This window comes from Balaenoptera musculus, chromosome 16 (assembly GCF_009873245.2).
Source record: "Balaenoptera musculus isolate JJ_BM4_2016_0621 chromosome 16, mBalMus1.pri.v3, whole genome shotgun sequence".
Taxonomy (NCBI): Eukaryota; Metazoa; Chordata; class Mammalia; order Artiodactyla; family Balaenopteridae; genus Balaenoptera; species Balaenoptera musculus.
In genome coordinates this window covers 26,910,305-27,198,662 of record NC_045800.1, presented here as the reverse complement: position 1 = coordinate 27,198,662, position 288,358 = coordinate 26,910,305, and the positions used below count along the sequence as shown (strand labels likewise).

The following is a 288,358-nucleotide window of genomic DNA, read 5'->3' as shown; positions in this document are numbered from 1 at the left end:
CGTAGTGACCGAATAATTTGTTTTCCAAAGTACTAATTCAGGTTACAACATAGATGAACCTTGAAAACATTATGCTAAGTGAAAGAAGCCTGACCCAAAAGGCCACATATTATATGAATCCAAATATATGAAATGTCAAGAATAGGTAAATCTCTAGGAATAGAAAGTAGATTAGCAGTTTCCAGGGGCTGGGAGGAGGGAGGGAATGGAGAGTGAGCGCTGATGGGTACAAGGTTTCTTTTTAGGGTGATGAAGATGCTCTGGAATTAGATAGTAGTGATAACTGCACAACTTTGCCAATATACTAAAAACCATGGAATTAGATAGTGGTGATAACTGCACAACTTTGTCAATATACCAAAAAACCACTGAATTGTATGCTTTAAAGGGGTAAATTTTGTGGCATGTGAATTATATCTCGACAAAAACGAAAAAAGAAAAGATGGGGGGAGGGTAATACCACCTAAAAAAGAGAATTTGTCATCCAAACCAGGATCAAGACACTCTGAGGTATTAATAATTACTCTAGGGAAATATGCATGAGCCAGGATGTATGGTCAGTCCATCTAGAGACAATGAACTTGATCCTTGTGTGCCACCTCCCTTTACATCTTCCCCAAGGGGCTTAAGAATGGCCTAGAGTCGACTCAGTCCAGGATTCTCTGGCCACTGTGGCTCCAAGGACTATGTGAATTCATGGTCTCATTCTTCTTAGCTTTTCTGCTCCTGAATCCCCCAAGCCATTTGAGATTCTGTTTCTTCTTGAATGTCCCTCCTCTTTTGTAATAAGCTTTAAAGGTTTTCTCTACTGTGACATTGGACCTCTTCCTACTGACCCAAGATTCATCCACTCATCAATTCATTCAGTTATCAGACAATTAGATGGTACCCCCTGTGCCAGGCAGTCAGTATAGGGGCCGAGGAACACAGATTAAAAAGTCAAGTTTCCTTCCTTCCAGGAGTTCACTTTCTACTGAGAAGGTTGACATTAAAGTGAAAGGAAGTAGAAACACTTTTGAGATAGAAGAGTGTATTGGGTACAGGGAGGCCCAAAGGAGCGGAGAGTTAACTCTTCCTGAAGCTGGGGGTGTCTAGCTGCCCACCACTTGATTCCCCAGAGGGACTAGGAATGGACCTACTTGTGGCATCCCACACGAGGAAAGCAGCTTTTTCTGCCTTTGGCTTCCTCTCCCGTTTCCCCACTCCCTCATGGTGCCTGCTCCTCGGTGGGCCCTCAGCCCCTGCGGCACACTGGGACACTACTTCCTGGAGCCTCTTTCCTGGGAGTGACCTAAACTCCAACTCAGACTCCCATTCTCTGGATGTCATCTGGATCTTTCCTTCCTAAGTGTACTGTGTTCTTGCCCACTTTTCTGCCCACTCACAAAGGCTTATAAGGTTAAGCCTCTTGACCAAGGTCACACAGCTGGTTAGTAACAAAAGCCAGGCTAGAACCCAGGTTTAGTCCTCGAAGTGAAGTCCTTCTGAGCTTCCAATGAGGGGTTTTATTTTCCTAACAAAGTGCCTGTAACCTGAAGAGGGAAACCCCAGTCAATCTTAAGTCAGTTTTTTGTTTTGTTTTGTTTTCTATGTTTTTGCTTTAGCCGTCAGCCTAGGCCATTCCAGGGGTGGTCATAAGTAAGTGATTAGCGACCACCCCCCCCTCAGGGGGGCATGTCAAGGTCTCAGCACAAACATCAAGCTGGAACTTCTGATCGCTCACAGCCTGCCTGTGTAACCCCAGTCCCTGTGCCATGCAACTCAGAACCCACATGCCAATGGTGCTTCTAACTAGGTAGAAGGAGCAATGGGATTTGTTCCCACTTAATACAGAAGAAAATGTTCACACTTGGAGGAGTCTGAGGCAGAAAATCTGGGAAGTTAAGAGCTTGGGTTTTAAACGCCAACAGATATGGGTTTAAAGTGAAGGAAGGCATTCCTTCACTTTTCTGAACCTCAGTTTCTCCAGTTGTAAAATGGGGATAACAACTTATTTAGGGAATAAGATCTTCATGGGGATAACCACTACTGCAGAGAAGTGTTGTGAGGATGAAATGAGGTGAGGCATGTAAAGAAAGGGCTTACTTAGCACAGTCCCTGGTAGAGAGTAAGCACTTAATAAATGGTAGCTATTATTATAATTTTCTAAAACTACTTCTAATCTTCAAAGAATCCAAAACTCTGGAGATTGTTGGTCAAGTCTCCTCAGATCATGTTTGCAGCCCCCTTATTTGCCCCATAATGGCAAGGTCAAACACTAAGGCATCCAGATTGGACTTCATTCGTGTATTTACCAAAATTTATGAAGCACCTACTATATTCCAAGACGACTGGAGGAATTATAGTTATCAATAAGTAGTTATAGCTCAGTGTTCTCAACAGAATAACACGTGAGCCCACAGAGGATTGCCTAGGAGATACAATGGGGAGGAGGCAATTTCAGGTTTTGAAGGGCACATAGGGGTTCATCTAGGTAGTGAGAACAGCACGTGAGAAGACAAATACATGGGAGAGCATGGAGTACTTGGGAACTGGTCAAAAGATCTGTATCACTAGACTCTCCCACAGAGGTACAAAGAGATAAGTTTGGAAAGTTGTAGCCAGACTTGAATTTTATCCTGTGGGCAAGTGGAAACAGGCAGATTTTTAACTCTTTTTTTTTTTTTTTTAATTAATTAATTTATTTTTTTTTATATTTATTTTTGGCTGTGTTGGGTCTTCATTTCTATGCGAGGGCTTTCTCTAGTTGTGGCAAGGGGGGCCATTCTTCATCGCGGTGCACAGGCCTCTCACTATCGCGGCCTCTCTTGTTGCGGAGCACGGGCTCCAGACGCGCAGGCTCAGTAGTTGTGGCTCACGGGCCTAGTTGCTCCGCGGCATGTGGGATCTTCCCAGACCAGGGCTCGAACCCGTGTCCCCTGCATTGGCAGGCAGACTCTCAACCGCTGCACCACCAGGGAAGCCCCAGGGGAGATTTTTGAGCATGCAGGTGACTTGAAACAATCTTTGGCTTTGTTTAGAAATTTTTGTTTTGGCTGCTTTGTAGTAGGAAGATTGCAGAATGAGCCCCAACATTTTGGGGGCTGGGGAGGGGGTCCTGGCCTGCCTGTGCTCTGGCACCCAGGAGAGGGAGAAGTGGGTTTCCTCCCCACTTTTTGCATGTGCTTTCAGTTCATCCAAATGTCACACAGGTTCTGAGGGGCTTTCAAAGACTTCAGAATTTTATCTTTAACAAAACAGGGCTGAGGTGAATTCCTCTCAAAGTTCTTATTGTCGGTAGTATTCAAAACTGGTATTGATCTTGGAATCCAGACTCCTGAATTTTTTTTTTTAATCCACACTTTTTAAATTTAATTTATTTATTTATTTATTTTTGGCTGCGTTAGGTCTTTGTTGCGGTGCACGGGCTTCTCATTGCGGTGGCTTCTCTTGTTGCAGAGTACCGGCTCTAGGCGCGCGGGCTTCAGTAGTTGTGGCATGCGGCCTCAATAGTTGTGGCTCGAGGGCTCAGTAGTTGTGGCTCGTGGGCTTTGTTGCTCCACGGCGTGTGGGATCTTCCCGGACCAGGGCTCAAACCCGTGTCCCCTGCATTGGCAGGTGGATTCTTAACCACTGCGCCACCAGGGAAATCCCAGACTCCTGAATATTACCTCTGACTCCTGGTTAATCAGCTGTATGACCTTGGGCAAGTAAGTTTCTATTCCTTAATGCCTCTTCCTTTCAACCAGGGGGGAACTCTTCCCTCCCAGAAATTCCCTAGCACCATGTTGGTGCCTGTCTTAGGTAACTTTTTCCATTACATTCTGCTCTGCATTGTTAGTCATTGGTGTGCTTTGCAGATTGGAAAGACTAGAGTCAACAGATCTGGCTTCAAATCCTGGGTCAGCCACTGACCAGCTGTGTGGCTTGGAGACATTATTTAACCCTGCTCAAGCCTAATTTCCTCCTCTGTAAATTTGGAATATTGATACCTAGCACATTGAGTCCTTAGAAGGTCAGTAGAAAGAATAATTGAAATAAAGTATGTAAACACTGCCTGAAACATTAGGCACTCACTAAAGAATATTTATGTGAACACACTACACACACACACAAACACACACACGAGTGCACTGTGGTCCTGGTACCTAAGCACTTTGCTTAAAACATTTATGAATATGGACTCAGTAACAATATCGATATTGCATTTATGCCTTGATTTTCTCATCTTGAAAAGGTAATACTATCTGACTCATCCTCACAGAACAGTTGGAATAAAATCGAAAAGCACACCGATTTTTAATTGCCTATTTGATATCTGACCATCATTTGTATATGCAGTTTCTCCTACTAGACTGTAAACTCCCCAGAAACAGGAACAAAACAATTGCTTTCCCTGTGGATGAGAGGTGGAGTGGAGCCTAGGGCTTGGTGCCTGGCAGTGGAAAGGATCCTTTTTAAGCCTCACATTTCACATGGAGCCTGTCCCCATGTTGGGAGGTGCCCCCCTGCCCAGCTCACTACCCATTCTCAGTTGTCACCTTTGCTGACCACACAGGCTCAACATAGGCACCACAAAAGTTGACTTCAAGTTTGTCCTTGAACATGGTATCCTTAGTTTCTTAGTCCAAGCCCCAGTCACTAATGGCAGCCAGCAGCCAGACCTTCAGATGCCCAGATTTTGGGGAAGCGAGCAGGGACCAGCGGGGTCTGTCTACCCACGGGGCAGAACCAGTCCTTGGTGCTGACCCCAAAGGATAGTCATCTTGGAAGTCTGATCTAGAGAGGCTGCAGGTGAAGGGCAAGCCCACAGCCTCTGAGTAAGCTCCTGGCCTTCAACACAGCAAAATGACTCCTCCTCAGAGCGCAAAGCTGCCTGCCACTCGGCGGTACCACACGACGACAGTCCAGCCCCCGGGACCCAGCCCAACCACCTTACCTTTTCCCCTTTCCCAGGTCGGATCAACTTCAAGGCTCCTCTGAAGCGAAACATTCTGCTGGGCTGGGATTCGCTGTCCGCCTTCAGAGCCACACCAGAGCAGCCTAGTAGCTCAGCTAAGAGCCAAGTGTCTCAGCCACTTGGAGGGCCTGGAGCTGTTCTGGAGGTGGGAGAAAAGATTCCCTGTTGGCTCCCAGCATACTCAAAGTCCTTGGCCCTCTGAGGTTCCTTCTAACCTACGTTTGAACCCTTAGAGGCAGGCAGGGAGGGGGGTGAGCTTGGGATAATCCACTCGGCCCGCTGAGGGCTTCTTCTTCAGGACTCTGGGCTCCTGGGCAGAAGGGGGAGGAATCCTTCTAACAACAAGACTAGCATTTATTGAGTGCTTCCTCTGTGCCCAGCACTGCTCCGAGTACTTTATCTGTGTTACCGTTTTGGGCCTCCACCTATAAGTAGGCATTATCATGAATCCTATTTTACAAATGAGGAGACTGAGCCCCAGAGCAGTGAAATCACTTTCACAAGGTCACCAGGATCCAAACTGGAAAAATGACCACTCACAGCATTTGCATGGTCACACACAATGGCTTGAGGGGGAAAAAAGAGTTTATTTGGACATTAACTGGGGTTCTTGGGTTCTAATAAGGGATTTGAAGACTTTAGAGCCTGGAGAAGCAGAAGGTGCTTTAGCACTTCAGAGTCCAAAAGCCCCGGAGAGATCCTAGGTTAACCGCTAACTAGCTCTATCACTTGGGGCAAATTGCTTAACTCCTCTTAGCCTTAGTTTCCCCAACGGTAAAATGGTACTGGTCATACTGACCTTACTGGGCTATTGTGAGGATGAGAAATAACACATGCAGCTCCCTGGCACCTGATGCGTGCTCAGTAAACGGTAACTGAGGTTCTTACTCTTCCCTCCCCTCCCTTGGGTGTCCTGGCAGGCCCGCCACTGACCGACCCAGCGGCCCCTGGAGTAAGTGGAAGCAGCTGGGAGGGGGGGAGGAGGGGAGGGGGCCGCCTAAGGAACTGCAGACCAGCCCTGAGGGCCTCACAGGGGATATTGGCCCTAGCCACAGGTGCACCAATTACTCTCCCCTGGAAAGCCTGGGGGTGCACTTCCCCCTCGTTTTCCCACTCGGCTCCGTTGACCTCTGGTTCTGCAGCAGGCGGTGGCAGCTTCCCGGCACCAGTCCGCTGGCTGGTCGTTGGTCTTCAGGTTTCACAGCCTCCCTGAGGCTCCCGGTGCTTTGCAAGTTTTCCCTCCCTTTCCCAGCCGCTTCCCAGTTAGCCTGGGAGCCTCTCTGTGGCAGCTCAGGTTTCATTCCTGGGAGCTTTGTTCCAAATGGAAGTTTCTGGTTGGGATAGTCCCTGGGTGTGAGTGGTCAGTGCAGGAAGAGATAGGAGCCTCTCTGAGAGGCTGTGGGAACAGGCCCGCTTGTCCAGGTGCTGAGGAGGGAGAGAGCTCGGCACCTTCCCAGCGGGGCCGAGGGGGTGGCCTGAGCCCACCCAGCCCTTCCTCTCTGGAGGATCCTTGCCACCATCTTGCCCTAGAGGCACAGAGGACCCTGCCGGGCTCAGGCCCCCCCATCTCCCTCACCACCCGCCCGAGTGGGGATGTCGGGCACGAAGGGTGAACCTGAGGGGGACCCGACCCCTGAGCCGCCCACAGCAGATATCGTTTACATCTGTTTTATGAAATACCCCCCTATATATACAGGTTTTCCTCAGGAAATAAGGTTCTGCCGCTAAAAATTTTTTGAAAACAAATAATCTAGGTCAAACCTTTCACCTCCTAGATGACGACACTAAGGTTCAGGAAAGACGAATTACCCTGAGGATTCCACAGCTACTCCTTCTCAGCTCCTATCTTCTGTGTGAGGGCTTTTACGATTCAGCCAGTGGAGCACCGGGTGCTAACCCACTGGTGTCCACGCCCCGTGGTACGGCAACCACAGGCTTACACGTCTGCGAACCCTTGTACCTGGGGGTGGCCTGAAGGAGGGGCCGTGCCTTGTCCTCCTCTTGAGCTCCAGCGACTCAATACTCTGTGCACGGGACTGAGCTGGGGCTGAGAGGAGTCAAGCTGAGCTCCATCTGGAGGATCTCCCACCCGACGGCCTCAGAGCCAGCATGGCCTCAACCCCAAGCCATCTGCCCTCCTCCCCGGACCCCTTTCCTCGCCCAAGCCCTGCTCTTCCTGTCTCGGCCTTTCCCACACCTCATCAGAGTTGACTATCTAACGGTGGCCATCGGCGCTGGAAGGGAAGCTTCGGGGGTCAGGGGTCCGTCTCACGTGCTCACCGTTGCCTCCCAACACTTGCTTTAATGCCTGGCATAGAGGAAGAGGAAGTGCCCAGTGGGTTGGTCACGCATCCGTGTGAGGCCCTGGGGAAGGGAAGACGCCGGAGCAAAGATAAGATGTCTTGAGTGTTGATGCTCTGTGTTCTCCGTGTGCCTCTCTCCTTGAATTCTTCCCAACTCCCGACATCTCAGGCTTGATTCTCTCCCCAGCTTGCTGCTTTGGGGATTGGGAGAGGGAGGCAAGGCTGGGTCCGAGGAGCAGGGCGGGAAGGACCTGCACGAGGGCCTCAGAGGTGAGCAGGAAACCTTGCAGAACAACAGCGTCTCTGCGCACTCACTTCTCCCAGGTCTCCGGGGCCCAGGCCTTTGGCTGGCACACCTGCTCCAGTGAGTGGAAGGGAGAGCGAGGTCAGATTTATGTGCTTGAAGGATGTGCCCTTTATCTCACTCAGCTTCCTGGCTACCTCGGGCCCAGGAACACAGCCCCCTGGAGATTTGGCCGCCCTCTGGGCTCCTCATGGTGCTGCTTGGATGTCATCATGGTGCACACCTGGGCTCCCAGAGCCTTAGCTCGACTGGCCCGATCCCTCCCCCAGAGCCCGTCCCCACAGCAGACGCTATGTATGAGGAACCCTTGTTAGGACACTCTGCAGGACCCCTTACACACTCCTAGTGACAACTCTATAGGCTGGAGCATGTTCCCCATTTTGCAGGTAAGGAAACTGAGGCCTGGAGAGGCTCACACAGTCAGGGAGTAGCAGGGCCAGGATTTAACTTACTTCCGTCTGATTCCAAAGCCACAGCTGATTTCTGGCTGCTCCCGGCGCCATTTCTCTGAATTCCTTCTCTGACTTTACTGAGGCCTCGGGGGTGGGGTTGAGGGGTGCCTCATTAGTGTCAGCGGTCAGTGCACGCTCCAGGGGTGTTGGGGGAGTAAGAGGAGGCTCCCTTCCCTTCCTCTCCCTTCCCTTCCCTCTGTCTGCTTTTGATGAAACTGCCCCCACCCGGAGGCCTGCTTCCTGGGCAGGCTCCTGGAGACGGTCCTCCACCCACACAGGACCCGCCCCTCCCTCACACACCTGTGCACACTTCCATCTTACCGGGCTCCCCGAGGCAAAAATAACCATTCCAGACACTGCACGCTTAGGCCCTGACTCTCCTCACTTAGCACAAACCTTTAGCCTTTCGGTCACGGCTCACCTTGTCTCCAGCTTTTATCCAGAGCCCCAGCTACCTGTCATGCCTGGCTTAGGAGTGCCCCCAGGAACCACCTCTCCCTCCCCGGACTGCTAGCACCTCCTCGCAGGAAGCCCCTCTTCTAATCTACCCAGGACCCTCCACCCCACCAGGGAGGATTGGGCCTGGCTTAATGGAAGTCACTGGAACTTGAACCCAAGGCACAGAAGTCAGCCCCAGCCCTCAGAAGCCTAAGACCCAGCAATACTGACCCGGCTCCCCTATCAGAACTGCGATCAGGCAGACCCTACATGGTGTATTACCCACGATGAATGTTTTATGAGTTTGCTCTTCATTACTGAGGGCTGCAGGAGGCAGGGAGGGGGAGGTGATACAAAAAAACCCAGGGAGAGACTGGGCAGGGAGACGAGGTGGGAGGGCATGAAATGGCCCAGTGTAGGTTGTGATGGGACAGGGGGATTTCTCTATGAAGAAAGACTTAGCAAGAGTTGGTCACATCTGTCCAATTGACATGATTAAATGTCGGTGGCTGGAAACAAGGAGGAGTCCAAGAAGGCAGAGGTTTGAGCCTGGGTGTTTGGGAGCTGTGTGCCTGTGGGCAGACAGAGGGACAGCTGGAATTTGGTGTTGGCCCTGGCTACTCCCAACCTTGAAAGTCACTGGCTGGTTCTCTAGGCAGTTGGCTTGGGTATCAGGGCCCAGTGCCCCAGCTCCTGGGGAGCTCACCATTCTGCTGCTCCCAGGCTCAAGGCCCAGGCGTTTTCTGGCCCTCTGAGCTCAAGGTAGGAGGAGGCTGCAAACAGTGCTGAGTTCTGTGCAGGCTTCTTCTTACTCCCTCAAAGCAGTGTCCAGGCCGAACCCTTGTTTGAGCACCTTCAGCCAGGCCCAAGCTAGAGCCCATCTGATCCTTCATGACTGGGGGTCTGGCCTTAATCCCCAAGTGCCAAAGCTTGGGACCTCGCTTGGCATGGGTTCATGCCCTGACTCTCCTCCCCCCATGTCCTCCCCGACCATACACAGCCAAGGAAGGGAGGGAAAAGGAACGCAGATCCCCAAACCGATCCAGTGGCCGCAACTTGTTTCACTAACATCTGCCACCTGCATTGTTTCATCTAGCATCTGCCAGCCAGGAGGAGGCGGGAATACATGAGGGTGAGCCCTAGGGCCTGCGCAGATGGACAGTTAGTTCTTCAGGGTCAGCAAGAGACCCAGATGGGGAAGGGGGGCAATCAGAGGGACCTTACTGGCACAACCTCCCGCAGTAACATGGGACTTGGGGATCCCTCAGAGTTCTTGCCAGCTCCCCATCTGTCTTGCTACCACTTACTCCTCCTCTCTCCAGCTCCTAATTCCCCTTCACTCTCTCCTGTTAAATCCTCTGGTTGCTATGGAAACCCAGCGGTGGGGAAGGAAGCAGAATTTTGGGAGGTTCTGAGACTTCCATCCCAACAGGCTCTCTTAGATGCTCCTTTGTCCGGTTTAGGAGACACTTATTTCGGCTTGAGAAAAAGGAGGTGAGCTTGTGCCAGATAGCCGTGGACTCTCTTTTAGTAAGACTGTGATGTCCAGATGGGCTTAGAGGGTCACCCATCCCAGGACCATCCTCAAGTCTCCCTGACCTTCAGGCATTTCCTAAATCCAGACCCAAGTCCCGGATGCAGAGAACCCCCAATGCACCTTCTCCATTCAACAGCCTCCACATCTACTCTCATTTTATTAGTTGATTACCAATGTTTACTGAACACCTACGATGTACCAGGCACTGTTCTAGTCACTGGATATTCATCATAAGCCAAGTCAAAGTCCCTGCTCTCTTGGGAGGAATAGGCCAACCGAAAATGAGTAGATAAATAAAAAACAAGATAATGTCAGATATTAATAAGTGTAATAAAGAAAAGAGAGCAGAGAATGACAGCAGAGACCTAAAAAATGAGCAGTCAGCCCTCCAGCAACCTAAAGGAAAAGCATTTCAAGCAGAGAGAACAGCAGTGCAAAGGCTCTGAAGCATATGGGAGGCCGGCTTGTTTGAGAAGCTGGAAGGAGGTGTGGCCAGGGTGCAGCGGATAAAGGGAGAGAGGTTAAGCCATACAGTTAGATAGGCAGACAGGGCCCAGAGCATGGAGGAGACCTTGCAGGCCATGGAAAGGAGTCTGAATTTAATTCTAGATACGGCAGAAGTAACATGATCAGATTTATGTTTTGGAAATTCTGGCTACTGAGTACAGAAAGGATTGCGGAGGGATATGAGAGGAAGAGCAGTTAGGGGGCTGTTGCCATAAGCCAGACAAGAGCTGATGATGACTTGGAGCAGGGAGGTGGCAGTAGATAAACAGAAGAGTAGATGGACTAGATTTGAGTAGTGTTCCAGAGGTAAAGGTGGCAGGATGAGAGGCAGGGGGAGGCTGAAAGAGGAGTCAAGGAGACCCCCAGGTGAAACCAACAACCCCCTTGTTTGCTGGCTACTTCCTCTTGGCCCTGAGATCGGTCGGGGATAGGAGGGAAGGGAGACAGTTGATGACAGTAAGACTCTACCCAAAGCCCTCTTAAAGCTTTGGGCTCAGAAACTGGTGTATTTTTCCTATATCATCAGGACACACACCCTCTTGGTTTTCCTCCTACCTACCTCATGGGCCACAATATTTGCTGGTTCCCCCCCTTCACCCTGACCTCTAAATGTTTGGAGGATACCAAGGCTCAGGCTTGGCTCTCTCTTCTTCTTTGGCTACGCTCACTCCCTAGGAAATCCATTCCATCCCCTGGCTTTAAAAGTTGTGAGTTGAATACTCCCAAATTTATATCTTCACATGAGACCTCTCCCTTGAATTCCAGACTCACATACAACTGCCTACTCAACATCTCCACTTGAATATTTATTTAGTCAGCTCAGACTTAACATGTCCAAAACAAAACTCCTACTCTTCCCCTCAAAATCTGCCCCTTCTAGAATCTTCTCCATCTCAATAAAGGGCCTCTCCATCCTTTCAGTCGCTCAGGCTAGAAACTTTGGAAACCCCTAGACTCTTCTTTTTCTCTCACAAACCACGTCCAAATCATCAGCACATCCCTACTTGCAAAAATGTCCCAAATTCCAATCTCTTCTCACCACCTCCAATGCCCTATCATCTCTCGCCAAGATTACTGCAAAAACTTCGTAACTAGTCTCCCTTAACCCCCTACTGTCTATTCTCAACACAGCAGCCAAAGCAATCTTGTTATTAATAAAACTTAATTCAGATCATGTCACTCTAGTGCTCAAAACCCCACAATGGTTTGCTGTCTCATTCAGGCTCAAGACTGAAGTCTTTTCAATGGCTCTACATGATCTGCCCTCGTCACCACTACTTATATGTCTCACCTCAGCTTCCATCATTCTCCCCACTCCACTACACTCATACCACACACACTACACCTGTATCCTGTCTTCACTCTGCTCTAACCACACTGGCCTCCCTCCTCTTCCCCTGATGCTCTAAGCTTGTACTCGCTGGTCCCTCTACCTGGATGGCTCCTCCCCCAGATAGGTGCGTGCCTTACCACCATCAGGTGTCTGCTCCAGCATTAAGTTTTCAGTGAGGCCTCCTGTGACCACCCTACTTAACATTGTTACTACCTTACCCCACCTTCCACACTCATTCCCTCTATTTTTCTCTGTAGTGGTTGCCAGGGTGTGATAAACTATATACTGTTTGTTCTCACCCCACCCACAGCCTCCTGCTACAATTTGAGCTCCATAATGACAGAGTTTTTGTCACTTATTTCCTGCTTTGTCCCCTCTACCCAGAACAGAGCCTGGCACATAATAGGCACTCAATAAATAGTGACTGAATAAATGAATTAGAGAAAGACCTGCAGTCCTCAAGAGGCAGCCTGGATCTGGGAGTTAAGACCTGATCTTTCATACTAGCTTTCACGCTGGCTGTGTGACTTCTGGGCCTCGGGTTGTCTATCTGTAGATGGTGGAGAACTCCTGGGGTCCTTTGCTACAGCAGCTTTCTAGAAAGATGCTTGGCCATAGCCTCACCTGTTGCCATTCAGCTAAGGGTAGCAGGTAGGGATGGACAGGACCTAGTGGAGTGAGAGGAGAGACCTCTAGTGCATCCTTTCTAGTCAAGGCTTGGGTGGAGTCATCACTGGCTTTGAAATGAAAGGTGAGGTTCTGGCTTGGACTTGGCTGGGCTCTGGCAGCCCTGGGAGAGGGAGGAATGGGTGAAGAGGTCCAGGCCCACTTGCTGAGTGGGGACTAGTAGAGGCCTGGCCACTAGGCCTGGGCTCCTCCCCATGGAGAGTTGTCCCTGTGAGGGCCTCACGGGGACCAGTACTGTAAGAAGAGAAGGAGAGGGGACGTGGGGAATCAGGGTGAGGTAAGAACTGGGGAGAAGGGAGGACTGGACTGGGCCTTCTGCGTGGATCACCTGGGCCCACACACAGATCCTCAGCGAGTTCTGGGAGGCCAGGCCTCCACGCACACCTCAGCTGGCCCTCAGGGTCCTCACAGCCAGCACCCACTCCTAGACAGAGTGGCAGGCCTTTTGGCTGAGGAAAGCCCAGTCCTCCTCCCTTTTCTGGGCCTTGCAACAGCTCCCTGCTTGTTTTCCCCGAAATAAATGGGCTGAGCATATTGGGCCGGCAATAACCCCTTGAAATCAGTTGTTATCACAGTTAACAACCAGTTTGGCTTCAGTTCAGGCTGTTAACTATCAAACCACTAAGTGCCGGTAATGATTGATTCTTGGCCAGTTGCAGCTTGAGTGGGCTGTAAAACCCCATTAGCGAGGGCTCTGTGGAGGCAGCAACGCAAAGATAAACAAGGTGGTGGGTGCTCCGGCCCAGCCCAGCCCCACTGCTCTGGGCTCAGCTCCCCAGGGTCCCTGGCTGGGGGTCCTGCTGGGAGTCAACCCCTTCCCAAAGCCTCAGGTCACCTCAAGGACCAGATCACCACCCTCCTGTCCACCTCTGCTCCCCCATCAGTCATCATCTCTCCCTTCTCCATGAGGCAGGTCCGGCTCTCTGGACAACCCACCTCTTCTCCGTCATCGCAACCATGGCACAGTTCCACCCCACCACCCTGGAGTATTCAGGCATCCCCAGCCTGGGGGCTTCAGGGTAGCTTGGGCCTAGCCAGTGACCACCTTGGCCCAGCCTGGCCCCACTTTGTGGCCAGGATCACAGGCAGGGAGAGTCTGACATTCCATCCACCCCCCGGACTCCCTCCTACCCTGTGGTTTCCCCCAGGAATTGCTCTCAAACAAATGAAATGTGGGTAATTACTGGGCTGGGGGCTGGACAGGCGGCCGTGCAGATGAAAGCGTTTCCTGGACGGTCTCTTCATTTGCATGGCATCAGAAGCTGCTCAGAAGGTGTGACTTTTCCCACAGTGAGACCCCAGCTCCTTGCACAATAAAGCCAGGCTGCTCACCCAGAATTAATTAAAGGGGGAGGGTGGGGATGGAGCAGAAGAGGAAGCACTAAGAGCTGGGGCAGCTGGAAGAGAGATGTCTAGAGCCCCCTCCCCACATCCCCCGTATCTATGCACCAGGAGAAACCTACTCTATCCAGAGCCCTGCACCCCCATAGCAGGCCAGAAGGGGCCCCATGGTACCCCAACCTCTCCAAGACTTCCCACTGAGCCCTGGGATTCCTGATCCATCTGGATGGCCTGAGCCTGGGATTTGTGGCTGCAACTCTGGGAGGCCCACGTGGTTAGGAAGCCTTGGGTTGCCCTCCACCCAAAGGACCAGAGGCCCAGAGGGAAGAGGTTTCTGGATTCATCCAGTAACTGCGCTCTGGGACCAGCCCAAAGAAGGCAGTGGAAGCAACCAGAATGAGAGCTCAGGTATGATGACTGGGCCAGCTCTGACCTCAGGAGACCTGCTGCCTCTGGGCTTGGGCTCTCTTCTGGGTGGTGTGATGCCAATCTCACCAGTCCACCTCCAAGAACCCACCCCTCCACCCACCACAGGCCAGTCCTCTTGCCCACACCATGAATGACCTGCTCTACCATTGTCATAGCGTGACCTGGTCTTCCTTCGTCCATAGCAGTCCTTCTTCACAGGCTAGTCCTTCTGACTTACCCCCTGCTGCTTCTCCCCCTGGCCAGAGTTTGAGTTCTGCTCTAGGCCTGTGAGCTTCCCTTCCCGGCCAATGCCAGTTCCTCTCCCTCTAGGCCTGGTCTCTCCAAGGTTGGCAGCCTCTCCCTGGACCACTGTCCACTGGGCTCTTTTGCAGCGCCTGAGCTCAGACCCTTCTGCTCATAGCTTTCAAACCAGATATCCCAAAGTTAACACTTGTTTCATGTCACAATTGTCAACACCAGCCTTGGCAGCCCCCCTCCAACATACCTCCACCTTGGACGCCGGCAGCTGCTCTTTTCTTTCATTTTCTGGAGCCTGGTACTCAGAAAGAACTAGCTCTGGCATCTCTGATCTGTCTCCCACACAGACCGAGGCATACACAGAAAGGCACTTTTTAAAGGACCCACTGAATCCATGATTACAACTCCGGTCCTAGCAAAGTCATCATTTCTGGCCCAGAGGTGGCCTGGGGAAGTGTTAGCAATGACTCCTATTAAAAGCCCATGTCTGAGAGGTCCCAGGACCAGCTAAGAGCCTCTTCTTGCTCCTTTCCCTGCTTCTGTCCTCCCAAGAAAACCCCTCCAGCAACAATGATAGGGACGGCCAACAGGTGTGGATCCTTAGGTAGAAGGGAGGCTGCAGTCAGAGCTGCTGCCTGATTTTCTGCATCTCTCAGCCGCCTGCCAGCTGGGGCAGCGCGGGGGGAGGGGGCTGACCCCAGGAGGACTCACTCTCCAACACACATTTTTAATACGCCAGTTAAATAAATATTTCAGTCATTTAATAGCAACTAATACCCAACCACCCTCCACTGACACCCGCCCTTGAAAGATCTGACCTAAAGTTCAGGCTCTTTCCTCCCTGCCCCCACCTGGGGGTGCAGTGGAGCCCCTGGCGGCCTAGCAGTCTTGCCCTGCAGCTGCTGGGGTCTCAGGAGCGCCTCTGCGGGACTAGAAAAAGCCCCCACCCCCAGGAAACCCCCGCCGGAATCCCAGTCTAGGCCACTCACCGGCCTTCCTGAGAGTTAAGAAGTCAGACACCACAGCCAAGTGGAATACAAAAATAGAGCCTCTCTTTTGTTTAAAAAAACAACAACAAAAAACCCAACAGCAAACAATTATCAACAACTAGGGCCCAGGGCTCCCCCAGCTCCTCCCCAGCCTTCAGTAGCGCAGACCTCATCCTGCACCAGAGGAAACCTCCGGCGCTGGGAGCGGCGGGGAGGGGCCGGGCAGGGCCTATCGGGGCTCCGGGGCCCAAGTCCTCTGGCTGCCGCGCAGACTGCGCGTGAAGGGCGGGTAGTTGAGGAACTCGAAGCGCAGGCTCTGCTCTGTGGTGTGATGGCCGCGGGGCAGTCGCTTCATGAAGTGGACCTCGCGCTGGTGCTGCCGAGTCTTGGAGCCCTTGCGGGGCCGACCCTTGCGCGTGAAGGCCATGTACCAGCCCTCGTACTTGGCGTTCTGCAGGGCCGTGTAGTTGTTCTCCAGCACGATCTCCGTGAACACACAATCCTTGCCTTTGCCGTTGCTCTGCAGGTAGGGGGGGCCAGACACGGTGTCACCGGGCTCTGTCCGGAACCCGCCCCCATCAGAGGCAGAGGGGAGGCGGCCCCAGACAGCAGGTGGGCACCCCAGCAGATGGCAGGGTGGGCAGCCCCACCCCCTGCCCGGGCACCCGCTCTCTAATCCCTGACAACTCGCAGCCCACCCGGCAACTTCCTGTCCTCCTGGGTAGCAGTGACACATGGCTGTCTACGGAGGGGCTGGGCCCCAACACAGAGAGGCAGAGAGGGGGCCCAGCCCCTGCCTACCCTGGCCTCCTGCCCACCAGTCTGGCCCAAGCTGCTAGCACCCGTTTCCCCACCTGCCCCCTTCAGCCCCTCAGGATGCAGGCCTGCAGCCCCAGGGCTGCCACCCTATGGGGGAAGGAAGGCCGGTGAGGAGATGCTGAGCCCCAAGCCCCAGAAGCCCAGGAAGCGGGGAGCTCGAGGCTGTAGAGGAGCCGTGACTAATGGGGCCATTTCAGAGCTCCACCGAGGGGCTGGGCCTGCGGCTTACTGAACATTCCAAATGCTGGTACCATGTAATTGGACATAATAGCAAAGCAATTTGGCGATTTGTTAAAAAGATATATGGAATTTACCAACCCCCCCCCCGCCCCTTCCCTAGCCTGCCTTCTTCCTCCTTTGCTTTTATAGCTTTTCATCTCTCAGTTTCCTCCTCCCTCACCTCCCCCACCATCCAATCATTAGGTAACCCCAAGGTGGCCCTCTGTCTCTGCCCACCTTTTTGGGATCCTGGAGGAGCTCAGCCAGCCCAGCCTGCTCCCCAGGCCCCAGCCGCCCCCTCCCTTCCTTCTAAGACCTCACCTTGGCAATCAGCTTCCCCTTCTTGTTCATGCAGATGTAGAGGCCTGTCTCAGCTCCTCGGACTCGAACCCGGCTCCCAAAGGTGTCCGTCTCCACAATGAGCTTTGCTGTCAGGGAATGTGGGGGGAGGGTGGTTACTGGCAGCTCCCTGACCCCCAGTGCTCCATGTCCCCATCCCAGCTGGCCCATCCCAGAAGCAACTGCTCCGAGAGCCAGGTACCCAAGCCGTTGGCTCCAGCCACTAACATGCTGTGCAACCCTGGGAAAGTCAAGTCTCCTTTCTGGGCTTCAGACCCCTTACCTGGGTTTACAGAAGGGGGGTGGATGAGATCATGGCATATGAACTGGTTTCTGCAGAGGGGTCTTGGAGCCATCAAACTGAAAAGACCCTCTTTTAAAACCAGACTAATAACTTTTATGTCGAGGCTTCAAGTAAATTTTAATTTGACTAGAATTCCGCTTCTAATCAAAGATCTCTGAGGATTCTTCCAACTCAGAATATTATATGCACATGCCTCATAGATCATTACAAACGTCCGGGGTGCAGTGGTGACCTCCACTCCTGAGGTCAAACATAAAAGCACTCTCTCTTGTTTCTGGTGCCTCGGGTTCTAACCCACAGCCATGGCCACCCCACCCTACCCCTGCTCTGCTGAGAAGTTGATAGGGATGAGACAGCTCTCCCTACACCCACAGCCCATGGCCGGCTGCTTTCCCAGAACCTCAGACACCAGCTGGGAGGATGCTATCTCTTCCCCACGCTTCCCAGTCACCCCGGTCCCCAGCCCCAGTGCTCAGAAATCAACAACTCAAAAGTCTTTTCTCTCACCCTCCAGCAGCCCTGGGCTTCTCACCCCAGTGACCAAACACTTTCTGTAGGCGAGGAGGTGTGCTTGCCTCTCGCTGAGAGCCAGGAGACAGGGAGCTGAATTCTGTGCCTTCTTCCCACTCCCCTCTCCCCTTAGACAGCCCGCTTGCCACAGAAGCCCTGGTCCCTGTCCACTCTCTGCACAACTCCTCCCTTTGAGGCTGTCACCAAGAAGGGAGTGGGGGCCGACTTAGCTGTTCGGGATGGGACAGAAGGCGCTGGGTCTCCTGCCCTCCCTACTGCAGCCTTTTCCCTCCTTGAGAAAGAAGTTTGGGTACTCCCAGGTCTGCCTCCCAGCCTGTACTGACAAGGTGGCACCTTCTCTGTCCCTGAAACTAATGGGAGGTGATGGGCACAGGTCAGCAAGGCAGCCCTCACTGCCCAGCCTGTGACTACCTGCCCCCCTTCACAGAAGCACAGAGCTGGGACCCAGTAGCCAAGTCCCCAGTCTGGCTCCAAGTCAGCCAGGGAAATGCAGCTGTCACCTCCCCTCCCACCCACCTCCTCTTGGACCCAGCCAGTCTGCTCATCCCTCTCCTGGTCTGCCTTCCCGGGCAAGGAGCAACTACTTGTAAGGGCCAGGAAGGACACCAACTGGAGAAGAGGGGAGAGGATTCCATTCTGAGGATTCTGGCCAAACAGGGCAGACAGGGATGGAGCCCTCTGTCCCTTCCTGGGGCCCATAAGGAAGGAACTGGGACTTCTCTGCTGTTCTCCCCCAGATTCTTCTTGTCCTGGCTATACACCCTAAGCCTTTGCTCTTGGGCCCTCCAGCTCCTGCTCCTGCCCACCAGGCAGGGACCAGGGAAACTGGGAAGCCTCCTATAATTGTAAGGAGAGAAGTGGGCATCAGACCTCTGATGTCTGAAGAGGAATTCCCCCATGAGCAGCTTAGCCTCTTCTTCCCTCCCCAAAACCCAAGGATGCTGGACCATTTGTTCCAATGGGAGCAAACCCAGGAGGAGCCAGGCATTCATTCCCTTTCCTTGGAAGCTGAGAAGGGCAGCAAGTAGCCAGTTTGGAGGGACAAAGGGACGGTAGGCTGGCCCTGCCAGCCCAGCGGGGGAGCTCGGCCACCAGGCAGGCCACCCCCAGCCCCACCCCACCGCAGAAAGCCCCCACTCTCCTTCCTGGATGGATCTGGGGAGCTGGGGCCGAAGTTTACAGCAGCTTTCCCGACTGGGCTTTTGGAAAGCTTAACATTTTCAAACCTATTCTTCCACCCCAGTGACAGATTTATCCCAGGAAAATTATGTCTCCTTCTCCAGCTTTGAAGGGAAGTCAGCTACGTCGATGCAGAAAAAATGCAGCGAGACATACTCGATCCCCCAAACTGGCTCGAGAAGAGGAGAAAGTATTCAGGAAATGTTAAAAAAGGTGAAAGTAAGAAGAGTTTTAATCGCTCTGCCAGACGCGGGGGTCTCTCCAGAGATTCATAGAGAACAATCTTGAACCTCTTTTTTAACATTTACAGACTTGCAACTCCTTTCAAACTCCACATCTGAAAAAAAGCCTCGTTCTTTTTCTGTTTTATATCATTCTTCATTTTTCTTCTTAGCTCTTAAAACGCCTCACCTTTTTATTACATTTTAATAGAGTCTTCCCCTCTCCTTTCATGCTTGTTTAACTTGGTCATTATTTAAAGGTTTTTAAACTCACAATAATCGCTCTCTAAAAACAACACCAGCAGCCCAAAGGGCTTGCTTTTCTCTTGGTACATCCAGGACTCTGGAAATTGGCCTTGTTTCAAGGAAGGAATATTGAATGCTTTAGAAATCAATCAGTCCTCAGCCTCTCCACCTCGCAGTAGCTCCCTGTACTCACCACCCCACCGGCAGCCAGGAGCCCCACTCTGACTGACCGCCTGGGTTCCTGGACAAGTGGAGAGGGGAGGGCCCTTCTCCTAGCCTAGTCCCCATGTGTAACTGACCCTCCTGATCAAAGTATTTAAAGGTTCACAGCAACACCCCCCCAAGCTGGGAGAGTTGAAGGGATTTCTCTCCCTTCTCTTTCCCACTCTCCTTCTGTGGGCCCTGGCGACATATCCTCTTTCAAGAGCTTCCCTTAAACCTGGGCCCCCTCCCCCTGAACCCTCTGCCTCCACCTGCAGTGGGGAGGGGTATGAAAGGGGGAGGTGGAAAGGGAGATTCCTGGATTCATTCATCTGCTGGGCAGGGAAGGGGCACCTGTGGGCCGAGTACTCCCCGAGGTCCCTTCCCCAACCCTCTCTTCTCCAGCTGACCCCCAAGATGCTTTTTCGCCTTAACTCTTTCCCTTCTGAGCTGGGGAGCGTGCAGGCCTCTGGCCAGCGCAGATGTGACTGGTAGGTCCAGTCATAGCAGGGAAGCCTGGGGAAGAGGGGCCCATTCCACAGGCTACCTTTACCCCACTGCAGTGCAGCTCGCCTTACCAAAGGGGTCCCCGTCTTCTGCCATGGCGTTGATGCGCTTGTTGGCCAGGACCTGCACGTGCTTCCCGCTGGTGCGGCTGTAGAGTTGGTAGGTCCGGATGAGACGGCGGCTGAGCTGATCCGTCACCAGGCTCTGCTCCCTCACATGCTGTGTAAAATTAGGTGAGGACTGAACAGTTACCTTTAGGAAATTGAAAAATACACAACACGCCATTATAATGCTACTCTGCCCAGGGGCCCAAGTGGCCCCCATCACCCGGCACCTCCCTCCACTGCCCCAGGCAGCCGGCTGGGGTCCCCCCAACATACCAGCTCAGGTCACCCGCCCCCCCCCCACCCAGGAAAGTCGGACAGACCCAGCTTAGCATGGATGAGCCCGGGATGGAGAAGGATCTGGACCCACCTGTTGGGAAACACCCTGGGACTCCCGGCCAGCTCGGAACAGGGAAGCGAGCTCCCTGCCCAGCGCAGGCCCCCCGCCCGGGCCTTCCTAGAAGAGCAGGGCGCTTTTAAGTCGGGAGGCAGCGCTGCCCGACCCCTGACATTTATAAAGACAAATTCACGGAGCAAATGTTGAGACCGCAGAGGACCTAGGCACCTGATCCTTCCGCCAGTCCCGCCGCAAGTCTCCCCAGAGAGCCGCGGAGAGGGTCCCTGCGACAGCCACCGTACCTCTGACAACGAACGCCCCCGGGCCCCGAATGCCTCCATCCTCGGCGGCCGGGTGTGGCTGCCCGCAGAGTTCCCCATCCACCCCCACCTGGCTGGGAGGCGTGGGAGACAGAGCTGGACTCCGATACCTCGGGTTCTAGCCTCGCCACTCACTGGCTGTGTGACCTTAGGCAGGCGCTACCTCTCTGTTCCTTAGTTCCCTCCTCGGGGTAGTTAGGGGTTGCATTTCTAAGGTGCCTTCCAGCCCGCCGCGCGGCCGCAGGGTCGGTCCTCTTGCCCCTGCCCGACCTTGCCCCCCGGCGTCCCCCGCCGGCTCCGGCCCCCGCCTCCGCGCAGCGCGCCTTACCTGGGCTTGGAGGCAGAGAACCAGCAAGTGCAACAGCCTGTGGGAGACAAAAGCGGGCGGGGAGAGAGGGGCGCAGGGTGAGCGGCGGGCGGGCGGGCGCGCGGCCGGGGGCGCGGGGCGGCGGTACTCACAGGCAGCTCAGCGCCGAGCGGGGGCTGCCCATGGCGCGCGGCCGGGGAGCACGCACAGCCCCGGCGGGATCACGCCGGTGCGCGGGAGGCCGCGGACAGACGAGCCGAGGGCGGCGGCGGCGGAGGAAGGCTCGAGGGCGGGAGCCCGGGCGATGCCGACGCGGCTCCGCAGGTCCCAGGGAATGTCGAGCTCGCCGCGCCGCGCCGAGTGCCTCTGCGCCGCAGCCGGAGCCGGTGGCCGCTGGCTGCTGAGGAGCCGGAGCGGGAGGGAGGGTAACGGGCCGGCAGGGGGGGTGGGTAAGTGGGAAGGGAGGGGGAGGGGAGGGGGAGGGGTGGGGGCGGGGGGCGCCGCACCGGGCGCGAGGGGGGAGCTCGGGGCGGGCGGCCGGAGCCCGCAGCCCCCGGCTGGGAGCGGGGGCCGGGACGCAGCCCGGGGCGGGGGCGGGGCGGACCGGGGCGGGGCGGCCGGCGGGTCTGGGATTGGGGGTCTGCGCGAGGGGAGGGGTCTGGGGACCGTCTGGAGGGGCGGGGGCGGCCGGTGTGGGCGCCTCCCCCCAACCCCGGCCTGTCCCCTGGCGCGCTCTTGGGGTGCAGGCGGGCGAGGATGGGGGGCGCCTCGGGCCTCCCGCCCCGTGGAGTCCCGACACCCTCGGTTGGAGCTTCCTGGACCGCCGTGGGAAGGTGCCCGGTCTCCACCGTGGGACCCGGTCCACTTACGCCTCAGGCTATACGGCGGTTCTCTGAGCCGCCTACTGTGTGCTTCGCTTGGGCCCGCCGCCTGCAAGTGGCCGCTAACACTGGAGTGAACTGCTGTGCGCTCGTCTCTGGCAGTGCGTGCTTGCGTCGGGGACCCGACACCCACTTCCATCTTTCGGCTGAGTACCCCGCCTTGCCGGTCTCTCCTGTCTCGCTCAGTCTCCAAGAAGGCCCTGAGATGGAGAAACATCTTCTTCTCCCCTTCCTGCCCTCATTATCACCATCACCCCTGCCCCTGTACCCCCCCGCCGCCCGCATACACACTAACCTGAAGCTTGAGCCACCTATATGGGAGAGCCCAGAGGTCCCTGGTAAGACCCAGAGTCACTGCCACCACCCTCATCCCCCCGCCTCAAAGCAGCAGGCAGAGGGCGCAAAAATTACTGCTCTCAGCTACTTTTCCTGGGGAAGGGACTTAGATCCAGGTTGCCCAGGCTTTTTCTCTCAGAGTCCCAATATTTGTGCATTGAACAGGTATTTACACACCTACTGTGTACTAGACATGGACTGGTGGCTTTGTGTCAACTGTGGGGGAGGGGGAGTATCAAGAAGGTAAGGAGTTGTCTAAGCCTTTCCCAGCCACTCATTGCTTCCCTCCAGGGGCTTTGGGAAGCCCTGAGCCATGGTGCTTCTTTGAGAGCAGCCTGGGTGGGCAGAGGTGCCCTGGGACAGATACTTTTGAGGAGCAGGTGGAGTCACTGATGCTTTGCCCAGCTGCTGGCCTCGCCCAAGACCTCCCCTGCCCTACTGCCCCGGCCATGTCCTTGGGGATTGGGCTGGAGGGTTTGGGGTGGTCCCAGGAAGCCATTAGGCCAGAGGCAGTAGGCAGCACAGCAAAGTTCTGCCTACCTCCCCTTTCTCTGTGGCCTACCTTTCCCACTCCCAGCCATAACGCTAACACTGAGCGAGGTCTAGATGGGAAAACAGAGTCAGAAGACTTGTCCCAAGATCTCATCCCTCCCCAGAGAAGTAGACTTCCTGAGCCCACCTGTTACCCACCTCCAGGAGTCTGTTCCCTCAACTGGCTCTTGCCCACACAGACCGCCAGGCAAGGACCATGTCTTACTAGCTCAGAAGCTGCAGCTCATGGCAGAGAGCTGGGCAGGGGTTGTTCAGCAATTAGTATTCGATGAATGAATAATGGGGAAACTGGCTGAGCATTTAGACCTCAGTGCATGTGGGTCTTCCACGGGGAGGCTTGCCTTCACCACCCTCCCAACAGATAATAATCATAAGCACCACCATTTACTGAGCACTTGTATTTGCTAAGGGCTGGGTTTGCACCATCTTCTCTCAACCCCACTGGGAGGTGGGCCCACTGGGGGAAGACAGGTGAGGTGGGCTGCTCCAGTGCCCACAGCCCAGACCAGCACATTTCCTTCATTTGAGCTCCTCTGTCTTAGAGGTTGCCAGCCACTTGTTGGGTGTCTAACTCCCCAGCTGCACCGCTTCAAGCAAGCAAGATGTTCACCATCTTAACCTCATGCCCTGCACATAGTAGGCCCTTGAAAATGTTTATTTGTATGCATTAAACAATGAGTGGAGAGATGGGGAGCAGAGCATGAGAAGGGCCTTCTCCTCACCAGGGACCCAGCCCTCTGAAAATAGACTGATGAGAACAGCAGGGAGCAGGACCCAGACAGGGGTCAGGGCATCCAGCCCATCCTTAGTGTGCATAGTCCTGGAGTCACAACCTGAGTCACTCTGGGCACCTGTCCTTCCCCGGACTGGGGTGGAGACAGTCCAAGCTGTCTCCACCAACCCTGGTTTGGAGCCCCCAGAAGGTTTTGAAGGAGCTGGGCTGAACCTCAATGATCTTAATCCACCCTCCTCCCTCTCCCCCAGAGGTGAGAAATCCAGGGCCTAAAAGTGTGGAGGTCAGGGTTTGAGTCCTACACCTTAACCTCCACCAAGGGGCCTGTACAGACCAGAATTCCTTTATATTTGGAGAATTTCCCCCAACTGGACCTTCGTCGATTTCGGGGGGATTCTTCTCATCTCTCCAAAAGTCCCTGTCTCTAGAAGGAGGGGGGCGGCAATAGGGACACCTCCGCATCAGGCGCCGGGTACTGCCAGGGCACACCCCCGTGAGTGACAGATGCAAATATTCCATCGGGGCCCCAGCAGGCCGCTCTCTCCTCCCTTGCTCTCTTACTCGCCTCCCGGCCAGCTCGCTCCTTCCTTTATCTTATCAAAGCCCCGTAATTACAATTGCTATTTTGTTTCCTCGAATCTGCAATCAGAGCTCCCTGGCCCTGATGAGGGAGCGCCTGTCAACCTGATCGCTGAGTGACAGCCGGCCACCTTTCCCGGCCGCCTCCACACTCCGCAAACACAAATACACACACACACACACACACACAAACACACACACACAGTGTCCATCGCCTCCTGCAAACACAAACACACACCTCTCGCCAACACAAATAGCCCCTCTAAACACACACCTTCAGCCTCTTTCCAAGTGCATCGGTCGCCCCCCCAGCACAACCCCGGGCCCCTCAAATCCACACCAACCGGCCGGGGCCGCCTGGACCGCCGCTCGCTCAAACGCGCGCCTCCTGCGCCCGGCGTTCAAAGCGCCGCAGACCCTCCGCCGACCGTTCAAATGTAAATCGCGGAGACTGTGTTAAGCACTTTAGGCCCGGGTCTGGGAGTCGCCCCACTTCACCCCCCAAATACAGTCCTGCCCCTCCTCCAAGAGTCTGCAAACCCCGGCGTAAGCCTTCATCCCTCAGCTCTCAGGGGCCAAAGTGAATTGGCAACTCTCCTACTGTGCGCTGAGAGGGCAGAAAGGGAGATCGAGGAGAGGCGGGGGCGGGGAAGGAGAAAAAACAATTCCCAGCTCTGTCCGCCGGGCGCCCCGTCGGGCCGGGAAACTCCTGGACGAAGCAGATGTGGATTGGGCCCCCACCGCGGGCAGGAGAGCGCTCGGCGCCGGCCGGGACCGCGGGAAAGACCCACCAAAAAACCAGCAAAGGCGTACAATGAGCGATCAGCCGCGTCGCGGGGGGTAAATATTTGGGCGGGGCCACGCACAGGGGGTAGATATGTCTGCTGGGGAGGCTTCCCACGAGGGATGACTCTTCGCTGCACTCAGCCAGGCTACTGCGCCTTCAACCATGCACGTGCCAAGGACTTTGGAGGCTATAGACGAGAGGAGGAAGGGAAGGGTTCTAACAGGAGCCCTTCCAATGAGTGAATGAACGAACGAACGAATGAAGTCGGCCTTAGTCGCCCAGACCACTGGCGGGGCACGTAGGACCCTGCACCGCGGCGTACCCCTAAGAGCCCCTAGAGAGGCGGCGCGGGAAGCCGCACGGCCACAAGCGGTTTCAACCTCGCCCACCAGAGGGCGCCAGCTCCACCTTCCCCTCTACCTCCTGACCCCGTGCCGCGAGTAGGTGAATGGTTCTATTCTGGCTGCCCCCTCCACCCCGGTTCCTGGTGGAAGCACTTCAGGAAAGTCCTGGAGAAGAGAAAGGGGCCTGCGACCCTGATCACCGCAACACAGAGAGGGATCATCTTCCTTTATCCTCAACTTGAGGAAAAAGGCAGGTTAAAAATCGGACCTGTTTGGTCCTCACCACAGGGAGAAGGGAAACTCCTCCAGGGATGTGTTGAGGAGGGAGTGCTTTTCAGTGTTGTGGGAAACACTCTCCAAAGTTTACCACCCCTGCCCCAATACCAGCCTCTTCGGGTTATCTAGGGACCCCTCCCACTTGTTCACTCCTTTGCCCAGGGGCCGGTGTGGAAGGGAGTGGGCCCAGCCCCACCAGGCACTGTTCTCTGTCCCTCCTCAGCATGTCTGGCCCCAGGCTGTCTCATGAGGTAACCCTTTGTTTGTTTGTTTGTTTATGGGGCACCGAGACCACCCCTCCCACCCCCCAATCGACACAGCTGCTGAACTGCTGACCTCAGACTTGGTCATATACACACTCATGCTCACACCAGGTACATCCCTTTCTCTTCCTGGCACAGCAGCAGCCAAGCCCTAGAACCACCTTATTTCAGGCACCAGAGACTGCCCCCGCCCCCCACAGACCAGGCAGAGGGCTGGGGGGCAGGAACCCCTTAGCCCAGGAGGCTGAATCCCAGGGGCTCCTCTCTACCCCCATATGCCAGGCCACCCAGATTCTGGTTTCCCTGTCACCCAATCTGGCCAGCCCCCTCCATCTGGCCCCTGGAATCAGGTTTCTAAGGGCCCAGGCTGTCTCAGAGACGGCCTGCATGCCTGGAAGGAGGAGCAAAGACTGGCCTCTACCCTACCCCTCTCAGGCCCTCTCAGGGCTTGAGCCCCCTCATGGGGCTAGGGATGCACATTCCTCGTGCTGCTTAAGCCCCCTTATCTGTCCCCCTGCCCATCAGCCTGAGTGCTGACAGAGGCCCAGACCCCTTGTTTTGATGCTGATAACCTCCTGGGATGGCCCTCCCCCACCTTTAGGGACTGGGAACAGGCTTGGTGTTGGGAGGTCCTCTTCTAGGAAGGCATTTGGGGCCCAGGCCTGGGCTAGTCCCAGGGCCCTGGGAAGAGCAGGATCCCACATTTCCTCACCCTCCCCCAGGCCCAGGGCCACCCTTTGTGCTGCCACAGTGCCACCTGGTGGTCCCTAGGGGAATGCCACCCCAGCAGGGAAAGAAGCCACACAAATGAGTTGCAGAAAAAACTCCACACCACTTTATTTCAACCTTTATCCAAAAATGTAAAAAAATGTTAAAAATGTGTAGTCCTGAGCATCAGATGCTGACCTCCAACCTCATAAGCAAGTGGGGAGAGAGGGTCAGGATGGAAGTTCAGAGTTCCTCCCACTCCTGAAGAAAAGGGAAGCTCCGGGTGTGGTACAGGATTAGAACACCAGGGCACTATGGAGACTGGGACTCCCTCTCTCCTAGCACCAGACCAAACCCCACCCACCCCACCCCACCACTACCCATCCTCTTCAATGGAAAAGACACAAAATTCTTGAAACTTGTACAGGAACCTGGTGCATTTGCATGTGGCAGGCAGCTAGCTGACCTGAAGAGAGCAAACAAGGGGTCAGCATCTAGGTCCAAATCTGCTCCTCCTGTCCCCTCCCAGGCCCTGCTGGGCATGCCTCCCACCCAACTCACCAGGGAGGGTTAGAACCTGCCCCCCTGCTTCTTGGCAGGCAGGATGGGGCACAACTCAGCTTCCTCCTCCTCATTGCCCTCTTCTTCGCTCTCTTCCTCAGAAACATCATTGCTTATAGTAACTGGTAGACACACAAGCAGTGAAGGGAGGAAGAGAAGTTAAAGCCACAACCCCTTCATACTACAGGTCATTTATTCATGCCCTGTGGCTCTAGGCTTGTAGGGACCCTGACCTCCCAGAACTTATAGTCTAGGTGGGAAAAACCTCAGATACTAAACTAGATAACAAAGAGGCAAAGGAGTCCACATCACTGGAGCTGGAGAAGCTGGGACAGGTTCCATGAAGAACGGCTTGAGTAGGACAATAAGTGGAGGGCACAGCATACAGGGTCTGTATGGGAACCGCATTGGGAGATAAGGCTGGGGTGGGGTAGGAGTCCTGATGGAGAGTCTACTGGAGGCAAAGGAGAAGACTCTCACCAATCTGGTGCCGCCCAGTGATCCGCACAGGGCCAGAACCTGACTTCAGGCGGAAGGTTACAGGTGGTTGGAGCTGGAAGTCATCCAAACTGAGCTGGGAGGAAGACAAGGATGAAGGCCTGGCCCACCCCATCTTGTGAGAAATCCTGAAGTCCTCAATTCCTACCTCCCAATCCCCCAAGGTATGGCCAGGGAACTCACCATGGGTTGGCAGGACAACTTGAGGTTGGCCACAGGGACTGCGATCTCCTGGTGGTCATGATTCCGGGCCACGACTTCTACCACATTACACTCATCTTTGGCCCCCTCGGTGAGGCAGAGCTGGGAAGGGTACACAGGGCCTCGGAGTCTCCCCAGTGAGGGTGGACACCACAAACGGAGGCATCTACCCTACGACTTGCCCAGCCTCAGGGGTCCCTGGATCACCTGGCCAGGGGACCCCCATGTGGGGGTTGAGCAGAGGAGGTGACGCCCAGTAAAGCGGGGGAGGGAAAGAGACACGCGGGTAGAGGCCCGCTCAGGTCAACCTATTCCCCGCCACCCCCCTTACCCGCCCCTTACCATGGTCAAAGCCAGCACGTGCTCCGCATCATCCTCTTCCTCTACCTTGAAGGTGAAAGAGCGGGTGTGGCCTGAGAGCTCACAGCCTGGAAGAGAGAACAGGGTGAGTGTGCGGGGGCGTTTCTCCGAATCCCGTTCACGTGCAGCCATGGACTGACGGGCCATTCACACGCCCGCTCCTCAGGAAAACCTGGAGCGCTCGGCCCGGACCTCGCCCAGCACGACTAGGGTAGGAGCCTGGCTACCCCCTTCCGCTCCAACTGCCGCGTGCGAGGCCCCCTCCGCCCCCACCCACGTCCTGCACCCATCTGCCTTCCTGTTCCTCAGCCCTGCCTCTGCCCCCGCACCACCCTCAGCTCCTCCTTTCCTCAATACCGAAGAAAAAACTGTCCATAGTGACCGGGGTAGGGACTCGCAGACCGCCGATCCCCCCGGCCCGGGCTCGGCTCTCCTGACTCAGAAAGGCCAAGGCGGCGGCAGCGCCGGCGGCCATGCTGCAAGGGCCGTCTGCGGCTCCGCCCCCGACACGTACAAAGCCGGGGACTCGCGGGGGTTCCGGCCCCGCCTATTAAAGGAGACGCTCGCGAGGCGCCCCCGGTCCCGGGCTCCATCAGCCCAGTCTCGTTCAGGAGCCTCAGACCTGTTGCGTCTGTGAGACCGCAAATAGAGTAAGTAACATCACAGAAGCATCAACTTGGGACTAATGTTAACGTCCTTGCTCACTTCAACAACCAAGACTTTGAGGGCGGTTCCTGCCTCCATTTTCTCTAGTTGTGCACTCTGTCTAGTGTCCCTCTCTCCCAATCCAGGGTAAGCTTTCGTTAAAGAAGTATCTGAGAATGGAAACCTTTCCAATTCCCCCAGCAAAGGCGAGATACAGTGCACCGTTTTTCCTATAAAAGCGAATACGCTCAGATTTGCCTTCCCTTCAAGGGAACCGAGGAGTCTGAAGGAAGACTTCCAGCTCCGGGTACTTTGTATCCCAACCACTCGATCCTCTCCTGGATGTACTCCCTGCTCTAACAACCCTTCAGCTCACTATCCAGATGGTGGCGTATCTTCACTGAACTTCAGATGCTGGCTGGATGCTGGTGCTTGCTAGCATAGCACGTTAGCTCAAGCGTGGGACTAATTGCTGCTCCTGACAGAGGCTCGCTAGTCCAGGAACACCTGTCTTAGACTTCCGCCTCATAATTTGGGCTACGCCCCCAACTTTCACCTTTTGACCAAATTATCAGGCAACTGTGTTCCTTATTCTATTAGGCGGCAGGAACTCAAACTAGCTGCCCTAACTTACCCCCAGGTTATAATTGTGGCAAGAGGGTGGCTTAGCCAGTCTACTTTTCTTTTGTTTTGCCTTGAGGGAAAATATGGAAGGCAATCTTTTAGTGGAGACAGAAGTGGGAGAGAACTGCCTTTAAGACCCAGTCCCTAAGGTGGAATAGCTGTGGAAAGGAGGAACACTTGCTCAGGAATACAAGGGCAGAAGAAAAGGTAGGAGGCAGAAACAGGAAGGAGGTTTACACAGTACACGACCACACACATTCACTTCAAGTTTTATTTTGCCTCTTGTATGGTCTTCAGATGGTTTTACAGTTCGTTTTCTACAGGAACTGAGAGCTGTGATCTAAACAATCAATGGAATACCACCCAACCGTAATAAATAGTCGTAACAATAGAAGATGGATAGCATAGCACTGAACAATCCTAGCAGCATGGACATGTTTCATAGTTAGCTCTGTGACCAGAACACCAGCCAAACTTATTAAAAGCCAAGATAAAGCTGCAGCAAACTTGCTAAAAATCCTGATTCCACAGGATGACGACCATTGAATGAATCCTCCAGATAAAATGCTAGAACTGTCCACTAGTGTACAAAATGTACTTAAAGAGAAAACCAAATGACATTAAGCCGTTTTAAACCGTATCTTGTAGAGATCTTCCCTTCATCTCAGCCCTTGAAAATGCAAACTTGGTTCCCGTTGTCCAACATACCTTACATATCCTGCTATCAGTTGCAGGTTTCTAACCCTGAATGTGAAGAGGCCTCCTTCGTTCATCTCACCCATTCACACTCACAGGCTTTGGTTGAAAGTCACTAGGTACAATGCTTTAAAAGACTCTCTTTTCAAAGCCCACACTGATGGAAATCTATGAAAGAAAATATGTTTTAAATTTCCTTCTCCTTGACCCTCCCCACTCTCAGCTCAAAGTTAAACTGCTGATACAAAACTGCAGGGAAGCAAGATAACAAAATACTGTTACCAATCTATGGAGAAGCCAGCCAGCCATGATTAAAAAAATGAATCCTGCAGAGATTACCTGCTAGCCTCATGCTCAGAACCCTTAAACACACCAAATCTAAATTAAAATACTTGAAAGCTTTCAGAACCTGTGGTTAAAGGAAAGAGAAAAGGGTAACCGTAATTCATTGGTTAAAGTGTGCTCATTCTTTTAAATTTGATACAAACATGCAAGAACTAAAGACTCTGATTTAATAAAACCAGTAGTAACAGGTCTTGAAATTAAAGGACAACTGACCTGTGCGCAAATGGGATCAATCAGTCCCTGAACCCTACTTGCCAGAAGTCAAAACTAACATTTCACATGCTGACCTGAATTGAGGTTAATTTCCAGAAGTGACTGCACTTTGCAACAGATTGAGTCCTATGAAGTTAGGCTCTGGTACCCAAAGTGGTCATGGCCTAGCCCTAGGTGGGAGGCACTTCGAAAATAATAAAACTTCTAAAAAAACAAAGACAAAAGTAAAGAAAATACACTTTCCACTGATTTACATATTCAAAGTGCCAGCTTGAACCACACCCTTTCACTTTCAAAAGGAAAATTACAAAAACAGTAAACACAAAGGATAGTCAGGTTACAGCTAGTTTAGTTTATATACAAAATAATTTACAAGTTTGTCATTTTTAGGCTTTTGCCACAAACAACTGCACATTTGTCCCTACAAAGCACAACATGCCTGAACCAATAATGGTCACAAGAGACAACTGGCCAAGGCTTTACAAAAAGCAGAAAAACCGCCCAAATTGAAATCATTTATTCAGCTTAAACTATGCCATAACCATCCCACTTGGACTCTCCACCCTGAAGCCTCTGAAACCAAATCTTTCTCATCTTTGCCATGTCCCCAAAGAATGAGGTACATTTCATTCAATAAGCCAAGGAGGATGACAAATGATTTTGATTACTCTTAGGTGAGAAATGCAACCACACTGGATGCAGAAAACAGTGCTCACTACATTTATTGAAGACCCCCTCCCTATAAGCCCACGTAAGAGGTCTTGGCACCTAACACAAGACCCAATAAGGAGGCCCACATCTCTTTCATACAGGATTTACAGCAATACTATCTTTTTCCAACCAGCGAGTAGTCTCTAAGCATGATGAGTGAGTTTTACATAGTCCTCTTTATTTCCAATCTGAATTAGCCGATCTGTTGCTGCTCCAGAGGCTGAGCTGTATGAAGACCCCAACCACCACCCACCAGGTGAAGTGAAGAGACTTCCCAACAGTTCATAGTGCCAACAAACGTCACAGGCTCCGACCAAGTATAACCACATCCTTTGGAAATCCTTCCATTTTTGCAATTTCAAAACAGCCTAACTTGCTGTAAAATTCCAAAATTCTTTTATCATCAGGTCTCACTTCACAGAAAGCCCCTCGAGAGCCTAGGGAAAAAAAAGAAAATCAAAATATAAATGTCACTTAATTCGGAGAATTATGAATATGAATTGTAATTAATCTTTAATATATTTCAAAAAGATCATAGTACTGGCTTATCTATACCAGCCCCTAAATTTCATACAATTTTTAAAATTTATATCAAAAGCCAAAATTTATATTCATCAATACTGCAGTGATAACTACCTTAAAGTGATGGATATGTTAACTAGCTTTAATATGGTGATTATTTCACAATGTATTTCAAGTCATCAAATTGTACACCTTAAATATATACAATTCTTAATTGTCAAATATACTTCAAAAAAAATTTTTTTTTTGCATGGTAACTCTTCCCCAGAAAGAAAATCTTTTGGCAAAGAGGTTGTAAGAAACCTCAAGGCAAAGGATACCTCTCTGTTGAATGTTACAATATATTTATGTAAAGTATCTTTGAGGGACCCACAGGGCAGAGCCTATTCCAGCCTATGTCGCAAGCCAATACAACTAGAATGTGTTTTATACGTTAAAGACATACCTCATACACCTGCATGATTCAGTTCCAAGCACAACACTGAGAATTATACTTTCATCGAAAGAGGTGTTTAAATTATCCCACAAAGGGGACACCACTGAATCAAATGATATAAAGATGCAACAAAAGTCCATCCCCACACATCGAGAACCCTCTACTTAGTGCTCCACAAGCTGCCCATTTTTGTATTGCCAAAGGCTAAAAAGTTGTTTTTGTTTTTTTACAGCTTTAAAAGGTTGTTTAAAAAAAGAACAAGCAACGGAACACTGTATGTTGCCTTTTTAAAGCCCAAAATACTCAACACCTGGCCCTTTACAGAAAAAGTTTTCATACCACTAAGGTACAGCAAAGTATTTTTGAAGGTTTAAGTAACAAACTCAAAAAACATTAGCGACTCTGCATTCCTAAATGAAGTCTTCCCGAGGTTCATTTAATTTTCAACTATCATTTATAAGTCTCCTAGCAAAATAAACGTACACTTCTCATTTAATTGGGGCTCAAAATAAGCATTCATAGTGTAAAAGAGCAGTATTTTTCAATGATTAATACACATCCAATTCTTGCAGCACTAATAATTCAGAAGCAAAACCATAAATGATGGAGAAGGGAATGTAAATTCACTTCTTTATTTTTATCCTAAAATAGAGTCCTGTCCCCACCTAGCCCAAATACCAGCAACTCTACAAATATGTACTCACCATTAGCCTTCAGTGAAGACAGGAGGCAAGCCATCATGCTTTTGGCTACACTTGGATCAGTTACTTTTTTGTGAATATCCATCTTTATCAGAGAAGGGAAGTTGGCAAGGAAAGTTTCTGGCAACACTTCCTGTTCTTCATGGAAACTCAACATAATTTTCTGTAAAAATTAGGAAGAATCTCTTGACTTTCAGTAGCTACTCATTATGAATCCATATATCCCAACTACAGAACTCAGTAACAGGAAAAGGAAAGCAATATTCAATAACTCTTCTGGTAATTATAAAATTACCACATGCAGAATTAATTAGCTTATAATTCTAGCTGAAGCGTTTTTATTTTTTTTAAAGTTTGTCTAAATGTAATGTGGTATACTGGATTGGATCCTGGAACAGATAAAGGACATTAGTGGAAAAACTGGTAAGTAAGGTGAGGAGTTTATAGTAATGTACCAAAGTTGGTTTCTTAGACTAGGACAAATGTAGAAAATGGGTGAAGGGTATACTGGAACTCTGTATTATCTTTGTAACTTCTGTACATCTAAAATTATTCAAAATAAAAAATAATTCAAAATAAAACAATTTTTAAAAAGCTTGTATTGCACAAAAATGTGAATGTATTTAACACTACTGAACTGTACACTAAAATATGGTTAAAACAGTAAATTTTATGTTATGTATGCTTTACCACAATTTTTACAAAAAAGTTTGTAAGAGACACACTGGTTTTTCTTCATAGGTTCCTATGCTGAGAACTGTCAGATACAGAAAAGCAACACATCAACAGCTCAATCACCAGCATGCTGCAGTCATGTCGATGAAATCCCAAGTAAGGGAGCCTAATCCAACCCAGCCTCCTATTACATAGAGACAATGTCACAAATACGAGTCTAAGTATACTCTCTAAAAGTATTTATTGAAAATAAAAATTATCCTCAAGAAGAAACTATTTTTAAAGTTCATTCCTATTAGTTTTTAATTACCATGAGAAATGCATTATTGAGAAAGTAAGTTAGCTTCATTAGCACGCAAATGAGAGATTTTTAATTACCTAAACTTGCCCTGAGTACCCAAAGAAGAGACCATAACATCCTTAAGTTTGGTGCTTCAAAACAGAAAGAGAGGGAGAAAGAAGGTTCTTTAATTGTCTACGTTGTGCTTTTACTTGAGAAAGTATTACAACAACGCTTCCAAATCAAAAACTGTAGGGAACAGTGGAAAATACCATGCTAATAAGAATAAGCCCTAACAATTCTTCTCTGTAAGAAATTTAGTAAGCACTGGGATTTTAAGATATATCTGCTTGTTTTTTTATTTTAATAAGTATTTTATTTTCTAAAAAATTACCATTGTATAATTCTAAATCTGTGTATTACCTCAGCCTCAGAGAGTTCTTTGTCACCATTTGGTTTGGTATACTTCTCCTGCATGAAGGGAATCCAGGAAATTTTACATTTTTTAATGAAGGGGGTCACATCTACAGTGCCCAGGGCATAACCACATATGCCATCTTCATCTTCTAGGACAAAACAGTAATCCAGGCTGAGGGAAAGCAGCCCTCCTACTAACCTGCTCACAAGAAAAGAGACCAGAGTGAGTTAAGTTACTTACACAAAACATTAGAATTCAGTGATGTAAGGCCCAATACACTCGAATGACAATGCGTGGAATCTACATTTGATGTAAATACAAACTGGAAATATACACATATTAATGTTCAGATTTTATTACAACTAAAGTAGGACTTCTAAAAAACTCTATTTCCAGTCAGCACCTCCCCTCAACCTGATAAACCTGGCTATGAAATGTCTACTCCCAAATCCAACAAATCCGAATACTTCATCACATACTTGTCTCCAATAAGGTCAGGCTGACTTTGAAAAGGTAAACCGACTCCATCATCATACATTTCTCTGCAAATCTTGTACACGGAAGCCTGAAAATATAATCTAGTTAAGCAACACATCAAGAAAAATGGCAACAGAATTTAACAACAATATGACTCATAAGTCAGAATGGACTTCTAGAAGAGGGAGTAACAAAACGTTTGGCTTGTCATAAATATCACCTCTGCTTTGTTAAATAGAGATTTATTGAGTCTTATTTGTAAAGCCAGTAGAAAATAGCATGGTTATAGTAAACAGTGAGAATTGCTCTGCAGGGGATAGTTTTAGACGGTAAGTAGTGGATTCAAAATCCAGCAAACTATGAGGCTGAGTCTCTCTCAGTTTTCTATACATCTCAAATGCTTAAAACATGTTATTGTCTTTAAGCAGGCATGCTTTTTATTTCTATAGCTGATTATCAAGCAGCCTGTAAGCACTTCACAACTGAAAACTGCAGAAAATATATAGGAGAAAATCAGCTGAGAACAACAGATCATTCAGACATCGTTCAGTAATTCCAACTCTGAATACATTTCATCTGTTTTTTTTTTTTTTAAAGAACTGACACGAGATGTTGAGTCTAAACTCCTTCAGCTCTTCTTTAAACATCCCATGTTCAATGTTTTAGTTAAACTTTCTCCATCTAAAGTTTTAAGACACAAAACTGATTCTTTTAACCAGGGAGTTCAAAGGAAAGGATTAAGTGTTCACCATAACCATACACCAAGTTGACAGGTAGACGATTACCTCATCTTTAGGAAAGTATGGTCTGATAGTATAAACTTTGGAGGTTGGAGTCAGTGGGGGTGGTTGAAAAAAGAGGTCATTTGCCCCATCAATTGGCAGCAAACGCTGTGGGAAGAAAAAAAAGGGAGATGATTAGTGTTGGGAAGGTATCTGCTTTTTTAATGCGTGTGCACTGCAGATTACCAACTTAACATTAACTGGCCACTGCAGGCAGACCTAAAGAAGAGGGCTGTGCTATGCTTTACTGATAAAAACACCTCTTTGCTGGGGAAGGGGAGTGCTTCTGAATAGAAATTACCCAAACTGAGTTACATAGCTTTAGTGGCATACTACTGGGGATTTAAATATACAGTAAAAAAAAAAAATTCTATTCCAATTATGACAAATCTATCTTTTAAACCAATCTTATATAGACCATCTCTCACTAAAAGATGGCAGAACAGACTGTCAGGAGGAGAGGTTTGGTCTGAAGAGGGTTATCTGTCCAGGAGACGCTTTATCCCCAAAGCAATGCGCTTCAGTTTGCTGTGCGCAGCAGAGCACCTGTTGGGGGGAGAAAAGTAGAGCACCTGAAAGTCCATGAACAAATTCCAACAGCAAATAAACTTCATATTTTGTTCAAATTTTCATTCCTGGACTGTTCTTTCAAGTACAAGTATTACTTATAAAATAATTGGGAAAATATCCAAAAGCCCTTTCACCATTCATTTGCATAATTATTCATCCTTTTTGCTCATGGAGTTTCCACTGGCAGACAAGCATGCGCGCATTGTGCATTGCGGGCGCAGATTAAAATGCTGTGCGACCTGCAAAGAAACAATGTGAAGTGTATACCTAGAGCCGCTGCGCTTCGCAGGCGCGGGGGGGAATTGGCAGCATCTCCTTCAGAAATTACTGCGAAAGAGGAGGAAAATTTGATTTAAAATCCAGCTATGTAACTAATTGAATTTGGGACTAGAAAGCCTTCGGCAGACCAATCCTTCCAGCCATCTGATGCGCAACATAAGGTTTCTCATAAGACAAAGAAAACGTCAATTCAGTTGTGAATTCATATTGATACCTGGAACTCTCCTGCTAGACCACCTCTAAAGGCCCAGGGTTCTTGGTCTCCAATTAAGAACTGTGCTGAAGAATGACTACGACACCCTGTTGAGATCAGATCCAAGCGGAGAACGTTACGAGAAAGGGGATTTCCTGGGGTCTCAAACGTCCAACAAACTAACAAACACTTTGTGGAAACAGCTAACAGTAATAATCCAGGGTTTCAGGACAAGGCTGTGATAATAATTTTTTTTAATTTGTAATGGAATTTCAATACTGATGTTCCTTCCTCTGATCAATGAATAATCACTGTTCTAGTGAAAGAGTTCTACCCTTTCTTAAATTATTGGAAGGAAAAAGTGTCAAGTTTGTCTGGGTCACGCTTATATATTCCCTAGGTACAGCTGTAAAACTCAAGGCAGCTGCTTGCTCTGTAGCAAAATTACAGTAACTTTAAAGTGAAATGAAGTGAGATTGATGAGACATTTTATTATCACAGCCCATGAAGGAATTAAACTTGTCTGAAGTCACATTTTACATTTTGAGGAAGGGTACAGGGAAGGGAAAAAGGGGGGAAAAGGGGTTAATCTTGTCAGAAAACTACGGTCAGCAGAATAAGTAAAAGAAACTATTCAGTAAGTTGACAATGAAACACAGTGAGTACTTTTTCTTTTTTTTCTGACAAGGACAATCCAAATTCAGACTTGGCTAGTAACAACACCAGTCTGACAGATTCTGAGAACTAAGGAGAGCCAACTGATGCTCCTAATTTGTCCACAGCTAAAACATACTTTTCTTGAAAGTATGACAGTTATCTGGCTCCTCTGATCAACCACTATAATCTTTGCAGTGCACTTAGCTCACACATGGAGTGGCAGGCTTTGAGGCCCAAAAGTCAGCATTTAAGGTCACCACTTAACCAACTCCACAGGCAATAAAGGAAGCTAATAATAAGAGATAATTAAAAGCAAATTATAATTGCCTTCCATAGGCAATAAAGGAAGCTAATAAGATAATTAAAAGATAATTTGGAGGCCAAATCAAAATCACCTGCCTAGTCTTCTGACAAGATAAAGCAGCGCAATATAGTTCTTTTCCAATTGAAGACAGCATTCTACCTCCTGTTCAAGTTAACAGTCTCATCAGTACGATACACAGTGTGCTAGTCAGACAGTCCCAAAGCAAACCAATTTTTTTGTTGACAATTCAGGCCCATTAAGAGATTATATCCAGGGTTGTCATTTTTCAGGGGTAGGGGTACTTAAGAATATATATATAATGTAATATTTGTAAAATAAATATGAAATAGGGTCAAAATTTAGGTTATGAAGAGAACCTGCCCCATTCCATAGCTCAGTGTAAACTTACACTGCAGGAAAAAACAACACGTCTCAAACTTTAAGATGAGCCAATTTCCCCTACCCCTCACTTTGAGACTACAACATAACTAGCACTTCCAACTATTACAATAAAAAGCTGCATGTACGAAGAGCTGTATAAATGAAAACATGGTTAATGCCTCAGTCGCTGCGCAAACGTGACTTCAGTTCATGCCTACTGCCCTTAAATCTACCTGAGCTACCTCACAGAACCTTTTAAGTTAAACTAATTAATCATGACGCGCTGTGAACATCTGCCGCTGTCCATCCAATAGTAGTAGAACTTGTGCTGAGGATTCTCCCATCTGTACACAATGGGGAAGAAGATAATAGAAGTCGTTAGTAATCAAAAGTACTGCATAGCCACATTCTTTAAAGGACTGAATGCCAGCTGGACTGGAGACTAGAGGAAAACAAAGGGCACTAATCAGTAACTCCCTGAAATTACTATAGAACCATGAAAATACTCTCTTTGTCGTGAGCTGTTGTAAAGCTATGTGGATGCCTAGATGATTATTTAAAGCTTCTAAAATGCTCTGACCTTGAGATTGTACAACAGCTATATACAATCTGGGAAAGCTGCCCCCATAACTGCACAGTACAGAGGTAAAGCCTGAGAGGAAAAAGCAGCAATACTGTATAAAATCAAGAATTTTTAGTAATTCTTGAATTAAAAGCTGAGTATCAAATGTTTTAAGCAACTCCTTCTCAAACTTAATAATCCGGATTGCAGGTTGGAAACTTAAGGACTTCAATCCCTGTAAGGGTTAATTATATCCTCCTGGCCAAAAGCCTGGGAGGCAAATGCCATCATCCAATAATCAATACAGAGATTTTTCCTAAGCCTAAGGGCAGACGTGTATCACAGAGAAGAGGTATCTTGGAGCCTTTTAACAAGAGGAGGTCAAAATTCTCTCTTTTACCTGTTGTGCTACATATACAGGAACCCAAAATTCTCTATTTTCTTTTTTCCCCAATTTATTTATTTATTTTTTTATTTTTGGCCGTGCCTCATGGCTTGTGGGTAGTGCCCGGACTAGGGATCGAGCCCATGCCCACTGCAATGGAAGCGTGGAATCCTAACCACTGGACAGCCAGGGAATTCCCTCTACTTTCAAATTAACAATGAGAGACTCTATTTTTAGCTAATTAGCTGTATCACAGGAAAAACTTTTTTTTTATATTTAAGAGTCCAAAAGTATATACGCAGAAAGTGAGACATCTTTTTGCTACTACTCCTGAGTTACTCTAAGCTCACAGGTTTCACACTTCTATTTCACAACCAACAGTATGTAACCCATCATAGTATTTGTGACTACTATGAAAACTATGACACGTCAGTTAGCCTTGCTGCCTGCTGTGTGCTATGCATAAGTCCATCAGATATTCCTTATAGCTGGACTGAAAACCTGGAAATGAAATGAGATCCCTGAAGAAACTTGGCCATGCTGGTGCTTTTTACCAAGTTTGAAAATTAAAAAAAAAAAAAAAAAAAAAAAAAATCACTGTTTTCAAAAGAGAAGTCCATTTAATGAAGCAGAGTTTTCAGGGGACTGCAATTTTTATCCCCTGCTAAAACCAATTACTTGGTAGAGGCATAAAGAAAAAGCTCTGTGAAATAATACCAAGTAGCACCAGAATAGCCTACCACTAAAGCTCGCATGCGCACAGGGCTGGGAGGATGGCTTCCTCTTTCCAGGCCCCCTTAGGTCATTTCGGCAATTGTTCTGTTAAACACAGCATTAATGTCATCAAGACACAGCAAGCAGCAGAGAGCTTACAGAGTCACAATTCATAGTGTCTCATCTCCAAATCAAATAAAAGTGGTATACATGGTTCCATCCAGGAAGCATTCAGTCAGAGCAAGTTAAAGTCAGTACTTTCTAACACATTTTCAAGATATTTATGCTGAATTAGCCCAAGGGAGAAAAATCAACGTGCTCAGTGTATTTACTGAGGCTTGCACCTCAAGTCTGTAACAATGGGTACACCTTTGAAATCTAGGCAAAGAATTTAAACACAGTTGGAAATTCGTCAATTCCCTCAATGTTTTTCTCCCTATGGGATAATGTCTTTTTTTTTAAGGGACAATATATCTGAGGAGAAGAGATTACTCCTGGTATACCTACCTAACCACTGTACAAAAGACTTCACCATAGACATTATACTCTTGATATCCCAAACATAGGAGTACATGTCATAAAGGATTGTCCTGTTGGCACAATTGGAGAGCCGAGTGAACATGCCCATCACTAGTCCGCACATCTCTTCAAACTTGGCTGCCCGCGACCGCCATTCTTCAATCTATTGAGGATCAATAAAAACACTCAAAAAATTGAAAGTTTAACAACAATCTAAAACACAGCTTATAAACTAAGCTGTTTATATTATCAGGTACCTGCAAATTTATACTAAACATTAAAGAATCAATGGGCTTCAACTTTTAAAGACAAACAATAAAAGTCTGTCTCCCCAAACTGACCAATATTCCTAAAATAATCAATTTTGACTTTCCTTCATTCCTACCTACTATAAGGTCAAACTAAGGAACTGTATATATCAGATTCAGCAGAGTCTGTACCTACTTTACAGAACACATTCTAAGATGTGGTCAATTCTCATTTAAGACCTCCCCTGTATCAACAGCATGGGGACCCATCCAGGCCAGAGAAACAGGTAAATTAAACATACTCACTTTTTCAGAGTCTTTTCCTTTACAATTGACACTGACAACACTGCTATTTGCTCGAAGCCACTGGAACTCCCGTAACATCTGCGCTCCTTTGGGTCCATGCTCATAAGGAAGGTAGAATAGGTCAGCAAGTAACTGCAAATCCTCCAGAGTTACCGGTTCTGCAGTGTACAAAGGCTTCTCATTTGGACCAGGCACAAACTGCTCCTTGTTTGTCTGTTCATCAGTCTGCATCGGGGCAATATCACTAATGCAATCTTCCTGCATAGACATCTCTGGGGATTTTGATTCAGCTATGCTCTCTTTATCAGTGTCCATTGGTTTCAATTCCTCTGCCATTTTAGCTTCAACAATTTCAGTTAGTATTTGATTGTCATTCTTGTGGTCTGTTTCTTCCTGTTTTTCCACTACCATGTCCATGGGTTCCTCATCTGGCTGTTTCTTTTCTTCTTCCTTGGTCATAGCTGTAGGCTCACCACTCAAGGCTGCTCCCTGGCTCATAATGGGCTCCTGGTAAACGGTTGTAACTACAGTTGTGGCATTTAAAGAGGGTGCTGCAACTAGAGGAGTCCCATCTACTACATTTGCTTTAGCCCCACTGTGTGCAACTTGCCTACCTATAAAAACAAATTGCCAGAAAGATAATCAGAATTAGAAGCAGAACAAATTAGATCTAGAGAAATGTTTTCTTCTTATCATATCTCTAACTAAGAGCCTCAATTTGAGATTCCAAATAATTTGAGCCCCAAGAAAGTACAATTTCTCTAAACCACTGGGAGGTGGGGAAGGGAAGAGAGGAGGGGAAACACAGATCATAAACATGCCAACACCTATTACTTTCTTCTCTTTTGAAGCTCTGTATTTAAAAACTACTTCAAAAAAAGATATTTAAAAACAACTTAGCGAAAAAAAAAAACAAATTAGCGGGCTTCCCTAGTGGCGCAGTGGTTGAGAATCCGCCTGCCAATGCAGGGGACACGGGTTCAATCCCTGGTCCGGGAAGATCCCACATGCTGCGGAGCAGCTAAAGCCCGTGCGCCACAACTACTGAGCCTGTGCTCTAGAGCCCGTGTGCCACAACTACTAAAGCCCACGCGCCTAGAGCCTGTGCTCTGCAACGAGAAGCCACCGCAATGAGAAGCCCACGCACTGCAACGAAGAGTAGCCCCTGCTCACCACAACTAGAGGAAGCCCATGCGCAGCAACACAGCCAAAAATAAATAAATAAAATAAATAAATTTATATATATATATAAAAAAACAAATTAGCATTCCGTCAAAATAAAAGCTATTTAAGACCAAAAGTAAAATTTAAAAAACCTTATCCTCTAGATTCCTAAATTTCATTTTGCTTGGCAGGCCTATAAGAAGACACATCACAAATGTTCTTTACTTTATGTCTCAAACAATGTGATCCAACCCCCTTACAAAGAAAGGTCAAACTCACTGCTGTACTGATGAGGTACGCCAAACTCCTGCAACCATTCTGTTAAAGCTAACTTTAGAGCCATCTGTGGACTATAGAGTACATCAGTTTCTATATCTTCATCACTGCCTTCATTTTCTAACTTTATCTGGATCGACACAGTACTGTCTTCACTGTCAGCTGCAAAAAAAAAGAGAAAGAGCACAAAAACAGTTTTCATTACAAAACACTAATTGTTACAGTAAAACCAGAGAAGCAAAGAACTGGAACAAGAACAAAGCTTAAGCATAATATGCAAACACAACCAAGACCCTTCACTGAACCACTTCACCTAGAATAGTCATCTAAATGCACTGCTAAATGTAAAATTCCAACTGAAATAATAAACATTAACTTTAGAATCACTGGACAAGTCAGTCATAAATGTCCACTTATAATCAATTATTGGGAATGCAAGGTTAAAGGCACTATACTTCCCATAAAGAAAAGATTCCCTATCGGGGCTTATAACTTAAAAAGGCAAATAATCATGAAAAAATAATGGGCAAATTAATAAATGCATTGAGGGGAGAAGAGAAAATTGATAGAGAGCCCACATATGAGCACAGATAATAAGCATATAATGAAGAACCAGGATAGTGGTAGAGAAAATTAAGTCTGAACTCTCTTTGGCTTGGTATTCAAAACCCACTATTCTTAGCTTTCCTTCTTATTTCCCTGCACATAGGCCAGTCTGGCTAAGGTCCACTAGTCGTTAACGTGCTTCATGCTCTGCCTTAAAAGAGGTAGATACTAACAGCCATGTATACAGAGAGGACTGAGATTATATCCCTAACTCTGTGTTTTTTACTAGGGAGAAGGGGGGTGACAATGACTGAGCCTTGAAGGGAAGCATTAATTCAATAAACAGAACTGGAAGTAGGGGTACAGAACTGAGACACAACACAACTTTCAACTACATACCACTAAGCACCATAATGTGACATTTCAATACCCCCCAATGGGCCAAAATTCAGGTAACTTGAAATTTTCAGTGTCTAGTATTTTCATCTCTAGCCCACCAACCCTTTAATGCCCAGCAGACTTTACTCACACTTTGACCCAGTGTAAGTAACTCCTCCTCTATGAAATCATTTATCAGCACTCTTGCTTAGCAGAAGTAATCACTGCCTCCTGTGTTCCCCCTAGCACTCTGTAGATAATTATCTCAGCACTTATCATTCTATAGTACAGTTGCCTATCTGCTTTATCTAACACCAGACTAAATTCTTTCGAAGTAGGGACTGTTTTATTCTTTGCATCCTTAGTGTCTGATAAATAGGTGTTTAAATGTTAGTGAATAAACAACTAGTCAGCATTCTCCTACTTGGAACTCAATTAGGAATTTTTCATAAATAAAAATCAGTAAGCCAATGTCTAAAATGAGAAAATGTTTCATAAATGTAAGCTGAACTTAAATTATATGTTAAGTAACTCAGAGGAGAATATTTAGCCATCTAAAATACACCATTTAATAAAATCACCTGAAAACACAAATTCAATCAGAATTATTCAAGGGATAACAGGAACAGTAAAAGACTACCTTGTCTAGTTACTCAGACTTCAAAGGCTAAGTCACATTTTAAAAACAAAGAACTGAGGCCAAGAAGTTATTAAGTAACTTGCCCAAAGGCAGTCCAAGCAGCCCTTTTTCTATCATATACATCTCATTCACAGAACTAAACAACACCTTAAAAAAATCCTCTTAAATCTTGATGACAAAAGAATGCATACTGGCCAATGGTTCTACTTAATCCCAACTCTCCTCCCAAAGTCAAGAATTAAGTCATCTACTTACTCATCACTACATCTTTCCTCACTCCATTCATGTTTGATTTGTACCAGGTGGCAAGGGTGTGGATAGCAACATAGTTGGCTTCAAATTCACAGTTTGGATTAGTCAAGACTCCTTTTAACCGCGGGATCAGTTCTGTAGATCTTCCTTTGTATGGGCCCAGAAATAGTCTCTTCTGATCATAATCATTAGCATGAATGTTATCCCAGATTACTGGAGCTCTCTTAATAATCTTAGAAACCTCTTCAATGGATTCTACTGGAATTTCTTTAGAAACAACTTTGGGACCTAGAAATAATGACCACCATATATTAAAAGACCCTCATACAAGAGAGTGGCATGAACATATATACACTACCAAACGTAAAATAGATAACTAGTGGGAAGCAGCCGCATAGCACAGGGAGATCACCTCAGTGCTTTGTGACCACCTAGAGGGGTGGGTAGGGAGGGCGGGAGGGAGGGAGATGCGAGAAGGAAGAGATATGGGAATATATGTATACATATAGCTGATTCACTTTGTTATAAAGCAGAAACTAACACACCATTGTAAAACAATTATACTCCAATAAAGATGTTTTAATAAATAAATTAATTAATACATTAAATAAATAAATAATTCCTCAGAGGAAATTTTTTAAAACAAAAACAACAACAAAAAAAGACTCTCGTACATGGTTCTTCAAAATATACTGCATATAATTTTTTATTTTCCTTGTTATATTTTCTAACAATTTTTCTTTTTAAAACAACACAGCAACATGTCCTTTTACTCAGCTTTATTCCCCTTGCCCTATATTTCCTCAGATCAGATTCCCAGAAATAGAATTAGTGGTTAAAAGGTAGGAATATTTAAGGTTTGGGTAACTTTCCTCAAAGTGATACATCAATAAGAAAGAAATTTCCATGTTAACCATTTTTTACCATTATAATATATCCTCAATTAGACAAAGTCTAATTAACCTAAACCCTGGGAGGGTTTCTGCCCTTAATTCTTAGAATGAAAGCTAATACAGCTCACTGATTACTTACTAACTGTCAATCTAGCATTACAGCTTTCATTTTATAAAATACAACATTCTCCTAGTGCTGGGATCAATACCTGTTAGCCCAGATCCCTACAGATCTACTGTTTATCAGTAACTGATATTCAGACTCACTGAAAAATCCTCAAAGATTTTTTTTTTAACATCTGTGTTGGAGTATAATTGCTTTACAATGGTGTGTTAGTTTCTGCTTTATAAAACCTCAAAGATGTTTTTAATACTAAGTGAAGAATGTGTACTTTGTAAAAGAAAGAGAATTAATAACAAAATGTTCTGGTTAAGGCTCAGCTTTTTAAAAGTATCCAATTAGGGGCTTCCCTGGTGGCGCAGCGGTTGAGAATCCACCTGCCAAAGCAGGGGACACGGGTTTGAGCCCTGGTCCGGGAAGATCCCACGTGACGCGGAGCAACTAAGCCCGTGCGCTACAACTACTGAGCCTGCGCTCTAGAAGCTGGGAGCCACAACTACTGAAGCCCGCGAGCCTAGAGCCCGTGCTCCGCAACAAGAGAAACCACCGTGATGAGAAGCCCGCGCACTGCAACAAAGTGCAGCCCCCGCTTGCTGCAATTAGAGAAAGCCCGCGTGCAGCAGCCAAGACCCAACGCAGCCAAAAATAAAAAATAAAAATAAACTTTAAAAATAAATAAAAGTATCCAATTAACCAGAACAACCAACTCCCAAGGTCCGAGTTAATTAAAAGTTTTACTGTCTAAATCTTTTAAGACTTACCTGTCCACAGCACCTCAATTCCAGGTAGGAGCTTTTCACCCACAGTCCTTAAATAAGGAGACTGAGACACATTTGGATAACAGAAAGTGCCACAATATTCTGAATGTAGGGGGAAAAATTAATCAGTAAAACAGTCAGGAGTGAAATGGTCATGAGTTTTTGAATTCTAAATTATTTTCATCCAAATGATAAAAGGCCTCCATGTCATGTCCCAAAAGAAGTAAACTCAAGTGGGTAGTTCATTTATGACTCAACTTATTAAAAAAAAAAAAAAATCAAATCATAAAATCTGATATTCTTCCTCCAGTATTAGGACAGATCAATCCTTATGGTCCTATGGTCACCAGAAATACAAGTTTACTAAAGAAATAATTAGAATTTTTACCATTTTCTACATAATTCTGAATTGCCTACATTTCTCAGTTACAATCAGAGGCCAAATAGACTGGATTGATAATATCATAATAGAAAGAATGCAATTATTAGGCCCCTGGCTATTAGTACTCAACTACAATTGATTATAATTTGCAGTGAATTAAGTAATTACCAAGTATGATCTTATTAAACACTGAGTATTCCCATAGTATCAGACCACTGAGATAAGGTTCATGGCTCACAATACTCTAAGACAGACATATACACAGTTAAATAAATTCAGTCTAAAATTTCTTAGAACTTATTTAACTCTTCCTGAACAAGAAGTCAAGCCTAGGGAAGTTTTCTTATAGGCTGAATTTTGAGAGGCAAAAAAAGAGAGAAAACATTTTCAATGGAAGAAACCAGGGAGAGATGAGAGGAGGGAAAAAAAGGAAAAGGGGGAAAAAATTATTAAGCTTTCTATGCTGACTACTGGAAGTTAAGAGCCCAGATGGGAGTGGGAGGAATGAAAAGGGATACAGATATGCAAGGGCAGAAAAAAGGAACAAGTAGGAGGATATGAGAAGTGACTAAGTTAAAAGCAATGTAAATTTGCTTTTTTCTAGCTTTCATTTTTATAATACTATCCCCTCCTCTAATCCTGAACATGTAATGTTCATATACTTCCAGTACCGAAAAAATACATAAAATCTTTTGCCTATTCAGTTGTCATTTATTAATCCCTAAAATCTCTGCAATTTAAGATGTACAGAAATATCTTCTAGAAAAAGAATTCCTACCTTTATATACCAAAGGGAGAGGGGACAACACAATAAAGCCCATACATGGTCTTTTGAAAGTTATATATTTCAAGAAGACTAGTTAAATATAAAGCTATTATATACAATACCTGTGGGACAGAAGAGGAAAGTTTCTGGCTCTCCTAGGTACTGATAAATTTCATTTGTGATGGAGACCTGGGCATGAGCAAAAGAACTGAATACCTCTTTGTCAGCTGCACACATATTATGGTCAATATCATCAAAAAGCAAGGCAAATGACCTGCATCCAAACTGAGAAACCTAGGAAAAGAAAAAAAGAACAAGATGCTTTACCAGCTCATCTTACAGAGTAAAAAACACAGAATTTCAAATATTAAAGTATATACTTAATAGTTATACTTAAAAGTCAAATATTTTCCTTAGTAGAATGTTCAATGCCAAGCCATTGCCTTTATATTTTCCATGTTAAACAGCTAGACAGTTTTGGGACCCATTTTTTCATTTGGGTTTGAATGCAATATGCCAGTATGTCTAACAAAGCTTCTATAATGCGGCTTATCCTTCTACCTCCTTCACTGTCAACTACAGAAAACCAAACAGAAAAAAACCCCAAAAAACCATGAACAATAAATAAACTCTAATACATGACAAACCCAAGTCACCTGTTCCAGTCAAGATACACTGATGCTAATTAATTTCTTTGCACATAAATCTAAGCCATCAATCAGAAAGACCAACATAGTAGAATATGATCAAATAGGTAAATAACCTTTTAAAAGCTTATTCACAGAAATTTAACTACTTTAAAAATTTTTTTTTTTTGGCTGTACCACACGGCTTGTGGGATCTTAGTCCCCTGAAAAGAGACTGAACCTGGCCCCAGCAGTGAAAGCGCCAAGTCCTATCCCCTGGACTGCCAGGGACCTCCCAAACTACTTTAAATTTTTTACCAGCCACTTTAATGCCACTAATAATATAATTTTTTTTTTTTTTTAAAGGCCACACTGCGCGGCATGAGGAATTTCTTCGTTCCCTGACCAGGGATCGAACCCGCACCCCGCGCATTGGAAGCGCAGAGTCTTCACCACTGGACCGCCAGGGAAATCCAATATAAACTTTTGCTTAAAGAAACATATATGGGGACACATCCCTGGCGGTCCAGTGGTGAAGACTCCGCGCTTCCAATGCAGGGGGTGCGGGTTCGATCCCTGGTAGGGAACTAAGATCCCGCATACCACACGGCCAAAAAAAAAAAAAAAAAAGAAACATATATATATTTTAAAAAACAGCACACTTAACTTTACCAAAAAACATGTGCCGCTTTTATGTTAAGCAGAATTTAGACTCCAGGTTCACCAACAGCTTACACGTTTACCTAGTTTTTCTTCTCATTTTGGGAAACTAGCCAATCATGTCCAAACTGAATTACATCTCTTGTCCATATACCTGAGTGAACCCTATTTCTATAACCTCACTCAGAAATTCAGTCAGGCACCCAAGAGAGGTTCCAGAAATGTGACTCTGGACCACACAGAATCTCCTGGAATCTGAGGTAAGTCTCCACCTCAAGTCTATATTAAGAATCTCTGGGAATGGAGCCTATAAGAACCCTTTTAAGCATCACTTCTAAGCATTGTTTTTAGGTAGTTCTCATGCAAACTGAAGTTTGAGAAGCAATGGTACCTCCAGTAAAGCTCTTTTGACTCACTTTAGAAAAGATTCCTCTTATCAAAAGAGTTAAAGTAAAAAGTTTGCACAGAAACAAAGAAGTACTATGAATTTGGTTTCCTTTTTACATCATAAAAGCAACTCAGAAAACTTTTAGTTTCATGTACTGATTCAGGGAAAAATAATGAAAAAGTAAGGAAATTACCTGGTCCAGTTTGCGTTTCAATGTAGATACTTCCTTGGGGTTAGAAAAGGTAATATCCAATCCAGGTGAGATAGCATAGATGAACTCTATCTCATATTCCCGTGCAGCAGAGATGAGAGTCATAAGTTGCTCTAAAGAATAGAGTCCGTGATTTTAGAAAGCACCACAAAAACTAAAAGAGCCTTCACCTTTAAACTGAAGGTTATTTTTTCCAATTTTCAATGAGTCAAGAAAAAAAAAAAGTCCCTTAAATTCTACAAAATTGTCAGGTCCAATGTGACAATACGTAATGGCACAAACCTGATGTGATTTAACGTCACCCTGAACTCAATAAAAGCATTGCCATTTCTCAAAAATACTGAATTAAGCATCAATTCTCTTACTGAATACAAAACATTTTTACTTCCTATAGTATTTCAGAGGTATGCTTTTGTTTCTGCTGTCTTTGTAAAACTGGAATTCCTAAATAAATACATCTACATATAGCAACTTTATAATTTGGAAAAAAAGAAAAATGTGTTCTTAAGAACCAGGGTTAAGTGATTGATGGCCTTAACAATCTTGACACCTTTGTTAACTACAAGAAAAATATTCATCACAGTTTTAAGTCTCTAAAATGTGAAAGACAATTTTCCTAATTGACATTCCATAATGTCATAGCTCCATAATTCCATAATTCCTAAGTAAATTGACTATTCCATACCACAGGATATATCTTTAAATAACTTTCAGTGGTATCTCAAGATAGTCATTTGACTATATTTTGATCATATTAAATTTCATTACCAGCATCACCAGAAAATAATCAAGTTGAAGACCCTTAAGTTATATAGAGTAGTAAACAAAAACACTAGATCGAGTTTTAATTGCTTTTCATAATTTAAGAAAACTTTCTGCCTTCAGTGCCTTGACTGGGCTCTGTAACCAAATATCTTGTTAGCTACCATTTAATTCCAGGTATGAAAATGTTCCCCCATTCAATCAAGTCCCCAAAGAAAAGCACCACTTGTCTAATTTACTTCTCTTATTTATGAATTTTATGTAACTAACTCAACATAAGAACACATGTAACAAGGATAGTTCAGGATGGCTTTCCACTTCAGTATAGGCCCAGACTAGGGTGAGGCCCTTCTTCATTTTAAATAAAGACAGGACCAGTAACAGAAATCAAGTGGTCAAGACCAAGCCATACTTGAGCCTGAAGCAGAAGGATCAGTAGTACTAACCCTATCTTTATTTAAAATTTTGGTATTTTGTTCGTGGATTTTTTGCATTAGTTCTGGTTTAAAAAATGGATAATAAAGTATTATTTATCTTGATTACTGATTTATGGAGTCCTTTAAAATTTGCACTGCTGGCAGGCCCCTCACTTGCCTTGCCCTAGGCCTAGCCCTGCTTCAGCACCTCTTTGTCTAATGGCCCACTGTTTAGTCCACTGGCAGAAGTTAAAAAGCACAATTTATGACCACAGAACAGGTGAAGTCAGACTGGCATACCTGTAAATCACACCATGGCTACACATCGTTAGAGCTACTCTTTCAATATGCACTAACACACAGAGTTACCATATAAAAGAAAACTACCTACAAAGTGAAAGTGGAATACTTAATTCTTGTACAACTACATTTAAAATATAGCTGTTTTCTCCATGTACTCAGAATTTATGGATTAAAAAGAAAAAGATTACCAGCTTCCTCCACTGAATACATCTCTCGCCAAAACATCCTATGTTTGTAGTCATCTTTTGGAGCATACAAATATGTATTTAATTCCCATTTCTGGAGCCTTAAGAGGAGAAAAAATTACATGTATATAAACAGGCAACATGTATAACCTGTAAATCTCACTTTTTTTCCTTTTCTTGGAGCAGCTCCGTCTCTTAAAAAGCTAATATTCTGGGGCAGTAGCTTTTAACCTTTTTGTAATCCAGTGGAGTTGTAAAAAATTAAAAATTATAAGGAATGTCAACATATTAAACAGTCTTAAATAAAAATACAACAGCTCTGAGTAAGACAGGTGAGCCCAAAACCTATCCAGCTTTCCCAGGAAAGTTTGAGAACCACTGGCTTAGGCGAAGAAGAGGAAAAAGACCAAGGTAAAGTAACTTCTGCAACTGAGAAATCATCAAACTGCACCTGGTCTATTCAGTGCATTTCCTCAAACAAAAGGAAATGTTAAAAAAATAAAAAAAAAAAGGAAACGTTAATCGTTTAAGACTCTCCTTCACATAATAAAAAAATTACCTTCTAAAGAGTTCTTTTCTCTGCTCCATAACCCATGGTCTTCCATAAAATCCTAGATCCAAAGTAAGAATGAAATTATAAGAATGTGATAAAACTGTCTACTGAGAAAAGCAGGTTATAATACATACAATACCACTTTGTAAAAAACATGTACAATATACAAAGAGCTGAAGGATGTTTAGTAAAACATTAAGGTGTTTTGGGACGATATTTTAAAGTGATTTTAATTCCCTTTTTGCTTAGGTAAATTTTCTGATTTTTCTACCATGAACACGTATTATTTATGTGATAAAGTCATCTAAAAATAGCTAAACATCATCTCTTTTCACTGCCAAAAAAGACCAAATATATTTAAATCTAACTTATAAAAAGATTATCTCAATCTTACAGTGGGGAAAGGGGAAGCAAAGTAACCACAAACTGCTAATAATAACTATTACTACCTAGAAGGGGAGTTAAACCACTTTTAGAGGGGGAAGGGGCAAAAACAAATAAGGTAGGGAAAAAACCAGGGACAGAATTAGAAAAGAATCTGATTGATCTAATTTTATGATGGCTTTTTTTTTTTTGGTTCCCCAAATTATAAAAGGTACCCAAAAAATGCCTTAAACTACACTCACAACAGAATTCAACATTGGAACTGGCCCAAACAGGAAACTCTCAAGCAATCTCAATTCCAGAGCAAATGTATGAACAACTGAAAATTCAAGAATGTGACTCACTCCAGAGTATCCTATATGGGGGCAAAGCAACAGTAATGCACACTGCAAGAAACAGAACTGCAGAATGATGACTTAAGTAGTGGTATAAGCACCAAACTGGTATTTAGAGCTGTGGCTTGTGCTAATCACACCTTACAGCTTGCCTAACCTTTATTTTCCACCTGTTTCAGTCTAATCATCTGCAAGAGATAAGGACAACCTCCCAGGAGTATCATAAAAATGGTTCAAATTGTGTTTTGAACACATAATGTTCCTTACACACACACACACACAGTTTAAGAAACTAACTCAAACACCAAAATTTCTGAACAGTAGTAAGCTCCACTCTAGATAGAATAGTTACTCTGCACCACAAAGACAATGACAGGCCAAAGAAAAATTCGTTACATACTAATATATGAAACTGTGGCACTTTCAATCTGGACAATTCAATGGTTACTCTCTTACAGGTGATTTAAAGTATTAGGTGAATTTTACAAGTCTTTATAGCTTTCCTACAACACTCTGTATTATCATTTTTCTCTTAAAGTAGTAGGCATTAAACTTTCCTTTAGAGCTGCTTCAACATGAAAAAAAAAAATTTTTTTTTCAAGTGCCTAACACTTTAATCTTCAGAAATCCTAACTTTGCTCTTTGAGAGTAAGGTTCATGGTTTTAGTTATTGGCACGGCAAAGAGGAAGCAGTGCTGTTACACATGAGTTAAAATCAACAAAGGTCTGTCCATAGAACGTGCAACACTATTCACTTCATTAAACTGAACCTAAGATGAACCGGGGACTTTGGTGATTATGATGTGTCAGTGCAGTTCATACTTGGTTTAAAAAAAATCTTAAAAAAAAAAAAAAAAGAATTAACACTCAGGGTAGACGTTTTTAGCAAAACTTTTGTTTCACTTTTATATATGTATACATATTATATACGTGTGTGCATTTGTTGGATTGTGATGTAAAATATACTTTTTAGATCAAAAAAGTTTGCAGGCCACTGTAGTTAAATTATACTGACAAATAAAAGCACAAATTAACCTCAAAAATAAATAATAAATAAATAAATAAAATCAACAAAGGTCTGCGAGGGAAAGAAAAGCAAAACAAACACCAAAAAAATATCAGGTGCTCAGTCACCAAGAAAATATACTAGGGAATTGGAAGGAGAAAAGACGACAGATAAGACATTCTAAGTAGACTAGCTGCCTTTTAATACTATTCTGAAAAACAAACCAACTGATCTAAACCACAACTAACTTTTCTCCATAATTACTGAAGGTGTAATGGACAGGCAAGTTTCCTTAGACTCACTTTAGTCTAGCTGTAAAATTTCTAATCCCCCAGCACTCCTTTCCCACCCTCCACCCCAAGATCTAACATAACAAAAGTACAGATTCTAGCCCTATATATACATCAATGGATAAATCAAACAAAGCAATCATGTTTTCATAAACACTGACTCCAGTCAAATACACAGGCAGTTTTCCATTCTGTTTTCCCGAAAATTCTGCAAGACAGTTAACTTTGCTGAACCGTTTCATTCCTTATGGTAGCTGCCAATTAGTCTGTTCTCTCCTACAATCAAACTTTATCTAAAATAGCATAACCACCACCCATCTTTCAAATGAATACTCCGTGAGTACCAAAGCTCTCAACCAAGAGGACAATCCTTTCCTTTTCCACATCTTTTTTTTTTTTTTTCATAAAGACCAGTATTTTTTACAGTGTTACTCCTATGCACACCACATATAGAAGAGAACTAATAAAGTATACAGCTAAAAAACCCTGGGTCAGCCAAAATACTTAAGAAAGTTCAAATACATGCTGTACTCAAGGAAAGAGCAATAATGAAACTGATTCATGCTTCGCTTAGAATGCACAGCCGAACATTTGTTCATTACATTCATAAACTGTGAATCTTCTGGTCATTTTCCCCCAACCACCAAAAAAGTCCATCATTCCTTTTAAATGGAAATGGGAAGGAAGGAAGTGAGAAGGGAATTTTTACACCTCTTCTGCAGTCACTAAAATTCCGTATCTCAGATACTATTAAAGTCAAAGCTTCATCCCTCAGAGCCAAGGCACAGTAGTTGGCAAAGGGCAATTTTCTAGGCTGCAAATCAATCTTCAAAGGGTGGGGGGTTCGGGACTGGCCAGCAAAAAAAACAAACAAAAACACAAAAACAAACAAAAAAACACAAGAACAAAAATTCTAAGCAAAAAGGAATTTTTAAAACCGTAAGCCGACAGTGCTTCTCTTCACTCCAGGAATACAAAGTAGCACACCTGTACGGGTAGTCTTTTTTCCAAAGGGTGGGGACAACAACACTACACACATCTCTCCATTTGAACACAAACCACCCTAGGGAATAACATCCCAAGGTACAAAGACGTAAAACTCAGAGCCTAAGACTAGGCTCCTTACACCGCCTCCATTGGAGCATGCCTGGCTCCAAGCCCAAGGCGGGTGGGGTCAGGCTTGTTAATAGCCGGGAGGGAATTCGACGCCGTTTCAGAACGCGAGAAAAGACCTGCCCATCCTCTCGCCTCTTCCCTCATTTCAGCAGGGTCAAATTTCAGACCCAAGGGAATAACCCCCTTTTAGAGCCCCCTCGCCCCGCAAAAAAGGAAAGAACGTATTACTACTGGGGTGGAGAGAGATGGAGGACGCTCTTGCCCAGCCCGCGCCACAGCGCTCACCTTCCACCACGCCACATAGGAACCTCCGAGCCCCTCCTGCCGCCCCGGCCACCGCTGCTCCCCCAGCCCCGGTTGGGTTGTCTTCTCCGGGGGCTGGAGCTGCCTGCGGCTCCAACGATGCGCCCGCGGAGGCGGCAGGGTTGGAGTTGAGCTCGCTCTCCCGCTCCTCCAGCGCCGCCTGGCTCTCCTTCTGCACCATCCTCCTGCCCCCGGCCGCCGCCACCTCTGCAGGTCTTCCTCGGCCTCCGTCCGTAAGGCCGCCGGCCCGGAGAGCCCCAGACAGGGCCTCGGCTCTAAGCGCGCGCCCCTCCGCTCTTTCCCCTCCCCCTCTGCCCTTCCCCCTCCCTCTCCGCAGGGACCCTAATGCCCGGATGAAAAGGGCGGCGGCACCAGCGCAAGCCCTTTGTCAGCCACAGCCTCAGCCTTAGCGGGGGAGCCGGAAGCCTAAGCGGAGAGCGAGGCTGCGACCTCTCGTTCCTTGGAGGCAGATGGCCAAGGCTCCTTTTCTCGTTCTCAGTTAGCTTCTACTGCCCTTCCGATAATGCTAGTTCTCCCGCTGCCTTCTCCCGAAGCCCCTGGATCTCCTCTGCTGCTGCCCCTACCTCCCGCTTCCTGTTTATCCGCACTGCGCCTGCGCCGGAGACCGGCTCAGACCGGTCCCCTCAACCCGGCGCCCCCTCCTTCTTTTGGGCCAGCCTATTGAACTTCATTCGGTAGGGGGAAGTAGAACAGACAAGCCGCGAAAAGCGGAGGGTAATGAAGGCAGTGGAATGTACCATTTGTATGCTCGCCACCCTCCAGAACGAGCCAGACTCCCTGGAACGGACCATTACCCCACCCGAAGAAGGGGAGAATGGGAGGAGGCTGGGTTGGGGCAATAAGGATTGTGGATAGGGCGGGGGTGGGTGGAAAAGAGAGGTGTTTACTCTCTCAATGCGCAGGCGCGGAAATCAAGCCTCTCGTTCTTAAAGAGACAGGAAGAAACTGACCTACTTTCTACTGAGATTCTTCTGACAGGTTCGTTCATTACATCAGCCCGACCCAGGCTCGGTTCTATAAAGACAACACTCCAAGAAGCTCAGCTCACTCCTCTGCCTTGAAACATTTTCCCCTACCTCCAGCTTGGCGCTAACCCCTTTTAAAAATTAAATCATTCCTACATTCCTTCATTCAGCTGACACCTATTGAGCTTGCCCCGTGCTGGCCTCTTGGGCCACTATGAGCTCACAGCATGGTGGTGCAGACTAGCGAGTACACACATAATATCCACACGGTGTACCCAAGTGTTGTGGGAGCTCAGAGGAGAGACCGACTTCATCTTCCTTCGGGGAGAGGCAGCGGCCATGGCTTCACTTTCGAGCTGGGTCATAAAGGTTAAATAGGAGTTAGCCAGGTTGAGTACGGGAGAAGAGAAGAGAGCACTCTAGGCAAGTAGAGTACAAATGTAGGAAGGGGCGAAAAGGCCTGGCCTGTTTGGGAATGGGGAGTGTGAAGTGTGTGTAAAGGAGAAGTGGGACCCCTTGGGCTTCAGCATAAACATCATTTCCTTGGGGAAGCCTTCCCTGAGCCCTAGATGGGCTTGGGTCCCCTTGCTATATGTTCTCAGGGCTCCCTTTGGTTCTGTCATAATGCACTTGTTGGCTGAGAGATCTGTGGCTACATGTGAGGTATAAACGTGAAATAAGCATCTCAGTCTCATTCTGATTATTAAGACTTAGCATTGTCCAGGGCTTCCCTGGTGGCGCAGTGGTTGAGAATCTGCCTGCCAATGCAGGGGACACGGGTTGGAGCCCTGGTCTGGGAAGATCCCACATGCCGCGGAGCAACTAGGCCCGTCAGCCACAATTGCTGAGCCTGCGCGTCTGGAGCCTGTGCTCCGCAACAAGAGAGGCTGCAATAGTGAGAGGCCCGCGCACCGCGATGAAGAGTGGCCCCCACTTGCCGCAACTAGAGAAAGCCCTCACACAGAAACGAAGACCCAACACAGCCATAAGTAAGTAAGTAAATAAATAAATAAATAAATAAATAGATAAATAAAATTTAAAAAAAAAAGACTTAGCATTGTCCATCTTACACTTGAATCTCATATTAGACTCCTCCAGCGATAGCCCAACTTGTAGCTCCATGGACTCTTATAGTCCCTCTTCTTTTTAGTCATGGAGTGTTAAGATGGGGGTTAGGAGCAAGTATTTTCTTAGGGGACCTCCTGTGATGACAGTTGGGGGCCATAGCAGCTTCACTGGATATTGCGGTCCTTTGGGGGATTTGGGAGCTGTCATTCCAGCTGACCCCAGCCCTCAGTCTCATGACACTTTCCTCTCTGCTTCACACTTTACACTGTGGCAACTTCTAGCAAGTCATCAGCCACAATTTCATCTACTCTCCATAGCCAACACTCTGGGGTCTATGACCCAGGCAAGATGCACCTTCCATATCTGTACTTCTCAAACTTGAAGGGCAATTCTTGCCACACACTTTCTCTCTGTACCACACCTCTACCCGCCCAGCACCTACAACAGGAATCAGAGCCTAGTAGGCCTATGATAAACATTTGAGGAATGAACAAGATAGGGTCCTGCTCTCACAGAGCTTACATTCTGCTTGTGGAAACAGTAACAAATTCAGTACACACACAGGAACTCAGTTTGTGATAAGTGCTATGAAGGGAGGAAATCTAGTAATATGATGAAGAGTAACCACAGCAAGGAAGGGTCTACTTCAGATGGAAGAATAAGTAATAATCTAGTTAAGCAATGATGGTGGCTTAGACTAGGAACAGCAATGGAGAGAGATGGTGCACCTTTGATGGTGGAATTAGTGGGTTTTTTTTTTTCCAGCCCTGCCGCGCGGCTTGCGGGATCTTAGTTCCCCAACCAGGGATCCAGGGATTGAACCTGGCCCTGGGCAGTGAAAGCACCGAGTCCTAACCACTGGACCACCCCCCCCAGGGAATTCCCCAGGATTGGTGATGAATTAAAGGGGAGTAGAGGGAGAGTGAGAGGAAGAAAGGAAGACTCTTACATTTTGACTTGAGCAACTAGGTAGATGGTTTATTGAGATGGGGAGGACTGGGAAGGCATGAATCAAAGCTCCATTTTGAACATGTTAAGTATGACCATTACAGATCCACATGGATATGTCAAATAGGCAATTGGATATATGGGTCTTGGAGCTCAGAGGAGAATTCTGGGGATAAAAACTTAGGAGTCGCCTGCATACAGATAGTGTTTAAAGCCATGGGATTGGATGTGATATGGAAAAGAGACTCAGGTCTCAGCTGTGGGGCCCAATGTTTAATATTCCAGTTGAGAAGGATGAGTCATCAAGGGAGGGCTGAGAAGGGCTGGCCAGAAAGGTAAAAGGAAAACCAGGAGAGTATGAAATACTGGAAGGCAATAAAGAAGAGTGTTTTGAGATGGGGCAGCTAACAACATTCAGAATCCAACCAGTGGCCAGAAAAAAATGATCAGAATGCCAACCTCCTGTTTTTTTCTGATTTCCTAGAAATTCTCAGCTTCAGACTTCAATTTCCCTTAAGCTTGGATCTACCCTAAAATATAGAGTCTGTCTCCATACCTAACCCAGTTATATACATACACTCACCTTTTCAATTTTCCAAATCTTACAGTTATTCATACAATTATGGAATGCCTATTATGTGCCAGGCCCCAGGATAGGATGGGGAGGGGGAAAAAAAACCTAGTCCGGGCACTCAAGGAGCCCTCAGGAGCTTACAATGTATCGAAAAAGACAATCACTCAAATAAATATACTTAAATATACAGTTACAAACTGAGAAGTGCCACGAAGGAAAAGTATAGGGCAACATGAGAGCCTGTCACAGTGTCACCTTGTCTGGATTATGCATGACATGCACAGCATCCATCTTTCACACACAAATTTTTACTGTGCCCCAAGGCCAACCTGGACAGAGACTTGGGGGATTGGGTCTAGTAGTATCAATCAAGTATCAATCCTCGTATAAACTCACCAGGTGACCTTGAGCAAGTCCTCTCCGCTCTTTGGGCCTTTTTCCTCTTCTGTACAATGGAAGGCTGAGAGGTAGACTAGATCACAGGTTCTTAACTTAGGGCCCATGGATGGGCTTCAGGGACACAAAAATATATGGAAAAGTGTGTTGTTGTTTTTTTTCTTCTAGACAGTGGGCCCACAACTTTAATTAGATCCTTCAGAGGGGTTGTGACCCAAAGAAACCCAAGGACCTAAGGAGCAGACAGTTGTGTGATGATGTGAGCAGTGGAACCAGATGACAAAATGATGGACTCTGGAAGTAAGTTTTTGTTTCTTGGACACCCATACCCTTCCCTTGACCTTGTCAACATGTACAGTGTTGGAAGAGAAGGCCTGATCCCCCTCCTATGGATAATGAAGCTTAATCACCACATAATGGTGCCCTAGAGAAAGGATGGGAGGAACTTACCATTGGCGGCCCCTCTCCAGGAGCAGAACAAAGAAAGGTTCCCACCCCACACAGGAAGTTTCTATCACCCTTTGTGTCACCTGCTCCACGGTGACCTGCCCTGGGTCCACTTCATCTGCTCCCCCATCATTCTTGGCTGGAGTATAGACACAAATGTACCTCCCTACTAGAGGCAAGGTTGGGATGTTTATACAAAGGAACTTTCATTAGAAACTAAAGGGAATTCCCCTCTCAAAAGAAAGCACTTTGGGGCTTCCCTGGTGGCGCAGTGGTTGAGAATCTGCCTGCCAATGCAGGGGACACGGGTTTGAGCCCTGGTCTGGGAAGATCCCACATGCCGCGGAGCAACTGGGCCCGTGAGCCACAATTACTGAGCCTGCGCGTCTGGAGCCTGTGCTCCGCAACGAGAGAGGCCGCGATAGTGAGAGGCCCGCGCACCGCGATGAAGAGTGGCCCCCGCTTGCCACAGCTGGAGAAAGCCCTGGCACAGAAACGAAGACCCAACACAGCCATAAATAAAATAAATAAATAAAATTAAAAAAAAAAAAAGCACTTTGAAATTAACTAAGATGTCTGTAAATTAGAAATTCTGGATTCCACTTGTAAGAATGTTTAGCCAAAAGACAGCTTGCTTGGCATAGTCTTCAGGACATCAATCACCTTTCTCTTCCTTGTCTCCTCTAAGGATGTGGGAGGGAGATTTGGGGGCCTCTCTGAGGTCCAGTAGGTTTCCAACCCTTCCAGAACCTGTGTCTTGATCTCCTGCCAAGGGTTGGCCATACTATAGGAAAGGAAGTATTTTCTCTGGAATCCAAAAGGCTGTATGAATTATGGGTTGTGAGTTATGTGCGGGGTAGGAGAGACAAAAAGGCAGAGACAGAGCCTGTGCATAGCCATTGTGTTTTATTGGATCTGGTGTACTTCTTATTTTACAAAAATTACAGAGGAACCAAAAATGCAAAGCAGTCAACAGTGTTCTGATAGGAAAGGGGGCTCCCTGGGGACCCTCCCCCTCAGATCACAGCTGACTGGGAGAGTGAGCTAAATGGGACAAGCAGATATATTAAGGGGTGGCGGCACGGCAGCGGCGCTGACAGTGAGGTGGGACCTGGGTCCTATGGTCCCTGCCTTCAAGGTATGCTCAGGGGCATCTCTGGGTAGATTGAATAGAGCAAGAGGAGACTCTGGGTGGGCAATGAGGAGGCTATATCGGGGGGCAGGAATAGAGCCTGGGTATATCACAGAGTCTAATAAATGCCCCCACACTGGGTTCAAATCTATGCCTGCTTCCTTCCTTCCTTTTTCTTCTAAGGCATCCACTGTGTGGTCCCTGACTTACTCTGTGCCTCCAAGTCTAGAGGAAATGGCAGATGAAAACTTAAGCTGTAGCCATCAGAGAGGGTAGGCTGAAACTTCGGCAGGTATCAGCCAAGACAGCTCCCACCTATCTTCCCCCTGCTGCCACCACCACTACACAAACAGGAAGGGAGGAGAGGAGGGAATTCCAGGGATGAGCCAAACACCAGGATCTCAGACTCTCCTGGGATACTTGGAAATTTTCTGGGGTATTTCCAAGGAAACAAGGTCTTCTGAAGAGCCTGGAAATTCATATTCTGACAGCTTGGAATGGCAGACCTGTAGAGCTCAAAGCTATAGCCTGGCATGCTCTCACTGATAATCCCCAGGCCCTTCTGTTCTCTACCCCAGCTACCTCCTAGGACCTAAGCACTGGCTCAGGCCCAAGATTACTCCCTCTACATTCCTGTCCACCTCCTACAGGGCTCTCAAAGGCCCTGGTCTGAAAGACCAGTCAGTGCCAAGGACAGAACAGCCTTTCTGATAACGGAGTCTTAGGGGAAATGGTTATGAGATCAGGGATGGGGGAAGCACCATAGCAGGAGACATTTTGTCTAGCGTTGTGGTTTCTCAAGTGGGGGTGGAAGGGGAAGGACCACTCAATTCCTATAGCAGGGGCACCCTCAGCACTGAGTTTCAGGCAGGAAGGGGGAGCTGTTGGGAGTTGGGAACACCCCACAGATACACTCTGCCCACTTCCTAGCCCCCTCAGCTCCAGCAATCTGGACCACTGAATCCCCAGGCTCTTGGACTCCTATAGCCCCCAGGGTAGAGCTAGGATGAGGACAGACCTGGGAAGAGAAGGGTGAGGTCCACCTGGACTAGGGCTAGAGCATGGTCCCCCCAGGACAACTGACCCCCTCTCCTGGGGAGCTAGATGACATTGTCAAAGAGCTGCATGGACCTCATGATGTTCTCGTCCTGTAGCCATGGTGGGAGAGAGGCAGATTGGAGAGAAAGAAAAAGAGCTTATCAGACACAGGGAGAAGAACACTGACTCAGAAATGGGGACGTTCAGAGACAGAGAGAGGCAGTGAGGAAGGAGACACCCAGAGAGGTGGGGAAGGGACAGGCCTCCCCAAGTTATGAAGGAAAAGATTCAGAGGCGGCAGTGAGTTAGGGAAATAGTACTCTGCCCAAAGGAGCCTTCTCCTACATCATTGAATCAGGCCCTGAGTCCAGACCAGGGAAATGTAGAGGGCAGGGCCCTGTACCTTTTGACAAGATTCAATGAATTCCTCAATAGTCACCACGCCATCTTTGTTCCTGTCCATCTTCTGCAAAAAGGTAGTCAGGTAGGGAAAACAGGAGGGATGACAGGAGAGAGGCAGGCAGAACTTGGGTAAGTTCCCTTCTGAGACCTCACCTCCTTCCCTTCACTCTAAAACCCAGCCTACCCAGTCCCAGGCACCTGGAAGAAGGTCTCCACGTGTTCCCTTGGGGCCTCCTCCCGGAGTGCAGGATACGTATACTTGCCCATCATGTCATAGATGGACTTCATGATATCAAGCATTTCCTGTTAGGCCGAGAGAGAAGAGGATCCCTCCTCAGAGCCTCCAGCCTCCAAACTAGAAGGCCTAGAGCCTAGGGCAGACCCCACCCCTTGCTGGTGATGTATATGTGGGTCATATATCCTTCCTATGGGCCCTTTACACCTGCCCACACACATACAACCCCTCCAGCTGTTCAGTTGCCTTGTACCTCCTTGGTGATGCAGCCATCCTTGTTGAGGTCATACAGGTTGAAGGCCCAGTTCAGCCTGTCATCTGTGGTTCCCCGAAGAATCACTGACAAACCAGCCACAAAGTCCTAGGAAGGAGGCAGGGGAAAATGGGTCTTCTGATACCTTTCACCCAACCCTCTCTCTGGGTTTGGCCTGGCCCTGAAGCCCCAGGAAACATGCTTCCCTGGCCCACAGTCTCCAGCTCACCTCAAAACTGACTGAGCCATCATGGTTGGTGTCAAAGGCATTGAAGAGAAAAGTGGCATATGTGCTGGAGTCTGCAGGATAAGTGTGGATGAGTAAGCTTGGCTTCCAGACAGGAGAGGACTTCCTACCTCCCTACCTCTATGGGGCTCCTCAAACCCCATTCACTTGGCATTTCCAGCCCTCTCCCCAAGTCAGCCTAGAGATGGACAGCTGCTTCCTCTCAGGACTTGTCCCCTCACCTCCTTGAGGAAAGAACTGGGAGTAAATCTGCTTGAAGTTCTCCTCATTGACAATTCCGCTGGGACATTCCTGGGGGGTAGCGTAGGGAAGGAAACCAGACTGAAGGAAGAGACAAAACCCCCTTCCACTCACCGCCCCCCCCCACGTTCCCACCCAACCCTCCCGGTCCAGAGACTCCCAAAGAGAGGGGAAATCTTCGTGTCTCCAGGGGGCTCACCATGTAGCTCTTCTCCTGGAGGAAAGACTTCTCCCAAGCGCACAAATAAAAAACACAGAACTGACAGACCAATCTACAGGCTCCGCCCCTTCTCAAACCAGCAGGAACTCCTATCTAGAAGTTCGGTCTGTGGTGGAAGGGAAGCTGTCCCTTCTCCTCCCCTCCCCTGTCACTCCTCAAAGCCTCCAGGCCAACCTTTCAGAAAAGTCCTGGATAGGCCCTGCCCCTCCCCAGTTTGGTTCAGCTTTGCACTCACGTTTTTGAAACCACGGTACAGGACCTGCAGCTCCTTGCGCGTGAACTTGGTTTGCTCCTGCAGCTGCTGCAGACCCTCGGGCCGGTGACACACGGTGGACAGTTCAGACTCATCCTCCACGCTGTCTGCGGGGTGGGGGCGGTTGGGGGGGGACAGCCGCGCCTCAGGCCTGTCCCCCACGACCCCTCTTCAAAATCACTGAACCATCCATCCCCCCATATCCGACGCCGGAGACCAGCCTGCCAGTTCCCCGGATCCAGAGCCAAGGACATCAAGGCAAGGAAAGAAGATGCTGGTCGGCTTCGAGGTATATCAGCGGGCCCAGCGCAAGGCCAGGCCTGGCCCCAGAGCCCGGGGTCTGAGTCAGCGCTGGCCCCTGGGCCCTTGATCCCTGGTTGGAGGGGAAGGCCCCAGCCCCGTCTTCGTCCCAAAAGGCCAGGAGTAGGAAAATTGGGTTGGAGAGGGGGCTTCTGAGGGTTCGAGCCCTGGGCCTCCGCTTACCAACTCAGATCCGCCCAGTCTCACCCTTGCCCCGCCCAGATCCCTCCCTCCAGCCAAGCCCCGCCTACCGCAGCCATGCCCGAGCCATGCCCCGCCCAGCTCCAGCCAAGCCCCCTCCACACCCCACTCCTGCCACACCCCTAGTGTGCCTTAGAGAAGGCCACCACCCCTGGCCCCGTATCAGCCCCGCCCCTGTTCCCAACATCCAGTCCCCAGGCAGGTGCCCCCACCCCAGGCTCCCGAAGTCCCCCGCCCCCGCCCCCACCAGGAGAGTAAGTCACCTGGGTCCAGCGGGCGGGGTCTGTGGGGGCGGAGGGAGGCTGGGGCGGCTAATGCTGAAGGGAGCGAACTGTCACCGAGAAAGCGGAGGACCCGGCCAGCTGCACACACCTCGCCCCTCACACTCACAGCAAATCTCACAGACCTGCGTGTTACAGTGCACACACCCCAGCCCCCCACGCGCACAGAGGCACACGTAACGAATGAGCACAGACACACACGAATCGGACCCCGCGCTCATCCCCCTGCCCTTTTTCCGAATCGACCCCCATTGTGGGACCCAGCAGAATCAAACACAACGACCTTCTCAAATAATGAGTACAAACCGGGCCTTTATAGCTTGCAAAGATGCAGTATGTATAATCCTGTGAGGTGGGCAAAGCCCAAATGAGGAAACTGAGGCCTACAGACAAAGCTTGGTCACTCAACTGGGGACCAGGCTGGTACTAGGAAACTCAAGTATCCTGGCATCTGGAGGAAGGCGGGCTCCATCATTACACTTGCATCCATCTAGTCAAGGCACTGGTGACCTACATCTCAAGGCCCAAAACATGTCCAGGGGCGGGGAGGGCGGCCAGACACTAACCCCAGCTGAGCCACGCACAGACCCTCACAGCCGCCTGGTCCCACCCCTGCCACACTGGCCACACTCACACAGGCTCAGAGTGGCCTCAGCCTGTCACACTGACCACGCCCAAACACCCAGATCCTGACCATTTCGCACACCCAGATGGCCCACACACTCAGGCCCCGCCTCCAAACTGACCACGCCCACACATTCCGCTCTGCGCTGCGTAGCTACGCCCCCTCACACTCCTGGTCAGCCAGTGCCCAGCCCACCTCCGCCACATTGGTCACGCCCACTCACACTCACGCTGGCCGGCTCCCCTCACACCGGTCACACCCCGACACATACGGGCCCCACCCCCGGAAGCACAGGAGAGGCACTTGCTTTCACTGACTGAGGGCAGGGCTTGGGGCCCGCAGCAAGGCAGCAGCTTGAGGAACCGCTGCTTCAGCGCTTTTTTAGTGGGCCCTGGAGGGTGGCCTGGGAAGAGAGAAGACCCCAGGAAGGTACATTAACCCCACTGTCCCTCTGTTCCCTGTACCCTCCCCACCATCACAAATCAACCCCGGCTGGGGGCGGGTGTTGGGGGAAAATGGGGGGTGGGTAATGGTGAGAGTAGCTGGGGCCGGTTAGGGGAGTCCAGTGGGTTTCACAGGCATGGAAAGTCCACCAAGGTGGCTCGGCATTTTGTATAAAGGGACACAGCTGGGAACAGCGAGGTGGCGGGGGCGGGGGGGTGGAGTAGCATTGGCCTCAGTCTTTGTTGACCCAGCGTCCTTGGCTCCAGTGCTACAGCTGGACCTCTGAGGGTGATGTCCAACCCGGGGGCTGCCTGCCTCTCTCACACACACACACAGTGACAGGTGTGTATACATAGTGTGATAAATCAGAGTGATGGATGCCACACAAGGACCGCTTGATACCTAGTACCTCATTCATACCCAGTGGCCTCCCAACACATGCACACACACACACACACAGACATACACACTTTGACCTAGTACTTCTTAATACAAACATATACAAATGTGACTGACCTGGGGAAAACATGACAGACATACATTAGGAACCATACAGGCCATCTTACACACAGCATGATCAAACCACACAAGAACACACGATGACCCTGGGACATCACATCACAGTGTGGTCACCATGACATATCAAGGTCACCACACACATGCCCATATCATATTGTGACCTAGGTGCCCATGGCACCCAGATACCTAAGACTGCACCTCACCCACAGAACCTGCATTTGCCCTGGGTACACCCCCACCTTTCTTTCCTATAACCCCTCATTCCAAGGCACCTAGAATCTTCCCGCCAGCAGAACAGAGTTCTCAGCGAACTCATCCGCCCTAAAAGTGTGTCCCTTCCCAGTCTTTTCCAGTATGGCTTACTCTTTGAAGGTGAAATGATAGCAAACTTTGAGGCAATGACAGACCTTGGAGATGAGTATTTTGTTGTAATGTGGGACTACCCGGAGCCCACTGATCACAATTCCCCTCACTTCCTCTTATTTACACATGTGTCCTATGGCTCTAATTGTATCCCAGGGAGACCCTCCAAGTTCCTGTTGTGTGTCTGTCTCCTGGCTGCACCCACCTCCAGACTCCAGGGCCAGAGCTCACTGGACCTGGCATACTGACTGAAGCTGGCCTCAGTCCATTCCTGGAGGGGCCCAATTTCCTTTAGTTGTAGATTGGCACCCCAGCTCCCTTGCAGGCCCTGCCTCCCAAGCCGGCTCCACCCTCAGGAAGATGCTGTGCTCCCAGGAGGGAACTGCTTGAAGTCAGCGCCTCCTCTCCCTCCCATTTGTCCTCTCTCCCCAGGAGCTATGGAGAGGTGGGAGGGAGGCAGTGAGCTGGGTGAGGGATCGATGGCGGCCTGGCCTCTGGCCCAGGGCTCCATTAGCCTGGACTTTGGTTTCCCGAAGCCGATTGTGCCTGGGGCCTCTGGTGGGGCCTCTGGACTGGGGGATGGCTCCCCCTGCCTCTCCCAACCTCCCCCTCTTCACACATCCCCCCATCTGGTCCCCTGCCTGCTCCAAGGACTCAGTCTCCTCTAGGCTCCTCAGAAGGTGGGAAGAGAAAGGGGGTGACTTCAGCAGACAGGATGCCTCCCCCCTTCCCACCAATAGTCTAAAGGGGATGGAAAGTTAGAGCCCAACTGACTTAATCTTTCCAGGACTGGATGAATCCCAGTTCATCTAGGACCAATCCCTGCGACCCACCTCACCCCACCCCAATAAATGCAGCAGAGGATGGAGGGTAGACTAGGAGTTTTCTGCTCTTACGGAACCCTAGAGCAGGCAATTCACGGACCTTCTTCCCTAGCTCCTTTCACATTTTTTCAGTTCTCCCAGGTGTCTACCCTGCAGTCCTCTTATCATGGTTCTTGCCTGTTTTCCTGTAGCCATGCTATTGAGCTGCACAGGTCTCGGCATGAAGAAGAGGGAGAGGCTAAAACTCCCTGGGGAGGCAGAACATGTTCCCCTCTCTACCTCCAGTATCACTCTCCCCACCTGACATTGGGGTTGGGTGGAGAATTGCCTTCCCACTCCCAATGTCCAGACTCTGGAACCCATTCTGCCCTTAGATCCTGAGAGGACCTGGGAGAGGCAAGGCGGCTTGGGAGGCAGGGTCCCTGATCTGATCCACCCCTCACTCTCCTACCAGATTTGTCTATGAATGTCTCATTCACAGTGATCCCACTCCTGTCCCTCCAGAACCCACCCCATCCCTAGCCTTGGGTATGGAGCTGGTATTTCATCAGGGAACTCTGGGAATAGCCACACACACAATCAGATGCCCAAAGAGGCTCAGCCACACACTCCGTGCCCCTCAGGCACAGTCACATCTGCCATCTCATAAAGCGACACACTCTGTCACTCAGACACATTAAATCACACCCCTGTCACATACACAGGCTCAAGTAGTCATACGTTTTGTCCTTTCTCACACACGTGAACACACAGCCACACCCCCCTGTATCTCTCACACACTGAGTCCACACACACCCTGTAACCCACGCCTGCAAGGATGGAGGTGTGGAGAGTCACACACATCTTCAGAGCCGTGTGGGTCCCTGGCCCCAAAAGGGACTCCCCAGAAGTCTGGTGTTATCTCAGGACCCCTGGAACCTCCTTCCTCTATTCCAGATACCCCTGCCTGTCTCCAGACTTTTCCTCATTCCCCCCAGTTTACCCTTATCCTCAATCCCAGTCCCCCCATGCTGTACCCCCTCATCACCTCCCTGGCTCCTGGCCCTCTCTCTTCACCTCCCTCAGACACCCAATCCCCCAGATTCCCTCCTCGCCTCCCCCAGATCCACTCCTTGAGTCCCCCTCTTTGCCTCTCCCAGATGTCCTGTTCCCCCAACTCCTCTCCTCCCCTCCCCCAGATGCCCCATCCCATCACTAACCTGCTTACCCCTGCAGCCCTCACCCCAGTCATAAAGTCAGAGTAATCTTCTCCCCAACCCTGCGGGCCACTGTCCTTCTAGCCAGCAGGCCAGACATGCCCAGACACCTGGGTTACCTTCCAAGGAGACAGGCTCAAAGAGGCCAAACTGCTCCAGGACCTTGACAAACAGGGCGAGGACCACAAGCACAGCGACCATCTCCAGCCCTTCCAGGTTCATGGTGGGCCTGGGGCATGGCCCCACAGGCTGAGGCTGGCCCTCCCTACTCACACTTCCTCCCCCTCAGGCTCCCCAGCCTGAGTAGGACTGCCCGCAGTCTCCCTCCCCCACTCTCTCCCCGGATCTCCTCCCTCTCCCCCTCCCCCTGCCTCCCCACAGGCCTCCCAGCCACAGCCTCCAAGCCACAGCCTCTTCCTCTTCACGGGGCCACTTCTGCCTATGGATTGGTATCTCCTCCGGAGCTTTTGGTGTGAAGGCTACGGGCCAGGCCAGACCAGAGAAGGGGGGCAGTGCCTTGCCTCTGCCCCTGAGACAGCTTCCCTCAGACACCCTGTGGCTACTCTGTGCCAAAGAGAGGGGGCAGAGGGAAGACCTGTGCTTAGAGAGAAGGCAGGGAAGGGCAGGGTGTGTGTGTGTGTGTGTGTGTGTGAAACTAGGAGCTGCACATGCATAAGTAATAGATGTGTGGGTCAGAATATGTTATGGGTGTCTGAGTGTTTTCTTGTGTGTATATTCCTGTATGTGTATGGAGAGTATGTGTACCTCCTCTTACGTGTGTCTGTGTGTGTGTTTACACATGATTGTGCACCTGTCCTAGGAGTGTGTGTGGTGTATATGGGTATGTAACCTGGGTGTCTGTGGGGTGTGTGTGTGAGAGTGTATTGGAGTATTTCTGAGTGTGTATGGGGTGTGAGGTATCTGTATTTTAGCAGGGTGTGGCATGTGGGTCTGAAGATTGGTAGTATGGATGTGTCATATAATTAGGAGTATGGGTCTATGGTGGTTGTGTAATTGTATCTGCATGAAAGTGTATGAGAATATAAGGGAGGAGAAGGTGGTGACCTCTCCAGTCAGGAGGACACCACCACCATCGACTGCGTTTGCCATGGAGACTGAGAGGCGGGAAGCACTCTCTTCCCACAGGCCACAGGGAAACTGAGGCCCAAGGGAGGGAGGATTAGGTCCAGTAGCCTGGGCAGGAAAACAGCCGCTTAGCCCTATCATGACCCTCTGGGGAGGGGACTTATTGCAGCTGCCTTTGGGACCCAGAGAATCAAGCTCCTTGGGAGAGGAGGGATGTGCTCTTCCTTTCCTCCTGGCAGGGGCCTCACCCAGGAGCTGCCAAAACCCTCCCTGTTCTTTGGGAATCTTTACTGAGCTGATGGAGAAACCCAGAGTAGGAGGGAAATCTGAACCTTCCAAGGGAGCCACACAGCCCCGGTGTATTCCTGGAGCCCCTCCCCCATCTTCCCATCTCCCTCAAGGTGGTGGTGATGGCGGCGGTGGTGTCTGTAGTGGGGTGGGGAGAGGCTTGCAGAACCAGGGAGCCAGAAGATAAGAGCCTCTGGGTTACTGCCACAGCTGGCTAGGGATTGAGCACTCAGTATGTGCTAGATAATGTGCTATGTGCTTACAGACATTATCACATTGAATTTTCACAATAAACCTATGAAAGAGGTACTGTTATCCCCACATTATGGGTGGGAAAACTAGACAAAAGGAGCTTAAGAAAATCTCCAAGATCAATAAGTGTCAGAGCTCAATTTTAACCCAGCCTGACTCAGCCTGTGCTCTAAACCACCACGCTACACTGGCTCCTTTCATAGACAGCTTGCCCAGTTTAGGAGGCCCAGTTTAGGGGGATTAACCCAAGGGACCCTTGCCACCTCGTCCAGCTCTGGGATGTGTTTCAGCCTCAATTGTGGGGTGGGGGTGGGGATGGGGATGGGGGCTAGTCCCTACTGCTTCATATGAGGTTCACGGATCTGCAGTTCTACATGGCCACCACTGGGGGGTCAGGCATCCATCTCACACCGTATCTTACCCCTTCCCTCTCCACCAACCCTTCCAACATCCTTGGGAAGGAGGGTATGCCTCCGGCAGACTTGGTCCTCTGCTTGTCCCCCCTCCCTCCCCCAGGAAGAAGTCAACTCAGGGACTGTTTTTGGCTTCTCACACCTTTGGAGGTTACAGGTTTACAGATGAAATGAGCAAGCATCTCCCTCTCATCGTCCAAAATCCATGCCTGGCATTTAATACCCTTCCCCAACCCTCATCAGCAGATCCCTATTTTTGAGCCAGTTTCGCCTCCTCACTGTCCCCCAAACACACCAAACTCAGTGCTATCTCTGTGGCTTTGCTCCTGCTATTCCCTCTGCCTGGAATGAACTCCCTTTTGCTCTCCTGTCCTACAGTTCTTACCTGTCCTTTAGAGATAGCTTAAATTCCCTTCCCTTCAGAGCCTCCAGCCCTCAGCAGGCTCCCAGCTACCTGAAATTCTATGGTAGCCCACTGGGCCCTCAAAACTCAGCACCTAAGTCTGTAATGTTATCAGTGGGAACAGTAAAAGGAGGCAGCATAGCATGGTAGGTAACAGTGTGGGCCATGGTGCCAGACTCCCTGGGTTCAAATCCCAGCTCTGCCCTTTGGAATTAACTGGGAAAGTTCTTAATCTCTGTGTGCCTCGGTTTCCTACCTCATATGGTTGCTAGGCCCTCCTAAATGAACTAATACACGGAAAGCTGTTAGAATAATTCCTAGCACAGAGTAATTGCTTATAATTGTTTACTGCCATTATTAATAATATTATACTCCCCCCTTACATATCTTAGCAATTTACAAAGCATTTCCACAAACATTGTTATTTCCATGTCTTCTCATGACAACCCCATGAGGTAGGCAGAGTGAATAGTATTGTGCCCATTTCACTGATGAGGTAAATGAGGCCCAGAAAGGTAAAGGAACTTGCTCAAGGTCACCTAGCTAAGAGGAGATGTTGCAAATTTGAACTCAGGTCTTTCTGGATCAGTCCTGTTTCCTCAATTAGATTCCAAGCTCCTAGAGGGCAAAGATGTTAAAAAATTGGACATATACAAATTGAATGCCAGGCTCTGAGCTGGTGCCTGTGGAACAAAGGTGAACCAAACAGGGTTCTAGCTCTCCTGGGCAGGGAGAGACAGCCCACTGACAGAACTATAAGGTATCTACTCATTCAAAAAATATTTGTTGTGTGCCTACTATGTGGTAGGAACTGTTCAAAGCAGGCCACGAAATGAGCTCTAGTCTTCTACCTGGGAGCCCAGGAAAAACCTGGAGAGGGTAGTTTTTGAGCTGGTTCTTAAAGGATGGCTAAAATGTCAACAGTCTGCCTTAACAAAGGGACCAACATTTATTGAGCATGTTTTTTGTCCTTGATACTTTACACATGTTATCTCATTTAGTCCTCATAATAGACCTGAGGGATAGGGTCTATTATTCCTGTGTTTACAGCTGAAATGGTCAGATTGAGTAGCAGTATACCCATTTTGCAGATGAAGGAACTGAAGCTCAGAGAAGTGATTGTCCCAAGATAACACAGATGATAAAGGATAGGTCGAGACTTGAACCAGAACCAGTGATCTGCCAGCTCCCTCAGGCTGTCTCTCCAACGTGTGTGGAGGTGTCAAGGAATCCTGAGTGACTGCAGCTTAGTTCGTATTGGGGGAGCTATGAGTGATAAGACCAGAAAGGGGCAGATTCCATGGAGCCTTGAATGCCAAGCCAGGCTATTTGATTGGAAAGAGGCAGCACAGCAGCATTTCCTTGCTCTCTGCTGCTGATTCACAGATGGACAGGTTGACAACGGTTTAGCCGGTTGTCCTGTCTGCGGACCCTCCTCTTCCTTCTCTCACCCTCACCCTCAACCTTCAGAGACCTTGACCCAGCCTCACAGGACTCAAGGTCCTAAATCAACGAGGCCTCTGGTGAGAGAATCTGATATAAGTGAAAGAGCAAGTTGTTTTTCAGGCTCTCTCTTCCCCCCACTCAGAGACCTCTCAAGTCTCTGGGCTCTGTGAGAAAGTTGCCCAGGTCTGTCCTCCCCAAGCATCCCTGTGCCACTTTGTTCTCCACCCAGAGGAGTGAAGTCTTAATGAAAACACTTCAAGCAGAGTGAGGGCTGAAGGGAAAACTATCTTGAAGCATTAGGTGAGCCCTCCCTTAGATCCCTCAAATCTCACCACGGAGATACACCTATCATTTAGTTATTTACCTCCCGAAGTTCAAACCCAGAGAAATACTGCCGAATGAAGGGGGCCCATAGTATGTAACTGTCCCACTTTCCCATCTGCCCTTGCTCCCCTAGTGAAGAACCCAACCAGTAAAGACCCTTCTGTCAGCCCTCCAGCCCCACTCCATCCCCAGCCAGGCCAGAAGACAGAGCAGCCCCCAGCTGCATCAGGTAATTAATGACCTCCCTAGGCCCTGGGGCTATTTCAGGGCCTAGAAGTCATGCCTGCTATGATTGAGAGCTGGCCCCGCCTGGCTCCAGCCATCTGTCACTTGAGACAGGCCTAAGCAGGGGGCTTGGAGGACACTTGCTTCCCAAGAGACATCCAAGCATGGCTTTGGCTCAGCCCCATCTCCTCTCCTTCTGGGAGCACATTGTAAGGAGAGGCCTGCTTATACTCCAGGGGCTCAAGGGGATACTGTGCAGAGAGCCAGAGAACTACAGATCCCAGAGTGCCACCAGGCTAGGATGTTTTGGTCTCCCCAGGTCAGGTGGGGAGGAGATGCTGGGTTCTGTGGGCCCTGCCCAGGCAGCTCTAAGGAAACCCAAGTGGAGGTGTGCATAATCTCAGCATTGCCATGATATAATACCCACAATCCATGTCATAAATTCCACAAATCCCACACCAAGGTACAACCTTATGAAGTCTATACAGCTAACTTAAGTGTGACTCAGGAACCCCCAACCCAACTCTAAAGCATAGAACTCCAGGTACATGCAGTCTTAGTGTCACAGAATTCCAGGGATACGTAACCCTAGGGGTGCACAGCCCCAGTGATCACAACCCCATTGAGGCACAAACCCCCTTAATACAGACTCCCAGAGATAGACAAAACGGTGACATACAATCCTTATGCCACACAAGTCTATCCATCCATCATGCATAAACTCACTAGCTGAGTTCATGTTGGTCCAGTCCCACCTCAGGATTTTTTCCTTCTGCACACTGCCCCTACTCATCTTAAGATCCCATTAAACTAAGCAATTCAGTAAAGAGCTTTGCCTTTTCCCTGCTCTGCTGCAAGCTTCCTCCCTTCATCCCTGTGAGGGGCCTTGCCTCTTACATCCACCTGCTTGAGGCCCCCACCTCTGCTCTCAGTAAGGAGCCCTGCCCCCTCTTCCACCATTGTGAGGGACCATGATGCCCCTTCTCCTTTCCTCTTTGAAGACCCCTATGTCCTCCACCTTCTCTTTACGGGACCCTATCCCAAGTTCCACTTCTGTTGGAGTCTTGCCCTTTAAACTCTTTTCTTTGAAGGATCCTGCCCCTTCCACCTCTGTGAGGGGCCCTTTCTCTCCCCACCTCTGTAAGGCTCCTATCCCACTTCGCTTACTTTTTGAGGGGTCCAGCCCTTTCCTCCCTTCCTCATACCTGGCGACAGCGACCCAGTCACCAGCTGGTAGAGGGATCGCGCTGCCTGCCCCAACGGGCTCCGGCACCTGCTGGGGCATCTGTTCATGGTCCTGCGGTGAGCACAGAGGTCAAGCTCCGCCCCCAAAGCCCGGGGCGTTCTGATCTCCGCCCCCAACGGAGTGGGCCCTGCGTGGGCGGCGCGGGAGGGCCGGACCCATAGGACCAGGATCTCAGGCAATAGAGCCTCGTTCCGCTTCCCGTCTTCTCCCGGCCACACGAAGGGAACTCACCCTGGCCCCTGCGCCTGAAGCACCCGTTCCCCAAATTCCCAAACTCGGGCGGGGCGGGGCGGGGCCGGGGGGGAGGGGCGGCACGGACTCTCCCTCACAGCCTTCTCTGGGAATATTTTCTGAATTTCCGGTGGGGAAGGGGGCACCCACGGTTTTTGAAAAAGGAGCTGGAGAGGGAATGAACATTATCTTTCATTGCCCCGCTGCATCCCCTCATTCTCTGCCAGTCACACCCCTCCTCTTCCCATTTTGACACAGAGATGCGAAGGGGTTAGAGGACCCAGTTGTCATGGCAACTCCCCACACTTCCATACTTCCTGGACCAATGGGCGCGAGAGTAGGAGGGAAGAGGAGGAACTGACCAGTGTATTGGAGTGACAAAGGGGCGGCAGGGACGTGCCCCTACTGGTCTCTGTCTTCTGGCTCTGAATATCTTTTTCTTGTAACTGTTTTGTGTCCCTGTGTCCCGGTCCGGCGGGTTCACACTCTCCCCTCATATGCCGATTGTCAGCCAGATGCATCGAGGAGAAGCCCCCCTACCCACAGTCCTGGCCCTGGACTCATCCCTATCTGGTTATACCCAAAGTAAACCCTTCCAGGACCCACTAACGCCTTTAAAACTTCTGACAGAGCCTATGGGGATCCCACTCCTCCGACTGGGATCCCGTATTTTTGGCTGAAAAGCCTACATTTACGAGACGAGAGTCACCCTGAACTCCATGGAACCTTGCCACTTGATTTGGCAACATCCTCATCTGGCATCAGCTCCGCAAGCATGGCTCCTCTAAAACCACACGGGGGCGCGCCAGTCCGGGAACGATATTTATGGCCGGCGGGACGCAACTCCGGAGATCCCAGGCCGGGACCCGAGCTCAGGCCTTGGCCAGCCAGGTCCCAACTCTCTCCTCATCTTCTCCAGTCCTTTTCTTGCTTCCGGCTTGGACAGGACCGCAGCGAATCGCTGCCTTTTCCCACCTCGCCGCACTGCCAATAGGTCATGCCGGGCCCGGAGGTGCTAGATGCGGGACGGGGCGGGGTGAGGCTCAGATTGTTTTCTCCTAAAAGTCTCCCCCAGATTTGTTTTGAGCCTGGGGTGGGAGTGGGTAAGGAAAGAGGCTCGGGCAACCCAGGATGACCTGAGGTATGACTTTAGCGCCCCCTTCCTGTCAGCCTGATAGGCCGGGATGACTGAAGCCAAAGAATATCCACCAGGTCCGATTCCAGGAATCCCGCCTGCACAAGGAAGGAACATTGGGAATTTGGCTGGCCCTGCTGCACTTCCGCCTTGCAAGCGCTTCAGCACCGCGGACAACGACTCCCCATCCGGCTTCAGCTCAGGCGTCTCCGAGCACCCACCGCCTTAACACCCACCGCCTTAACACAGGCTTCCCAACCCCATTTATCTCCCGCTGTAAGATAAGCCCTCCTTCGAAAGGAGAGCTCCTGGTAGTCTTATTTCTACTTCCCAAGTTGCGTGTGGAGCTATCTACAGCGAGGATGCGCATGACGTGGAACACGATTCTTGATGCTTGTCAACATTTGAACTTTCTATTTCCCTTGGGGGGCAAGCAGGTGGGAAGTAGTATTTCCCATTTTACAGATGAAAAAAATGAGGCCCAGAGAGCAAAAGTCATACAGAGCTGGTATTCACACTTCTATTCCTGCACCTTCCCGTACAAGGGCTTCCCCACTTCCACCCAGTCTCTGATTCAAATAGCCAAGTGGGGAGCAGATGATTCCACTAAAGGGGAGAATCAGTTAAAGCAGGAAGCAAACACTGATTAATGTGGTGCTAATGAGGGCGCTGGGGCCCTTACTACTCTCAAGGATCCTGAGTTGGTGAGAACACAGTTTAAAGCAGAGCTAGTCACCTGGACCTTTGGAATCCATCCAGGCCTGAGGCACATCTAGGGCACATCTGGGGCCTGCCTGAGAGGAAGGGCTCCCCCTTCTGGGAGTCTGGGCATAGTGACGAGAACCTCCCCAGGGTGTGTTAGTCAGGGAGACACTTTTTCAAGGCGCTACAACCTAGTCCTCTCCTCTTCCCCAAGTCTTGACCTCACTCTCCTCAAGACAGACAAGGATCATGGCCTCCCTTCACCTCCCCAGCTTGTTTCACACACAGGGGAGACAGTCTCCCTACTCCCATTCCCTGTTGGAGTTCTTGGGCAGGCTGCACACTGAGAGACAGAAACACACGTATATGGAAATGTACACAAGGTGACACAGTCACCCACACAAACACGTGGATCTGCCTACCAAACCCAGGAATATGCACAGGCACAGATGTACTGGTCTCACATACCTCCCCAGTGTGGGAGAGAGAGGATGCCTGAGCAGCAAAGTGGTTTGGGGGGATACTTAGAAGGGGAGGCCACATGGTACCTCCCAGGCCTAGAGCTTCTATCACTGGGTCTGGAGGGGAGGCTAGAGGGTTTGTTTTCCTCTGGGTTTGGGTGAAGTTCTAGGAGGGTTGTTGGGGGTTGAAGGAGCTTCAGTTGTAAGAATGATCTCTAAATACTTTGTGGGGGGGATGCTGATCCAGCATTAACCAAAGCCTCCCCACAGGAGCCGGTGACGCTCCTGGAAGCCAGGCTGGGTAGATGGACACCAGAGTCCTTCCTTGGGCCGACCCGGGCTATTTGTGGAAAACGTGGGGAAGCAGTGGTGTGCACTAAAGACCCCCTTCTGCCCCAGGAAGCCAGAGAAGCAGCAAGGGTAAGACATGCCATAGACACTCACAGAGCCCCACTGCAGACATCACCACATGAAAGTACACAATCAGTATCAAACACCAATATAACCCGCACAGTCTCACAATTAAAACACAACACAACCCACTTTAACACATGCTTGTCCCAGGAGGTTCACAGTCATAAAGTCTTACAAAGAGACATACCACCTTAAAGTGAAGACCTGACGCATACTGGTAGTCACATGCCACTTCATACAGAAAATCACACACTCAAAGCACAGAGTTGCACACAGAACAGAGATACTTGGTTAAAACAACTTCATTAGTACAATCAGGGTCCAACACAACCTCACTGAAACATCTGACAAGACATACAATTGCACAATCACACACAATCACACTCACCCTGGCTGTCACCAAGCCCAGGGCACATGGCAACCAGCTGTGGGAGGCGCACACACATACATACACACAGACACAAAGAATGACAGGCGCTCTCGCACGTAACACCTCCCACTATAGACACCCTCCTAGCCTTGTGTCATGCATGCCCACACCTGCTGCCTCTCCCCACCTGCCCACGTGCTCTGCCCCCAACCCCTCCACCCCCCCCCCACCGCGGGACCCAAGACTTTGAATCTCAGTGTCCTGCCGCCCAGAACAGCCGGGAGGGTACCTGGGAATGGGTCAGAGTGTGGGTAAAGGCCTGGCAGGGGTTAGAGGGGCTTAAGGGTCTGGAATCTACCCTCCTTCCCCCGACCCCCAAGCCACTGACTCACCCGTGAGCTGGTCATAGGATCCGTCCAGGTCTCGGGAATCGGACAAACTCTCCTTACGGCCCTGGCCCCGCATGGCCCCCGGCGCCCCCCTCCCGTCCCCACCTGGGCCGTGGGAGGGGGCGCCGGGTGGCTGGGATAGAGAACTCACACGGCGCCCCCTGGCGGCGTAGTGCGCTGCCGGGGGCTGGGGGCTGGAGAGTCCGCGCTTGGGCTAAGAGCCTGGGGACCGCCGCGGTCTAGGGCCCACCTGGGGATCCTGGGGCAGAAGCGGGAGGCTTGGGCAGTAGGTGAGCGCAGAGCCGGAGGCAGAGTGGAGCGGAGAAGAGCCCGGAGCTGGAGCCGAGCCGCCTCTCCTCCCGCCCCCTCCCCGCGGCTGTCACCGCCACCTCCCCCCTTTGGCGCTGCCGGGATTGGCTCCCCCTACCCCCGCCCCCTCCTCTTTGCAGTTCGGGGGAGGCACCCGGTGAAAGGGTGAGCTGAGAAGTGCGGGGAGGGAGACGAGCTCTCTGGCAACACTACCCCCTAGACCTGAAGCCCCGGGTATTGCGGGTGGAGGAGGGAACAGGGCCAGAAAGGCTCCACTATGAGGAATCCCCGCCCCCGATTCTCAGCACTCCTTCCCCTACCCTCAGCACTGGCCCGGGTATGTATGAGTCCCTTGTTAGTCTCCCTGTCAGCCCCTATTTTCTCTGTTGTTCTCCACCCATGTATGAGTCTCTTTGGCCCCCACCAGTGCCCACCCTGCTTGAAGGGGGTTAGGGATGCAAAGGTCAACTCAGCAGGTTTATCTCAGGCCAGTGGACTACAATTTTCTCTTCTCTTGGAAGGACCCCTACCCTCACCCACTCCAGGACCCTGTCTCTGGGCCCTATTCACTCTCAAGGTGCCTTCTTCCCTGATCTAATGACCCCCGCTGGCCAACTGGGAAGAAAAAGAAAAGAAAGAGTGAACCAGGTCAGTTTCTCAAGACTTTCTTGTTCTTCTGTTCCTTTTTTTCTTTCAACTTTCCTGCCCTGCTCTCTTCTGTCATCTGCCCTGTCCTAGATTCCTTCTGTTTTCCAGAAGATTTGGGAAATGATTGAGGGGTTTGGGGATGCAGGCAAGAGTGGGGGAGAAATGCCCTTGTTATGAGGCCCCCTTCCCTTAGACTAGCTCTTTTTTTCTGAAGCTAGCGGCTAGCACAAAGCTCAGCTACCTCCAGCTCCAGGAATGGCTACTGAACGACTGAGCCTACTAGTTTGACCTCCCCCACGATCCTTCGTGGGCTCCTAGCCCATGAGCCCCCCAACCACCATGAGGATTAGGGGTGGGGGCAATGTCTGATGTGTTCTGATGGTATGGTGGCAGTGTCCCAGGTAATCCTACCTGCCCAATGGCTCCTCTGGAGGAGTGACCTGCTGAGACGGAAAGCTTCAGCTAAAGTGACCCCAGCATATTTAACCTCTTCAGCTGGATTAATTTACAAGCACTTGATTCAATTAACCCAGCAGGAATTGTGGTGAGAGTTCAGACATGAGAAGGGGACAAGCAGCCGAAGGAAGGATTATCTTTGGGAGCAATGCCCTACTCCTGGCTTCTCCCTGACTCTGGAGGGTCCTCCACAGACCTGGTATAGACATTGGGGCATGGACAGAGCATAGACGGCTCTTTTTGGGGTTAAATTCTAAGAAGGGATGGGACTCCTATTTGGAGTTCTTAGAATAGGTGTATGTAAATGGGCCAAGAGATGGGCTTTTAAAATGGAGGGCAAGGAGTGCTTTGCTTATTGCCTCATGCCCTGGACCTGCCCTTATTCACTTCATATGAAAGGCTGGCAGGAATCTAGAACCAGCCCATATAGGCTGGCTGGCCTCCTTAACACCAAATTCTGAGGTAAAGGGATTTTCTTCTTCCTTCCTTCCACCCAAAAGGCAAGGGAGGCTACAACTTCTGAACTGAACTGGCTTCCACTAGGACCAGGAGACTGAGAAACAGAGAGTATAAGGGGTTCCCTAACCAGATGAGACCAGCACCTGGGAGATTACCTTAACTCTGTCATTGAGAAAGGAGTTCTGGGTAACAGAGATTAAGGGGAAATAGAAAACACACTAAAAAGACTGTCCCATACAAATCAATTTTTAATAACTTCAACTTGCCACCAGCTTCCAGCTCCTGCTCCTCTGGGGTTTATCACTGTCGAAAACACTAAATGCCCCAGGCTGGACTATCCATCTAGTGATCAGAGATGACCCTGCCCTTGATACCTTAAGAATCTACAACTATACATGGCAGCACGATGGTGGATTCTCTGGAACTTGCTCAATGTTGGAGTCGGAACTCTGACTCCCAGGGAGGGCGAGTACCCCAAAAAGATTTGAAGCCAAGTGGAATAGCAGCCGGGGAGGTCCCAGACCTGCTCTCACGGCTGGATTCTGGTACTTACTCCCAGATTCTTCCTGTGCTGCTTGCCCCCTACCATCCTGAGGGCTTCAGAAAGTGCTTTAGAAAGGGAGGATCTCAGAGCAGCAGCTACTTCAAAGGCAGCTGTGGGGCAGGAAAGCCTACAGCAGTAGTCCCAAGGAGGCTGTCCAGAGAAGGAACCATAGGCCAACTTCCCAAAGGTCGGCCTCTCCATGATGCTCACCTGGCCTGTTTCAGAGCCTGGCCCCAGCAAGTTCTCTCTCTGCCAGGCACCAGACCACAGCAGCAACAGATTCCTCCCCAGAGGAAATTCTCACGCAGGCTGGATGTAAACAACAGCCGGGTGAGGGGGTGGAACACGTGGAGGGGAGCTCAGCAGGCGCAAGAAAGGCTCCCAGAGGAGGGGGTAGCTAAGGAGGTGGGGAAGCTGCTGGAAAGGGAACCAGCAAAGTAGGCACCTGAGGGCTCCAGAAAACCTGTCCATGTTTATTTCACACACACACCCTAAAGACAATTTAAACCAGATTGAAAATGAAAAGCTAAGGTGGTGACCCTATAGTGCTGACGAGTCAATGGGCTGGAAGGCAGGGGAACGCAAACAGGTACTCCTGGTGCCAAGAATCAAATCCACAAAGTGGTGGTCAGACAGCAGAGGAGTCAGCTCTGGATTCAGAAAATAGAAAAAACGTATCCCATTCCTACCTCACCCTAAGCCTGAGCTAAGGGCCAAGTGCTGGTGGGGGCAGGGGACACAGATTTCCGGGCACAAAGGAAGCAGAACTGGCTCCCCCTACATCTGAGAGTCTGTTTTCAGAAGCCTAGGAGAACCACTGACCCCCCCAGGTGTTGGCATCACCCTAAGGCTTACCCAGCAGCTCCTGAAAATTAGTCAGTAGCCACAACTTGTAATCTCAATTGGAAATATGAGGGGTTGTCCAGAGAGCCCACCCTGGAAGTCCCCACATTTCTGAAGGTGTCTCCCTGTGCCCACCCATCCTCTCCCCAAATAAGATTATCCTTGGCTTGCCCATCCTGGCCCCTGCTGTCCAAGCTCCACTGAAGTGCGGCCTTCACCGAGAGACCTCGGTATCTGTGTTTTTCTCCAGCTTTGGGAACAGGCCCTCTCCCCTCACCCCCGCCTCCAGCCCAGGAAGCCTCATGGGTAAGGGCAGTCAGTGGCTGCCCAGGTATGCATGGCAGCCTCAGGAGATAGTGGAGAATTCCTTGAGCAGGACTTCCTGGCTGAGTGTGTGGAAGGCCAGGTTCCTCCGGACGTTGGTGCTAATGGATCGAACCTGGGAAAAGGTGAGGGAAGGTGGGGGGCACAGGCAGAGAGAAAACAGGAGAGAGTCCGTTACAAACAGCAGAGGGCAGTGCCTGAAGCACAAGGCCAAGATGAAGTGCTAGAAGTTTCTCTCTTAGGAAATGAACCCTTAACATCTATCATCCCTGCAGGTAAATGAGCAAACAATTCCGTGATAGTCGGAAGAAAAGAGAGGTTGAGAGACAGGAATCCTAGTGGATGTGAGAAGAGCGTCTGAGCACCTGATGAGGTAGAAACAAGCACAGACAGGGAAGGAGGGCTGAGGTCAGGCCTTTGTCCTTGCCTCGGCCAGGCAGAAGGGGGACTGATCTGGTCAGTGGTCTAATGGAGGAGGAGAAACTGAGGCCAGAGGACTCATGCTCTGGAGCTACCTCTCTTTGGATGTGTTTCGAGTCTCCTCAATCTCCTTCTGTATTTATTTACTTTTCTGGGCTGGAAAGAACGTTTAGAGATGCAGCCCTTGTCTGTCATTGGATGGCAGGAGTATGATCCAAGGAGGCCAATAGCCAGGATCAGGTCATACAGCCAGTGAGTCCCAGTTGTCAAAGTAGGACCCAGGTTTCTCAGCTCCTAGTCCAGCACTCTCCATACCACAAAGATGCCTCCCCACTTGAGAGGAGAGTCCAGCTGTATCCTTGCTATGTCCCCACTGCTCATGCTTTCTACCCACAGACCAAGAACCCTGCAGGAAGTCCTGACTGTGTCAGCAGGAGAAAAGACCTGTGGGAAAGGGGCCAGAAGGCCAAACTCCCTGCTCTGAGTGGGTTCTAAGAGGAATCCAGCAGACTCTGGAAGGAAATTCATTCATGGGAAATAGAAGTGAACATCGAATGAGAGACAAAGCAGGGGAGGAAGGAGAAAAAGAATGTGTATCTGTCTTAGGCCCCAAAGCCCAGGGAGCTTTTTTTCAATTTCTGCTTTGCTATGGGAAACTTAATGAAGTCATCAGGCAGGAAGCAGAGGAAAGGGCAGCATAGCAAACAACAGGCAGCTCAAGCTCATTAGCTCCAAACCTAACCAGACCCTCTTTGCTTCCCTGTGCCAGAGGTATAGATATGAGGAGAAATGAGTAAGGCACAGGCTAGTGCCCAAAAGCCTCAAGAGAGCTGCTTGAACTCTCTCCTCCACAATCCTCTTCATCTCCCAATAACTTGCTGACCACCCCATAAAAATACTGTACTCTGCTATCTTATTACACTAGTGGCTTCCCTGTTCCCAACTAACTCAGTCCAGAGTATATCTGCCTCACCTTGGGGAAGCCCAATAATCCCAGGAATGCCATGTCAGGGTCAGAGTTGGGCTGGGTTTAGCACAAGACAGGTGATCTAAAATCTAGCACCTTCATCATGGACTGGGCATGGGTAGTAAAAGCTGGGATGATGCAAGTTCTGCCCCAGCAGTGGGAGGTCTGAGGACATGGGAAGTTGGTACACAGGCCTGTGTGCCCTGGTCTCAGCCCCCAGCCAGGATGATCATGGACAACCAGGCAGGTGGAGTGGCAGGAATACAGGGAGACTGGGCTTTTCCTGAGAGCATCTTCTGAGCACAGGACAGGAAAGGGACCACCAACAGGGTAAGTCCAGTTCTGTGGAGATGCTGACTGGGAGGTGGAGTAGGAGGCAGAGCAGATGTTCACTGGCTGCAGGCGGCCAAGGGAGGGGGCTGCAGGAAGCTGAGTGACTGGAAAGTGGGAATGGGGGTAGGGAGTGAAGACTGGAGAACTAGATTGGAAGGGCACTCAGACCAGGACCCAGTTAGGAATTTAGGAAGAAGTGATTACATAAGGAGGAGAAGAATCAATTACTCTCATTAGTTACTCTGAGGACAGGATAAGGAGTAATGAGCCAGAGCTGCCACTGGGAACACACGTCAAACTCCAGGCCCAGCTGGAGCTGTGCAAGGGCTGTCACCATGGCTGCAGAGGAGAGGTGGGCACTGCTGCCTCAGACTTCTCACCCTTCCCAGCCTGGCACCAGCACTCTGGGGAATATCTTTGTCTCTCACTGCCTGGTCCTTCCTGGACTGCTTTGGGAGATAAGTTGCAAACCCAATCCAAGCAGGCCCCTCCAATCTTATTTCATCAGCCTTTGCCCACCTGCACAGTAGAACCCAGTGGCTAGGAAAGGGCCCTTAAGAGACACAGGCAGAGATGGAGGCGGGGCACACTCACCAGCTCTTTGAAGAAGGCGGCTTCCTTGTGCTGCTCAGAGTAGCGCTCATACTGGTCCAGGCCATCTTGCAGCTTCAGTGTGAGCGTGTCATAGTTGGCTCGCACTACCTCTAACACCTGGGGAAGTCAAGGGCCAGGTGGGGCTTAGTCCACACGAACCCTAGGTATTTGGCCCCCACGCCCCTCCTGCTGCCCTACTGCGTTGGATTCAGTCTGAGACAACACCCCCAAGAGACCTTGCTCACTACTTATTACCCTGAAAAAAGCCTGGCCACGGGGAGTGATTCCTCAGGTTTCTGGGGCCATGTTTTTTGTTGTTTTTTTAAAAATTTTTATTGAAATATAGTTGATTTACAATGTTGTGTGTTTCAGGTGTACAGCAAAGTGATTCAGTTATACATATATATAAAAATATATAGGGAATTCCCTGGTGGTCCAGTGTTTAGAACTCCACGCTTTCACTGCCGAGGGCATGGGTTCAAGCCCTGGTTGGGGAATTAAGATCCCACAAGCTGTGTGGCATGGCCAAAATATATATATACACACATACATACATATTCTTTTTTTTACATTCTCTTTCATTATTAGGATATTACAAGATATTGAGTATATAGTTCCCTATGCTATATGGTAGGTGGGACCACTTTCTAATCTCTTCCATCCCCTGCCTTTCCTGACTAGTCCAGCCTGGTCACCAGGGCTGTTTACTGTGGGTATGGTAAAGAAGTATGAGAAGAGGTGACAGAACAGTGAGTGTCGGAGCCCCTCAGTATCCCTGATACCAAAGATGCGTTCTCAGCCATATCCTGCAGCTTTCTCTGGCCAGGCTGTCAGTTGCTGAGTAAGACTTTGCCAATGTCTCCTTCCTTTTCCTTTTCTGGGAACCACATTTCTTCAGTCCTGGGATGTTCCTCAGCACCATCTGCCACTTGTTTTCATCTCCCAATGCCAACTCAGTCTTCTTATCCATTGCCTGGATGGAACTTTTTGGGCATCCTAGCCTTGGAGTGTAGGAGACACTTTCTAAACTAAGCTAGAGCTTATCTCATCCTCTTTTGTTCTGATGAGGGGTCCCTCTCCTACTATGCCTCTGCTTTCTATGGGGGTGGATTCAGACCTCCACTAACTCCAGGAACCTTGGATCTCTGTGGTTCCAGAAGGAAAGGACTACCAAAGCCATTCCTGATATGACTTCGGCTTATCAGACCATAAATCAAAGACAAGGACAATTAGTTACATCACGAATATTCAGAGGTGAACTAGCCTAGCCCCCTGCTGCCCACTGTAATGAAAACTATTTTGGATATATCATGTCTATTATTAGCAAGACCAGACTAGTATTTAGAGAGTGTAGTACTATCTTGCCAGCTTGAAGATAATTATATTTGGGTTATACAATGATTAGTTACATCAGAAGATGTAGATCTTCTACATTAAGTTAGAAGAAGTGAGCTGGGTAGAAAGGAGAGACCAGGAGAGTGAATAATTTTTCACTGTGGCAATCTGTGTGATAGCTATTTTGCAATTTTATCTGACCTGGGAGGGAAGTGTATGATGTCATGGAGAGCTCCCAGCTCAGTAGGGAGTCTTGGGAGGAAGGAGTGTGATGAGGGAGGCTTAGCTCCAACAGAACGTAGGGGTGAAGGGAATAAGCTAGAGTCAGGACTGACCAGAAAGACTGAGAATGGAGTCCTGAGGGGTACAAAGGTGCCTCTGGGCTGTTCCCTTCACCAGTTCAGTCTTGTGCCAGGGCAGACTTCACCTAGTGGCAAACACTTCTGCCTGCCAAGAATTCCTGAGGAGAAAGTAGGGATGGAGAACACAGGCTTGTGTTCCTGAGTTTGGGAAGGACAGCTAGGTCAAAGGTCTGGTCCAGATTCAGGCTCTTTTCCTCCAGACACCCCACTCCTCAAGGTCACTTTGCCAAACTATGTCCCAGAGACTCTAGTATAGGCTGGCTCCTTTGCTTCTAATTCCATTTGTCAGCTCTGTCGGCAAGAGGACCAGTACCCAGCAACGCCAGTCACCCACGAAGTAATCTGGCCCCCTCATGCACGTGGGCTGTGCTAGTGGCTGAAATATCTACGGCCAAGGTCTTGGCTCAGAAATAAATGGCTCAAGCCCAGAAAAAGGCAAAATTCCAGAAAAAGGCAAGATGGAACCAGCTCCCAGGAATCAGGCAGAATAAAATAATACATGCTTTTCCAATCCCTGAATTCTGGGCAGCTTCAGCAATGGCTATGACCCAGCAACCTGGGCTCAGCCTTTCCTAAGGGGTGTCAGGTGCCAAAAGACAAATACCATGCTAAAGCTAACTCCTGAGAAGAAGAAACAGCACATCAAGAGATGCAATGTCCTGAGAGCCTCAGGCAAGGCCGCCCTTATCACCTGGGCTTTCTCTCTTCTTGCCAGGGCAGAGTGGAAGGTATAAGATATCGCTCAGAACAGGGATTTTTTCTTTCCCAATAAAGTTGGCTTTTCCTGGAAGAGCTTAGTTCAGTTTCTTGCAGGGAGGTGAAAGCAGAGAAGGCCCCTGAGCTATCAGCTCCTTGGAAGGAAACCAGAGGCCTGGCTGGACTTTGTGCATGATCTCAGCTCTCCCCTTGTCCAGACATTGCCCAGGGTCACGTTCTCCTTCCCTGGCCCTTTCTTGTGTTCACCCAGCCCCTGCCATTTCCTGCCCATATCACTTCTCTTAAATTTCCAAGAGAAGAAAACATTCTAAGCTCAGGTCTGGGCCCCAGCCCATTCAGAAGTTCAGAGCACTAGGGGTACACTCCTCGTCTGGGATCTTCCTTTCTGTAGCTTAAGACTTTAGGAATATGTCCCATTTGGGCCTCCCTCACACTCAACACTGGCCTGGGACAAAGCAAGGGCAGTAGTTAGGCAGAGGGTAATATCCCAGAACCCTTGTACCTAAAGGCCTCAGGCTTTACCATAATTTGCCTCCTCAATTTCTGACTTCCTGGCAACTTCAAAGGCCCTTCCTAGGCGGACATCCCTCCCTAATCAATCAGGTAACAGTCTACACCCTAGCACAGCCCACCTTCTTTCACCAGTTGTTGGGCTTGTGGGCTTCCTAGAATCTTTCATTTTCTCTGAAAGGACCTCATCTGGCCTCTCACTCTTCCTCTACTTTCCCAAAGCAGTCCCTCCCCATAACTGGTTATGTGTTTACTGTGTTTAATGTGTTTCTTTTCTCCCAGAAGCAATAAAGGTCTCTCCCTAACCTTGCAATCCCACCAGTCTAAGGACAGCCCTTCAGTGGCATTCTCACAATTAAGTGGTGGTCACGTGCTGGACAGCTTGTAAGGGGAATTCTGATGATAGAGAAGCAAAAAGCCAATTCTTCTTCCTCCATAATCCATATTTATTCTTCCAAATTCAGGATTAGTTAAAGCTAAACAAGAAGCACTGCAGGGACTTCCCTGGTGGCAGTGGTTAGGAATCTACCTGCCAATGCAGGGGACATGGGTTTGATAACCTGATCCGGGAAGATCCCACATGCCGCCGAGCAACTAAGCCCGTGTGCCACAACTACTGAAGCCCGTGCGCCCTAGAACCTGTGCTCCTCAACAAGAGAAGCCACCGCAATGAGAAGCCCGTGCACTGCAGCAAAGAGTAGCCCCCGCTCAGCAATGAAGACCCAATGCAGCCAAAAAAAAAAAAAAAGCAATGCAAAGATGTTCTCCAATTAAAGACATTGGTGGGTCACAGTCTGGGTCTAGTTGTGCCTAGGCCCTGATAAAGAATCTCAACCAACAGCTATTAATTTTCAAAATAACGTAGTTAACAGAATGGCTCTAGAGCCAGCCTGCCTGGACTCACCCTAGCTTTACCACATACTAGCAGCAGGGTGGAGCTGGGTGAGCCCGTTTCCTCATCTGTAAAACGGGGATAATAATAACTTTCATCATATAGAAGATTAAATAAGGTAATATATATAAAGCGCCAAGTATACCGCTTGACACACAAGCAGTACGTAATAAACACAGCTGTTATTATTATTATTATTTTAATTTTACACTGGGTTGAGAATCATTTCATAAGTTTATTTTATTTTTTAATTTATTTATTTTTTGTTTCTTTATTTTTGGCTGTGTTGGGTCTTTGTTGCTGCATGCAGGTTTTCTCTAGTTGCGGCAAGCGGGGGTTACTCTTCGTCGTGGTGCACGGGCTTTTCATTGCAGTGGCTTCTCTTGTTGTGGAGCACGGGCTCTAGGCGCATGAGCTTCAGTAGTTGTGGCACACAGGCTCAGCAGTTGTGGCTCGTGGGCTCTAGAGCACAGGCTCAGTAGTTGTGGCGCATGGGCTTAGTTGCTTTGCAGCATGTGTGATCTTCCCGGACCAGGGCTTGAACGCCTGCATTGGCAGGCGGATTCTTAACCACTGCACCATCAGGGAAGCCCTGTTATTATTATTATTCTTTCATTTTAAAATGACTCCATGAATAACTGCTTTTTAGGACCTGAAATTCCAACCCCTGCCATAAATGAGCAACCTTTCCCTTCTCCCACTTTCTGGAAGAGATCTGTCTTCTACAGGCTTCCCAATGAGGGATTTCTGGTGGAGGAAAGAACACCCTGCTTTAGGGTTTGTGCTTTAGCAGGTACAGGCAGGCTGAGTGGCAGGCTGTCTCCTGAAGAAACAAACATGCTATTACTACTGATTTCCTCACTGAAATTGCATCATAGCTAGATTCTCAGCACCCTGAAGGAAGGCACCCAGTGTTACATTACAGATTTTCCACAATGCCTAACACAGTCCTAAGGAACAGTAAACATTCAACATGCTTGTGGACTAATTTAGTAACACTCAGGCCCAACCAAAAAGGAAAGGAATCTCTCATCAAGGTTGCACGATAGGGGAGTTCCCTGGTGGTCTAGTGGTTAGGATTCGGCTTTCACTGCTGTGGCCTGGGTCCAGTCCCTGGTCAGGGAACTGAGATCCCGCAAGCTGCGCGCGGCCCGGGAGGGAAAAAAAGTCTCATGATAAGATTAGAATTAGACAGTACACCCAGCCAGTGCACTGTTCTCAGCACTCTTCTAGGCTTCTAAAGCCCAAGTCCTGCCTTTAAGGAGCTAACAAGCAAATGGGGAATCAAGATAAACCACCATGTAAGGGCATACCCACATATGTAAGCACATAAACAGTTGGGCCGGTAGAACTAAGTGTGGTTTGCAGTCAGCTGCATAGCTGACCAGTGAATGGGCAGCCTGGTTGAAACAGTATCACATCTTTTAAGACAGGGAAAATTAAGGAATCCAAAGTCTCTTCTCTTTTGCCTACCACCTAATCCTACTCAGCTAATTCAGATTGCAAAATTCTCTCCAGGTGGACATAGCCTAAAAGAGTCATGATGACCAAGAAGACAGTTAACTATCAGGACAAAATATCAGCCATCCAAGAGCTTCAGTTTCAATTCTTGCTCTTTTAAGAGAGTTGAGGGTTGAACCTTTGTAAATGATCAATGTAAGGCTGGGACTCTGGCTCAAGAATAGAAGGAAAATATGGGGAAAGGGAAGAGAGATGTTTTAGTGGATTATCTTTAAAAACATATTAAAGGGCTTCCCTGGTGGCGCAGTGGTTGAGAATCTGCCTGCCAATGCAGGGGACATGGGTTCGAGCCCTGGTCTGGGAAGATCCCACATGCCGCGGAGCAACTAGGCCCGTGAGCCACAATTACTGAGCCTGCGCGTCTGGAGCCTGTGCTCCGCAACAAGAGAGGCCACGATAGTGAGAGGCCCGCGCACTGCGATGAAGAGTGGCCCCCGCTTGCCACAACTAGAGAAAGCCCTCGCACAGAAACGAAGACCCAACACAGCCATAAATAAATGAATAAATATTAAAAAAAAAACAAACAAACAAACAAAAAAACATATTAAAATGCTCACTATAACATATTGTTTCCAAAATCCACTCAAGACTCTCCTCTAGGACTTCCCTGGTGGCACAGCAGTTAAAAATCCACCTGCCAATGCAGGGGACATGGGTTGGAGCCCTGGTCTGGGAAGATGCCACATGCCACGGAGCAACTAAGCCTGTGTACCACAACTACTGAGCCTGCACTCTAGAGCCGGCAAGCCACAACTACTGAGCCCGCATGCCTAGAGCCCATGCGCCACAACAAAGAGAAGCCACCATAATGAGAAGCCCGCACACCGCAATGAAGAGTAGCCCTGGCTCGCCGCAAATAGAGAAAGCCCGTGCACAGCAACAAAGACCCAACACAGCCAAAAATAAATAAATAAATTTATTTAAAAAAAACCCTCTCCTCCAGTAACTGAAAAAAGAGGAAGGAAGGAAGAAAGAGAATGAAGTAAAATGGACAATGCATATGAATAGTTAATTCAAGGGAAGTTTCTCTGAAAAGTATATGAATTTTAAAAAATTTAGTTGGGTAACTCAGGGTATACTGTAATATTTTAAAGTAGTTCAGGACTTCCACTTCCATTCATGATGGAGTAACTGAAAACTAGGAAAGAAATACCTCTTTTCATACATTGTATAAAAGGCAGTTCAGGACAGGAATCCTGAGAGAAAGAAAATATAAGGTGAGCATGAAAATCTTGCTGGGCTAAGGAGACACACTAGAGTTTGGAGAGGCAGAGGTGGCTGGCACTTGTGAGGCAGGTTACCAGAAAGAAAAGAGTTAGGCAAAGAACAGAGCTTCAGAAATTTATGTAGGGTTCCCACTGAATCTGCTGCTGAGTAAGAATCACACGTATAAGGTAAAATTCAACCAGTTCGAACAAAAAAATGACTAAGGATCTGTAAGCTGAACAATTCCCAGAGCTCACACAGGACTGGGAGGTGTATGAATTTTGACCAAGCAGAATGAAAAGTACCTGTTGAATACATATGGCATTCAAAAGAGGCACCAGAACAGTCGCACCTTAATTATAGAACTAAACTAGCCCTAGAGTTAAAGGCCACTATAAACCTACCTTAACAAAGATAAAAAGAAATTTCACGGATGAAGGTGGTCAAAAGGTACAAACTTCCAATTATAAGATAAATTAGTACTGGGGATGTAATGTACTACATGCTGTATGGTATGGTTAACACTGCTGTATGGTATATTTGGAAATTATTGAGAGAGTAAATCCCAAGAGTTTTCATCACAAGGAACACCCCATTCCCTGCCACCTTTGTACCTACAGGAGATGACTAATGTTAACTAAAGTTACTGTGGTAAATTTAAACAGTACTATATGTCAATTATATCTCAAGGAACACCCCATTCCCCACCACCTCTGTACCTATAGGAGATGACTAATGTTAACTAAAGTTACTGTGGTAAATTTAAACAGTACTATATGTCAATTATATCTCAAGGAACACCCCATTCCCTGCCACCTTTGTACCTATAGGAGATGACTAATGTTAACTAAAGTTACTGTGGTAAATTTAAACAGTACTATATGTCAATTATATCTCAATAACACTGGAAAAAAAGATCATCACATGAAAAAAGGAGTTTCAAGAGAACATTGCTGCTCCACAAATAATTTGCTTATCTTCCTCAATAAAGTCCAGCATTATTTAATAAAGATAACAAAATCCAGCACTTAACTATATAACATTCACAATGCCCAGTATCCAATAAAAAATTATCAGACATGTCTGGGCTTCCCTGGTGGCTCAGTGGTTAAGAATCTGCCAGCTAATGCAGGGGACATGGGTTCGAGGCCTGGTCCAGGAAGATCCCACAGGCCCCGGAGCAACTAGGCCCATGCGTCACAACTACTGAACCTGTGCTTTAGACGCCGCATGCCACAACTACTGAGCCCATGTGCCACAACTACTGAAGCCTGCGCGTCTAGAGCCCGTGTTCCACAACAAGAGAAGCCACTGCAATGAGAAGCCCACACACCGCAACGAAGAGTAGCCCCCGCTTGCCGCAACCAGAGAAAGCCCACGCACAGCAACGAAGACCCAATGCAGCCAAAAATTAAAAAAAAAAAAAAAAAATCAGACACGTCAAGAAGCAGGAAAATGTAACTCATAACCAAGAGAAACATCAATGAATAGAAATAGACCCAGAAATGAAAGAGATGATGGAATTAGCAAGGACGTTTAAAGAGCTATTATAAGTATGTTCAAGTGTTTAAAGACAACCATGAACATAATAAGGAACAAAATGGAAGGTATAAGGCACATCACAATAAAACTGCTGAAAATCAATGTTAAAGACAGAATATTAAAAGCAGCTAGAAGGGGGATAAACACATTATGTACAGAGGAGCAAAGATAAAAATTCACAATTCTTGTCAATAACTATACAAGCCAGAGAACAATGGAATGATACGGTGCCAAAAGAAAAAAAATTGTTAGCCCAGAATTCTATATCCAGCAAAAATATCTTTCTGAAATGAGGGTGAAATAAAGACCTTATCAAACAAACAATCTAAGAGAATGTGTTGCCAACAGTCCTGCAACTAGAAGAGATGTTTAAAGAAGATCTTCTGGTAGAAGGACAATTATATTATCTGGATCTATAAATAGGAATAAAAATTACTGGAAATGGTAAATACACAGATAAGTATAAAATACTTTTACATAAATTTGAAAACTAGGAAAAAAGATAATTGACTCTTTAAAGCAAAAAATAGTAACAATCTAATATGAAATTCATTAGAAACCGAGAAGAAAAATGTCTGACAACAGTAGTACAAAGAACAAGAGGGGGAAAAATGGATACACACTACTGCAAGGTTATTATACATTACATGAAGTCCTGTAACATATTTTGAAGGTACACTGTGGGAAGTTAAAGATGCGTATTGTAAAACCTAGAGCAACGACTAAAATAATAAAATTAAGAAGTATAGCTAAGAAGTCAATATTGGACATAAAATGGAATCATAAAAAACACTCAGTAAGAAACCATTTCCTCTAAGATCAGGAACAAGACAAGGTTGTCCACTCTCACCACTATTATTCAACATAGTTTTGGAAGTCCTAGCCACAGCAATCAGAGAAGAAAAAGAAATAAAAGAAATCCAAATCGGAAAAGAAAAAGTAAAGCTGTCACTGTTTTCAGATGACATGATACTATACATAGAGAATCCTAAAGATGCTACCAGAAAACTACTAGAGCTAATCAATGAACTTGGTAAAGTAGCAGGATACAAAATTAATGCACAGAAATATCTTGCATTCCTATACACTAATGATGAAAAATCTGAAAGAGAAATTAAGGAAACACTCCCATTTACCACTGCAACAAAAAGAATAAAATACCTAGCAATAAACCTACCTAAGGAGACAAAAGACCTGTATGCAGAAAACTGTAAGACACTGATGAAAGAAATTAAAGATGATACCAACAGATGGAGAGATATACCATGTTCTTGGATTGGAAGAATCAACATTGTGAAAATGACTATACTACCCAAAGCAATCTACAGATTCAATGCAATCCCTATCAAACTACCAATGGCATTTTTCACAGAACTAGAACAAAAAGTTTCAAAATTTGTATGGAAACACAAAAGACCCCGAAGAGCCAAAGCAATCTTAAGAAAGAAAAACGAAGCTGGAGGAATCAGGCTCCCGGACTTCAGACTATACTACAAAGCTACAGTAATCAAGACAGTATGGTACTGGCACAAAAACAGAAATATAGATCAATGGAACAGGATAGAAAGCCCAGAGATAACCCCACACACATATGGTCACCTTATTTTTGATAAAGGAGGCAAGAATATACAATGGAGAAAAGACAGCCTCTTCAATAAGTAGTGCTGTGAAAACTGGACAGCTACATGTAAAAGAATGAAATTAGAACACTTCCTAACACCATACACAAAAATAAACTCAAAATGGATTAAAGACCTAAATCTAAGGCCAGACACTATAAAACTCTTAGAGGAAAACATAGGCAGAACACTCTATGACATAAATCACAGCAAGATCCTTTTTGACCCACCTCCTAGAGAAATGGAAATAAAAACAAAAATAAACAAATGGGACCTAATGAAACTTCAAAGCTTTTGCACAGCAAAGGAAACCATAAACAAGACAAAAAGACAACCCTCAGAATGGGAGAAAATATTTGAAATGAAGCAACTGACAAAGGATTAATCTCCAAAATTTATAAGCAGCACATACAGCTCAATATCAAAAAAACAAACAACCCAATCCAAAAATGGGCAGAAGACCTAAATAGACATTTCTCCAAAGAAGATATACAGATTGCCAACAAACACATGAAAGGATGCTCAACATCATTAATCATTAGAGAAATGCAAATCAAAACTACAATGAGGTATCACCTCACACTAGTCAGAATGGCCATCATCAAAAAATCTACAAACAATAAATGCTGGAGAGGGTGTGGAGAAAAGGGAACCCTCTTGCACTGTTGGTGGGAATGTAAATTGATACTGCCACTATGGAGAACAGTATGGAGTTTCCTTACAAAACTAAAAATAGAACTACCATATGACCCAGCAATCCCACTACTGGGCATATACCCTGAGAAAACCATAATTCAAAAAGAGTCATGTACCACAATGTTCACTGCAGCTCTATTTACAATAGCCAGGACATGGAAGCAACCTAAGTGTCCATCGACAGATGAATGGATAAAGAAGATGTGGTACATGTATACAATGGAATATTACTCAGCCATAAAAAAAAACAAAACTGAATTATTTGTAGTGAGGTGGATGGACCTAGAGTCTGTCATACAGAGTGAAGTATGTCAGAAAGAGAAAAACAAATACCATATGCTAACACATATATATGGAATCTAAAAAAAAATGGTTCTGAAGAACCTAGGGGCAGGACAGGAATAAAGACGCAAATGTAGAGAATGGACTTGAGGACATGGGGAGGGGGAAGGGTAAGCTGGGACGAAGTGAGAGAGTGGCATGGACATATATACACTACCAAATGTAAAATAGATAGCTAGTGGGAAGCAGCCACATAGCACAGGGAGATCAGCTCGGTGCTTTGTGACCACCTAGAGGGGTGGGATAGGGAGGGAGGGAGGGAGACACAAGAGGGAGGAGATATGGGGATATATGTATATGTATAGCTGATTCACTTCGTTATAAAGCAGAAACTAACACACCATTGTAAGGCAATTATACTCCAATAAAGATGTTAAAAAAATAAGAAAAAAGAAAATGAAAGACAGGAAAAAAAAACCTGCAAAAAAAAAAATACTCAGTTAATCCAAACAAAGGCAGAAAAAGAAAAAGATGAACAAAGAACAGATGGGAGAAAAAGAAAAAAAAAAAGGCAAGATGGCAGATTTCAACTCAGCCATATTAATAAATAAATTAAATATAACACTCCAATTAAAAGGCAGAGATTGTAAAACTGGATATAAAATCAGGATTCAACTATGGGCTGTCTAAAAGAAATCCACCTAAGATATAAAGACACAAATAGGTTGAAATTAAAAAGATGGGAAAAAACATGCTATATCAACACTAATTAAAAGAAACTTGAATTGCTATATTAATATCTGACGAGGAGACTTCAAAACAAGGAATATTATCAGGAATAAAGAGTGAAATTTCACAATAGCGAAAATAAACAAATGGGACCTAATTTAACTTAAAAGCTTCTGCACAGCAATGGAAACCGTAAACAAAATGAAAAGACAACCTATGGAATGGGAGAAAATATTTGCAAACCATGTTACTGACAAGGGATTAATTTCCAAAATATACAAACAGCTCATTATCAAAAAACAAACAACCCATCCAAAAATGGGCAGAAGACCTAAATAGACATTTCTCCAAAGAGATATACAGATTGCCAACAAACACATGAAAGGATGCTCAACATCATTAATCATTAGAGAAATGCAAATCAAAACTACAATGAGGTATCACCTCACACCAGTCAGAATGGCCATCATCAAAAAATCTACAAACAATAAATGCTGGAGAGGGTGTGGAGAAAAGGGAACCCTCTTGCACTGTTGGTGGGAATGTAAATTGATACAGCCACTATGGAGAACAATATGGAGGTTCCTTAAAAAACTAAAAATAGAATTACCATATGACCCAGCAATCCCACTACTGGGCATATACCCAGAGAAAACCATAATTCAAAAAGACACATGCACCCCAATGTTCACTGCAGCACTATTTACAATAGCCAGGACATGGAAGCAACCTAAATGCCCATGGACAGATGAATGGATAAAGAAGACGTGGTACATATATACAAAGGAACAAAATTGGTCATTTGTAGAGATGTGGATGGATCTAGAGACTGTCATATAGAGTGAAGTAAGTCAGAAAGAGAAAAACAAATATCATATATTAACACATATATGTGGAACCTAGAAAAATGGTACAGATGAATCGGTTTGCAGGGCAGAAATAGAGACACAGATGTAGAGAACAAATGTATGGACACCAAGGGGGGAAAGTGGTGGAGGGGTGGTGGTGGTAGTGTGATGAATTGGGAGATTGGGTTTGACATATATACACTAATATGTATAAAATGGATAACTAATGAGAACCTGATGTATAAAAAATAAATAAAATTAAAGAGAAAAAAAAATTCTTCCTACAAAGAAAATTCCAGGTCCCGATGCCTTAACTGGTAAATTCTATTAATCATTAAGCAAGAACTAACAGTGATTCTTCACAAACTCTTTTTAAAAATAGAGGAAGGAATACTCCTAACTTATCTTGTAAGGCAACATTACTCTAATACCAAAACCAAAGGTACCACAAGAAAACTGTGAACTAATATCCCTCATAAATACTGACATAAAAATAATCAACAAAATACTAGCAACTCAAATTCTGAAATATATATTATAAATACTATATCATGTGCTTCCCCGGTGGCACAGTGGTTAAGAATCTGCCCGACAGTGCAGGGGACACAGGTTTTGCCCTGGTCTGGGAAGATCCCACATGCTGTGGAGCAACTAAGCCCGTGCGCCACAACTACTGAGACTGCATTCTGGAGCCTGTGAGCCACAACTACTGAGCCCACATGCCACAACTACTGAAGCCCGCAAACCTAGTACCTGTGCTCCGCAACAGGAGAAGCCAACACAATGAGAAGCCCGCACACCGCAACAAAGAGTAGCCCCCGCTCGCCGCAACTAAAGAAAGCCCGTTGCGCAGCAATGAAGACCCAATGCAGCCCCCCAAAAATTAAATAAACAAATTAATTAATTAATTAAAATAAAATAAAATACTATATCATGATCAAGAAGGGTTTATCCCATGAATATAAGGTTGGATTAATATTTAAAAATCAGCCACCATATTAACAGAATAAAAGAGAAAATCCATATGATCATCTCAATATATACAGAAAAAACACTGACAAAAGTCAACCTTCATCATAATAAAAGCTCTCAGCGAACTCTGGATAGAAGGGAACTTCCTCAACCTAATAAAGAAATCTATGAAAACCTATAGCTAACCCATTACTTAATGATGAAAGACCAATGCTTTCTCCTGAAGATCTGTCAAGGATATTTACTCTGACCACTTCAATATTGTACTGGGGGTCCTAGACAGTGCAATAAGGAAAGAAAAAGAAATCAAAGCCATACAGACTTGAAAGAAAGAAGTAAAACTGAATTTACTTGTACACAATATGATTGTGAGCACAGAAAAGTCTAAGGACTCTAAAAAAAAAATGAATTTATCAAAGTTGTGAGAAAAAAAGGTCAATTTAAAAATAATTCTATTTCTATATATTAGCAAAAAAATTGGAAATCAAGGTTTAAAAAACCATTTAGGAAAGATATCCCATGCTCTAGGATTAGAAGAATTAACACTGTTAAAATGGCCATACTACCCAAAGCAATCTACAGGTTTAATGCAACCCCTATCAAATTACCCATGACATTTTTCACAGAACTAGAACAAATAATCTTAAAATTTATATGGAACCATAAAAGACCCAGAATTGCCAAAGCAATCCTGAGGAAAAAGAACAAAGCAGGAGGCACAACCCTCCCAGACTTCAGACAATACTGCAAAGCTACAGTAATCAAAACAGCCTAGTACTGGCACAAAAACAGACATATGGATCAACGGAACAGAATAGAAAGCCCAGAAATAAACCCACACACATATGGTCAATTAATCTTCGACAAAGAAGGGAAGAACGTACAATGGAGAAAAGACAGTCTCTTCAGCAAGTGGTGTTGGGAAAGCTGGACAGCCACATTTAAATCGATGAATTTAGAACGCACCCTCACACCATACACAAAGATAAACTCAAAATGGCTCAAAGTTTTAAATATAAGACATGACACCATAAAACTCCTAGAAGAGAACACAGGCAAAACATTCTCTGACATAAATCATACCAATGTTTTCTTTAAGTCAGTCTCCCAAGGCAACAGAAATAAAAGCAAAAATAAACAAATGGGACCTAATCAAACTTATAAGCTTGTGCACAGCAAAGGAAGCCATAAACAAAACAAAATGATAACCTACAGACTGGGAGAAAATATCTGCAAGCCATGTGACCAAGGGCTTAATATCCAACATATACAAACAGCTCATACAACTCAATAACAAAAAAACAAACAACTCAATCAAAAAATGGGCAGAAGACCTAAATAGACATTTCTCCAAGGAAGACATACAGATGGCCAATAGGCACATGAAAAGATGATCAACATCACTAACTATTAGAGAAATGCAAATCAAAACTACAATGAGATACCACCTCACACCGGTCAGAACGGCCATCATTAAAAAGTTTACAGGGAGTTCCCTGCAAGTCCAGTGGTTAGGACTTGGTGCTGTCACTGCCAGGGGCCCGGGTTTGATCCCTGGTCTGCGAACTAAGCTCCCGCAAGAAAAAAAAAAGTTTACAAATAACAAATGCTGGAGAGGGTGTGGAGAAAAGGGAACCCTCCTACACTGGTGGGAATGTAAACTGGTGCAGACACCATGCAGAGCAGTATGGAGGTTCCTCAGAAAACTAAAAATAGAGTTACCATATGATCCAGCAATTCCACTCCTGGGCATATAGCTGGACAAAACTATAACTTGAAAAGATACATGCATCCCAATGTTCACAGCAGCACTATTTACAGTAGCCAAGACATGGAAACAACCTAAATGTCCACTGACAGATGAGTAGATAAAGAAGATGTGGTACATATATATAATGGAATATTATCCAGCCATCAAAAAGAATGAAATAATGCCATTTGCAGCTACATGGATGGACCTAGAGATTATCATACTAAGCGAAGTAAATTAGAAAGAAAAAGACAAATACCATATGATATCACTTATATGTGGAATCTAAAATATGACACAAATGAACTTATCTACAACACAGAAACAGACTCAAAGACATAGAGAACAGACTTGTGGTTGCTGGGGGCGGACGGCTGGATTGGGAGTTTGGGATTAGCAGATGCAAACTATTATATATAGAATGGATAAACAACAAGATCCTGTTGTATAGCACGGGAAACTATATTCAGTATCCTGTAATAAACCATAATGGAAAAGAATAAAAAATACCATTTAGATAACATAAAAAATGAAATATTTATGGATAGATTGAACAAAATAGGTGCAAAACAATATGCTAAAAACTACAAAATACTGGTGAGAAAATTTTAAAGATCTAAATAAATAGGTATATTATGATCACGGATTTGAATATAATATTGTTAAAGTGTCAATTCTCCCACAAGTTGATCTATAGCATTAATTCAATTCCAATCAAAATCCTAGCAGGCTTGGGACTTCCCTGATGGTCCAATGGTAAAGAATCCACCTTCCAATGCAAGGGATGCGGGTTCCATCCCTGGTCAGGGAACTAAGATCCCACATGCCATGGGGCAACTAAGCCCGCGTGCCACAACTACTGAGCTCGCGAGCCTCAACTAGAGAGCCCACGTGCTGCAAACTACAGAGCTCACACGCCCTGGAGCCTGTGCGCCACAACTAGAGAAGAGAAAACCCTCACGCCACAACTAGAGAGAAGCCCGCACACCGCAATGAAGAAGCCCACATGCTGAAACAAAAGATCCCGCGTGCTGCAACTAAGACCCAACGCAGCCAAAAATAAATAAATAATAACTATTTAAAAAAAAAATCTTAGCAGCCTTTTTTTTGTGTAGAAATGGACAATCTAATTTTACACTTCGTATAGAAATGCAAAAGACCTCAAATATTCAAAACAACTTTTAAAAAGAGCAAAATCAGAGGACTTATATTACCTGATTTCAAGATTTACTACAGACCTATAATAAGACAGTGTAGGGCATAAATTTAGACATATATTAGACCAATGGAACAGAACTAATACTTCAGAAATAGACCCACATATGTATGGTGAATTGATTTTTTACAAATGTGCCAAGGTATTTCAATAGGGGAAGGAATAGTCTTTTCAACAAATGACAATGGAACAACAGGATACTGCAGGGGGTGGGGGGGTGGGCAGGAAATGGATGAACATTTACCATTACCAAACATTTTACAAAAAATTAACTTGACATGGAGCATAGAACTAAATGTAAAAGACAGAACTATAAAACTTACGGAAGAAAATACAGGTGAAAAATTTCACAACTAGGAGTAAGCAAAGATTTACTAAATAAAACACAATAGCAAAAAGTGTTAAAAAATTAATAAATTCACCTTTATGGTATTAAAGTTGGTCTTCATTAAAATGTCTGGACTTTGAAAACACCATTAATAACTTGCAAATACAAGCAACTGACTAGGAGAAAATATTTGCAATACATATATATGACAAATGACTTGCATCCAGAATATATCAATACAAAAACTCATAAGTATTATAATAATCAAATTTTAAAAACAGGCAAATGATCAGCTGCTCAACATCATGCAAAATAAATTAACAGTAATTTTAAAAACTATGCATGCAGTATTACTACAGCACTGCCTACCCACTAGAATGGCTAAAATTAAAAACACTCACAATTCCAAGTGTGACAAAGATATGGAGTAGCTAGAACTCTTAGTCATTGTTGGTGGGAATTAAAAATGGTACAACCACTTTTGAAAACAGTTTAGCAGTTTCTTTTTTCTTCCTTTTTAAAAACATCTTTATTGAGAGATAATTTACATACCATAAAATTCAATCATTTTAAGTGTACAATTCAATGGTTTTAGTATATTCATATAGCGGGGGCAATGATCACCATGATCTAAGTTTAGAACATTTTCATCAACTTCATAACCATTAGCAGTCATTTCCCAGCTTACTCCCCAACCCCAGCTTTAGGTAACCACCAATCTATTTTCTGTCTCTATAGATTTGCTTATTCTGGACATTTTAAATAAATGGAATCACACAACATGTGGTCTTTTGTGACTGGCTTCCTTCATTTTGCATATGTTTTCAAGAATCATCCATGTTGTAGCAGGTATCAGTACTTCATTCCTTTTTATGGCTGAATAATATTCCATTGTATGGATGTATCACATTTTGTTTACCCATTCAGTTGCTGGTTGCTTTAGTTGTTTCTAGTTTTCGGTTATCATGAATAATGCTATTATGAATATTATTTGTATACAAGTCTTTGGGTGGACATATATTTTCATTTCTCTTCGGTAAACAGCTAGAAGTGTCACAATATGGATGAATCTCAGACACAACAGAGTTTACGTGAAATTCTATAGAAGACAAATCTAGGGACTTCCCTGGTGGTCCACTGGGTAGGACTCCGCGCTCCCAGTGCAAGGCACCCGGGTTCGATCCCTGGTCGAGGAACTAGATCCTGCATGCATGCCACAACTAAGAAGCCCCCATGCTGCAACTAAGAAGTCTGCATGTTGCAATGAAGATCCCACGTGCTGCAACTAAGACCCAGTGCAGCCAAAATAAATAATAAATAAATTTTAAAAAGAAAATACAAATCTATAGTGATAGAAATTACATCAGTGGTTGCCTAGGGCTCAGATCTGCAGATAAGACTAACTGTAAAGGAGAACTTTTATGAGTGATGGAAGTAAAATGTCCTATATCTTGTGATGCTGATGATTACACAAATATGTTTTATTATATGTTAATTACATCTCAATAAAGTTAAGTAAAAAGTTAAGTCCAGTAAATCATGACTAGGCCAAAAAAAAAAAAGTAGGGCCATGGCAGTAAACTTATGTCTTTTTTGGTCTTACCATTCCATTTTTGGTTGGGGCAAGAATGATTCAGACTGAAATATCAGTATCTGTAAGCCAGGAGTTCCTAGTATTTCCACAAGGCCAAAGATTCCCCTCATTGTGCTACTCCTCCCTACCTCTCCATCCCTGGCAATCCTCCCTGACAAATTAAAGGGACTCCAGGTAGCAATCAACAGTGTTTGAAATCATTTTCAGCTGGGCAGTAGCCACATGAGGTTTTTCTAAGTGGGTGTACTGTAGCTGGATCTTTTGACAAACTCAATCATTTGCCAAGCTCAGGAACTTACAGAGTCCTACCTTTACCAAGGACATCTAATGAAAGTTCCACTTTTGCCTTTTTTATGAAACTGAGGCAAGGGTGAAAGATATGAGACGATCATGGCTCTCCTTGTGGAAACTCACTCCAAATTAGGGTTATCAGCCAACCATTTACAGATTTATAATGAGGCATTTTTTCACTAGGGTACCTACAAACCTAAACCTTCTTAGGTTTATAAAAGGCTGGGGGATGCTGCTACAAGCAGGCCAAATACACCAGCTAAGTGAGGTCTACAGGAGGGCACAGAAGCAAAGGTCTAAGCAAGAAATTAGTGATCCTGATTCTTATACTGTGAAGTCCTCAAGGGCATGTATGATTTTTGCATTTTTATATCCCCTGGCTTGGCACAGAGCAGAAACCTCTGTCCTTCTGCACAGAAAAGAAATAATCTGGGGGATGTGAAGCTGGGGCACCTATTCCTTGTCTTGCTGAACGAACCAAGGACACCCAGAAGCAGAGAATTCTTAGACAAAAGCAGGTTCTGAGAACTTCCTTGGGAGGCAAGAATTGATTCTTTTTCAGAACACTTTAGCTCAAAGTGGCTGGAAAAAAGAAAACAAGCCAACAGTACAGGAGCTAGAACAAATAGTAACCTGATAACAAACTCACAGGCCTCATCTGAGTGAGCATCCTTCCCCTCCACTAGGGGCTTACAGTGACTTTCTATCCAAGATAACGTGAATATCTCTCCAGGGCACAATCATCCAGTATAATTGTTTGGAAACAAGGATCCAAAAGGTGGACACAAATCTCTTATGCTAAAAAAGATGATGCCTTTTAAAAGATAACTGTTTCCTCTATACAGCCAACTTGTATATAATATGCAGAAGATTTTTTTCCCCTTTCTATTTTCGTCTATATACTTCAGGACCAAACTCAATTTCAGAACCAATTTTTAAAATTAACTAATTAATTAATTAGGCTGCGTTGGGTCTTCATTGCTGCGTGCAGGCTTTCTCTAGTTGCGGCGAGCAGGGGCTACTCTTCGTTGCAGTGCACGGGCTTCTAATTGCGGTGGCTTCTCTTGTTGTGGAGCACGGGCTCTAGGCGTGCGGGCTTCAGTAGTTGTGGCACATGGGCTCAGGAGTCGTGGTTCGTGGGCTCTAGAGCGCAGGCTCAGTAGTTGTAGCGCACAGGCTTAGTTGCTCCACAGCATGTGGGATCTTCCTGGACCAGCACTCAAACCCGTGTCTCCTGCATTGGCAGGCGGATTCTTAATGACTGCGCCACCAGGGAAGTCCCTTCAGAACCAATTTAAGTTGGCCAGTTCTCCAGTCCATCCATGTCTTTCAAGCCTGCTACCAAAGGGCTCTTGATTGCCCTGAAATTTATTGATCTGACAGGCTGGCTCTGCCTTTCAGAAAGGTGGACCAGATAATGAGCCTCACAGTGGGTGATTCGTGAAAGGCCATCAGTTGGTTAAAGGAGTGGCGACAATGACTTTCTTTAATTTCCCTGGGTAGTTGCCCCACCTCCCCGACTTGATTTGGTTGAAGTCCTAGAAACCCCTTGTTTCCAGGGGTGAAGCTTGTGAAGCTTTTCTTTGCACTAATTACAGATCCAACAAGCCCAGGTCCTTACCCTGCACAAGCAAGGCATGCAATCACACCAAGAGGCAGCCAAGATAACAGCGGTGGGGGAACATGATACACATGTTTACCAAATATCGCATCAGGCCTTCTCCCTCTCTATGGCTTATTGCAGGCTGGACACTCCACCCAGCTGAAACCAAGAGGCAGATCTCTGTCCTCCCTACTTGAGCTTTCTTTTCTTGGAAATATATCACATCTCAGGGAGGGAAACAGAAAACACCGTCTCTCCGACAATCTGATATGGGGTCTCTGCCTCCCTGCCAGGCCTCACTTATCTATCCCTCCTTAACAGACAAAATTCTTTAACAGAAATCCCATTTGTGGGCTATCCACAGTTTCCCTTCTAGCTGGCTGGGTCATTTCTAAGACTGTAACTTCTTTTTGAGCAGGGTCACTGTGAAAGGTCAAAGTGCTGTTATGGTACTTAGCAAAAACATTTCCAATTAACACAGCTTATAACAGAGATAATAGTTTGCATAGTGACACTTCTGGCCTCCAATGTTACTATCACAGTGGCAAACCATACTCTTCCAAGCACACCTTATAGAGTTTTGAGCTACCTCCTTGGAAAGAGGTTGCAATGGAAATAAAACAGAAGTACATGAAGATCTATTTGGAAGGAAGGAGGTGGCTAAAAAACAAACTGAAGGGACTTCCCTGGTGGTTCAGTGGTAAAGAATCCACCTTCCAATGCAGGGGGCGTGGGTTCAATCCCTAGTCAGGGAACTAAGATCGCATATGCGACAGGGCAACTAAGCCTGCATGCCACAACTACTGAGCCCATGTGCCTCAACTTGAGAGAGAAAACCCGCACGCCACAACTAGAGAGAAGCCCACGCACTGCAAGGAAAGATCCCGCATGCCGCAACTAGGACCCAACACAGCCAAATAAATAAATAAACAAACTGAAGAGTGAAGTCCTACCTGTACATCTAGTAACTGGGATAAAGGGTCCTTCTTAGCTTAAACCAAGAAAGCAAGGGCTGCTGTCTCCTGTAACCTCTTGAAAAGCTGACAACTACTGGAGTTCCTACGAGCTCCAAAGCTACTCCTCCCATGCACTGCCAATGAAGCTTCACCGACAATGAAGCCTGACTGAGGAAGACCAGAAAGTTTATGTGATGGGCATTTCAAAATTCATAGTTAATTGAAGAAAATGCTGACAGTGGCAGACATGAATAATAAGCTGAGCTCTTCACCAGTGACCTCTGCATTCATCTAGCTTGGCTGTGGGACATTAATTTTGAATCTTCATTTTCCCTTTATTTTTTTAAACAAAATGGAACTACCACTTTTGAAGATAATTAAAATTCAGTGTGCTACTTTTTTGGTTTTGACCCACATAAATATATTATCTTTAAAAGAAATAAGTACATAAGAACTTTTTTAAAATTTGTCATCTTCCTTTGGTGTGTGGAAAAGCTTTATTTCTCATAGTGACTTTTCTGACATGCTTGTATGGAATAAAGAGACTTTTCCCTCATTTATAAAGTTATCATACTGTGCCAGGAGCCTCTACTTAGGCATTTCTGCCTAACTGGCAGGCAAACTCTCCAGGTCCCTGTTCAGTACTTTCTTTCCTTAACTGAATGGGCCATTCCCAAACCAGGACCTTTCCCCACCCCTTAGGAATGAGCCCTGTTATCCCCATTCTCTCTGCTTCTCCCTGCACCTTCCTATCCTGACTTGCCTCTTCCTTCAGGATACTTGACAAACTCCAGTTGTCTCAAGTGCTTCGGCCAATGAAAAGCTCAGACTTTGGTGTCAGACTGACCTACGTTCACACTATGGCTTTACCACTAACAGCTGTGTGATCTGGAACAAATTACTTAGTCTCTTTAGCATCGTCATCTTTAAATGAGGATAACTGTACCTACCTCAAACAACTGATTAAAGAATTAATTACATAACCTAAGTAAAAGTGCCTAGCTCAAAAACTCCTAGTTGTTCCTTTCCTTTTATCTATTTGTGTCCTTTTTTAAATCCAAGATACTTTCTTCCCTATTCAGAGGAGCTAAAATCCAGCTTGCTCCCCTGTCTCTGGTAGTGCAGCTTACCTCTTGGTCCAACTAAGAGAGTGGACATCCTAGCAGCACATAATCAGCTGACCTTCTTAAGTGGACCTTCTCAAGATGCCCTATGTAACATAAAGTTGATTTCCAAGGTTTAGCAGCTTGTAGGAAAATCCCTCTGCCTCTGACTTTGTGTCTTTCGGCTTTGGTGAATCCAATGAACAAATTAACTCATATCAAACCTTTTCCTGCCAAATAGGTCAATTGAAATGTCAGAATCTAAACAAAGACACCAAGAGAGGAAGGGTCAGACAGCCAATGCTTGTGTCACATGCTCGTACTAAGAGTTCCCACAGCAACCATCACTCACGGTTATAGAGAGGCAGTGCAAAACTACAGGCTGTTGTACAAAAACACAATGCCAAGTACGGGAAACTGAGTTATGGCTATCGTGAGAGTCTTAAATCTCAGCTCACCAGCATATGTCTCTGCCAAGGCCCTGTTTTAAGATGAGAAAACATCACAGGGGCTCTCAGAATGGGCTGCTCAGAGGACTCGATTGCCCTGTGAGGCAATATAGGTGGCTCCATGGGGAAAGTGACCCACACTCACCTCCTGCTCAGAAAGCCCCGCCTCACAGCTTTACAGCCCCCTTCTCCCAGTCTTCCTCAACAACCAGTGGTATGCTGGAGCTGACTTCCTCAACAACCAGTGGTATGCTGGAGCTGACTTACACATGCTTGGCCTGTGAGAGATGACTGTTAAATTTTCAAGCCCTGTGAGAGCCACTTGGCTTCACATTGGTAGCCATGGTGGGAGCGTTCACCCTCAGCACTACAAATCAGCCCCCTCCAACCACTCACCCCTCTACCAGGTGTTAAACACTTACTAGTACCCCAAGGGCCAAGAACTCTGAAGTTGAAGTACCAGGCTCCATTTTCCTCATAAGCCTTGAAGCTTTTAGGATATCTCCCCAAGATCTTTCTGTGCTTCCTCCTAGATGTTCACAAGTAACGGGTGCCACCCAGACACCCTAACAATGTTTGCCCCACAAACTAGGGCTCTCCTCTTATTAGCAGTATCTCACTGTTCTCCGGGAAAATAAAGTTAGGTTTCGTTAGGATCTTTAAACACCCAGCAGTTATTTATAGTGGCTATTATCTTAGGATCAGGAGAAAAGCAAAAAGGGTTAGAAAGATGACTAATAGATGAAAATAAATGCTCAGCTTCCAATGCAACTTTCACTCAATCAGATGTGAAGCATTTTTTGTTTCCCTAATTGACTTTAACCTATTCCTACAAATGAATGATTCTCTGTTTCACCATAATACTTTCAAAGATACCTCTTATAACATACGACATTATACAGGGCCTCCTCTGAATCCAAAATCCAAAGCCTTAGTGAGAGTGGAGACTTGAAGAAATAATGGGAGGCATCTGGTGACATTGTCCTACAGTCCTGTGACACATGGGGGTGCCAGCAGACCACCTTTGTGATCTTCCCGGAAAATTCCTAAATTTGTATGAAAAATTTTTAGCAAGCCCCTGGGCCACTTGGTTTAAAGGAATACCAGCTTCAAGATAGGTTTGCTCACGCTTAGAAACAGAAAGTAGAATGGTAGTTGCCAGGGGCAAGGTGGAGGGCAGGGAAAGAGGAGTTGTTCAATACACAGAGTTTCAGTCTTTGTTTTTTTTTTTTTAATTAATTAATTAATTTATTTATTTTTGGCTGCGTTGGGTCTTCGTTGCTGCACACAGGCTTTCTCTAGTTGCAGTGAGTGGGGGCTACTCTTTGTTGCGGTGCGTGGGCTTCTCATTGCGGTGGCTTCTCTTGTTGAGTAGCACAGGCTCTAGGCGTGCAGGCTTCAGTACTTGTGGCACGTGGGCTCAGTAGTTGTGGCTCACGAACTCTAGAACATAGGCTCAGTAGTTCTGGTGCATGGGCTTACTTGCTCCGTGGCATGTGGCATCTTCCCAGTCCAGGGCTCGAACCCATGATAAATTGCACAACAATGTATATATTAACACTACTGTAGTGTACACTTAAGAATGGTTAAGATGACAAATTTTGTTATGTGTTTTTTACCAGGAAGAAAAAAAGAGAGAGATAGGTTTGCTCAGTAGGTCTAATCATATGCCTAGTAGCACTGAGGCTGGTTCATACTAGGCCTTTGAGATGAATGCTTGTGAACTGAATCAAAGGCAGTACAATTAAGACAGGGATGAGAGTCAGTGCACTAGGGTTTATGGAAGATGTGCTAACAACTTAAATGACTGAATCATATTTCTAAGGCATCCAGCCCCTGGGTGCCCTGGGACCCAAGGACAAGGCATAGAAACTCTGGGACTTTTCTCAACTCTTTCTGTCCTTTTCAGGTCCTGGCTTTGAGTACATTTTACAATCTGTGCCTCTCCATTTATCCAGTTCCTATCCTTCCTCTTTCAAGGCCCAACTCACTTCTTCTCTCTTCCACATGGCCTTTCCTGACCACCACAACCTGCAGAGATCTTTCTCCAACAGGAACCCACAGATCCTATTGCTAGTACTGGCCGGCTATCGATAATAAATTGCCTTAAGCCATCTTCTGCACTTACTCCATCCTTTGAGAACAAAGGCCCTTTATCATACCTCTGTATCCCTCAAATGCCTGGCTCAATCTAAAGCACAAAGCACTAAATGCTAAAATACTGATAGTTGAATGAAGGCTGAAGAAAGTAAAAGTGGGCCATTTACTTGTTTTCCAATGGGATATTTCAAAGGCACAAAATTGGTCATGAGTGTGACTGAAAGCTTAAGGAATCAGGTGCTCAGGGAAGGTTTCGACTTGAATCCTAAATTGTCACTATGTACTCTAGATATTCAGGGCTCTAGAGAATCTTCTGTAAAGTTCTGCTATGAATCCCTCTTTTGCCTATAAGGAAGTTAGAGCTGATATAAATCAATGTCATAGCATTTGCAAACCAAAACAAATAGTGAATAGTCTAAAAGGTGCTTAAGATCTTCAATGGGCATTTTCAAAGGTCTGATGGCTTTGGGGGCAAGGAAGTATGAGGTACTATTCAAGGCACCTAAGCCAGTGACTCTTTAAAAAAAAATTGTGTGTTGAAGGGGTCAAAGGCTGACTGAGACTTTCAAGAAAGATGGACCCTCTTCAAGAAAAAAAAAAAGGACATATGCATAATTTTACACAATTTCAGAGTGTGCAGTAATTTTCTAAAGCCTATTCTTGGACTTTGGGTTAAAAACCTGTGAGCTAGTATTCCAAAAAATTTCATGACAGATCTCTTGAGTGTAGACCCAATTCTAGTAGGATGTAGCCAGTAATAAAAAAGTCTTTTTCCTAATTTGAAAAGCAGGAATAAAGGACAGGGAGTATATAAGAGTTTAGGGTAGGACAGGATAGGGAGGAGAACCCCCTGAAGAGCTCTTCTATTTTAACATACTTATTTGCAGGGAGCATTGCATCATCAAGACAGTATATCCTCAAAGCATCCAAACCCAAGATTTAGCCTCAGGTCTAGAGTTTCTCTTAAATACCTTCCTTCCACATTTATTTAGTAGAAACAAAAGGTCGCTGGGATTTATCTATGAAAAAGCCACAGGTTGTGTGACTCAGCTATCCTCGTGAGATAATAAAAATCAGGGTGCGTGTCACTGGTAGGGATAGGGGCATAACAAATGATTCTACCAGCTAGGGACAGACGCTTATCAACAAGCTGTACTGAGAAGAGAAAGGAGCTAAATCTCAGCTGAGGGTGGGCAAGGGGCCTGAAGGACAATTTTTATAAGATGTACTAAAGACAAGCAAACCCAGTAGGGAATAAACTGGGAGTAGTTTCACAGTTCTTGGAAAAGCAAGTTGTACCTTCTCCATAAACTTTATTCTAAAGATATGTGAAATACAAAAAGCGGTCAAAGCGCCCTTACCAAACACCATATACAAAAATTAATCCAAAATAGGTCAAAGACCTAAATGTAAGAGCTAAAACTATACAACTCTTAGAAGAAAACATAGGGGAAAAGTTTCATGACATTGGATTTAGCAATGATGACACCAGAAGTACAGGCAACCAAAGAACAGACAAACAGGACTTCATCAAAATTGAAAACTTGTGCATCAAGGGACACTGTCAACATAGTAAAAAGGCAACCCACAGAATGGGAGAAAATATTTGCAAATCACATGTCTGATGAAGGATAAATATCTAGAATATATAAAGAATTCCTAAAACTCAACAACAAAAATCCAAACAACCCAATTAAAAAATGGGCAAGGGGCTTGAAGAGACATTTCTCCAGAGAAGATAAATGAATGGCCAATAAACACATAAAAAGATGCTCAACATTAATAATGATAAGGGAAATAAAAATCAGAACTATAATGAGATACTACTTCACCTCCATTAGGATAGCTATTATAAAAAAAATCAACCAGTGTTGACAAGGATGTGGAAAAATTGGAATGTAAAATGGTGCAGCCACTGTGGGAAACACTATGATGGCTTCTCAAAAAATTAAACATAGAATTAACTACCATTTGATCCAGCAGTCCCACCTCTGGGTATATACACAAAAGAACTGAAAGCAGGGACTCAAAACACCAACATTCATAGCAGCATTCTTCACAATAGCCAAAAGGTGGAAACAACCCAAATGTCCATCGATGGTTAGAAGGATAAACAAAATGTGCTATACACATACAATGGAATATTATTCACCTTTGAAAGGAATGAAATTCTGATACATGCTACAACATGGACAAACCTTGAAGACATTTTGCTAAGAGAAATAAACCATATACAAAAGGACAAATATTGTATGATTCCACTTTCTGTGAGACCCCTAGAATAGTCAGATACATAGAGACAAATAGTAGAATAGTGGTTACCAGGGGCTGGGGGTACAGGAAATGAGGAGTCATTGTTTACTGGGTTTAGGGTTTCAGCATGGAATGATGAAAAAGTTCTGGAGATGGATAGTAGTGATGGTTGCACAACAATGTGAATGCACTTAATGCCGTTGAACTGTACACTTAAAAATTATTCAAATGGTAAATTTTATGCAGATTTTACCACAAACACACAAAAGGAGTCAAAATGAGCAAGCTTCACAATCAACTCCAGACAAATATGACACCTGTGTATACAATATAAAAATGCACGCAGTTTATTACACTAGAAAATGAATGACCATTCAGTCACACTGAGGGTATTAACTGATTAAAAAGCTTTGCCCTCCATGAAGCCAATGAGAAGTAATAAAAAAATGTCATCTATCTTCTGGACATCTGAAAAGAAACTCCAGTGTGCGAGATTGGGCTTTGTTTATTAAGCAATAATGAATTTACAAACATCATCTTGAAATGCCTCAAACACACACTAGAATGTGTCTGGGGGTTGCCAGAACTAAACCTCTTGCCAGAAGAAAATGGCAGCCTAGGCAGGCAGATCTAGCAAAGAGCCCTCTCTTGTCTGCTATCTTACTAAGTGCTATAAATCCCAGTTAACGCCTATCCATGGTCTTTAGATTTACTTTAGGAGTACTTTAGAATCTACTTGGGGATTAAGTTCCTGATTTTTTCTTTCTACTTAGTTTGCTGCTAACAACTGCAGGCCCTATTTTTCTTTTTCTTTCTTTCTTTTTTTTTTTTCCTGGCCAAGTGGCATGTGGGATCTTAGTTCTCCCACCAGGGATTGAACCCAAGCCCCCTGAATTGGAAGCGCGGAGTCTTAACCACTGGACCACCAGGCTCTATTGCATCCCAAAGCCAGTTCTTTGAGAAGCTGTGAATACAGTTAACATTAGTGACATTAGCATTAATGTTCATAACTGAGGGGAGAGAAGTGCTCCAACACATGTTGGAGACTAACAAGGAGTCAAAATACTTTTAATCTGATATGCTGAGAATAAAACCAAGTGCACCCTCATGCTGTCATTTATTGCCCTTCAGAGTCATTTAGGGAAGAGAAGCAACAACTATTTTGAGGGCAGTTTTGAAAAGGGTCCCAGAATAGTTATCACCCTCCCCCCGCTACCCAAGTGAAAAGAGTTGTTAAGAGAGGTAATGAATATACAAAAACTCCATGAGAGCAAGGACTACACTTAGATTATTCACCACTGATCCCTACTACCCAGGACCACACTTTGTATACAGCAGGCATGCAATTACTTACTGACTAAGAAAATAAATCTTTGAGAGCGCTATCCCTTCCTCATTCTCAAATAGGGCTGTGTACTCTCCCACTCTATAAAAGTCGCCTCATCTCTGGCTTGTGGACTCTTACTGAGAGTCACTTTCATCACTTCATTTAACTTTGAAAGAAGTTGGAGAAGGGTGAGGACACGTGCTTGCTAATCATCCTTTTCCAGATTGCCTCATGCGCCAGAATGGATTTTTATTATTGGTCTGTGGCTGCTACTGCTGTAGGAAGATTTCTGCCTGACCTTCCCAAGCTGCTGGGGGATGAATACTGCACGTGGCTGACTGGGGAAATGTGTCTTCCTTTTTTTTTTTTAAAGCTTTTAGACTAACCAGAACTCACTGTGGTAAGAAAGTCACCCTTTCTTTCACTATACAAAATTCAAGATGTTGAATTCTTTTGCATAAAAATGATATAATAAAACTGATCTGAACTGGTCCAACAAGAAAAAGGTAGGATCTTGAAGCACCTCACAGAGAGCAGTGGCATCAAAGTCCTATACAGGACTTAGGACTGCTCCATAGGCAGAAGAGGAAAAAAGAAAATGAAAGCCATTTATCAAAGCGGTTTAAATAAGAGGATGGATTCTCACAGCTGGCCTCACAAAAGAGAACAAATATGTCAAGGGGAATAACTGATAGACTAATTGAGTCCTATCCATCTGGCTGAGGAAAGAGCCACTGGTGGGAATACTGAGAAGCTGTCTGTTAGGCAAAAGGCTTGCTTGGTGCCTCATTTGGCGAGCGGAACAGCTTTTAGGAACACTAAACACACGATCACACAACAGCTGGCTGGCTGGCCCTGCCAGCAAGAGGCTCAGTGGCAAAAAAAGGGAGCGCAGAGCATAGGTGTTTTTTTTTTTAATTGGCTTGGAGCCTATATCTGGACTCTCACCTCATGAATACCCAGGCCCTCCAACTTGGGAGTAGGGTGGGAAGGAAGGAAGATTGTGTGAATACATGTCTCATTTTGTGCTTTTAAAAACAGGACTCAAGAGTCTCATTCTGAAACATCAAGTTCAATACCATGCCATGCTAAAGCCCCATCTGTAATTTTATATAATGCAGGGCCGAGTACAGGCATTTTGGGAGAAGAGGAAATCAGGCCAGACTCAAGGAAAACAAACACACAACACTATCTGCATCTCCAACTTGGTCCATACCACAGAAAAACCTGCCCCGAAATAACTGCTCAAGGCAAAGTAGAACTCAATTACTAAGGAAAATCTGCCCCAAGGAGGGCTCATGTTTTAAGGAGCCAAACAGCATCAAATTAAGCTGAACTCAGGGTTTTTCTAATTGCCAGTTTCAACCACTGCTAAGTTTTCATTTCTTATTTTCAAAAGTCAAAATGACTCTGCCTAAAATTAAAAGAAGAAATGCTATATCACCCACTCTAAAATAACAATTCACCAAAATTTCACCTACATATCTTCTACATAATTAAGCAAACCCTTCATATGGCACAAAAACAGAAGCCATCATTCTACTTAAAGTACTATCAACAAATCCCTTACTAATTCCTCTTAGCAGCCTAGCTCTTGCCACTCCCATTAGAAGCTCAGTCACAGAATCCCTCTGCCATCAGAGAGGGCTTGATGCTAGCCACGAACTAGGGCCACAATGAGGAAAGTAGTGGCTTACCTGCTCCTCCGACAGTTGGGATATGTGATTCACAGCAGCGTAGGATTCAATCTTGGGGTTAAAGTGGTTGATGATGGCTCTGAAACAAAGAATTAACATTAATATAGCACCAGATGGAATAAGAGGATAAATGAGTTAAAAACAAGTATCAACTATCTTCTGGTATGAGAGTATGAGAGCATGGGAGTAACTGTCAGAGAGTAACTGTCCTCTTAGGAACATGAGGTCACACGGGGTGAACTGATTACTTTAAAATGGGAAGGGTTTAATAATTTATTAGACAGAGAACAGAATGAAGCATCTCTGCTCTGCAAATGAACTAGGGAAAAACCTCACAACCAAACAAAAAACAAAACCAAGCATCCTTTCAACAAGAAACAGGACCCGGGGGGCTGTCCACTAGGGGGCCCTAGTGTTTCAGTCAGAAAGAAAAGTAGTTGTTTGCTCTGCTCTTACTTGGGAGAACAGGGCATTCAGTAACACATAGGCTAAATACAGTCTCTGAAGAAGCTAAGCTTTATCAAAGCCTACAACCAATCATCATATTTGTTAGTTAATATTTCAAACCAAAATTTTATTTCCAGCCATTCAAACCAAAATCTGAGCGTTGTTTTCAAACACTCCCTTCTCCACCACTCTGTCACATTCAAGGTCACCAAGTCTTATCAAATCTACCTTTTAAAAACCTCTGAAATCTGAAATAAATTTCCCTGAAACAAATGTCTTAGTATAGGTCTTTGTCATTTCTTGTCTGGTACAGCAGAAAAAGCACAGGTTTTAGACCAGAGGTTAGCATGGGTCCATAGTGATATAAAAGTGATTAAAGAAATGTGGAGAACAGACAAATCTTTCTAACAGAACAATTTCAAATAACATGTGTAGATACTCTCCTCCTTAGGAGGTGGAGTTTAATTCCCATTCCCACTGAGAGTAGGCTAGACTTATTTCCAAAGAATAGAGTAGCGAAAGGGAAAAATAGTATCTTGACAATAAAGAATCCTGGCGAATACTACCTTAACCAAGCGATGAAGGTGAATATCACCAGTGATGTCATGTGGCTGTCATGTAACGCCTGGTATGATCTGATGAGAAGGGCACTTCGCCTCTGTTGTATACTTTCAAAAATCCATAATCTCAGAATCTAATCAGACAAACCCACACTGGAGTACATTCTACAGAATACCTAGCCAGTACTCCTCGAGACTGTTAAGGTCATGAAAAACAAAACTTGAGAAACTGTCACAGACCACAGACCATTGGGGAGACATGACAACTAAATGCAATGTGATAACTCTGAATTGGATCCTGGAACAGAAAGAGGACATTAATGGATAAACTGGTGAAACCCACATAAAATATGAAGTTTAGTTAATAGCAATGTATCAATGCCCATTTCTTAGTGTTGATAAATGTTACATGGTAATGTAAGATGGGGGAAACTAGGTTGAGGGGCATACAGAAACTCTGTGCGTTATCTCTGCACTTTTTCTGTAATTCTAAAATTATTCCAAAATAAACAGTTTATTAAAATGTGTATGTCTGGATAGCATAATAGAAATCAATATGTTCTTTTAATATAACTTACTGATAGTAAAGGATTATAAAACCATTTAATCTAAGTATAAGCCAGAAACTTCAAAAGAAACCCCACTATGGTCTGGAATCCTAGTTTGACCACTTGTTTTCCTGAACGATTTTGGGAAGCTATATGTCTCATCAGAGGAAAAACACGGGAATAATAATATCTACTTTAGCAGTTAGCACAGTATCTAGGAAGCGTACATTGTAGGCATACAATAAATGTTTGTTGAAAGAGTGAACTAAACCTTAAGAGGATTCTTGTAATATTTATATAACAAAGCAATGTCAAATATCTAGCACAATGCCTGGCACAAGCTGGTGCTCAATAAATATTCAATGGATGAACAAATCAAATAGGACAGAAATGGGTCAGGAGCAAGAGGCAAGTTTTGCTAACTTATTTTTCTAGAGGCTAGGACGAAGGGTAGAGATGTTATCTGCAAGTTAAGGTTGTGGGGCTTGGTCTAAATCCCAAATATCCATTGTGACCAAGTGGGGTGTCAAATATTTTTCTCATTCAGAAGGCAACGTTTGAGGGTATTGGCAAGGATGACAACAGTCCAGGAGCAGAAAAGAAAACCAGGAGGCTAAACCCAGTGAGAAGATGGGAGGGCAGGTTTAGGGAACTGAGAATCCCACCAAACCTAGCAGCAGTACTAACTTAGTTAACCCAGTGTAGAGTCTGAGTCATAGGGTCCAGCATGCAAAAGTGATGGGATTGAGGAAAGGAAATACAATAGACAAATCAATCTACAATTAGATCTCAGTTATTTTGGAAAACAGAATCTGCATTCTGTAAATACATCTATTTCATGCTTTTGTAGGTTTGTTTTTTTTTAAGGTTTCCTTTAAATTTCTTAGTAAAAAAATTTTTTTGAAGTGTTTGAAAAAAATCCTGACTCGGACTTCCCTGGTGGTGCAGTGGTTAATAATCTGCCTGCCAATGCAGGGGACACAGGTTCGATCCCTGGTCTGGGAAGATCCCACATGCTGTGGAGCAACTAAGCCCGTACGCCACAACTACTGAGCTGTGTGCCAAAACTACTAAAGCCCGCGTGCCTAGAGCCCGTGCTCTGCAACAAGAGAAGCCATTGCAATGAGAAGCCCACGCACCGCAGCAAAGAGTAGCCCCCGCTCACCACAACTAGAGAAAGCCCGCGCCCAGCAACGAAGACCCAATGCAGCCAAATACATAAATAAATAAATAAAATAAAATTACATTAAAAAAAAAATCCTGACTTGACTGAACTAGGATTTTTTTGTTTTGGTTTGGTTTGCCTAGGTTTGGAAAACAGAGAACCCCAAAAAAACCCTAATGTCTGTCTGGGTGGGATGGTAGCAGCCACTGGGGCCCAGCTGGCAATCCAGAGAAGCTGGTGAAATTTGGACAATTAAATAATCCCTGGGAATGGAACAGATGGGGATGCTGTAATTCTATTCCCTTTCTATCTGAGGAATTTTCTCGCCAAGAAATAAAGCAAGGAAGCAAGAAAAGAGAGAGAAAGGAAAAAGAAAAAGAGGGAAGAAAGAAAGAGGGGGGCAGGCGCTCAGAGCAAGAAAGGGAGGAGAGAAGGAATGGGGGAGAGAAAGAAAAAAATTGGAAGGCACTATCTTCAAAAAGTACACTTATTGGGACTCCCCTGGTGGTGCAGTGGTTAAGAATCCGCCTGCCAATGCAGGGGACATGGGTTCGAGCCCTGGTCCGGGAAGATCCCACCTGCCGCAGAGCAACTAAGCCCGTGCACCACAACTACTGAGCCTGTGCTCTAGAGCCTGCGAGCCACAACTACTGAGCCTGCGTGCCACAACTACTGAAGCACGCGCGTCCTAGAGCCCGTGCTCCGCAACAAGAGAAGCCACCGCAATGAGAAGCCCATGCACCGCAGTGAAGAGCCACCGCTCACCGCAACTAGAGAACGCCCGTGTACAGCAACAAAGACCCAACGCAGCCAAAAATAAATAAATAAAAGTTTAAAAAAGACTCTATTTAAAAAAAAAAAAAGTGCACTTATTTCCTTCCCTTCTCACCATTACAGCTGCCAAGTGTCAGTTGGGTCTGTGGATGCCCTGTGCTTGATATTGCAGGGCATATATGCTAATATTGTTTGGGCAAACTTATCCTGAGGGTATGACAGATTTGCCAGTCTGAGAATTTATATTTGGAATGAAGATAAAATCATCTTCCAACCTGCCCTGTGACATTCTCGTCCCAGAGCTTCAGATATCAGCAAGTGATGGAAGGTCTCCCACCAGGCAAGTTAAGGGACTGTTTAGAAACCTGAGAGAGGTGGAACACTGTACATCCAGTTAATAATTTCTAATTCAGTACCCACAAAGGACACAGAGTATATGTCCCTGCTTTACTTTTCTTGCTGTTTATTTGGGATTGTTATCTGTAAAATCTGAGTACTAATCTGATCTTCTGAAGATAGCAGGTGCAGGGCACTAGGCCTAAGAGGTAAGAAAAATAGACTGACACTGGCTGTTCTCCCTCCATGCTCTTTAGCAGGGTATTTCAGAGAGGGTTTGGAAGCTTCCTATTAAAGTTCTCAGGACTTCATAGTGTTGAAATGGAAATATGTTCTGAGACAGCAAAGAGATGACAAAACACCAAAACCAGGCTAAGTCAGCCCACACTGAGTGACACATACCTTTGCAGTGACTGAAATACTTAGTTTCTCCTTCACCAGGAAGTTTGGAGGCTACCAGGGTTCACCTGGGTTGTGATTTCACATTTCCCCACCTGGCCATGGTCCCAGAATTAAACTTATGCCTGACCAGCTCTCAGTAGGAGAAAGATGAAATACCAGATTTATGGATGAAGGAGGAATCTCTTTTCATTCGGCTTTCCTTCCCACTGATATCACCTTAAAAAAGATTTACTATCATCTCTTCTGAACATCTGGGAAAAGGGGGAGGGGTCTACTAAGAGATTCTAAAGTAGCTCTCTCATTTTCACTGATCAGCACCTGACAGGTAGCAACTGTCCAGTGCTAAAGTCTAAAATTTGAGGTTCCAGAGAAGAAATAGCAATTTTTTTCTATCAGAAGATGAATGAAGAGGGGTGGGATAGGGAGGGTGGAAGGGAGATGCAAGAGGGAAGGGATATGGGGATATATGTATACCTATAGCTGATTCACTTTGTTATACAGCAGAAACTAACACACCATTGTAAAGCAATTATACTCCAATAAAGATGTTAAAAACAAAAAAATAAATAAATAAAAAGAAGATGAGTGATCAAAGTATGAGTTCAAGTCCCTCCCTACCCATTCCACCCAAAAAGGGCAGGTTCAGAGAAGGTGAATACTGCACGAAGGACACAAGTTCCTTGCCCCTGACTAGCCTGGTAGAAAACAAAGGTCAGTAAGGAAAGAAGGTAACTGAAGAGACGAGGGAGAAGAGTCTTGCAGGAGCAGGAAGCTAGGACAGGCTTAATCAGGGCATCCCCACTAGGTCTGTACTGAATTGTTATGGACAATATCTGCCCCCACCCCACCAATTCATATATTGAAGCACTAACCTCTGACATAATTATATTTGGAGAGAGAGTCTTTATGGAAGTAACTAAGGTTAAATGAGGTCATAAGGGTGGGGCACTGAACCAACAGAATTAGTGTCCTTAAAAGAAGGGATAACAGAGAGCTTGCTTGATCTCTCTCTCTCTCTCCACCATGTGAGGACACAGCCAGAAGGCAGCTGTCTGCAAGCCAGGAAGAGAGTCCTCACCAGAAACTGACCCTGCTGGATCTTGATCTGGGACTTCTTGCCTCCAGAACTGTGAGAAAATAAATTTCTATTTTTTAAGCTGCCTAGTCTGTGGTATTTTGTTATGGCAGCTGAGAAGACAAATATGTGGATATTCTACTCTCCACAGAGACCCTGGCATTTGGGCAAAGCAGACCCCAAGCCAGAGTCAGTCTTAGAAAAGTAGTAGAGTGGATAAAGTCAGCTTCCCATGCTGCTGGTGACTTCCTCTCTTTATATCCTTTACATTTCAGGTTATTGTATCCTTCTCTTCTAGAAGAGGATCATTTTGAGGGTCCTATGCCACAAAGTTCCAATCACATATGCCACAAATGTAGCCACATGGGTTATCAGCTTCTCAGGCAGAGTGGACCTGGACCTTTAGCCTTTACTAGGTGACAAACACAGACTTTAGTAAAGAAAGATCTTGCAGGGGTTTCTAAGTGGCCTGTGCCCCAGAGAACACACACACACACACACATACACTGAACAGAGACAATGTCTGAAAGGATAGCAGGGTTCGTAGCATCATACATGGCAAAGAAAGAGATGTGCATTTTCCCTTTTATTTTCTTCTTTTTTTTTTTTTTTTTTTGGCCACACTGCACAACTTGTGGGATCTTAGTTCCCCGACCAGGGATCAAACCTGGGCCCTCGGCAGTGAGAGCAGAGTCCTAACCTGGACCACCAGAGAATTCCCTGTTTGCATTTTGAGATTGGTTTTTATCTAACATCAGCCCTTCAGGTATTTAAACAAAACCTAGCTTTGCCAAAGGAAAGCTTTCATGCTAAGAAGTATTTTGGAAAAGGGGACTTGAAAGGAGAGGAGGAGTAGGGAAGAAGAGGAAGGTGTGAGTGGGCAATGAATGAGAAAACAGCCACTATGAATAGATTAAGGCTTCTCTTTGACAAAGGTGGCAAAACAATTAAGTGGGAAGAGTCTTTTCAAGAAATGATGCTGGGACAACTGAAAATCTATATGCAAAAGAATGAAGTTTGAACCACTATCACATACAGTACACAAAAATTAACTCAAAATGGGACTTCCCTGGTTGGTCCCGTGGTTAAGACTCTGTGCTTCAAATGCAGGGTGCATGGGTTCGATCTCTGGTTGGGGAACTAGGATCCCACATGCCATGTGGTGTGGCCAAAAAAAAAAACAACTCAAAATGGAACACAGATTTAATGTAAGATCTAAAAACTATAAAATTTTTAGAAGAACACATGAGAGTAAATCTTCATGAACTTGGATTAGGCAATGATTTCTTAGGATACCAAAAGCACAAGCTGACAAAAGAAAAAGTAGGTCAAGTTTAAAAACTTTTGTGCTGCAAATGATACCATCAAGAAAGTGAAAAGATTGACTTCCCTGGTGGTGCAGTGGTTAAGAATCTGCCTGCCAATGCAGGGGACACGGGTTCGAGCCCTGGTCCAGGAAGATCCCACGTGCCGCAGAGCAACTAAGCCCGTGCACCACAACTACTGAGCCTGCGCTCTAGAGCCCTCGAGCCACAACTACTGAAGCCCGCGAGCCACAACTACGGAAGCCTGCGCACCTAGAGCCCGTGCTCCGCAACAAGAGAAGCCACCGCAATGAGAAGCCCAAGCACTGCAATGAAGAGTAGTCCCCGCTCGCAGCAACTAGAGAAAGCCCGCACGCAGCAACAAAGACCTAATGCAGCCAAAAATAAAGAAAGAAAGAAATTTTTTAAAAAAAGTAAGTGAAGACAACCCAAAGAATGGGAGAAAATATTTGCAAACCATGTATCTGATGAGAAACCCAGTGAGATACCACTTCACATCCACTAAGATAGCAATAACCAAAAGAGAGTTAACAACTGTTGGTAAGGAAAGGAAGAAATTAGAACTCTCATACACTGCTGGTAGGATTGTAAAATGGTACAGCTACTTTGGAAAGTGGTTTGGCAGTGCCTCAAATGTTAATACACAGAGTTACCCTATGACCCAGAAATTCTACTCCTACATACTTGTCCAAAAGAATGAACACATTATGTTTACACAAAAACTTATATACAAATGTTCATAGCAGCATTATTCATAATAGCCAAAAAGTAGAAACAACCCAAATGTCCATTACCTGAAGAATGGGTAAATAAAATGTGGTAGAGCTACAGCAGAATATTATTCACCCATAAAAAGGAATGAAGTACTGATAAATGCTACAATATGAATGAACCTTGAAAATATTACATTACGTAAAAGAAGCCAGACACAAAAGGCCACACATTGTACCATTCCATTTATAGGAAAAGTTCAGAAAAGGCAAATTTGTAGAGATAGAAAATAAATTAGGGACTTCCTTGGTAGTCCAGTGGTAAAGAATCCGCCTTCCAATGCAGGGGATGCATTATAGGAAAAGTTCAGAATAGGCAAATCTGTAGAGATAGAAAATAAATTAGGGACTCCCTTGGTAGTCCAGTGGTAAAGAATCCGCCTTCCAACGCAGGGGATGCAGGTTCAATCCCTGGTCAGGGAACTAAGATCCCACATGCCGTGGGGCAACTACTGAGCTCGTGCGCCTCAACTACAGAGGCTGTGTGCTGCAAACTACAGAGTCCACACGCTCTGGAACCCGCGAGCCACAACTAGAGAGCCCACGTTCCCTGGAGCCTGCACGCCACAGCTAGAGAAGAGAAAACCCACACACCACAACTAGAGAGAAGCCCACGTGCCGCAACAAAGAGCCTGCGAGCCTCAACGAAGATCCTGCACACGGCAACTAAGACCCGATGCAGCCAAAAAAAAAAGAAAAAAAAAATGTTGGGGGTACACTGGTGGGGGAGAAATAAGGTTCTCCTATTCTCAACACCGTTGACCACTTTTTTTTTTTTTTTTTTTTTGAGAAACGGCTGGAGCTGCCCACATTACCCAGAGAGAGCCATCCATCCAAGACTAAGAAGAGGTTTTAAAGAAATAAGGCCCGGGATTGCCTGGTGGCGCAGTGGTTGAGAATCTGCCTGCCAATGCAGAGGACACGGGTTCGAGCCCTGGTCTGGGAAGATCCCACATGCCGCGGAGCAACTGGGCCCGTGAGCCACAACTACTGAGCCTGCGCATTTGGAGCCTGTGCTCTGCAACAAGAGAGGCCGCGAGAGTGAGAGGCCCGCGCACCGCGATGAAGAGTGGCCCCCGCTTGCCGCAACTAGAGAAAGCCCTCGCACAGAAACGAAGACCCAACACAGCCATAAATAAATAAATAAACAAATAAATTTAGAAAAAAGAAAAAAAGAAAAAAAAAAGTAAGGCCCAAGGAAAGGGAAGGAGTCTGGAGGTAGAACTTAGTGGGGAATGGGAATATAATTTCTTAACAAACCTCCAGCTTTCCTCAAACTGGAACTAAATACTCCATGAAAGCAGGGACCAAATTTATTTTGCTCACCAATATATTCCCAAGCCTTTAGTAAAACTGAATAAATGAATAAATGAAAGTCTAAGAAGGTTTTTGTCCAGTCTTACCACAAGTAAGGAGGTCCATGATCACCAGCTATTCTCCAAAAGTATGAAAATAACAATAAAAATGTTTTATCCCCATCCCAGAAGAAAAGGTGTCTCAGACATGAACAGCTGTCCCCCAAAGAAGGAACAAAAGTTGTCACTGAAGACAGTAAAGCTTTCTCTTCCTTTCAAGTCATACCAGGAGGCTAGGGAAAAGCTTTCTGGCATTTCTTATAAAAGTAATCCAGTATCTTCTAAAAGTAAGCCTGAATTTTTGTTTGTTTATTTGGGGGTAGGGGGTGGAAGAGGAGTGGGGGAGTATGTTATACTCTGGTACTGGGTCTCCTAATGCTGCTGAACTGGAAAGTCCCAAAAAGGAAAAGGAATAAGAAACAAACAATGTCACAGAAAGGGAAATTGCTAAAGTCAGCCACAGTAAGGGATGGCTTTGCACCCAAAGCACCTTTAAGGGCAAGAATCTGGGCCACCCTCCAATGCAACTGTCAACTTCTGACTGCTGAAGACAGGGGTCACTTACATAAACTGAAGCAAAATGAAGTGGACAGATGGAACAGCAAGGCTGAGCTACAAACTGGCTGAGGATTTCTTGGTCCATTTTTAACTTATTCTCTCTGACTCATGACTCTGCAAAGCAGCTTTCTTTCCCCCAGGGCTGGGTGGATGCTGGCTGAGACACAGTTAATGCCCAACTTACCCAGGAAATGCATGGAAATGTTACTAGGCAATGTAGCTTAAGAGAAAATGTGGATTCTTCCTCACATCCAATGTGAATCTAAAGCAAATCCTCCTAAGATGCAATTTCTCACAATCCCAGCTATCTCCCACAGACAGAAGCCTTTAAGGGTCTTTTATAAAACAACAAATAAATAATAGTTTCATCCAGAAGCTCAGAACATGGTGATTGTTTCCTTACTGAGACATTTGAAGAAAACTGACTGTCTCTAAAAGCTGCTATGTAAATCCTTCAGGCATAAAGGAGAACAACAGGCAAGGGTTGTTTACAGGCAAAGTTTCTATAAGCTCTGATTCCAAGGAAGGAGGAAACAACTGGTATACTCAACATGGTACATACTAGGAAGATACCTAAAAGTTTCACCCTAAAATTATTCCTATAAGGCTACCAGATTTACATTAAAGAGTCTGATTATGGGTGAAAATATGAAGCCTGATAAAAATACATTTGGATTTCAAGCCCAGCCTCATAAGAGCTATAGTCCTGCATTCTCAAATACTTGCTTAAACATGTACACCTGGATGTCATGTTTTTGCTTACATGGTTTTCTTCACATGGAATGCTATTTTTCTTTATCACTAAAAAGCCAAAGCCTATTTTTCCTTTTGGAAAGCCCAGTTAAAGCACCATTGTTTCCCTGAACAACATGATGTATATAATGTAAAAGGCAAGGCCTTAGAGGCATTAGACCTGAGTTAAAATCCTGATTCCCCCATTTCTAGGCTGCATGACCTTGGGCAAGACATCAACCTCTCTGAGTACCAGAGAGGTATTTTTCATCTGGTTGGGTTTCCTTTCCAAAGCTTTCCTTTGTGTTTTCCTATATAACCATAACTTGCCCTAAAGGAAACTTTCCCCCCTCAAGCATCTTCCCTTTTCCTAGACCCAAAAGAGCAGTCCAGTGATCTACACTACAGAGCATATTCCCAGATATCTGGAATTAAAGACAAGAAAACCAGGGGAATTCCCTGGCGGTCCAATAGTTAGGACTCCACGCTTCCACTGCAGGACTGCAGGGGATACGGATTCAAACCCTACTCAGGGAACTAAGATCCCACGTGCAATGCGGCACGGCCAAAAAAAAAAGACAAGAAAACCATCATATTCATAACTGCTTCAACTTGGGAAACCTTCAAACATACAGGTTACAAGACTGGCCTCTGAGAAAGGGTGAAGGTATGACTGAGTGGTATGTGGCAGTGATTAAAATGGTCCACCTGAGGTTGAGTTATTTAACTTTTTATTTATTTTAATGGTTCATAAACTCTTTTCTTTTATAAATTTATTTATTTATTTATTTATCTTTGGCTGCACTGGGTCTTCATTGCTGCACGTGGGCTTTCTCTAGTTGCGGCGAGCTGCGGCTACTCTTTGTTGCGGTGCGCGGGCTTCTCATTGCGGTGGCTTCTCTTGTTGCGGAGCACAGGCTCTAGGCACACGGGCTTCAGTAGTTGTGGCTCGCGGGCTCTAGAGCGCAGGCTCAGTAGTTGTGGTGCATGGGCTTAGTTGCTCCCCGGCATGCGGGATCATCCTGGACCAGGGCTCTAACCCGTGTCCCCTGCACTGGCTGGCGGATTCTTAACCACTGGCCACCAGGGAAGTCCACGTTATTTAACTTTAAACTAACATTTCTTTTCACCTTCAGAATTGCCTCATATATTCCCATTTCATGCAGTAATAAGCTTCCCTCTTCATGAAGTCAATGAATCTTCAGCCCATCCAATTCAACAGCAACCAAAAAAGCAATTTCCCTTGATGCTTTTTAACAGCAGTGTATTACAAGCCTCAGAGACTCTGCTGATTAACATTAAACAAAATGAAACCTCAAATAAGAATACCTTTTAACCTTTTTACTTTGACACTATCTAGTCAAAACTTCAGCAAGTGACCTGTTAGGGTTTTCCTCCAACTTATCCCTTATGTACTAGGTTTTAACCCTTTCAGGCCAATTATCCCCTTCCCTATACTGCTGTTCCTGTGGCCATTCTTTTCAGGACCAGGGACACAAAAATGGACCCTTACTATAGAAGGCATTTTGACAACCATCAGGAAGGATGAGCTACTGGCCAATGCCACTAGTTGCTTGCTTTATTTAATGATCCAAGTCTGTAAATTGGCCAAGAGAACTTGATTTATTTGTATACATAAATTTATTGATTGAAGGAAATGGAATAGAGAATGCCTCATACTACACCATAGTAACGCTCAGGTTTTAAATTAGAGAATGATTTAAGTCAGTATTCCTCTTGATTTCTAGGTGAGAAACACATGTGTCACACTAGGTAACTTACACCTACTGGACAACATTTTTCCAGTATCTGCATTGGACAAATGAAAGTTCACAATTCATTAACTGGAGGGAAAGAGGAAAGAGTTAATGTGTATGAAACGTACATGGCCTGAGGGGCAGTGGCCTCATTTTCTGAAGCTGTGCATGGCTACACATTTTGGCAGTTTGAGCTTTCTACCTTGATGCATGATTTTGCCCAAAGTAGGTTTCCACCTCATCACCTGCTAGAAATTAAGCAATTGGTTATAGCTACTTTGCTTGAAAACTGAGCTAATTTCTAGTTACTGTGGCCCCAAACCATAGATTTAAGCCAAGTAAGATGCCATGGGCTTTATGCTTTGGCTAAATTATCTCTTCCAGCACTGCCATGAGACAGAAACAGAATTCCTTCCTGCTTTAGATACTGGCCTGACATTGTTTCACTGTTTCCATAATCACAATGAATGTAAATGGAGAAGAATGAACCACAGGAGATAAAGGAACCACGGAAGTCAAATGGACCATCTACATTTCCATAAAAGACATCACTTAATACACGCCCCTTAGAAATACCTGCTTTTTATCAAAGCTTTCTCTCAATAAATGAACAGAGGCCCCAAAACTTTCCTAGGACAAAACACCTACAAGATTAGCCTACCTCTGCTCAGATCCCCTTACTCTGTCTCTAGTGGCAGGCCAGGAGTTGCTGGCAGAGTTCCTGGAGCTATAGAATGCAAACCTTTGACAGCCTTTGCAATTAGTAGTATAGCCCTGGATTTCCTGTCTCCAGAAGCAAGGTCCCTCTACACTCTCAGAAACTAGTGAATATAAAGGAACAAAATGGGCCATGTAAAAATGTCTAATAGATTTTCTGCCCTACTCAGGATACAAGAAAATCCTAATACATACCTGGGAGGACTTCTGAGGCAGTGGAGATCAGCTCAAAACCCCAAGAAGTGATCTACTTTTAATTAATGGTGAACATTCCAATCCCTTGAATGTGACCTGAGAACTTTAAAGAAAAAAAACTGACATGCGCCAAAAACTGGAAGTATTTTAATTATACCTCATTCCCATTTGTGCAATTAATCAATTTATTATAAGGCATTTATAACTTTTGAGCATGGGGGGGCAGGATGGCAAAAAAAATAGTAACTGACTAACTTAGGCTTCTTTTCCTATCACTTCAAAAATAGAAGGAAATTAATTTAATGGATCACATGCTAGACTGGGGAGAGAGGGGAATATTCTGTGGATCCCATACTAGTTAGAGAAGAAGATGCATATGGATTCCAAACTAAATGAGAAGAGATGTGCATACACATCAATGGTGGAGAGGGAAGAATGGGGATCTCATGTGGATAAAAACGGAAGAAGGCTGTCAAGATTTCTGAGTTGGTCCAGTGTGGGCCATATAGACACCATGCTAGAAAGGAGTGGTCCTGATGTTCACGTAAAGGAGTGAGAGGATACTGGCCATATGGATCACATACTGGTTTTCAAGTACTCCAAGTAAAGAATGAAATTAAAAGACATGAAAAGGGGTTTATGCTCCATCCCAGGGGGATCTTTTAGAACTCCTCGGGAAAGGCAATCAGCGAGTCTGCCAAAGTAATTAAGCAGACGAACATTTACCATAAAGCCCACATCAGTTAAGTGAACAGAGATGAATCTTATTACAGTGTATTGTCAGCTCTGAGCCTGCAGGTGCTAACCACTGAGATGCAGCGTTACTTGGCCCTGACTGCTTGCCCACCCACTGTGACGGAGAGCTTTGCCTTTCTTGTCAGCTCTGAAAAAGCAGGCTGCTTTCACCTGCTCTGTCCGTGCTCTGTTGCCTTCAGAGAAGCCCTAGCACAAGTGATTTACCGTAAGAAGACTGGGTGTAAATAGTAGGGGCAGGTGGTAGGGCTGGCTAGAGAAAGGAGCCTTGAGAGGTAGAAAGGATGGGTGTCGGAGAAAAAGCAGGGGAGCTGGGTAGTAAAGTAAGGAGAATAGGAGAGTTTAATAAATCAAGAAGTAAATGAAGAATAAATAAGCTGTTCAATGTTTTGAACCATTCTGCTTAGGTGAAGCTGATGGTATCTCTCACTGAAAAGGGGAAAAGTTAAAACTTTGTTGCCATATACTTTCTCCACAGGAAAAGAAATATTACTGAGGTATATTGTTTTTTCAATATTAATAGCAGTCTCAATATCAGCATTATTAATAAGTTAGCTCCAAAGCTATTTTTCTCAACAACCTAATCACTATCTATTATTGAACAAAATCCACTGTTTGCTAAAGGAAATGGGTATTTATCAATCATCCTAAGATTTACAAATGGTACCCAATGTACCTTTGGCCCTATTTTTTTCTGCAAAGAATTATAAGAGTCAAAATAAAAGCCTCAAATTCACTAAATGGCAGCCTACTAAGTCAGAGACCCAGAGAGCATCTATTCAACAGAAACCCTTACAAGAGGAAGGCTGTAAGAGTCCCTGCGGGGACAAATTAAAAAATCATATAACACATTAAAAAAACTCATCAGAGGCCATGTGGTTATCACTCAGAGGAGTAATTAAGAGTAGACAGGCAAGTAGGTAAGGCCCGTGTGTTTAGAAACCAATGAATCTCTAACTCATTATAGAGAGGAGATCCCAGAGACATTGCTGGGAGACAGACATGACCAACCTATTGAGGAAATGACATGGAATGGGTTTGTGGCCGAAATTGATGGAGGTCTCACAGCACATGCAGGCCCTCACGTATTTGAGCTTCTCTCTAGGCCTAGAACAAGTGCAAACAAAGAGCTGTGGTAAAAATGATTTACAGCCTTACTTTCTACCATACCTCTTTGTTTGCAACAGGGCCTGCAGTTTCCTTACATTCAAAGGCAGTGGGAGGTGGGAAAAGGAGAGGAGACTAGATCACTACTACTCAGAACCAAGCAGCGCTGCCCAGGAGAGGACTTAATGGGAGGATAAATTTGAGGCCTGATTCTTTGACAGCACCTCCAATAATAGCTAGTAAACCAGGGGGTAAGAGCCAGCTCCACACATTCATCATAATAGTGCAACAAGATGAAGGTCTTTGGGGGAGAGTCTATGAAATCCGGAGTAAGAAAATGAAGCCCATGTGGAGGGTGAGGCAGTTGGCTCTGGCAGACTGCCTCTACGGGAGGCTGGGTATAATTGTTTTATGCTCAAGAAGAAGTTATTAGCTGCTTTCTCTCCAATATACCAGAAATAATGGTAAGTTTTTCTCCTCCTGAAAAGGTGATGCTACGAAAAGGAGAGATTTAGTTTTAAAGTGATTACAGGACTTTGTTTATCCTGTATGCACCATTTTAGAAAGAGAGAAATTCTGTATCTTCTCCCCCTCCCTTACTCTGCAAATTGACTGCTTTCTCACACAGTGAAGGAACACTCTGTCCCTATAAGAAAGTCCTACGGTATCTGAAGCTAAGGGTTTGATAGCACAGCCCATGACTCGACAGTTCAGTCTGTCTGACAAACACCTGAATACCTACTAGGCAATGGGGGAGGTGAATGAAATTTGATCCCAGGTAGCAAGGAACTTACAGATTAGTGGAAGAGACACATACCACAGACAGACAATCTCATTATGATGTTGTAAGGGCTAGACTGACAAAGAGTAGACCAAAGGTACCATGAGCACACAGAGGAGGGGTATTAGCCCAACCTGGGAACTTGGGAAAGGCATTCTAAAGGAGATGGTGCTTGAGCAGAGTACTGAAATATGAGTTAATTTAATCAGGCAAGGAAAGATAAGAATGTCTTGACACATTTTCTTATAGGGATGGAGACTATTACCCAATTTTTACTAAGTCAGGCTAAAGAAACCTTACTAGATAAGTTAAATTAAGGTTAATGCAACTAAAAAAAAAAAATAGCCATCCAAGTTTTCCCAATAAACCAAAGAGAAGAGTTATAGCTTCCTTTCCCAGGATCTTGTTTTGAATCTCTTCCAGCTAAGGGGTAGCAGGAAACCTTAGTGAAAGCCTTGAGACCTTTGCCTGCGGGGGTCCTGTTTGCATCTTTTTGCTCAGTGCTGACTCAAAGATGCTCATGGCAAGTTCTGTACCTCCTCTCCCCTAAACTAAACATAAACACAAAGCAACTATCAAAGTTGAAGTCAGGTCTTTCAGTCTCATATGGGAGTGGATGAATCTCAGCTGTGCTGTGCCCGCCCTCTACAGTGTGTCAGTCTCCAGCTGGTGATGCAGCTGCTTCACTTAAAGCCAGACTGAAGCCTCTAGACTCTGATCTCCACCAAACCACATTGAAGAGACTAAATGGCTCTGCTTTGCAGCTGCCTGTTAATTGTAACTGTTTCCTTGGTTCCCTTTTGGCTTATAAGACAATATACATTTGGAAAGGTCCTCAGTAGGAAGCACACAAGAGAACCTTTAACCTCACAAAGGGCCTGAAAAAAACACCTTACTGCCAAGAGCAGTAAGGCATCCAAACAGCTATAACATTAGCATGTGAAACACATTCAGAATCACAGATTACTTCAGCTGGGCCTCTAGCTTACATAAATGACAGCAGCCCATCACTCAGCCAATGAGAGGGTTTTTTAAGGAATCCTTAAAATCAACCTTAAAATTCAGTGAATCTGCAAGATAAAAATAGCATTAATTACCCTGACTTGTTACTTAAAAAAAGGGAAGAAAGACAATGTATAATGCTATCACTAATTCACTTTAAAGTGGCTTTAGTTGTCTCAAAGCCCCATTTCAGCTAAATAAAACCTTTTGGCTGTCCTCTTGTTACCCTGGAGGGAATCAGAAGTTAGTAAATTCTACTGTGTTGGGATAAATAACTCACCTCATCATTGAGAAAGGTGGACTCTGCTAACAATTCCAAAGTGTACTTCCTGGCTGTACTAGGTTAACCCAGAAGCTGCCAAGACTGTTGTCTATTAAGATCTGAAGCAGACTTTTATAATGGGGCTCCACAGACACATTTGGGAAGTACTGTGGGTGGGGGGGGGGGCTTCCTACAAGGACTTCTTAGGCATCTCAATATCCACTTCCCTAGCTTTTTAGGACCTCAGGTCAGCTGATGATTCTAGAAGACAATGGTAGCAGTATAAAGCCTTGGAACCATTCATTCCAGTCATCTATTCATGCACCCAACAAACATTTGTTGTACCATACTGCACTGTGCTAGGGGCAGAGATTCCAGAAGTAAAACAAACAAACAGTCTCTGTCCTTAGAAGCTCACCATCTAGTGATGGACAGACATGTAAACAACTATACCTCAATGTGATAAGTGCTCTAAGAGAGAAACATACAAAGTCCTATGGCAATGTACAAAATCCTATGGCATTCGGCCTCAAAGAATCCAGTAAGCTTTAAAGAAAGGTGACATCTGAGCTAGATTTTGAAGCATTAAATAAGATTTTGCTAGGTGAAAAGAACAGGAAGACATTCTAGGTAATCAGCATGTGCAAGGCACAGCGGTTTGAAATTTGATACTCTGTGGCCATGTCTAATTCAGCCAGATCTTAGGATAGATGGAAGAGTGGTAGCAAATAAGGCTAGAAAGATGTCATCTGAAGAAATTTGGACATTATCCTATCCCTATCAATGATGGGGAATCACACAAGGTTTAAAATCTGATGATTTTTCTAATGAAATATTTTAGACATAGAAAAGAATGCAGAAAAGAATATACTGAATGTTTGTTTACCCAATATCCAACTTAACAAAGTGTTACAAATACCTTTCAAACTCTCCATGTACCTCTTCTGGATTGCGTATCTGTCTCTTCCCAGAAGTAAACACTCTCCTGATTTCAGCACTTATCATCCCTATACACAGCTTTATTCTTTTACTAAATATGGGTATGTCTCTAAATGGTTTTTGTTTTTAATATGTGCATATTACCTTATATTCTGCAACTTTTTTATTCCGTATTATATTTGTGAGATTTCTATTGATTTGTGTAGTTCTAATCCATTTTCAGTGTTATATAATATTCCAGTGTGTAAATGTATCACAATCCATTCTGTTGCCTGAAATGTAGGTGGTTTCCAATTTTCTTGGTATTAAAAACAATAAAAAACAATACTTAACACACGTTCTTTTTTCTTTTTTTGGCCGCACTGCACAGCACGTGGGATCTTAGTTCCCCAACCAGGAATCGAATCCGTGCTCCCTGCACTGGAAGCGCCGAGTGTTAGCCACTGGACCTCTAGAGAAGTCCCAACACGTGTTCTTATTTATATATCCTTGTGATCATTTGGGAAAGTTTCTCAAAGATATATACCAAGAAATGAAATTACCGTATTGTAAGGTTTGGGCAACTTGGACTTTACTAGATATTGCCAAACTGCCCTCAAACATGGTACCAACATACTCCCATCAGCAGTGTTGATGACCTGCACTTCTGAAATTCAACTCCAGTGACTGAATAAATGTGAGAGGTTATGAGGCCTTGAATTGAAATGGTAGTTGTAGAAATGGAGACTTTACCTGAGAAATATTGGGTTGGCCAAAAAGTTCGTCCGGGTTTTTGTACCATTGTACAAAAACCCGAACGAACTTTTTGGCCAACCCAATATTTAGGAGGTAAAGCTTAAAGAACCTACTGACTGATTGGGTAAAGGAGAGAGATGACTCTAAAGCAACCTTGAGATTTCTGCTTTAGGCAACTGAACAGACGATGATACCACTGAGATAGTAAACACAGGGGGATATGGTTCTTAAATTGGTATATTCAATAAGGCATATTCTTTGGAATGTCAAGTTTGAAGTACTTGTGGGACCTCTAGGTAGGGTATGAAGTTCAAGAGGCAAAACCATGCTGGTAGCAAAAACTGTAAAACTTGTTCACCTAGGTAGCTACAAAGAATCAAATACTCAGGCTCAAAACAGTTAAGAAAATAAAGAGAACACCACTTTCTACTAGTTAACACTAGTTTCTCATTCCAGAAAAAAAAAAGTCAGTTATATGCCCCATGATACAAGGTAGGTACCCTCCCCTTAAACTAACTCTATATCTGACTTTCCACCTGTTTAGACTAAAACCTTCGGCCTAAGGTAGAACAAGCAGGGATGAAAGATGACAGCTTCATAACACTAGACCTCAAAGAGCTACTACCAAGCTGTGCTTTAAATGTTATTACCAAAGGGGAGACAACCTGACATCCTGTTTGACAATGGAAACAAGCCTTAGCTCCTTTGAGTGTATCCTACTCAGGTACCCTTAAACATTTCTATAATTTGCTGTGTTTTGAACTCCTTGCTCTTCCAGATACATGGAAAGGTGCTTTTTAAGGAAGAAGGAAGTATTTATTGAGAAACTGAAGAATACTTCTTCATTCTCTACCTAATTTCAACAAAGTGTGAAAAGAAGCTCAGGAAATGGGGTAATAGTTGTGATCCAGAAGTTTCATCCTAGTGGGATATAGGAACAGTTGGGAATCTAAGGTACCACCGGTGTCAGGCCTGTTTTTCAGTGGTAACTGACCTAAGAAAAAATGCAGGGTTAAGAACCCAGAATTATATTCTAATAAAACAATGTGTTGGTCTCTTTATTTTTAGAAAGAAAGTAGAGATATCTAGTGCCTATAGAAACCAGGCTAAAACACCACACTTCAAACCCTAAGGTGAGTAAGGAGTCAACTTACTCCTGCCCTACAGTGTGAGGATGGGTGTTAATCAACCTATCATGTCTAATTTTCTAGATCTCTTCTGTTGCCACTAGCCATATGTGGCTATTGACCACTTGAAACGTAGTTAGTGCAACCGAGGAACTGAATTTTTATTTTAATTAATTTAAACTAAAAAAACTAAAGCAGTGTAAAATATTATTCCATTAGATACAACGTTGTTTTAGAAGGACTTCATTTCATTTTTATCACTGTATGGCATAAGGTATTACTGCTCTATTACAGTGTACGTCGTGCATGTGTGTCGTTTCTAGTACTACCCATAAACACATCACCAATCTAGCTGATACCAATGGATTGATTCAGTTCAAATGACTTTCTATGTACGGATTTAACAATGTAGTTTATTTTTTAAATATTTTATGCAGACAGCATGAGTCACAGCAGGGTTTCTTAACCTCAGCACTACTGACATTTTGGGTTAGATAATCTGTTGTGGGAGGCTCTCCTGGGTTTAGCAGCATCCCTAGTCTCTATTTACTAGATGCCGTAGCACTCCCCCACCCCCGCACAAGTCGTGATGACCAAAACATACCAAATGTCCCCTGGGGGGCAAAATCGCATCACTTGAGAACTACTGAGTTACAGTAATACCTACACACATCAGAATTGGTAATTAGAGTAGAATACCCATCAGCTTTTAATGATAGTCAAATTATGTTTCTAGTTTTAAAATGTAAATATAAACAGATTTTTAAGTTCAAAATGAAGGCATACCACGGACGCATTACTGAGAAATTTGCAGAGATGCAAATAATAGTACTACTTCAGAACAGCAAAGAAAAAGACTGGAAGAAGGTATGTTGTAAGTTTCATAATGAATGGCAACTGCACTTTGCTTCAGCAAGGCGAAACAAAAAGGCTTCGTTGTGTAAACAACTTTTCAAGATAATAACTACTACTAACAAATGTCAGCAAATATAAAGTAAATACGAAGTTTATTCCTAACATTAAAACATTAAAAATGAATCAACAAAACAGGTTGTCTGAAATCAGAATTAAATGTCCAAAAAAAATTTCAATGATTTTTAACAGGGTCTGAGCCTGCATCTCTGGCTACTATACCATTTTTTTTTTTTTTAAACTTTGGGTTTATTTATTTATTTATTTATTTATGGCTGTGTTGGGTCTTCGTTTCTGTGCGAGGGCTTTCTCTAGTTGCGGCAAGTGGGGGCCACTCTTCATCGCGGTGCGCGGGCCTCTCATTACCACGGCCTCTCTTGTTGCGGAGCACAGGCTCCAGACACGCAGGCTCAGTAATTGTGGCTCACGGGCCTAGTTGCTCCGCGGCATGTAGGCTCTTCCCAGACCAGGGCTCGAACCCGTGTCCCCTGCATTGACAGGCAGATTCTCAACCACTGCGCCACCAGGGAAGCCCCCATATTTTTTTTTTTTTAAATGGTTATCAGGGTTTTTTTTTTTAAATATTTATTTATTTGGCTGCGCCGGGTGTTAGTTGCGGCATGCATGCGGGATCTAGGCCCTCTGCTTGGGAGCACAGAGTCTTAACCACTGGACCACCAGGGAAGTCCCTACTATACCATTTTTTTGATGGAGATATGGTAAAAGAAATTATTATTTCACTTATGGACAGTTTATCAGACAATTATGAGGAAAAAAACCCTACCTTATAAAAAGTGAAAGATCTTCAATTAAACCACTAAACAATTGCCTAAAGAATATGACATTTCTAACGATATCAAAAATCAATTGATTCAGGGCTTCCCTGGTGGCGCAGTGGTTAAGAATCTGCCTGCCAATGCAAGGGACACGGGTTCGAGCCCTGGCCGGGGAAGATCCCACGTGCTGCAGACCAACTAAGCCCATGTGCCACAACTACTGAGCCTGAGCTCTAGAGCCCGCAAGCCACAACTACTGAGCCCACGTGCCACAACTACTGAAGCCTGCGCACCTAGAGCCCGTGCTCCGCAACAAGAGAAGCCACCGCAATGAGAAGCCCGCGCACCACAACGAAGAATAGCCCCCGCTCACTGCAATGAGCGAAAGCCCACGCACAGCAACGAACACCCAACACAGCCAAAAATAAATACATAAATAAATTAATTAATTTAAAAAATCAATTGATTCAAAATGTTTTAAATTACTTTTCTCTAGATTTTAGATGACACTACACAATTAATAAATACTTTGGGTACATTTTGTCTCAAGTAACTTCCAAATATGTAAAAAATTTTGTCAATTCGCAGCCCAAATCTCTGAACTTGTGGCATAAATATTTTTTAATCTTCTACATCTGTCAATAAGGAATTTGACTAGAATTTTAAAAAAATTCCAGCACACAAATGGTGCTCACGCTATGTTAGGTTGAAAGTCCAGATTTATTGGCATTTTATTTATTTTTATTTTTTTGGCCCTGCCGCGCAGCTGGATCTCAGTTCCCTGAGCAGGGATTGAACCCGGGCCCTCAGCAGTGAAAGTGTGGAGTCCTAACCACTGGACCTCCAGGGAATTCCTCATAGGAATTTTAAAACAAGACTGAAGTTTTCCCCTTCTGCTTCATCCTTCATGGTACATGTTAAAAATATTTGTCCATAGTTTTCTGAAGCAGACTCTGTATCATGGATATAGTTGTTAAAATAATTTAGTACATACCTGCAAAAGCTATGAACATTGCAAGTTTATGGAACAGTTAAGAGAATTAGAAGACAATGAATTTAATGATCCTGAGTTCTTTGCCAATGCTCACTGGTTGAGTTGTGGCGAGGTTTACAAAAGACTTACTATACTGTTAATTTCAACTCAAGATGTTCTTGAAACAAAAGGAATGCCTGTCAAATATTCAATAATAAAAAACATTTTTAAATTAAAGAGTTAAATTTGAAGCTCCAAGGAAAGGAAAAGCTTATTTTGTGACCTATCTGGCCAGGTATTTATGTTGACATTGAAACTTTTCATAATATCAATGATAATTAACACATTTTTCTAGTGTGAATCAAAATATGGAAAATTTTAATTGTAATTGACAGCACTAGCTAATTGCAAAAACTACAAGAAATTTTTGAAAACATTTTTTCGATATGGATAAAGTTTGAGTTACCTTAACAATTTACGCCGTACCTTTTTTTTTTTTTTAATTTTTATCTATTTATTTATTTATTATTTATGGCTGTGTTGGGTCTTCATTTCTGTGCGAGGGCTTTCTCTAGTTGTGGCAAGTGGGGGCCACTCTTCATCGCGGTGCGCGGACCTCTCATTATCGCGGCCTCTCTTGTTGCGGAGCACAGGCTCCAGACGCGCATGCTCAGTAATTGGGGCTCACGGGCCTAGTTGCTCCGCGGCATGTGGGATCTTCCCAGACCAGGGCTCGAACCCGTGTCCTCTGCATTGGCAGGCAGATTCCCAACCACTGCGCCACCAGGGAAGCCCTACGCCGTACCTTTTTGAATTTGGTGTTAAGACAAGAGTTTAGTGAATTACCTTAACCTGGACAGATGTAGCTTTGAAGTCAAATGAATTCTAAAAACGATGAACCAGTTTTATCAATGTGAATGCAAATATTAAAGAGGAATGATATTTAGGTATGCAATTCAGTTACTGGAAAACTTTTAAGTATGTTTGGAACAACTTGGGTATATAACTCTACTTTTTCAATTGTAAATTTTATGAAATCTAAATATAGATCAAATATTTCCAATGAAAATATATCATCTGCATTGAGTTGTGCTGTAAGTATAAAATAGCCACCTGACTTCAAAGATTTTATAAAATATATTAAGAATATAAAATATCAATAATTTTTATATTGATTAGATGTTAGAATGATAATATTTTGGGTACATGTGGGTAAATAACATATTATTAAAATTAATTTCACCTGTTTGAAAATAAAGTTGTATGTGGCTGATAATATACTTATATTGGACCATGCTGTCTAGAACTTGTTGCAAATGTTTCCCCTCTTACTCGTCCACCTGCTCTTCCCATGGTCTACACTTCAACATAAGAAACAGTACAATGATGGGGCCCTAGTAAGTTAAATACACTAAAGGTTGAAATAGTCTTAAAAGTATCTAGTCTTTGGTTAATAAATGCTGTATTTGACTGACTGTTACTGGCACTAGCAGGAAGAATTAAAAGTGGTATAGATGATCTTATTTGCAAAGCAGAAATAGAGCCAGAGATGTAGAGAACAAATGTATGGATACCAAGGTGGGGTGGGAGGAATTCGGAGATTGGGATTGACATATACACACTACTGATACTATGTATAAAATAGACAACTAATGAGAACATACTGTATAGCACAGGGAACTCTACTTAATGCACTGTGGTGACCTAAATGGGAAGGAAATCCAAAAAAGAGGGGATATATGTATATCTATAGCTGATTCATTTTGCTGTACAGTAGAAACTAACACAACATTGTAAAGCAACTACACTCCAATAAAAATTAATTTAAAAAAATAAAATTAAATTAAAAAGTGAACTGAACTTCACCTCTGGAATTTACTACCAAGGGAAAACAACCTTGCTAAACTCACTTATTCTAGTAACTTTTTGTAGAATCCATCAGGTTTTCTACTTAGACAATCATGTTGTCTACAAGTAAAGACAGTTTGTCTCCTTTTTCAATCTAGACACATTCCATTTGTTTTTCTTGCCCGACTGCACTGTCTAGAATCGCCAGCACAATGCTGAATAGAGGTGGGGCAGACATCCCCACTTTGTTCCTGATCTTAGAGGAAAAGCATTCAGTCTTTCACTGTTAAGTATGATAGTTAAAGGTTTTAATAGATGCCCTTTATCGGGTAGAGGAAGCTCTTCTATTCGTATTATGCTGAGATTTTTAAATCAATAGATGTCAAATTTTGCATTTCCCAAATGACTGATAAACAAACAAAAACCCCCAAACAAAACATACTTCCACATGTACACATTATCTCTGGAAGGATATCCAAGATATGGCACAGGGAGGGGGTAGTTCTTGATCTAGGAGAAAGCCCTTGCTTAAAAGGTCAGACAGAAAGAAGAACATCAGTCTTGACTAAAGTCAAAGGCAATCAGACTCTAGTGGGCAAATGTACTCAACAGACCTGTCCAGTTTAGTGCTTAAAGTGGCTTCCTCTCTCCTGGAGTGACTTCCATGACTGCACCGGAGGGAGGGAACACTTCAGAAACTCTCCAGAAGCAAATAATGAGTGATAAGCAGTAGTCCGTCATCTCCTGGAACTTTTCAAAGGAGCTATAGTGGGAGCACAGCTATTTTGGTCACATTCTATCTTGGGTACAACATGATTGTACCCTGGCCTTCAGATGTCCTTCCAAAGTCTTAACTGCAATCACATTCTATCCTATGGAGTCCTGCCATGTGGTACTGCTGATGCAGGTCAGGAGCTAAGGGCACAGGGTTGGTACACAGAAAATACAAAATAAGTAATTATTGACTAATTAAGAGTTAGCCAAGATGGATCTGCATTTCCCAGTTGGATGAAGTGCTGTGCTATGTACAGTCAGTAAACTGCACATCAGATCCCTTTTGGGTGGAAGGGGCATAAAAATATAGGATCAAGGGACTTCCCTGGTGGTGCAGTGGTTAGGAATTCACCTGCCAATGCAGGGGACAGGGGTTTGATCCCTGGTCTGGGAAGATCCCACGTGCCACATCACAACTAAGCCCGTGCACCGCAAGTACTGAGCCTGTGCTCTAGAGCCCGTGAGCCACAACTACTGAGCCCACTTGCCACAACTACTGAAGCCCGTGCACCTAGAGCGTGTGCTCCGCAACAAGAGAAGCCCGTGCAGCACAATGAAGAGTAGCCCCCACTCGCCACAACTACAGAAAGCCCGTGCGCAGCAACAAAGACCCTACGCAGCCAAAAATAAATAAGTTAATTATATATATATATATATATATATATATATATATATATATATATAGGATTAAGATATGATACGCTGCTGACATAAACCTTTATCTCACAGCGTTTCATTATCACCTATTTATCCAGTCAAAAATTTTAAATATCTTATAATTTCTTTCCCTGCTAAAACTTGTCATTTTTTTTTTACAAAGTTAATTACATCTTTTAAATTACTACTTGCTAAACCCTGCAAGTATAGGTGAACATGCTAAGTCAGAATAAGAAAACAATAGGCCACTTGATATGTATATATGAGAAAATCCCATTTCTGATTAAATTAGTTTTAGTTCAACACTGAACAGAATGATTAGAGTTCTGCTCCAATAGCAGCTTTCATCTAGTATATCTGCATTATTTATCACACTAGGAGAAGGGACAGATTTTTATTACTAGGGATACAAATCAATGTGAGGTTTTAACAGATGGGGTCTTGGTTGGGGGCACAGCAGCCCCTTCAGGTCCAGTGCTAAAAACCATTCAGCTATAAACACTGGAAGACTCAGAGATATTTGTTTGGCAAATCACTCATGGAATCAGCATCTTGCTAAATGTAATCTGCCTGGTCTGGGCCAGAATGAGGGCCACACATCTGCTCAGGGTAGTCAGCAGTTAGCACACTAAGCTGCAGCCACAGAGCTATATTAAGTATTATTGCTGCAAGTAGTGTAATAATACTACCACCATATAATTTTCCCCCACTGGGCTATTTTTAGAGACACTGAATAGATATTGAAGAGTTTGGCATTCAGGGAAGTGCTTCAAGTTGGACATGAGAAGCAAGCACTATACACACAGTTCAGATCGCTGGAGACATAGGGGAGGGGGAGGGAAAAGGCACAGCAGCTTTCAGCAGTGATTTGGCATTAGTGGTTTACCTATCCCTGGGTCCCTGACATTCTGCAAACCTGCCTCACAAATCCATATTGTGATGAAGCTTTTTGTTCCAGTCCAAATGTTGAGAGGTAAAGAAGTTGTCTCTGAGGTTAGCTCTGGGACAGAAAATACCCTGGGCTCTATTCTGGGTCTTATAACAATTCAGTCGTGGAAGAGCCCAGACAGAACAAATATACAAAGCTTTAAAACAAAAACTAAATCCACAGAACTCCAAATAATGGGATTCAATCCATAAACTGGGGAAATGATTCACTTGTCTTTGTCTGATGGCTATCAACAAGGTCCAAAAGCTCCTTAACTGTGATTTTCTTCTTAAAATAACCCTTTTATCAGTATACAGGTTTATATAATGCTGACACCTAAAGAAATCCACTGCAACTCACCCTTCCATCTCTGCTTCCACTCAAAAACAAACAAACAAACAAACCCTTGGAATTTGGAAGCAACATGAAGAAAATCCAAATTCTAGCTCCTGTTACTCAAATCAGTTTCAAAAAGTTGCCACATATAAACTACGGTAGTGATAGTCAAAAGTTTAATGTCTTACCCTTCCCTGTGAAGATCTAATTTTTAAATTAAGGTAAAATTTGCATACAGTAAAATTTACCCTTTTAGTGTACAGTCTGTAAGTTTTGAAAAATGCATACAGTCATGTAATCAACATCACAATCAAGATACAGAACAGTTTCACCACCCCAAAATTTCCCCCATACCCCTCCTCCCAACCCCAGCCCCTGGTTGATCTAAATTCTGTCCCTATAATTTTTCCATTTCCAGACTATCATATACATCAAACCATACATTATATAGCCTTTTGAGTCCAGGTTTTTTCATACTGTGTAATGCAAGTGAATTCATCCATGTTGCTGCATGTATCAGTGACTCATTCCTTTTTATTGCTGAGTAGCATTTCATTATATGGGTGTACCACAGTTTGTTTATTCACTCATCAGTTGAGGGTCATTTGGGTTGTTTCCAGTTTTGAGAGAATGTATGGATAATGCCACTATAAACATTTATTCAAGCCAGGTTTCCATTTCACTTGGGTAAATTACTAGGAGTGGACTACTTTTGAAAATATCTGCCTGATTCTATTTATGCTATTTCTATACAGCAGATATGCATTTTCCCAATGGAATAGCTGTGATGCTAGTTCTGTGATGCTTCTCCTCCTGGTCCATCTACATCATTTCTCTGCCCTCCTGCATATAGGAAACATCTCCAAATCAGCATCACTTACAAACTTCATTATCATTCTGTTTACTTTCAGCCCTAGATTATTAATAAAAATGTTAAATATTCCTGACCATCAGCACCCTGCAGCATCCTAGGAAACAACGCTCTTTCCTAAGCCACACGCACACACAATTTAACTTTACATTTGTTTAATAACACATGTTGCATCAGTAGTCTCTCCTCTATATTCTTAATCAGTTTTCAATTGAGCCAAGAATCTTCAGTATATCACCTTTAATAACTACAGGAAAACCAAACAGAGCTTTTCCCAACTTATTCCTAGTGTACTCTCTGCAAATCACGGATACAGACAAGGACCAACAGAGAGCACTCTCAGAAAATTTGAGGTGTTACTCCCTAACACCAGCCTAAAAGCAACTCTGGGCATTGTTCCTCCTAAAACAGTGTCCTGTCCTAAAAGCAGTCTTTCAAATAAATGCTGTATTAATTAAACTAGAAGAGAAAAAAAAGTCAGCATAATTAACATAAGAAGCAACAGTATGGCCTAATTAATCACCATGAAGAGCAACTGAACAAAATACTATGCATTTTTATGGAGCAGTTTAATCTGGCAAGTAATTAATCACAGAAACACTAAGCAAAACAAATGGATTTCCCTTTAAGGAAGTCACATTTATCATCTGCAATGTATCGCAAACTCTAATTTGTTATCCCAACTCAAAATTGTCCAGTAGACAATGAATTGTCAGGTTTAGTAGAACACTGATTTCTTGTAAAAACAAACAAACAAAAAAACCCAAAAAAGAACACTGAGCTTTTCAAATCAAGTTATAGTCCCTGAGCACCGAAAGAGCTGAGGGTAATGGGGCAGAGGTACATGGCAATAGGCATGGAGATCTTAACCTCAAGAGTTTTAACTTGAGGTCAGTTTAGTCAAAACCATAGATAACTGCTAAATGACTCATGAAAAGAAAACGCTTAGCATTACAAGTGACAATTATAGGTCACAGATATTACCAAAGCCCCAAAGGAAGGACCTTCAATAGCTGACAACAGAAGGAAACAGTGCTTTTGAACTTCAGAAGAAGGGTAGAGGGCATATTAATGCAGTGAAATTTAAGTCAAAGAAATCTCCTTTACTCCTTCTCTCCTCTCTCTCTTTTTTTTTTTAAACAATCAGGGCCTTATTTCTTTTTTTAAAAAATTTATTTATTTAACTTATTTATTTTTGGCTGCGTTGGGTCTTCGTTGCTACGCGCGGGCTTTCTCTAGTTGCGGCTAGCGGGGGCTACTCTTCATGGCGGTGCACGGGCTTCCCACTGCAGTGTCTTCTCTTGTTGCAGAGCATGGGCTCTAGGCGCACAGGGTTCAGTAGTTGTGGCTCGCAGGCTCTAGAGTGCAGGCTCAGTAGTTGTGGCGCACGGGCTTAGTTGCTCCATGGCATGTGGGATCTTCCCGGACCAGGGCTCGAACCCGTGTCCCCTGCATTGGCCAGCAGATTCTTAACCATTGCGGCCACCAGGGAAGTCCCCATATTTTTAAAATAGGAAATTAGTTCAGATTAAATGGGCAAAAGGAACAGATTTTAATTCATCGCTATCTGAATTCCATCTAGTAAATTACCTCATAAGAAAGATGAGATACAGTCAAAACCCTGGCAAGAAATCTTCCGCCCCCTTCTACTCAGAATGAGCTCCAACTACAGATGGCTACTCCTGCTGCCTTTTCAGAGGTGTCACCAAGATGAATGCAGGAGAGGAGAGATCAATGAGAACCAACTGTCTCTAGAGCTTCCTTGAGATTGAGAATTTTCATCATATGAAAATAGTGTCAAATAAGAGAGAAATTAATGTCCTTTGGTGTATAGGGTAGTGAAAATGCATCAGCGCACCCTGTGTTTGACATCCCACTCACATGTTACTGGTTTCACAAGAAATTACATAGAAACCAATTAGAACAAAAAACCTCATTAAACCTCTTAGAATAGGAGCCTGCTTTGCTAGAGCATGCACAATATCTAGGCTCCAGGGAAACGTGTAATCAAGGTAAAATTAATCAAAACCTACATAAAAAGAACAGCAAGAGACAGTTTAAGAAGAAAATCTTTCCTCCGTGTTAGAAACTCGTAAAGTCTGATCACTGAGTACATAATTCTGCTTATTATTGTCTTCTACTATAAATACTATATTTATAATTAGGCTGGTTATCACAGTAAAATTCAGACACAATTCATTTAACAGTTAATCTACTGGAGCTAAAAATTCTTATGTCATTAATTGCCTGCTTAAGACGCTGCCTCAGTTTCAGTTTTAGAATATCACACACCTTCTTTAAGAACCCAGGGGAAATGCAACACACAGGCAAAGCTTGTTTAGGGGAGAAATAGCAGGCAGCAGTGAGTTTCACACTTCTCTCTCCCTATGGACCCCAGGCTCAGAAGAGCCTTTACTGTGACCACCAAGCTTACTAATTAAAAGAGAAAACAGTAAAGAGCATCTTCTTTCTCAGTAAAGCTCTCTCACCCACCCTCACTCCAAACTGCCTTTTAAATCTTCTTTACCTGTATGTTCTCTTTAATTTCTCAATATAAGAAGTAATGCTTGCTATAATCTTTTTCCTCCCTCCCTCCCTTCCTCCCTCCCCCCCATTTTTTAAAAATTTCAATTGGTAAACTCCTCTGCTGGGGGAGTAGGAGGATAGAGGAAGATTTGAACCACTCCATGAAGGTTGTTGTCCCTGACTTGTCTATAAAAGGATTTATTTTTCTAGCCTGGCCCTGGCTGATGATTCCCCACCCACAGCTTTTTCTTCACAAATTTATTCTTTACAAAGAGCTTTGCGGTTGATTCTTAAGAAAAATTTTCAGTCTTCAAGGCCATTTTACATAACAGCAGCAAGCCAAAACCCAGAAAGAGGAGAGATTATTCCCAAATCACCCACCAAATCAGTAGCAGAGTTGGGATTATATCAAAGCATCTGGACAAAAATTTGATAAAAATATTTATCAAATATGCCAATGATACAAAGCTACAAAGGAAAACCAATACATAGAATGACATAATCAGGACTCAACTAGATTGATGGGTTGTAATGAATAAGACACATTTAATAAGGATAAAGAGTTTCATTTAGGTTAGTTTTAAAAAAAAAAATCAACTAGAGATGTTCAGGAGATTCACCAAAACAGTAATAGTAGCTATCTCTGAATGGTGAGATTTTACTTTACTTTGTTCTTTGCTCTTTTCTGCATTGTTTTAAAAATTTCTACAATAAGCAAGTAGCATTAAAACAAACTAACCAGCACCACAAAGCAAAACAGCACTACCAACCGAACAATTACAGGATGGAGGAAAGTTAGTTTGACTGCAGGTCACTTTAAGCAGATTTGAAAGTTTTAGTGGGACCTAAGCTTGTTATGAACCAACAGTGAAATTCAGCTGCTGAAAAATTAATGCAACTGGAGGCTGCAAATGAAATAGGTTCATATCCTGGGTGCTAAGAGTCTCTCTACAATCTAAGCTACTCAGATCACATCTGGATCCAGTTCTAGGTGTCATCTGATCCAATAAACATTTACTGAATGCTTATTTGGTACAAGGCACACGCTAACACCACACTTTAGGAGGTAAAGTGAGAAGATAGAATATATCTAAAGGATAATCACAGTACCCCAGAGATTTAGAAACCATGTCATATGAAGAACAATTGAGGGATGTTTTGCCTACAGAAGGGCAGTAGTATACATGTTAGCCCTCTGAAGAAGTCAACATAGAAGACAGAGTAAAGGGACTTCTCTGGTGGCTCAGTGGTTAACAATAAGTCTGCCAATGCAGGGGACATGGGTTCGATCCCTGGTCCGCGAAGATCTCACATGCCGCGGAGTAACTAAGCCCGTGCGCCACAACTACTGAGCCTGCACTCTAGAGACCGCGAGCCACAACTACTGAGCCCACGTGCCACAACTACTGAAGCCTGCGCGTCTAGAGCCCGTGTTCCACAACAAGAAAAGCCACTGCAATGAGAAGCCTGCGCACCGCAACAAAGAGTTCCGGCTCGCTGCAACTAGAGAAAGCCCACGCACAGCAACGAAGGCCCAACACAGCCAAAAATAAATAAATTAATTTTTAAAAAAAGAGTAAATTTTATGGTGTTGCATCTGAAGGTAGAAATATTAATAGGTTCAGGTTATAAAAAGGAAGATTCGACATGAGGAAGAGATTCTCATCATTTAAAAAACCGAATAGGGTCTTCCCTGGTGGTCCAGTGGGTAAGACTCCACGCTCACAGTGCAGGGGGCCCGGGTTAGATCCCTGGTCAGGGAACTAGATCCCATATGCATGCCGCAACTAAGAGTTCACATGCCGCAACTAAGGGTCCACATGCTGCAACTAAAGATCCTGCATGCTGCAACAAAACATGCTGCAATGAAGACCCCACGTGCCGCAACTAAGACCCAGCACAGTCAAAATAAATAAATAAATTAATTACTTTAAAAACTGAATAGTCTGTAGCCTAAAGTATTAAGCACTATTTCACTAAGTCTTCAAGCAGAGGCTGGATATTACCCCAACAGATGAGATTTACACTTTGGGAAGGAGACTGGGGTAGATGGCCTCTTAAATTCTTTCAGCTTTTAAGGTTCTGTGACCCAGCACTGCTAACCTGCAAGATCAAAGTCAAATAGAAAAGAGAAAGGTATGGGACCTTAGCCATTCTGGTATAATCTGAGAATTTAAATGATTAAGCTCCTATGGCCAAGAACACTTCTCTTTTTGTTCACAATAATCCAAAGAAACCTAAAGTTCCACCTGCTGAACAGATGCCTGTTTGGGTTTGCTGATAGGATAATATATTGCTACCCAATAGTAATGGCTTCTTCATCCCATCAGCAGATTAACAGTCTACAGTTCAACATGGTTAGAGTACCTGAGTTATATGAACAGAGTTCCACTCTGACTTTTGGAAAAGGTAAATGGAGAAGGAAAAATAAGGGATAAGATGAACTGCCCACAGTTTTAAAAGACTACTTTTTAAAGTATCTTAGATACGGGATGGAAAAGGGAAAGGAATTAGGGACCTAAACTATGCCTACTGATCCCATTTGTGGCTAGGCTTTATGTAAGTTACAATTAGAAGCCAGCATTTTGTGAACTAAGCCATGATTAAATATCTACATTTCCTAGCAAGAATTCCTTTTGGAAAACAACAGCAACAACCTTTTCTCAGGTGAAAACAAAATGTTTGGTGTTTTTTTCTTTCCTTGGCATCAATAATAATTAGGGAGCAGCCCACCCCTAAAGGACCAGGGTCAGTTGTGCCGGCAAAAGCAGGCCATCTCCAGAGAGCCAGAGGATGGAGAGAGCTGTCTGGGAAAGGGCAAAAGCCCAGGAATGATAGGCTTTAGACTGCTGTAGACTCTAGCCCCTTCCCACCATTATGACCCCATTTTATAATGAGTCAGTTGGAAACACCTTTCTTCCTGACCTGCTAAAATAGAGCAGCAATTCTAGGTCACCTTGACTGCCCCTCTGGTTCTCAACTCCTAGTACTTAGAAAGAGTTATAAAAATAAGGAAACAGTGACGGAAAGAGAAGAATAAAGAAATGCTCCTAAAACCACAAGCTTTTAAAGAAAGAAGCCCAAATCTATCTCACACAAACACACCACACTTCCTCTCATTCATCCTCTTTCTCTCTCTCAATGTGTTTCTTCTCAGGTGTTTGATGCCTATCTACAGGAACCGGATATAGCATATGGTAAGTCCTGCTGATTAACAGACTAGCAGAATGAAGAATATACGTCAGATGGCTCATCTCAGATACCCATAAAAAAGTTAATGCTAGGGAGGATTAACCAAGATGGCGGAGTAGAAGGACGTGCTCTCACTCCCTCTTGCGAGAGCACCAGAATCACAACTGGCTGCTGGACAATCATTGACAGGAAGACCCTGGACTTCACCAAGGAGGATACCCCACGTCCAAGGGCAGAGGAGAAGCCACAGTGAGACGGTAGGAGGGGCGCAATCAGAGTAAAATCAAATCCCATAACTGCTGGGTGGGTGACTCACAGACTGGCGAACACTTATACCACAGAAGTCCACCCACTGGAGTGAAGGTTCTGAGCCCCACGTCAGGCTTCCCAACCTGGGGGTCCGGCAACAGGAGGAGGAATTCCTAGAGAATCAGACTTTGAAGCCTAGTGGGAATTGATTGCAGGACTTCGACAGGACTGGGGGAAACAGAGACCCCACTCTTGGAGGGCACACACAAAGTAGTGTGCGCATCGGGACCCAGGGGAAGGAGCAGTGACCCTGGGGGAGACTGAACCAGACCTACCTGCTGGTGTTGGGGGGGGGTCTCCTGCAGAGGCGGGGGGTGGCTCTGTTTCACCATGGGGACAAAGACACTGGCAGCGGAGGTTCTGGGAAGTGCTCCTTGGCGTGAGCCCTTCCAGAGTCTACCATTAACCCCACCAAAGAGCCCAGGTAGGCTCCAGTGTTGGGTTGCCTCAGGCAAAACAACCAACAGGGAGGGAACCCAGCCCCACCCATCAACAGTCAAGTGGATTAAAGTTTTACTGAGCTCTGACCACCACAGCAACAGTCAGCTCTACCCACCACCAGAGCCTCCCATCAAACCTCTTAGATAGCCTCATCCACCAGAGGGCAGACAGCAGAAGCAAGAAAAACTACAATCCTGCAGCCTGTGGACCAAAAACCACAGTTACAGAAAGATAGACAAGATGAAAAGGCAGAGGGCTATGTACCAGATGAAGGAACAAGAAAAAACCCCAGAAAAACAACTAAATGAAGTGGAGATAGGCAACCTTCCAGAAAAAGAATTCAGAATAATGATAGTGAAGATGATCCAGGACCTCAGAATAAGAATGGAGGCAAAGACTGAGAAGATGCAAGAAATGATTAACAAAGACCTAGAAGAATTAAAGAACAAACAGAGATGACCAATACAATAACTGAAATGAAAACTACACTAGAAGGAATCAATAGCAGAATAACTGAGGCAGAAGAACGGATAAGTGACCTGGAAGACAGAATGGTGGAATTCACTGCCACAGAACAGAATAAAGAAAAAAGAATGAAAAGAAATGAAGACAGCCTAAGAGACCTCTGGGACAACATTAAACGCAACAACATTCGCATTATAGGGGTCTCAGAAGGAGAAGAGAGAGAGAAAGGACCAGAGAAAATATTTGAAGAGATTATAGTCAAAAACTTCCCTAACATGGGAAAGGAAATAGCCACCCAAGTCCAGGAAGCGCAGAGAGTCCCGTACAGGATAAACCCAAGGAGAAACACGCCGAGACACATAGTAATCAAAGTGGCAAAAATTAAAGACAAACAAAAATTATTGAAAGCAGCAAGGGAAAAACGACAAATAACATACAAGGGAACTCCCATAAGGTTAACAGCTGATTTGTCAGCAGAAACTCTGCAAGCCAGAAGGGAGTGGCATGATATACTTAAAGTGATGAAAGGGAAGAACCTACAACCAAGATTACTCTACCCAGCAAGGATCTCATTCAGATTTGAGAGAAATCAAAAGCTTTGCAGACAAGCAAAAGCTAAGAGAATTCAGCACCACCAAACCAGCTCTACAACAAATGCTAAAGGAACTTCTCTAAGTGGGAAACACAAGAGAAGAAAAGGACCTACAAAAACAAACCCAAAACAATTAAGAAAATGGTCATAGGAACATACATATCGATAATTACCTTAAACATGAATGGATTAAATGCCCCAACCAAAAGACATAGACTGGTTGAATGGATACAAAAACAAGACCCATCTATATGCTGTCTACAAGAGACCCACTTTAGACCTAGGGACACATACAGACTGAAAGTGAGGGGATGGAAAAAGATATTCCATGCAAATGGAAATCAAAAGAAAGCTGGAGTAGCTATACTCATATCAGATAAAATAGACTTTAAAATAAAGAATGTTACAAGAGACAAGGAAGGACACTACATAATGATCAAGGGATCAATCCAAGAAGAAGATATAACAATTATAAATATATATGCACCCAACATAGGAGCACCTCAATACATAAGGCAACTGCTAACAGCTATAAAAGACGAAATCGACAGTAACACAATAATAGTGGGGGACTTTAACACCTCACTTACACTAATGGACAGATCATCCAAAATAAAAATAAATAAGGAAACAGAAGCTTTAAATGACACAATAGACCAGATAGATTTAATTGATATATATAGGACATTCCATCCAAAAACAGCAGATTACACGTTCTTGTCAAGTGCGCACAGAACATTCTCCAGGATAGATCACATCTTGGGTCACAAATCAAGCCTCAGTAAATTTAAGAAAATTGAAATCATATCAAGCATCTTTTCTGACCACAATGCTATGAGATTAGAAATGAATTACAGGGAAAAAAACGTAAAAAAGACAAACACATGGAGGCTAAACAATACGTTACTAAATAACCAAGAGATCACTGAAGAAATCAAAGAGGAAATCAAAAAATACCTAGAGACAAATGACAATGAAAACACGACGACCCAAAACCTATGGGATGCAGCAAAAGCAGTTCTAAGAGGGAAGTTTATAGCTATACAAGCCTACCTCAAGAAACAAGAAAAATCTCAAGTAAACAATCTAACCTTACACCTAAAGAAACTAGAGAAAGAAGAACAAACAAAACCCAAAGTTAGCAGAAGGAAAGAAATCATAAAGATCAGAGCAGAAATAAATGAAATAGAAACAAAGAAAACAATAGCAAAGATCAATAAAACTAAAAGTTGGTTCTTTGAGAAGATAAACAAAATTGATAAGCCATTAGCCAGACTCATCAAGAAAAAGAGGGAGAGGACTCAAATCAATAAAATCAGAAATGAAAAAGGAGAAGTTACAACAGACACCGCAGAAATACAAAGCATCCTAAGAGACTACTACAAGCAACTTTATGCCAATAAAATGGACAACCTGGAAGAAATGGACAAATTTTTAGAAAGGTATAACCTTCCAAGACTGAACCAGGAAGAAACAGAAAATATGAACAGACCAATCACAAGTAATGAAATTGAAACTGTGATTAAAAATCTTCCAACAAACAAAAGTCCAGGACCAGATGGCTTCACAGGTGAATTCTATCAAACATTTAGAGAAGAGCTAACACCCATCCTTCTCAAACTCTTCCAAAAAATTGCAGAGGAAGGAACACTCCCAAACTCATTCTATGAGGCCACCATCACCCTGATACCAAAACCAGACAAAGATACTACAAAAAAAGAAAATTACAGACCAATATCACTGATGAATATAGATGCAAAAATCCTCAACAAAATACTAGCAAACAGAATCCAACAACACATTAAAAGGATCATATACCACGATCAAGTGGGATTTATCCCAGGGATGCAAGGATTCTTCAATATACGCAAATCAATCAATGTGATACACCATATTAACAAATTGAAGAAGGAAAACCATATGATCATCTCAATAGATGCAGAAAAAGCTTTTGACAAAATTCAACACCCATTTATGATAAAAACTCTCCAGAATGTGGGCATAGAGGGAACCTACCTCAACATAATAAAGGCCATATACGACAAACCCACAGCAAACATCATTCTCAATGGTGAAAAACCGAAAGCATTTCCTCTAAGATCAGGAATGAGACAAGGATAGCCACTCTCACCACTATTATTCAACATAGTTCTGGAAGTCCTAGCCATGGCAATCAGAGAAGAAAAAGAAATAAAAGGAATACAAATTGGAAAAGAAGAAGTAAAATGTCACTGTTTGCGGATGACATGATACTATACATAGAGAATCCTAAAACTGCCACCAGAAAACTGCTAGAGCTAATTAATGAATATGGTAAAGTTGCAGGATACAAAATTAATGCACAGAAATCTCTTGCATTCCTATACACTAATGATGAAAAATCTGAAAGAGAAATCATGGAAACACTCCCATTTACCATTGCAACAAAAAGAATAAAATACCTAGGAATAAACCTACCTAGGGAGACAAAAGACCTGTATGCAGAAAACTATAAGACACTGATGAAAGAAATTAAAGATGATACCAACAGATGGAGAGATATACCATGTTCTTGGACTGGAAGAATCAACATTGTGAAAATGAGTATACTACCCAAAGCAATCTACAGATTCAATGCAATCCCTATCAAATTACCAATGGCATTTTTTACGGAGCTAAAACAAATCATCTTAAAATTTGTATGGAGACACAAAAGACCCCGAATAGCCAAAGCAGTCTTGAGGGAAAAAAATGGAGCTGGAGGAATCAGACTCCCTGACTTCAGACTATACTACAAAGCTACAGTAATCAATACAATATGGTACTGGCACAAAAACAGAAACATAGATCAATGGAACAAGATAGAAAGCCCAGAGATTAACCCACGCACCTATGGTCAACTAATCTATGACAAAGGAGGCAAAGATATACAATGGAGAAAAGACAGTCTCTTCAATAAGTGGTGCTGGGAAAACTGGACAGCTACATGTAAAAGAATGAAATTAGAATACTCCCTAACACCATACACAAAAATAAACTCAAAATGGATTAGAGACCTAAATATAAGACTGGACACTATAAAACTCTTAGAGGAAAACATAGGAAGAACACTCTTTGACATAAATCACAGCAAGATCTTTTTTGATCCACCTCCTAGAGTAATGGAAATAAAAATAAAAATAAACAAATGGGACCTAATGAAACTTCAAAGCTTTTGCACAGCAAAGGAAACCATAAACAAGACGAAAAGACAACCCTCAGAATGGGAGAAAATATTTGCAAACGAATCAACGGACAAAGGATTAATCTCCAAAATATATAAACAGCTCATTCAGCTCAATATTAAAGAAACAAACACCCCAATCCAAAAATGGGCAGAAGACCTAAATAGACATTTCTCCAAAGAAGACATACAGACGGCCACGAAGCACATGAAAAGATGCTCAACATCACTAATTATTAGAGAAATGCAAATCAAAACTACAATGAGGTATCACCTCACTCCTGTTAGAATGGGCATCATCAGAAAATCTACAAACAACAAATGCTGGAGAGGGTGTGGAGAAAAGGGAACCCTCTTGCACTGTTGGTGGGAATGTAAATTGATACAGCCACTATGGAGAACAATATGGAGGTTCCTTAAAAAACTAAAAATAGAATTACCATATGACCCAGCAATCCCACTACTGGGCATATACCCAGAGAAAACCGTAATTCAAAAAGACACATGCACCTGAATGTTCATTGCAGCACTATTTACAATAGCCAGGTCATGGAAGCAACCTAAATGCCCATCAACAGACGAATGGATAAAGAAGTTGTGGTACATATATACAATGGAATATTACTCAGCCATAAAAAGGAATGAAATTGAGTCATTTGTTGAGAAGTGGATGGACCTAGAGACTGTCATACAGAGTGAAGTAAGTCAGAAAGAGAAAAACAAATATCGTATATTAATGCATGTATGTGGAACCTAGAAAAATGGTACAGATGAGCCGGTTTGCAGGGCAGAAGTTGAGACACAGATGTAGAGAATGGACATATGGACACCAAGGGGGGAAAACTGTGGTGGGGTGGGGATGGTGGTGTGCTGAATTGGGCGATTGGGATTGACATGTATACACTGATGTGTATAAAATTGATGCCTAATAAGAACCTGCAGTATAAAAAAACAAACAAAACAACTAATACTAAACTTTCATTGGGTTATTTGTACGGAAATATGTTAATATAATGTTTCAGACATTACATGAAATTTCTAAAAATCTTATATTTGTATTTGTATGGAAATATGTATGGAAATATGTTAATATAAATGTTTCAGACATTAAAAAAAAAAAAGTTAATGCTAGGTTTAATATCTAAGTTAATTTACCACACCATAAAATTATAGGTAGGAGATCCAATGAATAACCAATGGGACAGGTACAAACCAAAGGCCTTTGCTATGTAAATACATATTTACAGAAACAGAGAATGTTGTGAGACTGTGTACCTAAAGAAAGAGGAGAGAATTTGCTCTCCTGCCACATGGGGGCCATTCACTCACACACCTGGGACCAAGGGCTAGAACATTCTGGAGCAAACTGCCAATCATACATTTCTCCTCCAGCGTTCTTAGCAATTTTATCTGCAACTGTCTGCTGAGAAGAAAGCCCTTCCAACTTACCTCAAGACCCTGTACTCTCAATGACCTTAGTCACCAGAAAGCAGCTACTCCATTATCACTAGCTCAGTCACAAAGGCAGTCCCTCAAAGCCACCTCCAAAAGGCTCAAGTAAGTACTTGGCATAATTCATTAAGAAAGAGAAAAATATCAGTGTAATTAACAAGCAAAAAGACTGTCTAAGCATTTGCCAAAACAACATTCAAAATAAGGTCATCAGATCTTATTTGCAAAGCAGAAATAGAGACACAGAGGCAGAGAACAAATGTATGGATACCAAGGGGGAAAAGGGTGGGGAGGGAGGAATTGGGAGACTGGGATTGACACATATACATTATTGATACTATATATAAAATAGACAACTGATGGGAACATACTGTATAGCCCAGGGAACTCTACCTAATGCACTGTGGTAACCTAAATGGGAGGGAAATCCAAAAGGGAGGGGATATCTGTATGTGCATGGCTGATTCATTTTGTTGTTCAGTGGAGGCTAACACAACACTGTAAAGCAACCAGACTCCAATAAAAATTAATTAATAAATAGAACAGAGTTGGCATTAAAAAACAAAAACAAACAAAAATAAAATAAGGTCATCAGATACATATAAGATCTCTCCCAACTAACTCACAATTATGAGGTTCCTCAAGCTGGCTGTCACATTCCTGTGAAACACTAGCCTTTACAAAGGGTGAGGCCCCACACCTAGAAGGCCTTAACTGATACTCTCAGAGTGTGCACCTGGAACCCACCAAGGAGCTCCTTCTATTTCATATTCCAGTAGCTGGATTCAGGACACAGGGCTGGGCTCAAAGTTGACTCCTTTTCTCCTAGGAGTCATACTCCATAAACAGTCCCTTATCTGAGCCAATAAAAACAGGCCACGATCAGCAGCTCCTACCTTGCTGGGAGAAAATGAGATGTAAAAAATACGGCACAGGACAAGAACTTCTTGCACAAACCAACACTGACTCCAGACATAAAAGAACACACCTAAGAACTCTTTTGTGCACTCCACATCAAAGTACTGTGTCCTTCTCTCAGAAATTATATACCTCCAAAACAACTGTTCACCAATTAGTCCTATTACTTTTGTACCTGTACTCTTAGTTATAAAGCTCAACATGTAGGCAGTAAGAGCCAATGAGCTCTGATTGCTCACATTTTGAGTATAGAAAAAGAAATAGCTGTGGGCTATTAGTTCACCAAACAATACAGCAGGTTCTAGAATGCTGTGTTTAATACCTACATGTGAGAAAATCTCTCACAAAGGAAATGTATCTAAACTCTAAATATAGACTTTTCCCCCACTATCACCTAGTACCTAGCTCCAGATATGAAAAAGTAGACAAAATTAGGGTCCTGTTTCTAATGCATCCTTTCTCAGGAAATATGTGAAATTCTTCCTTTCAGTGTGTTATTTTGGCAAATAAAGTTTACTGAAGTGAGTGTTGCATGTATACGTTAAGAGCTACATAAGAGTAATGTCTCTATATCTCACAAATTTATATTATAAATTTGAACAGCTTCTAATTCTGATAAGATGTATATTGGTAAGCCCTAGAGCAACCACTAAAGAAATAGTGAAAAAATCATTAAAGAAATCAAAGTGCTATATTAGAAAATGTCCACTTCATGCAAAAGAATGCAGTAAAGAAGGTACAGAGGAACAAAAAAGACCTGAGACACATAGAAAACTAGAAACGAAATGGCAGACATAAGTCCAATTATATCAATAACAACATTAAATATGAATGTAATAAACAATCTGATCAAAAGGCAGAGATTATCAGACTGAATAAAGTGACAAGATCCAATGATATGCCATCTACTAGAGACACAGTTTAAATTCAAAGATACAAATAGAACCCCCCAAAAAAAGATACAAATAGACTGAAAGTAAAAAAAATGAAAAAAAAAGATATGTCATGAAAGAAATAAAAGCAGAGACAATTCAACAATAAAAATTGGAGACTTCAATACCCATTCTTTAATAATGGATAGAACAACTAGGCAGAAGATCAACATGGAAATAGGAGACTTGAACAACACTATAAATCAATTAGATCTAACATAGAACAGTACCCTCAACCATAGCAGAATACATTTTCCTCAAGTACATATGAAACATTCTCCAGGATATATCATATGCTAGACCATAAAACAAACCTCAATAAATTTAAAATGACAGAAACTATACAACGTATGTTCTCCGACCAAATTTCTTTCTATTGTTGATTTCTAATTTCATTCTATTGTGGTCAGAGAATATACCTTGTATTATTTCTATCATTTAAAACTTATTGAGGTTTGTTTTATGGAAGAGCAAACTAAGCCTAATGCAAGCAGAAGGAAGAAAATTTAAAAAAACAAGAGTGGAAATAATGAAATAGAAAAAAGAAAAACAAAAGAGAAAAATCAATGAAACCAAAAGGTGATTCTTTGAAAAGATCAACAAAATGACAAATTTTTAGCTAGACTAACAAAGAAAAAAAAGGAAATTCAGATTACTAGAATTAGATATAAAGGAGAGAACATTACTACTGACCTTACAGAATAAAAAAAGTAACATTATGAACAACTGTATGCCAATAAACTAGACAACTTAGACAAAATGGACAAATTCCTAGGAAGACACAAATTACCAAAACGGACTCAAGAAGAAACAGACAATCTGAACAGACCTATAAGAAACAAAGAGAATGAATTACAATCTCAAAAAAACTACCTGTGAAAAAAAGCCCAGGCCCTGGTGGCTTCAGTGATTAACTGTACCAAAGATTTAAAGAAGAATTAATACTGATCTTTCAAAGTCTTCCAAAAACCAAAAGAGAAGGGACTACTTCCCCAACTCATTCTATGAGGCCAGCATTACCCTGATATCAAAACCAAAGACATCACCCGATAACCAGCAGTTGAGTGAGTGGGTGCATAGGGATCGCTGGGTGGCGGGGACTCGTTGCCAGACCTGATTCTCCTGGTGTGCATTTCTCTGCTCCAGGCCATGGACCACGGATCACGGACCAGGGACCCAGCAACACTTTTTTCTGAACATCCCTGGATGAGGTAAGACTGCTGGGGAGGGGACAGATTCCTCCCTCCCCAATGCACCTCCTGGCCCATGTGGGGATGGTTCCGGGCACCGGAATTAGCTTCCAAGGTTCCAAGGTTCACTGCAGGGTGGCCTCAGCCAGAGCGAGCATGCTGAGAAATTTTCACCATCATCTTCGGTTAATATCACAACCTTTGTGCATGCATGAATAAAGTTTCCTTTTTTTTTTTCCCCTCGCTGCAACAAAGGAACATCCATAAGTGAGACGAATACAAGTATGGTAATAAACAAAAACAAACAACTCCCCCAAAAAACCCAAAGACATCACAAGATAACTACAGAGAAATATCTCTTATGAATATGGACACAAAAATTCTTCAGCAAAATATTAGCAATCTGAATCTAGCAACATATAAAAAGAATTATAAACCATAACTAAGTGAGATTTATCCTAGGAATGCAAGATTGGTTGGTTTAACACCTGAAAATCAATTAATGTAATATAACCATATCAATAGAATAAGCAAAAACCACATGATCATCTCAACAGATGCAGAAAAAGTAGTTGACAAAACCCAACACCCTTTCAATGTTAAAAAAAAAAAAGCAAGAAACTAGAAATAGAAGGGAACTTCCTTAGCCTAATAAAGAGCATCTACCAAAAACAAAAAAAAAACAAACCACAGCTAACTGTTTTTAATAAAATATTAGAAAGAAAATTTTAAAACACCTATAATCTCTGCAACCAGAGATAAGAGCACATTGGTTAGTTTCCTTTCATATTCTCTTTTTTTTTTTTTTTTCCATTTTGGCTGTGCTGCATGGCTTTCAGGATCTTAGTTCCCCGACCAGGGATCGAACCCGTGCCCCCTACAGTGGAAGCTCGGAGTCTTAACCAGTGGACCACCAGGGAAATACCCTCATATTCATTTTGAGGACATTCTCTTTTACCACAATGATGACAAGACGACAGACTGCTCACCTGAAAATAATAAAGCCAAAGTTTCATGATCAAACATCTCAAAGGGCTAGAAGTGATGGAAAACATAAACTCTCCATTCAAACTATTTTCCCATCAGTGATGCCAAGACGCAGACTAACAGCCTAAGTTTCAGTGTTCCCCTAACGTCAGCCTGAAATAATATCATTCTGTATCTCTGGTCCCTTTTAAGTCCACATGAGGTGGGGCCAAGGGAACTGAGCAAAGTTGAATATGGAAGGTACTCGCTTGTCTAGAATGAAGTCCTGCGCAGATCATCAGAACCGAGGCTGGCAAAACCCCCAGCTATGCACATTCAGGATGGCAATTTTTTTTTAAAGATAATAATGATGAACATTTATATAGCATTGACTATGTGCCAGGCACTATTCTAAGTGCTTTTCATATACTGTCATTTAATCATCTCAACAATGACACAGGTTCCATTATTATCCTCACTTTACAGATGAGGAAACTCAAGCAAAAAGTAGTTAAATAACTTATTCAAAGTAAGCAGTAGAACTCAGACTTAAACTCAGACAACCTAACTCTAGAGTCCCTGCTCTTAAACAAGCAGAAGAATGAGCAAACCTAAAATCCAAAAGGAATGAAGACATGCAGAAAAAAACATGGAGTCTCCATTTCTATACCTTATCAGTTAAGTTCAAAATTCAGCCTGATTCAAATTAAGAAATCAGAGTCGTGGTTATCTCAGAAAGAACAAAGTGGGTGCTGGGAAAACTGGACATCCATATGCAAAAAAAATGAAGTTGGACTCTTACCGTACACCATGTAAAAAACTTCACTCAAAATGGATCAAAGACCTAAACGTAAAAGCTAAAACTACAAAACTCTTCGAGAAACAAAGGGGAAATGCTTCATGACTTGCATTGGCAACGATTTCTTGGATATGACAACAAAAGCACAGACAGCAAAAGAAAAAAATAGGTAAGTTGGACTTCATCAAAATTAAAAACTTCTGGGCTTCCCTGGTGGCGCAGTGGTTAAGAGTCTGCCTGCCAACGCAGGGGACATGGGTTCGAGCCCTGGTCTGGGAAGATCCCACATGCCGCGGAGCAACTAGGCCCGTGAGCCACAATTACTGAGCCTACGCATCTGGAGCCTGTGCTCCGCAACAGGAGAGGCCGCAAGAGTGAGAGGCCCGCGCACAGCGATGAGGAGTGGCCCCCACTTGCCGCAGCTGGAGAAAGCCCTCGCACAGAAACGAAGACCCAACACAGCCATAAATAAATAAATTAATTAATTTAAAAAAAAAATTAAAAACTTCTGTGCATCAAAGGACACTATCAATAGAATGAAAAGGCAACCCATGGAAAGGGAGAAAATATTTGCCAACCATATATCTGACAAGAGATTGATATCCAGAATACATAAAGAATTTCTTTTTTCTTTTTTTTTAAAATTAATTAATTAATTTATTTATTTATTATTTTTGGCTGTGTTGGGTCTTCGTTTCTGTGCGAGGGCTTTCTCTAGTTGTGGAGAGCGGGGGCCACTCTTCATTGCGGTGTGCGGGCCTCTCACTGTCGGGCCTCTCTTGTTGCAGAGCACAAGCTCCAGACGCGCAGGCTCAGTAGTTGTGGCTCACGGGCCCAGTTGCTCCGCGGCATGTGGGATCTTCCCAGACCAGGGCTCGAACCCGTGTCCCCTGCATTGGCAGGCAGATTCTCAACCACTGCGCCACCAGGGAAGCCCAAGAATTTCTAAAACTCAACAACAACACAACCCAATTTAAAAATCCGCAAAGGACTTGAATAGACATTTCTCCAAGGAAGATACACAAATGGCCAATAAGCACATGAAAAGATACTCAACACCACTAGTTATCAGGGGAATGCAAATCAAAAATCACAATGAGATACACTTCACACCCACAGGAACGGTTATGATTGAGAAGAAATAGAAAATAACAAATGCTGGCGAGGCTATGGAGAAATTCGAACCTTTGTGTATCACTGATGGGAATGTAAAATGGTGTGGCTGCTGTGGAAAAAGGTATATGATTCCTCAAAATATGAAAAATAGAATTACCATATGATCCAGCAATCCTACTTCTGAGTATATACCCTAAAGAAGTGAAAGCAGGTTCTCAAATATTTCTGCACCCATGTTCACAGCAGCATTATTCATAGTAGTCAAAAGGTGGAGGATGCAAGTGTCCATCAATGGATAAATGGATAAAGAAAATGTAGTATATATATACGATGGAAGACTGAATTTGGTCTTTAAAAAAAGGAAGGAAATTCTGATACATGCCATGACATGGAAGAACCTTGCGGATATTAGGCCAAGTAAAAAAGCCAGTCACAAAAGCACAAATAGTGTATAATTCCTCTCATATGAAGTTCCTATAGTAGACACAGAAAGTAGAATGGTGATTTCCAGGGGTTGGGAAGAGGAGGGAATGAGGAATTATTGTTTAATGAGTACAGAGTTTCAGTTGGAGAAGATGAAGGAGTTCTGGAGATGGCTGGCGGTGACGGTGGTTGCACAACAATGTGAATGTACTTAATGCCACAGAACTGTAGACTTTAAAATAATAAAATAAAAAACCATTTAAAAATGGTTAAAATGGTAAATTTTATGTCACATATATTTTCCCACAATTTTTTTTTAAAAAGCAAAATGGAGAAAGACCCCAAGGGAATTTCAGGTTGAAGTAAGGAGGGGTTTTATATGCTAAAGTCACAGCAGCCCCAACAAAAAGATCTTAATATTTCATTATAAATATCTGAATCTCCTAAACCAAGACTTCTTTACTGCACTGCAGTTCACCAAGCTTAGATACTACCTAATGCAAAACCTCACTTTGCAGCATAAACCAAGTTAGGGCAAAAGAGATGATTAACCACATGGGATTCAGTGTTTGGTTTTTCATTTCTAGCTGTAGTCTTAAGAGATTAGGGAACAGCAACTATTAGAATAATATGTAATGTTCCCAGGCATTGGGGAAATGATATTATAGCAGCCTCATTTTGGTGCTTTGTTTTAATCTGCATAATGCTTTTCATTCTCTGTAATGGGAGATGTGCAGGGTCTGATTAACAGAAGAAAGGTCATTACTGATAAATTCTGAACCCGGGGATAATCTGAGCCTGCCTGCCACTTTAGAGCAGACAACTGGACTAGAAGATTATGTTCGTGTACTCCTTGCTACTCAAGAGCCATCTGCCCAATGCCTCTGCTTCTATCATTAGTCACTTTAGTCCATATTTACTTTTCACTAGACTAAGCTGCATCTTTCAGCTGAAGTGCTTGGCATCAAACTGCTCCCCCTCTCAACTCGTCAGTATCCATTCTGACAAGAGAACTGTGACTAAGAGGCAAATTTTGTAGCCCAAACAGGTGCATGGGCAAAGGGATTTGGGGGGATTTTGCCTGGCTGAGACCTTCCATTCCCTTCCCAACTCTAACTCTGTGGCCATCAACAGTGGCCTTGATTACTGCCTGAGGGTGTTCTGTATTCCCCCACCCCGTGACAGTCAGAATTCTATACACAGCCCACTCCAAAGGGTGTTATTCTCAGTGAACCCCCGTATCCAGAGGGTGCTGAGAGATTTTCTTGTTCCTTAGAGTCCCCAGCAGAGTGTACATTTAAAGCATTCCTTTTTTTTTTTTTTTGAGGGAGTATTTTTTAGGATGAAGGAAAATAGCTACATAAGCACATAAGCAGGAGGGAGGAGCACACCTCAGCATCGGAACAAAAAGACCACTGGAGCAGACAGGGGGACAAGAGGCAAACTCACTAGGTGAACAATTAAGAGACTTACAAAGAAATGCACTAAATTCTCATTCCAAACCCCAGGCTTGTCACTAACCCCAGCAGTATCTAAAAAGGCATTCTCAAAGACAAACTAAACTTTAGCCTAATGCATTCCAAATAAAAAGAAAAATTAATATATTAACCATAGAGTAATATCATAGATCAAACTTTATCCACCTTAAGAAAATTACAGATCAGGAGAAAAACCTATTCGCAGTCATTCAGCCACTATTTCTGTGAGCAACAAGAGAAAAGGATTGTGAACTTGGTGCTAATAAAATGCTCATTAAGTGAAAAGCAATAAGATGTTAACCTGAAGAGATTCATTAAGGGCTTCAAATTACTTACCTTGAAAGTTCTTTGGTTAGATGAAGGTCAGATTTTAGTCTAACATTTTTCTTTTTCTCTTTTGACTAATTAGGTTAATAGTCAGCAGACATCTTCCCTAAAGTACAGGACCTCACTGGGGTAGCCTGCTAAGTGGTGACAGGAAGTATTTAGCATAGAAGTCTCCAAGCAAAACTTCTAAAATGTTTTCCTTCCATCCCTGTGCATAGTCCCTCAGGTTATTTTTCCTTTGGGGATCAGTAGATATGTGAAGGCAGCTGAAGTAATAATTATACCAAGTGGAATTTTAAAGGTGGAGCAATACTATTTTATTTTTCTTGTGGCAAAGCAATGGAACAACCTCTGATGGGGAGAAACAAACATAGGGCCCTGTATGTTAATGACATCAGGTGTTTCAATAAAAATAGCAGTTTCTAAGCAGCTGCATTTTAAGAATCTCTCTGAAGGATCAAACAGGAAGAGAGGACAAATTGTTTAAACACAAATAACTTTGACAGTTAAAGAACTAGCATGACTAAGCCACGAAAGACAAGTAAAAAGCAAACAGACTGACGAGCAAATTTAGGCCTCCAAGCAAGTAGAAGTACTTTTAATCTTCACTGTCACAATCTAAACTCCAAAAAAAGGAAAGGTCTGCAGCCTTTCTGCTGCTTTTCACTGTTGGTGAGATACTGTTAGGGTTGCCATTGCATGCACTGCGTTCCAGAAGATCCCAAAGACATAACTTGTAGCTGTCATCAACTGGCAAACCGGTCTCAGAGGCCCTCCCAGCTGTTAGGTATCTGAAAATTTCACACGCAACCCAATCCCTTGCCGTGATTATCAAAGAACATACATACTACAGGAGAGGTGGCTAAGAGTTTGTTCACTCTGCCTTAGAAATCCTTTCCAGGGGGTTTCCCTGGTGGTCCAGTGGTTAAGATTCTGCACTTCCACTGAAGGGGTTTGATCCCTGGTTGGGGAAGTTCCGCATGCCATGAAGTGCAGCCAAGTTTAAAAGGAAGGAAGGAAGGGAGGAAGGAAGGGAGGGAGGGAGGGAGGGAGGAAAGAAAGAAAGAAAGGAAGGAAGGAAGGAAGAAAGGAAGAAAGGAAGAAAGAAAGAAAGAAAAGAAAATCCTTTCCAGGTGTGGGATCAACAAAGGAAAGAAAGAAATCCTTTCCAGGTGTGGGATCAACACAACATTTACAAACAATATAAGTAAATGTTGCATACCATCACAACTTTACTACTAAGCCTTTATACACTCTGTCCTTGATAATCAATTTGGTGGCCAGAAGTTAAATATCCCATAGTACCCCTGGGAGACCCACAGGTCCAATTTTCTGACAGTCTCTTGTTTTCTAAACCACCCAAAGTTAACAGTGTCATGGATGTACAACACAAGGCTCTTAAGAAGCAAAGCTGGGCTTCCCTGGTGGCACAGTGGTTGGGAGTCTGCCTGCCAATGCAGGGGACACGGGTTCAAGCCCTGGTCTGGGAGGATCCCACATGCCGCGGAGCAACTAAGCCCGTGAGCCACAACTACCGAGCCTGCGCGTCTGGAGCCTGTGCTCCGCAACGGGAGAGGCCGCGACAGTGAGAGGCCCGCGCACCGCGATGAAGAGTGGCCCCCGCTCGCCACAACTGGAGAAAGCCCTCGCACAGAAACGAAGACCCAACACAGCCAAAAATAAATAAATTAATTAATTAATTTTAAAAAAAAAGAAGAAGCAAAGCTACAACTTTGTAGCTTTGGAGCATAAGGAGCATAAGGCAGCACTCATTACCATCGGCTCAGTGGAATGCTGACTTCTTAGGCATACCACTTATTTGCCCTCAGCTAAGAGAATACTAACTCGGAGAAAAGAATACTCCTTGGGGCTTCCCTGGTGGCGCAGTGGTTGAGAATCTGCCTGCCAATGCAGGGGACACGGGTTCGAGCCCTGGTCTGGGAAGATCCCACATGCCGCGGAGCAACTAGGCCCGTGAGCCACAACTACTGAGCCTGCGCATCTGGAGCCTGTGCTCCGCAACAAGAGAGGCCGCGATAGTGAGAGGCCCGCGCACCGCGATGAAGAGTGGCCCCCGCTCGCCACAACTAGAGAAAGCTCTCGCACAGAAACAAAGACCCAACACAGCCATAAATTAATTAATTAATTAATTAATTTTAAAAAATAATAATAATTAAAAAAAAAAGAATACTCCTTGGAACACCCTTATTCAAAGCAACACAGCCTACCTACAAAGAAAACCAAAACATCTTTTATGGGTAACATTTTAACATTTATAGAAGGGATAAATGAAGACACACTTAGGAAACATTCTAAGGAAGGCTCAGAATGCTAAACCAGAAAAATGGTATGGCAATTCCTCAAAATATTAAACATAAGATTACCATACAATCCATCAATTCCACTTCTGGGTATATTTGCAAAAGAAGTGAAAGCAGGAACTGAACAGATATTTGTACACCCATGTACAAATAACCAAAACCACAACAACCAAAAGGTGGAAGCAATCCACTTGGGGTTTCATCAGTGATGAATGGATAAACAAAATGTGGCATATACATAAAATGGAATATTAGGGCTTCCCAGGTGGCGCAGTGGTTAAGACTCCGCCTGTCAATGCAGGAGACACGGGTTCGAGCCCTGGTCCGGGAAGCATGCCGTGGAGCAACTAAGCCTGTGCGCCACAACTACTGAAGCCGGCACGCCTAGAGCCCGTGCTCCGCAACAAGAGAGGCCCACGCACCGCAACAAAGAGTAGCCCCCGCTCGCCGCAACTAGAGAAAGCCCATGTGCAGCAACAAAGACCCAATGCAGCCATAAATGAATGAATGAATGAATAAATAAACAGGAATATTATTCAGCCTAAAAAGGAAGGAAATTCTGACACATGCTACAACAGGGATGAACCGTACAGACATTACGCTAAATGAAATGACCAGTATTTTATAGTTCATGAAATACTTTAACATACGTTACATTATATGTAATTCTCACAACCACTTCCCTGTAAAACAATTGATATCATCATGACCTCCATTTTATAGATAGTGGAAAGAGGTCCAGAGATGCTAAATAACTTGCTCAAGATCATATATTAAGTGGTAGAGACAAAAATTAAAAACCCAGTTTCTCTAACTCAAATTTCCATGCCCATGTCCCTTTCAATACATCATACTGAGTTTTCTGTGTACCTCCATAGTAGCCTTTGATGTAACACTATAGAAGGAGGTGTTACTATATAAAAGAAAGAGCCCTGGACTTGGGAATTAGAAGACCTATGATTAATTCTCCGCTTTGCCACACAACAATTGTGGGACTTTCTGCAATTCAAATATCCTTAAAACTCAGTTTCCTCATTGGTAAAAAGTATATTTTTTAAAAGTTTATAATACATGCTATAGAGTTTGACGACTGAAGAAGACAGCAGTTTAAGAAGGAGCAGCAACAAGTTTAGCACTTATTAAGTGAAATTAAATGTTAAAAAGGAAAAAAGTAAACTTTTGCAGGCTCAGCATCACCAGTGTTTCCCCCTGATCTGGCTTGAGGGTGATAAGTGATATTCTAACACATCCTTCCAGTAATCTCTTGAAAAAACTGACTGGATCTTTGATACTTTTTACATATACTCCAAGTCTAATTCATTAGCAACAGTGAGGATGATATAATTACTCTCTGCAGCAAGTTCATCAAAGAAGTTTGAGAAAATGAAAATGGAGGTATAGGTAGGTCTGATAGAGACCTACAAAGAGAAGGAAGAGGTCATGGTTATCTGCTCAAAGCTCAGGCCAGTCGTTTCTGGGCTATTCAGAAAAAGGACAGGCCAATAGCTTAAATCAGCTGTTTGATGGCCCTTGGGAAGAATGACAGCAGCCAAGCCAGAAGCCACTGAAAGGAAAAGCAACAAAGTAGGAGATAAAGCAAGCATAAAGGATTGTGATCAAGGGAACAGGCCCCAGATGAAAAGGAACTGCCTGGAAAGCCTAAGTAAATACATGAATAAATAAACACAACATAAATTATACCCATATGCACTTCATACTGTAGCCCGGAATCTGGTGTTTCTTTCAAACACTCACATTTGTCATATTGCCCTTGGGTCACAAAGGGATATTTGGGAGAAAGCAGTTTGTAATTCCTGAATCCTACAGAAAATCACATTTATCATAAGGCCTTACTATAGTATCTGGCTTATTTGCTCGATGCAGTTATGTATTTAGTTGTGAGATTTATAAAACCGTGTTTACTACAAAATGTCTCTGGGGTCAGGTAAGGCAGATCAACCTTCAATACCTTCAATACAATCTTGTTAGCACATCTCACCCCCATGCTCCCTCATCCCAGCCCTCCCAACACACACATTTCACACTTTTTCTTTTGTTCCCAGATTTGCCAAACATTAGTAAATCACTGCAGGGACAGGACATTTTACCTTAAAAAAAAACCAAAAGGGCAAGAAAAGAAAGATATAGGAACAAACACAATCCCAGCTCTGTCACAAATTAGAATCTATACCAAGTTGTAAATGTGCATTACTATTACTGGAAATGTCTGGCAAGGCTTACATCTGGAGCTAAATCAAGTTTCCCCATCTGTTGGGTTTGCCTCTTCTACTCAATGTTAATTTTTCAATTGTTTGCAAGAGCAATATAATAACTGTTGAGAAAATGAAAAATGATAGGCACAAAGGGAGCAAGGAATGTAAGAAAAGCCAGCTTTAGGTTTCATAATACTGAAGGCACATTCTCTCCATTTACAAACAGCTCACTCCTGTGAGTGTGTGCTATTTCCTCAAAACCCTAAACCAACTCCATGTCTGACTCAATTTTATCCAATACATACAGCACTCTATAATTGCCTTGCTGTTTCATAAGAAACCTAAAAATGACAGCCCCATGAGCTCCATTTGGCTCTGTTTACCACAAATAGAAATAGCCATGTAAAGCAAAACGTCAAAGTTCCAGATCCCCGTGAGTCATTCATTCAACTCTTGGAGAATGACAGAAAAAATTGCCACAGAACAGCTTTCAGATGACCTATACACAGAAAACACTTTGGCAACAAAGATGCTGAAAAGGGCTTCCAACACTCTCTTGGTAAGAAAATTCAGAGAAGAGCAAACACTGTGAGCTATTTCAATATGACAAAATGAAAGTCACATGCATTCCTGCTTTTCTTGATCAAATATGACAATTTCTTCCACTCCTACAGACATCAGGGCTTAAAATAGTGGTGCTGTTCAACACACTCCACTTAGAAAGGTACAATAAACCTCAGGATGAGCCAAGGAACTCTGAAAGAGATAAACCCTCATTCCTCACCTGATATTAACCAACGCGTGGGTCACCTTGCTAGCTGCTTCTTTCCACTGGCCTGCATTCGTAGAAAGCCTCAGGACTGTAAAAAAGTAAAGAACAAAGATGTGTCAGACCCCTGGTATAAAACACAAATATGAGGAATGAAGACACATCGCAGAATATCACTATTAGAATAACCAAACGGAGCCTGTGCCAATCTTCTATTTAAGACATCTTCATCTAGGGAAAAAACATAAGGGCTTATTCTCAACTATCTTTACCGCAAACTTTTTCCTCTTTTTTTCACTTTCTATCAAAATATTCTACTCCTCCTTTGCCTTGGGTTCCCCTCCCTCCACTCCCTGCTAACAGGTTTCCACACTTAGTTTTTGCATTCATTTAAAATCTACACTGGGGTGGTGATGGGTCACCTGATTGCCACATTTATCATTTCCCTAATGGCTGGGGCTGATTTAGTGGAACTGGCCAGCTGAGTAAGTGCCCCCTCCTGCTCCACATACAGTGTGTCTTTCTCCTGAAGGTCTAAGCTGGGCCAAACAGGACAAATAACCTTGCAAGATAGAAGATGGTCATGTTTCAATCAAGGAGTAACCTGTTTTAGCTCCTCTGACTTAACTGTGTGACCTGCAACATGAATCAACAGGAATATTCTTCCCTTCTCTGACCAATGTCTCTTTTCCACCCTTACTCACAGGAGAAGGAATGATGGAAATACAGATCATCATATCCTCTATCAGCTATGAGCTTTACGGTCACACATTCCAGTACCTACACTATTTTAGAAAAGAGACAAACCAGCACAAGTGCTCCTTGAAAGAGCAAGCATATGGTGGGCACTCCAAGCATATGTTTTTAACAAATGAATAACTAATATGAGCTAAACATGTAGAGAGTTTACTATGTGTCAGAAATTGGACAGAGGTTATATGCAATACAGCATACGTATGAGACTCAGAGGAGACAAATAATTAATTGATCAAGTTCATTCACAGAGTTGTAGGTAATGGAGCTAGAATTTAAACCTGGAGGGAATGGTTCTACAGCCTGTACTAACACAGTGAGTGGTTAAGAGTGTGAACTCTGAAGCCAACTGTCGGAGTCCCAGTCCAGCCCCTGCCACTTACTAGAGAATAATACCAATACTTACATGAAAGGATAATCACGAAAATCAAATAGTTACAGATAAAGCCTTAGATCAGTGCATGGCACATAGTAAATGTTATATAAGTATTAGCTATTATGAATTTAAATAGACTTGTCTCCCAAACAAATAAAAGAATGTACCTGAGACTTTCTCAAAGGTTGGAAGTCAGAGCCTAAGTAACATTAAGAAATGTGTAATCAATCTGCATAGGAACTTTACATCTGAGTACCATCACTACCTACTCCTGACCAGTATTCCTCTAGCAAGAAGAGTAGTAGCAGCAGTTCTACTAGAGGGAGGGCCTATAACTGTAATAGGGAAAGAAGGTTCATCTGGCTGCTCTGCATCTATTCTAGCAATACTTCATTTTTATAAATTCATGCAATTTTGTGAAAGAGAACATGGAAGCCTTAATAAAACATTATCAGAGTGCTGCTTTTCTAATTTACAAGATTTAGTGAAGGGGAACTTGGTATAGTTTCAAGTTAGCACTCTACAGTCTGAACTCAGGTTTCACCCAGTGTTTGTGCAAATTTATTCACGTAATGAACAAAATTGTTTCAAGCAGGTCAGATGTATTTTTTTCAACTCAATTGCAAAAACTGTTTAGATGCATCTGTTTTTCACTAGACCCTCCACTAAATCATAAATTCTCTGATGGTGAGGACCTAACACTTACGGAATTGAGCTGAATTTTACTCTCCTTACCTCAGAGAGGTATTTAACTCTGTCCCTGTATTATTTCTCTATTAACATCCTCTCAGTTCTGTTCTTAGTGAACAAGCACCCAGATAACCTCATCACTGCATTTCCCTTGGAAATGCCATAGGCTTTTACATTCTTTTCTAAGTTACCAAATTTAAACACAAAATTATCTCAAAATGCCCTAAATGCCTCAAGCTAAGGTTACCATTTATGTAGTAAATTATGGTACACAAAAATAGCATGCTATGTGGCCATTAAAGAAAGAGAGTTAAGTAATAGCAAAAACTGGAAACCGTAATTTCCGTGAAAAGAAGGAAGGGTTAAATAAACTACATCCATACTATGCAAAAAAAAGAGAGAGGGGCTTCCCTGGTGGCGCAGTGGTTGAGAATCTGCCTGCCAATGCAGGGGACACGGGTTCGAGCCCTGGTCTGGGAAGATCCCACATGCCGCGGAGCAACTGGGCCCATGAGCCACAACTACTGAGCCTGCGCGTCTGGAGCCTGTGCTCTGCAACAAGAGAGGCCGCAATAGAGGCCCGCGCACCGCGATGAAGAGTGGCCCCCTCTTGCTGCAACTAGAGAAAGCCCTCGCACAGAAACAAAGACCCGACACAGCCAAAAATAAATAAATAAATTTATTTTTAAAAAAAAATTAAAAAAAAAAGAGAGAGAGGGAGAGAAAGAGACCTAAGAAAATGACAAAAAAATAGGAAAATGTTCTGACAGTTTAAAAAAACACGAAATAGGAAAACATGATTACAACTATGTAAAGCTAGGCATACAAGTAGACTAATATACAACTATGAAAACAGTGGTCATACTAGAAAGGAGAGATTGTAAAATTTTTTTTACCTTGCTTTTTCTTTTCTAATTATCTTTTTTTTTTTTTTTAATGGAAAAAACAGCTCAAAATATGGTATCATTTATGGTTCAGGGCAGCTTGTGTCGAGGTCCTTCCTATTCAGTGGATATCACTGCAATAAATTAATGCCATAGGAATATTAAATGTGTGCCTTTATCAAAAAAGTCTCAGTGAGTCTTCCTCTTCTAGCCATGATGGAGTATCAAGACATAATTAACCTTCCTACCTTAAACAATAGAAAACTGAACAAAATATATGAAACAAGAGTTTTCAGACACTGGACAACAGGTATACAGAACTGTGATCCCTGAAGAAGGAAAACAAACAAAGTGAACCCTACGATTATCCCAGCTTACTATGTGAAAAAGTTTCTAGCCTACAGGGCAGGGAGGAGGAACTTAAACAGAATCCAGAAGTCATGCCAAGCCAAAGACATAGAGATGAGCAACTGGACAGGCCAAGGCACCTAGAATTTGTGGGGTAGAGTACTGTAGAGGAGGGAGTTTGACAGGGAACTATGGAAGTTTGTAGAGGGGTCCTCTTACATCTTTTGCTGAGCACCAATCTTCACACAGGGAAGAGGAAACTACCCAAAGCTGGCGGTGAAGAACCACTGGAAAAGAGAAGAAATTGTGGAGCTCATGGAAGGCTCCACAAATAAAATAATTTGCGTTTCTACCAGCAAGAGTGGAAAAACCTACTAATGCATGGGTTATCAGGTAGAGTCTGCAGATGGGTACTGCATTAGTAATGGGGCCAAATTAGCCCATAATAAAAGTTGCTCTCTACCTGCCCTAACAACCCTTAAAAGCAAACCCTAAAAGGATGAAACTGATTCCACACAACATAACGGCATTCCAGAACAAAGTCCAACACTATATAAAGAAACATAAGAAAATCAAGCACTTACAACATTAACATTACAATGTTATAAATCCAATTTAAAAATTACCAGCATTCAAAGAAGTAGAAAAAAATATGACCCATAAGCAGGAGAAAAATCAGTCAATAGAAACAGATCTAGACATGAAGAGAGATGATGGAATTAGCAGAAAAGGACATTAAAACAGCTATTGTAAATATGCTCCATATGCTCAGGAAGATTGAGGAAAATATAAACATGATGAGGAAAGAAATGAACATATTAAAAAAAAGAAGTCTAAATAGAACTTCTAGGGAAGAAAATGCTTTATGAAACAAAAAAATACACTAGGATGAAATGAACTGAGATTAATGAGATTAACAGCATATTTAAAAAAATACAGAAGAAAAGATCAGTGAATTTGAAGACTGAGGAATAGAAACTATCTAAAATGAAAGACAGGGACTTCCCTGGTGGCACAGTGGTTAAGAATCCACCTGCCAATGCAGGGGACACAGGTTCAAGCCCTGGTCCAGGAAGATCCCACATGCTGCGGAGGAACTAAGCCCGCGAGCCACAACTACTGAGCCCGCATGCCACAACTACTGAAGCCCATACGCCTAGAGCCCATGTTCTGCAACAAGAGAAGCCACCACAATGAGACGCCCGCGCACCACAACGAAGAGTAGCCCCTGCTCAGCACAACTAGAGAAAGCCCGCGCGAAGACCCAACGAAGACCCAGTGCAGCCAAAAATAAATAGTATAAATAAATAAAATAAAATGAAAGAGAAAAGACCAAAAAAAAATGGAAAGAAAGGAAAAAATACCCACAGAGCTTTAGTGACCTATGGGACACTGTCAAGAGGTCTAATATATATATAATTGAAGTTCCAAAACAAGAAAAGAGGAGAGGGGACAGAAAAATATTTGAAGAAATTAACAGCCAAAACTTTTCCACATTTGATGAAAACTAGAAATCCACAGATCCAAGAAGCTCAAGAGACTCCAGGAAAAATAAAGAAAACCATGTTAAGGCACATGATAAACTACTGAAAATCAGCAATAAAGAGAAAATGTTAAAAGCATGCAGAGAAAAAAGATATATACAGAGAAATGAAGCTAACAATGACAGTAGACTTCTCATCAGGAACTATGCAAGCCAGAAAACAACAAAATGACATTTTTTTTAAGTATTGAAAGAAAAATTCTATATTCAGCAAAAATGTCTTTAAAAACTGAAGGTGAGACTCCACTTCCAGTGTGGCAGAGTAAGCCTACTTCAGCCTCTCCTGCTGATTACAGTTAAAAATCCTGTATAAAATATAAAAAGTACAACCTGAGGGCTCTGAAAATTAAACAAAAGCAGACAGATTATAGAGGGGAGTCAAAACTTGGAGAAACACCCACAAAAGTGGGTTTCCAGGGTTTCTTTTTTCCTATTTTTCTCTTGCAGGTTTGCCTCAAGATCCAGACAGTCACAGAGATGCATGATAGAGGAGTTGGGTGGATGGCTAAAACTTCAATAGAAACCTCATCTTTCTGTAGACAGAAACCAGGAAAAGGGGCTTCTGCTGCCCAGAGAACATAGAGGGAATCCTGGACAGACCAGGAGAAAGTGTTCCTCTAATTCCACATATGAAAGTTAGGCTCATGGGAGCTGACCAAGCATGGAACAAATAGAAAGCAGCAAAGCAAACCCTTTAAAAACTAAACTGCTATTTGAACTACAGTCCAGTCTCCTGAGTGGTGAGTATGTGGACCATATCCAAAGTAGCACAGAAAGGGCTTTGAAAACTGAACTGATATTGGAACCACTACCTACAGAAAGTGAGAAAGAACCTGTGGTCTAACTGGATTGATTGCCTACTAATACCAAAAAAAAAAAACAACCCTCCAGATTATAACTGAACCCTGAGTCTACACAACATAAGAAAAATGTCCAGGATGTAATCCAAAATTACTAAACTTATAAGGAACCAGGACATACAAAGAACCAGGATATACAATAAAACAAGAAAATGTGACAAATTCTCAAGAGAAAAGACAAACAGATGCCACCAGGACATACAAAGAACCAGGATATACAATAAAACAAGAAAATGTGACAAATTCTCAAGAGAAAAGACAAACAGATGCCTGATGTGACACAGATGTTAAAATTATCAAAGAGTTTTAGAGCAACTATTACAAATATGCTCCATAAGAAAAAGGCAAACATTCCTGAATGAATGGAAAGGTAGAACTTCTCAGGAGAGAAATTGAAACTATAAAAAGGAACCAATTAAAACACTTAGAAGTAAAACATATACTATGTAAAATAAAAAATTCTCTAGATGGACTTAATAGCAGAATGGATTGACACAGGAATCAGTAAACCTAAAGACAGAACAATAGAAATTATTAAACATGAAGAACAGGAAAAAACGGGGGGAAAAACAGGGCCTCAGAGACCTGTGTAACAATATCAGAAAGTCTAACATTTGTGTTATTGTAGTCCAAGAAGAAAGGGAGAGAGAAATTAAAGGCAGAAAACAATTTGCAAAAAAGAATGGCTGGGGCTTCCCTGGTGGCACAGTGGTTAAGAATCCGCCTGCCAATGCAGGGGACACGGGTTCAAGCCCTGGTCCGGGAAGATCCCACATGCTGCAGAGTAACTAAGCCCATGCGCCACAACTACTGAGCCTGCGCTCTAGAGCCCGTGAGCCATAACTACTGAACCCACGGGCCACAATTACTGAACCCTGCGTGCCTAGAGCCCATGCTCCGCAACAAGAGAAGCCACCACAATGAGAAGCCCACGCACTGCAACAAAGAGTAGCTCCCACTTGCCACAACTAGAGAAAGCCTGCACTCAGCAACAAAGACCCAATGCAGCCAAAAATAAATAAATAAATAAATAAATAAAAATTTAAAAAAAAGAATGGCTGAAAACTCCCAAATTTGGTGAGATTCAAGATCCTCAGCAAACCCCAAACAGGATAAAAACAAAGAAAAACCAGGCCAAAACATTTCATAATCAAACTTCTGAAAGCCAAAGATAAGGAAAAGTAATTTAAAAGAAGCAGGAGAAAAACAACATATTACAAACAAGGGAACATGATTCAAATGAACACAGATTTATTATCAGAAACCATACAGGCCAAAAAAAGGGGAATAGCATCCTCAAAGTACTTAAAGGTAAGAACTATAACTCAATATCCTATATCCAGCAAAAATACCCTTCAGGAATGAAAGAAAACAAACAACAAAAAAAAATCTTGTCACCAGAAGCCCAAAAAAATGCTACAGAAAATTCTTAAGACTGTGAGAAATGATATCAGAAAGGAATTTGGATCTTCAGGAATAAAAAGAGCAACAGAAATGGAAAACATATAGGCAAATATAAAAAATATATTTTTCCCTCTGAAGTTCTTTAGAATTTGGATGATTGTCACAAGTGAAAATTATAGCATTGTCTGGTGGGGTTTTCAATGTAGATGTAATACATATGACAACTATAATACCAAAGTAAGTGTGGCGGGCTGGTGATTAGAGAACCCTATATAGTAGCAAAGCTTGTATATTTTACTGAAGTGGTACAACACTAACTCTAAAGTTGGCTGCATTTAGTGAATTGCTTCCAAAGAACAGAGCACGGAACAGGAGGAAAAAAGCAACCCTGCAGAGGAGAAACTTTGCAAACACTTCCTTAACCAAGTGATCAAGATTAACATCACCAGTGATTAAGTCATGTTAATAACATATACCCTTGATGTGATGAAAAGGCCACTCTGACACTGTGGCATTCTTCCCCCAAACGCATAACCCTAGGCCAACCATGAGTAAGTCATCAGACAAACCCAAATTGAAGAAGGTTCTCCTCAAAACTGTCAAGGCCATGAAAAATGAGCAAACACTAAGAAACTGTCAGATAAAAAGAGACTAAGGAGACATCACGAGTAAATGTAGCAATGGATGAGATCCTGGAATACAAAAGGAACATTAGAGAAATTAGCAGAATCCAAATGAAGTCTAGAGTTTAGTATATTTTTTTTTATTGTGGTAAAAAACACCAATCATAAAATTTACCACCTTAACCTATTTCTAAATGTACAGTTCAATGATGTAAAGTATATGTACACTGTTGTGAAACAGATCTCCAGAACCTTTCTGTCTTGCAGAACTGAAGCTCTGTACCTATTAAACAACTCCCTCTGCACCCTCTCCACCACCGCCTGGTAACCACCATTCTGTATCCATGAGTTTGACTACCTTAGATACTTCATACAGGTGGAAACCTTTTGTGACTGGCTTATTTCACTTAGTATAGTATACTCAACATTCATCCACATTGTAGCATGTAACAGGATTTCCTTCTTTTTAAAGGCTGCACAGCAACCCATTATATGTATATATCACATTTTATTTATCCATTCATCTGTTGATGGACATTTGGGTTGCTCCCATCTTTTGACAATTGTGTATAGTGCTGCCATAAACACGGGTATGCAAATTTTTTTTTAATGGGCAAAAAATCTGAACAAATCCTTCACCAAAGATATATGGATGGCAAATAAGAATAGGAAAAGATGCTCAACACCATTATTCATCAGGAAAATGCAAATTAAAACCATAATGAGATATCGCTACACACCTGTAAGAAGCCTAAAAAAAAAAAAAAAAAAAAATGCCAGCTAGGATATTGAGTGACTACAACTCTTGCATACTGTTACTGTTGTAAGTAATGTAAAATAGTACATCCACTTTGGAAAACAGTTTGGCGGTTTCTTATAAAGTTCAACATATACTTACATAATACCCAAAAATCCCATTCATAGGTATGTAATCAAGTGAAATGCAAACTTGTGTTCACATAAAACTGTACAAAAATGTTTACAGGGGCTTTATTTACAATCGCTAAAAACTGGAAACCTCCTAAATGTCCTTCCACTGATAAATGGATAAACTAAGCTGGCATATTCCCACAATGGAATATTATTCCATAATAAAAAGGAATGAACTACTGATACATGCATCAACATGGATAACTTCAAACAAATTACTATGTATAAGAAGCCAGGGCTTCCCCTGCAGTGGTTAAGAATCCGCCTGCCAATGCAGTGGACACGGGTCCGAGCCCTCGTCCGGGAAGATCCCACATGCCGCGGAGCAACTAAGCCCATGCACCACAACTACTGAAGCCAGTGCACCACAACTACTGAAGCCTGTGCACCCTAGAGCCTGTGCTCCACAACAAGAGAAGCTGCAGCAATGAGAAGCCCGCGCACTGCAACGAAGAGTAGCCCCCACTCACCACAACTAGAGAAAGCCCATGTGCAGCAACGAAGACCCAAAGCAAACAAAAATAAAATAAATAAATAATTAATTTTAAAAAAAGAAGCCAGACTCAAAAGACTGTATGATTTCTTCTATATATTTTTTTAGAAAAGGCAAAACCATGCGGACATGGAACAGATCAGTGATTGCTAGGGATTGGGGTGGGTGGAAGAGTTGACCTCACAGGAGCACAAGAGAAGTTTTTGAGATAGTGAAACCCTTCTATATCTTGATTTTCTGTGATAATTACACTTCCATATGCATTTGTTGAAACTCAGAATTGTACATTTAGGGTGAATTTTACCATATATGTAAATTATACCTCAAAAAACTTGACTTAAATGTTTTTTTCCACCAGAAGTTTCCTCATACTTTATACAAAATGGAGAGAACTGAAACATGCCACCTCCTACTATTTGTTGTGTTTCATTTAGTGAAATTTTCGCTTTCCTATTTGTACTTTCTTGGTTACCATTTTAATTCCGTTAGCAGATTTGAGCATTCCCAGATGTCCTCTCTTATCTTATTGCTGTGGCTACAAGGGTTTATCTCATTTGTGTATATGGCACAGTGGAGCAGGTAAGTCAGATGTCTATAAAATACCTCCCCCATTCCAACTCTCTTTCCTTTCCTCACTGAAAGACATCTTTATTCATCTATTAATGGGTGCTAAAGCCTCTGGGGTAGCTCTTCACCCTTGGAAAATCCTATATTCTTGAAAACAAGGACATTGGTAAAGCCGGGTACATGCAAACCACACCAGGGTACTCTGAGCACCTTTTGCCAATGGGAAGTTTGCCAGAGGGTTCTCATGGAACACTTCCTAGCTCCTAAAAAAAAGAGACGTGTGGGGCTTCCCTGGTGGCGCAGTGGTTGAGAATCCGCCTGCCAATGCAGGGGACACGGGTTCGAGCCCTGGTCTGGGAAGATCCCACATGCCGTGGAGCGACTGGGCCCGTGAGCCACAATTACTGAGCCTGTGCGTCTGGAGCCTGTGCTCCGCAACAAGAGAGGCCACGACAGTGAGAGGCCTGTGCACCGCGATGAAGAGTGGCCCCCGCTTGCCGCAACTGGAGAAAGCCCTCACACAGAAACGAAGACCCAACGCAGCCAAAAATAAATAAATAAATAAATAAATAAATAAAATTTTTAAAAAAAGAAAAGATTTAATAGCTATTCTTTAAAAAAAAAAAAAAAAAAAAAGACGTGTGTCTTGATGTGACAGTGGGAACTTAATATTCTGAGGGGAGCTGACCTGATGCTAAAGCTATTACACTGAGAATAAGAGAGTAGGGAAATAGAAAAAATTTTTTCCTCCTAGGCAATCCTTCTTTTCCATGGTTTGCTTCTACTCTTTCTCCAGGTATTTGTTCCAAATCCCCTCTAGCTTTCTCATCATACAGGAGTCCCAAGCAGAAGATGAACTTTTCACGAACAGACCCAATGAAAGGGATAAAGTAAACTAATCGACAGTGACAGAAAGCAGGTCAGTGGTTGTCCAGGGATGGCGGGTGAGGGATAGAGGTGGTAAAAGGGACATAAAGGGACACAACGAAATTTTAGGGAGGGGATGGATATGTACATTATCTTGATTGTAATGACAGCTTCACATACATATAAATACGCTAAAACTTATTAAAAATTGTATACTTTAAAAGAATGCAGTTTGGGACTTCCCTGGCGGTCCAGTGGTTAAGACTCTGCGCTTCCACTGCAGGGGGCGCAGGTTCCATCCCTGGTTGGGGAACTAAGATCCCACAGGCTGCGTGGCGCGGCCACAAAATAAATAAAAAATTTTTAAAAAAACAGTGCAGTTTATTATATATCAATTATATCCCAATAAAGCTAATAAGTTGGAGTTTTTTAACAGACAGCTTTATTGAGTGGCTTTCTGTTTCTGGGCACTATAAAGACCTTTCAAACTTAGGTGGGTTTGAGTAGCCTCTTCACTCAAACTTACAGGGATACATGACCTCTTTCAGAAATAAGTTATACTCATTACAGCTACAGAGTAAATTTTTAGTGAGCCAATTGCCAAAAGGTTTGCAACAAAAATTTTTATCTAATGCCCACTTCCTCTTGTGAGTTATGCTAAAAATACCTAGGTATATAAAAACTCCTTAAAACCCTGTACCTTCTCAAATCACACAATGTTCCCCTGGGATCCAAGCTCTTTTGTTTGCTGCTGTCAACTCCCACCCACTCTCACTCTGATCTCACTGGTATTCACTAAATCCACAAGCCTCCCTATTCTCTCTCTTTCACAAACATCAAGAAAGGGCTACAGGGAAGCTAACCAGCTTTCTACTGAGATGAATTCTGAGTTCCTGAAGGCAAAGAAGTCCACATATTCTTTCTTATTGCCTGAGAAAAGGAGACTACATAGTTCTGTGCCAAGCAAGGGCACCAAGCAACTAGAGGAGAATCTTTTGTAGTCTTTTCCTCTCATATACCAAAAATCACAGCTGATGGGGAGAGAGGAATAAAAAGAAGACAGCTTACCCATGGAGTAGAGGTTGTCAAAGCTCTGGTGCATGCGGATAATCTCATAGTAGAGTTCATCATAACTACTGGGGGTGGGCAGGAATGTATCGCCATATGTGATAAACATATTAAATAGGTTCACAATCTAAAAAAGAAGCAAAAGCCCATAAACAGGTATCATACTATGAAGACCAGAAGGGTATTACCAGTAGTGTGCTATAGCCAGCTCTTACTGTCTTGCAAGAGTTAATTGTTAAATTTTCAGAAATTTTGTGAGCTGGTTATTAAACAAAGTCATTATTAAAAATTAACTTACATAAACTTGCAATTCAATAAATTATATTAAAATAAAGTAATAAGTACTCAAAACTCACCACTTCCTAATTATTTTCTACTTTTTAGTATTATCAGTGCTCTTGAAATTAATTTACACCTCTTATATCTGTGTGGTGGGAATATCATATAATGGTGTGTTACCATTATCTCATGAAAGAGCCCCAGGTTCTCCAAAGACATAGGTGAAAGTGGGGAGCACCGGTATAGAGATTCTGATCCAAAGGGAAAATAAAGGCCTGGTTTTCCCTATGGCTTAATCCCTAGAATACCAGCTCCTGTCTCAAACCAGCCCATTTCTGCCTTAGGGTACAGCTTCATAAAAATAAATATATTTTTTTGCTACTCACCATAAGGGCTAAGGTAAAAATGTTGTGTTTGGCCAAAAGTACAGTCTCATTTGACATAAGGAACTTCAGCAAATTTATCAAGGCTTAAAAAAGAAAAAAAAAAAAAAAGAAAGAAAGGCATCAATAAGGTAATCAAAGCATAATCAATAAAGTTATTAAATGAAAGCAATGAAAGTAGACTAGCTCTACAGAAATCCAAACAGGGCTAGAATGAGTACATCACAGCTACTAAGGACTTTTTAAAAGCAGGCAAAGTAAGTGTATTTGAAGAAAGCACTGACCTTCCCAAGCACATGTCTGCTTATCTGACCATAGGTTTTTAAAAATCTACTTTTTGCCACGTCTTAAACAGCAATTGAGCTCAGAAATTTGATTATAAAATGGACATTTCAGTGTTCCAAATTTACTCCTGCACGGTGATTTCCACATCAAATTTGCTCAGTTTATTGAGTGTCCCCTTCTCACCGCAGGATGCTAGCATCCCAAGTCACCAAGTTTTAGTTATGTAACTGTTTCAAACATCACTGCTAAGAAGGACATGTTTTAATTCTAACTGGTCAACAGATGTGCCAGATATACTGTAGAACCTACTGCTTCAGCTCTGGATAAGAAAGGAGCTCATGGACCAGAGGGCAGACAGCAGAAGCAAGAGGAACCACAATCCTGCAGCCTGTGGAACAAAACCACATTCACAGAAAGATAGACAAGATGAAAAGGCAGAGGGCTATGTACAAGATGAAGGAACAAGAAAAAACCCCAGAAAAACAACTAAATGAAGTGGAGATAGGAAACCTTCCAGAAAAAGAATTCAGAATAACGATAGTGAAGATGATCCAGGACCTCGGAAAGAGAATGCAGGCAAAGATAGAGAAGATGCAAGAAATGTTCAACAAAGACCTAGAAAAATTAAAGAAGAAACACCTAGAAGAATTAAAGAACAAACAAACAGAGATGAACAATACGATAATTGAAATGAAAAATACACTAGAAGGAATCAACAGCAGAATAACTGAGGCAGAAGAACGGATAAGTGACCTGGAAGACAGAATGGTGGAATTCACTGCCACAGAACAGAATAAAGAAAAAAGAATGAAAAGAAATGAAGACAGCCTAAGAGACCTCTGGGACAACATTAAACGCAACAACATTCGCATTATTGGGGTCCCAGAAGGAGAAGAGAGAGAGAAAGGACCCGAGAAAATATCTGAAGCGATTATAGTCGAAAACTTCCCTAACATGGGAAAGGAAATAGCCACCCAAGTCCAGGAAGCACAGAGAGTCCCAGGCGGGATAAACCCAAGGAGAAACACACTGAGACACATAGTAATCAAACTGACAAAAATTAAAGACAAAGAAAAATTATTGAAAGCAACAAGGGAAAAACAACCAATAACGTACAAGGGAACTTCCATAAGGTTAACAGCTGATTTCTCAGCAGAAACTCTAAAAGCCAGAAGGGAATGGCATGATATATTTAAAGGGATGAAAGGGAAGAAACTACAACCAAGATTACTCTACCCGGCAAGGATCTCATTCAGATTCGATGGAGAAATCAAAAGTTTTACAGACAAGCAAAAGCTAAGAATTCAGCACCACCAAACCAGCTCTACAACAAATGCTAAAGGAACTTCTCTAAGTGGGAAACACAAGAGAAGAAAAGGACCTACAAAAACAAACCCATAACAATTAAGAAAATGGTAACAGGAACATACATATCGATAATTACCTTAAACGTGAATGGATTAAATGCTCCAACCAAAACACAGAGGCTCGCTGAACGGATACAAAAACAAGACACATATATAGGCTGTCTACAAGAGACCCACTTCAGACCTAGGGACAAACACAGACTGAAAGTGAGGGGATGGAAAAAGATATTCCATGCAAATGGAAATCAAAAGAAAGCTGGAGTAGCAATACTCATATCAGATAAAATAGACTTTAAAATAAAGAATGTTACACAAGACAAGGAAGGACACTACATAATGATCAAGGGATCAATCCAAGAAGAAGATATAACAATTATAAATATATGTGCACCCAACATAGGAGCACCTCAATATATAAGGCAACTGCTAACAGCTATAAAAGAGGAAATCAACAGTAACACAATAAGAGTGGGGGACTTTAACACCTCATTTACACCAATGGACAGATCATCCAGAGAGAAAATTAATAAGGGTACACAAGCTTTAAATGACACAAGAGACCAGGGAGATTTAATTGATATTTATAGGACATTCCATCCAAAAACAGCAGATTACACTTTCTTCTCCAGTGCACATAGAACATTCTCCAGGATAGATCACATCTTGGCTCACACACAAATCAAGCCTCAGTAAATTTAAGAATATTGAAATCATATCAAGCATCTTTTCTGACCACAACGCTGTGAGATTAGAAATCAATTACAGGGAAAAAAAAGCATAAAAAACACAAACACGGGCTTCCCTGGTGGCGCAGTGGTTGAGAATCTGCCTGCCAATGCAGGGGACACGGGTTCGAGCCCTGGTCTGGGAAGATCCCACATGCCGCGGAGCAACTGGGCCCGTGAGCCACAGCTACTGAGCCTGCGCGTCTGGAGCCTGTGCTCCGCAACAAGAGAGGCCGCGATAGTGAGAGGCCCGCGCACCGCGATGAAGAGTGGTCCCCGCTTGCCGCAACTGGAGAAAGCCCTCGCACAGAAACGAAGACCCAACACAGCCAAAAATAAATAAACAACAACAACAAAAAAAAGCACAAACACATGGAGGCTAAACAATACGTTACTAAATAACCAAAACATCACTGAAAATATCAAAGAGAAAATCAAAAAATACCTAGAGACAAATGACAACAAAAACACCATGATCCAAAACCTATGGGATGCAGCAAAAGCAGTTCTAAGAGGGAAGTTTATAGCAATACAAGCCTACCTCAAGAAACAAGAAAAATCTCAAATAAACAATCTAACCTTACACCTAAAGGGACTAGAGAAAGAAGAACAAACAAAACCCAAAGTTAGCAGAAGGAAAGAAATCATAAAGATTGAAGCAGAAATAAATGAAATAGAAACAAAGAAAACAATAACAAAGATCAATAAAACTAAAAGCTAGTTCTTTGAGAAGATAAACAAAATTGATAAACCATTAGCCAGACTCATCAAGAAAAAGAGGGAGAGGACTCAAATCAATAAAATTAGAAATGAAAAAGGAGAAGTTACAACAGACACCAAAGAAATACAAAGCATCCTAAGAGACTACTACAAGCAACTCTATGCCAATAAAATGGACAACCTGGAAGAAATGGACAAATTTTTAGAAAGGTATAACCTTTCAAGACTGAAGCAGGAAGAAATAGAGAATATGAACAGACCAATCACAAGTAATGAAATTGAAACTGTGATTAAAAATCTTCCAGTAGGGCTTCCCTGGTGGCGCAGTGGTTGAGAATCTGCCTGCCAATGCAGGGGACACGGGTTCGAGCCCTGGTCTGGGAAGATCCCACACGCCGCGGAGCAACTACGCCCGTGAGCCACAACTACTGAGCCTGCGCGTCTGGAGCTTATGCTCCGCAACAAGAGAGGCCGCGATAGTGAGAGGCCCGCGCACCGCGATGAAGAGTGGCCCCCGCTTGCCACAACTAGAGAAAGCCCTTCCACAGAAACGAAGACCCAACATAGCCAAAAATAAATAAATAAAAATAAATAAATAAATAAAAATAAAGGAATTCTTCTTAAAAAAAAAAAATCTTCCAATAAACAAAAGTTTAGGACCAGATGGCTTCACAGGTGAATTCTATCAAACATTTAGAGAAGAGCTAACACCCATCCTTCTCAAACTCTTCCAAAAATTGCAGAGGAAGGAACACTCCCAAACTCATTCTATGAGGCCACCATCACCCTGATACCAAAACCAGACAAAGATACTACAAAAAAAGAAAATTACAGACCAATATCACTGAAGAATATAGATGCAAAAATCCTCAGCAAAATACTAGCAAACAGAATCCAACAACACATTAAAAGGATCATACACCATGATCAAGTGGGATTTATCCTAGGGATGCAAGGATTCTTCAATATATGCAAATCAATCAATGTGATACACCATATTAACAAACTGAAGAATAAAAACCATATGATCATCTCAATAGATGCAGAAAAAGCTTTTGACAAAATTCAACACCCATTTATGATAAAAACTCTCCAGAAAGTGGGCATAGAGGGAACCTACCTCAACATAATAAAGGCCATATATGACAAATCCGTAGCAAACATAATTCTCAATGGTGAAAAACTGAAAATATTTCCTCTAAGATCAGGAACAAGACAAGGGTGCCCACTCTCACCACTGTTATTCAACATAGTTTTGGAAGACCTAGCCATGGCAATCAGAGAAGAAAAAGAAATAAAAGGAATACAAATTGGAAAAGAAGAAGTAAAACTGTCACTGTTTGCAGATGACATGATACTATACATAGAGAATCCTAAAGAGGCCACCAGAAAACTACTAGAGCTAATCAATGAATTTGGTAAAGTTGCAGGATACAAAATTAATGCACAGAAATCTCTTGCATTCCTACACACTAATGATGAAAAATCTGAAAGAGAAATTAAGGAAACACTCCCGTTTACCATTGCAACAAAAAGAATAAAATACCTAGGAATTAAAAAAAAAAAAAGAAAAGAAAGGAGCTCATGAAGAAAAAGAAAGCCCTTCACTGTACTAAATATTTAAACAAAAGTGCAGCTTGCTCTGTCCTCTCTTGACTGTGACAACATTTACTGAAAAGGTCCCCTTTTTGCCTTGTAATCTTTAATGAGGGGAGAGAGTGCTAAAACCCAAGCAATCTCAGTTATGAGACTGCCTGCCAAGTCCCTAGGTTAACAGTGCAGCTTTTTTTTTTTTTTAAAGTATTTTTTCCTATTTCTTTTTTTTGTTTTTTTATAATTCTTTATTTTATTTATTTATTTTTGGCTGTGTTGGGTCTTCGTTTCTGTGCGAGGGCTTTCTCCAGTTGCGGCAAGCGGGGGCCACTCTTCATCGCTGTGCGTGGGCCTCTCACTATTGCGGCCTCTCTTGTTGCGGAGCACAGGCTCCAGACGCACAGGCTCAGTAGTTGTGGCTCACGGGCCTAGTTGCTCCGTGGCATGTGGGATCCTCCCGGATCAGGGTTGAACCCGTGTCCCCTGCATTGGCAGGCAGACTCTCAACCACTGCACCACCAGGGAAGCCCCCAACAGTGCAGCTTTAAAGACAGTTTTGCAAATAAATATTAAGCATAAAATAATTTATCAGTTGCCTTATACTCTCTCACCTAAGACTATAAAATAAATTCTGCTTCTCTGCCCATCAGGACTACTGCCCCTGTACCTATTTCCCCTGTTTGATGGGGAACTATAAAGAAGGGGTTCAGCAGCTGCAAGTATTTGATGTTCCTTTTGTCTTCTCCTCCTCAACCCTTCCGACTTCCACAGACACAAAAAGGCTTGACCTCTCCTTTTCTAAGACCATATCTGCTTCTTTGCCAGCGAAGAAGTCCTTTCTCCCATGCTGTCTGAGCTTTGTGTGAAGTTTACTACTCTTAGAAAAGAGATGTGAGCTTTGATTTGAAACAGCAGGGAATGATGAGTAGAAGTAAGTCTCTCCAGACACTTGCTGCCTGCCACACAACCCCCCTCACTCTCAATCCTCTAAAAGCACAGGTACAGTAAAGAAACAGCAGGCAAAAGTACAAGAGCTTGTCTACGTTCTGTTTCTAAAGCCTGGACCTTCCCTTCAAATACCAAAAAAAAGAAAAAAAGAAGCCTTGCTAGGGATGAAGGAGATAGGCATCCTCATTTATGAACTCTTCACCCTGACTCAAGTTCTCTGAGGTTTCATAATGGAAAGGCAAATGATAGGCAGCTGGCCCTTTTGATGTTGTCTGTTAACAAGTGATCTATTGGACTGGACCCCAAAAAAGCTCCATGGGAGCCCATTCTGGATCACACAACCTGCTTAGCTCCTACCAGGAGCTCAGAAAATGAAGGGGACTAGCTAAAATCCACATAAAAATGACTAACCCATGGGAATTCCCTGGTGGTCCAGTGGTTAGGACTCAGCGCTTTCACTGCCATGGCCTGGGTTCACTCTCTGGACGGGGAACTAAGATCCTGCAAGCCGCGCAGCACGGCAGCGGTGGCGGGGGGGGCAAAAAAAACAACCACTAACCCAGCCCAAACCGCTCTCCTTAATGAGTAGGGGCTGCCCAGTCCACCCCCTAACCCCAGAGCTTAGAAAAGCCCTATTAATGGATAAATCACCTGACAATAAGACTCCTTAAACTCACAGGAGACAAGAGAAAAGGATGGGTAACACACGTGGCACTCTGCACAACATAATGGCTAGATAGAGACAAAGCTGCTTTTGCACATATCCAATCAAGGAGGGCTTTTGTCCCAGGCACATACAGCACAAAGATGCAGCCTCAGCAGTGGTTATGCAGTAATTAAGGGGTAGAAAACCTGGAGAAAAGGAAGTGAGAGCAATGATTTATTTCTCCTCTGCTGGACTACAGCTAGTCTTGATCTCTGGGATTCAGAGTCAGGGATAACAAAGTGATAAATATGAGGGGAGGAAGAGAGCAATTCTGGCACAGGACAAGAGGTGGCCTGTGTCCTAACTGCCACAGACGTCAGCAAAGCCAAACAGTATTGAGAAGGAGAGTCCAGCACTTCAATACTCTGAGAGTCAGTGTCAGGGGTAACCTGCATTCTGCCCCTGACAATTCAGGTCAGACCCCCTACCCTCTGAAAAAAGCCAGGGTTTTCTTACCTGGAAGTTATCATTCTCTAGAGGGAATTTAATAGGCAGCTAAAATGAACAAAGCAACCTTAAAATTGGCTCCCACAAGCCTCTGACATCAGGGACCACGATTCCTCTTCAAGAAGGAATGTCCCAAATATCTCATAAAATAATGCTTTTTTCCTTCAACATCTGATTTTGCACTCATTCTATCAACTGTTCAGTGTCCTATACACATCACTACACACACACTGTCTTCTATCCTCTGACCTGACGTGATGGGAGTTCAAAGTCTGTGAGGCTTTGACATAGCTGATTTTAGACTTTTAGAGCTAGAAAAGACCTTGGAGGTCATTTAATCCAACTCCCTCATTTTTTGGATTCGAAAACAACCCCCCACCACCACCCCAACTAGTTAGTGCCTAAGCAGGGACTAGAACCTGGTCTCCTGGTTAGTGTTCTTTCTACCATACCATTAAGATAAGATTAAACAAATAAAGGTGCTAGATGCAGTCAAATGTTAAAGGGAAGGAAGCTTACATAAAAATGGTGTGCTTAGACTTGCTGACTATACTGTTACCAACACTTCTCTAGACTCTGGTTTGTAACTTTCTCCACCTACTGGCTGCTCCAAGGTTATTTTCATGTATTTGATCCCCTCCTTTTCTTGGTCTTCAACTACTTATTAGAGTAAAGATGTTTAACACCTCATTATTACCTTTCTTCTACTCACTCTCAACACTAAAAAACACCCAGTAGCTTTTCTCAGTATAAACTGCCTCAGCAGGCCCTCTACATCGGCTCTTATCTCTCTCCTTTAAATCTCACCTTTCACACACCTCTATCTCCCTTTCTGTTTCTGCTTCCTCTCTAGTATCTTTAAAAAATAATAATAATAAATGTCAACTAAAACTGTTCCCATTTCCCTCACTCAGGGTTGCCTCCTTCAAAATTATGTACTGAACATGGAATATGATCAGATCTGGACTTCAAATGGAGCCAAGATCTCCTTTCTTTATGCAAAATCAGAACTGAAACAAAAAAAAACCCATGAGTATAAACAATTAATAGCCAGGCTTATTCATAAGCTATTAGGGTATAGTGCTATGAACAGGGTTTAACTGCAGGCCAGAGAATAGCCTTGGGCCAGGGGCAGGTTCAAGGACGGCAGAGATCTGGTACTCAGGATCTCGGTGCCAACACACAAGTAGCACAGAGCTCATGTTGGCTGACTCCTGGCTCACCACTCTCCACACACACACATTTTTAGAAAACTGCCCTTGATCCACTTGTCCGCTTGGTGCCATCTGGGCACATAACCAACCAAACTGTCACAGAAGTAACAGTACATAGAGGGAAGAGTTAAGATAACTACAAAAGATAAGGGGTTGGTTGTATAAACATAGTATTGTTAATTAGTCATATGTCTGTAAGAGTTTGGTATCAAGTACAATACATGCTGTAGTCATTGTGAAGATAAGAGGGACAGGATATACTTTTTTTTTCTTTTTAATTTAACCCTTTGGTTTACCATGTTTCTAATTTTTAAATTATAGTTTTAGAAGGAAGCAGGGGAGAAGAGACTAACACAAGCTCTAACTCACCAAAGACATGATCCTTAGTCTGAGAGATTTCCAAAGAAAAAGGGCCTATGTTATAGAAACCCATTACTGTGTAAACAGTTTTGCCCATTAGGTGAGCAATGGCTACTCATCCACAAAACAGAATGGCACAGGGACTACCCTGGTGGTCAATGCAGGGGACACGGATTCAAGCCCTGGTCCAGGAAGATCCCACATGCTGCGGAGCAACTAAGCCCGTGCGCCACAACTACTGAGCCTGCACTCTAGAGCCCTCGAGCCACAACTACTGAGTCCGCGCGCCACAACTACTGAAGCCCACGCGCCTAGAGCCCGTGCTTAGCAACGAGAGAAGCCACCGCAAAGAGCAGCCTACGCACCGCAACAAAGAGTAGTCCCTGTTCGCCACAACTAGAGAAAGCCCACACGCAGCAACAAAGACCCAACCCAGCCAAAAATAAATTAAAAAAAAAAAAAAAAAAACAGAATGGCACAGCTTACTGCAGAATCTTTTCGGATGAGGACAAGCTTGGTGGTTGAGACCTTCCAGGCCTTAACAGACAATTCTCATTGGCCCCCATCCTTCACAACCCCAGGAGTAGGTTGTCCCAAAACACCAATGCCAGATAGATATATCATATAGAGAAATGCATCACATCTTTCTGCTGAATGACAACAACTACAAGTCAATAACTGTGTCAGAAGCTCACACAAAGTACAGTGGCCCCTCGGTATCCACAGCGGGGATGGGGGGATGGGGTGTGGAGATTGTTTCCAGGACCCCCCACAGATACCAAACTCCATAGATGCTCAAGTCCTTTATATAAAATGATGTAGTATTTGCAGTGTAACCTACACACATCTTCCTGTATAATTTAAATCATCTCTATAGATTACTTATAATACCTAATATAATGTAAATGCTATGTAAATAGTTGCCAGCATGCAGCAAATTCAAGTTTTGCTTTTTGGAACTTTCTGGAATTTTTTTCTCAAATTTTTTTTTTTTTTAAAAGAGATTGGAGTTTATTTATTTATTTATTTACGGCTGTGTCGGGTCTTCGTTTCTGTGCGAGGGCTTTCTCTAGTTGTGGCAAGCGGGGGCCACTCTTCATCGCGGTGCGCGGGCCTCTCACTATCGCGGCCTCTCTTGTTGCGGAGCACAGGCTCCAGACGCGCAGGCTAAGTAATTGTGGCTCACGGGCCCAGTTGCTCCGCGGCATGTGGGATCCTCCCAGACCAGGGCTCGAACCCGTGTCTCCTGCATTGGCAGGCAGACTCTCAACCACTGCGCCACCAGGGAAGCCCTCTCAAATATTTTTGATCCATGGTTGGTTGAATCTGTGGATGCAGATATGGAGAGACAACTGTATCTCAAACCTTCCTCTTTTCTACTGTGCTCCACCTGATACCTTAAAAAGAGACACTTAACTACAGAAATCACCTCCCCCAAACTGTATTCTCATCTCTTTTCAAAGGGAGAAACACAAAAGTCATAAATGGCAAGGGAGGTAACATTTATTAGGTGTCTGCTAGATGCTAGGCATCATGTAAAGCACTTAAAGTACATCACTCTCACTGAATCCTATTAATTATCCAATGAAGTAGGTATTAGTGGTCCCAATTAACAGATAACCAAACTGAAATTCAGAAAGATTAAATAAGTCACCCAAAGCCACATACTAGTTGAAGTTAAATTACATTAAGGGCAACATACCAAGAAGAAGGTCCATGAACTCCCCCTGCTGAGGTCTATGAAACTGTACTGGTTCCTCCTAAACTTCAATTAAAAAAAACGTTTGTTGGGACTTCCCTGGTGGTCCAGTGGTAAGGAATCCACCTTACAATGCAGGGGACTTGGGTTCGATCCCTGATCAGGGAACTACGATCCCACATGCCGCGGGGGCAACTAAGCCCGCACGCCACAACTACTGAGCTGGCGCGCCACAACTAGAGAAGGAAAAACCCTCACGCCACAACTAGAGAAAAGCCCACGCGTCACAATGAAAAGATCCCGCATGCCTCAACAAAGATCCCACGTGCCACAACTAAGACCTGACACAGCCATAAATAATAAATAAATAAAAAATAAATCTTTAAAAACAAACATTTGTAGAGTGTGCGGGAGCAAGCTCTCTAGGGCCAATACCTATACTTGCCACCCAAAACCATAACTTTAGTCAGAACTGCACTTAACCAGCCCCTCACACATCCAAGTGACCAAAAGAAAAATCATGTAAGTTCAAGTCCATCTCTCTTGTAGGCATCTCAGGATTTCACTCCACTGACCTAAGATACTTTAACCTGCACACTCTCAAAAACAAGAGGTTGAAAGCAAGGACTCAAGTATTTGTGCATCAGTATTCATAACAGCGTTATTCACAATAGCCAAAAGGTGGAAGCAATACAAGAATCCATTGACACATGAATAGATAAACAAAATGTGGTATATACATACATTCGAATATTATTCAGCCTGAAAAAGGAAATTCTAACACATGCTACTACATGGATGAAACATGAAGACATTATGCTAAGTGAAAAATGTCAGTCACAAAAGGACAAATACTGTATAATTTGATTTATATGCAGAGCCTAGAGAAATCAAATTCATAGAGACAGGAAGTAGATTGGTGGTTGCCAGGGGTGTGGAGAGGGGGGAATGCAGACTTATTGTTTAATGGATACAGTTTCAGTTTAAGAAAATTTTAAAAATTCTGGAGATGGAAGGTAGAGATGGTTGCACAGCAATATGAATGTACTTAATGCCAATGAACTGTACACTTAAAATGGTAAATTTTACGTATGTTTTACCAATTAACAAACAAGAGGCCAATGTTTTTCTTTCCATAGACACTAGCAGGAGCCCTGCAAACACTCCATCCCAACTTTCTGTAACCTCAGTGTAACTGATGAGCTGAAATCTACATCATGGTACACAATACTGAGTATAGGGCTAAACATACAAAGGTGTTTTCTTTTTGATGGGGAAAAGAAAAGGAGCCAAATATACTCAATCAACAGAGAGCCATGGATCTTGAGCAGGAATGCAAATTGAAAATGAACACTGGACAGCCTTCAAGACAATACTATGGCAGTCTTCAGAATAATAATCAGTTTATAATAAAAGCTAACAATGTACCGAAATACAGTTGACCCTTGAACAACATGGGTTTGAACTGCATGGGTCCACTTATATTTGGATTTTTAAAAATAAATGCGTACTATGGTACTTCATGATCCGTGGTTGGTGAATCCACAGATGCGAGACCGTGGATAGGGAGGGCAGACTGTAAAGTTACAGGTGGATTTTTGACAGGGTTGGAGGGAGTAGTGGGCGGTGTTAGCACCCCAAACCTTCAACTTGTTTAAGGGTCAACTATACTAACAATATTCTAGGAAATCCTTAGGGATCCTGGGTTTGCCTCCTAATCTTTTCTATTTCTACTAAATGAGGATCCAGAGACCTGGCTCCAAATACTCTTAACCTGCACTGAGTGAAAAACAGAGAAGTTGTGTCAGTGAAACATCTGAAGTATTACATTACACATTCAATAAGTTTAAGTTGTAGGGAAGTGGGTGCTCCATACACACTTGTTTCTTCATTGGAAAGTCTTTTCCACCAGGCACTTTGAAAATTTAGTTTCTGGGTTTGCTTTCAGGAACTACAAATTGGCTGCAACTGCTGCCTCTTTTTTTTTTAATTAATTAACTAATTAATTAATTTATTTATGGCTGCATTGGGTCTTCATTATTGGGTCTTAGTTGCTGCACGCAGGCTTTCTCGACTTGTGGCGAGCAGGGGCTACTCTTCGTTGCAGTGCGCGGGCTTCTCATTGCAGTGGCTTCTCTTGTTGCAGAGCTTGGGCTCTAGGCGCACAGGCCTCAGAAGTTGTGGCACGCGGGCTCAGCAGTTGTGGCTCACGGGCTCTACAGCACAGGCTCAACAGTTGTGGTGCATGGGCTTAGTTGCTCTGTGGCGTGTGGGATCTTCCTGGACCTGGGCTCAAACCCGTGTCCCATGCATTGGCAGGCAGATTCTCAAACACTGTGCCACCAGCGAAGTCCCCAGCTGCCTCTTTTTTTTTTTTTTTTTAATTTATTTTATTTTTATTTATTTATGGCTGTGTTGGGTCTTCGTTTCTGTGCAAGGGCTTTCTCTAGTTGCGGCAAGCGGGGGCCACTCTTCATCACGGTGCACGGGCCTCTCACTATCGCGGCCTCTCTTGTTGCGGAGCACAGGCTCCAGACGCGCAGGCTCAGTAATTGTGGCTCACGGGCCCAGTTGCTCCGCGGCATGTGGGATCTTCCCAGACCAGGGCTCGAACCCGTGTCCCCTGCATTGGCAGGCAGATTCTCAACCACTGCGCCACCAGGGAAGCCCCCAGCTGCCTCTTTTGACTCTGTACTAGAGGCAAGTGTCAGGCTCCTACTTTAGCTCTGGCCCTAGTTTCTTTCCTTGGAGAGTCTTGTGCATCAAATATGGCAGCAGTGTACAGACGCTCTGACTTTTCTGTATGCAGGCTCAAGTGGAATAAAGCAGAGTGTGCAGGTTCTGGGAAGCTGCGCCAGGAATGAGTACCTTGATGGTTCCCTGAGTCCCAAGTGAATTCCCAGAGGCAAACGCAGCCAATCTGTTTCTCAAATGAGAAGAGCTCAGTACCACCCACCTGAGAATCCTGCTGTCTTACACAGGGCCCTCTCACTCCACAAGGAACCTTGTTCACAGAACTGTTCCTAGCATTAATGTACCCCACACAATGAGGACTTTCCCAGACTTTTTCCTATCCTGCTTTGAATTCAAGGGGAGGAAAAAAAGGTAGCAAGTAGCAAGCAGCAAACCATGTTGCTGTGTACGAGAGTGGAATGAATAATGGATATGGGAACTTCTCCAGAACTAAAACCTGTCCCCGACATTGAAGTAAACCAGGTGCAGAGAGGAACAAGCCAACCACAGGAAGATACAATTAAGTGGTAGCTCAGCACCTGTCTCAGAGAAGCAGAGGGGAGGTTTAATTACAAAACCAAGTGAATGACATTTAAATAAGATTAAAAACAGGAAGGAGACACAGAACCTCCAGCAGAGCACAAATAAATGTTTCCAAAGAATCAGGTCAGAGAGAGCTGTCTGTCTGAACAGCTTTTACATGCTATGAAGAGAAAGAGATAGAAAGCAAAGACAGGACTCATCTAGGCCCTATTTTGTGGCCTGGCATGGAGCTAGGATGAGATGCCACAGATCCCAGGTCAAAACCCGATCATTAGGGGAAATGGATAATTTCACAGTGACTGACAGAAGAGAAACATTTAGCTCCTCACTTGCTTAGGAGAGAGGTAGAAGAACTCAAAGGACAGGCTAGAAATAGCACTAGTGTAACAAGTCAATGCCTCCAAAACCCCAGAGGCACTATAAACTCTAGCCAATTCTAGCATCTCTGGACAAAATCACCAATTACTCAGGGACATTGCCAGCAATCAGCAGGCTCATTGTCAGTCAGCCAAGTGGCACAGGATGGACTCAGAAACCAACACTTACCAGCAGAATAATTTAAAAATACACTAGGTGGCTTCTCAGAATACAGGCAACTGTCTGGCTGCAAACCCAAGCACCTCACTGAAACAGAGGCCAATGAATCAAACAAGAAAATAAAATGGCTTTGGTTGTATTCTATGAGCCTCTCCAGGTGAACAGAGCACAAAAGTCAGTATATCCAGTGGGAGGATTCTGGGAAGGTGGCAAAGCATGAAACACCAGGAATCTCTCTCCCCACCTAGGCAATAACTGCACTGGCAGAATCTGTCTGATGTAACTATTTTAGAACTCTGGACTCTGATGAAGGTTTGCAACTTCCAGAGGAAAACCTGGATGGTAAATTTGGTTCATTTTGGTCAATTTCAACTCTTAGTACATTAGCAGCTACCTATCACCCAATCCCAGGCTTGTGGTAAGCAGCTGTGCACCTGTTTCTGAAGCAGCTTGCACACAGCTTGCAGGAGCTAGGGTGGGCAAAAAGGGCCCTGTCTTCCAAATACTGGGGATCTGTGCTATGATCACTGATTGCTGCTTCTGATCACAGAGGTGCAGACAAAGAGGTGGGCAGCCATTTTTGTTGCACCTCCCCTCATTGTTGCAAGCCCTTCCCCCTCCTGATAAGTGACTTCCAGATTTAAGGGGCCAGTGCCCCTTTTTTCCCCACGTTCATTTTTTGCTTTTCCCCTTTCAGGAGCCAGACATTAAAAACTAGAATATTCGACACAAATGAACCTATCTAAGAAACAGAAACAGCCTCACAGACCTAGAGAACAGATCTGTGGTTGCCAAGTGGGGGGCGGGGGGAGTAAGGGAGGGACAGATTGGGAGTTTGGGGTTAGCAGATGCAAACTATTATATATAGAATGGATAAACAACAAGGTCCTACTGTATAGCACAGGGAACTATATTCAATATCCTGTGATAAACCATAATGGAAAAAAAATATACATATGTATAACTGAATCACTTTGCTGTATAGCAGAAACTAACACAACATTGTAAATCAACTATACTTCAATTTAAAAAAAAAAAAGGTAAATGCTAGGATAATATAAACATTAACCAAGAAGGCATTCAGAAGTAAAAAAAACTAGGACATTCAGAAACAACTGCATATTCAGGGAAAATTAGAGAGTGACTGCACATGCCCAAGAAAAGGCTCAGAAGAGACCTAAGAAAACATTAAGTTTACACCTTAGGCTGATCCTCAGCACAGAGACAGCCTACAATCGAAAACAAAAACAACAGGGAATTCCCTGGTGGTCCAGTGGTTAGGACTCCGCGCTTTCACTGCCAAGGGCTCGGGTTCAATCCCTGGTCAGGGAAATAAGATCCCGCAAGCCACGCAGTGCAGCAAAAAATAATAATAATAACAAAAAAATAGCTAAATCTGCAGGAAGGGGGAGAATCTGATTTCTTGAACCTTGAGGACATTGTAAGTAAAATAAGCCAGTCACAAAAAGACAAATACTGTATGATTCCACCTACATGGAGTACTTAGAGTAGTAAAAATCATAAAGACAGAAGAGTTTCAGTTTTACAAGATGAAAAGATTTATGGGGAACGATGGTGGTGATGGCTGCATTACAGTGTGAGTGTATTTAATACCATTGAACATACACTTAAAAATGGTTAAGATGGTAAGTTTTATGTTATGTGTATTTTAGCACAATAATAAGTCAGTACATCAACAAGCTGCACTGTCTAAAGGCTCCCTACCCCTCTAGATGAACTGGAAAAAAGAACAAATCCTTTCTTTAAATGGAAGTTAGGTTCTGTCTTACCATTTTCCTTGCTGTTAAAGTGTATCTGCTAAAAGAGAAAATAAAATTCTCAACTATCTCCAATTCCCCCTTTACTTGGGGACACTGCAATCCCCAGAGTTACCGCCCACCCTCTTTACCATGAAAATGAGTTTTTATGTGAAAGTTCCCATATGGAACTTAGACTCAGAAATGCAAGATCCCATACACCTCATTCCTGTGCAGCTGCCTCTAACTAAGCATGCTCAGAAGCTACTGGCTTCTTCTAGGGCCCTATACCACCTACCACCTGCTTATTTTTTCCAACATTGCCCAATTGAAAGGTAGTCAAAAATCACCCTTGAAGAAATCTAATAGTCAATGAGACCATGTCTCAGTGGAGCCATCTGATGTAGAACCAAGAACTTTACTTTCTCCCAAAATGAGGGAAAACCACTAACAGACTTGTCCTGCTCACTTGAGATCCAGGGAACGATGATACCTTATGAAACCAAATGATACTTTCCTATACAACCAGTACAGACAGAGCAACAAAAGTACAACTACTCTTTACTCTGCCTCTTTTAGTTGACAAGATGCTAATGGGCTATGAGAGGTGACATTTCTCTGGATAGGAAGTGCCTTCATGTGCAGAGAAAAGAACAGAGATTTCTCACTCTTTTAAGGGGCTTTTAGGTGGGAATCTTTTTCTCCCTCTAACAAGCTAAACTTGTTGGAAATTCTTATCTTTTGCCAAGTTTCTAAGAGAAAGATTCAAAATAGTATAAATTTTGGATTTAGCCAAATGTGATGATTTGAAGGAAAAAAAGGTTTCCTGGCATTCTTTTTCAATCCTGGGGCTTTGTACACTACTATACAGAATCTTTCATAACAAAATTATGAAAAGAGAGAAATACCTTCCAATGACCCTATATTAGAACATTCTAATTTTGAGAGGAACTGATTATCCACAGAAGAAAGAAGCCTCCATGTTTTCGCACATGGAAGCTAGAGCAGTCTTAATTAGGCACACCAAGCCTAGAATACATCTTGTAACATATTCCCCTAAATCAGAGAAAATTTGGGGGAAATAGGAAGAACAATTTAAAAAGCAATTTTAAGAACAAAACAGCAATAACAGCTGCCAAAATTCCTCTTCCCATATACTCTAGCTGTTTACTGCTATGTTCTTTCCCACCTGGATACCCTCTTCAAAACTAAAAGAAGCAATATTGTAGAGTTATATAAGATATCACCATTGGAGGAAGCTGGGTGAAGGGTACAAGAACTCTCTATACTATTTTTGCAACTTCCTGTGAGTCTATAATTATATCAAAATAAAAAGTTTAAAAAAGTAACTAAACTAAAAGAAGCAGACAATTAAAAACTCAAAGGATAGTCTCCCAAAATCAGGAGGGGCTGGCAATCTGTCAAAGCTATACCTATACAAGAACTGCCGAAGAAATCTACAGCTCACGTCAGTCTTTCTCTTGGTAATTTTCAATCCTGTATAACAACAACTACAGTATAACAAGCTCCCAATGAAAGGCTCTCAATTCCCAGTCTCAAGGTGTACCTAACCATGAAGTCATAGGCTTCTGTCAGTGATGAGAGCGCCAGCTGGATCCAGAAAGCTGTGACACTCTCTGGGTTTTCTATTTTTCCCAGTAGGTATCTGAAAGGTCAGGCCATGTACAATTTCTCTCTTTTTCACAAAGCTGTGAATGCTTTGGATGCTATTTAGCACAGTGAAGCTGAACAGATTGTTTTGGGGGCTTTGGGGGCCCCTCTTTCTGCAGGGAGGCAAATGTTGCCTAGTGATCTGCTTCTGAGCTTAGGAGTCAGAAACTCAAAGTTCTAATCATGACTCTGTTTAGTGTCTTGTTCCATGATCCTTAGCAAGTCACTTATCCTTCTATACATTCTCCAACAAATGGTGATAAAAATAATGACTTATCACCCAGGGATGCAGCAGAGGGAAAGGGTAAGGACTGTGATCCATAGATAAATGTCAAATATAAAACGCCAATATAAACCTGCCTTTAAATCAACCCATGTTTTCAGACTGTGGAAAGCTACACTATTTAAATTCAGGCTGCCTCCCCAATGCCCCTTCTGCCTGCAGTGGAAGTAAAATAAGCTGACTCCATGAAGTTCTGTTCAAGTACTTCCCTCTCTAACAACTACATGCTTCCCTCTAAACATTCTGCTCATTGCTTGGTTAATGGCTTAGAAACCATCTAAGTTTCCATTTTCACTTGGTTAAAAGCAATCCATGTATCTGTAGGTAAGGAAGAAAGAGACAAAGGAAAGAGAAATTACCACTGCTCCCTTTTACAACAACTCAAATAAAAAGGTGATGAAGTCAGCTCAAAAGAAACATGATGGAAGGGTAAGCTGGGAAGAAGTGAGAGAGTAGCACTGACATATACACACTACCAAATGTAAAATAGATAGCTAGTGGGAAGCAGCTGCAGAGCACAGGGAGATCAGCTTGGTGCTTTGTGACCACCTAGAGGGGCGAAATAGGGAGGTTGGGAGGGAGACACAAGAGGGAGGAGATATGGGGATATATGTATACATAGAGCTGATTCACTTCGTTATACAGCAGAAACTAACACAACATTGTAAAGCAATTATACTCCAATAAAGATGTTAAAAAAAAAATAAAGAAACATGACAACAAATATCCTAATTTTTTTTTGAGGTCCAAACACAACATTGTGCTGCTTTAAGAGAATGCTGATTCATCATTAATGGAAATTCTACATACCCATGCATCCATTCATTTATTCATTCAAATGTCTTCTGAGCCCCTATTACAAGCCAAGTAGTGTGCTAGGAATAAAACAATGATTAAAACAAAGGCCCTGCCCTCCAGGAATTTTTTTTAAGAGGAAAGATAGATATTTAAGCAAATCATTGTACAGACATATGCAAACATAGCAAAACAATGTGATATGCTAAAATAGAAGCCCAAAGTTCTGTAAGAATGTATAGGAAACACATCTAGTGTGTTTGTTTCCTATGTAGGAAACAAAACATAGTGACTAACAAGGTCTTTAGCCTCAAGAAGTTGAGAGAAGATACTAAGCTAAAGTTCCCAGGAGGAATGCAGCACAATCAGTAAATAAAGAAAAACTATTTAACCAAGTACTAAGATGTTCTGTGAAAACAGAATTGGGAGGCCATGGAACCTAAAATTAAGACAGGATTCTTAACATGGGATCATGGATGGGCTTCAGAAGAAGGTCCATGAACTCTCTGAAATTATATGCAAAATACGTATGTGCAAATGGACATTTTTCTGGATGCAAAGATCATATCTTTCATTCTATTCTCCAAGGTAAAGAACTATTTCACTAGGATCTTATCCTAAAATTCGGTTTTCTATCTTATCAGAGGAGAGTTTTAAGACCTAACCTTTTACTCAGAATAGGAGATCTGGGTAGCCTAGAGGTCAGAGAAGAGCTTTTGAACTTTCCATAACTTGGTGGAAAATAGTGACTGCTGAAAATAGGGCAATGAGAAAGGCAAGACTTCTTCCTTTCTATATTCAAGTTGAGGTTAGCCTAAATATATTTCTGCACGTACTCAGATACCATGGTGACAGGCATCATATAAATAGACAGTGGCAGCAGGGAGTAGGTCACAGATTATATCTATAAAACCAACATATCAGGCAGGATTAAACCCCCAACTAATACAGCTGGCTCCTCCTCATCCATAAAACCAAGCCTGAGAATTCCATATGGGAACTTGGAGGGGGACCTCTGGCTACCTCCCCAATAACAAAGAGCTACTGTAGTCAAACAGTATAAGAATAAAAATCACCACTCAAAGTGCAGTGAGACTAAACGCCCCCATTCCAAATAACAAAAGGCATCTGCACCCCAGTCCACTGCTTCCTAGACACCCTAGGTCTCCCGTGTGTCTGACCTAACAACACATGCCCTACCAGTTTTATTTATAAGTAGAATTCAACTAACGTTTGCAGCACATGTATGGGCAAGCATCTGTACACATAAGCATATTTGCCATGATGAGTTTCACACACCTCCCTCAAATCCATAAGTCTAGAAGGCAAAGAAAGAGTGAAAGCACGGGCAAGCCAACATATGAGGGGCAGTACCAGCCAAGGAGTGGGTGGGTCCACCACAGCCACATTTATATTCACTGACTGCAATATTATACATTACTATAGGCTCTGATGCATCAGATGTAGTCTAGTATTTTGCAGCTTTCCTTAACACCTGCTGCTCTGCATCTCACTGTATATACTCCATGTATGAAGACAGGGAGCCAGGTTCCGGGAGGGCTCACCCAGTCTACGTAGGAAAAGGAGCTAACCTCACTTGGCAAAGAACTCTAGTACAAATGCCTATGCCTTAGGAACAAGCAGCTGTCCAAGTCTCATCAATGACACTCATATACACCTCTTCTCAAAGTTATCAAGGGCCTTAGAATGCCAATCAATCAGTCTTGAGGTAGCAAATAATTTTGTTTTAAGTCTTTACTGAATTTGTTACAATGTTGCTTCTGTTTTTTTTTTTAATGTTTTGGTTTTTTTTTTTTTTTATGTTTTGGTTTTTTGGCTCGGAGGCATGTGGGATCTTAGCTCCCCGACCAGGTATCGAACCCGCACCCCCTTCGTTGGAAGGCGAAGTCGTAACCACTGGACTGCCAGGGAAGTCCCAAGATAGCAAATAATTATACATAGAGCTGAACACGACATAAAGTACTCAAAGAAATAAAGTCAACTGACCAACATAGGATAAAGAATGGTCTCTTGCCTCATAGTTTTCTAGCTAGGTTAGTGAACGCTAAGATCCAGAAAAGCTAAATATAAAAGACACTTTTTTATCTCTTTAAAATATAATTGCCTCTTTAAATAAAAATGACAGAAATGTATTTTGGGGTTCATAACATATGTAAAAGTAAAATGTATGACAGCAATAGCACAAAGGACAGAATGCAAGGTGGAGGTAGGAGAATAATGGGAAGCCCTGGGCCCCAGGGAGACAGACCAGAGTGAACTTGAGAATGCAAAGGAAAAGGCAACGACAGGACAATGAGGAGGAGGACAACAGATGACGAGGATAGGAGAAAAGCCAGAGAGATCACAGGGGCCAGAGACAGGGTGGTTAGCATAGAAAGAAAAGAAAATAGCATAAAATAGAAAATAAAACCAGAAGAGGATCAAAGGCAGGCAGAATAACTACTACCACCAATTCTTTAGTACTACAATGTATAACTTCATCCCAGTTATAGACATAAACCATTTGTACTTGTTATAAGTCCTACAATTATACCAATATCCAGAGATTTGCATCATTTTTGTGTTTTCTCTTTAATCCTAAATTTTTACAACCTAATAATCATACAACTATCCATAGGCAACCAAATAGTCCTTAATATTAAAAAGCCCCGTTCTGACCTAAGAAATTCTACTAACTTTAGTCATTTCAATCTCTTTTGATCTCTCTTTAGCTCTTCTGACATTCCCTCAATTTCAAACTCTCACATAATCATACTCTTCTCCTAAAATATCAAAATGCCACTATTGCCACTTACTGTTATTCTCCTACTCCCCCTTCACCACCATAGGCAGTAACTGCAAAAAACTTGTTAATCCATTAATTAAAGATCTCTACTTCCCATTATGAAGGACTAAATTTAGAAAGCCAAATTGGGTTGGGAGGAAACCATGTGTCACAACAAGTGAGATGAATTCCATGGGAGGGTGTGGGGTTACTGGCCCAATTCTCATAAAGCCTCTGACACTAACACACCCTTGTCTGCTCAGAATACAGAGAAGCTCTCCCAAGGGTGGGGCAACAATTTACCATTATAATCATCTGGAGAAGACTTTATTGTACCATCAGGTCACAAAAGCCACAGGACCTATCAGCAAGCAAACGCCTCAGGAAACATGTCTCTTCTGCTTTTCTGAAACCTCCAAATTAGTTGCACAAAAGAAAGGGGTGGCAAGCCAGCATTAATTGTACCCTTAGAGAAGAGCCACTTCCCTCTTACAGGGGTGGAGTGACTTTACTGAGCTACCAAATGGATACAAAGACAAAAGTAAACACTAATTTGCTGTTTTTGTCTCTGGCACAGGAGGAGTGGTAAAATTGACACTGTCTGTAAACAGTAATAATGCCAGATGTAACACAAAGAACAGGATTCCCCCCATCTCTCCACCCCCTCCCCACCCCCTCTCCCTAAGACATTCCTCCTGAGATTACTCATCCTGAGGAAACACACAGAAGCCTCCCTATAGTCCATATGCTGCTACCAAATGGAACCAAGGGAGAATCCAAGTTTGTACTGACTCCTCATTGGAAGAATCAATGGAACTCAAGAAATACTTAATTGTTTCTACCAGCTGACAAAAAAATACAGGGAGGAGAAGGAACAAGAGAGAAAGTATGAAATAATGGTATGTGACATGGCCAGGTTTGGATTTGAACAAGGCTGAAATGACAAAAAGAAGAGTTGAAAATAGAAGCATCCTAAACAAACTAAAAAGTTTTTTTTAAAAATTCAGCTTGTGCCCAGGCCTAGGGGTTCATAAAAAATATAGGAAGGGGCTTCCCTGGTGGTGCAGTGGTTAGGAATCCACCTGCCAATGCAGGGGACACGGGTTTGAGCCCTGATCCGGGAAGATCCCACATGCTTCGGGGCAACTAAGCCCGTGCGCCACAACTACTGAGCCTGCGCTCTAGGGCCCATGAGCCACAACTACTGAGCCCGTGTGCCACAACTACTGAAGCCCACGCGCCTAGAGCCTGTGCTCTGCAACAAGAGAAGCCACTGCAATGAGAAGCCCGCTCGCCGCAACTAGAGAAAGCCCGTGCGCAATGACGAAGACCCAATGCGGCCACAAATAAATAAATAAAATAAATAAATTTGTTAAAAAAAAAAAAAAAGATATAGGAAAAAAGGATGAATTCAAAAGAGAAAGTTACCTGACCAGAGCTCCCGCCAGGTATAATGCAGGCGGACTCTACACTTCTTCTGATAGCAAAGTAGTTTATGTACTACCTGAATGCAGCGCCTGTAAGAGAAAAAGAGAAAAACTGGAATAAGCCTAAAAATATGGTGCAACTCACCACAGATACCCTTTCTTTAATGAGGCAGCTTTTGCTAAGGCCACAAAAGACACTGGATATGAATCCGTACACATGGGAAAGAAATGAACTTCTACCTGCAGCTTTCTGGTAGATAAATCCTCCCTCCCCGAAAAGGGAACCCTCTTGCACTGTTGGTGGGAATGTAAATTGATACAGCCACTATGGAGAACAGTATGGAGGTTCCTTAAAAAACTAAAAATAGAACTACCATATGACCCAGCAATCCCACTACTGGGCATATACCCTGAGAAGACCATAATTCAAAAAGAGTCATGCACCACAATGTTCACTGCAGCTCTATTTACAATAGCCAGGACATGGAAGCAACCTAAGTGTCCATCAACAGATGAATGGATAAAGAAGATGTGGCACATATATACAATGGAATATTACTCAGCCAGAAAAAGAAACGAAATTGAGTTATTTGTAGTGAGGTGGATGGACCTAGAGTCTGTCATACAGAGTGAAGTAAGTCAGAAAGAGAAAAACAAATACCGTATGCTAACACATATATATGGAATCTAAAAAAAAAAAAACTGGCTCTGATGAACCTAGGGGCAGGACAGGAATAAAGACACAGATGTAGAGAATGGACATGAGGACCTGGGAAGGGGGAAGGGTAAGCTGGGACGAAGTGAGAGAGTGGCATGGACATATATAAACTACCAAATGTAAAACAGATAGCTAGTGGGAAGCAGCCGCATAGCACAAGGAGATCAGCTCGGTGCTTTGTGACCACCTAGAGGGGTGGGATAGGGAGGATGGGAGGGAGACGTAAGAGGGAGAAGATATGGGGATATATGTATATGTATAGCTGATTCACTTTGTTATAAAGCAGAAACTATACATCATTGTAAAGTAATTATACTCCAATAAATATGTTTAAAAAAAAAAAATCCCCCCTCCCCATCCCACACACACTGCTGGTGCTAATTCCCCCTATCACTGGGAAAAGGGAGTTATAGCCACATATAGGTCAATATTCAATTAGGCACTACTGATACCATTCCCTTAAATATCTTTCCTCAGAGGAAGGATGCACCAGTGGACCAAAATTAGACTACTCCATTCGAAATTGCAAACATAGGATGCAAAGACATAAAATTAAAGACCTTAAGTCTTTAGATCTATTTAAATTTGTTTTTAATATAAATTAAATTTTAAATAATATTTAAATTTTATTTACATTAAAAGTTAAATTAAAAATTCAGTTCTGGGGACTTCCCTGGTGGTCCAGTGGTCAAGACTCCATGCTTCCAATGCAGGCGGCCCGGGTTCAATCCCTGGTCAGGGAACTAGATCCCACATGCTGCAACTAAAAGATCCCGCATGCCGCAACTAAAGATCCTGCATGTTGCAACAAAGATCCCACATGCTGCAACGAAGATCCCACATGCTGCAACTAAGACCCGGCACAGCCAAATAAATAAATAAATATTTTTAAAAATATATTAAAAAAAAAAATATATATATATATATATATATACTGGCTGAATGACTCTAAACTGACTGCTTAGGGCATTTCTTTTATGCATGTAGTGGTTTCCTATTTCAACACAAGACAGTTCCATTTTAACCTGAAATCTTCTTGTGGGGTCCACTGAAGTCTCTAATGACAGGTCTGAGAATCCCTGATTTAGAAAGAGTCCAAGTTTTCCATATAAGAGTAACTTAAAGGAGAGTTTACTCTCCTCAGAGACTATTTCTCCTAACTCCCAAATCCTGCGCCAGCAGTGGGAGTGACGGCAAGAATCACAGAGTAGACATCCAGAAGAAGAAATTCATTTGTTGGGTTTTCCTACCTCTTACTGCTCCAGGCAAGACTTTTCTTTCTTTCCCCCCCCCCCCACCCCGTATAAGCACCTTCCCCCATTATTACTTTACCTACAGCATTCATACACAGATACGAAACTATTTAGTTTCTGACACAGATTCTGACTTGAGTATTAAGTCTTTCCATGCTCCACATTTCTTCATATTTCACCAGGAAGATTATAAACTTATCTGAAATGGTAGAAATTCATTTTGCTTTCAATTTCTCATTGCGCTGTATGCTGCTGAAAAGCAGTACATAATGAGAAGTGAGAGCAGCAACCTGGCCTGATGCCCAGCTCGGAGCAGGTAAGTTCACCTAAAAAGGACTTGATGCTCCAAATGCCAAAAACTGGAAAGAAGGCTGGAAGTTGGGGAGGGAGATATGGAAATACGCCCATGGGTAGTAATGAAGAAAGTGAATTCAGCCTGAGGGTAGGAACTTCTGCCCAGCCTCTGTCAGCTTGTTATCTTCTCCATCTTCCCTAACCTCAGGACATTCAATTAGGAAGCAGGTGGAAAAAACTGAGAAAACAAGGCAAAACAAAAAAAGGCAGGAACTACTGGGGAGAGGGAGTTAAAATATTTAGCGTAGATCAGGTTCACTGGCTCGGATGTGAGGGTTTGGGTGGACAGTGACATACCTGTAACTCTAAGTACTGAATACACAGTCTTATCATGTCATCCTCATCTTCAACTGTTACACCCATCATCCACTTAAATCAGGTAACATTTTTTCTACTCTCTTATCCTTCCTCCATGTACCCTACACTCTAATCCTCCTGAATTACTTTCTATTCTCCAAACATGCCACACTTTCAAGTCTCCAAGCTTTTGAAAATGCTGGTCCCCTGCTTGGGATGTCCCTCCCCCACTCCTCTGCATAGAAAACTCCTATTGTTTCTTCATGACTCAGGTCAAACACAGCCCCCTCTGATGCCCCAGTGAGCATTAGTCACCCTGTACAAATCTTTCCTTTGTCATTTATCATAGTAGTAATTAAGAAAGAGTACAGGGCTTCCCTGGTGGCGCAGTGGTTGAGAATCTGCCTGCCAATGCAGGGGACACGGGTTCGAGCCCTGGTCTGGGAAGATCCCACATGCCGCGGAGCAACTAGGCCCGTGAGCCACAATTGCTGAGCCTGCGCGTCTGGAGCCTGTGCTCCGCAACAAGAGAGGCCGCGATAGTGAGAGGCCCGCGCACCGCGATGAAGAGTGGCCCCCGCTTGCCGCAACTGGAGAGAGCCCTGGCACAGAAACGAAGACCCAACACAGCCATAAATAAATTAAATAAATAAATAAATAAAAATTTAAAAAAAAAAAAAAAAAAAAAAAGAGTTTCATAGTTTTAAAAAAAAAAAAAAAAGAAAGAGTACAGCCTCTGGGGTCAGACAGACTTGAGTTTGAACCTCGGTGATGCAACTTAGCTAGGTATGTAACTGTGGTAGCCGGCCTGCAAGATGGCCCCCAATGGTCCCCACCTCCTGGCATTCACAACCTTATGGAGTCTCTTCCCACATTGTATTAGGCTTGGTCTGTATGACCAACAGAAATGGTATGTCATTTGAGATTAAGTTATAAAAGGCATTATGGCTTCCATCCTGGGCTCTCACTCTTCTCTTTCTCTCTTGGATTACTTGCTTTGGAGAAAGCCAGCTGCCATGTCAAGCAACCCTATGGAGAGGACCACATGGCAAGGAACTGAGATTTACCAACAACCATGTAAGTGAGCTTGGAAGCAATTCTCCAGCCCCAGTACAGCCCAGTAGAGCCCCAGTAAAGCTAACACGTTGACTGCAGCCTCTGCCAAACCCTATGCCCAAACTACCCAGCTAAGCTGCTAGGATTTCTGAGCCACAAAAACTGTGAGGTAGTAAATGTTTGTTTTGTTTTTGTTTTTGTTTCTGTTTTTTTTTCACACACACACACTGTATTTTATTTTTACAAGAGATAAATAGACTGACACCAAGCATTGTACATGGATGACCACAACAAAAGGAACAATGATTGCTAAATGTTTGTTTTAAACCCCTATGTTTTGAAGTAGTTTGTTACATAGCAATAGATAATACACCTGAGAAGGGGTGGGAACAGCTTAGGATTTACTGTAAGAAAGTTTGGGTTCAAGTCCAGGCAATGGTGCTTACTAAGAGAATAACCCAACCTCCAGAGCCTCAGTTTCCTTGCTTGGAAAATGAGAAAACTAAGACTATAATAATATACTACAAAATAAAGAGCATATCCTAGAACTAGAACATTAGATAAACAAGCTAAAAATATAATCTGTAGCAAAACAAATCTGATCCCTGAGGTACTGATGTTCAGCGATCCCATCTAAAACAAGCAGAAAACTCATCTGGTAAGTGTTATAAAAAAAGCAGCTTTTCATGGTCTTTGAGTTGAAATAAAGGATCAGACTAACTTTTAAACACCCAAAAGATATGGAAAAATGCAAACCACAACCTACTTACCTAAAAGTAAAATTTGTATCATTATTTCATATCTAGGAAACCAAAAATATATAGCCTACAAACAGTCTATAAAGCTGGAGATCTACTCTAGTCAGAGTAAAATCTTTCATATCTCCCTAGATCCCTAGCATTGGAATGAGGTACACTAAGCTTGCTGTGCACCAAACTTCTCTCTTACTCAAAACAGTGGAGGTACTAATTCTGTTGTCAGACTGAATTCAGATGCATTTTAAGGAATAAAGATAATACATATATTTGAGATCACACTAACATGGCACAGCTGTTAGGCATTGACAATAAGAAGAATGCTGAAATAGCAAAGAAGAGAGAAAGCCTAAAGGCTTAAATTTTATTAAAATATGAAGATTTTCAGTCATCTCTAGTTATACTGGTTGTAAAGAATTGTTACAGACAATCAGATCTCCTCAGGAAGCAGGAATCTCCCAGACTGGCCACTATATACATAATCTGCCTAGCTAGCAGGATTCTGACTAGGTTGCTAGTACAATGTAGGCTAAGAATGAACCAAAAGATCTATCTCTCTGGCCTTTCCATATCTTTTAAATACTGCTGACTCCTTTGATGCCAAAGCCCAGGGATGACTAAGTGGTCTGCTAGTATTCCATATCCTTGGATACAGGAGTCACCTATGATCACTGCTTCAACGCATCAGCCCTGTTCTTTATGCAGTGAGCCTAAAAGTGATAATGAAGATACGTAGTTTGTACTTTTCCCCCCTTCTGGAAAAATGTATAAAACAGGCCATAAAACACTCCCTGACACTTCTCCGCACATAAATGTGCTTTTCCTGAAGTGTACATAAAAATTTTGTGACTATTAAACTTCCTATCACTCTATTCTATAAAATAGATTTGCACACATTAAATGAACCACGGTACTTACACATAGAGATCCATAGGAAACTCCTTCATCATGTGTGTTACAATAAACTCTACCATCAAGTCTGAATGGGAAAAAGAGAAAAATTAGATCAATCAGAATGAAATTCATTGCTTGCCTTTGGGCTGGGAAAAAACCTTCTCAGTGCACTTTATTTTATATAAGGCACTTTTTGCAACACTTTCACCACCTGCCACTTGTAAGGTAACAAGAAAATTAGTTCTCTCCTATCCAGAAGGATACTTTGACCTGCCAATAAACTCAGATACAAGGGAGATTTCATTGTACAGATATTTCATACCATGACACTAATGCAAAATGCCAGAGGGAAATCATATGCTGAGAACCAAGTGATGAGGCAGGCAGAGAAAAAACTATGGATCACATCCGTGTAACCAGACTCAAACTCTAAAGCTATGTCAGTCTATCTTGTCTTCCTATCACACTCAGTTTGACAGGTATTGACTGAAATGGTCTGGGGAGCTTTGGGTCAATAGAGGCTTAATATTATATAGCCTTAATTATTGTTTCTAAAATCAAGTAGCTTTAGGAAGTAGGGCTGAATACCCAGGTGAAATGGGATTAAGAGTTCAGATCATTTACCTGAGGAAAATGCAGAATTCTGGGCAGACTAAATTACCTACAATACAGCCCCCTAGCTGTCAGCTCTGTCAGCCTCCTCTCAGCTTAATTTACTCAGAGGAAGTTTTATATGTCTGAACCTTGAACTTTAAGCCTCCTGGCCAGCTGACACATCAATTTGGACCAAGAAAGGGAGAGAAGAATTTGAAATCTTGATCAGGTGTAAGATAGTTTACAAATTTAAATCATGTATCAAGGTTAGACTGAGACATTTGTCTCCCTACAAAGATCTTTTTCTTTGAACAAGAGCACCCTTTAATTGAGCATTATATTCATTGGGACTGCTTTACCAAACTCAACAAGAAACATGGTTTCTTAGGCCAGGGAAGAAACATAACTAGTAACTTCTTCTCTGAGGAGGAAGCGCACATCAAACAGGATCTATCTCTCATCTTAATCAGGAAAACCTATCGCTGGCCCAGAAACATGCCAATTTTGATGATACTCACCCAGTACTGCACATACCAAAGGACGGCAGGGAAGGTTCTTGTCTGCTGCCTTCTTCCTGTGTCTCATAGGCTTCACATAAAAAAGAAACGAAACTAGTAGACATCTGAACTAACATCCAGTGGCTCACCATCATGTTTTTCATGCAAATAAAATCACTACTGGGGGCTTCCCTGGTGGCGCAGTGGTTAAGAATCCGCCTGCCAATGCAGGGGACACGGGTTCGAGCCCTGGTCCGGGAAGATCCCACATGCCGCAGAGCAACTAAGCCCATGTGCCATGACGACTGAGCCTGCGCTTTAGAGCCCACAAGCCACAACTACTGAGCCCACATGCCTAGAGCCCGTGCTCCGCAAGAAGGCACCACAGTGAGAAGCCCGCACACCACGACGAAGAGTAGCCCCCGCTCGCCGCAACTAGAGAAAGCCCACGCGCAGCAACGAGGACACAACCCAGCCAAAAATAAATAAATAAATAAAAAGAAATTTATTTTTAAAAAAAGAAAATGTGACTGTGTAGAGGCAGCAACAGTAGCAGTTTTGTTTTTTTTTTATTTATTTATTTATTTTATTTATTTATTTTTGGCTGTGTTGGGTCTTTGTTGCTGTGCGCGGGCTGTCTCTAGTTGTGGCGAGCGGGGGATACTCTTCGTTGCAGAGCCGGGCTCTAGGAGCTCGAACTTTAGTAGTTGTGGCACATGGCATGTGGGATCTTCCCAGACCTGGGATCGAACCCATGTCCCCTGCATCGGCAGGAGGACTCTCAACCACTGCGCCACCAGGGAAATCCCAACAGTAGCAGTTTTAAAAAAAAAAAAGTTTTTTTTTTTTAAGAAAGTTTTAATATAAACCTCAATGTGATATTTCTGAACATACCTCCAAGTTTTAGGAAATTCCCTGATCCTTCATACTCTATTTCCCCCACCTCTCAGATGAATAAATCAAAGCAGGATCTAGCATCAACCAATCAAAGACCGTACTACATTTTGATAGCAAAAGGCTTAGGCCCATCTCCTTGTTGAAATCTACATTACTGATACATTCTATCTTGTATATACTTGTATAAAAGTATATCTCTAGTCAAGATATACTTTTTGGGGTTTTTTTGTTTGTTTGTTTTTAAATTTATTTATTTTATTTATTTATTTTTGGCTGCATTGGGTCTTCGCTGCTGTGTGCAGGCTTCCTCTACTTGCCACAAGCAGGGGCTACCCTTCGTTGCGGTGCGCATGCTTCTCATCGGGGTGGCTTCTCTTGTTGTGGAGCATGGGCTCTAGGCACACAGGCTTCATTAGTTGTGGCACACGAGCTCAGCAGTTGTGGCGCACAGGCTTAGTTGCTCCGTGGCATGTGGGATCTTCCCGGACCAGGGATCGAACCCATGTCTCGTGCACTGGCAGGTGGATTCTTAACCACTGTGCCACCAGGGAAGTCCCGTTTTGTTTTTTGTTTGTTTGTTTGTTTTTGGCCACGTCGGGCGGCATGTGGGATCTTAGTTCCCCGACCAGGGATCAAACCCATGCCCCCTGTAGAGGAACTGCAGAGTCTTAACCACTGGACTGCCAGGGAAGTCCTCTGATACATTCTAATATTACTGCCATGGGTATACGATTATGGATCTTTCCACCCTCTCTTGAGCAGGTAACACCTCCATGACACACACAAAAAATCCCAACAACTAGTATGGGTCTTCTGAACAGCAGTTAAGCAAGAGCCCTTTAGCATAAATTCCACCCACACTTGTTCTAGTAGGATCAATTCTGTGTTGGCAGAAAACTTCCTCTAAGAAAAAACAAGAAGCAAAAGTCACACTTACCATTCTATGTAAGTTTACTCGAAAATTCATGTTGTCGTCATGTAAAAATGCATTGGCATACTGATCCTAATAAAAATAAAAACATAGATAAAAAGTAAGGAATGAGTGCTATACTTAAGAAACTCAGTTTATAATCTATCTATAATAATCTATAATCTTAAAGTCCAAGGATTTGTAGGACTTAAAGAACTCCTTTCAAGGACCAGTTAGAGAGCTAATGGGATGAGCCTAGAGCCTTTATGTCAAGCCCCACTTAAACCATAACATTTCACTTGGGTGTAATTTCCCAGTGTGTCTCTAACTGGCCAAAAATCTCTAAGCAAATTACAAACAATAAAAATTAAGGCACAGGCACTTGAGGCAAATGCTGAGAGGAATGTGTTTTCCTATTCTCTCTTCCTTCCCATCTGCCCAAGGAGCCTGCTCTGTTTGTGACAGCTTGAAGGTTTTCATAGGGACTGCAGGATACATGTGCAGGCTCCACATGAGGATCTACGATGAAGAAGAAAGGTCTGCACTCCGCCGGGAATGGGCTTGGCACAGCAAGAGAAAGCTGCTTACACAGGCAACGTGGCAGTAGGCGAGACCCCGTCTCTCCCTGGCTTTGCTGAAGACTGATGGAAAATCAAAAACCTCTCACCATGAATCAGTAATAAACACCCCTTGGCCCTTTCCCAACATCTCTTCTGAAGATCTGACGTGCCTACAGACTCCAATTCCTAGGAACTGTTACAATTTGTGAAAAACAACTCCTTTAAAGATTTTCTTAGAAAGATTTTTGAAAAGCAATTACACCAGGCCCACTGCTAATAAGCAGCTCTTCTATAACCAGCTACCCCTAACCTGGTGAAAAGTAGGTCACCTTTTCACCAAGAACATAAAAATGGAAAGACTGAGAGAGATCTCTACTCCACATGGACCACACCTTAACTGTTTTTCTTAGGAGAGAAAAGATCAGAATAAGGAGTAAGTGAAGGAGGAGTCTGAAACTACAAATTTAGCTCTAAATTGACTCAATTTCTGCCACACCTGTGTTGCCACCAAGATCTAGGGTGAGTTCAGGCCTAATTAATCCAACCAAAAGTGTCTCCTTACAAAGCCCAAGCATCTCTTCTTTTTTCCCCTCGGGGTCTTGTTCTTCATCAAACTGCAATCAGCCCACTTTACTCAGTTTCCAATGCCCCTCTTCGGCTTTTGTCTCCACCTCTCCCCACAGAAACCTGAGCTTTTTTCATTTTGCTAAATGCAAAAGACCCAACATGAACAGTTTCAAAGGGGCAGGACTGTTTCTCTGAAGAGGCATAAGTCTCTTCAGAGTTTCAAACTCTGAAGAACTAGAATCTTAAAAAAATAAAATAAAAAAAGAACTAGAATATTCCAGTTATAGCAGTTATCATATCACAATTCATTATTAGGTCATGCAGTAAATACTGAGCCTCTACTATGTGCCAGACACTAAGAATACACTGGTGAAGAAGACAAAGTACCTCCTATTGCTTACATTCTAGTGGTGCTTACAGTCTAGTGGAGGAGATAATACAAAGTGGGAAGATTTTCTCTCCTAAACTTTAGGACCCTAAAAGTCAGGGGACAGGAACTCAGAAGAAGCGCAGAAAGAGACAGCACTTTGTTAAGAGATTAGCTAATACCAGAAGGCTGGTGAGACCTACCTCTGCAATACACGTAAGGATAATCAGACAGAGTTTGCCACTGTGAAGCCGGTGCTCATCTGAAAAGAAAAAATAAACCCTTCTCTCTAAATCATCAAGACCATGTTTCTACAGAGAATAAATATGTGTATCATCAAAAAGAACATTCACACTTTCTCTCCCCACAAAATTCATGAATGAAAATCAAGGTTCTACTAGAGTAATCCTTGCTTTTCTTCTAGGCAAAAGAATTCCCCCATAAGATTTTTTTCGTAAGCATTCTGGTAGTCTGACGGATAGCTAACCATCTTCCTGAGAACCATCCAATTATTGTAATGGTCACTAATACCATGGCCCAATTCAGGGCTATGCCCTTTGTTTCCATATCAGCCCTTTGCTTCTGAATAATCAGACCTATTCCCTTTCCCACCCCTCCTCATCCACTAGCTAAAAGCACCACCACCTTTACCCATCTACCACAAAACCTAGAAAAGTTTTATAACTGTTCATAGCAAACTGGTTATGAATCAGAAAGAAATTAACTGGAGACTAGGGTCCAGCTCATGCTTCTCCTTGCACTGTGAACACTACTTATGACCAGAAAAGCTGATCATTTTTCTTCCTGCCAAAGCTATTCACTCTAAAATATTTATTTAGTACCTACTATGTGGCAGGCACTGTACTAGGCAATAGAGACATAGCACTGAACTAAACAAAGGTCTGTGGTCTCCCAGAACTCACATTCTACTTATTAAAAAAGAAGGCAACCTCAATAACAGGGCTCGAAGCCCAAACAAATGACCCAGAAAGAGCTACTCCATCACTGCCAATTACCAGAACCATCAAAACTTCTTTACTTTCCAGGATCTTTGTGGGTGAGGGGGTGAAATGGAGGTAAAAAGAGGGTCATTGGGACTCCCTGGTGGCCCAGTGGTTAAGAATCCACCTTCCAATGCAGGGGACTGGGGTTTGATCCCTGGTCAGGGAACTAAGATCCCACATGCCGCAGGGCAACTAAGCCCATGAGTGGCAACTACTAAACCCGCGTGCCACAACTAGAGAGCCCATGCACCACAACTAGAGAGAAGCCCGCGTGCCGATGCAAATATCCCGCGTGCCACAACTAAGACCTGACAAAGCCAGATAAATAAATAAATAAATATCAAAAAAAAAGAAAAAAAAGAGAGTCATACCAGCATATGCAAACCAGAAAAATGGCTTATGATGTTTCAAATTAGCTTTGATGGGACCCAGACTAAAGTCCATTCTGGAGAGATCTATTAACGGATTACAGTGCTGCAGAAGTTAGCTAACAGTACACACCCTGACATTAACCTGTTACTTCCTCAAAGATGGAATCTATCAACTAAAACCTGACAATCAGAAGGCATAATGAGGGTGTGGTCAAAGAAATACATTTGCTTCTCCTCAGTGACAGGCAGTGCAAAAGAATAATGATGATGCTCCTACCTGACATTCCCAGTAGCTTACAGCAGAGCCTGTAGGCAGCCAGAAGAGAAATGCCTCTGCCTATGCAAAATTAGATTCATAAGACTCTTCTACCTATTCCTGGCCAGAGTTTCTCTGGCACTATCCTCCCTTTCCCCTTAAGCTGAAAAGCAACTCTTGTAGAAAAGCCTGCAGCTATCTCTCCACTTAAAAAAAACTGTTCCTGAAAACAAAAATAAGGCATATTTCATTATAAACATTTTTTTAATTCAGAAAAGCACAAAAAAAGAACAATAAAAACCAAGTGTAATCACACCACCGGGAATTCTCTGGTGGCACAGTGGTTAAGAATCCGCCTGCCAATGCAGGGGACACGGGTTCGAGCCCTGGTCCGGGAAGATCCCACATGCCACGGAGCAACTAAGCCCGTGCACCACAACTACTGAGCCTGCACTCTAAAGCCCGCGAGCCACAACTACTGAAGCCTGCGCGCCTAGAGCCCATGCTCCGCAACAAGAGAAGCCACCACAATGAGAAGCCCATGCGCACTGCAATGAAGAGCAGCCCCCACTTGCCGCAACTAGAGAAAAGCCCATGTGTAGCAATGAAGACCCAACACAGCCAAAAATAAATAAATAAATTTATTTTAAAAAAAAAGAAACTCTGCAACAGTCTTCAATATCAGGGTTGAAACTGTTGGATAAATAAACTATTAAAAATGAAAAAATAGGGGCTTCCCTGGTGGCGCAGTGGTTGAGAATCTGCCTGCTAATGCAGGGGACACGGGTTCAAGCCCTGGTCTGGGAGGATCCCACATGCCGTGGAGCAACTAGGCCCGTGAGCCACAGTTGCTGAGCCTGCGCATCTGGAGCCTGTGCTCCGCAACAAGAAAGGCCGCGATAGTGAGAGGCCCGCGCACTGCGATGAAGAGTGGCCCCCACTTTCCACAACTAGAGAAAGCCTTCGCACAGAAACGAGGACCCAACACAGCTATAAATAAATAAATAATTTTAAAAAAAAAGACTAATATTAAAAAAAATGGAAAAATAAAAATAAAATAAATAAAATAAAATGCTAATGTAGTTTAAAAGCTATTGGTTATGGGCTTCCCTGGTGGTGCAGTCGTTAAGAATCCACCTGCCACTGCAGGGGACATGGGTTCAAGCCCTGGTCGGGGAAGACCCCATATGCCGCAGAGCAACTAAGCCCATGTGCCACAACTACTGAGCCTGCGCTCTAGAGCCCGTGAGCCACAACTACTGAGCCCGTGTGCCACAACTACTTAAGCCCGTGCGCCTAGAGCTCGTGCTCCACAACAAGACAAGCCACTGCAATGAGAAGCCCATGCACCGCAACAAAGAGTAGCCCCCGCTCGCCGCAACTAGAGAAAGCTGGCGCACAGCAATGCAGACCCAACACAGCCAAAAATAAATAAATAAATAAATTTATTTATTTATCTAAAAGACAAAAAAACAACTATCGGTTATGGAAAACATTCTGGGGACAATTGGGAAAAACTAAATATGGACTATTACATGATATTAGAGAATTACTGTTGGGAATTCCCTGGTGGGCCAGTGGTTAGGACTCGGTGCTTTCACTGTGGTGGCCCAGGTTCAATCCTTGGTCGGGGAACTAAGATCCCATAAGACGTGTGGCACGGCCAAAAAAAAAAGAAAAAAGAACTACTGTTGATTTTCTTAGCCTTAATGATGGATATCTAGGAAAATGTCTTTAATTTTGAGATACATGCCGAAGTCATTCTGGTATGAAGTAGAATGACGTCTGCAACTTACTTTAAAATTATTCAGCCAAAATAAGAATAACACAGAAATTTAGACCATAAATTTAGACCATAAACCAAATATGGCAAAATGTTAATGGGTATATGACTGATCACTGTATGACCCTTTCAGCTTCTGTTTACTGGAGTTTTTTCATTTAAAAAATTGGAGGAAAAATGCTACCTCAGTGTCACCATGAAATAAAAGGCTCATTTCCAGAGAATCTTAAAACTGCGATATATTCCACTTATATGAGGTAGTCAAATCCAAAGAGACAGAACACAGAATGGTGGTTGCAAGGGGTTGGGAAAAGGGGAGAATGTGAAGAATAGGGAATAAGTTTTTAATGGGTACAGTTTTAGTTTCACAAGATGAAGAGTTCTAAAGATGGATGCAGGGGACACGGGTTCGAGCCCTGGTCTGGGAGGATCCCACATGCCACGGAGCAACTAGGCCCGTGAGCCACAATTACTGAGCCTGCGCGTCTGGAGCCTGTGCTCCGCAACAAGAGAGGCTGCGATAGTGAGAGGCCCGCGCACCGCGATGAAGAGTGGTCCCCACTTGCCGCAACTAGAGAAAACCCTCGCACAGAAATGAAGACCCAGCACAGCCATAAATAAATAAATAAAATTAAATTAAAGATGGATGGTAGTAATGGTTGCATAACAATGGGATCATACTTAGTGCCACTTAAAAATAGTTAAAATGGTAAATTTTACTACAATAAAAAATATAATAGAAATAAATAAATAAAAATTGTAAACATATAAATTCGGTATAAAGAAAAAACTAGGTTTAAAAAAAAACCCTGAGATGTATATACTGGACCGAAGTTGCTGGGCTTCCTCCCAATCCCTTCTTCTAGCCCAACTATTCCACTACCCTACCACCGATTAAAAGATCATAGAAAAATCATCAACAGAGGAAGAACAGGACACTAGACAGAATAAACTCAAACTTTCCTAATACCTATTTCTCTCCCACTTCCATTCTGCATTTCAGGGATGAGTACTGACACTCCTGTTTTAAGTGTTAAAGAACACAGTCCCTCTGAATCGCACCTCTTCCTACCGTACTCTGTACAACAGTCCTAATTCTCACTATGAGCTGATGTTTTCAGTTCTTGTCCTCAAAAGGGAATTCCCTGAAACATGCTAATCCCCTCACTTCCCACACACAAGAGTCTGCATCTACTTATCAAAATCTGCTAAGAAGACTTGCTAGTTTTTGTAGAGATCAATTTTTTTCCTGTTCTACTTTGGAGCACTCCCCCTCCAGCTCCAGGTTTTCCCAACACCATCTAATTGGCATCTGGCAATAAGAAATCACTGTTTGCCAGTAATCAGGACCATCACCTTGCACAGGAGGTCCCAATGGTTCATCTTGTCAAAGCTTCAAAGTATTAATGCTGCTCCTTGCTCTAGCTAAGCAGCTACCTGCCACCTCCTGCTTCCTGAGCCCCCAAAGTAGCATGCCTTACCTTTGGTGTCCTGCATGACAATCGAGCTATACTTTAAGAAGGTTATCAGTAGATTACTGGTCTGTACATCTGCATCCAGTGGGAGTTCCACAGAACTTATAACTGGAATAAAACAGATGAAATGCATTTAGCCTATAACATATTCCATCTAACACTTCTACCTATACAGACAGCCAACTTGCCAGCAGGCAAGGAAATCACGAAATAATCTTTTTACACAACAGAGGAAAGACCAAGTGCTTATCATAAAACCTTTATCTAGTCTTCCTAGGCCTCTACAGCCCTTCCTACCCCCAAGATTAAGCCCAATGTCCTTCTCTCCTACCTAAGAATGCCAGTCTCCAGAACAGTGCTTTTCTCCCAACATCCTAAGAAGGGTATTTTGATCCCACTTTCTAACCCCAAGTAATCCAAAAGGGTTCAAGGCCCTTCTTAAAAGCACTTTAATTTGTACCTGAGTGAAAGAGCTGTACTGAATATAAATGAGCTTTGCTTTGATGAGTCTACCGCTTAAAATAAATGACAATTCATTCCTAATATGGAGAAATCTTGCTCAATTTTGAGAATAAGGCTTTAGGCTGGAAATACCCAAGATGGAAAGGAAAAAAAGTTAAGGCAGAACTACATTCAAATACTATTTTTTAATCCCTTCCCCACCTGAAAGGGAACCTGAAAAGGAATACCAGACTAAAGATAGGTGGACATTACTGATTGGGACAGAGTTTTATATAACTAGTTGCTTGATGTTTCCAAGAGAAACTACCCCTGCTCACATTCTGTGTCACAGTCCCAATGAACAGTAAGGGACCAGACTAGGGCTGACCCACAAAGGACAGCCCTAATATAGATTTCTCAAGTTTCTAATACTTTACACAAGACTCAGACATCTTGTTAAGTACTTTTACACTGTCTAAGACATAATATATAAGCAAAAGGAAGCTCATGATAGCCCAGACAAACTAGAGAATCTATAGCTTTCTGTTATATTTTCACCTAAGAAGACTCAGCTGAGTTTGGGATATTATTCATAATATGTATTCATAACCATAATGAATCCCTCTGGAGTTATTACGATGTATGCAGAGAACATTTATTAACAATGGAAAACATTTGCATATTATGGATCCATAATACATAGCAAGCACAGCAAAAAGCCTTATGAGAAGAAATTAGCATGCCTAACCCTTGGCTGTTTTCCCACAGTTCAGCCCCCAAGAACTAATAAAAGACAAATATATTTTTATGTTGAAATACTAAAAGGTCTTAATTCATGTTATAGGTTAATGACCTGAGACTGTCATTTCAATCTACAGCCTACTCTGAAGCTCAGAGCCCAAAATCATTCCTTTGTCCAATACAAAGAGGCATCTAACTGGTTAGTGGGACTTTTTTCCCCACTCGAACACAGCAATAACTAAAAAACTGCCTTATATAATATGTAGAAATATAGAAGTATATGTATTTTTAGTTTACCAGAAAGTCCTCTCACGCCAAGGCTGAGCTGTCAAATGTCAAGTCTGAACTGAGAACAAATGTTACAGCTAAACTGCTGGCTTTTAAAAAATAATGGCTCCAGTGACATACCTTTAAATATAACTAGGCTACTGAGCACCAGCTATATTAAAAACCAATTAAAAACCAAAACTTGAAAACAGGGTTATAATACTTATACTTAGGACTTGTACAGAAAGGAAATGAGTTAGGAGAGAAGAAAAAGAACAAAATAGAAGAGATAGAATAAAATCCCTCACAAATTAAAATCTCCTTCCTAAGGAAGAGTTTATTCCTTGATCTTTGGCTTCATAATTCTTCCCAGCACCTTTGTCAAGGGAGACAGTCATTTGAAAGTGGGCTGACTCCAATCTTCCCACTAGAAAAAATAAAAGCTCACTGGTTGTAGGTAAGTAAGCACAAATCCTGCCATTGCATAATCAAGTGTGTGGGTGGAAGTGTTCCCAATGAACACTTTGAAAGGCAGTCCTCTGAAGCATCCAAACCCCAACATTGCATGGAACTCTGATACACACACACACACACACACACACACACACACACGCACGCACCTACACACACGCCTTTTGATATCCATGGTAACCAGGCAGGCTTCATCGTTAAAGAGAAAGATCAGTATTTCCGTTGGAATATTTGGTGACCTGAATAAGCAGAGACAAGTAGGCAATCCTGCTACATGTTCCTTCTCATTAAGATACAGGTGTGCCCCGCTTTTCGAAAGCTCATTTTTACATAAGCCACTTCGCCTTTACGAAAAACCTACATTAGTATCTGTTTTCGCTAATGGAAAGAAATCCAAAGAGAATTTCCACTTTTAAGAAAAAAGGCGGGACTTCCCTGGTGGCGCAGTAGTTAAGAATCTGCCTGTCAATGCAGGGGACATGGGTTCGAGCCCTGGTCCGGAAAGACCCCACATGCCGCGGAGCAACTAAGCCCACAAGCCACAGCTGCTTAAGTCCACGTGCCTAGAACCCGTGCTCCGCAACAAGAGAAGCCACCGCAATGAGAAGCCTGCACACCGCAACGAAGAGTAGCCCCCACTCACCGCAACTACAGAAAGCCCGTGGGCAGCAGCGAAGACCCAACGCAGCCAAAAATAAATAAATAAATAAATTTATAAAAAAAAAAAAGAAAGAAAGAAAAAAGGCGAAGTGGGGAGGGGCAGAATAGGGGTAGGGAATTAAGAGGTACATGCTACTATATAAACTAAATAAGCTACAAGGATATATCACAGGGATTATAGCCTACATTTTATAGTAACTATAAATGGAGTATAATGTTTAAAAATTGTGAACCACTATGTTGTATACCTGAAACTTACGTAATATTGTAAATCAACTATACTACAATTTTTTAATTAATTAATTAAATTTAAAAAAAAAAGACAAGTGAGGGAATGCCCTGGCGGTCCAGTAGTGAGGACTCTGCGCTTTCACTGCAGAAGGCCCAGGTTCAATCTCTGGTGGGGGAACTGAGATCCCACCAGCCACATGGCCAAAAAAAAAAAAAAAAGACAAGTGATAACAAGTATTGGTGAGGATGTGGAAAAAAACGAACCCTTGTGCACTGTTGATGGGAAGGTAAATCGGTGTAACCACTAAGGACAACTGTATGAAGGTTCCTCAAAAAATTAAAAACAGAACTACCATATGATCCAGCAATCCCACTTCTAGGTATATATACAAAAGAAATGAAAACAGGATATCAAAGAGATATTTTCACTCCCGTGTTCATTACAGCATTATTCACAGTAGCCAAGGTATGGAAACAGCTTAAGTGTTCATCTACAGATAAATGGATAAAGAAGATATCGTACATACATATACAAGGGAATATTATTCAGTCACAAGGAAGAAGGAAATTCTGCCATTTGCAGCAACATGGATGGACTAGAGAATATTACGCTTAGTGAAATAAGTCAGACAGAGAAAGACAAATACTGTACTGCATCACTTACATGTGGAATCTAAAAAAAATAGTCAAACTTATAGAAGCAGAGAGTAGAATAGTGGTTGCCAGGGGCTAGGGGTGGGGGAAATATAAAGAGGTTGGTAAAAGGGTACAAAATTTCAGTTGTAAGATTAATAAAGTCTGAAGATCTAATGTAAAATATGGGGACTATGTTGATAACACCATGTTGTATTTGAAGTCTGCTAAGAGAGTAGAACTTAAATGTTCTCACCTCCTCCAAAAAATAAAAATAAAAAGAGGGCTTCCCTGGTGGCGCAGTGGTTGAGAATCTGCCTGCTAATGCAGGGGACACGGGTTTGAGCCCTGGTCTGGGAAGATCCCACATGCCGCGGAGCAACTAGGCCCGTGAGCCACAATTACTGAGCCTGCGCATCTGGAGCCTGTGCTCCGCAACAAGAGAGGCCACGATAGTGAGAGGCCCGCGCACCGCGATGAAGAGTGGCCCCCGCTTGCCGCAACTAGAGAAAGCCCTCACACAGAAACGAAGACCCAACACAGCGAAAAATAAATAAATAAATAAAACAAAAAAACGCAAATGAGTTTTTAAAAAATAAATAAATAAATAAAAATAAAAGATAAATATGTGAGGTAATGGATGTGTTAATTAAATAGATGGGGGGAATTCTCTCACAATGTATATGCATATCAAATCACCTCAATAAAACTGAAAAAAAATTTAAAGAAAGTATACATGTTCCATTCTTTTTTTCTCACATTTAGGCAATGAAAAGTAGAAAAAAAAATCCTACCACCTACTAACAACTAGAAATGAATGTAACAAGAGACAAGAGTTGGGGGCGGGGTGGGGGGGGAGAAAGAAAGAAAGAAGGCAAAAAATGAAAATCGTGTTCAGCATTTGTTTTGCAGCAAGTTGTAACAGAGGCAGCGAGCATCCCAGGCAGTTGAGAGTGGCACCACCAAATTCCTTCCCCAGGAGCTACACGCAGCATCTAGGTATCAAGCCACCACAGCTTTAAACTGTGTCTGTGAGCGTCTGTGCTTTATCTAGATTTCCTTTGTAAACCTGTTAGCAAGATGTGTCCTCAGGTAATTGCTTCTTTGCTTTACGCCATTTCGGCTTACAGAAGGTTTCATATGAGAGCTCTACTTTCAGACAGCAGGAGAAACCTGTATTTTGGAATTTGACTTTCAATTCTAAACAGATCCAATTTGCTACCATAGACTTGAATATCAGTGGCACCTCCCAGTCATGTTTTTGTACCAATAATGCTTGTACTACCTTGAAATGCTAATGCCACAGGTTTTATATGAAACTTTGAAGGAGAAAAAGCAGATCAAAGACATCCATGTCATATACAGACAGGAGGGAGGCACAAAGAAAGGATCAAAGTTAGATTTCCTGTACTTCTTTACCCCAAATGAGGTCAACATTTGAGGCAAAACATCAAGTATTAATGAAGATTATTTTTAGGTTAAGTTATTCCATCAAACACACTCAGCTGACAATAGAACCAATTCAGGCTGACACAAAGTTTATCAGGCAAAATTCATTTCTTTTCTGTTACCCTTTTCTTCAGTGCCAGTGGTAAGTGGAGATTTTTTCGTTATTTTTTTAGGGAGGGAAGTCTTAAATACCCAGCAAACTCCCAATTATTATGCACTTGTCATTTTTTAACTGGGCGTGCCTGGCAGACACATAACAGTGAGCAAATCCCAGGTTCACTTTCTCATCCATTTATTCAACAAATATTTACTAAGCAGTGACCATGCCGGGCACTATGCTGGGCAATTAGTGGTAAACAAAACAGGCATGGTCCCAGCCCTGATCCATGTTGTGGTTTTTAGTCTCAACTCTCACTAACCTTAGGCAAACCTCTTATTTCTCTGGCCTCAATTCCCTCATTTGTCAAATGATAACAAGAGATAATATTACTATTTTACATTTATTTCAGTGAGATATTCATAAAACATCTCATCTGAGCCTCACAAGTACCCTGAGAGTTTGGCAGGACAGACATCACTGACCTCTGAGGTCCCTTTTAAATCTAGCATTCCATGACTCTACAACCATTCCCTGAGGAGGACAAGCTGGAGTTATGTAGCTTCTTTACAGAAAAAAGCACTTGACTCTCTTTTCCAGACTTTTCTTTGGAGCTTCATGAATCCTGAAGGACAGTTCTTCAGATAATTTCTTAAGCAAAAGAATTAACAATTGTGCTTTTTGTTAAAAAAAAACAAACAAAAAAATCCAAAAGAACTATGCTCACCCCTAAAGATTCAAGATCATATTCGTCAAGAAAACAAAGGAGATGGTGGGCTTACCATCAGAGGAGGGCGGTGTGGTCCCCAGCGGTGTGGCTGGGGTTGCTGGAGCAGGGCTGACGGGGGTTGTCACCAAGCCCATTTCTGGATGACTCTGAACGAGAGCACATATAAGGGTAAGAAAGAGAAAATCCAGTTCTGGGTATCCTCTGCTTATCCTTTCTAGTATTCCTGGCCTCATAATTAGACAGAAAGCTCACTGAGGAGGGACTGCTTCTACATTTAGTTTCTATGAGTACCTGATTACCGTTGATGCTTGCTAAACTCTAATGAGAAGCTCTGCAGGCTAGTTTTCTTTAAGCAACTAAGTTCCTATTACAGAAGTTTTTCTGCAGAACCATATGAATAAAAAACTGGGATAAACAAATACACAGAATTATTCCACACACACACAAAAGGGCACTTGCTGTCCTATTTGAACCTGAGAAGGGACTACTCTTATCAGATCAACCTAAAACATATCTACAGACTGTTCTAATGACCACAAAGTTGACTAATAAATGCAGGTGAGCCAAGGAGATAACAGGTACTATAAAAAGAGCTATGCAGAGGGCAGCCTTCCCATTCCACAACAAACAAGAGCGTGTGGGACTGGGAGGCAGAGACATGGGCAAGACATCCAATGGGGACCAAAACAGATGACTCCTCTTTCCCTTACCTTCCTTAGCCATCCCTGCCACATCAGCTCTTGAAAATTGGGCTGAGTAGTGGCTACTCCCTTCTCTTCCCCAACAGCTTTACCAGATTTTACCCATCTCACTTCTTCCTTTAAAATCAGTTACAGAATTCAAAGAGCAGACAAGGAAGACCCTGAGAATAGTGGATAAAGTCTCATGTTATCAGTCGTGAAAACCGAGAAGTCCCTCTTAGCCAGACACTCAAACCAGCACACTGCTTTTTGACCTTATTTTTGTTGTTGTTGAAACTCAGTGGATCCCATACACATCTGCCCTTTGAGAAAAAAGCATAAGCAAACTTTCCTTTAAAAGAAACCGTCATACATATTTTAAACAGTCTGGCTTTAAAATAAAAACACTTTATCAATTTTTTAAGACAGCTTTCATGAGCATTACTCAAGTTTTCAGTCTGTTTAAGTTCCCTTCTGCACCAACTACCGAGGCTATCCCTTAGGCAAGTGATCCAGCACTCAGGATTCTATGACTTTCTGCTTTCAATATTTGTAGACTTTTTTTTTTTTTTTTTTTGGTTAACAAACCTTACGCTGCACAAGATATTTTGTACTCTTCTTCTTTGGACATGGGTAAGATAATAAGATAAGTGATGTGGCCTATTTTATCTCCGGTTGTAATTCCACAGAGGTTTAGAAAGCAGAAAGCCTGTTATAAAAATCCATATGGGCAGATAATACCAGGGGATTTCCAGTGAGCAAAATGAAGTAATCTCAACTCATTTGGTTAGCAGAATCAGTAAACTGGTCAAGACCATTAACTTTGCATGTTATCAGATCCATTTCAGCACCAGATGGAAACATACATATTTGAGGAGAGCATGAAGCAAAGGCAACTGATGCAACTCTTTGTAACTACCACTCACCAATGCAAAGTAGGGTTTACACGGCACAGCCAGACAGGCTTTTCAATGGAGTGAATGTGTATGAAATTCAGGGAGAAAAAGAACTGAAGTCTTTAACATAACCAACCTGGGCTAACACTGTGATAAAGTTGCGATTTAAATGAACAGCTTCGTAAAGTGCCAGAAGGATGGCCTCATTGGTTCTAAAGAAAAAGAGAACAAATTGGAGAGTCTCTTACAATGAAGAAGTTAAAAGAGTATAACCCTCAAGATAAGATTTCACTCCAGCTCCTCATTATAAATCCCTTTGAGTTTCTAATGCTCCCTTTATTTCCTTTTGGGGCTTATGTAAAGGGTATACAGTCAGAGCTTTAACTTTAATTCCTTAGAACTAGTTCTTATCTACTTCATTGACTATTTCCCCCTCTCGCTTTTCCACCCCAATCCAGTTAAGTCCTTAACTGGCTCAGACACCAAGCCCTCTTTCATTTCATTCCAGAGACAGCTGGGAACAGTTTTTCAGCTTCTTGGGGCTCAATACATGTGACTGAAGCAGAGTTTTCTAAGGTTCCATTATTGTTTAAAACTCAAGAAACAGTTGATAAATCACCAAAAAAGTTTGAATCTGTAAAAGATTAGCAGAGGTAACGTTTCACACTTTCATATCCAGTGAGAGAGCCCACACTAATGTTCAAGTCACCGCACAAGAACATCAGGCACTTACTGCACTGAGATTTTCTCATGGGCATCTGCTATGAACATGCTGCCCACCTGTGGAAGAAAACAGGAATTGCAGAGTTATAGCAGGGAAATGTGAGAGGTGCTCTGTACCTATAAGCCTTTTTTTTTTTTTTTTTATAATTTTTTTTTTTTTTTAATTTTATAGCTACTTTATTTATTTATTTATTATTTATTTTTGGCTGTGTTGGGTCTTCGGTTCGTGCGAGGGCTTTCTCTAGTTGCGGCAAGCGGGGGCCACTCTTCATCGCGGTGTGGGGACCGCTCTTCATCGCGGTGCGCGGGCCTTTCACTATCGCGGCCCCTCCCGTTGCGGGGCACAGGCTCCAGACGCGCAGGCTCAGTAGTTGTGGCTCACGGGCCCAGCTGCTCCGTGGCATGTGGGATCTTCCCAGACCAGGGCTCGAACCCGTGTCCCCTGCATTAGCAGGCAGATTCTCAACCACTGCGCCACCAGGGAAGCCCCCTATAAGCCTTTAATCAGTCAAAAAACAAGCTGCTTGGAACCCTGGCCCACCAGTTACACACAACAAAACCAGCTCACTTTGAAGATCTTAAAAGAATCATAAGTAATAAATGAAACAATGAGAGCTCCCCTAACTTGTCTTTACGTAAAGGGATTTTAAAAAACAGAAAAACAATCCCAGTACTTTTGGCCAGCTCTCCTTTTTAATCCGTAAGTTTAGTAACCACAGACAACAAGTAAATGGCAACCTAAACATCCTCATCACTTTGCATCTGTCCTTGAATTTGCTTATTTGAAGTCAGGAACTAACTCACAAAGAACAAAGAAAGCAGGCTGTTCATCCAACACAGAGCCATCTTTGGGGGAATATCTGGGTTTCAGACCAGAACTGTCTAAATGAAACCTACTGTCCATATTTTACATCATAAAACCTTTTGTTTGTGTCCTAGCTAGGGCAGTTGAATAAGTACATGGAGTAGATTGCCTCCAATATGTGTGATATCAGAGGCACTGAGATAGATGCCCATCGATCTAAGAATACCTTTTCCACCTACTTATGTATTTATTTATTTTTTTAAATTATATATATATATATTTTTTTTTTTTTTTAATTTCATTTATGGCTGTGTTGGGTCTTCGCTTCTGTGCGAGGGCCCTCTCTAGCTGTGGCAAGTGGGGGCCACTCCTCATCGCGGTGCGCGGGCCCCTCACCATCGCGGCCTCTCTTGTTGCGGAGCACAGGCTCCAGACGCGCAGGCTCAGTAATTGTGGCTCACGGGCCTAGTTGCTCCGCGGCACGTGGGATCCTCCCAGACCAGGGCTCGAACCCGCGTCCCCTGCATTGGCAGGCAGACTCTGAACCACTGCGCCACCAGGGAAGCCCCTCCACCTACTTATTGATGCCCAAAACCATGCAGCTGGAGCTTCATTTATTTGGTACAAAACTTTTTCTTCTTGGCTAGAAGGCAAAGGTCCCTGGGAGCAATATAATTATATCTAATTCATCTAATCAAACACCAATACAGCACTCATCTGACATCTGAGGGATTATCCATTTGTGCTTCAGAGTTAAAGAGTTTATCAAGTCCTTTCCTTGACAGTAGGCTCTGAGAATGAAGAAGGCATAGATATTGTGGGGGAAAAATTGCCTTTTGGAGGACAAGATAGGGGGACTGCTGTTTCTTGCAATGAACTCAAAATCTGTCTTGCTCTAGGGCTGATTACTTGAATACTAATGCCCAAGAAGACAGACTTTCTGAATCTAAGTTCCAAGACTCCTAGATTTATCTCTTAAAAATCAGTCCCAGATTATCTGGCCTAAAATGCCTATCGTGCTAAGGCTGAGATACCTTGCTCTGAACCAATAACTTTCCTAAACTATGGACCTCTCAGCCCAGACCTTAAGCCTTTAGATGAGTGGCTCAGATCACTGCACCAATCCCTCGACTCCAGGACCAACTACAAGAGATGAAGGGGCCACTGCAAACAGCCAAGGATCACTCAGGGTTGGACTTGGATCTAAGTCCTATTCTGTGTTCCATAGCGTCAGTCCTCAAACAGAGCCAACTCCTTAGGAAGCAAAAGTCTGGCTTAATATGAACCCTTTTTTTTGTTTTGGTTTTGTTTTTGTAGTCTTTAAAAAATTGAATTGATTAATTTGAAAAAAAAAAAAATTCTAACCCTGATGGTCCAGTGATTAAGACTCCACGCTCCCAATGCAGGGGGCCCGGGTTCAATCCCTGGTCAGGAAACTAGAGCCTGCATGCCGCAACTAAGACCCAGGGCAGCCAAATAAATAAATATTAGAAAAAAAATAAAAATAAACTTCTGAGTCTAAATTTGTCTACCCCTGCAGATCTCATATATTTCTGAGCAGGAGAGAAAAAGCAAGTAGGACTTACCATATTTGTTAAAGCAGAGAAAAAACCGCCCTGGTGTTCTTCTTCCTTGTCTTTATACTGCCTGAACAAAAATAACTAAATTCAACTTTAGTATTATTTATCACGTGTCTTTGTCCTTGGCATACTAAGTGGTAATCAGGGCAGCTCACTTGCAGAATTCACTGACTCCAAAAAACAAAAGCGTTATGACAACCCAGCCACTGCAGTTTCCCCTGCAAGCTAAGAGGCACCCATCTGCTCTTGAGGTAGTGTGTACCAAAATGCCCAGCTACTTCGGAAGAGTCTTAGAAAGCAAGCTGCAAAAGTGTGAAACTGCTCTAACATATGGCTGATCCAGTTATTTCCCAAACAGACTATTACTTGAAAAGTGTGACAGTAAAATTAAGGCTGTAACAGTGAAAATCTTGTTTGTTTTTGAAGGAAAAGGAGGGAAATCTGTGAGCTAAACTATTTGCGGAGATGGGACAGATTTGAAATCCCAATACCCAATTGTGTATAAGGCAAGTCTGGAAAGGAGTAAGAAAGATCCTGCCTGGTCCTTGCCAGGATTAGATACACTTCTGGTTTCCATTCACTGAATACCAAATCCTTCCCCATCCCCAGCAAGAGGGAAAGCAAGCATCAATGAAAAGAGCCCCCAGAATAGACAGACTCTAGGAAGCTGCAGTTGATTACTGATGAAAAAGAAGTATCTGTCAAACTAGAACTAATTCAGTGCTTTCTTTTCTTTTTTTTTTTTAAGCATACAAAAAAGCAGTGCTTCACAACCTTTTTTACATAGAAAATGGTATTTATATGATACATTGGGCTAAATGGAAGAGCCTGCTTATGGCTGGAAAACTAGTTAAAATGCTCTGCAATAAAATACCAAAGGTTGCATAAGACTGTTTGAATGTAAGAGTTGCTTAAACAAAAGATGGACACTAACATGGTGGCTACTTCTCCCCAGTGTTAAAAACAACTGCTGCTAAAGCCATCAAGCCCAGCTAGAGCAAATGCATCTGCCAGCAGCTGTACCTCTGAATACTCTTCTAGGATAGGTAAGAGACATTCACCCAAGAACTCTTAACAAACCTGTTTCCTTCTCAACCAATTCAAACGAAAATTAGACCCTTCCCTCTGGAAAGGTGGACTTACCTGTTATACTCAGATAAAGCTTGAGCAATCACAAGCCCCATTCCCTAGAGAGAAAAAAGATAGCACAGGTCAAATAAGGGGCTGTTGGCGATACTATGACTAGACCACGCAAAACACTAATTACAGCACCATGGTCCATGCCCAAGAAGTTCTACTTGAAAGTAGGCAACAAGGACAGGAATTCTGAGAGACACTGTCAAAGGATCAAAAGGAACTTCTTTGGAAACATTTTTCTGATCTAATTATCTTACTTAATGGTTCCAGATACAATTAAAATAGAGTAACAAGGGATGAAACAGACCAGTCCAGACCACTGACAATTTCACTGGGATCATTTTCACCTCAAAAGAAAAGGCTGAGTTAGAATCTTCAAACAAAAAGCTCTCCAATGTCTCTAAAACAACCCGTAAGAAAAGTGACAATGAGTCCCACGTTAAACGAAGGTGCAGGGATTTCCCTGGTGGCGCAGTGGTTAAGAATCCACCTGCCAATGCGGGGGACATGGGTTCGAGCCCTGGTCCAGGAAGATCCCACATGTCGTGGAGCAACAAAGCCCATGCACCACAACTACTGAGCCTGTGCTCTAGAGCCCGCGAGCCACAACTACTGAAGCCCGCGCACCTAGAGCCCATGCTCCGCAACAAGAGAAGCCACCACAATGAGAAGCCTGCACACTGCAACGAAGAGTAGCCCCGGCTCGCTGCAATTAGAGAAAGCCTGGGCGCAGCAACGAAAACCCAATGCAGCCAAAAGTAAAATTAATTAATTAATTAATTAAAAAAAAAAAAGAACATATCATTGCTTCCTCAACATTGATTTAAAAAAAAAAAAAGAATCCGTCTGCCAATGCAGGGGACACAGGTTCGAGCCCTGGTCCGGGAAGATCCCACATGCCGCGGAGCAACTAAGCCCATGCGCCACAACTACTGAGCCTGTGCTCTAGAGCCCGTGAGCCACAACTACTGAGCCTGCGTGCCACAACTACTGAAGCCTGCGCACCTAGAGCCCGTGCTCCACAACAAGAGAAGCCACCACAATGAGAAGCCCGCGCACCACAACGAAGAGCAGCCCCTGCTCGCCGCAACTAGAGAAGGCCCATGAGCAGCAACGAAGACCCAATGCAGCCAAAAATAAATAAATTTATTTTTAAAAATGAAGACAAGCTACTCTCAGGCCACAGGAAAACAGGAGTGTAATGGGAAGAAGCATCCAATAAATATTAAAGTAATTTATCAACTTTCCCCCTAGAAACTGCTAAGCGTATCACAAAGATCAATTAAGGCCACAAGGATGAGTCATGTGTGCTTTTTTTTCATAAGAGAAATTAGAAGAATGAAGAGGGCAAGATGGAAAGAGAATAAAGCCAGACACCTGGTCATCTTCTTCCTCCCTATATTCAGAGATCAGATGTTATTTCCCAAACCTCCATGGATATATGTAGCAGACATATATCATCCTCCATGTTTCAGCTTCACCAAGGCAGGCTATAAATATAATCTGGCTGGTTCTACAAGAAGAAATCTCACAACATTTAGTCATCTAAGCCTTCTTTTTTTTTTTTTAATTTCAGCTTTATTGAGATATAATTGACACACAAAATTGTAAGCTATTTAAAGTGTACATCATGGTGATTTGACATACCATCTAAATCTTCTTATTTTTGGAAATGTAACTTCTTGACTCTGTAGGATAATCAACCTCAGCACACTAGAACATGAAATATAACTGACCATTTCATCATGATTAGCAAGCAAATATCCCCTCACACCTTCCTTCCATGATGAGAAAATAGAAAACAGTAAGACAGTAGCACTGATGCTCTAAAAAGAAATACCTATTCCCTCTTTATAGCCAGATGAAATTAACACAATAGCTCTCTACTCTCTGTTCTAAATATCTACTAAAAGTAAGGCCACCAAAGGCAAGTAATTAAAACAATACACAAGGATCCAGATACTCACATTGAGCGTGGCTTCATCATCCACAATAGACAGCTTCACAATATAAGGATTCACAGACTATTAAACAAGAGAAGAGACTCCAGGTGAGTGTGACCTAGTTAAGAACCCATTAGCTATTTAACAAAGTGTTAACAAAAATGCTTCCATAAGGTGCTCTCTCTAGCGTGATGCTCCTAAAACCTATGCCCAACTATCTTGCCAGGTGACTTCCTCCATTTCCAGTAAATCTCTCAGCGTGCATGGGCATTCACCAAGCATGTACAGATACACACACACACACCAGTTCTATTCTACCCGCATTTTCCTCTAGACTGAATCAGCTCAGGTCTATGTCTGCCACTTCTCCCATCTTTCCCTCTTATTTGTTTCTAAGAAGTAAGTGAATGCTCCACAACACTCACTTTGTCCTATCCTGCCAATAATTTACTGAGTCCATAGGGACAGCTGTCTTTTGGGGAGCATAAAAGCTCCCTTGCCATAAGGCACAAATTTATATGTTGCTAACTTACACTCTCATCCCAAAGGCTCCCTAACCATTCCACAAACTATATCCAAGGACTGATTCACCCACCCGTAAAACAGAGCCACCTTGGGGGTGGAAAGTGGCAGCTGCTTAACAGCCAGAGAGGCCATTTATAGATCCAATACCCAAATAACACTGCAGGGGAACTGAAAAAAAAGATGTAATTACCCAAACTACAATCTGGTCAGGACACTGGGATTTAATGATTGTCCCATCACTTAAAATATTGGAAGATTTCTTGAGTTTTTCCAGATTCAATCTCAGCTGGGCAGCATATGGAAATAGATATATATTTAAACTCATTAAGCAACTGGGCCATCTCCTACCAGTGGGATGAGAACCAATGACGTGCTCACCTTGAAAACAACCCCTGTGTAGTATGTGAGGAAAGATCTACTAAAGATCAGGCACCAATTCTAACCCAGGGGAAGCTAGAAACAATAGTTCTCAGATGGGCAGTTTTTACAGCAACCAAGAAAACATTACTGAGAAACTTGGAAACCCAACTGAAAGGCTAACTCCCCACCCCACAGTCTTTATTAATCAAGTTTCTGAGGGCATCTTTCGAATGCCAACTGGAAATACAGAAGGAGAAGCTTTGTTTTTTTAACAGCCCAAATGTTTATAAGGTTTTCTACAATACAATTCAAGGAGGTAAAACTCACTCCATTCGTTACTTGATCTGACAGAGGAAGGCTCTCAATACTTCTTCCTATAACCAGCAGTCAAATCCTGCTGACGCTACAGACTTCAGACAACATCCAAAGCAAGTGGATCCTTGGAACTGAAAATCAGCAGTAGGCTGACCTTGAGATGCCATCAAATGAGAATAACAGTAGAAAGAACAGGCCACTGTCTCTTGGCATAATTTTTGAAAAGTCCTAGTTACCTTCCCAAAAGTAGACTGTCTTAAGTAATAATAAGGACCATCTGATTACCAAGAACAGCCTATGCATTAGCAACAGCTGAGGAAAAGGCAAGGTGGCTAAAATCAAGGGTTTGAGTTCTAGATCCTTGACTTATTAATTGTGACAAGTTAGGCACGTTAATAAACCTAAGCTCAATTTTCTCATCTGTAAAATTGGGAAAAATATTTTCTTCCTTGGGGTTGCTACGAGACTTAAATCAAGTAAAATCCTTAGCACAGTATCTGGCATATGATAAGGGCTCAATTATTGGTAGCTATATTTTTTTTCCTTTGACATTTTTATCACAGTCAAAGGAAGATCTGTAGGGAAAAAAGAGAGAGAGAAAGAAAAACTTACAACCGGACATAATAAACAATTTTGTAATTTCTGGGAAACATCATGTTCAGGGCAGCAGTTGGGGGCTGAGTCACTTCATCTCAGAAGACCTGGCCAACCCAGAAGGCCAAGATCTTAATGCTGTGAAAATTTCTATTCTATCAGACACTGATTTTCCTTAACACTATATACCTGTTGTGGTCATGTTTTAAAACTCAAGGCAATCTACTTTTCATCAGCAAGACAGAATTACAGACTCAGTCAGCCTTCACAGAATCACTCTAATAGGGTCCAGCCTTTACTTGATCTAAACCATACTTAACAAATTTAATTGCTCTTCCCTAGACTTTTTTTTTTTTTTTTTTTTGGCCTCCTCTATCTCTTGAGATGAAATTACTAAAATGGAATGTATTATTTGAAGTGAGGAAGAACTACTTCCATTCCTTAAGTCCAACACCTAATTTCCCTTCTCTGTGTTTAGCTGGACACCAAGCCTCTCTGGTGCTCTCTGCACCTTTCTGGAAAGGTTACAACTTACCCCACTGGTCATGGGATCAATTGTGGTGGTAACTAGAACGCTGTTCTCCCTAGCACACCCTCTCGTATTTTGCATAAAACTTCACCAGCTTTTGGTTTTGCTATGTTCATCTGGAATTCCTCATGCTCCTGTCAAAAACCTTCCTGCTCCATGGTCACCAGGTTTCCTTAATGGTTTCTGGTGAGCGACTTATATCAAAAGCTGCAAAGCCCAGATAAATTATGCCTACCAGCTTGCCCTCGCCTACTGTATTAATTCTTCTGGGGTTTCTGACAGACTAGAGATGCATACCCCACTCCAGAAATATGATTTTCTCCAGTTCCTTGGCCATGTCCAATTTTTCAGGCTGACATTTCAGAAAGTCTTACTGGGCTGAACCAGGGTCCAGTTCACATTTAGAGAAGCCAAGCCATTGCCTCAGAGTGGCCTGCATCCAGCAGAATGTTCCGAAAATATTCATTACTGATGATGGCTCTTTCCTTTCACACATAACTCGCTTTAACTACCTTCAGCATTTTTCCTCAGCTATTTTTCCTGCTGTTGTAATAAGGCCCCAGAGGCTATTACACATGACAGAGATCAAAATGGCTACCATGCCAGCCCCTCCAGATCACCAGCAAAACAGGCGTTGGTGATAAATTACTTATTTATTAGTAGCTCTGTACACCATTTGTCAGTTCCTCCAAGACAATGAAAGCGATCAACTCCTGGATTTATAACACGTTAACGTTGCTCCACATATTCCAGTCCCTCTTTAAGTATTCCTTTCTCACAGCCAGCCTTTCTTTCATATCCCTATTTATAAGAATAAGCTCCATATTTTATGTTACCCATCACTTTTAACCTGGCTAGTAATCATATCAAAAATCACTAAGTGAAGATCCAGAAGCTCAAAAATGAAAACATTCCCTCCAGCTGGCCCATTTCTCATAGTATTGCTACTTATTAAATGAAGAAAGTCAAGTTGCCTCAATGCAGCTCCTGACTTCTGGGTTCAGTAAAGTACTCCTAGTGTCCAGGACCCAGTGCCAAGTGCTCCCTATTCCTACAAAGCAATCCCCAGTGAGGTCCCTGGTCTTCCCTAAGTGGCCCCCTTCCTTTTCTGTGTATTCTACCTTTTGAGGCAAATCAAGTGGATGCACCAATCCAAGTATAAATCTCTAAGTTCACCTCTTTATCTCAAAACCTATAAATCTATCCCTGACTAATTCAGAGGCAAAAAGAACTCCAGAATTAATATGGATAAGGCTCTGTCTTCAACTGCCATCAAAATCAGAAAGAGTCCCCAGACCAACAGTTGATATTTATACAAGTGGATTGATTGCATTACAGAAATCCAATATATAAGTCCAGTCTTTCAAAATAGATGCATTAGGTCAGTGGTTCCCAATCCTGGCTGATAATCACGTTCAAAAGGAGATCTTAAAAAAAAAAAAAAAGATATCTAGGTCTCACCCCCTAAGAGATTCTGATTTGGTGTGTAAAGAGTAAGGCCCAGGGACTTCCCTGGCAGTCCAGTGGTTAAGACTCCGTGCTTCCACTGCAGGGGGCATGGGTTCGATCCCTCGTCAGGGAACTAAGATCCCACATGCCACACAGTGCAGACAAATAAGTAAAAAATAAATAAAATAAAGAGTAAGGGCCAGAAATGTCTTCTTTTTAAAAAGTAACTACTGAGGGACTTCCCTGGTGGCCCAGTGGCTGCCTGCCTGCCTGCCAATGCAGGGGACACGAGTTCGATCCCTAGTCTGGGAAGATCCCACATGCCGCGGAGCAACTAAGCCCACAAGCCACAACTACTGAAGCCCGCAAGCCACAACTACTGAAGCTTGCACGCCAAGAGCTCATGCTCCGCAGCAAGAGAAGCCACCGCAACAAAGAGTAGCCCCCGTGCACCGCAACTAGAGAAGCCTGCACGCCACAACGAAGATCCCGCATGCCGCAACTAAGACCTGACACAGCCAAATAAATAAATAAATAAATAAATATTTTTAAAAAGATAACTAGATGATTCTAATGATAAGCTGGGTTTGGGAACTATTACATTAAGAGAGATTTACTCACTTTATTGGAAGTTACACCACAGGATTCCTTTAAACAGCTATATCCTCTACCCCAGGCATCTAATACAGGACTTCTAGAATTGGTTTTTCAAAATTAAACTATATACCATTTACCAAGAACATGTCTTCTACATTAAGCAAAATCCTCTAGGAGTGGCCACATTTAGGAAGATTATAGAAAGGTAACAGCTCTCCATTAAGGGACCCACTTACCTCATATTTTCTGTAGTTCACCAGCAAAGCCAAGAGGACTACAGCATCATACCCATGTTCCCTACGACTTGGCGGGTGGGAGAGTATCTGTAATCAGAACCAGAAATGGTGAGAGTGCTTGAGGAGGTGGTTTACCCAAAAAAGAAAGAGGTGACAAGGGAACTGACCTACCTGTAAAATTGCTTCAAATATGCTGTTGATCATTACATACTCCAAGATAGTGTTCTGGCTGATGTTATCTGTCACCTGAATATAATAAAAGGCTATTTAAAGTCTATACTAAGACACTCCGATATCTCATGTATATCTCCTCACCTTGTATCTAAGAGAAACAGAAATGTTAAAACATTCTACTAGATACTTAGCAGATCTTAAAGCACCCCCAAAGCCACCCGAGCCTGAATAGACAAGACACTAGAAGGGTAAGAAATTAGCAAATTAAAACTTCCTAAATCTTTGAACTTCTCATTGTTTCTCTCATACCCTCACAAAAGCATTTGCTTAACAGTTTCTTGGGTTTCATTCCCCAGATGCACAGGAAGAACTTTGTGATCCAGAAGTCTTCAAGCAGTGGCAGGGAAAGGAAACCACCTGAAGTAAATGAATAATACCCTACCCTCCCTCCCACTAGAAGGTACAGGCCAGCTTCCAGCTATAAAATCAAAGTCAGAACAAATAAAAATATTCAGAATCACAAAAACTATTTCCAAATGAGACCTGATGAGAAGGGCAAAATCTGACAATCCAGAAGAGAGCACTTCTCCAGGACTGGTACAGGTTAAAAATGTCAGCAGTTGCTCCAAAGAGCAACTTCTAGGAAGCGAAAGCCCATACAAATAACTCCCTTCTACACAAACACAACAGAGTGATGTAATGGCCCAGTAGAGATTTTTTTTTCTCCTTTCCTTTCTAACTTTGGGCTCAAGAATTCAAATTTGCCCCTGCTGTCAATTTACACCCTTGACAAAGAAACATATAGATGAGTCACTTACAGTCACTAAGCAGAGGAGAAGTTTCAGACATAAGCTCTTCAGACTTTCAGAACCTTCTGCACAAAGCAGTGAATCCAAACTCTCCATCAAGTTCTGAGAAAGAGAACCATTAAGTATTAAACCATATCAAAGAACATCTCCACCATGTCTTTGTCAAACTCTGGGTTATGTTATGCAGGGTAATGTGAATAACATAAAATGAAGCAACCATATCATTCCCTGAGGCTTAGGCCTTGCAAGACTAGACATAAAAAAGGAAGACTTCTAAGTCTAGCTATTTTGGGAAAAATGCTTTAGAACAACCACAAAGAAGAATAAAGAATTTACTATTCCAGCAAATGAATGTTTGCAGCCTATCACCCTCATATAAACCTTCAGATTAGAATGAAATTTTTTAAAAGATTAATAACAGTTAAATAATATACAAATTAAAAACAATAAATAATAAACTAAATAAAATTAACTTCTATTAAATAAATTTTAAATAATAAATTAAACAAATGGTTAAGTTAAAGGTTAATAATAATGGTTAAACAACTAGGTATGTTTCATTATTTGATAAAGAAAGCATATCACTTGATGCAGGCACACTGAACAAACAACAAAGAGATAATATCACTACTAGCTATTCACTGGCCATATGCACTATCCAACAAAGCTAGCTCATATCCATCCTGGTCGATTCTACTAGACAATGTGATTAGAGTTTAACACTTGTACTAACAACCAACTGTTTTATCCAATGTAGTCAAAAGATGAAACCTTTAGATACTACAAGGAAGAAAAAAAGAAATATTTTACATTAAAAAAAGGAGGGAAATGAACGGAGAATTAGGATGTAGCGGGACTTCCCTGGTGGTCCAGTGGTAAAGAATCCACCTTACAATGCAGGGGACGCTGGTTCGATCCCTGGTCAGGGAACTAATATCCCACGTGCCATGGGGCAACTAAGCCTGCCCGCCACAACTACTGAGCTCTCACGTCTCAGTGAGAGAGCCCATGTGCCACAAACTACACAGCCCACGTGCTCTGGAGCCTGCGAGCCACAACTAGAGAGAGAAAACCTGCAGGCCACAACTAGAGAGAAGCCCGTGCACCACAATAAAAGATCCCACATGCTTCAACGAAGATCCCGTATGCTGCAACTAAGACCCGACGCAGCCAAAAATAAATTAAATAAATAAATAATAAATAAATAAATCTTAAAAAAAAAAAAGGATTTAGTGTGCTGGAAGGTCAAGTGAAGGTTCAAAATAAGCTACTTCAGTTCAATTCAACAAATATGTAGTAAGAGTCTACTATATGCTAAATATTGTGTTTTCTAAGAAAAAAATAAGACAATGACCCTTGCTCTCAAGGTGTTTCTAGTCTAATAGGAGAGAAAAACAAATAAACAGTTTTAATGGTTACTATGACAGTAATATATATGGAGGAAGGGAATTAGCTCAGAAGTTACCTATTCCAGGACTCCTCAGGGACAGGCTGTATTTTGAAAAATCGGTAGGAATTAATTAAAACTTGAGGAGGAAAGGAATTCTAGACAGGCATTAGCATGATCAAAGACACATGAAGAATGAAACGGCCCTGGACATGCAGTTGGAATACAGGCAGTTTGTTATTATAGAAGTATAAAGAGTGAGGCACAGTGATGAGAGATGCGATTTGAGAAATAAATAGAAAGAAGATCACAAAAGTTTTATAAGGCTAATGAGGGAGTTTGGTCTTTATCCTTTTAGTGATAGGAAACTAATGAAGGGTTCTAACCAAGAAAGATTTGAGTGTTAAGTTACATCGCTCTGCTGTCAGTGTGGATGACAGATTTAAAGATGGTAAGGCTGGAGAGAGGGAGACAAAAGAAGACTAACCTATCAGTTTTCTGAGGATGGTTGCCATGTCTTATTTGCCTCTGTATCCCCGATGCCTGGCACAGAGGAGCATAACAAATGTTTGTCAAAAGAATGAAGGCATCACTGCAATAGTTCAGGGATAATGGGGACTTTGGCAGTAGGGGAAAAAAAGAAAAAACAGATATGAGAAGTATGAGCTGAGGTAAAATTAGCTGAACATGGTGATAGTCTGGATATGAAAGATGAGGGATAGGAAAGAGTCAAGGGTGACTCTCAGGTTTTTGGCTTGGGGAACCGGGAAGACAGGTACCCCCATTCTGACACAGAATGAATGAGGAAGAACAGAAGTAGAGAAAACAATGAGTTCCATTTTGGATATGCCAAACAAGAGGTACTTAGGTATGTGTAAGTGGGTATATTCAGCAAGTGCTTACAGAGAACAGGTCTGAGACTCAGGAGGAATTAAGGCTAAAGGTAGAGAGTTAGTAATCAGCAGTATATAGGCAGTAGTTAAAACTGTAAGAATGAAAAAGATATCTGGAATTTTACCGTATATATATATATAGAGAGAGAGAGAGAGAGAGAGAGAGACTGTAAAAGGCTAGAATTAAAAACTGACTCCAGGTACTAAATCTTTGTGTATTCCTAATTGCATATTCGTAACTTTTTTTTTTAATAAATTTATTTATTTTATTTATTTATTTTTGGCTGCATTGGGTCTTCGTTGTTGCACATGGGCTTTCTGTAGTTGCAGTGAGTGGGGGCTACTCTTCATTGCAGTGCACGGGCTTCTCATTGCGGTGGCTTCTCCTGTTGTGAAGCACCGGCTCTAGGCGCACAGGCTTCAGTAGTTGTGGCTCGCGGGCTCTAGAGCACAGGCTCAGTAGTTGTGGCGCATGGGCTTAGTTGCTCCGCAGCATGTGGGATCTTCCTGGACCAGGGACCGAACCCATGTCCCTGCATTGGCAGGCAGATTCTTTTTTTTTTTTTTAAAAGACACCAATTGTACTTGAACATTTGTTACTTTTTTTTTTTTTTTTTAATTTATTTTTGGCTGTGTTGGGTCTTCGTTTCTGTGCGAGGGCTTTCTCTAGTTGTGGCAAGCGGGGGCCCCTCTTCATCGCGGTGCGCAGGCCTCTCACTATCGCAGCCTCTCTTGTTGCGGAGCACAGGCTCCAGACGTGCAGGCTCAGTAGTTATGGCTCACGGGCCCAGTTGCTCCGCGGCATGTGGGATCTTCCCAGACCAGGGCTCGAACCCGTGTCCCCTGCATTAGCAGGCAGATTCTCAACCACTGCGCCACCAGGGAAGCCCCTGGCAGGCAGATTCTTAACCACTGCGCCACCAGGGAAGTCCCACATATTTGTAACTTTTAAAAAATAAACTAATCACTATAAGGATTATTTGGCATACAGATTTCTTTATTTTAAATGTAGTGAATGAGAGAAGACAGGTTCTTCAAAGTTCATATTATGAACAACATTTGCTCAAGATAGTGACAAATACTGCAAATCAGATATCTGATAAGGGACTTGTATCCAAAATATATAAAGAACTCTTACAACTCAACAATAAAAAGACAAATAATTCAATCTACAAATGGGCAAAGGATTTGAATAGACACTTCATACACACACACACACACACACACACACACATACACATACACACATTGCTGGGGAAAATGTAAAATGGTACTGCCATTTTAGAAAACAGTCTGGAATTTCCTCAAAATGTTAAACATAGAATTACCATATGAGGGACTTCCCTGGTGGCGCAGTGGTTAAGAATCCGCCTGCCAATGCAGGGGACACAGGTTCAATCCCTGGTCTGGGAAGATCCCACATGCCACGGGTCAACTAAGCCCACGCGCCACAACTACTAAGCCTGTGCTCTAGAGCCCAGGAGCCACAACTACTGAGCCAGTGCTCTGGAGCCTGCAAGCCACACTACTGAAGCCCGTGCGCCCTACAGCCCATGCACTGCAACTACTGAGCCCATGAGCTGCAACTACTGAGTCTGTGTGCTGCAACTACTGAAGCCTGCATGCCTAGAGCCCAAGCTCCACAAGAGAAGCCACCGCAATGAGAAGTTCACGCACTGCAATGAAGAGTAGCCCCTGCTTGCCGCAACTAGAGAAAGCCCGCGCACAGCAACAAAAACCCAATGCAGCCAAAAATAAATTTTAAAAAAAATTCAATCATCTATGTCTGAGTCCAAATCTTCTAGTGTATCTAACTGTCTGCAGATGATCCATGAACAGCTGTCAGAAGCAGACATCCACAGGCACATCTACAGCTTATGCCTCACCTTCATGCACAGCTCCGCCTTGTCAAAGCCCATCAGCATGTTGATAATGTCAAACCCAGAGGTAGACTTATTTTTTTGATGGACTCCTCGAATGAGTGCACACAAGGTCTGCAGAGATGAGAGAAAGAATTCTTTCTAGAAAGGAAGTCTCAAAATGTAAAGGACATTGGATCAGTAGCCTCACACTGCAACCTCAGAACCTTCTCCTTACACAGCTGACATTCAATTGCTCTATTCTCTGAGCTCCAAAACACAGTCTGGGTCTTAATATGTGCAGAATCCAGAAATGAAAAGAGGAACAGCAACTGAAACTGTTGTCATCCTCTTTTCTTATTCTTTGCTGGCCATCCACTTTTTAAAAATTACACTGCAGACAAAGACTGGAAGGTGATATTCAAAAATAAGACACAGTTCTTGAGTCTGAATCATGGGATTGGTGGAGCTTTCCTTTATTTAAAATTCGTTTTAGAATTTACATAATAGTTTATCGTTTTTAATAACTATAGAAGTCCCTATATGATAACAACCAATCAATTCAAATCTTAAAAATTCATTACAATCCCCATCCACTACTTACTGTGTGAGCCTAGACAAATTAGTTAACTTTTCAGTGCCTCATTTTTCTCAGCTATAAAATGGGAATGATAATAATAGCATTAACCTCATAGGGATGTTGTGATGGCTATGTGAATTAATACTGTAAGGCACTCACTTAGAATAATCCCTGGAACTTTGTTAAAATTCCTGGAATAGTGCCTGGAACTTAACTTTGTTACAGCTCAATAAATATCAGGTATTATAATAATGTACTATATTTTTATGGGTCACCAAGTGGCTTAATGTCAATTTATTTCCACTGGACTAAAATCAGTTTATAATTCATGCCCCCACAGTGAGCCATTGTAATTACAGGAAGTACAATTTCCAACTTTCATTTCAACTTTCAATTAACAGTCACTACAACTGTGATGCTTGAAATGTAGAATTTACTGTCCAAGGGTTAACAAAGCTACAGGATAAACATGGTCCTTCTTTCTGGGGCATCAGCTCAAGAGGTAATTTCTACAGTTTACAGATGAGAAAACTGGGGCTCACAAAGTGATCTACCCAACTTGTAAGTTAGAAACTTAAACCCAATTTACCAAAAGTTCCAATAAAATCCTTTATGCTGTCATCAGTTCTTCATATTCTAAGCTTGTCAATCACTACCCTAAATACTCAGCCCAATCTAGGCTACACTGGAGCTACTAGACTATAAACTCTAGAAATTTTGCCCATCATTCATTCAAAAAAATTTACTTCTAGAATGCTATTTGCCAGGCACTGTTCTACACACTAGGAACAAAGTATTGAATAATACTGTCTTTGCCCTCAAGAAGCCTATAATGTATCCCACCAGCTCAATGCTTGGCATGTAACAGTAATTCAAGAAATAATGAATGTAGTTCAAGAATAATGAATCTTCCTCATGATCATGCCACTTAGCATTAAGAATAGTGATTCTTAATGTTTTTAGAGTTACAGACCTTTTTGAGAATCTGACGAAAGCCCTCTCTCCAAAAGAAATGTGCATATACACATAACGTACATTTACACATAAAATATTACATATAACTTCAGGGAGTCAAGGACCTTCTCAAACCTCACGTTAAGAAAATACTGTTTATTTAATTAAGAAAGTCTTCTGATTTTTGCTGTAGACTAATCAACCTTGCCAGAGTTTCCTCTCTCTTCCTGTCCTCAAGTAATAATAAAAACTCTGTCAAACATTCCGCCTTGGCATTAGATCAAATTATACAAATGGACAAGATTACTACTATAGTCATCAATTTGTTTAACCAGAAAGATGGCTAAACAAACATGACATAGATGTTTGATTACTTAAAGAAATAAAGAAAAAAAAAAAGAAAGCAAGCCTCATACATAAGGGCAACTTTAGGTTCCTCAAGTTCCAACAGATGTATTACAATTTCTTTCTCCTATTAAACAACAAGACTTCCCCAGTCTCCCAGCCTTGTACCTGCAATGCATTGACCACTCGAATTGGATGCTCCTCTCCCAGAGCCTGGATGCAGTGTTGAAATAAGCAATTAATATTGTCCTTGATCTTCATTAACTCCTCACCATCAAGAGATTCCAGCTTGCCTTCTAGGTACTCTAAATTCACCTAACAAGGAAACAATAAGGGCCTGAGTGCATTTTTACTGCAGCACCTAGAACACATGTGAAGGCAATCTCAGTTACCAGGAAAATCCACAGGTGCCACCAAGTCTTACCTTCATAAGGAAGAGCTCCTCCCAAAATCGAGGACTGCACTTACTAGGGTCCTCTGTCTGAAACCAAAAGATAAGTATATTCAATATCCCCAGCTAACACCAAAGCACTAAGAACACATTTGAAAGGGTCACTACACATAATCAACCTTACCTTTCACAATTAACTTTGAAAATGCTTGGTCGTTCCAAACAGTTATAATGGGGAACAAGTTTTTTGGGGTTTTTTCCCAAATGGAAGACATTGTGCATGGATATATATTCCCTGCACCAAAAGTTAAATGGCTCAAAGAACCTCCCTCAAATCTTTCTCTTCTTAGCAAGAAAAGAACCTAGCCATCTGAATCAGTTAGTCATATTATGATATATCCCCATTGAATTTGTATGTTGCTCAGTTTTCAAAGCCCATTCACATACATGAAATACAATGGCCCAGTGAGCCAGGTAGGGTAGATATTATCATTATCCTCCTTTTAGGAAAGACAGTCCACAAGACTTACACAAGTGCAGGAGCCAGAACCCAGATCATCTAAGTAATACTGCCATGATTTTTACAACATCCTGCTTCTACTTGCCCTCCTGTATGCATTTAGTCCTCTGTACAGAGCCTGTAATATGCTCTTTTCTTACTTCAAATTGGTCCATAATTAGCAAAATTATGGTGCTAAAATCCAAATTTTCTTAGGAATAATTTTCAAACAGAAATTCTAGGAAGTTAGAGGCTTCTGGTTAGTGAGTGAAATAAGAAAAAGAGAACCCTTACTTTACAGGAAAGCTAATGACATAAAACCAGTATGTCAATTGCCTGCTATCACCTTACCTTAATTTGACCTTTTAAAATTACTACCAAGAACTAATGTCTTCATTAGTTAAGAACTTCTGATCAAATAAGAAAATATTATCCTAGGAATCTCCTCTGGCTTTTTAATTGAGAATGACATAAAGAAGCAACATTTCTGGCCTTCTAATAAGGTTCTCATTTAGTGAATTCTTTCTATCCCTTTCTCTCAAGTCCTGCTCCCCAAAAGGGGCCACACATTGACCCTCACACTTCTGTAATGTCATTTTGTTGTTTATATATGAAACAGGGAATTCATGGAGCTGGTATTTCCCATGCTCAAAGCTCTCTCAAGCAGGAGTCATATGTATACCAAGCTTATTACTTAACATAGAAAGAGCCCTAATAGGATCATAATAACCACTCATTTTCTCTGTACAGCCACCTATACTGACCTGGGCAATTCTGTATTAACTGTCTGCATGTCAAACTTTGTCTCTAAGGCTTGCCAAGAATTAGATGTTTTACTTGATCAAATTATTTATCCAAGGCCATGTGGCAAGGTTGAACAAGTAAGGACTCTGGAGTCAGACACTAGGGTTCAAATCACAGCTCCTTCACTTTCTAGCTATGACTGCCAGTTTTCTCATTATCATGCTCTTTTACATGGCACATGTAAAAACATAGCCTTCTTGCAGCATTCTTGTCAGAATTAGAGCTAATGTATTTGGTGATGCATTTAGAACAATGTCAAGCACATAATAGGAACTCAAGAATCTCCCTCAAATTTTTCTCTTCTTAGCGAGAAGTGAACCTAGCCATCTGAATCAATTAGTCATATTATGATGCATCCCCATTGTATTTGTATGTTGCTCAGTTTTCAAAGCCCATTCACATACATGAAATACAATGGCCCAGTGAGCCAGGTAGGGTAAATATTATCATTATCCTCCTTCTAGGAAAGAGAGTCCACAAGATTTACACAAGATATGGTTAACTCCTTTTACAAGTATTACGTTTTAAATGTTTACATGTACTACTTATGACCAGGATTTCAGAAGTCAAGTACATCTGCAGGGTACCTAATCACTCTAACCTTCCCTGAAAGGGTATATTTTACAACACAGGCTTGGACCATGGTCAATAAGCAGTTCTGAAGACCCAGAGAAATCCCCTAATCTAATTGCTAAGAATTCCTCAGTCTTCTCATAGAATTGGAAGATGAGATAGTCTAACTAAGCAATTGTTCTGTCCACTAACAACTAGAGATGGAATATAATAGTGCATCTTTTGAAAATATCTGAATTAGATAGAATTCTAGGGCCAAAAGGAAATTCAAGGGACATCTAGGATAGAAAGGTCCTTATGTCAAATCATAAAGGGACTTCCCTGACGGTCCGGCGGTTAAGACTCCACGCTTCAACCTCAGGGGGCACAGGTTCGATCCTTGGCCAGGGAACTAAGATCCCGCATGCCACGAGGCACAGCCAAAAAAACAAAAAAATCATAAGGAAGAAAAGTCTTATAGATATTCAGAAAAGAAGTTTCCTGAGCCTTCCTCCCTCCTTTTGATTGTTTTACCCAGCTCAAGTTGTTATAAGAACAACATAATAACAATCTATATTAATTAACACATGATCATAATTTCTACCATGAGAGAGCTCACCCTCACCCTTGTTCTCTCTCTTTCTCCCTCTGAAGAACTAGAAGGTAGCAGGCAGAGGTGAGGTTATTTCTCATTTTGGAACAAGAAACGAAGGAGTCAACCTGTGCCCAGTGTCAGGGCTCCAGGCCTTACCATGAAGATCTCATCATACATCAGCACCACTTTTTCCTTCAGTGGTTTTTTGTAGGCTGAAGATTTCCTGAGCAAACCCCCTCGTTTCTCTACCTGTGCCATGGTTAGAGAATCTGTGAAAAGAAAGCCACAGTTAGTGCTAGAAATGCTCTCTAAGATGTTGGAGAATCTATTGAAATACCTCTCAATGGGAAATTTTTTAGGAAGAAGAAATGATAAACAACCATGCTATAGATTTTGTGCATCTGTCCAACGCCCCCTTCTCTAACCAGGTAATTTCAAGGTTTAAATCATTACTGGGCTTACAGCACAACACATTTTACATCCTTAAAACATGCCAGTGGACAAGACTTGAAGAAGATGCAAAACCAAGCAGGAAAGTGTAACTAGCTCCATCTGTAATAGGTCTGGCCATATATCTGACGGTGATGGAAGGAAGGCTGCAAAGCACACGCTGCCCACAGACTGATGATGAAGTTAAATTTCAAGTATTGATCGAGCTTAGGACCATTAAGGCAGGAAGTGTGCTGCAGACTGATGTGCTCCATTGATTTCCCCAAAGTAAGTAGCTCTTCCTCACTGCAAAGTACTTGCCCTTCACTGCCTCATAAATCACACTGCACTTGACCATCTTCAGAAATTCCTCTGGAAAGAGACCCAAGGCAGAAAACAGCAGTTAAAAGACCAAAAGTTAAATTTAATTTCAAAATAACCAAAAATAACAATATATTCCTTTCAAGTTTCTTTTTTTATATTTATTTATTTGGCTCCGCTGGGTGTTAGTCGCAGCACACGGGATCTTCATTGCGGCATGCGAACTCTTAGTTGTGGCATGCATGTGGGATCTAGTTCCCCGACCAGGGATGGAACCCGGGCCCCTTGCATTGGGAGCTCAGAGTCTTAACCACTGGACCACCAGGGAAGTCCCTCAAATTTAATTATACATATATTTGTAACACCGTACTGCAGATCAAACTTCAGTGTATTTTTTAAATTCTATATAAAAGCAGTTCCATGAATCATGCCCAAATTTTCCCATCTTGCTTCAAGGAATTCTCAATTTTTTTCAAATGAGAACTTGAAATCCCACAGGTCTCCATGTGGATTTACACATATTCTCTCACTTCCCAGATTCTTTCTACTGTTGACAAAATTCCTCTCTTTCTCTTAAATCCTAGGCTCTAGTTGTGAAACTTAATCTCACCCAGTAGCAAGTATGGATAGTACTGAGGAGACTGATTTCACTTCCAGACAAATCCAAAGCAGCAGAAAATTAATTTTGTTCCATGATGTTTGGAAAATATATACTACCTTTCAAATCAAAATCAAAATTTTGTTTAAGGAAGAGATGCATCCAATAGCATAAAAGACTGTATCTCAAACATCATCTATCTCTAATACATATAGCCAAAAAGGAGATGCACTTTTGAGCGCTAAAAGCACAGGAAATTTCAACTGGATGTTAAGCATCCTTAGCACAGGGACTATATCTTACACTTTTTCCATAAGCACTTGGCTCATGGTAAATGCTCAGTGTATGCTTATCACTGACTGATTGTAAATGGCAGAGACCTGAGCAGCCCTAGGTCTGACCTAAAATTTTAGTTAGACCTATCTCTATCAAAGCCTCACTAAGCCCTCATATTCTTTTACGATCCAGAGAAAACTGAAGGAAAAAAATAACAACAACAAAAAAAGAGAAGATTCTTTCAGGCAATTTATACTATATTGATCATGGCTTTGCCTTAAAGCATGAAATACAGCCTCCATTCAAAACATTCCTGTGTCTTTTAAATAGGCTGTCAAGAGGAAGATGTCCTTATCGGGGGAAAATAAATTGGAAATCAAGAGGATCCTATTAAAATAAATCAAAAGCAATGCAATTCTAAGCTTAGTGGATATAGACCTTTCATGTGCTCAGCTTCAACCAGTTGATTAACAAGAATAGTGGGAACCACAAGTCCCTGGATGTCAAAAGCACATGTTTACAAACATCTCCCTCTGAGGATTTATAATTAGGTTACTGATAATCAATGTCCAGCCCAAATCTAATAAACTCACTTTCTCTATTTCAGAATCAATACTTTCTAATAAGCAAAAGGGAATAGGAGAGGAGGGAAAAACAATTTCAACCCGAAGTACCAAATTTCCTAAGAAATTAAATTGTTTTCATCACTCTCCTTCCATTTGGAGCAGGGGGAAATTCAACCAAGGGCCTCAACACATTACTCTCTGTCATCATCACAGGCACCTGGAATTTACCACCCAAGCTGTCTGAAGTGTGACTGGAAACTGACAACATAAAGTCTCCTCCTTCTGCCAGCACTTCTACCCATTGAGCACAGCAAAGAAGGGTGTTTCTAGGGTAACAGACTGGAAGAAGTGTAGAACTCTTACAAAAGTCTTTCTGAGGTCTCAGAAATTAAGCTTGTGCTTCCAAATTTGAAAGTAAAATATCTGACTGGTAAAGCAGTAAATTGGAATACATCAGTAATGTGAGTGTAATCTGTTCATATCCTCCCAGTGTTTCTTTCCTCTTTCACAAGCCTCCCCTGTTGTAGAGAGAACGAGTACCAGCTGAGGAGCAGCAAGACATAATGGAACAAACAACCGGCAGAACTGAGACTAGAACACAGATCTCCCAACCAACTAGATGACACTGAGTAAATCATTGTGCTTCTCAGTTTCCTTACAAGTAAAACTAGGGGACTGGACTAGACATATCATCTAATGATTCTCTTAGCATCCCTGAAATACCACAAACACATAAGGAACACCTAAATATTATAAAGCACTAGTTTAGGCACTAAGGGGTTACAAAGAGGAAACTACAGACCGGATCCTCTAGGAGCTCACAATCTATTAAGCAGAGACAGGCACAGAATAACCCACAGCACAAGGCAAATCATGAGAAATAGAGTAAAAGTACAAAGAAAATGCTATGGGACTACAAGGAAGAGAAAGCAGCATTCTATGAGTACGCTATGACCTCTGTTGATCTAGGCTTTTAAATCCTTCTAGCGAAGATGTAAACACAGCAAAGCCACAGCAATCCCACAGAAATGTCATCTTAGACATTAACATAGTTTCTCAGAAATAAGACATACAGTAGACAAAGTATAAAAAAGAATTAGGCAAAAAAAAAAAAAAAAAAAAGAATTAGGCAACTTTTCAATACTACTTTCACCTACCACCAAACTTAGGAATGGCTTCAAATCCCCCGAACTCAATGGTAAATCAATGAAGTCTTTCATTCCTAAACCTCAGGGACTGCTGGTCCCATGATCTGCAGCACAACTTCCCTCTGAAAGACCAAAGTCATACAACTTTTTAAGAACTATATCTTAAAGCAATCCAGCCACACACTTCTTAAATGTACATCACTTCACATCGCTACAGGATAAAATAATCAAATACCAAAAACCTAAAGCCAAACACTTCCAATGTCTTACAAGCAAGGAATGCTAGTTACACTTAACTAATTATTCATTTATTTTACTGTCTTCTTGAGCACAATACATGCCAACTCTAGTATCAGAAAATTAATCTAATAGAAATTCACTCTGATTTCCAGAGTTACCAGTTAATCTATCAAAAGTCTTGGTATTGTATCTATATGAGATGATGGAGGTTAACTAAATCTGTTGAGGTAATCATTTCACAAAATACATAAATCAAACCATTATGCTGTATACCTTAAATATATACAGTGATGTCTGTCAATTATTTCTCAATAAAACTGGAAAAAAATCTTTACAAAAAGTATTTGGTTTTAGTCCCAATTCTTATACACTTATTCTATAACCTTAAGTTTCCTTTCCCTTCCTGGCTTGAATTTGCCAGTCTGTAAAAAGAAGCCATGCCAAGGATGTGCAGAAAAGGTAACCCTTGTACACTGCTGGTGGGAATATAAATTGGTACAGCCACTACGGAAAACAGTATGGAGGTTCCCCAAATATTAAAAATAAAACCATCGGGGCTTCCCTGGTGGCGCAGTGGTTAAGAATCCACCTGCCAATGCAGGTGACAGGCATTCGAGCCCTGGTCCAGGAAGATCCCACATGCCGCAGAGCAAATAAGCCCGTGCACAACTACTGAGCCTGCGCTCTAGAGCCCACGAGGCACAACTACTGAGCCCACGTGCCACAACTACTGAAGCCCTGTGCGCCTACAGCCCATGCTCCACAACAAGAGAAGCCACCACAATGAGAAGCCCGCGCACCCCAACGAAGAGTAGCCCCCACTCGCCGCAACTAGAGAAAGCTCATACGCAGCAACAAAGACCCAATGCAGCCAAAAATAAATAAGTAAATTAATTTTAAAAAATGAAAAACAGAAAAATAAAACTACCATATGATCCAGCAATCCCACTTCTGCATATATATCCAAAGAAAATAAAATCACTATCTTGAAGAGATGTACCCTCATGTTCACTGCAGCATTATTCACAATAATCAAAACATGGAAATAACCTAAGTGCCCATCAATGGACAAATGGATACAGAAAATGTGGTATGTACATACAATGGAATATTATTCAGCCATAAAAAAAGAAGGAAATCCTGCCATTTGCAACAACACAGATGAATCTTGAGGGCATTATGCTAATGAAATAAGTCAGACAGAGAAAGACAAATATTGTACGATCTCAATTATATGCGGAATCTAGGGCTTCCCTGGTGGCGCAGTGGTTAAGAATCCGCCTGCCAATGCAGGGGACACAGGTTCAAACCCTGGTCCAGGAAGATCCCACATGCTGCGAAGCAACTAAGCCCGTGCGCCACAACTACTGAGCCTGCGCTCTACAGCCTGCGAGCCACAACTACTAAGCCCGCGAGCCACAACTACTGAAGCCTGCGAGCCTAGAGCCCATGCTCTGCAACGAGAAGCCACTGCAATGAGAAGCCTGCGCACTGCAATGAAGAGTAGCCCCTGCTCACCACAACTAGAGAAAGCCCGTGCACAGCAACGAAGACTCAATGCAGCCAAAAATAAATAAATAAAATAAATTTATTAAAAAAAAAAATTATATGTGGAATCTAAAAAAAGTCAAACACATAGAAATAGAGTAGATTAGATTGGTGGTTGCCAGGGGATGGGGGATGGGGCAAATGGAGAGATGTTGGTCAAAGGGTACAAACTTCCAGTTATAAGATGAATAAGTTCTGGGGATCTAACATACAACCCAGTGACTACAGTTAACAGTACTGTTATTGTATATCTGAAAGTTACTACGATTAAATCTTAAATGTTCTCACCACAAAAAAAGAAAAAAAAGTGACTATGTGAGGTAATGGATGTGTTAACTAACTTCATCATGGTAATCATTTCACAATATATATGTATATCAAATCATCATATTATATACCTTAAAATTATACAATGTTATATGTAAATTATATTTCAATAAATGGCGGGGAGGGCATGGAACAGCTCTCTATAGGCTTTCAATGAAATGGTCTGGAGTTCTAGGTTCATACTTGTAATGGACTATTAGCAAGCATCACCCTCACTTCACTGTTCAGGGACGCTCCAAAACACTAGTGTAGGTAGATGCTGAGGTAAACATCCCAAAACATTTCAACCAGTATATAAGAAAAGAAAAAGGAGAAGAGAAAGAAAAGAAGGGGAAAGAAGGAAAATTAATAAAAATAAATGTGCCCATCATCTAGGAAGAAAAAAACACGCACAGATCAGGTGTTCATTCAACGAATATTGATCACCTAAGCATTAGGGATACAGCAGTGAACAAGCAGACAAGATCCCTGCTCTCGGAGTTTTCATTCTAGTAGAGGAAGACAACAAACAAGTTAAGTTGAGACAATGAAAAGTATCTTGAAGACAAATTGTCTAGGGGGACTACAACAGATTGCAGATTAAAGGCCTCTATGGGAAGTGATATGTGGACTGAGATCAGAATAACAGAAAGAAAACAGCCATGTGAAAATCCTGGGAAAAGTGTTCCAGATAGAGGCAGTGGCAAGTGCAAAGGCTCCAAGATTTGAATACACTTGGCATGTTCAAGAAACAGAAATGCCAGGGTGCCTATAGTACAAACATTCCCTTTTTGAAAGGTTTTTGTAAAACTTATTGAAGTGGGGCTTCCCTGGTGGCACAGTGGTTAAGAATCCACCTGCCAAGGCAGGGGACACGGGTTCGAGCCCTGGTCCGGGAAGATCCCACATGCCGTGGAGCAACTAAGCCCTTGCGCCACAACTACTGAGCCTGCACTCCAGAGCCAGCGAGCCACAACAACTGAGCCCGTGTGCCACAACTACTGAAGCCCGCATGCCTAGAGCCCATGCTCCGCAACAAGAAGCCACCGCAACGAAGAGCAGCCCCAGCTCGCCGCAACTAGAGAAAGCCTGTGCACAGCAACAAAGACCCAACGCAGGAAGGAAGGAAGGAAGGAACGAAGGAAGGGAGGGAGGAAGGAAGGGAGGGAGGGAGTACAAACTAATGATTTCATTTATATGAAACTCAAAAAGGCAAAATTAGTCTATGGTGACAGACATCAGAATAGTGGTTACCCTGGGTGGGGAGATGAGTGGGAAGGAGCACAAGGAAGCCTTCTGAGGTGCCAGAAATGTGCTTTATCTTGACCTGAGTGGAAGTCACACAAATATGTACATGTGTAAAAGAATTATCAAGTCATACACTTCACATTATGTACACTATTCCTCAATCTAAAATAATGCATGTGCTCATATATGTATATGAAAATTTAACAATACCCATGCAGAACACTAGAACAAAGGCTAGTAGGGACCCCACCTTGCACACACAGGACACTGATAAAATAACCACCAAAGAGTTGACACTTATTTCGTACTTGCTACATACCAAGCACTGTTCTAAGCACTTTATATACATTAATTCATTTTATCCTCACAACAAACCTATGATCCAGGAACTTTACAATAAGAAAACTAAAGCATGAAGTGGTTAAAAAACAAAAATTTAAAAATTTGCCAAGATAAGTGAAAGTAGGGACTCAAACCCAGAAAGCCTGATGTTTGAGTTCAGCCCTTAACCACTGTACTATACTGAGCAGGAATGAGCAGAAGTAGAGTAACCTACACATAAACAAAGCTGAGCATCTGCAGAGAAACTGAAGAGGTTCCAGGTAAGTGAGGAGGAAAAGTATATGCTCGCTGACCTTAATGAACAAACTTTGGAATGTCCAGATATCTTGAGTTTCATCACTAGTTTGCCCATAGGTAGATGTGCCATGGTAGGAAGTAAAAGATAACTGTCTGATACATGCATATGTATATAAATATTGATAATGGTAAAGTAAAAAAGAGATAGACAAATTAATGAAATAGTAGAAAACTTAGAAGGAAAAACTAGAGAGGAATCTGAGTTTCTATTCAAGTTGACAGATGTATTCAATATGGTAAACAGAAAAATTTTTTTAAAAGGCTGAAATACACTGATATCCACTACAGGATTTAATTGAGACTATTTTAACTGAGCTAAGTCAGTGCTCTGAGGATAATTCTCCACCAAAACTTCATTATGAATGGAAAGATATTGTGAAAAATGCTTTACCCCTGCAGAGCTGTGATCACATGTTTCAGAATCTCCTGGCATGCCTCCTGGAAATGTAGACTCCTAAGCCCACCTCCCCACTACTGAAACAGATTTTTCAAGATAAGGATTAGAGGTCTACATTTTTAATAATCACTGCAGTCAGTGGTTCTCAACTGGGGCAATTTTGCCTCCCAGGGGACATTTGTCAATGCCTGGAGACATTTTTGGTTGTCACAACTGGGAGGGGAGGTACTACTAGCATCTACTGGGTAGAGGCCAGGGATGCTGCTAAACATCCTAAAGTATACAGGACAGTTACCACAACAAAGAATTATCTGGCCCAATAAGTCAATAATGCCGAGGTTGAAAAACCCTGCCCCAAATAATTCTGATGCTCACTAAAGTTTGAGAAGTACTCATCTGAGCCTTAAACCAGGCCTTCAAAAGAAAGGAGCATCTGGACAGATGATTTTGAGAGGATGAATAAAACTTCTGCCATCTCTAGAAAAGGCACTGGAGCAATCCTTACCTACTTCCAGCTCATTCTCCCCATACTAACTCACCAACGCATCCCCTTTCCTTAGGATCTTAGCCGCAGTTTGCCCATCCGTGAAGGATCACTACAAAACACACTGACTATAGTAATCCACAATGCCTAGTGAAGGAGATTAAAATCCTGTCCGCCCAGGAGATGTGGCTGAGTCAGATATTACCACTCCACTGTCTAACAATGAGCCATTCACCCAACACACAAGAGGGGGCAATATGTTTATAAAGCCAGAAATAGCCTCCTCCAGGACTCTCCTAAAAAAAGTTCCCTAGTTCCTCTAGATGTGAGGGGTTTTTTTTTTAATCTTTAGGCAAAAGTTATCTGGTCCCTATGTTCTTCTACAAGGCATCCCACACTCCCAAGGTAAACACCAGCACTATAATGCAGGGCATTTCTACCTCCAAATACCAACCCTTCGTTTCTCAGACAAGCTCCTAACATGCCTCTTCCTTTCTGAAGGCCCCAAGGATTTAGCTCACTTGCTGCATTCACATACTGCTGTTCCACATGATTCCCTGCCATACCTTCTCTCAGTAGCATGCGACACAGGTTCCCCCAATTGCACCCTATAGATTGGCTCTAAAACCAGCATATAATTCCTTTCCATTTTAATGGATTTTTACTGCTAGTCACTCCAAGTCTTTTATACCTCCAAAATGAAAATAAAGTGAGGCCTTCATTCTTGAAGCCACCTCTCTAAATTCCCTTCATAGAGAGCTCCAGGACAGGCCACCACACTTCTGTTCTTTTACAGTTTTTTTTTTGAATTTTATTTTACTTATTTTTTATACAGCAGGGTCTTATTCGTCATCCATTTTATACACATCAGTGTACACATGTCAATCCCAATCGCCCAATTCATCCCACCACCATCCCCACCCCCACCCGGCCACTTCCCCCCTTGGTGTCCATACGTTTCTTCTCTACATCTGTGTCTCTATTTCTGCCCTGCAAACTGGTTCATCTGTACCATTTTTCTAGGTTCCACATACATGCGTTAAAATACAATATTTGTTTTTCCCTTTCTGACTTACTTCACTCGGTATGACAGTCTCTAGATCCATCCACGTCTCTACAAATGACACAATTTCGTTCCTTTTTATGGCTGAGTACTATTCCATTGTATATATGTACCACAACTTCTTTATCCATTCGTCTGTCAATGGGCATTTAGGTTGCTTCCATGACCTGGCTATTGTAAATAGTGCTGCAATGAACATTCAGGTGCATGTGTCTTTTTGAATTATAACTTTCTCTAGGTATATGCCCAGTAGTGGGATTGCTGGGTCATATGGTAATTCTATTTTTAGTTTTTTAAGGAACCTCCATACTGTTCTCCATAGTGGCTGTATCAATTTACATTCCCACCAACAGTGCAAGAGGGTTCCCTTTTCTCCACACCCTCTCCAGCATTTATTGTTTGTAGATTTTCTGATGATGCCCATTCTAACTGGTGTGAGGTGATATCCCATTGTGGTTTTGATTTGCATTTCTCTAATAATTAGTGATGCTGAACAGCTTTTCATGTGCTTCCTGGCCATCTGTATGTCTTCTTTGGAGAAATGTCTATTTAGGTCTTCTGACCATTTTTGATTCGGTTGTTTCTTTTTTTAATATTGAGCTGCATGAGCTGTTCATATATTTTGGAGATTAATCCTTTGTCCGTTAATTCATTTGCAAATATTTTCTCCCATTCTGAGGGTTGTCTTTTTGTCTTGTTTGTAGTTTCCTTTGCTTTGCAAAAGGTTTTAAGTTTCATTAGGTCCCATTTGTTATTTTTGTTATTTCCATTACTCTAGGAAGTAGATCAAAAAAGATCTTGCTGTGATTTATGTCAAAGAGTGTTCTTCCTATGTTTTCCTCTAAGAGTTTTATAGTGTCCAGTCTTACATTTAGGTCTCTAATCCATTTTGAGTTTATTTTTGTGTATGGTGTTAGGGAGTGTTCTAATTTCATTATTTTACATGTAGCTGTCCAGTTTTCCCAGCACCACTTATTGAAGAGACTGTCTTTTCTCCACTGTATATTCTTGCCTCCTTTGTCATAGATTAGTTGAGCATAGGTGCGTGGGTTTATCTCTGGGCTTTCTATCCTGTTCCATTGATCTATATTTCTGTTTTGGTGCCAGGACCATACTCTCTTGATTACTGTAGCTTTGTAATATAGTCTGAAGTCAGGGAATCTGATTCCTCCAGCTCCATTTTTTTCACTCAAGACTGCTTTGGCTATTCGGAGTCTTTTGTGTCTCCATACAAATTTTAAGATTTTTTGTTCTAGTTCTGTAAAAAAATGCCATTGGTAATTTGATAGGGATTGCACTGAATCTGTAGATTGCTTTGGGTAGTATAGTCATTTTCACAATATTGATTTCCCAATCCAAGAACATGGTATATCTCTCCATCTGTTGGTATCATCTTTAATTTCTTTCATCATTGTCTTATAGTTTTCTGCACACAGGTCTTTTGTCTCCCTAGGTAGGTTTATTCCTAGGTATTTTATTCTTTTTGTTGCAATGGTAAATGGGATTGTTTCCTTAATTTCTCTTTCAGATTTTTCATCATCAGTGTATAGGAATGCAAGAGATTTCTGTGCATTAATTTTGTATCCTGCAACTTTACCAAATTCATTGATTAGCTCTAGCAGTTTTCTGGTGGTCTCTTTAGGATTCTCTATGTATAGTATCATGTCATCTGCAAACAGTGACAGTTTTACTTCTTCTTTTCCAATTTGTATTCCTTTTATTTCTTTTTCTTCTGATTGTTGTGGCTAGGACTTCCAAAACTATGTTGAATAATAGTGGCGAGAGTGGACATCCTTGTCTTGTTCCTCATATTAGAGGAAATGCTTTCAGTTTTTCACCATTGACAATGATGTTTGCTGTGGGTTTGTCATATATGGCCTTTATTATGTTGAGGTAGGTTTCCTCTATGCCCACTTTCTGGAGAGTTTTTATCATAAGTGGGTGTTGAATTTTGTCAAAAGCTTTTTCTGCATCTATTGAGATGATCATATGGTTTTCCTTCTTCAATTTGTTAATATGGTGTATCACATTGATTGATTTGCGTATATTGAAGAATCCTTGCATCCCTGGGATAAATCCCACTTGATCATGGTGTATGATCCTTTTAATGTGTTGTTGGATTCTGTTTGCTAGTATTTTGCTGAGGATTTTTGCATCTATATTCTTCAGTGATATTGGTCTGTAATTTTCTTTTTTTGTAGTATCTTTGTCTGGTTTTGGTATCAGGGTGATGGTGGCCTCATAGAATGAGTTTGGGAGTGTTCCTTCCTCTGCAATTTTTTGGAAGAGTTTGAGAAGGATGGGTGTTAGCTCTTCTCTAAATGTTGGATAGAATTCACCTGTGAAGTCATCTGGTCCTGGACCTTTGTTTGTTGCAAGATTTTTAATCACAGTTTCAATTTCATTACTTGTGATTGGTCTGTTCATATTTTCTGTTTCTTCCTGGTTCAGTCTTGGAAGGTTATACCTTTCTAAGAATTTGTCCATTTCTTCCAAGTTGTCCATTTTATTGGCACAGAGTTGCTTGTAGTAGTCTCTTAGGATGCTTTGTATTTCTGCAGTGTCTGTTGTAACTTCCCCTTTTTCATTTCTAAATTTATTGATTTGAGTCCTCTCCCTCTTTTTCTTGATGAGTCTGGCTAACGGTTTATCAATTTTGTTTATCTTCTCAAAGAACTAGCTTTTAGTTTTATTGATCTTTGCTATTGTTTTCTTTGTTTCTATTTCATTTATTTCTGCTCTGATCTTTATGATTTCTTCTACTAACTTTGGGTTTGTTTGTTTTTCTTTCTCTAGGTCCTTTAGGTGTAAAGTTATATTGTTTATTTGAGATTTTTCTTGTTTCTTGAGGTAGGCTTGTATTGCTATAAACTTCCCTCTTAGAACTGCTTTTGCTGCATCCCATAGGTTTTGGATCATCGTGTTTTTGTTGTCATTCGTCTCTAGGTATTTTTTGATTTCCTCTTTGATTTCTTCAGTGATCTCTTGGTTATTTAGTAACGTATTGTTTAGCCTCCATGTGTTTGTGTTTTTCACGTTTTTTTCCCCTGTAACTGATTTCTAATCTCATAGCATTGTGGTTAGAAAAGATGTTTGCTATGATTTCAATATTCTTAAATTTACTGAGGCTTGATTTGTGACCCAAGATGTGACCTATCCTGGAGAATGTTCCGTGTATACTTGAGAAGAAAGTGTAATCTGCTGTTTTTGGATGGAATGTCCTATAAATATCAATTAAATCTATCTGGTCTATTGTGTCATTTAAAGCTTCTGTTTCCTTATTTATTTTCTCTCTGGATGATCTGTCCATTGGTGTAAGTGAGGTGTTAAAGTTCCCCACTATTATTGTGTTACTGTCGATTTCCTCTTTTATAGCTGTTAGCAGTTGCCTTATGTATTGAGGTGCTCCTATATTGGGTGCATATATATTTATAATTGTTATATCTTCCTCTTGGATTGATCCCTTGATCATTATGTAGTGTCCTTCCTTGTCTTGTGTAACATTCTTTATTTTAAAGTCTATTTTATCTGATATGAGTATTGCTACTCCAGCTTTCTTTTGATTTCCATTTGCATGGAATATCTTTTTCCATCCCCTCACTTTCAGTCTGTATGTGTCTCTAGGTCTGAAGTGGGTCTCTTGTAGACAGCATATAGATGGGTCTTGTTTTTGTATCCATTCAGCGAGCCTGTGTCTTTTGGTTGGAGCATTTAATCCATTCACGTTTAAGGTAATTATCGATATGTATGTTCCTGTTACCATTTTCTTAATTGTTATGGGTTTGTTTTTGCAGGTCCTTTTCTTCTCTTGTGTTTCCCACTTACAGAAGTTCCTTTAGCATTTGTTGTAGAGCTGGTTTGGTGGTGCTGAATTCTCTTAGCTTTTGTTTGTCTGTAAAGCTTTTGATTTCTCCGTCAAATCTGAATGAGATCCTTGCCGGGTAGAGTAATCTTGGTTATAGGTTCTTCCCTTTCATCACTTTAAATGTATCATGCCACTCCCTTCTGGCTTGTAGAGTTTCTGCTGAGAAATCAGCTGTTAACCTTATGGGAGTTCCCTTGTATGTTACTTGTCGTTTTTCCCTTGTTGCTTTCAATAATTTTTCTTTGTGTTTAATTTTTGTCAATTTGATTACTATGTGTCTGTGTGTTTCTCCTTGGGTTTATCCTGCACTTCCTGGACTTGGGTGGCTATTTCCTTTCCCATGTTAGGGAAGTTTTCGACTATAATCTCTTCAATTATTTTCTCCAGTTCTTTCTCTCTCTCTTCTCCTTCTGGGACCCCTATAATGCGAATGTTGTTGCGTTTAATGTTGTCCCAGAGGTCTCTTAGGCTGTCTTCATTTCCTTTCATTCTTTTTCCTTTATTCTGTTCCACGGCAGTGAATTCCACCATTCTGTCTTCCAGGTCACTTATCCGTTCTTCTGCTTCAGTTATTCTGCTATTGATTCCTTCTAGTGTATTTTTCATTTCAGTTATCATATTGCTCATCTCTGTTTGTTTGTTCTTTAATTCTTCTAGGTCTTTGTTAAACATTTCTTGTATCTTCTCGATCTTTGCCTTCATTCTTTTTCCGAGGTCCTGGATCATCTTCATTATCATTATTCTGAATTCTTTTTCAGGAAGCTTGCCTATCTCCACTTCATTTAGTTGTTTTTCTGGGGTTTTATCTTGTTTCTTCATCTGGTACAAAGTCCTCTGCCTTTTCATTTTGGCTATCTTTCTGTGAATGTGGTTTTCCTTCCACAGGCGCCAGAACTGTCTACCCTTTTGTTCTATCATTTCTGTTTTTTTTAATTACTGGGGATGGAATTCATCACTCATTCCTCCAAATCTTTCAGAGCACAGCCTCCCACTCAAAGAAGTATATAATAATACATAACACTACTGAGCAGTCCCTATGTACTTGGCACTATTCTAAGTGATTTAAATATGCTGTACTTAATCCTTACAATAAGCAAATGAAGTAGGTACTAATACCATAATTCTACAATGAGGATTTTACTTTGCCCAACGTAATGAATTTTAAGTGGTACAGCCACTAAATCTTTCTCTCCGGTGGCCCTCCTCCCTATGAGAATATCTTGTTAGTGCAAAAAAAGCAGGTGCTAACTAGTAGAACATTCAAAATCCAGATTCAGTTAAAATTCTATGGAAACTCCAAACTGATATCCATAATATCAACATTCCCACTTTATCCAAGAAAAGTCAGTCAACTCAGGACATCATCTGACAAGCATCATCCCTATTTTCTAGATGCTAGGATAGAACCAGCCTGATTCAGTAATAAGCCCATGTGCCACTATGGGGCAGCGTCTATATCTTGTGTGTGCTCTGAACAGCGCTCACCTCAGAGTGAGTATTTAGGCTACACTTGAAAGTGGAATTAACTCAGGAACTTTCCCAAGACTAAGCAGCAAGTGGCAAAACCAGGATTTCTGCAATCTTTACTCTGGATATCAGCCATAGTCTGTACCTATTAGAAGTGAACTAGCTTCACAGAAGAGAATTCAGTCTGGTCCCATCAGAATTTACTGAGTCTGCCAACTTTCACAAACTAATAATACAGATGAAGAGGTTTAAATAAACATGACCATCTCAGGTTCCCTTTCAAATGATTTTACACAAGAAGGAATGCACTTGCACCTTCAGAAGGAGGAACCAACTTCAGACTGACAGGATTTCAGGAAACTCTGATTGAAAATCACATTTTTCTGACATCTTCCAGAATGAGAATTCATTGTAAGATCCTCTTCTCAATGAGCAGGAGCCTCTTATAAATTAATACTGTCTATCTCCTGCTCAAGCCCTGAACTTCCTCAAGCAGCAGCACATCACTCATATCTTCTTCATTTCCTTTCCTGTTGACCCATACAAGCCTCATGAATACCACCTAAGTATAAAATGAAAATTATAAGACAGACTCCCATAATCTTCTTAAAGAAAGCCCAAAAGGTAACTTCGACCTGGCAAAGTAAATTGATTTCCTGCTAGCTTAACTAACATTTATTGAGAGCTTATAATAACACAGGCATTGTATAAGGGGAAAAGGGACACAAAATTATTGAGTTATATGGCCCCTGCCTTGAGAAGCTCACTATTAAGTGGAAGAAGGGCATATTCTAATATTTCCTTATAAAGAAATAAAATAAACATTACTTTCCCAGGATTTTTTTCAAATATGTCCTCACTTACTCCAAGCTATTGCCAAGATATCAAGCTCACCAGGCCTCCTTACTTCCAGCTGCCTAGTAACATCTCCATGTGCATATCCCACAACAACTTGATCTCAGCATACCAGACTATCTCCCCTATACCTCTTTCTATAGTCATCCAAACCTTAAAAAAATCTGCTCTACTTTTACTAATCCATATCCTGGTCAATGAAATTCCCATTTACCCAATTTCTCAAATTAGAAAACTTAGCCCACTGTCTCTCCCCAAACAGTCACTAAATCCTATTGCAGCTATCTTAGAACTACTTCTAAAATCCATTCCCCTCCTCTTCATTCCCACGGCCACATTTTATTCAGACTCTCAGTCAACTGCAACAACTCTAATTAGTCTCACTGCCTCATTTCTCATTACTTTAATCTGCACTTCTGTCACTCCCTAACATTAAAACACTCCAATAGCTCCCTACTCTCTTTTCAGTCTCACCGCCTGGCAATTTCCCCACCACATATCCTGTTTTGGACAAATTTCTGACACTTAAACATCATGTTATTTTTTTTTCCTCACACTTTCACCATGCCTTTGCTCATGCTGTTGTCTCCATCTGGAATGCCTTTCTTTACTTGTGCAAGCTCCTACCCATCTTCCAACACCCAACTCAAGTATCCCCTCCCTACAGACATTTCCCTGACTTTCCAGGCAATGGTAATATTTCCTTCACACCATATAAATTCCTTGTAATGGATATGTAACACACAGCACTACAATTTTCATGTGAATATGTCTCTCCGATGTTCTTGAGGAAAGATATTCATATTAACCCCAGTGCCAGTTACATAAGTGCTCAATAGGGACTTCCCCGGTGGTCCAGTGGGTAAGACTCCACGTTCCCAGTGCAGAGGGCCTGGGTTCGATCCCTGGTTGGGGAACTAGATCCTGCATGCGTGCCGCAACTAAGAGTCCGCATGCCACAACTAAGAAGTCCGCATGCTGCAACTAAAAGATGCCACATGGGTTAAGAATCCGCCTGCCAATGCAGGGGACACCGGTTCAAGCCCTGGTCCAGGAAGATCCCACGTGCCGTGGAGCAACTAAGCCCATGCGCCACAACTACTGAGGCTGCGCTCTAGAGCCCATGAGCCACAACTACTGAACCCGTGTGCCACAACTACTGAAGCCCGTGTGCCCAGAGCCTGTGCTCTGCAACAAGAGAAGCCACCGTAATGAGAAGCCTGCGCGCTGCAACGAAGAGTAGCCCCCACTCGCCGCAACTAGAGAAAAGCCTGCGCGCTGCAATGAAGACCCAATGCAGCCATAAATAAATAAATAAATATTTTTTAAAATAAAAATAAAAATGAAAGATGCCACATGCCGCAACAAAGATCCCACATGCCGCAACTAAGACCCAGCGCAGCCAAAAATGCATTAAAAAGAAAACTTAATAAGTGCTCAATAAATGTGTTTAATAAACAGTGTGCCCTCACATATCCTGGATCAATTTGTTATCTGGTTATTTTCCCCAAATTTTATGGATTCTTGAACTTGGCTCTACATAAAAGTAGAACTTTCATAACACTGCTTTGAGTTTTCAAGAGGTTTTATTACTATTATTATTATTATCTTCAAATGTCGAACAAGTGTATGAATTATAATGTCTAAACACCCAATGAAAATACCTTAAAGGTTCCCCTATTCATTAAGGAACGAATGAGAGTCCCCCTTCACAATCCTAACTAGAAGTATCCACCTTTCTCTAGACTGATTGATCTGGTATCTGGAAAAGCCCTCACATAGGAACTACTGTGCACACAAGACCAACTGAAGGTACACCCAAAATAATTCCAATTAACTTGTGCTAAATTAAGAGCAGGGACACAAAGCCTATTTTCCCTGGTTTACAAAGTCAGAGAGAGTATAGAAGAGCAAAGAAACAGCTCTCACTGAACTCAAAACTTTTTCTGGAGAGGAGGAATTGGGGAGGGTCGGATGATCCACATTTACCCAGGCCTGTCCAAGTTTCTACTTCCCCATGTTGAAAGGCAGCACTCCTCAGTTTCTGATAGCTCTTCCCCAGGGAACCAGTTTTTATCTCCTGTTTCTTCCCTACACTTGCCTGGAAACAGGTTCGTTTCCCGGGTTCACACGGAGTAACCAGAGAAAACACGGTAGCTTCACTGATTGTGTGTAAAGGGTGGGCTGAAGCCCGGCGATCAGAGACTGTAAAGAGGAGATGGGGACCTTCCGGGACGCCTGATGACTTCAGGCAGACAGGGCTTCCTCTAGCCCTTCTCCGAGGTCTTACCCCACGCCCTCACCCCAGAGACAGGCTAAGCAGAAGGCCACTCGAGTGGGAAACACCTGGGAGGAAAGCTCTCAAGGTAGCCTGAAGGGTCGGAGTCGGCCTTGTGCTGGGTCAAAGGTCAGCGCCTCGGCTACCAGTAGGGCCCAGCAGGGACCCGGAGCGAGAGGCGTGTGACCGGCACTGGAGGATTAGAAGGACCGGCAGCTGGAGTACCGAGCCGCTTCTCGCTCCGGTCCGCCGCCCCAGGCCCAGCCTCCCCGCCGCACTCAGCCTCTGCGCTCCTCAGCAGCTGCCCTCCCTGCCTCTCCCCCTATAACCCCTGCCGTGCCCTAGCGAGCGCAGGCCCCGCCTCCAGGGCCGCCTCAGGGCCAAGGCCTAGTATGGCAGTACCCGCAGAGGTTGGCCAGGTTCGGAGACCGGCCCGGGTCGGCGCCGCTTACCGAGCGCCGCTTACCCTGGCTCCTCCTCCACCACCCGCGCCGCTCCCGGACGGCTCGCTCCCGACGCCACCGACGCCGCAGCTGCTCCGGACTCACGGACGTGCTCCCGACCTCCCCAGACCCTTCCCCCGGCCCGCCGTGCCCCGCAGGATCCTAAAGCCGACTGCCAGAGGCTGGCTCGGACCACGATTCCCAGCAACCATCACAAAGACTACGACTCCCGAAATGCACCGCGAGAAAGAAACTAGCAAAAGAAACATGTATCAAGAGTGTACTGGATGCAAGTTGAATTAGCAGTTTCTTTAAATATGGCAGACCCTGAAGTCGGCAATTCCACTTCCAGGAGTAAATATATCCTCTAGAAACACTGGCAAAGTTTGGAAAGATATATGTTCCAAGCTCTTTATTGCAACTCTGTAAGTGAAAGACTGGAAACAAACTCATTCAATCAACATATACGTATTGTGTAGCTACTATGTACAAAGTACCGTGTAAAGCTGTGTCAACTTGGCAAGTTACCTCTCTGAGTCTCAGTTTTCTCACACGCAAAATGGAAGATTAAAAAAAGACATGCCGGGCAGTGTGTGCGTACGTGTATGTGTCTCCTTATAATGACTTTATAAAGTTGGTACCTCACAGATAACAAAAAAAAAAGGTTTTGAGTGATTACACAGCTTGCTTAATGTTCTAGAGTTAGTAAGAGGTGAAGAAGAGTTTAAACCCAGATCTATCAGGAAAGAGGTCTTAATAGCCCAAAAGCCCAGGTAATTTTTAATTTTTCTTGTCTGTTTACACAGTGGCATAAAACATGATTAGTGGTAAAAAGTTGTACCCTAATAGGATATAAAAAAAGAGTGAGAAGTGGTAATAGGAAGGCATCTTGAGGTGAACCCCAAGAACTATTGTTCCTGAACATGAGTTAGAAGCCTCCTGTACAGCTGAAAGAACCCTTTCCATACCTGACTTCCTTTTAGCACATCTTTGTTGAGCACCTACTGAATACCCAATTCTGGGAGTAGTAAAAAGAAAAACAATTACAATTCTGAGATTATATTGTAACAAAGTGACAGATGATAGATAGAAAAATAGATATACAATTAAATGTTTTAAATATCAAACAGTGAATTATCGAAGGTAAGCTTAGACAAGCTCAAGCTGTAAATGCCCTGAAAATTCAGAGAATGGAAAATTCCCTGTCAATCTTCAGAGGCTTTTGGGGGAAGATGAAGATGAAGTCAAGTCTTAGGAGAGAAGAAAAGGAAAGGCGAAAGTGTGAAGGTGAAGAAACACAATACACTGGCGGGAAGTGAATTAAATACAGATTCAGCTGAGGGTAAGTTTATAAGTCCACAGACTGAGTAGGTAAGAGCGCGACCTCTGGGATACTGTGGAAATGAATCCCAGGCTGGCTACCTACTAGCTGTATGACTTTGGACAATTACATGAGCTCTCTGAGCCTTAGTTTCCTATCTGGAAAATGGGGATAATAAAAGGCCTATGTTATATTGGTTTGGTTATCCAGCACTGAACCCTTCCCCTCCTTTTCTGGGGGCCTTTTCCTTTGGGTAGAGTCTTGATGGAAAACCAGGCCCTGGGCAACCAAGATAAGTGAGCTCATGTGAACTGAGCTTGGCCACTAGGTGCAACCTCCAAGGGCTTCAGCTCTTGATCAAGAGATGCAGAGATGAAAAGATGGTCAGAATTCACTCATAACAGGTCCTGTCCACAAATGCAGTGACCAAGTCATGCAGCACCAGGGGCTGTGGTGTCCTGGCTGTATGGTTCCTGCAGAAAAACAGTTGTGCTTCCTATTTCCTGGTCTTCAGACAGTTTGGGTTCCTGCACACTTTCCAAGCCTGTTCTTCCTGTCTCCTGCAGATTCTGTGACCAACCCCACACCAATGTTCTTCTAGTAAATTTCATTTTTTCTGTATTTCTGTAACTATTCTATAACTCTTAAACAAAAGGTTCCTAAGTGATATCACACACACAAACATGTGCCTACTCAAGCGTACTCATTCTTTCACCAAACATCTATTGAAGTCTTTCTTTGTGCCAGGCTCTACTCTAAAAGTGAGGATACAACATAATGTACAACACGATAAGTATAATTAACACTGCTGTAAATCCTAAGGGTTCTCATCAGAAGGAAAACAAATTTTTTTTCTATTTCTTTAATTTTGTATCAATATGAGATGATGGATATTCACTAAATTCATCGTGGTAATATGTAAGTCAAATAATTGTGCTGTACACCTTAAGCTTATACAATGCTGTACATCAATCATGTCTCAATAAAACGGGAAGAAAAAATTAAAAATACAGTGGCGTATATGTATATGCATGCTTTTGTAACCATCAGAAATATGCACGTGTGTATCCATCAGAAATATGGCTAAAGGGACTTCCCTGGTGGCGCAGTGGTTAAGAATCCGCCTGCCAATGCAGGGGACGTGGGTTCAAGCCCTGGTCTGGGAAGATCCCACATGCCTTGGAGCAACTAAGCCCGTGCACCACAACTACTGAGCCTGCGCTCTAGAGCCCGCGAGCCACAACTCCTGAAGCCCGCGCGCCTAGAGCCCGTGCTCCACAACAAGAGAAGCCACCGCAATGAGAAGCCCGTGCACCACAATGAAGAGTAGCCCCTGCTCGCCGCAACTAGAGAAGGCCACCGTGCAGCAATGAAGACCCAATGCAGCCAAAAATAAATAAATAAATAAATAAACTTTAAAAAAAAAGAAATATGGCTAAAAATACTCAAAAAATATGTAGTGTTACACAATACTGTAAATCAACAATACTTCAATTTTTTAAATGTAGTGTTGTTTTTTTTTTTAAGTGAGGCTATAAAAATGAAAGAAATCCCATGGCAACTAGGAACAGCTGGAGGAGGAGCAAATTTGGGGAGGAAGATGATGTTTAGGACATGTTGAGACGGAAATGTCTATGAGACATCCAGGCAGAAATATTTAGTAGACATTTGGATACCTTCATTGGAACTCAGCAGAGATCTCTGGGGTGTAGATAAATATTTTGGAGCCATTGTCCTAGTGGTAATGGTTCAAGCCATGAGAAGGGAAGAAATGGCCTACGAAGAGGGCTAAAAAAATATTAATAATATGGGGAGGAAAAAAGATAAAAGGGCCCAAAATGGAATTTAAAACCAGCATTTAAAGGATGGTGGAGAAAGAGGAACCAATGGCAAAAAAAGTTCTGAAGACAGCGCTATCTAAAAAAGAGGAGAATTAGAGGAGAAAGATGCTGTGGAAACTACAGGAGAGACTTTCAATAAGGAAGTTGTCAAATGTCTCAAAAGAGAAAAGGAAATTAAAATGCCTTGAAGACCTCAGGAAAACGTACTTCGGGTAAGTATTGGTTTGAGAAATGAATGGAAGGAGAGAAAGTAGAGGCAACAAATGCTAGATCTTTGCAAGAAACTTGACTGTGAAATGAAAGGGAGAGGGAGTGATAGGAGTAAAGGCTGGGGGAGATGAGAACGAAAGAGTGACTTCCAAGACAGGACAGGCTGGGGAGTATTTCTATGCTGAGAGCAAGAGGACAGAATGAGGATGATGAAACAGAAATGGATGCCATTCTCAGGGAAGTTGCGTGGAAAGGGAGGGAGGGGCAAGCTAATGAAGGAGGGACTGGAGGAGGAAAGAGGAATACCACAGCACCTGAGAAGGCAATCTGGGGTGGAAAGGACTCCTGCATATCAATTTGTAGGTGCTAAAGAGATTACACACAGACTCAGTGCCATTAAAGTATGTGTTAATTTTGTTTTTTAGCAAAATGTTAGTTTGGGTGAACTGTTGATACAGTGGTTTGGTGCATTGACCCCGGACCCAGATTGCCTGTGGTTGAAATCCCACCTGTATCTCTACTGCTTAATAGCTGTGTGATCTTGGTCAATTTACTTTCTCTCTCTGTACTTCATTTTCCTTATCTTTAAAAGGCGGGGTGGGGTGGAGGAGCCACACAGTAAGGGCTATGGAAGTACTAGCTATTATTATTTTTTCCACTAGTTTGTCATCTCCATGAAGTTGAGGTTTTCTCTTTTGTTCAGGGTTGTCTACTCAGAGCCTGGCACTTAGTAGGTGCTCAATAAAAATTTCATGAATAAACTGGGATGAGAGAGCGAGGCGCGGAGGGAAGGGAACCCTTGGTAGTTGGATTCTGGGCGGGCTGGAAGCCAGATACCTTAGTCATACTCCGTGCCACTCCGCGGTTACCTGGGGCCTGAAGCAGCGGGCCTACATCCCGTCTCTGAGAGCTTCCCCAGGACTCGCGAGGTCGGAGCGCTGAGAAGATTGTGTGCTCCGCGGCTCCACCCCCGCGAAGCTCCTGCGGCCCCGCCTCTGGTGGGCGGCGTTGTGCCGGCAGAGCATATACCGGCTCCAGTCGCGAGCTAGCCGTGAGGGGTGGGGCTGGGCTGGGCGGGGCCGACTCAGCCGGGCTTTGGCTCACCTCATCAACGAAGAGCGGAAGTCTCAACCCGAGTCTTGACCTCCCTTGGGAACCCGGCACCGAGAGCCGGGCCTCGCCCCACGGGGCGGCGGGCCTGAGCGTGCACCGGCGCGGGCGGCACCATGAAGCGTGCGGGAACTCTGCGCCTGCTCTCGGACCTGAACAACTTCAGCGGCGCGGCCCGGCTCCGGGAGTTGTTGGCCGGGGACCCAGCCGTCCGAGTTCGCTGCAGCCCGGACGGCCGCCACCTGCTGCTGCTGCGACCTCCGGGGGCACCGGACCCGCAACTGCTGGTCGCGGTGCGTGGACCCGGCGCGGCACTGGAACGTGCCTGGCCGGCTGGCCAGCCCTCACCGCTAGACGCCTTCTTCCTACCGTGGCCGGCGCGACCGGCGCTAGTCCTAGTGTGGGAGAGTGGCCTAGCCGAGGTGTGGGGCGCGGGGGTGGGGCCCGGCTGGCGGCTGCTGCAGAGCACCGAGCTGTGTCCTGGCGGTGGATCCCGTGTTGTGGCCGTGGCGGCGCCCCGAGGCCGCCTGGTGTGGTGCGAGGAGCGTCAGGCCGGCGCTGAGGGCCGCGAAGGGCCTCCCGCAGTGGCTTTCAGCCACTGTGTGTGCGTCCGGACCCTGGAGCCCAGCGGGGAGGCCGGCACCAACCTGGGCCGTACACACATCCTGCTGCACAACTGCCCCCCTTTCGGGCTTCTGACCTCCCGCAAGGACCTCTTCCTGGTGCCCACTGCCACCACCTGGCCTGGCGTGGGCCACATTCTGCTCATCTGGAGCCCAAGCAAGGGCAAGGTGGTGGTGGCTGCCCCATGTCTTGGCCTCTCCCACAGTAAAAGCCTGAATCCTGGAGGAGGGGACCCTTGGGACTTCAGTACCCTGCTCCGAGGCCTTCCTGGGCTGCTGTCCCCCAGGCAGCCATTAACTGTACACACCTGGGCCCCAACTCCCCAGGGCCTGCTGTGGCTTGACTTCAGGGGCACTGTGAGCCTGGTGCAGCCCCACGGTGGTACCCGGGCTGTTGGCACCCTTCAGGAGGCACCTGCCAGCCTGGCAGGGTCTGCAGCACTGGGCACATTTCATGGCACTCTGGCCTGTGTGCTGGGCTCCACATTGGAACTGCTGGACATGGGCAGTGGGCAGCTGCTAGAAAGGAAGGTCTTAAGTACAGACCGAGTACATCTGCTGGAACCCCCAGCCCCTGGCATGGAAAATGAGGAAGAGCTGGAGACCCGAGGGGGTCTTCGTTTGCTTTCAGCCGTGGGTCTGTTTCGAGTAGGCTGGGAAGCCCCACAAGGCCTTGAGCTGCCTTCAGCTGAAGATCTGGTGTTTGAGGAGGCCTGCGAGTACTACCAGCGGCGGAGCCTGCGGGGTGCCCGGCTCACCCCAGAGGAACTGAGACACAACAGCACATTCCGGGCACCTCAGGCCCTGGCTTCCATCCTCCAAGGCCACGTGTCCCCATCAACACTGTTGACCACACTGAGGGCCGAGCTTCGGGATTACCGGGGCTTAGAGCAGCTTAAAGCCCAGCTGGTGGCTGGGGATGACGAGGAGGCTGGCTGGACTGAGCTGGCAGAGCACGAAGTGGCACGGCTGCTGAGGACTGAGTTGATGGGAGACCAGCTGGCCCAGCTCAACACCGTTTTCCAAGCCCTCCCTACAGCAGCCTGGGGTGCCATCCTCAGGGCCCTGCAGCTCCAGCCAGATGGGAATGGCAGGCTGAGGTCCCAAGCTCCCCCTGACGTGTGGAAGAAGGTACTGGGGGTTACAACATGTGGAAAGGAACCACCCAGTGGGATACTGCCCCTCTTTGAACTCCTGTGCCGATGCCTCTGCCGGCTGGAGCCACGGTGGCTGCCACCCTTTGTGGAGCTGGCACAGCAGCAGGGCGGGCCTGGCTGGGGGTCAGGGGGCCCAGGGCTGCCCCTCTATCGCCGAGCCCTGGAAGTACTAGGTGAGGAGGGGACTAGGCCTGAAGCACTGGAGCTAGACCTGCTCTTGGGCAGTGGGCGGCCCAAAGCTGTGCTCCAAGCTGTGGGGCAGCTGGTGCAAAAGGAAGAGTGGGAGCGGGCTCTAGAGGCTGGCTTGGCCCTCAGCCCCTCCAGCCCCCTGCTTCGAAGTGAGATCTTCAAACTGCTGTTGGCCGAATTTGCCCGGCACCGCCGGCTTGATGCTCACCTCCCCCTCCTTTGCCGCCTGTGCCCACCAGACCTAGCTCCAGCTGAGCTCCTGCTTCTACTGCGGACACACCTCCCAGATGAGTTGGAGCCCCCCGCCCCATTCCCTGAGCCTGGGGCAGAGCCCCCTCTCACTGTGGGCTTGCTCAGAGCCCTGCTGGAGCAGACTGGGACTGAAGGACGACCCTCTGGCCCAGTTCTAAGCCAATATGAGGACATTCTATGGGACCCAGGCACTCCACCCCCTACCCCACCTCGGGGACCTATGTCAGCCCTCCAGGCATCAGACCACCCAGGCCTGGAGGCATGGGCACCATCTGGACAGGGCCTCTGTGTGACTGACACAGGCTGAAAATTGTTTCTAGGACACAGTGATCAGGGAAAGGAGCCTAGGAGTTGGAGGGGGCCAGAGTGGGACCTGTGTGTGCAATACTCACAATACTCTTCTCTCTTCTGGAGCAATTTATATATATATATATATGTATAATAAATATGTTTGGTCTTTATCCTCAGGTTTCTGTCTTGGTGCAAAGCTCCTAAAACACTTGGAATTTCCTGAGTGATAGAAATGTCTTTGTTATAACGTATGGACACCAAGGGGGGAAACTGGCGGGGGGGGAGGGGTGGGGGGGATGAATTGGGAGATTGGGATTGGCACATATATACACTAATATGTATAAAATAGATAACTAATAACCTGCTGTATAAAATAAAATTGCAAAAAAAAAGGAAAAACTCTACATTGCTGTTAGTAGTAACGGTGCTAACCACAGGAGATTCTAGATTTTAAATTTCAAAGTGATAGCTTTAGATTTTATGAGAGTAGTAAACAGGAATAGATCCGATGGTTAATTGATGTGCCTTGATTTAGACAAACCTAATAGATTAAAATCCAAGCATACATCAAAGATAAATTAAGGTCAAATAAATTACACTGCAAATAAATTTACAGTAGAAGCCATTTAAACAGCAAATCCTCACTACATTTTAAATATCTGATTCCTATTTTGGGACCATATTTATTAGATAAATTAAGGTGTGCTTTATCATAAAAATGAACACAGATGCAGGGGGAGAGAAAAACTAAAAAAAATTACCAGAAAATTTCAGATTTGAACTGGAGATTTAGTTAATATTATATCCAAATATTTTTTAAGTTTTGACTTGTTACTTCCCAAAGGTCAAAGTTTTCATTTTCAACAGAAAAATGTTGCCTACAAGAAATATTAAAACAAATTAGGGGGGCCGCCGGGAAAAAAAAAAAACAACAAATTAAATAGGGAAAATCTTTGAGGTGGTGGGACTTATTCCAGCTCCCTATGCTTTGTGTTGGAAAAATAAATAAAATTTAACAGTCAATGAGCTTGCTGTATAAAAATAAAATAAAATTCAAAAAAAAAAGAAATGTCTTTGTTGTAACAAGCCCCTTTAGACCAAACCTGCATTTACACTAATGCGGTAACTTAAAGTGGGGACCGCTAGCGTCAGGATGGGGCTGGTCACCAGAAAGACCCGAGTGATAAAAGGGTTGGAACTTTCAGCTCCATCCTCAACCTCCTGGGAGGGGAGTGGGGCTAGAGACTGAGCTCTACAAAAACTCCTGAACAGGGAAATTTGATGAGCTTCTGGCTTGGTGAACACATTAAGGTGCTGAGGTACCCAGAGAGGGCGTGGAAGCCCCATACACACCCCTCACACCATGCCTTGCCCTATGCGTCTCTTCCATCTGACTGTTGTATCCTTTAATAAACTGGTAAACATAAGTATTTCCCTGGGTTCTGTTAGCCATTCTAGCAAATTATCAAACCAATTTATAGCATGGGAACTCCCAATTTATAGCCAGCTGATCAGAAGTACCAGTGACTTGTGACTGGCATTTGAAGTGAGGGCAGTCTTGTGGGATTGAGCCCTTAACCTGTGGGATCTGTGCTAACTCCAGGTAGTTAGTATCAGAATTGAGTTGACTTGTAGGACACCCAGTTGATGTCCACAGAGAATTGATGGTTGGTGTTGGAAAACACTCCAGAAATGTATACACGGTTGGTGTGTTTTTCAATAGCTGAGGGCCTCATAGAGTTGGTTATAGAGGGAGTGGTTAAATCTGAATCTGTTGGCTAAAGTGACCACTTCCAATAATGAAAATAATTAACATTTATGAGCATTTAAAGTATACCAGTCACTCTGTTAGTCTTTAAATAGTCCCTCTTTTAATGTTTCTAATAACTCCATCCAGAAAGTACTAATATTATCTCCATTTTACGGGTGAGGAAACAGAGATTTAGAAAGATTACTTGACCAAGGTCAGTCAGCTAGAAAGTAGTAGCTCCAAGATTTGAACCACTTCACTGTACTGTACAGCCAGTAGCTGCTACCGGCTTGGGCTTGAAGCCCTTCTCATTCCTGGCTCAATGCTAGCTTCTCTAGCCTGTTGTGAGGAGGGGGATCTGCAGAGGTACACACTTCCTTTCCCCGAGACTCTTTTGTTCCTGAGTAGGAATTGTGCTGGGCCCTGAGCCCATGCTTGTCTCCCCCCAGGATTTCTGGAGCAGCCACTGGTTAAGGGGAAGAGTTACCACAGACAGGAGAGCTACCTGCAGAGCCCTCTGGCTTAGTAACAAGAGTCACTGGAGGAGGGTTGCTTGGAGGCTGACTCCCAAAACTAAGAAAAAAGAGCGTCTCCAGAACATATTTCTGTTCATCTGGATTTAGTCAGCAGGAGCACCTTTGAAGAGGCCTAGGCCCTCTGCCCACTTCTACCCAAGTGACCCCTCAGGCTGGTTCTGGGCTTAGGGTAGGACTCTGGATGCTGCTACTCAGCATCACCCTGGGCCCCCAGGTATCCCTTGTCCAAAGCTTGGGCCCAAGGTAAGGACTACCACTTAGCTTTGCCCTCAGCTGGGACCTGCAGCTTGGGTTCTGCTCAGCCTCATCCTGGACTTAAGGTGGATCTTTAGGCTCATATGGGACTAGGGACAGTTCCTCAGTCTCGAGGAAGGGGGCAGCGCCTCAGGCTTATACAGGGCTTGTGTTACTCCTCAGCCTCATGAAGGTCCTGAGGTAGCTCGTGTGCATAGCCAAGTCCTAGGATGGCTCCTCAGCCTCATGAAAGTCTAAGGATGGTACCTTGACCTCATCCAGAATTTGGATGGCTGTTGTCCTGGCCCTTAAGCCAGGTTGTCTACCAACATCAGGAATCAAGCTACTGACCCTTAAGCTTCTGCTCCTCCCAGAGGCCCAGAACTAGGGACAGGTCATCCCTTGGCCTCTACCTCAGCCCTGGTTTGGGTGGGGTTCATCCTCCTCTTTAGTCTGGAGGCTGGGCCCATTATGGCCCCTCTGTGGGAAGCTGGGGATGGACAAAAGCAGGAATCTGTTTCCTGTTCATGATCCTGCTGAATCATGGTTGCTGTTTTTTGGGTTTTCTTTTCTTGGCCACTCCACGTGGCTTGTGGGATCTTAGTTCCCTGACCAGGGATCAAGCCTGAGCCCCCTGCATTGGAAGCACAGAGTCCCAATCACTGGACAGCCAGGGAAGTTCCTCATTGTTGTTTCTTCTCAGCCTGAGATTGGCTTGGGCCTCTTTCTGTGCTTGGAGGGAAAAGAATTGTACTCAGTGGGTCTCTGTGGGCATGGGCAAAAGAAGGGGGCCAGGTTTTTCCTTGGAATTGTTTGGCTCAAGGAATTTCCTCAGGGCCACCCACAAGTAGGGGAGCCACCCAGCCTGGCAGCTCTGAGGAGAGCAGGTGAGCTTAGATGGGAACTTTCACCTGCTGTTAGACTTGGTGCTTGATTGCTCTTGTCCTTGCTCATGCTCCAGCTCCAGTGAGGAGGGTGAAGTGACCCCCAACCATGTCTCAGGACTTTGGAGAACAGCTCGGGGATATAGATATCATTGTGTGACTGGGTTCTGGTGGAGTGTGTGAGAGGACCATCAGAGAGCTGGCCCAGTGTGGTCTTCCTGAGACAGAGGGCTCCAAATAGGTGAGTGGAGATCCCAAGTCTGAGGTCTTTGGTTGGCAGGGAGTATTCTAGGATCAGAAAGTAGAGAGGGTCCCTAGACAGGATGTTGGGACCTGGGGATATGGGAGATCTAGGAGCTCTGAGGTCCTTGATCTTGGGTGCCTGGGTAAAGGGGGAAGTTCTGGGGCTGAAGGTTTTGAGCAGTGGACAAGATCCCAGGTCCGAAGTCCCTGGGCAGGAGGTGGTAGGAAGGCCTGAGGTCCCTGGGTAGGTGCATTTCCACAGGTATGCCTCATCTTTGGAGCATACTACTCTCAAGTTCACTTGGCAGTAGTCTCTGGAAAGCTTGAAGGTGAAGCTAAGCTACACAAGACCAGAATGCAGTCTGGGCAAAGGAGAGGAAGCAAACCCTGAGGCTCCTCTACCTGCCTATATGGCCATGGAGCCCAATCCTCCCTTTTTCATCTCCCTACTGCCCACCCATATTCCCTTCCCTCACCAGGAGCTTCACTGTTTAGACACAGACCACAGTTTCCATGCCACCCAATGACTGGAACACAAGACTACAGCAACCGGGGACTTCCCTGGTGGCTCAGTAGTTAAGAATCCGCCTGCCAGTGCAGGGGACATGGGTTTGAGCCCTGGTCCGGGAAGATCCCACATGCCGCCGAGCAACTAAGCCCACGAGCCACAACTATTGAGCCCGCGCGCCTAAAGCCTGTGCTCCGCAACAAGAGAAGCCACCGCAAAGAGAAGCCTGCGCACCTCAAAGAAAAGTAGCCCCCACTCGCCGCAACTAGAGAAAGCCCGCATACAGCAACAAAGACCCAACACAGACAAAAATAAATAAGTTAAAATAAATAAATTAAAAAAAAAAAAAGACTACAGCAACCCAAGTCTTCTCCAACCCGCAAAGGCCAGAGATCAAAGCCCACCCCTTTCTCCTGTAGGAAATTGTTGGCCAGAGTGGGCTGTATCCAAACCACTCTGCTTTCCGCCCATACCCTGACCCAGCCATCAAGGGAACTTGTCCTTAGGAAGTGTTCCACACTGCACAAATGTACCAGAACTTGGTTCACACTTCCCCTTGGTGGTCAGGGAAAGAGAGGAAGTTGGAGAGTGGGGAGGGGGCAGCTCTAGACCCCCAGCTCCAGAGGGAGCCCCCTCAGGCTGGAATGCCTGGCACCCTTACTGCCCTGGAAGAAAGGAAGAAAAATCCTGAGTGGCTCCCCAGGGCCCCACTCAATCTCTTCTTAGGCACAGGCTCCCCCTGGTGGTTACTGTCATCACCGCCAGCTCCACCATCACCCTTAAACAAGCACACACTTGCCCATTTCTTGACTAAGACTGAAGAAGCCTTTGAAGGTGGTAAATTAAGGTTCTCTGAGGGCAAGAGAGGAGGAGAGGAGGAGGTCAGGGTAGAACTCAGGGAGCAAATCAAGGGGAGGGGAAGTGACCCTGGTCTTGTACTAGGACAGTATCACCCAGAAGAAAGAGGGACATGAGCTGCCAGGATGCTTCCTCTCCAGGGTTGGAACTCTGCCCTAGCTACCAGACTGATCTGGATAATTTGAGCCAACTGAGGAGGAAGTTGAGGGCACAGCAGAGATTTCTGGGAAGGCACAGTGAGGTCATATTTTACATGAATTTGAAATATAGGAATAAGATGCTGGGCTTTATTCAAAATCAATAGTCTCACTTTATGCACAAAATGTGAAATGAAGGTGAATCTTCCTAAATATAAAACTTTTTGAGAATCACAATTTCAAGGCTAATGGACTGAGTGAAATGTAAACTGCTTACACTATTACTGCATGCGTCCCCATTTCTGCTGGTAAACAAAAATTCAGGTGGGGAGGGAGGCTGAATCAGGCTGTGAGGTCAGGGCTGAGTGACCAGGGTCACTCACCAGTTGTAGGTAGAAGCCTTGGAGTGGTTTCTCCTCTAGTTCCCAGAGGGAGAGCCGGGGCCTGGCTCCAAAGGTCGCTACACAGGAGCAAGAACAAAGGTGAGGAAAGACAGAGGCAGAGAGATGAGTAAGAGGATGAGGTTGGACCAGGAGAAGAGAGAGGAGACAGACAGATGGGAACGGGAAGAGGGGCCTGGGGGAGGCAGGGAAATGCTCTCACTCTGGAGAGCAGAGGACGCTCTCAAGTGTGATTGCTGGAGGATGGAGGACAGAGCAGAGAGGGGTCCCTTGGGGCCTCTCACCAGAATTATAGCCAGAGCGTAGAGCCAGTGGGACAGCTTGTCTAGATTTGGTCTCCCAGAGCTTTCCATTATCTGAGAAATGAAGGAAAAAGGAAGGAGCTGTGAAGAGCTGAGGAAGGGGGAGTGGGGGGGTGGCCTGCACCAAGAATGAGGTCAGTCCACCTCATTTGGGCCTCGCTGAGCTAAAGGTTCTGGAGGGGCAGACTGTCCAGGTCTTTCCTAGGTGTCAAGTCCTCAGGCTTTGGCAGCCACTCAGATTCCAAGGTGACATGCAGTCTTCTCAAAGTCTCTATTATTTTTGTTTTGTACCAGGGAAAAGTGGGCATTGTCCCACCCTTAACCACCCCACACAGGCTCTAGGAACAGCCTAGAGCCTCAGAACTGGGGGGCAGAGCTTCCCCAGCATAGAGCCTTCCCCAGCATAGAGCCCTTCCCACAGAGCCCTGATGCTGGACGTGGGAAGGCTACAGTGGGGGAAGGAAAGGGAAGGCTGATGGGAGGTATAGAGGCAGAGGGGACCCAAGCATAGGCAGGTCAGTGTCCTGGGCCAAGGCAGGGGGGACACTGACCTGGATATCACTGGAGAGTTATCCAGAGGGGAAATCAAGTGACTGCTTATCACTGACTAGATTGGTTCATTGTTCTCATAGCCCTTTGGGGATAGTAGAGGGTCAGTATGGGCAAGAGGTGATTCATGGGAAGCCTAGGAGAGGGAGGATGGACACATCAGTGACCCACTTCCTCCCTCCACCAACTGGTCAAGCCCTAGTGAGTTCCCCAGCGAGTAGGTCTCCCCTGTAAATGTTGGGGAAGAAAAGAACATAAGGTGGACTTTATGGGGTATAAGAGAATGGCTGCTTCAAAAGAGGGGAATGGAATGGCTCCAGAGTAGAAAGTTTGGAAGTGGATGGCCAAGAGGGATCAAACCAGAGAAGAGTCAGAAAAACAGAGTGGGGAACACTGATTGGATTTCCTAAACCTTTGTAGTTTCTCCAATAAAAGATATAGTTTCTCCCTGTAGAAAGCAGCACCTTCCCAGCTGGTCCCAAATCTCGCTACTGAGACCCTGGAGAGGTGTGTTTTTTGTTTTAATGACAAGCTTAACTGGAACTGGGAGTAGGCTCTTGATTCTGTGTCAATTTTGTTAGCCTTGTCCATCATCCCCTTAATTACATCAGTCAGACCCTTAACTCAAAGAGGGCTCCTTTGCCTGGCATGAGAGAAAGCCAGGAAGAGGATCTGTGGTTAACCCATTTCTTCCCCTATGAATAATTTTTTGGAAGCAGAGTTCCAAGGGGTCATGTATGTGGGAACGGCTGAGGAGCCATCAAGAAAACAAGAGGGAGCTCTTCTCTGCGGCACTGCCTATGGAGGCGGCAGCCATCTCCTACTAGGCATCATGGCCACCCTCAGACCCCTCACAAAGCCCAAGATTATCAGAAAGAGGACCAAGAAGTTCATCTGGCACCAGTCAGACTGATATGTCAAAATTAAGCAGAACTGGCGGAAACCCAGAGGCATTGACAATAGAGTGCACAAGAGATTCAAGGGCCAGATCTTGATGCCCAGCATAGGTTATGGGGGCAACAAGAAAACAAAGCACATGCTGCCCAGCGGCTTTGGGAAGTTCCTGGTCCACAGGGTCAAGGAGCTTGAAGTGCTGCTGATGTGCAGTAAATCTTACTATGATGAGATTGCTCACAACATCTCCTCCAAGAACCACAAAGCCATTGTGGAAAGAGCAGCCCAGCTGGCCATCAGAGTCACCAATCCCAATGCCAGGCTGTGCAGTGAAGAAAATGAATAGACAGCTCATGCACACATTTTGTTTGTGTTAATAAGACCATAAAACTCAGCAAAAAAAAAAAAAGAGAGAGCAGTTGTCAGTCTGTCAAGTCTGCCCTGCCTCTCCCATCTCTGTGCCCAGCTTCAATTCCCCATCACCATCCTGTCAAGCTCTGGTCATCTCTTTTCATTCCTCACATCTCTCACATCCATCTCTCAAAGTAATGGATTCTGAGCTTATGTTTATTGACCACTCAGTGGACAAACCCACTGAGTCCATCAATACACTGAAATTCTTAAAAGGTTGAATTCAACAAATCTTCTGTATTATAAACTCTGTTGATATCCCAATATCCTCCACCTGGGTATTCACATCTGGGTGGGGTGGTGGAAATGGAGTGGTAGTACAAAAGAAGGATCTGGAGCTGGGGGGTACCCACCCCATATGTGCCACAATGTCTGTGCCCTCTTATCCACTCTTTCTGGAATACCATGGAGAGACTGTGGGTCCCCTACTGGTGTTCCAACTTTCTCTAACCCCAAATCCATGCAACTAATTCTAGGAAAGGGGGGATTAGGAGTTGGCCCTACTGGGACTTCTTTGGTGACTCTCCTAAAAAATCATTCCATAAAAGGGCTATTCCTGCATGAGGCTGAGGAAATACAGAGGTGAGAAAAACCAACTGGGAGGTGCTCAAATGTAGCCATACAGAGGTAAAGGGGAACATGAATGTTGTCCTGGTCGGTGTCTTCAGGCCAGATCTAAGAGGAGAGGCTGGCTGCCCTTTCATTCCATGGACCAGGGTTGGCAGAAGTTTCCCAGGTTTCTGAAATTTTCAAACCTTCCTCAGACTTTGGGCCTCTTTTCACATAGTGACCAACTGTAAAAGCTTTGAAAGGAAAAGGTACCATGCAATTGTCTTTAGGGAGATCTTAACACGGGGGGCAAAGAGGTGTGAGGAGAGCTGGTGCCCCACTCAGCATCCAGTCTAGAGGCGTGAGGACCCCCAGAGATTGAATGGGTAGGAAGCAGCCTGAGGCTCTTGCGGTTTGTAGGAAAGAAGAAAGGAGGCATGAGGTAGTACCAGCTGCAAGGCTTCTACGGCTCCCGGTTCAGGAAGAGAATCCCCAGAGTAGGAAAGAAAAGAACCCAGCTGAATTGCTAGGTCCTGGCAAGTAAGGAAGAAACAGGGCTCAGGGAGCTAACTTGGTTTGGCAAAAAGACCCTTATGGGGGCTTAACCCTGATGGCTTCCCCAGCATATTAAGACCACCCTCAGGAACAGTCCTACTTTGTTGATGATCATATAGGGGTTCATCTTCAAAAAAGTATTTAACACTGATATCAGCTCATTAACATCTGGGAGCTGGAGAAAGAAAAAGGCGGAGGGCAAAGACTAAGGCCATGTGCCTTGCTTGCCTCACTGGCCTCGTGGAGGCGGAAACTCCCCCTCAGTCCCTTTCCAAATCCTCACACGATAGACACAACACCCTCCCATTGTTCTATAGAGAACAGTGGTCTGGATTCTGCCAGTGCTGACCCTTCCCTGCCACCAACATTTGTGTGCCTGTCTCAATTTAAAGGCTCTTGGGGACTAGGCTGGGAATCAAATTCTCCATCATAAAGGGGCTTCTTTGGGAATTCACTGGCAGTCCAGTGGTTAGGACCCTGTGCTTTCACTGCTGAGGGCGCAGGTTCGATCCCTGGTCAGGGAAATATGATCCCACAAGCCGCACAGGGTGTGGCCAAAAAAAAAAAAAGAGGGGCTTCTTTAAGTAGGGACAGATTTCTCCTCTCAGAGTCAATGACTCTCCAAGAGTGGGCTTAGGTTTCCTCCATCCAATTGGAGGCACATGTAGTGGGTTGAATCGTGGCCCCCAAATGATATGTCCACCCATAACCTCAGAATATGACCTGATTTTGAATAAGCGTCCTTGCAGAGTTAATTAAGGCAAGGATCTCAAAAGGAGATCATCCTGGACTAGGGTGGGTCCTAAATCCAAGAATGAGTATCCTTATAAGACAGACAAGGGGACAACACAGAGACACAGAAGGAGAAGGTCATGTGAAGACAGAGCAGAGATTGGAGTGACGGGTCTACAAGCCAAGGAATGCCAAGGATTGCTGCCAGCCCCCAGAAGCTAGGAAAGAGGCATGGGATGGATTCTCCTCAGAGCCTCCAGAACAAACCAACCTTGTGGACATCTTAGTTTTGAACTTCTGACCTCCAGAACTGTGAGAGAATAAATTTCTGTTGTTTAAAGCCACCAAGTTTGTGATAATTTGTTACTGCAGCCTTAGAAAGCTAACACACACCCCAAGAATGAGGTTGGGTCTCCCTCATCAGGTCTCCCTAAGGACGGGGTATATATCTTGGGTGGAGGCTATCTTTTCTGGGTCAAACTCAGGATAGCAGTAAAGAGCTGAAGGTCTTGGGAGGGCCCCTCACCAAGCTAAGGCTGAGGTTCAGCCTTAAGCCATGAACTTGCACTTGCTGGTAGAGCTCCCTGCACTTGCCCAGGGTGCTATAAGGCTGCTGCCAGGGTCTGGAGCTCTGACCCCTCTTCCTAGAGAGCTGAGAGGCAAGGTCCCCATTGCTTGGCAATACCTTCTTCAATGCTGCTTTGGTTGCTAGGAGAGGAGCCAAGAACAACAAACAGGACCCAGGCTCTGGTGTTGACAGTGGGAAGAGGACCTGGCTTTGACCTCAGCCTGGGGAGGAACTGCTCTGCCAGGCCACACTGGGGCTACAATCCTGGGGACCCCCTGGATAACTTCCACCCCTCCCCAACACACACACACACACACACACACACACTAGAAGAGCATTTCACACCTCAAAGTACCTCCCTGGACTTCCCTGGTGGCACAGTGGTTAAGAATACGTCTGTCAATGCAGGGGACACGGGTTCGATCCCTGGTCCGGGAAGATCCCACATGCCGCAGAGCAACTAAGCCCTTGCGCCACAACTACTGAGCCTGTGCTCTAGAGCCTGAGAGCCAGAACTACTGAGCCCATGTGCCGCAACTACTGAAGACTGCGTGCCTAGAGCCCGTTCTCCGCAACAAGAGAAGCCACCTCAATGAGAGGCCCACGCACCACAACGAAGAGTAGCCCTTGCTCGCTGCAACTAGAGAAAGCCTGCGTGCAGCCAAAAATTAAAGAAAAAAAAGTAACTCCCTGTCACCTACTTCATCTGATCCTCCTACCCTCTGAAGCCCACAGAGCAGCAGTTATGATGCCCATATTACAGAGAAAACTAAGCTGCAAACAGGCAAGCTGGATCCTTGGCTAGCAGGTGAGAGAGGTGGGACTAGAAAGGAGACAGGCCTACAGGCTTTAGGCCAGCACCCTTCCCCTTCCCGTGTGGGATCCTATCCTTGAGCTGAGAGGGGTTCCCCAGGTCCACACGGCAAGGAGAAGGGTGACCCCCAGGCATGAGCGGACTACCCTAGCAGTGGGATTTTAACTTAGTACTTAGGAAAGACAGGCATATGAACAAAGGACCAAGAGCACTGAAACTTATAAAGCAAAGGAGGTGCATGTAAAAATAAAACATCCTTCTATTTTAATTAGCCCCAACGCTTCAAGAGGGCCTGCCTGCCCATCGATCTGAGGCATTCCTCCCAAGTGTTAGAAGGGTACCTGGAGACACACTGGATAAGAACTCACAAGGATTTAATCCTGCCTTTACCACCTATTGTCTGTGTAACCTTGAATAACTTTCTTAACCTCTTTGAGCCTCAATTTCCTCAGCCATAAAAGAGGAAAAGGAATAGTATCTACATTATAGAACAGTTTTGAGGATTAAAAGAGAGAATGACTGTGGAAGAACTTACTTGTAAATTCTATACATGTCATTTGGAGGGCACTAATAGTTAGGAACCTTAGGAATCTCTTAAGATCAGTTTCTCTAACTCTGTTTTCCACAGGAGGAAACTGAGGATCTGAGGATAAATGACGGAGAAAGGGTCACAAAGTAAGTACAACAGAATTATATCATACAAAGAGATTAGATTTTAAAGTAAACACATAGGTCAAAAAATGAATCGTATAGTCAGAACATGATAGCTCCTTAAATCATCCATAAAATAAGGTAGAGCTGACCTCTCAATAAGTCCAGCTCAGCCAGTTGGGAACCAATTGTTGTTTCATTGGTTGAGCACCAGATTTGGCAGCTGGCTTGCTTTTAGGGTCCATGTTGCATGAAAAATGCTTGAATCATTGAACTCACACTTAGTGTAACTGAGACGCCATCTCCCTTCTCACCCTGCCAGTTGTTTAAAATGGAGTCGCTCTTTGCTGAGTGCAGACGGCTGTACTACCTAAGTTAAACGTGTCTGGTGTGGCTCCATAGAGGTGGAAGCCAGATTCAAACCTAGTAGTTGTGCCTTCCTCCCAAGCATTTGCTCATCCAGCTAGGAGGTCTTGACTGCTGTCACTGTGGGCCTGCTTCTACCTGAGCCTGGGCTGGTCTGCCCGCCCACAGCGCCCCCCCCAACCCATCCCTCTCACCCTCAATCTGGTCAGAAAAGGATTCCAGCATGGGCTTTTGATGCTGTGATATTGTGATTTATAATAAGAAATATGTAGTTGGTCTTCGTCTCCATTTCTGGCACAGAGCTCCTAAAATTCTTGGAGCTTCATAATTGATAAAATGTGTCTTGAGAAACACGTCTTGATATTCATAACAAATAAACCCGTTCAACTACACCAGAGTTTATGTTAATGAAGTGACTTCTGGAAAGTACCTAAGGCTGGGGCTGGTTGCCAGGGGAACCAACCTAGTGATCAGAGGGTTGGAACTTTCAGCTCCACCCCCTGACCTCCAGGGAAGGGAGAGGGACTGAAGGTTGAATCCATCACCAATAGTCAATGATTTAATCAATCATGTCTATGTAATGAGGTCTCCATAAAAACCCCAAAGGACTGGATTCAGAGAGCTTCCAGGTTGGTGAACCAGAATGAATCCACAGGGCAGAAGGTGGTGTACTCCAAACTCCCCAGAGAGAGAAGCTCCTGCGTTCAGGACCCTCCTGGACCTCTACCTATGTATCTCTTCACCTGGCTGTTCATTCATATCCTTTAATAGCCTTTGTAATAAACTGGTAATCTAGTAAGTAAACTGGTTTCCTAAGTTCCCTGAGCTGCTCTAGCAAATTAATCAAACCAAGGAGGGGTGGCATGGGAACGTCCAATTAATAGCCAGTCGGTCAGAAGCACAGGTAACAACCTGTACTTATGATTGGCATCTGAAGTGGGGGGGCAGTCTTGTGGGACCAAGCCCTTAACCCATAGGATCTGATGCTATTCTCCAGGTAGATAGTGTCAGAATTGAGTTGAATTGTAGGACACCCAGCTGGTACTGGAGAATTGCTTGGTGGTGTTGAAAGAAACATAATGGAGATACCCACAGAGGGCGATCCACATGTTGATCCCCAGCAAGGGCCTGAAATCTGGGGGAGACAGAATGATAATGAGCCACCAGAGTTCCCAGTCCCTCCTAGTCCCACTGCAGGCTGCTTCCACCTCACCCAGCAAGTTGGACTGGATTTTTCTGACAGTCTCCTTTCCATAGATAGAGTTTACATCCATGTCCTGGGAGGTAGAGGGAGCAGGGTCAGAACACTAGGAGTAAGTTAAAATTCGAGGGAAGGGGGTTTGCTGCCCAGAAATCCTAGGGAGAAGGGACAGAGAAATGAGATTGGGTGGACTGATGTCTCACATCTGTGACTGTGAGGCCTGGAATCTGACACTCCCATGGGTGTGACTCAGGCTTTCTGGGAGGCTGGGATTCTGGAGTGGGGGTAGGATCTGAGTCTGGGACTCAGAGAGAAATTCCCAGGGGTGGAGGGACGGTTATGTCCCCTCTGTGCCTGAAGGATGGACTTAAGGAAAGAGTGAAGGTTGTACATGTTATTTCCAAGGGAGTAGCTGCTGTAGGAAATGGCCTCACACAGTTGCTTATTGCTTATGAAGCTGCAGATGTTCCAGCCCCTGAGGAGACAAGGCAGGAGAGAGAGTGGGAAAGAACTCAAGGCCAGGTCAGAGTATGCAGAAAGGTTGAGTCAGTAGAGGACAGGTGGGGGTGTAGAAATTAAGAGAAGATGGATGGAGGTGAGGGGTCAGGGAGGAGAGAGAAAAATGGAAGAGGGGTCAGAGGCAGATGAGAGGAACCAGAGTATAGGCAGGGGTTGGGTTTGGGGAGTTCTGGGTAATGAAAGGGATGGTTCTTGGAGGGATGGGGCCGAGAAAGTCAGAGTGGGGAGCAAGTTGCATAAGGTGGGGAGGGGTTACAGGTTAGGGTAGGATCTTCCTGAGGAGACCAGAGGTGGCTCCTGGCCTGAGTGACTAGCTTTCAGACATGAGGGGTGGGCACTGGGTAGGGGAAGGGCAACAAACAAGAGGAGCGTGGTCACACCCAGCGGGAAGCAGGCAGATAGGTGGTGCTGGGAACTGGAGTGATAAAATGAATAGCCCCTGCAGAACTCACACAGGCAGCCTTACAGGCTGAAGCCAGACAGAAAGAGCACCAGACCGAAGATGAAGGCAAGCATCAGGTACAGTTATGTAGCCAGCCTCGTATTTCAAGACCTGGGAGGGGGCCTGGAGGGAATGTGGTCTTAGGCTTCAGCCAGACATCCAGGTAGCTACTCACACGTCTTACCTCCCACGTATGCAGGGCAGGGAGGGGTGGTGGCAGGGTGGCCTCTGGAGGCCAAACTTGCAAATGGAGCTCGCCTTATCTTCTTGAAGATGTCCCACTGGCTGTCCTTGTTTTTTAGAGACCAAGAGACCTTGCTCTCACAAGTCTAGGTCTAAGTGTGAGAAGAAGCAGAGTGGTGAGACAGAAGGGACCCAATTAGCCAGCACCTCCTGGACAAAGGGAGACAGCCTCTCCCATGCCCCTCCTTATACTATCCAGAAAGCATCATGATATACTGATATGGGACAGGAGGGCTCCAGTGGGGTACTCCAGAGCCTCTCTGCTTTGCTGCTAGACTGGCCTACTTAATTTGCAGTTTCCTAGCTCTTAACCCTCCCATTCCTCCAAACCAGTCCTCCCATTCCTCCAAACCAGTCCTCCCACACATCCTACTTCACAGTCCCGGCCACTCCCACCCCAGTGGGCTTTGAAGCATCTCCTGGGGTGACCTCCTGGCAGTGAGCAGGCTGGGAAAGGGGAGATGGAAGGACTGTTTCTGGTCTAACAGTTGGCTGGGGAGTGAGATGTCTTAGCCCTGCCCCCACCCCAGCCAACCTCCCAGGGCCTCTTGGCATATCACAATAGCTAATCTTTACTGAAAGCTTACTCTGTGCCAGGCATTCTCTAAACTCTCTATATCATTTCATCCTCCTAACAATCCTCTAAGACAGGTGCTATTATTATCCCCATTTTAGAGATGAGGAAACAAGCTCAAGGAGGTTAAATAACTTGTTCAGCGTTACCCACCTATAAGTGGTTGGGCCAGGATTCAAAAAAGGGGTGTCTCTAGCAAGAGCCCGTGCTCTGAACCACTGTGCGGTGATTACTTCAGGGGTCCCTATTTTAGTTCATGGCACCAGTGTCCTCCCAGTTCCTCCAAACCTTAACATTGCTTTTCATCCTTCCCACCTACTCACTCCCCATATTCAATAAACTGCCAAATTGTATCTATACTCCTGCTTCTCTCCCCAGTCCCAACACAAACACCCTAATTCAGGCCTTTATTACTTCCCACCAGGATTTTGTCTCTCTTATGGTTAGTATTGGTTGTTATAAAGGTAGTGTGAGTACATTAAAGGAAGTTTGAAAAATGGGTAAAGAGGAGAAAAATCCACCCAGAATCCAATCATCTTATTCCCACCACTGTACTTTCTTCCCATGTATTGATACTTTTTCCCCAGGCATAGACCTTTTACATAATTGCAGACATTTTGTATGATAATTTATCATCCTACTTTTTCAGTTAACATTGATGGTAAGTGTACTTTTCACATTCTTTTAACCTCTTGGTAAACATCATTTTGATGGCTGTATAGTATTCCATTCTTAGAATGTCCCATAGTCAACCAAGCCATTCTCCTATCCATCACTTTCAGGAGTTTCCAAATTTTCTATATTATAAGTAATGCTGTGATTCCCAGAAATGAAATTAGTGGGTCAAATGTTGTGTACATTAATATAAGTTGCTTTTCTGAGAGATTACTTAAAGTGTATGAGATTCTCCTCTCTTCACATCCCTTTCAGCATTGAGTAGGATCATTGAAAATCTTTGCCTCTTTAGTATGATTCTATTTACATACTTCAAAAACCAGGCAAAATCAATCATGGTGTTAAAAATTAGGACAGTGGGCTTCCCTGGTGGCACAGTGGTTGAGAATCTGCCTGCCAATGCAGGGGACACGGGTTCGAGCCCTGGTCTGGGAAGATCCCACATGCCGCAGAGCAACTAGGCCCGTGAGCCACAACTACTGAGCCTGCGCGTCTGGAGCCTGTGCTCCACAACAAGAGAGGTCGCGATAGTGAGAGGCCCGCGCACCGCGATGAGGAGTGGCCCCCACTTGCCGCAACTAGAGAAAGCCCTCGCACAGAAATGAAGACCCAACACAGCCAAAAATAAATTAATTAATTAATTTAAAAAAAAAATTAGGACAGCACTTACCCTTGCAGGGGAAAAATGATTGGGAAGGGTGATGAGGAAGACTTCAGGGTGCCGGTAATGTTCTACTTCTTGATCTCAGTGCTGGTTCAGTTTGTGTGTTCAGTTGGAGAAAATTCGTCAAGTTGTATTTTTATGATATGTGTACTTTTCTGTATGTTATACTTCAAAGCATAGTTTACCAAGCACACCAAAAGCATAAGCAACAAAAGAAAAAATAGATAATTTGGACTTCATCAAAGTTTAAAACTTTTGTGCTTCAAAAGACACTCTCATAAAAGCAAAAAGACAACCCACAGAATGGGAGAAAACATTTGCAAACCATACATCTGATAAAAGACTTGCATCTACAATGTATAAATAACTCTTAAAACTCAATAAAAAATAATATGAAAAAGAAAATATATATAATTGAATCACTTTGCTGTACACTTGAAACTAACACAACATTGTACATTAACTATACCTCAAAAAAAAAAACCAATAAAAAGACAATTAAAAAATGGGCAAAGGATCTGAAGAGACATTTTTCCAAAGAAGGTATACAAATGGCTAATAAAAGATGCTCAGTGGGGACTTCCCTGGTGGCACAGTGGTTAAGAATCCACCTGCCAATGCAGGGGACATGGGTTCAAGCTCTGGTCCAGGAAGATCCCACATGCCACGGAGCAGCTAAGTCCACGTGCCACAACTACTGAGCCTGCGCTCTAGAGCCTGCGAGCCACAACGACTGAGCCCGTGTGCCTAGAGCCCATGCTCCACAACAAGAGAAACCACCGCAATGAGAGGCCTGCACACCGCAACGAAGAGTAGCTCCTGATCACCGCAACTAGAGAAAGCCCTCGCACAGCAATGAAGACCCAATGCAGCCAAAAATAAAAATTAATTAATTAATTAAAAGAAAAGAGATGCTCAATGTCATTAGTCATCAGGGAAATGTAGATCAAAACCATGATGAGATACTACTTTGCACACTCCAAGATGGCTATGATAAAAAAAAAAAAGACAGATGATAACAAGTATTGGGGAGGATATAGAGAAATCAGAACCTTCATATATTGCTCATGGGACTGTAAAGTGGTGCAGTCACTTTGGAAAACAGTCTGGCAGTTGCTCAAAAGGTTAAACATAGAGTTACCATATGACCCAGCAATTCCACTTGTAAGATTTTAAATACCATAGAAGAAATCAGAAAGGAAAAGAGTGAATAATAAAAAAAGAAAAAAAATGAAGAGTGATCAAGTTTACTACATATAGACTAAATTTATAACTTTGGTATATGTGTGCGTAAATAAAAAGGTAGATCCTGACTCCCTACCCCCTACACCCACCAAAAAAAAAACGCAGGTGTGCAGGGAAATACATTTGCAGCAAATATGATGAGTTACAATCTTTTTGTACAATTAAGGTATACACCCAAGAGAAATCAAAATATGTATCTAATCAAATATGTGTACCTAAATGTTCATAGCAGCATTATTCATAGCAGATAGAAAATAGAAACAACCCAAATGTCCCTCAACTGATGAATGGATAAATAAGATGTAGTATATTCATACAATGGAAAATTATACTTGGCAATAAAAAGAAATGAAATACTGATACATGGGGCGACATGGATGAAATTTGAAAATATGCTAAGTGACAGAAGCTAGGCACAAAAGACCATATATTGTATGAATCCATTTATATGACATGTCTGGAATAGGCAAATTAATAAAGATATAAAGTAGTGGTGCAGTGGTTAAAACACCACACTCCCAATGCAGTGAGCCGGGGTTTGATCCCCAGTCAGGGAACTAGATCCCACATGATGCCGCAACTAAGAGTTCGCATGCCACAACTAAGAAGCCTGCGAGCCTCAACTAAGACCTGGCGCAACCAAATAAATAAACATTAAAAAAAAAAAAAGACGTAAAGTAGATTAGTAGTTGTCTGGGGCTGGGATAGCGGGGGAAAATGCTGCATGACTGCTGTTGGGTATGAGTTTTCGAAGTGATGAAAATGTTTTAAAATAGGTTTTGGAGATGTTTGCACAACACTTAAGAATATACTAAAAGCCATTGAACTGTACACTTTAAATGGGTGAATTGTATGGTGTGTAAATTATATCTCAATAAAGCTGTTACATATTTTTTTAATTTACTAAAAGAAATCTTTGTTTAATAGACAAAAAAGAGCCATATTATTATTTTTTAATTTTTTTAAAATTTATTTTATTTTATTTTTGGCTGCATTGGGTCTTCGTTGCTGTGCGGGCTTTCTCTAGTTGTGGTGAGCGGGGGCTACTCTTTGTCGCGGTGCTTGGGCTTCTCATTGCGGTGGCTTTTCTTGTTGTGGAGCACAGGCTCTAGATGCACAGGCTTCAGTAGTTGTGGCTCGTGGGTTCTAGAGCGTAGGCTCAGTAGTTGTGGTGCATGGGCTTAGCTGCTCTGCAGCTTGTGGTATCTTCCCGAACCAGGGCTCGAACCCGTGTCCCCTGCATTGGCAGGCAGATTCTTAACCACTGTGTCACTAGGGAAGCCCAAGAGCCATATTATTTAAATATACATTCGATTACTGTATTTCTATGTGTTTTAGTCTTAGTGCTTCCTCCTCTGAAATTGTCCTTTACCCTTTCACCTAGTGAGGAGGCTCTTTATTAAACTTATTTTGCATTAATTAATTGTACAGAAAGATTGTAACTCATCATATTTGCTGCAAATATATTTCCCAGCACACCTGCTTTTTTTTTTTTTTTTTTTTGGCCGGTGTAAGGGGTAGAGAGTCAGGATCTACTTTTTTATTTACACACACATATACCAAAGTTATAAATTCAGTCTATATGTAGTAAAATTGATCACTCTTTTCATTTTTTTTCTTTTTTTATTATTCACTCTTTTCCTTTCTGATTTCTTCTATGGTATTTAAAACCTTACAAGTTTATCCTTTCCACACATACTTCTAGAAAGGTGATGAATAGTATTTCATCTTATTTTCATCTAATTTTATTTGCTTACATTTAATTCTTTAATCTTATACAATTTATTTTATGATAAGATAGGATCTTTTTGTTTTGGTTTTTTAAGTTGCTAGTAGTATGGACTTCTCGGCCCCGTACTTGGTCCCCCTTCTCTAGTTCTACACACCACGCTAAACCAATCTTACTTAAAAAAAAATATCTAACTAGGTCACTCCTCTGTTCAAAAACAGTTAGTGGCTTCCCACTCCCTATAAAATTAAGTCTAAACTTATCAGCTTGGGAATTCCCTGGCGGTCTAGTGGTTACGACTCCAAGCTTTCACTGCAGAGGGCCCGGGTTTGATCCCTGGTCGGGGAGCTAAGATCCCACAAGCCACGCAGTGCGGCCAAAAAAAATAAACAAACTTCTCAGCTTGTCATTCAAAACTCTCTACAATCTAGAAAGACTACAGAGGGCAGTTTTGCTGATTCCTTCTCTCCTATCCAGCAAAGTACCCACCATTCCTTCCCTTGACCATCCCATTTCAGTACGTTCCCTAAAGCTATCCCTCTACTTAGAATGTCTGTCGATCCTTGACAAAATTACCTGTCACAGGTCCACCTCTATTCCACAATCACAACCAATTTCACCTTCAGCAAGAAGTGTTCCCAGATCACTTTGGTCAAAACGAATTTCTCTCCCTGTAGGTCTAAAACACTTC

General features: G+C 43.6%; 6 protein-coding genes, 1 non-coding gene and 1 pseudogene across 18 annotated transcripts; 3 read left to right on the top strand and 5 right to left on the bottom strand.

Annotated features, from left to right (window-relative positions):
- Window positions 1-15,725: 15,725 nt before the first annotated feature.
- On the bottom strand, window positions 15,726-21,503 carry FGF8 (fibroblast growth factor 8). Of its 4 annotated transcripts, none has more exons than XM_036829171.1 (6): window positions 21,283-21,503; window positions 21,152-21,188; window positions 20,537-20,623; window positions 20,134-20,314; window positions 16,856-16,962; window positions 15,726-16,016 (listed from the first exon to the last, which is right to left on the bottom strand). In XM_036829171.1, the coding sequence occupies exons 1-6, from the start codon at window positions 21,312-21,314 to the stop codon at window positions 15,726-15,728; spliced, it is 735 nt and encodes a 244-aa protein (XP_036685066.1). In that variant the 5' UTR covers window positions 21,315-21,503. The 4 variants fall into 4 exon arrangements, with proteins under 4 accessions (XP_036685066.1, XP_036685067.1, XP_036685068.1 ...); XM_036829172.1 differs by having other exon boundaries at window positions 20,134-20,281; window positions 21,283-21,314; XM_036829173.1 differs by lacking the exon at window positions 20,537-20,623 and having other exon boundaries at window positions 21,283-21,314.
- Window positions 21,504-26,693: 5,190 nt separating this feature from the next.
- On the bottom strand, window positions 26,694-28,706 carry NPM3 (nucleophosmin/nucleoplasmin 3). Its single transcript, XM_036828181.1, has 6 exons — window positions 28,567-28,706; window positions 28,192-28,277; window positions 27,832-27,951; window positions 27,631-27,724; window positions 27,151-27,272; window positions 26,694-27,055 (listed from the first exon to the last, which is right to left on the bottom strand). The coding sequence occupies exons 1-5, from the start codon at window positions 28,682-28,684 to the stop codon at window positions 27,160-27,162; spliced, it is 531 nt and encodes a 176-aa protein (XP_036684076.1). The 5' UTR covers window positions 28,685-28,706; the 3' UTR covers window positions 26,694-27,055; window positions 27,151-27,159.
- Window positions 28,707-29,735: 1,029 nt separating this feature from the next.
- OGA (O-GlcNAcase) lies at window positions 29,736-55,175 on the bottom strand. The gene is made up of 16 exons (XM_036828180.1): window positions 54,549-55,175; window positions 51,139-51,190; window positions 50,583-50,680; window positions 48,896-49,026; window positions 47,151-47,322; window positions 45,884-45,982; window positions 44,112-44,396; window positions 42,296-42,454; window positions 40,853-41,466; window positions 40,287-40,461; window positions 36,798-36,883; window positions 35,738-35,842; window positions 34,955-35,040; window positions 34,481-34,673; window positions 33,106-33,265; window positions 29,736-31,880 (listed from the first exon to the last, which is right to left on the bottom strand). The coding sequence occupies exons 1-16, from the start codon at window positions 54,745-54,747 to the stop codon at window positions 31,744-31,746; spliced, it is 2,751 nt and encodes a 916-aa protein (XP_036684075.1). The 5' UTR covers window positions 54,748-55,175; the 3' UTR covers window positions 29,736-31,743.
- A 4,696-nt stretch (window positions 55,176-59,871) lies between these two features.
- On the bottom strand, window positions 59,872-77,507 carry KCNIP2 (potassium voltage-gated channel interacting protein 2). Of its 3 annotated transcripts, XM_036829267.1 has the most exons (10): window positions 77,147-77,507; window positions 64,720-64,815; window positions 63,770-63,823; window positions 62,988-63,112; window positions 62,514-62,583; window positions 62,275-62,345; window positions 62,046-62,153; window positions 61,756-61,860; window positions 61,559-61,621; window positions 59,872-61,265 (listed from the first exon to the last, which is right to left on the bottom strand). In XM_036829267.1, exons 1-10 carry the CDS (start codon window positions 77,217-77,219, stop codon window positions 61,218-61,220), a joined length of 813 nt encoding a protein of 270 aa, XP_036685162.1. In that variant the 5' UTR covers window positions 77,220-77,507; the 3' UTR covers window positions 59,872-61,217. The 3 variants fall into 3 exon arrangements, with proteins under 3 accessions (XP_036685162.1, XP_036685163.1, XP_036685164.1); XM_036829268.1 differs by lacking the exon at window positions 63,770-63,823 and having other exon boundaries at window positions 77,147-77,506; XM_036829269.1 differs by lacking the exons at window positions 63,770-63,823; window positions 64,720-64,815 and having other exon boundaries at window positions 77,147-77,503.
- A 2,505-nt stretch (window positions 77,508-80,012) lies between these two features.
- Window positions 80,013-265,697, bottom strand: ARMH3 (armadillo like helical domain containing 3). 7 transcript variants are annotated; one of them, XM_036829260.1, is made up of 27 exons: window positions 261,449-261,610; window positions 246,616-246,728; window positions 243,425-243,537; window positions 240,852-240,908; window positions 240,596-240,742; window positions 238,576-238,683; window positions 234,419-234,511; window positions 233,598-233,672; window positions 233,427-233,513; window positions 228,846-228,902; window positions 226,885-226,928; window positions 225,748-225,808; window positions 223,367-223,413; window positions 222,770-222,845; window positions 221,110-221,203; window positions 215,344-215,445; window positions 210,652-210,710; window positions 208,982-209,047; window positions 207,169-207,238; window positions 206,081-206,141; window positions 200,731-200,819; window positions 178,138-178,220; window positions 177,473-177,599; window positions 166,082-166,157; window positions 112,939-113,017; window positions 83,041-83,157; window positions 80,013-80,841 (listed from the first exon to the last, which is right to left on the bottom strand). In XM_036829260.1, the coding sequence occupies exons 3-27, from the start codon at window positions 243,524-243,526 to the stop codon at window positions 80,749-80,751; spliced, it is 2,070 nt and encodes a 689-aa protein (XP_036685155.1). In that variant the 5' UTR covers window positions 243,527-243,537; window positions 246,616-246,728; window positions 261,449-261,610; the 3' UTR covers window positions 80,013-80,748. The 7 variants fall into 7 exon arrangements, with proteins under 7 accessions (XP_036685155.1, XP_036685154.1, XP_036685157.1 ...); XM_036829259.1 differs by having other exon boundaries at window positions 261,463-261,610; XM_036829262.1 differs by lacking the exons at window positions 246,616-246,728; window positions 261,449-261,610 and adding an exon at window positions 265,681-265,697.
- TRNAW-CCA lies at window positions 202,118-202,190 on the top strand. Its single transcript has one exon. It is a non-coding gene; the product is annotated as a tRNA-Trp (tRNA).
- Window positions 265,698-265,860: 163 nt separating the features above from the next.
- Window positions 265,861-268,603, top strand: HPS6 (HPS6 biogenesis of lysosomal organelles complex 2 subunit 3). The gene has a single exon (XM_036829747.1). The coding sequence runs from the start codon at window positions 266,038-266,040 to the stop codon at window positions 268,447-268,449; it is 2,412 nt and encodes an 803-aa protein (XP_036685642.1). The 5' UTR covers window positions 265,861-266,037; the 3' UTR covers window positions 268,450-268,603.
- Window positions 268,604-275,643: 7,040 nt separating this feature from the next.
- LOC118882816 lies at window positions 275,644-276,084 on the top strand (annotated as a pseudogene).
- The last annotated feature ends 12,274 nt before the right edge of the window (window positions 276,085-288,358 follow it).

Coding starts and splice junctions, on each gene's coding strand:
- KCNIP2 (XM_036829267.1), bottom strand. CDS start 77,219: ATGCGGGGCCAGGGCCGTAAGGAGAGTTTGTCCGATTCCCGAGACCTG. Junction 63,113..63,769: donor ACCCCGCCCGCTGGACCCAG/GTGACTTACTCT, acceptor CCCACCCCGCAG/ACAGCGTGGAGGATGAGTCT. Junction 62,154..62,274: donor ATGGCTCAGTCAGTTTTGAG/GTGAGCTGGAGA, acceptor CCTCCTTCCTAG/GACTTTGTGGCTGGTTTGTC.
- HPS6 (XM_036829747.1), top strand. CDS start 266,038: ATGAAGCGTGCGGGAACTCTGCGCCTGCTCTCGGACCTGAACAACTTC.
- OGA (XM_036828180.1), bottom strand. CDS start 54,747: ATGGTGCAGAAGGAGAGCCAGGCGGCGCTGGAGGAGCGGGAGAGCGAG. Junction 35,843..36,797: donor GTCTAGCAGGAGAGTTCCAG/GTATCAATATGA, acceptor TTCTTCCCACAG/CGTTTGCTGCCAATTGATGG. Junction 33,266..34,480: donor AAGAACTCTCTGAGGCTGAG/GTAATACACAGA, acceptor TAATTTTTACAG/AAAATTATGTTGAGTTTCCA.
- ARMH3 (XM_036829262.1), bottom strand. CDS start 243,526: ATGGCACAGGTAGAGAAACGAGGGGGTTTGCTCAGGAAATCTTCAGCC. Junction 222,846..223,366: donor CATGAGAAAATCTCAGTGCA/GTAAGTGCCTGA, acceptor CTTTTTCTTTAG/AACCAATGAGGCCATCCTTC. Junction 166,158..177,472: donor TGACAACCTCTACTCCATGG/GTAAGCTGTCTT, acceptor ACTTTTTTACAG/TCCTGAGGCTTTCTACGAAT.
- NPM3 (XM_036828181.1), bottom strand. CDS start 28,684: ATGGCCGCCGGCGCTGCCGCCGCCTTGGCCTTTCTGAGTCAGGAGAGC. Junction 28,278..28,566: donor TATGGACAGTTTTTTCTTCG/GTATTGAGGAAA, acceptor TCTCTCTTCCAG/GCTGTGAGCTCTCAGGCCAC. Junction 27,725..27,831: donor AGTTGTCCTGCCAACCCATG/GTGAGTTCCCTG, acceptor TCTTCCTCCCAG/CTCAGTTTGGATGACTTCCA.
- FGF8 (XM_036829171.1), bottom strand. CDS start 21,314: ATGGGCAGCCCCCGCTCGGCGCTGAGCTGCCT. Junction 21,189..21,282: donor CGCTCGGCGCTGAGCTGCCT/GTGAGTACCGCC, acceptor TGTCTCCCACAG/GCTGTTGCACTTGCTGGTTC. Junction 20,315..20,536: donor CCCAGGGTGTTTCCCAACAG/GTGGGTCCAGAT, acceptor AATTTCCTAAAG/GTAACTGTTCAGTCCTCACC.